The 288,358-nt window shown below is 40.9% G+C and overlaps 4 protein-coding genes across 58 annotated transcripts; 1 reads left to right on the top strand and 3 right to left on the bottom strand.

Annotated features, from left to right (window-relative positions):
• Positions 1-10,681: 10,681 nt before the first annotated feature.
• LOC113244414 (monocarboxylate transporter 1-like) lies at positions 10,682-19,302 on the bottom strand. Its single transcript, XM_026483738.4, is given in 4 exon segments — positions 10,682-11,369; positions 13,768-14,634; positions 17,870-18,013; positions 19,086-19,302. Coding segments are annotated over 4 exon segments (1,479 nt in total). The 3' UTR covers positions 10,682-11,118.
• Positions 19,303-97,858: 78,556 nt separating this feature from the next.
• Positions 97,859-153,456, bottom strand: LOC113244413 (monocarboxylate transporter 1). 46 transcript variants are annotated; one of them, XM_048220673.2, is made up of 13 exons: positions 153,241-153,454; positions 151,359-151,424; positions 151,154-151,240; positions 146,520-146,653; positions 146,091-146,192; positions 145,120-145,192; positions 142,841-142,881; positions 138,893-138,944; positions 119,603-119,699; positions 114,339-114,599; positions 108,821-108,964; positions 102,030-102,896; positions 97,859-99,644 (listed from the first exon to the last, which is right to left on the bottom strand). In XM_048220673.2, the coding sequence occupies exons 10-13, from the start codon at positions 114,553-114,555 to the stop codon at positions 99,376-99,378; spliced, it is 1,497 nt and encodes a 498-aa protein (XP_048076630.1). In that variant the 5' UTR covers positions 114,556-114,599; positions 119,603-119,699; positions 138,893-138,944; positions 142,841-142,881; positions 145,120-145,192; positions 146,091-146,192; positions 146,520-146,653; positions 151,154-151,240; positions 151,359-151,424; positions 153,241-153,454; the 3' UTR covers positions 97,859-99,375. The 46 variants fall into 46 exon arrangements, with proteins under 46 accessions (XP_048076630.1, XP_057166349.1, XP_044234596.1 ...); XM_057310366.1 differs by having other exon boundaries at positions 138,893-138,941; positions 145,120-145,197; positions 153,241-153,430; XM_044378661.3 differs by having other exon boundaries at positions 145,120-145,197; positions 153,241-153,382.
• On the top strand, positions 134,538-288,158 carry LRIG2 (leucine rich repeats and immunoglobulin like domains 2). 10 transcript variants are annotated; one of them, XM_057310356.1, is made up of 23 exons: positions 134,566-134,856; positions 138,731-138,814; positions 146,108-146,197; positions 147,959-148,041; positions 154,316-154,409; positions 154,544-156,181; positions 255,722-255,787; positions 257,404-257,478; positions 257,637-257,771; positions 258,290-258,433; positions 258,542-258,685; positions 259,578-259,721; positions 259,928-260,071; positions 262,632-262,712; positions 263,422-263,493; positions 263,632-263,700; positions 268,370-268,533; positions 274,272-274,592; positions 275,654-275,935; positions 277,745-278,194; positions 278,796-278,966; positions 280,576-280,866; positions 283,059-288,158. In XM_057310356.1, exons 6-23 carry the CDS (start codon positions 156,075-156,077, stop codon positions 283,283-283,285), a joined length of 3,087 nt encoding a protein of 1,028 aa, XP_057166339.1. In that variant the 5' UTR covers positions 134,566-134,856; positions 138,731-138,814; positions 146,108-146,197; positions 147,959-148,041; positions 154,316-154,409; positions 154,544-156,074; the 3' UTR covers positions 283,286-288,158. The 10 variants fall into 10 exon arrangements, with proteins under 10 accessions (XP_057166341.1, XP_057166339.1, XP_057166340.1 ...); XM_057310359.1 differs by having other exon boundaries at positions 134,607-134,856; positions 278,817-278,966; XM_057310358.1 differs by lacking the exon at positions 147,959-148,041 and having other exon boundaries at positions 134,538-134,856.
• On the bottom strand, positions 253,209-253,431 carry LOC113244412 (40S ribosomal protein S27-like). Its single transcript, XM_048220678.1, has one exon. The coding sequence runs from the start codon at positions 253,368-253,370 to the stop codon at positions 253,209-253,211; it is 162 nt and encodes a 53-aa protein (XP_048076635.1). The 5' UTR covers positions 253,371-253,431.
• Positions 288,159-288,358: the final 200 nt, after the last annotated feature.

Raw genomic sequence — 288,358 nt, 5'->3', positions numbered from 1 at the left:
CTTGCTAGGCCAGATGACCAGCAGGGGAAGCTGGTGCCTTTGGCTTGGAGCTGCAGGTGTAGCTGGCCCAGGACTTGTAGGAGATACGGTGGAAGCTGGCGACTGAGTTCGGACACCACACCTGCCCTGCCTACGAGATTGGCCCGCAATTATGTGACAGTGTTGCAATGGGACCTCGTTTTGGCAGTGTCACACAAAATTATCTACAACTTAGAGCAAAGGATGATTATGTGTCCTTTCAAAGTCCTACTGGATGGAGCCTTATCTAATGGACCCACCCACAGATTATTTCCATCTCTGGCTTCTGGAATCTATTCTATTCTATTTCATTCTATCTATCATTCTAATCTATTCTGTTCTATCTATTTCATTCTCTAGGTTCTAGAATCTAGAATCTTTGCTGTCTATTCACTTTTGTTTAGGGCCCAGGCTCTGGGATGTTATGGGTCCATGTGTGTATTTTTGCCTTGCAGAGATGCAAATGATCTCTTGTCCAGTAAAAAATATAACTCTATGGGGAGCTCAGCCCAACTGGTGGAGAGAGAGCTGAGCTGTCAGGTGTCGGAGTAGCTGATTGAAGCAACCAGCCAGAAATGTAAGAGTGATCCTTTAACCACTTACTGCAGTGGTAAAATCAGGAGGCTCAACCCGAGGAAGCGCCCACTCCCCTGTTCCAGTCTCCGGAGGAGGGTCGAGTGAGCCATGCAGATGCGTATCAGACACCATGCAGACTTGGGGGGGGCGGGTCCTCCTACTGCGGAGGGAGCCCTGAATGAAAGGCTCCATGGGTTTGCTGGAGTTGGGTTGGGGCTAGCTGAGAAAAGACCCGGGGACTGAGGGGTGGAGGAAAGTGTCTTCATGATTTCCCCTCCTCCCCTGTAGGGAAGCTGGAGGAAGTATCCAGTAGGACCTCTGCCTCAGATAAAGACCCAGGAATGAAGGCCCTGGGGGAGGAATCGAAATGTGTGGAAAAGCAACAATTCGTTTTATTGTCCCTGGAAGCTTGCGACCTTATTTCAGCATTCTGGTTTTCATTGAATGTAGCTTCTTGAATTTTCCTCTGAACTGGATTTACCATTCCGCTACTTTCTTCACGGATGAGTTCATCTTTATCACATGCTCCTTCTCTATTTATACGAGGCCTGTTTTAACCCTTTAAGAATTAGGCTTTGACAGTGGCGGTGCTGAGGGTGGGTTGGAAGTGACAAGTGAGATCCAAGGCTGGGGGTCCTTAGAAAGCCATTTCAAGAATCCTGACGAGGCAGCATGAGCACCTGACCAAGGGCTGTGCCTGGGAAACAGGTGAGGAGGGGCTGACGGGGGTGGGGGTGGGGGAGACATGAGGCAGAATGACCTGTGAGTATTGGTCATGAAAAACATGAGGAACGCCTACCCCCAGGGGGAGTTTAGGAACATTCCAGAGCTTCTGGCTCAGAAAACTACCTCCCTGCAGGCCCACATCTTTCTTGCTTGTGCTTTACCGTAGCGTCCGAGAAAGTAGATAATGCTCGGAATTTACCCAGTTCTAGACTGGGGCAACAGGTATTACCAAGTGTTCCCACAGCCTCCGATGTGAAAAGCATTCAGAATTATAGTCAGAAAAGCAGCCAGGCCCTTTTCTTTTCTTTTCTTTTCTTTTCTTTTCTTTTCTTTTCTTTTCTTTTCTTTCAAAAGAAAGAAAAAAAGGAAGAGAAAAGAAGAAAAGAAAAAAAAGAAAAGAAAAGAAAAAGAAAAAGAAAAAGTAAAAGTGGAGGGGGGAGGGCCCAGAGAATAAAACACAGCAACAAAAGACAACAAGAGGGAAAAATCCAGGGCTAACTGCTCTGAATTATACACACATACACTATTAGCACCCCAAGTGAGGTGACTTAATCCCAGGCCACTTCCCCTCCTGGCTTCTGAATGGCTGCTGGCCACTTCCTCCTGGGACACCGCTGGAGCAAATGCAAGCTCTTTTCATTCTTTAAACAGCAAAGAACATTAGGAAAAGAAATCCACAAGTGAAGAAATCACGTTATGAATTCCAATGCCAAGGAAAAGGATTATAAATCAGATTGTGAATTCTTTGGGGACCAGACATTTCCTTACTCTTTTTGTTGCAGGACCCAAATGACCAGTTTGGCCATTATTCACCCTTCAGAGCTACCCAAGACGCAGCCTCCTCCTTTCTTGTTTGTTCCCAGGGCTTCCATCCAGCACCATCTTCAGCACTCACCTCTGAGCTGTAATCCTCTTGCTTTGCCCTCTTCTGATAGTAGAAGACCTGCTAGGATGAAGGCCCGGGTAGGGAGTCAGTGTTGTGGTCTTTTTTTTTTTTTTTTTTTTTTACTTTTCATTTTGGAATTTTAGATTTACAGAAAAATTAGCACAGAGTTCCTATAAACTCTTCACCCAGCTTCCTCTGATGTTAACCTCTTTCACTATCTTGGTTTATTTGTCAAAACTAAGAAGTAAATATCGGACAATCCTAGTAACTAATCTACGGACCAGTTTTTCCATTAATGTCCTGTTTTAGTTCCAGGACCCAATCCAGGACACCACAGTGCCCTTAGAGGGGTCATTGTTTCTAATTATACCTACCTCCCTGGGTTTTGGCATGGACTGGATGATAAACTGTATGTAAAAGGGCTTTGTAGGAACAGAATAGAAAGCCCAGAAATAAACCCATGATTATATGGTCAATTAATCTTCAACAAAGAAGGCAAAAATAGCCAATGGGGGAAAGGACAGTCTTTTCAACAAATGGTGCTGGGAAAACTGGACAGCTACCCACAAAAGAATGAAACTGGACCACTTTCTTACACCATACACAAAAATAAACTCAAAAGGGATTAAGGACCTAAATGGGAGACCTGAAACCATAAAAATCCTAGAAGAGAACACAGGCAGTAATTTCTCTGACATCAGCCATAGCAGCATTTTTCTAGGTAGGTCTCCCTGAGGCAAGAGAAACAAAAGCAAAAACAAACTATTGAGGAGCACCTGGGTGGCTCAGTTGGTTAAGCATCTGCCTTCAGCTCAGGTCATGATCCCAGGGGCCTGGGATCGAGTCCTGCATCGGGCTCCCTGCTCAGTGGGGAGTCTGTTTCTCCCTCTGCCTGCTGCTCCACCAGCTTGTGCTCTCTCTCTCTCTGACAAATAAATAAATAAAATCTTTAAAAAAATAACAAATTTTTGGGACTACATCAAATTAAGAAGCTTCTGCACAGCAAAGGAAACTATCAACAAAATAAGAAGACAACCTACTGAATGGGAGAAGATATTTGCAAGTGATATTTCTGATAAAGGGTTAGTGTCCAAAATACATAAAGAACTTACACAACTCAACACCAAAAAAAAAAAAACCAAAAAACAAAAAACCAAAGAATCCAATTAAAAAATGGGCAGAAGACATGAACAGACATTTCTCCAAAGAAGACATACAGATGGCCAACAGACACATTAAAAGAAATTCAACAATACTAATCATTAGGCAAATGCAAATTGAAACCACAGTGAGAATGGCTATAATCAAAAACACAAGAAAGAAATATGGCCAAGGATTTGGAGAAGAAGGAACCCTCCTGCACTGTTGTTGGGAATGCAAACTACGGAAGTTGGTGCAGCCACTATGGAAAATAGTATGAAGGTTCTTCAAAAAATTACAAATAGAATTACCATATGATCCAGTAATTCTATTGGGTATTGACCCAAAGAATATGAAAACACTAATTCAAAAAGACATATACACCCCTATGTTTATGGTAGCATTATTTACAATAGCCAGGTTATGGAAGCAGCCCAAGTGTCCATTAATAGATGAATATACAAAGAAGATGTGGAATATATATATATATATATATATACACACAAAGTATGTATATAGAGATGAAGTATATATATATCTATGTATATATATAAAGTGTATATATATATATGAAGTATATATACATACAAAGTAAATGAACAAAGAAAAAATGAGACAAAAAAACCTCAGACTCTTAACTATAGAGATCAAACTGGTGGTTACCAGAGTGGAAGTGGGTTGGGGGGATGGGCAAAATAGGTGAAGGGGATTAAAGAATGTACTTGTGACGAGCACTGAGTAATGTATAGAAATGTTAGTTTTTTCTTTCACACCTCAAAAGATTAATACATTTTTTTAATTTTTTATTTTAAAACTTTAAAAAATTTTTTTATTTAATTTTTTAATTTAGATTCTAGCTAGTTAACATATAGTGGTATATTGGTTTCAGGAGTAGAATTTAGTGACTCATCACTCAAATACAACACCCAGTGCTCATCATAACAAGTGCCCTCTTTATTTTTTTATTTTTTATTTTTATTTTTTTTAAAGATTCCATCCATTTATTTGACAGAGAGAGACAGCCAGTGAGAGAGGGAACACAAGCAGGGGGAGTGGGAGAGGAAGAAGCAGGCTTCCAGCAGAGGAGCCCGATATGGGGCTCAATCCCATAACGCCGGGATCACGCCCTGAGCTGAAGGCAGATGCTCAACCACTGAGCCACCCAGGCGCCCCACAAGTGCCCTCTTTAATACCCATCACCCATTTAGCCCATTACCCCACTGATCTTTCTCCATCAACCTTCGGTTTATACTCTATCATTAAGAGTCTCTTATGGCTTGCTTCCCTCTCTCTTTTTCTTTTTTTCCTTCTCATATGTTCATCTGTTTTGTTTCTTAAATTCCACATATGAATGAAATCATATAGTATTTGTCTTTCTCTGACTGACTTATTTCGCTGAGCATAGTACACTCTAGCTCCATCCATGTCATTGCAAATGGCAAGATTTCATCCTTTCTGATGGCTGAATAATATTCCGTTATATATATGTACCACATCTTCTTTAACCATTCATCAGTCGATGGACACTTGGGCTCTCTCCATAGTTCGGCTATTGTTGGTAATACTGCTATAAACATCAGGGTACATGTGCCCCTTCGAATCTGCATTTTTGTATCCTTTGGGTAAATAGGTAGTAGTGCAATTGCTGGGTCATAGGCGTAGTTCTCCTTTTAACTGTTTGAGGAACCTCCATACTGTTCTCCAGAGTGGCTGCATCAGATTGCATTCCCACCAACAGTGTAAGAGGGTTCTTTCTCCAAATCCTCGCCAAACTCTGTGGTTTCCTGTGTTGTTAATTTTATTTTAGCCATTCTGACAGGTGTGAGGTGGTACCTCTTCATGGTTTTGATTTGCATTTCCCTGATGATGAGTGATGTTGAGCATCTTTTCATGTGTCTGTTAGCCTTCTGGATGTCTTTGGAAAAATGTCTATTCATGTCTTCAGCCCATTTCGTAATGGGATTGTTTTTTTGGGTGTTGAGTTTGGTAAGTTTATATTTTGGATACTAACCCTTTATCAGGTATGTTATTTGCAAACATCTTCTCCCATTCCGTAGGCTGCCTTTTAGTCTTGTTGACTGTTTCCTTTGCTGCGCAGAAGCTTTTTATCTTGATGAAGTCACAATAGTTCATTTTGGTTTTGTTTCCCCTGCCTTTGGAGGTCAAAGAGGTTGCTGCCTGTGTTCTCCTCTAGGATTTTGATGGTTTCCTGTCTCACATTTTGGTCTTTCATCCATTTTGAATTTATTTTTGTGTATGGTGTAAGAAAGTGGTCCAGTTTCTTTCTTTTGCTTGTTGCTGTACAGTTTTCCCAACACCATTTGTTGAAGAGACTGTCTTTTTTTTCACTGGATAGTCTTTCCTGTGTTGTTGAAGATCAGTTGACCTTATAGTTGTGTGTCAATTTCTGGGTTTTCTATTTTGTTCCAATGATCTATGTGTCTATTTTTGCGCCAGTCTTACACTGTCTTGATGACTACAGCTTTGTAATGGAGCTTGAAGTCTGGAATTGTGATGCCTCTGGTTTTGCTTTTCTTTTTCAGGATTGCTGTGGCTATTTGGGGATCTTTTGTGTTTCCATATAAATTTTAGGATTGTTCTGTGAAAATGCTGGTGGTATTTTTTTATACTTTAAGATTTTATTTTTGTGGTCTGATTACTGAGGCTAAAACTTCTAATACTATGTTAAATAGTAATGGTGGGAGTGGACATCCCTGTCTTACTCCTGATCGTAGAGGAAAAGTTCTCAGTTTTTCCCCATTGAGGATGATATTAGTGGTGGGTCTTTCCTATATGGCCTTTATGGTGTTGAGGTATGCTCCATCTATAACTACTAGTTGAAGGTTTTTATCAAGAATGGATGCTGTATTTTGTCAAATGTTTTTTCTGAATCTATTGAAAGGATCATATGGTTCTTGTCCTTTCTTTTATTAATGCAGTGTATCATGTTGATTGCTTTGAGGTATTGAGCCACCCCTGCAGCCCGGGAATAAATTCCACTTGATCGTGGTCAATAATTCTTTTAAAATATTGTTGGCTTCGATTTGCTGGTATCTTGTTGAGAATTTTTGCATCTGTGTTCATCGGGGATATTGATATGTAATTCTCCTTTTTTTTTTTAAGATTTTATTTATTTATTCGACAGAGATAGAGACAGCCAGCGAGAGAGGGAACACAAGCAGGGGGAGTGGGAGAGGAAGAAGCAGGCTCATAGCAGAGGAGTCTGATGTGGGGCTCGATCCCAGAACGCCGGGAATCACACCCTGAGCCGAAGGCAGACACTTAACAACTGAGCCACCCAGGCGCCCCTGTAATTCTCCTTTTTAAGTGGGATCTTTGTCTGGTTTTGGAATCAAGTTAATGCTGGCATCATAGAATGATTTGGAAGTTTTCCTTCCATCTCTATTTTTTGGAACAGTTTGAGAATAGGTATTAACTCTTCTTTAAATGTCTTGTAGAATTCCTCTGGGAAGCCCTCTGGCTCTGGACTTTTGTTTGTTGGGAGATTTTTGATTACTGATTCAAGTTCTTTGCTGATTATGGGTCTGTTTAAATTCTATATTTCTTCCTGTTTCAGTTTTGGTAGTTTGTATGTTTTAGGAATTTATCCATTTCTTCCAGATTGGCCAGTTTGTTGGCATTTAATTTTTCATACTATTCTCTTATGATTGCTTGTATTTCTGTGGTGCTGGTTGTGATCTCCCGTAGTTCATTCCTGATGTTATTTATTTGGGTCTTTTCTCTTTTCTTTTTATTAAGTCTGGCTAGGGGTTTATCACTTTTATCAATTCTTTCAAAGAGCCAGTTCTTAGTTTCATTGATCTGTTCTACTGTTTCTGTTTGTTTCTATGTCATTTATTTCTGTTTTAATCTTGATTATTTCCCATCTTCTGGTGGCTTTAGGCTTCATTTGCTGCCCCCTTTCTAGCTCCTTTAAGCGTGAGGTTAGGTTGTGTATTTGACACTTTCCTTGCTTTTTGAAGTAGGCCTGTCTTGCTATACACTTCCCTCTTATGACCACCTTTGCTGCATCCCAAAGGTTTTGGACTGTCATGTTTTCATTTTCATTTGCTTTCATCTATTTTTTAAATTTCTTCTTTAATTTCCTGATTAACCCATTCATTCTTTAGTAGGATGTTCTTTAACCTCCATGTATATGGGGTCTTTCCAAATTTTTTCTTGTGATTAACTTCAAGCTTCATAGTGTTGTGGCTGAAAATATGCATGGTGTGCATATCTTTTTGTACTTATTGAGGGCTGATTTGTGACCCAGTATGTGATCTGTTCTGGAGAATGTTCCACACGCGCTCCAGAAGCATGTGTTTTCTGATGCTTTAGGATGAAATGTTCTGAATATATCTGTTAAGTCCGTCTGGTCCAGTGTGTCATTCAAAGCCATTGTTTCCTTGTTGATTTTCTGCTTAGATGATCTGTCCATTGCTGGAAGTGGGGCACTAAACTTCCCTACTATTATTGTATTATTATCCATGAGTTTCTTTATGTTTGTTATTAATAGCATTTTATGCTTTGTGTTTTAATTTTTTAAAAGATTTTATTTATTTATTTGACAGAGAGAGCACAAGCAGACAGAGTAGCAGGCAGAAGGAGAGGGAGAGGGAGAAGCAGGCTCCCCACTGAGCAGGGAGCCCAATGCGGGACTCAATCCTAGGACCCTATGATCATGACCTAAGCCAAAGGCAGATGCTTAACCAACTGAGCCACCTGGATGCCCCAAGGATTTTCAAATATAGTGCTCGGTTCACTGTCAGGTATGTCAGGAAAAGTCCCCCAAAGAGTTTGAAAGACAAAAACTCAAGGCACTTAAATATTTTTTTGTTTTAGTGTTTTCTTTAAATTCTAGTTAGTTAACAATTAGTGTAATATTAGGTTCAGGAGTAGAATTTAGTGATTCATCATTTATATATAACACCCAGTGCTCATCACAACAAGTAAGGCACTTAAATATGTTTAAGACTCTGTTAAATGTCGGGGGGCGCCTGGGTGGCACAGCGGTTGAGCGTCTGCCTTCGGCTCAGGGCGTGATCCCCGCGTTATGGGATCGAGCCCCACACCAGGCTCCTCTGCTATGAGCCTGCTTCTTCCTCTCCCACTCCCCCTGCTTGTGTTCCCTCTCTCGCTGGCTGTCTCTATGTCTGTTGAATAAATAAAATCTTTAAAAAAAAAAAAAAGACTCTGTTAAATGTCGGGATTTAAAAGCCTTTGCTAAAAATATACAGATGCCAAGCACATGAAAATATGGTCAACATGGGGTGCCTGGGTGGCTCAGTCACTTACACATCTGCCTTTGGCTCGGGCCATGATTCCGGGGTCCTGAGATCAAGTCCTGCATAGGGTTCCCTGCTCCTCGGGGAGTCTGCTTCTCTCTCTGCCCCTCCTCCCACTCATTCTCTCAATCTCTCAAATACATAAATAAAATCTTAAAAAAGAAAAGAAAATATGGTCAACATCATTAGTCATCAGAGAAATTAAAGTTAAAAAGCCTGATGATGCCAGGTGCTGACAGGATGCAGAATAACTAGAACTCTCATACATTGCTAGTTGGATTACAAAATGGTTTGGCCACTTCCACAGTAGTTTTATAGTTTCTTACAAAGTTAAACAAGTACTTGCCACATGACCCAGCAATCCCAATGCTAGGTATTTTTGCAAGAGAAATGAAAGCATATGTCTATACAGACCTCTGTGTAAATGTTTATAGATGCTTTATTCGTAATAGCCCCAAAGTGGAAAAAACCAAAGTCCATCAACTGGTGGATATACAAATTATGGTATATCCATACAAAGACATATTAGCAATAAAAAGGAGCAAACTATGTATAAATGCAACAACATGGATGAATCATAAACCATTACACCGTGTAAAGAAGCCAGACACAGGGGCGCCTGGGTGGCTCAGTCGGTTAAGCGTCTGCCTTTGGCTCAGGTCATGATCTCAGGGTCGAGCCCCAAGCCCCACGTTGCACCCCCTGCTCAGCAGGGACCCTGATTCTCCCTCTCCTCCCTGCTCGTGTTCTCTCTCACTCTTTCTCTCTCTCTCTTTAATAAATAAAATCTTAAAAAAAAAAAAAGGCAGACACAGAACGTCGCTCTGTCACAACACTTCTGACATTCAGTTTTTTCCACAACAACCACCTCTCCAACTCTCCAGACTCTAAACTAGGTGTCCTACCCTTCCATTCAATGCTAACACTAAGTCCCGAGAGTTAGTGTCAGAGTCCATGGGTTTAAAGGCTGCCCTTCCTTCAGATTCCAGCCACAGTCCCGGGGGGCCAACTAGCTATAAGCTGGGAGTTCCCATCGCTCTTTTCTCAGGTTTGGTAATTTGCCAAGAATGTCGCAGAACTCAGGGAAACACTTTGCTTACATTTATTATTTCTAAAGGATACGACTCAGGAATAGCCAAATGGAAGGGACGCATAGGACGCACTGGGTGAAGCACGTGGGGAGGCATGGCATGGAGCTTCCGCGCCCTGTCTGAGCGCACTACCCTCCCAACACCAGTCCGTCAATGCATTCACCGACCAGGAAGCTCTCTAAGCCTTGTCGTTCAGGAGTTTCTATGGAGGTTTCATTGCATAGACACAATTGATTAAATCATTGGCTGTTAGTAATTGAACTCAACTTCTGCCCCTGCCCAAGAGGTCACGGGGAGGGGCTGAATGTTCCAACCCTCTAATCATGCCTTGGTCTTTCTGGAGACCAGCCTCGTTCTTGAAGCTATCTAGGGGATTCCAGTCACCAGTCATCTAATTAGCATGCAGAAGACACTCATCACTCTGGAAATCCAAGGGTTTTAGGAACTGTGCACCAGGAACTAGGGACAAAGACCAAATATATATTTCTTATTATATTTATTCCATTCTGGAAAAGGCAAAACTATAGGGCACAGCCATCAGACCAGTGTTTGCCAGGGGCTGTAGGTAAGGGAAAGGAATTGACTGCAGAGGGGAGGGAGAGAACTACTTTGGCTGTTCCAAATGTTCTATATTGGGGTGGTAGTTATTTATCTAAATACCATTCATCACACTTCAGTCTTACAAAAGAGATTTATACTATATGTAAACTATACATTGATAAATATGACTTCAGATAGAAGCGATTTCCATCTGTTATCTTTTGTAAATCCCCTGACTCCAGAGGCTGTGACATAGGCATTATGACTGCTGTAAGGGAATGAACTAAAAATCCCATCAATGGACACTTGGTATTGATGTGGTTTTGGAATATAGGTGAGGCTCTGTGGGGCGAGGTCTGGAGCCGACAACCAAGAAAGAATTCTTGAGACATCTTGGGTGCAGAATGGTGGTTTATTAAAGCACGGGGATAGGACCCATGGGCAGAAAGAGCTGCTGCCCCGGAGTGGTGAGGACTGGCTGATTATATACTTGGGAGTTGGGGAGGTAAGGAGAAGGGAGGTTTTCAAAAGAACTTTCATATGCTAAAGAGGACCTACAAGATCCTGGAGGCCTTGCCATCTTCAAATTAAGGTAGTTTTTCCCTCCGGTCAGTCATTAACATTGAGAGAGTTGGGAGCTTCCTGGAGGAATGTTCCACCTATCCCACCCAGGAGTGGGGGGCAGGGAGCTTGCAGGGTGTCTGCTTGTGCTTTGTCCTCAGCTTGCCTTCTGCTCCCTCATCAGTAGGACTTGCACACAAATGGCCCCTGGCCATGGTGAGCAGCACTAATAGAACATGATCCAGTAGAATTTTTCAGGTATTTTTGGTCCAAAGCTCCTCTGGTTATCCATGATTCAGATGGGAGGTTTCTCCTCTTTGGGGCCTCATGGGCCTCTGTCTTCTGTAGATTCTGCTGCTTTAATAACTTCTTTTGGCTTCTCCTCTTCACTTTCTTTTTTCTGCTGCTTCTCTGCTTTCTGCTCTTTGGCCACAAGGTGATAATTGATGCCCATGCCAATGAAGAGATAGATGCCTGCTATAATTAGGATCACACCACATGCCCAGTAGGTGTATTTGTAGTCCCCGTAGATGTCATTCAGACGACCTGAAGATATCCGAAACAAAGTTATGCGGACAAAAGTCAACAAGTATACCATTCCCAAATAGAGCTTAAGGGTCCACTCAGAAAGAAGATGTCAACCAATCCTCAAAGAGCCCACAAGTGACACATCGGTCTAAAGAGGAACTGTTAACAGTGATCTCATCTTTTATGATGTCACACTTGATTTTAGAAGGCCTTGCATATCCTGTTACTTTTAGCAACTTGAAAGTAATGCAATCTTGGCCAATTGGAATGGGGAAAGACCTAGCGATCACCTAGAATCAATGGAAAAATCTGTTGCTCAAAAGAGGTGTAGGAGTCTTGCCCCAGGCCCCAGAGCTAATTGCAGTGTCCGGGCCAATGCTCTTTCGCTGACATCAGCATTCCCGAAAAGTGGCCCCGTGGACACAACTTGTCCTATGCTACAAAATTAAGTAACAGCAACACCTTTCTACCATTCTAAGGGCTTAGTCCTCAGGTCAGGCAGCGTCTGTCATCACGCTCGCTGTATAATCTACAGACTGAAGTTCAGAAACCTTAGGTGACTCGTCCAAGGTCACAGAGCTAGTAAGTGAAATGGCCTGGCTTTAAACCCAGAAGTCTGACTCTGAAGCCTGACCTGTAACCTCCCCAGTGTTTGCAAAGTCACACTTAGGAAATGGCATTATCACGTGCTTCTCCTGTGAAGAGTCACCATGGGCATTAGCATATTAAAGGTTTTGCAAGGTCCTCTAGTAGAGAAATCTATCAAACTTGGTGTTCCCAAAACTTTTTTGGCCATGGAATCCTTGTGATAGTAGAATTTGTTAGCATCTCATCAAATTGGTATGTTAAGGAATAAGTTCTGGAAAACCCTACTCTATACCTAAGAGAAGGACTGGATATAACCCTTTCAAACACGATTCCATGTGCTTTTCTAACTCAGGGCACCGGCCATCCAGCAATGCTTACTGAACCCACACATGCACCAGGCACTGGGCTGCTGGCCCTGAGAGCAGAGAAGAAAACCTCCACAGTTCAGTGGACAAGAGAAATGTTAATCAAATAATTACACAAACCTTGACAAGGAGCGTCTGCAAGCAGAAGATAGGGGGTGGGAGCAGCAAGCAGGGTCAGGAATGCTTCTCTCAAAGCATAACCAAAGCAGAGACCTAGAGGGGGTGGGAGTTATCCAGGAGGGGATGGGAGAAGGATGTGGCCAGGGAACAGCAAGTGCAAAGGCAGGTGGGAGGAAGCTGGGGTGTGAGAGGGGAAGGAGGAAGGGCGGGGTTGCTGGAGCAGAGAGAACAAAAGGTGAGTGACAGGAAATGAGGCTGGAGAGATGGGGGGGGGGCGGGGGGGGGACACGGATGCCTTGTAGGCCCCATTAGGGAATCTGATCTCCACCCTAAGAACAATGGGAAGCACCTGGAAAGATCTAATCAGCTGGCCTATCTGTGCATTTGCACGGATACATTTTGCCTGCAGAACAGAAAACAGATTGAAGGCTGGATTGGAGTGGGTATGGGCCAACCAGCCAGGACGCTAGGGGGTGGAGTAGCCCAGATGGGAGAAGGAGCTGTGAATAGGGTGGTGTTATGATGGAAAAGTGGGCGGATTAGAAAGAGATTTAGGAGCTTCCTTAGAGGACTTGGACTCTCATTGGATGTTGGGAAGAGTGAGGGTGGGGAGTTCAGAAAAGTCAGTAGTGGATCTTCTATGAATCCTTCCTTATTCATAAGGCATAACCTCAAAAGCATGAGTCATATCCAGAGGAAGTCTAAATGATTATGCATTTTGCATGAATTATCATTTTAAACTGTCAACAGTTTCGTATTCTTAGAGAATCAATCAAGTTTTATGGTCACTTACTAGCTGAGTGATCTTGGGCAAGTTATTCCACTTTTAGAAGCCTCTGTTTCTGCACCAATAAAGTAGGGCCATTCGTAGTCTTACCTCATAGACTTGTGAGATAGGACAGGGTATATGAAATGATTAAGACAGTCCCTGGTACACTGTGAATCCTCACCTGATCAATATTGTTGTTATCTAAATGTTACTCCTAAGATAAATTCCACAATTAAAATGAAATTACCAAAGTATTTTAAAGGTGGAGTATATGTTATATATTTTTCTATGATAAACATGTTCATTTTATGATCAGAAAAGGTTATTTTAATAGATATTTAAATTTGCAATTGTTTTTGACTCCCCTTTCAGCTTGACGGTTCAATGTAATTCAATTCTGTAAGAATCTGAGCAATTACGCTCTGCCAAGCATTGTGCCAGCACTGAGGCTACAGAAATGAGAAACACTTTCTGCCACCGAGCAGCTTACTGATCTTGGCTTTCCATCACCTTCTCCATCTTCTATGCCTGTTTCATGTTAACACAACCCAAGAGGTAGTAAGGGATACTATACCTAAGAGTGGTGGCCCCAGGAGGACAGGACAGCATTCCACAATGGTCGCCAATCCCACGGCGCTGGAGAACCTCTGGGGTCCAATGAGGTCCATCAGTGTTTCAAACAACACCGAGCTAAACCACCCAAATGCAAATCCAAGGAAGCCCACATAGACACAAAACCCAATGTAGGTGGAGGATAAAGGTGCTAGCAGATGACACACTCCGTTTACAACAATAGAAGCCGCAAAAAAATACTGAATTCGAGGTCTTATCCACTTGGTGTTGGCTACGAGTCCCATAGAAGGTCTGGCTATAATATCAACAAAAGACAGAATGGAAAGAAGGAAGGCGGACTTCTCACTAGAGTAATGTTGACTCTTGGCATAACTATTAAGAAAGACTAAAGGAGTAGCCATCCCAAAAGCCATTATCACATTCCCAGAGAGGTACAGTAGAAAGCCTCTGTGGGTAAACAGGGATAAGTCCATAACTTTGTTAACTGTTTGAAAAACTGATAGTTTCTCCTCTTTGGGGTTTCTGCCATTAAAGTCTCTATTTGTATCACCTGCCCCCTTTTCTAAATCAGATTTTCCAGGTTCCCGAAGGGCTTCTTTAGACCTATCTTTCCCCGCACTTGTTGGTGGGGGCCCTACTGGTCGCATCAGGCCTCCAGCTACACAGCAGTTTAGTAGGAGGCCCCCAAGAATTAGGAAGCTTCCTCTCCAGCCAAAGATACCAAAGAGAGCCTGATTGAGGGGGGCCAGAGTAGAGAGGAACACAGGGCTGCCTGCCATGGCCAGTCCATTTGCCAACGGTCGCCTCTTGTAGAAATAATTGCCAATCATGGTCAGAGCTGGGTTCAAGTTGAAGGCAAGCCCAAGACCTGGGGAGGAGGGGGGGAGGATTACATACCATCATAAATGTCAGAAACGTATTTGTTATTAATCAACTAGACAAACTGAACGGCAAGAGGTCAAAATCATCATTATAACTAGCAGATCATTAAGTGGGCTATTACCAAATACAGCGTAAAGTCTCTTTATGCAGCAAATCCTAGATTTAAAATATAACATTAAAATAATTCTTTTTGCTTTAGCAACAATAACAATAATAAATTAGGCTCTTTTGTTTAATATAAAAATTTTAGGTTTCCTGAAGAATAGGGAATTGAAAACAAAGAGGAGAGAGGATAAGTCTTGTAAATTCAGAGAGCAAAACAGAAGAGGAGGGGCAGAGGGCAGGAAAAGAAGAAAGGGGGTGGGGAGAGAGAAAATAGGACAGTAAACACAACATAGTGAAGAAGCTAACACTACCTTAGTAAACCCATTAATTTAATGTAATTTCTATGAAAATGTCAATGTATTCAATTTTTCAGATGAAGTACAATGACTGTAAAATATACCCAGAGACGCGATGCCTGGATGGCTCAGTCATTTAAGTGTCCGACTCTTGATTTTGGCTCAAGTCATGATCTCAGGGTCATTAGATCGAGCCCCAGGTCCAGCTCCGCACTCAGTGGGGCGTCTGCTTGAGATTCTCTCCCACTTTTTCTTTGCCCCCTCCCTCCCACTCTGTCACACTCTCTTTGAAATAAATAAATATATCTTTAAAAAATAGCACTCAGAGAACAAATACATTAGAAATATTCAAGAAGTATAAATAATTGGTGGGACCAACACTAACAGATGTAGAAATATTTTCTACAACTACAGCTACAGTAATGAGAACAGTGTGCACTTAGTCAAAAATGAAAAAACTGATGAATAAAATTGGGGAAAAGTCCAGAAATAGGACCAAAAGATACGTTTAAATTAATAGGGAAAGAGTAGATTTTTTTTTAAAGATTTTATTTATTTATGTGACAGAGAGACAGGCAGCGAGAGAGGGAACACAAGCAGGGGGAGTGGGAAAGGAAGAAGCAGGCTCCCAGCGGAGAAACCCGTTGTGGGACTCGATCCCCCGAACACCGGGATCACGCCCTGAGCCGAAGGCAGATGCTTAACGACTGCGCTACCCAGGCGCCCCCAAAAGAGTAGATTTTTTAATCAGTGGAGCTGAGACAAGTATCCCAATAACCTAAGTGGCCTCCTATTCTTACTCCCTTAGTCGGTAAACCAGATTGGAATGCTACCTGTTCAATCTCTCTCGTGACTGCCACCCACTGCTTTGCGCTCTGGGTTAGGAAGCACCATGATTTGGCCCTTCCCTACTTTCCTACCCAAATTTCAGTGTATTCTCATACGTGCTCAGCACAGTTGTTCCTCTAGATTTTCACAAACCTGGCTCCTACTTACTATTCAGATCTCAATTCAAGGTCACCAACTCTGAGAGGACTTCCCTTTAGGGACCATTAAATCCTTCTCCATCAAAACTCTCTGTTTCAAGTTTTTGCAAAGCACTTATCACAAGCTGATATTTTTCTGACTTACTCATTTATTTGTTGGTCTGTTTATTGTCTGTTTCCCTCCACCTCAGAGCAGGAATCTTATCTATCATGTTGACTCAATCCCCACAGAGCTTGGAACAGTCCCTGACGTATGGTAGGGACAATATTTATTGAATGACTTAATAACGAACAGGCTGAATAACCAACTGGGAACGAATAAAGTTCTGTTCCTTCCTTATGTGATTCAAATACTCTAGATGAATTATAATATGTAAAGGTTTAAAATTTTAATTAATGTAGTCAAAGTACAGATCCAAAAAGAAAATACCTGTTATTAGCATTAGCTCAGATCCCGCAGGTGGGACTGTACGTTATTAGAACCTCTCTAAAAGGATATTTGGCCAATCATATCAAAAACCTTTTCCCCCAGTAATTCCACTTCTCAAATTTGTCCTAAGGAAATTATCATGTTCACAAAGATATATAGAGAAGCACTATCCTACAAATAGTGTTTATTAATAGTGAAAAATGTAATCAACCTGAAGGTCTTTCAATTAGAGAGTGGTGGAATAAACTATGACACATTCATCCAATGGAAAAATAGTAGCTGCTACAGTATGTTTATTGAGATGGGGGACTATACACATTAGGTATTAGTAAGTGAAAAAAAAACTGGTTACAAACATTATACTAAAAACACATGTGTACGTATGAAAAACGTATGAGCATCAAAATATTAATGGTTTTCTCTGAATTGTAGGACAATGGATGGTCTATATCCTTTATCCTTAGCAGTTTCATTTCCCAAATTTAGCTATTAGAAAGGGGGAGGGGGCGCCTGGGTGGCACAGTGATTAAGCGTCTGCCTTCGGCTCAGGGCGTGATCCCGGCGTTATGGGATCGAGCCCCACATCAGGCTCCTCTGCTATGAGCCTGCTTCTTCCTCTCCCACTCCCCCTGTTTGTGTTCCCTCTCTCGCTGGCTGTCTCTATCCTGTCGAATAAATAAATAAAATCTTAAAAAAAAAAAAAAAAAGAAGAAAGGGAGAGAAGAGGTTTTCTCATGTGTGTCCTTAATCCTTTAAAAATGTATATGGCTTCTCCTCCAAAAAATACGTGCTTTGTATCTCATATTCTCTCTTACTCTAATTTGAAACAATTTCTTCTTGGGTAGAAGGATAATGAGTGGGAATAGCTGATGACCACCATTTCAACAACTTGCCACACACTCTTTACTTATGGCTACTGTGTTTCTTAAATAAATAAATAAATATTTAAAAGAAGGAAGAAAAAGAAAAAAAATAATAAAACCCTCTCTTTCAATAAAAAATAACCACCCTGAAGTGCCAGAACTTTCTTTAAAGACATGTTTCTCTGGGGGCGCCTGGGTGGCTCAGTCGGTTAAGCGTCTGCCTTCGGCTCAGGTCATGATCCTGGGGTCCTGGGACTGAGCTCTGTGTCGGGGCTCCCTGCTCAGCAGGGAGTCTGCTTCTCTCTTTACTCCTCCCCTCTCATGTTCTCTCTCTTTCAAATAAATAAATAAAATCTTTAAAAAAAAATAAAGCCATGTTTCTCTGGTACTATGAAATTAACATATATATTACATCTTAAATATAGTGACCCAATAATTTTTCTAGCAAAGAAATTTTCATTTTTCAAAACACTTAACCGATGAATGCTACAAAGAGTCCACAAAAAAATTAATGTTTGTAAATATATCAGTAGCAACTCACCTCCAATGAATCCAATATACAAGTAAAGTTCCTGTACAGTGTTGGAGAAAGAAGCCGCGATCAAGCCACAGCCTGACAAGAAGCCACCAACAATCATGACTGGACGGCTGCCGTATTTATTCACCAGGACACTGCTGACAGGACCTAGGAGAGAACCAACAACTTACTAACAAAGAGGAGAAGCCCACCCCTCACATCCACGCCTGCGCAAGGCATTACTGACACGAAAGGATGCCGAGAAACATAAATAGCCCACCCCACCAAATAAACAGATAAAACAGAAGACAGTGGTAAGAAATATTGCTTTCTATTTTATTTCAGAGTCACCGGTTTGTGTAATGGGAAAATACAGCGTCGATTGTACAATGTACCATGTCCATCTTCTGTACACCTAGAACATACTGGACGGATTTTCGCTGAAGTGTGGAAGACCTTAGCCCGTCTCCTTCAAGGCAGATTAGGCGGCAAGTACCCTGATGGTAAGTGTTCACAGGGTTCTCCACGTAGATGTATCCTACGTATCTAGGAGAGTATCCACATGTATGTAGCAAGTTGGCTCTGTTTTTAGTTTTTAGATGGCCATCTGGAGCAGAGGCACGTGAACATGATCCAACATGTGACCAAGTCTGATCAAACTTCTGACTGTAGAGCCTATTTTCAAATTAGCTGAAATGTACTTTGTTTCTCATAGAAAACGGCAACAAAACCAAAACAGAACTACAAAACAAGGATGCCTACCATCACCACTTTTCTTCAACACTATACGGGAGGTCCGAGGCAGTGCGGTAAGACAGGGGGGCAAGAAAGGTGTAAGGGAAGGAAGAAACCAAACTATCAGTATTTGCAAAAGAGAAGTTTGTCTATCTTAAAATTTTGAAAAAAAAAATCTACCAATAAACTATAGGAAGTAATAGAGGTTAGCAGGGATATATAATTAAAACACAAACATCAATTGACTTTCCATACGCCAGACCAGTTTTAAAGAAAGTTACCCTTTATAATGATATTTGTTTTGCAATATAACTGACCTAACAGCGCATGGTTGATTGTAGCCTTTATTGTTAGAGGGAATGAAAAATATGACTCGAACCACATAGCTTCAAAACCTAACATTTTAAATATCTTACCCATAAAGGCATCAAGAACAAAAACTATTTAATATGGAGCTTTGGTCTGCCTACTGAAAATTAAAAGAGCAGACCTTCTGGGTACTTACCTCCAGCATACATGACAGCAAACATAATAGAAGAGATCCACGACACTTCGCTGGTGCTGGCATTAAATATTTCTTCAATTTCTTTGTAAAATACAGAAATAGATTTGCCAAACGCACAAGAGAAGCCAACGGATATAAAAGCTCCAACGACCACTGCCCACCCCCAGCCTCCATCTGGGGGGGTGGGTCTAACTGGACCTTCATTTGATGCTGACATTGTCCGTAACGATGAATTCCAAAATGCAGTTGAAATCCAAATCTCTAAAGGATATGAAATTAAAATAGTACATAACAAGTAGGTCAATATAAAGCGCTTCCATAAAGTCCCATATACTTATGTTATAAATAGCTGAAACGCTTTTCAGTGTTACTTGCACTCTGCGAACGCAATGGAAAAAGTCCAAGAGTCATAGTATTGCCCCAAATTTCTACAGGCTTAAAGTTGAAAACTCACCACTACTCGAACCGTACACCAAATCCTTTTCAATCCTTTCCAATAAATATACTGCTTCCTCAAATTGATAAACATACCTGTTCTAATAATAGAGATCAGTAATTTTCCACATTATCAAGGATAACTAGATAATTCATTTGACTTATCTGCATGCAAAACTCACAATGCACACACTATAAAAGTTTCACAATCTAGTACTTCCCTTGTAATTTCTCTCCTTTCCCAAAATATATTCTCCAATACTCACCTGATTTTTCTGTTCTCTAGAATTTATAGGCTAACTTTAAAAAGTCAGGAAGGACATACTAGTATCCTGTAACTCACTAGACATATAGCAGTTTTCAAAAGAAAAGTTCTTTCCACTTTGGGGCTATTATGAATAATGCTGCTATGAAATTTTGTGTACAGGTTTTTGTGTGGACAAGTTTTCGATTCTCTTGGGTATATACTTAATAGAAATGCTAGGTCTTATGGCAGTTCTGTCTAACATTTTGAGAAACTGCCGAACTCTTTTGCAAAGTGGCTGCGGCATTTTACAACTCCACCAGCAATGTATGAAGATTCCAGTTTTTCCACATCGTCACCAACATTCGTTATGTCTCTTTATGATTTCTAACCATCCTAATATGTGTGAAGTGGTAACGCATCGTTATTTTGATTTTTATTTCTCTTATAACTACTGAGGCTGAGCATTTTTTCATGTGTTTATTGGCCATCTGTATATCATCTTCAGATGTAGGTCTTTGGAGAAGTGTCTTCTTTGGATAAATGCCTGTTCAAATTCTTCACCTATTTTTTAAGTAGATTTTTTTTTTTTAAAACCATGGGGTGGTAAGAATTCTTTATATACACTCATACCTCAAAGATATAGTAGGCTCAGCTCCAGACCACTGAAATAAAGCAAATACTGCAGCAAAGCAAGTTAAATGAATTTTGGTTTCACAGTGCCTATAAATGTTACGTTTATACTACGGTGTGGCCCATTAAGCGTGCAATACCATTATGTCTAAAAAGACAATGTAGACACCTTACCTTAAATATATTTCATTGTTAGAAACTTGCTAACCACCATCTGAGCTTTCCGTGAGTTGTCATCTTTTTGCTGGTGGAGGGTCTTGCCTGGATGATGACTGAGCAGGGGGGTGGTTGTCGAAGGCTGGGGTGGCTCTGGAAACTTCTTCATATGAGACAACAGTGATGTTTGCCACATGGGTTGACTCTTCCTTTCATGAACAATTTGTCGCGTGTGATGCTGTTTGACAGCATTTTATCTGCAATAGGAATTCTTTCAAAACTAGAACAATCCTCTCAAACCCCACTGCTGCTGTATGAACAGAGTTTATGTACTATTCTAAATCCTCCGTTGTCAGTTCAACAATCTTCACAGCATCCTCACCAGGAGTAGATTCCGTCTCAAGAAATCACGGTCTTTACTCATGCATCAGAAGCAGCTCCTCGCCCATTCAAGGTTTACTGTGAGAGTGAAGCAATTCAGTTCCATCTCCAGGCTCCTCTTTTTTTTTTTTTCTTTTTTAATGATTTTTTATTATATTATGTTAGTCACCATACAGTACATCCCCGGTTTCCGATGTAAGGCTCGATGATTCATTAGTTGCGTACAACACCCAGTGCACCATGCAATACGTGCCCTCCTTACTACCCATCACCAGTCTATCCCATTCCCCCACCCCCTTCCCCTCTGAGGTCCTCAGTTTGTTTCTCATAGTCCATAGTCTCTCATGTTTCATTCCCCCTTCTGATTACCCCCCCTTTCTTTATCCCTTTCTTCCCCTACCGATCATCCTAGTTCTTATGTTCCATAGATGAGAGAAATCATATGATAGTTGTCTTTCTCTGCTTGACTTATTTCACTTAGCATTATCTCCTCCAGTGCCGTCCATGTTGTAGCAAATGTTGAGAACTCGTTCTTTCTGATAGCTGAGTAATATTCCATTGTATATATGGACCACAACTTCTTAATCCAGTCATCTGTTGAAGGGCATCTCGGCTCCTTCCACGATTTAGCTATTGTGGACATTGCTGCTATGAACATTGGGGTGCATATGGCCATTCTCTTCACTACGTCTGTATCTTTGGGGTAAACACCCAGTAGTGCAATGGCTGGATCATAGGGTAGCTCAATTTTTAACTTTTTAAGGGACCTCCACGCTGTTTTCCAGAGTGGCTGTACCAACTTGCATTCCCACCAACAATGTAGGAGGGATCCCCTTTCTCCACATCCTCTCCAACAATTGTTGTTTCTTGTCCAGGCTCCTCTTCTAATTCTAGTTCACTTGCTGTTTCCACCACATCTGTAGCTACTTCCTCCACTGAAGGCTTGAACCCCTCAAAGTCAGCCATGAGGGCTGAATTCACCTTTCTCCAAACTCCTTTTACTGTCGATATTGTGACCTCGTCCCATGAATCACAAATGTTCTTAATGGTGTTGAGAATAGTGAATCCTGGGGCAGCCCAGTCAGCTAAGCGTCTGGCTCTTGGTTTAGGCTCAGGTCATGATCTCCAGGTCCTGGGATCCGGCCCTGCATTGGGCTCTGCGCTCAGCTGGGAGTCTGCTTGAGATTCTCTCCCTCTGCCTCTGCCCCTCCCCCAACTGCTGCGTTTGCTCCCCCCCAAATAAATAAATAAATCTTTAAAAAAATAGAATCGTGAATCCTTTCCAGAAGTTCTTATATTTACTTTGTCCAGATCCATCAGAGGAATGACTATTTATGGCAGCTATTGCCTTATGAAATGTATGTCTTAAATGATAACCGCTGAAAGTCGAAATTACTCCTTGATCCATGGGCTGGAGAATGGATGCTTGTTAGCAGGCATGAAAATGACATTAAGCTTATAGTACATTTCCATCAGAACTCTTTGGTGACAAGGTTTATGGTGAATGAGAGTAATATTTTGAAAGGAATTTTTTTTTTTTTTAATGAGCAGCGGGTCTCAACAGTGGACTTAAAATATTCAGTAAACCATGCTGTAAACAGATGTGCTGTCAGCCAGGCTTTGTTATGACATTTATAGAACACAGACAAGTAGGTTTAGCATAATTTGTAAGGGCTCTAGGATTCTCAGAATGGTCAGTGAGCACTGGCTCCCACTCAAAGTCACCAGCTGCACTAGCTCCTATCGGGAGAGTCAGCCTGTCCTTTGAAGCTTTGAAGCCAGGCACTGACTTCTTCCTAGATAGCATCTGTTTCGCGCAGAGTCACCTTCACTAACGATCTGAGCTAGGGCTTCTGGAGAGCTCGCTGCAGGTTCTCTATCAGCACTTGCAGCTCCATTGTGCATTTTTCTGTTACGGATACGGCTTCTTTCCTTAAACCTCATGAACCAAACTCTGCTAAACTTCCAACTTTTCTTCTGCAGCTTCCTCACCTCTCTCAGCCTTCATGGAATTGACAAGAGTAGGAGCCTAGCTCTGGATTCGGCTTTGGCTTAAGGGGATGTCGTGGCTGGTTTGATCTCCCATCCAGACGACTACAACGTTCTCCGTATCAGTAATAAGGCTGCTTCACTTCCTTATCATTTGTCCGTTCACTGGAGTAGCACTTTTAATTTCCTTCACGAACTTCTCCTTTATTCACAACTCAGCTGTTTGAAGCAAGAAGCCTAGCTTTTGGCCTATTTCGGCTTTCAACATAACTTCCTCACTAAACTCAATCATTTCTATCTTTTGATTTGAAGTGAGAGACATGCGACTCTTCCTTTTACTTGAACACTTAAAGACCATTGTAAGGTTATTATCTGGCCTCACTGTAATATTGTTGTGTCTCAAGGAATAGGGAGGCTTGAGGAGGGAGAGAGAGGAGGGAGCCGCTGGTTGGTGGAGCAGTCATAACAGACACAACATTTATCGATTAAGTTCACTGTTCCCTATGGGAGTGGTTTGTGGCTCCCCAAAACGATTACTATAGTAACAACAGTGATTACTGATCATAGATCATCATAACAAATAGAATAATAATAAAGTTTAAAATATTGCGAGAATTATCAAAATGTGACACAGAAACGTGAAGTGAGCTAATGCAGTTGGGAAAAAAATGGCACCGATAGACTTGCTTGACTCAAGGCTGCCATAAACCTTCAATCTGTAAAAATATGCAATACATGCAAAGATCGATAAAGCAGAGCATAATAAAATGAGGTATACCTGTACTCTAGATGCAAGTTGCCTATCAGATAAATGAATTGCAAATATTTTTTCCCCACTCATTGCTTTATCTTTTCACTTTCTTGGTGGTGACTTTTAAAGCAAACATTTTGATGAAGTCCGATTTATTTCCCTTTTGTTGCTTGTGCTTTTGGTGTCATATCTAAGAGACCATTGCCTAATCCAAGGTCACAGAGATTTACTCCTAAATCTCTTAGTTTTCTTCTAAGAGGTTTATAGTTGTAGCTCTTACATTTAGGTCTGATCCATTTGAGTTAATATCTGTAGGGGGGGTAGGGGGTTTATTGAGGTAGGGGTCTGAATTCATTTTCTCGCATAAGGATATCCAGTTATCCCAGCACAGTTTATTGAAAAGACTATATTATTTCCCCATTGGATGGTCTTGGCACCCTTCTTGAAAATCAGTTGACCACTGAGGTATGGGTTTATTTCTGGACTCTTCATTCTATGCCATTGATCTGTATATCTAGCCTTCTGACAGTTAGTACCTCTAAGTCTTAAATACTGTAGCTTTATACTAAGTTTTGAAATGAAGAACTATGAGTCCTCTACTTTTCTTCTTTTCCAAGGTAGTTTTAATGATTGAGTCCTTGCATTTCTATATAAATTCTAGGATCTGTTGTCAATTTCTGAAAAAAAAAAAAAGTAGCCGAGATTTTGAGAACTATGTTGAATCCGTAGATGGATTTGGAGAATAATGCCGTCTTAACAATATTAAGTCTTTTGGTCCAGAACACAGGAAGCTTTTCCATTTATTTAGGACTTCTTTCAGCAGTGTTTTGTAGATTTCATTGTACATGTCTTGAACCTCCTTGTTTAAATTTATCCGAATATTTCATTATTTTTGATGGTATTGTAAATTAAATTGTTTTCTTAATTTTACTTTTGGATTTTTCATAGGTAGTGTATTGTAATATAATTGGTTTTTGTATATTAATCTTGCACCTTGCAAACTTGTTTAACTCATTTATTACTTCTAATACTTATGTTTTTAAGATCAAGCCATCTGTGGGGTGCCTAGGTGGCTCAGTTGGTTAAGTGTCTGCTTTTGGCTCTGGTCATGATCCCAGGGTCCTGGGATCAAGTCCCACATCAAGCTCCCTGCTCAGTGGAAAGCCTACGTTTTCCTCTCCCTTTGCCCCTCCCCCATGTCTTATTTCTGACCTTGGAAAATTTTAGTAGTTCACCATTAAGTATGATGTTAGCTATAGTTTTTCGTTGATGCCCTTTATTAAGCTTGGGGAGTTTCATTTTATTTCTAATTGTTGAGTGGTTTTATCGCGAAAGGCTGTTGTATTATATAAAATGCATTGTTATAAGTCTATTAAGATGATTATGTGGTTTTTGGTCTTTATTCCATTAATGTGGTTTGGCATATTGACTGATTTTCGTATGTTGAACAACATATGAATTCCCACATTCCTGAGATAAAATCTCAGCTTGTCATGGTACATAACCCATTTTATGTGTTGCTGGATTCAGTTTCCTCATATTTGTTGAGAATTTTTACATCTATATTAGTAAAGGATAGTGGTTTGTAGTTTTCTTTTCTTGTGATATCTTTGATTTTGGTATCAGGGTAATACTAGCTTCAAAGAACAAGTTGGAAGTGTTCCCTCCTCTACTACTTTCTGAAAGGGCTTGTACAGAATTAGTGTTAGTTCTTTAAATGTTTCATAAAATCTACTAGTGAGGCCATTTGGGCTTTGAATTTTCTTTGTGGGTTTTTGTGTTTTTTTTTTTCCCTATGACTACTTCAATCTCTTTAATTATAAAAGATATATTCAGATTTACTTGAGTCACTTCGATAGTTTTTCTTTCTAGAAATTTGTTAATTTCATTTAGGTTTTCTAATTTGTTAGCATATTCATAGTACTTCCTTCCAATCCTTTTTATTTCTGTAAGGTCAGTAAAGATATACAAAGAGTTTAGCCAACTAGGAACAGTCCCCACAAGACTGCCCTCATTTTTAACAACCATCATAAATTTAGTGGGGGAAAAGGTGGAAGTGTTTCTAAAAGCACTCTCAGGTTTGGTAATTTAATGGAAGGACTCAACAGAACTCACTAAAAGCTATTATATTCATGACTTATTACAGGGAAAGGACACAGGATAAAATTAGCCACAGGAAGAGATGCACAGGGCAGACTCTGGGAGAGATCCAAATGAGGGGCTTCTGATCATCTCTTCCTTGGTCACGGATGGTATTAACTCTTCCTAGACACAGCGCGTGACAGTGAAGTATTACCAACCAAGGAAGCTCACCCAAATCTTTAGTGTCCAGACTTTTCAATGGGGCTTGGTCACATATTACTCACACGGCTGAACTTTAGTCTCCCATTCTTCCCATAGGGTGGGCTAATTTCTTTAGTCTCTAGTTCCTTTGAAGGTTGGAAATGATGCAGTATGGCCAAAGGCCCTAGGCAAACAATGAACCCCCTATTAGGCAGGACTTTTCACAGGCCTAGAGATCAAATGCAGTTGCCAAGGGCAAAGGCCAGATCTCTCTACTGGTGAGGTTAATTCTTCATCATACATAATGTGCCCTCTTTCATATCTGGTTTTAGTAATTTGAGTCTTCTCTTTCTTTTTTTCCTTGGTAGTTTAGCTAAAAGTTTATCAATTTTTTTTGATCTTTTCAAAGAATCATCTTTTGGTTTCATTGATTTTCTCTGTTGTTTTTGTACTTTCTAGTTCATTTATTTATTTTCTAACCTTTGTTATTTCCTTTATTCTGTTTGCATTTAGTTTATTTTTTTCAAGTTCCTTAAGGTAAAAGGTTAAGTTATTAATTTGAGATTTTTTTTCTTTTTTGTTTATAGAGAGGGGGAGAGGGGAGAGGGGCGGAAAGAAAAGAAGAGAGAGAATCTTTTTTTGTTTTTAAAGATTTTATTTATTTATTTGAGAGAGAGGGAGCACAAGCGGGGGGGGGAGGGGCAGAGGGAGAGAGAGAAGCAGACTCCCCGCTGAGCAGGTGCCTGCCGTGGGGTTCGATCCCAGGATCCTGAGATCATGCATGAGATGAGCCCAGGGCAGACACTAACTGCCTGAGCCACCCAGGCACCCCAAGAGAGAGAATCTTAAGCAAGCCCCACGCCCAGTGCAGAGTCTGACTTGGGGCCCAATCCCACAATCCTGAGATCTTGACCTGAGCCAAAATTAAGAATTGGACCTCAACTGACTGAGCCACCCAGGTGCCCTGAGATATTTTTCTTTTTAAACATGGACATATTCAGCTATAAATTTCCCTCTAAGTACTGTTTTAGCTGTATCCCAGAAGTTTTGGCATTTTGTGTTTTTGTTTTCCTTCATTTCAATGTGTTTCATAATTTCTCTTATGATTCCTTCTTTGAACCACTGGTTGTTTAGGAATGTGTTGATTTCCACATATTTGTTCATTTCCCCAATTTTTTTCAATTGTTGAGTTCTAATTTCATTTCATTGTGGTCAGAGAACACATTGGAGGCCTTTTAAATTTATTGAGACATGTTTGTGGCCTAATATATTGCTCTATCCCGGAAAAGGTTCCAGGAATACTTCAGTGTATATTCTGCTGTTGTTGGGTGAAGTGTTCTATGAATATTTTTTGGTTTACTCATAATGTTGCTCAAGTCTTCTGTATTCTTCTTGATTTTTCTGTGTAATTGTTCTCTTAACACCGTGTTGAATCTCCAACTATTATTATTGAATTGTCTATTTTTCCCTTTAATTCCATCAGTTTTTGCTTCATGTATTTTGGGGCTTTCTTATTAGATTTATATATATTTACAATTGTTATGTCTTTCTGATGGATTGGCACTTTTATCATGTTTAAAATGTGGTTCTTTGTGTCTTGTAACAATTTTTGACTTAAAATCTATTTTGCCTGATATTCTCATAGCTATTCTTGGTTTCCTTTGGTTACTATTTTCATGGCATATCTTTTTTTCTCATCTATTTATTTTTTAAGATTTTATTTATTTATTTGAGAGAGAGAGAGAGTGAGAGAGAGAGAGAGTATAAGCAGAGGAAAGGGGCAAAAGGAGAGGGAGAAGCAGACTCCCTGCTGAGCAGGGAGCCTGACACAGGGCTCAATCCCAGGACCCTGGGATCATGACCTGAGCCAAAGGCAGACACCTAACTGACTGAGCCACCCAGGCACCCCTCATCTGTTTGCTTTAAATAAGTCTATGTCTTTGAATCTAAAGTTCATATCTTGTAACGTACAGTCAGATCATTTAAAAACATAAAAAATTCTGCCCATTTACAATTTGCACCAAAAATAATAAAATATCTAGGAATATCAAGGAATTAACCAAGGAAGTGAAAGACCTGTACTTTGAAAACTATAAGACATTGATGAAAGAAATTAAAGATGACAGAAACAAATGGAAAGATATTCCATACTCATGAATTGGGAGAATATTGTTAAAATGTCTATACTTCCCAAAGCAATCTACAGATCTAATGCAATCCTTATCAAAACATCAACAACATTTTTCACAGAACTAGAACAAATAATCCTAAAATTTGTATGGAACCACAAAAGACCCCAAAATACTCACAGCAATCTCGAAAAAAAACAAAGCTGGAGGTATCACAATCCCAGATTTCAAGTTGTATTACTAGACTGTAGTAATCAAAACAGTACGAAACAGCCACAGATCAATGCAACAGATTAGAAAGCCCAGAAAAAACCCATGATTATATGGCCAATTAATCTACAATGAAGGAGGAAAGAATATCCAATAGGGAAAAGACAGTCTCTTCAACAAATGGTGCTAGGAAAGCTGGACAGCTCCATGTGAAAGAATAAAACTCGATCGCTTTCTTACACCGTACACAAAAATAAACTCAAAATGGATTAAGGACCTAATGTGAGACCTGAAACCATAAAAATACTAGAAGAGAGCACAGGCAGTAATTTCTCTGACATCGGCCATAGCAACATTTTTCTAGATGTCTCCTAAGACAAGAGAAACAAAAGCAAAAATAAACTATAAGGACTACATCAGAATAAAAAGTTTCTGCACAGCAAAGGAAACAATCAACAAAACAAAAAGACAACCTACTGAATGGGAGAAGATATTTGCAAGTGACATGTCTAATAAAGGGCTAATATCCAAAATGTATAAAGAACTTACACAACTCAACACCAAAAAACCAAATAATCCAATTGAAAAATGGGCAGAAGACATGAACAGACATTTCTCCAAAGAAGACATTTGATGTAATTACTGATAAAATAGGATTTAAGTCTGCCATTTTCCTGTTTGTTTTCCCTATGTCTAATGTCTTTGTTTCTCTATTCCTCTATCACAATCTTCTTTTGTGTCAAATAGATATGTTTAGTGTGCCCCTTTAATTATCTTGTTTACTTCACCATATTTTTGCTATCCTCTTAGTGGTTGTCCTGTGGATTGCAATTAATATCTTTTTTTTTTTTAAGATTTATTTGTGTGTGTGTGTGAGAGAGAGAGAGCACATGCAGAGGGGAGGGACAGAGGGAGAGGGAGAGGCAGAATCCCAAGCAGATTCCCTGCTGAGCACAGATCCCTTCGCTGCGCTCAATCCCGTGATCCATGAGATCATGACCGGAGCAAAATCAAGAGTTGGATGCTTAACTGACTGTGCCACTCAGGTGCCCTGCAATTAATATCTTAATCTAAAACAATCTAGTGTGGATTAATACCAACTTAATTGCAATAGCGTACACAAACTGTGCTCCTATACACGCCTTCGTGTTTACAGTACGACTGCTACACTAATTACATCTTTATAAGCCCATAAACAGTTTTATGATTATTACTTTATATATTGTCTTTTGAATCAGGTGGAAGAAAAAAGTTACAAATAAAAAGTACATTTATACTGTCTTTTAGATTTACCTATGTAGTTGCCTTTACCACTGGTCTGTATTTCTTCATGTGGATTTGAGTTACTGTCTAGTGTCCTTTCAAAGCAACCCTAGGACACCTTTTGGTATTTTTTGTAGTGCGGGATGCCAGGCAATGAATTCTCTCAGTTTTTGTTTCTCTGGGAATATTTTACCCTCTTCTTCATTTTGAAGGATCGTTTTAGTGGATATAGAATTCTTGGTTGAATTTGCTACAACATGGACGGCACTGGAGGAGATAATGCTTAGTGAAATAAGTCAAGCAGAGAAAGACAACTATCATATGATTTCTCTCATCTATGGAACATAAGAACTAGAATGATCAGTAGGGGAAGAAAGGGATAAAGAAAGGGGAGGTAATCAGAAGGGGGAATGAAACATGAGAGACTATGGACTATGAGAAACAAACTGAGGGCTACAGAGGGGAGGGGGGTGGGGGAATGGGATAGACTGGTGATGGGTAGTAAGAAGGGCACATATTGCATGGTGCACTGGGTGTTATACACAACTAATGAATCATCGAGCCTTACATCGAAAACCGGGGATGTACTGTATGGTGACTAACATAATATAATAAAAAATCATTATTAAAATAAAAAAAAAAAAAGAATTCTTGGTTGACAGTCTTTTTCTTTCAGCACTTTGAATATTCCATCACACAGTCTTCTCGTTTCCATGGTTTCTTTTTCTTTTTCTTTTTTTTGAGAGAGAGAGAGAGAGAACATGAGCATGAGTGGGGGAGGGGGCGAAGGGAGAGGGAGAGAGAGAATCCCAAGCAAACTCTGCACTAAGCATGGAGCCTAACTCGGGGCTTGATCCCATGACCCTGAGATCATGACCTGAACTGAAATCAAGAGTCAAATGACTGAGCCACCCAGACGCCCCTGGCTTCCATGGTTTGTAATAAAAAACTAGCTGTTAGGGGCACCTGGGTAGCTCAGACGTTTAAGTATCCAATGATCCCAGGGTCTTGGGATCGAGCCCTGTGTCAGGCTCCCTGCTCAGCTCCCTCTCCTTTTGCTGCCCCCCACCCTGGCTTATGTGCACCCTCTCTCTCAAATAAAAATAAAAATCTTAAAAAAAAAAAAAAACCTAGCTGTTAATCTTATTGAGAATCATTTGTGATGAGTTGCTTCTCTCTTGCTACTTTCAAAATTCTTGGTCTTTGACTTTTGGAAGGTTGTAATGTGTCTCTTTGTGGATCTCTGAGTTTCTTCTAGAGTTTGTGGAGCTTCTTGGATGTGTAGATTGTTTTTCATCAAATTTGCAGAATGGTTGGCCATTATTTCTTCAAATGTTTTTTTTCTGCCCTCTTCTCTCCTTTTCTTCTGAGGTTCCTATTATGCATATGTTTGTACAGCTGATGTTCCATAAGTCCCTAGGGTTCTACTCATTGTTCTTCATTCTCTCTTCTTTTTTTTCTTTGACTTTGATAATCTCAATTGACCTATGTTTAAGTTCACTGAATCTTTCTTCTTCCAGCTCAAGTCAGCTTATGGGGCCCTCTCATAAGTATTTCATTCAGTTATTGTACTTTTCAGCTCCAAACTTCTATCTGGTTCTTTATTGATTGATAGTCTCTATTTGATAAGACATTGTTCTCATACTTTGTTTGAGTTCTTTGACATGGTTTTCTATAATTACTGGAACATATTCATAATAGCTAATTTAAAGAGTTTGTCTGGTAAGTCCAACATCTGGCCTTCCTTGGGGATAGTTTCTACTGAATGATTTTCTTCCTGTGTATAGACCATACTTCCTGTTTCTTTTGTGTCTCATATTTTCGTTGTTGTTCTTGATAACTAGACATTTTATATAACATATGTGGCACCTCTGGGAATCAGATTCCTTCCCTCCCCAGGGTTAGTTGTAATTGCTGTTTGTGGTTTGTGTTAATGCTGCTATTGCCTTTTGTTTAATGACTTCCTGAACAAAGTCTGTGAACTTTGTAGTTGTTGGGCTTTTGTTTTTTGTTTTGTTATATGTGGCCACTGAAATCTCTGTTCCGTTTAGCTTAGTGGTAAGTCAACGACTGGACAAAGACTTCCTAAAATGCCTTGAATCAGGATATCACCTAGGCATCACCAAAGGGCATTATGTGTGTGGTGGGACATATTTTCAACTCTCTAGTAGACAGCTTACACCTCTGCCTTAGTCTTCGGTTCCTGCTTATGCAGAGCTTCAAGTCAGGCAGTGGTGGGAAATTCAGGCCTTCTTGAGCATGGGTACAGGCTCGCACATGTACATGACCTCCTAGAGTCCCAGGATTATGTCAGAGCTTTTCAAAATCTCCTATGGACATCTTATTTCCAAGACTTTCCTTTTAAGTGTTTGGTCAGCTTTTCGTTTGCCCCAGTCGTTTTTCCAACTCTGGTAGTTGAGATGTTAAATAATTGCCTCTGATTGTTTCCAACAAATGTGCTGGGGAAAAGGCTGTTCACACTGAGCAAGCTCTGAATAGGGTTAAAGATAAGCCCTCTGATTGGGGGTTAACAGGGAATGCCAGATATGTTCAATAATGACAATTCTCTGAGAATGGGGCTTTCTAGAGGGTTCCAAACCCATTCTGTCCCATTAGGGGCTACTAGGCTGCTGGTTTTCGTGGTTACTGTGATTGTGAAGTTATTTGTTTAATCATTTTACAGAATTGGGAAGAGAAAGATAGGAATAGGTCATGTTTAAACACCACAAATCTTGCTGTTCTTAGGTTCAGCTATTTTCTTGTATACATTTTCTTTGGTTTATTATAAGTCTTTGGTTAATTTTGGGTCTTAAAAGTTGATTTTAATAATTTTTGCTAGTGTCCTCATTGCTTTTATGAAGGAGTTGATTTTCAGAGGGCCTCACTCCATCATTCCAGAAGTACCACCACAATTGATTTTTGAATATTGATCTTTAATTTGAAGAATTTACATTTTAGTATTTTTAATAGTTAACTAATTTATTCTTTAAGGTTTTCTACATTGATAATCATATTACCTGGGATTTTTTTTTCAAGATTTATTTATTTGTGGGGCGCCTGGGTGGCACAGTCATTAAGCATCTGCCTTTGGCTCAGGGCGTGATCCCGGTGTTCTGGGATTGAGCCCCACATCAGGCTCCTCCACTGGGAGCCTGCTTCTTCCTCTCCCACTCCCCCTGCTTGTGTTCCCTCTCTCGCTGACTGTCTGTCAAATAAATAAATAAATAAAATCTTTTAAAAAATTTATTTGAGAGAGAGTGAGAGTGAGAGAGTTGGGGGAGGGGCAGAGGGAGAGGGAAAGAGAATCTTAAGCAGGCTCCCTCCCGAGTGCAGAGCCCGACTTGGGGCTTGATCTCACGACCCCAAGATCATGACCTGAGCCACGATCAAGAGTCAGACACCAAACTCACTAAGCCACCCAGGTGCCCTTACCTGGGATTATTTAGTTTGGTTTCCTCCTTTCTAATTCTCACACCTTTTTCCCCTATCTTATTGTGTTGGGTTCACTATCCATTACAATACTAGATAAAAACGGTAATGTTGGTGTATTAGTTTACTAAGGCTGTCATAATAAAATACCATAGACTAAGTGGCTTAAGCAACAGAAATTTATTTTCTTACAGTTCTGGAGGCTAGAAGTCCAAGATCAAGTGTCAGCAGGTCTGGTTTCTTCTGAGGCCTCTGTCCTTGGTTTGTAGATGGCTACCTTATTACTAACTGTTCACATTGTTATCTCTCTGTGTGTGCAAGGTCTGATGTCTTTTTTTTTTTTTTAAAAGATTTTACTTGAGTGAGAGAGAGCATATGAGTGGGGAGAGGAGCAAAGGGAGATGGAGAAGCAGGCTCCATGCTCAGCAGGACTTGATCTCAGGACCCTGAGATCATGACCTGAGTCCAAATCAGACGCTTAAACAACCGAGCCACCCAGGCACCCCTCTCTCCTCTTTTTATAAGGATACTGGTCACGTTGGATTAGGGCCTACTCATGTAACATCATTTTACCTTAATTAAGTCTCTCTGGATTTTCTTCTTTTCTCACAGGCCATTTACTTCTTTTCAGTTTGATTCAATGACTCTATTTCTTCTGCTTACTTTGTATTAATTAGGTTGGCAAGTGACCAAATACATAATCCAATCTGACTTTAACAAAAATAAAATGCTTAAGGTTCATGTAACCAGGAAGTTAAGATCGGCATTCAGACTTTGGCACAGCCTGCTCCAAGGACCAAATGATGTGGTCAGCATTATTTCCCTCTTTGTGGTTCTTTCTTCTACGTTGTTTCCACTCTTAGACCCTCAACTCATTGAGACAAGAACACTGTCAGGCCTACACACCCCACAACAATCCTAGCTTCTTTCCAGGCAACAGAATTCCCAGAATGTTCACTCTAGCAACATAATTAGCTTCAAGTAAGTGCTTGTTTCAATCAGGGCTAATCACTGTGGAAGCCTTGGCTGCCTGGATCTAATTCACACACCTACTTCTGAAGCCTGGGGTCCAGTCACAGAATAGAAAGAATGGAAAGCCAGTTTTTAAAAGCTACAAAGGCCCTCTATCATTTTCCTTACTTTATTTCCTACCTTTGTCCCCCCTGGCTCATATCACTCCAGCCACACTGGCTTTCTTACTATCTTTAAGGATGTCAAGCATGCTTGCTCTTTAGGGTTTCTAGATTTATTCTTATCCCTGCCTATTATTTTCTTAACATAGGTATTTCAATTAAGTCTTTGTTTAGTATTGCATCCCATAATATCCTTTGCTGGGGTCTTTTTAGACAGCTACCGAATCAATTTTCTTTCACAACTACAGTCTTTTATAAGATTCACATTTGATGTGAGGCAGAAAAAAAATCAAGCAAAATACTGAATGATATAAAGTCCTAATTTATACCATTCTGTGTTCTCTTAACCTAACATCCTAAATTTACTTTGAAGGGAACTGGGTGTATGTACAAGTGTCTCCCAAGTCTGTGTTCAACTGTTTTTTCCTAAAAAGAACTTTGGAAAATATGTACCCTTTATACCTTGACTACTAAAATGTATAATAGTTGCAAGTTTGTAGTTCCTGGCATATTGTACATTGTGTTATATATGCTTTAAATATATCACTGTAAAACACTTGGCACTTTATGGAAAATGGCCACTCTATAACCTAACTGGCCAGTCCTTATCAGAAAAGATCTGACCTTATCGAGTTCAAAACAGTGAATTGATAAACACTCCTATTACAACCTACTCTCTTTTAAGTTCTAAGATTGGTAGAAGACAGAGAAGGTAAAAGTTTGTGTCTGGGTGAAATATGGTCCTGCTTCATTCAGTATCTCTCTCTCTGGGGCTATGCAGCCTGGCTTTTTCTCTTTGTTTGGATTGCTCCCCAAAGATTTTTATGCCCTGGGGTGGTGCACCAGAGTAAGGACTGGGATGAGTGAGGTAGCCTTCCTTTTGTAAAGGAGAGGGAATCTGTGTAAAGATGAATTGGTAAAGAAGTCCTGAGGCATCCATTCTCATCTGGGTAGAGATCATTTTAAATTCAGGATACAGATGAAACAGAATTTACAAAATAATCCCATAAAACTACACTACCATTTGAAACTAAAGATTACCTGTCCTAGAGCATTTCACCTACCTATGCCAGAGGTAGGATTACAAAAATATTCCCAAGTCAGGGGCACCTGGGTGGCTCAGTCAGTTGAGTGTCTGACTCTTGGTTTCGGCTCACGTTAAGATGTCAGGGTCATGAAATGAAACCCTGCATCCGGCTCTGCACTCAGCAGGAGTCTACTTGAGATTCTCTCTCTCCCTCTCCCTTCTTCTGCTCCTATTCCTGCTCTTTCTCTAATAAATAATCTTTAAAAAAAAATTTCCAAGTCAAGGTTTTCTAAAATTTCCATTTGAATTACAGAAATTGTAACATCTCAGTTCAAAGGAAACAATCTGGGTTCTAAGACAACGTTAAATAGAAATGCTCCAGGGCATGAATTTTACAAGATTTCCTCCGAATTAAGAGTCAAAAAAACCAAAGTTAATTCATCTCAGAATATTTATACTTAAATTTTTTTTTTAAAGATTTTATTTTTACGCAATCTCTACATCCAACAAAGGGCAGAAACTTACAACCCTGAGATCAAGAGTCACATGCTCTACTGACTGAGCCAGCCAGGCATACATGAATATTTATGTTTAAATTTACATACCCAATCACAATAAAGCTGCTTGATACATTTGGGTTCACTTGGAATAGCTAATAGAATACATGCTGGATGTGATTAAACTTTGAGCTTCCTTGCCAATTATGAAGTCTCACCATTTGTTTTTTAGAAGTCACAGTTTTTGGTCACTAAGAACTGATTCATCACAGTCTTAATAGTAACCTTGTCTTGTATTAAAAATTTTATTCCAGTGTCATAATTATATTTCAGTGTCTTAAAACAGATTCAGAGAGAAAAGGTGAACAAATTTGAGGATCCGAAAGCTAAATTATGGATTAAAAAAATTCACAACCCAGACATGAACTCAACACAATTCTGCCAAATTAACATATCCCTGTATTTGTTATTTGAATTTGCTTTGCCATGATTTCTAAATACAGACACCCCCCCCCTTTTTTCCCTACATTTTCAAAAGGACACCAGGCTCTGAATAGTGAAAAAAGGGAAGGTAGAAACTGTGTCCTTCAGTCTTTTACACTATACAGAAGAGTTTTGCTTAGAATTCCAGATTACAAACTAGAATACAATTTATAAATACTATTTTCTGCAGCAATCCAAAGTAGACTCTACAAATAAAAACCTAAATATACTATTTTAATTAATACAAACTAATTTTATGCCAGGATTTGAAACAGAAATGTACCGGCTCTTTTTTTTTAAATAAGATTTATTTTTTTTTTTTTAGAGAGAGAGAGAGAGAGGGTACATACAAGCTGGGGGAGGGGAAGAGGGAAAGAGAGAATCTCAAGCAAACTCCTTGCTGAGCATGGAGCCCAATGCAGGGCTTGATCTTACAACCCTGAGATCATGACCTAAGATGAAATCAAGAGTTGGACACCCAACAATCTGAACTACCCAGGCGCCCCTGTACTGGCTCTTTTAAAATAACAAATATGTAGTTAGGGTTATGGTCATCTACGTTACTCCTTTTACATAGAATGCTAGTATACCACTGCTAGCATCCACTTCACACAGTTCTTTTGAGGCCAAGTTGAGAAAATGCATCACAAAGAGGAAGCCAGCAAAGAAAGTTGTTTTTCTTTTCTGGAAAAAAAGAAAAAACAACTGTACTCACAGAAAGATTTAGCACTATAAGTAGCTTCATAGTTTTTAAAAATAGTTTTATAGTTTATAGTTCTATGAAAAAAGGAATCATAGGTTTTGGGAACTAAAGACCATAGACTAAAATTTTAAAGTTTTATTCATCACTCTGAAAGTTCTCATCCCAAAATGAGACCCTTAAATTTGTCTCCTTCTAGTTCTTTTTTTGTACGCATCCTTATTATCCCATGAATGAGTCTGAACATCACTATTAGTGCTACATCTGCGCCCATTACTTCAAAGAAGGAATGTAGTTATTTTCTTTTTGTAGAGGACCTAAGAATCCACCAAACACTAATAAACTGAGTATTGGTGGTGCCTGGGTGGCTGAGTCGGTTAAACATCTGCCTTTGGCTCAGGTCATGATCGGAGTTTGGGATGGAGTCCTGAGTTGGGCTCCATGCTCAGTGGGGAGTCTGCTTCTCCCTCTACCCTCGGACCCTCCCCCTGCTCATGCTTTGGCTCCCGTGCTCTCTCTCGCAAATGAATAAATTTTTTAAAAATGTCAATAAGGAAATTTTGTTACCTCAAAATACAACTACAGATTAAACTTAAGAGTTTTAAAATGCTGACAACATAAGCCATAAAATACACTGCAATTAAGATAAAAATCGCTTCCTTTAAAGTACGCTTAAAATAATTTCAACAATCTATTTCACTTTCTTAAAAAACCAACAGTACGTTGTTAATCTGCTCCCCCGCCACATTCTCTGTTTTCTACATCATAAACTACAAACATCAGCATGTTGCAATCACAACAGAGGGAGGTAAACATACACATTTCTAACTTGCAGGTAGAGCAGCCCAAATCTGAAGGTCAAGGACTCCCAACAGCTTATTGCAATTGACTGGACCAAGGCCTGCATATTAGAGTGGTTCACTCCAGACAATATTTGGGGCTAATTTAACAAATATAACTGGATTCACAAGAAAAAAGTACTCCCTGGGTCATAGTAATTACCCAAAAAGTTGCTAAAGACATATTCCCTTCAACTATGTGCTATGGGAACTACAAAGATAGTTACTACTTTAAGGAAACTTACAATAAGGAGAAAGGAAGCAAAAATACAACTAGCATAAAGGTTCACATAATACAAAAATTACAATGGAGAACAGGATGGGTAGGATTTGAGAAGACAAGAGAATTTCTATGGGCAGAGCAAAGTCACAGAGAATCAAGAACGGGAGAATTCAGTCTGTCAGGATAAATTAAGAGAGGAACAACTAGGGGTGTCTGACTGGCTTAGTCGGCAGAGCATGTGACTCTTCGAGTGGTGAGTTCAGACCCCACTTTGGGTATGGAGATAACTTAAAAAAGAAGAAGAAGAAAAAAGAGGCCCAAATAAAGATTTTAAAGATTAGAAGGTTAAAGGGGCACCTGGGTGGCTCCGGTAATGATCCCGGGGTCCTGGAACTGAGCCCCTCCCCCATTCTCTGCCCTTTCTTCCCGCTCATGCTCACTCTCTCAAATGAATAAAATCTTAAAAAAAAAAAAAAAGATTAGAAGGTTAAAGGTGCCATGCCACAACGCCAAAAATGAAAAAACTCCCTCCCAATCACCTGCCGCAGAGCCACAATCTGGCCAAGAGAGCCCTGAGGCAGGAGGTTAGTCATGCCTATTTGGTTTTACAGCCGAGGTCATTTTTCTTCCAGAACAAAAGCATCCCCGGTTGAGATGAAGCGATTTCCCCCAGGTCACCACTACCTCCTCGTCTCCCCAGCCGGTGGCCGGCACACCTGTCCGAATCTCCGGCTCCCGGTTCCGGCCCGGCTCTCCCTCCCCCGAGACCCAGGTCTGCGACCCCCGAGTCTCCCTCCCACCCGCCAGGGCGCCAGGGACACCGCGCACTCCGCGCCCAGCGCCGCCGCCGGCCGTTACCCGACTAACCGTTATGCGCGGCTCGCGCCGCCGAGCGTGTACGTGACGCGGCTGCGCGGGGCGGAGCTTCCCCTCGGCCGCACGCGGCTCCCACGCGGTGGGAGCGCTCCGCACAGTGTGCGCGGGGTGGGCGCCGCTGCCTTATACCCTGGCGGGCCGGAGCTTGCGCGCGGGGGCGGAGCCGGCCCGCCCGCCGCCCCCTCCCCCCAAGTGCGAGCCGTCACCTGTCTGGCCCCACTGGGCGGGGGAGGGAGGGGGCGCCGACCCCCTGCCGGGCCACGAGTACCCCGGATGCTCGCCGTGACGTTCACGCGTGCGGGGCACCGGCGACTGCCTCCCCCTCCAGTCTCTGGCAGAGAAAAGGGAAAAGACGCCAAGGACGGATGAGGCGTAACCCCCCCCCGCCCCCCCCGGGGGGGGGGCCTGACTCAGAGCTTCCCCTGTGGCATTTGATGAATGCTCGGTGTTAAACACAGAAGTCGGGAAAGAAGAGCAGGTCAGAGGGTGGCGACTGGTCCCTAGGGAGGCGTGTATGTTGGAAACGGAGAAATGAGAATGCAGAGGCCAAGTTTTCGTGGACCCCCGAATGTTCGGGACAGGATATAATTGGAGCTAGCGGACTGAGTATGTGCTAAGTACTTCTTCACCTGAATCCTCATGACCCTGTGCGTGGGTACTGCATTTAACAAATAAAGCACCTGAGGCTCAGAGAGATTAAGCAATTTCCCACAGGTCACGCAGCTAGCAGCAGCCAGCCTTTGAAGTCAGACGCCAGAGCCTGATTTTGTCGTAAGAGCCATTGATGTCTTGAGCAAGTCCAGAGACCAAACCATATCAGTTAAAGTCATTTTAAATAATGTTGACTTTTAAGAAATACCAAAAAGGTATAAATCAAGGCCCCTGCTTTCCAAGGAATTGCAATTTCTTTGAGGAGGCTGAGGTACAAAAGAGCCAACATTTGTTGAGCGTTCGCTGCATTCTGGGACCTTGTCCAACCCCTCCACTTCCACCCCCTACCACACACACTTAATTCTCAAAACAATCCTATGAGTAGGCCTTAAGATTTTGTTGTGCAAATGAAGAAACAGACCGGGGAGTGGCGTTTGGGGGATCTGGTCCTGAGAGGTCCCGAGTGCTTTCCTCTCACCCACCCTTCGTCTGTTTCACAGCAGTTTTCAGTAACAGTTCCAAGTGTTAGTAGAAGACAGCGTAGAATCTACCGCCAGGAACTGCTTAGGAGCAATAATTGTTTTTGCCTTTGATAATGCAGAGAAGGAAATATCTTCAGGTCATCGTGGTGGCCAGGACTTGAACACTGGTGCTTTAGGACGGTTAAGCTGGCAGCAGCATTCAGGGTTGACTGCAGACCGTTGAGTTAGGGAGACAGTGTGGGAGACTCTGGTTCAGGAGTGAATTTATAATGGCAGTGGGAAGAGATAGGGTGATTCCCAGGAAATTCCTCAAGTCTTGTAACACAGCAGTGTAGTGGGTTCAGAATATGGACTCAGGAGCCAGACTGCCCAGTTTTCAAAAACCAAAGGACCTAATTAGGGTTGTTAGGGAAATAAAACTAGTGTTTGTGAAGCATTGGGGCGGAGCCTAGCATATAGCAAGTGCTGAATAAGCATTTGTTAAAGACAGAGAAAAAGAAATTAAAACAATTTCATTTACAACAGCGTCCAGAAGATTAAAATACCTAGGGCTATATTTAACTAAGGAGTTTGCAAAGCATTTAGGCAACACTACAGTCTGAAGAAACAGTGCCCCCAAACTGCCCTTGCTTTAGACACCAGCTATATGTAAGTTTGAGGGTCCCCAGAGCCACCCCAACTTTCGGCCATCAGGCCACAAATTGGGAGGGTTCCCAAAACCACCCTCAGGCTCACTAATTTGCTAGCAAGACTCACAGAACTCAGTAGAAGTTACTATATTCAAGGTAATGCTCATCACAGATTAAGGATAAATTGAAATCAGGCAAGAGAACAGCATAGCGCAGAATCTGGAAGGTGTCTGAACTTGACGTTCTAGTCCTCTCTCCCAGCTATGATGTGTGGCAATGTTCAAAGAGTTCTGTCAACCACAGAAAGTCACTCCAGTCCTGGTATCTAACATTTTATTGAGGCTTCATTCTTTGACATGAATCATCAAGCAGGTGATTGAACTCAAATCTCCAGTCCCTACGTACCCCCACCCCAAGTAATTGGGCTATTATCATGTGACACAAAGACCTACTTCTCCAATCACATGGTTGGTCTTTCTGGCATTGCCAGCCCTCACCCTTCGTTGTTTCATTAGCATACACTATTGGGGCCCGATCTCTGGGAACCTACCATGAATTACAAAGACACTTCTCTATCATTTAGGAAGTTGCAAGTCTTTATCCAACCTCCCAGGAGCTTGGGTAAAGGCCAGACCTCTCTTTAGATGAGGCCAAATTCCTTACTACATGAAGCTAGTATACCTATACATTGAAAAGTACAAAATGCTGCTGAAAAAAATTGAAGAAGACCTAAATAAATGGAAAGACATCCATGTTCATGGATAGAAAGACTTAATATTGTTAAGATGGCAATATACTCAGTATGATCTACAGATTCAATGCAATTCCTATGAAAATTCCAACAGAAGTTTTGCAGAAGTGGAAAAGATGACCTCCAAATTTGTATGGAATTGCACAGAGCCCCAAATAGTCATAAAATATTGAAAAAGAACAAAGTCGGAGGACTCACCCTTCCTTATTACAAAACTTATTACAAAGCTACAGTGATCAAAACAGTGTGATACTATCATAAGGACAAATATATAACACAGAGAATGGAATTGAGAGTCCAGAAATAATCTCATAAATATATGGACAACTGATTTTCTAAAAGGGTGCCAAGACCATTCAATAGGAAAAGAAAGTCTCTTCAACAAATTGTACTGAGACAACTGGATATCCATATATAAAAGAATGAAGTTGCACCCCTACTTCAAAGCATATACAAAAATCAACTCAAAATGGATTATCCAACAACCTAAAAGTAAGGGTTAAACTATAAAATTCTTAGAAGAAAACAGGGGTAAATCTAAAGGATCTTGGAAATCGCAATGGATTCTTAGATACAATACCAAAAGAGGAGCAACAAAAGAAAATGTAAACTGGGTTTCATCAAAATTAAAAAGCTTTTGTGCATCAAAGGATAATTATCAAGAAAGTGAAAGGGGCACTTAGCTGGCTCAGTCAGTGGAGTATGCGACTCTTGATCTCAGAGTTGTAAATTCAAGCCCCATGTTGGGTGTAGAGATTACTTAAAAATAAAATCTTTGGGGCACCTGGATGGCCCAGTCAGTTAAGGGTCTGACTTGGTTTCAGTTAAGGGCCACGTTGGGCTCTGCTCAGCACAGAGTCTGCTCGAGATTTTCCCTCTCCCTCTCCTGCTCATGCTCACTTGCTCTCTCTAAAATAAATAAATAAATAGGGGCGCCTGGGTGGCTCAGTCGTTAAGCGTCTGCCTTCGGCTCAGGGCGTGATCCCAGGGTCCTGGGATCGAGCCCCACATCAGGCTCCTCTGCTGGGAGCCTGCTTCTTCCTCTCCCACTCCCCCTGCTTGTGTTCCCTGTCTCGCTGGCTGTCTCTCTCTCTGTCAAATACATAAATAAAATCTTTAAAAAATAATAATAAATAAATAATAAAATCTTGAAAATAAAATAAAATCTTTTTTTTAAAAAGTGAAAAGACAACATACAGAATGGGAGAAAATATTTGCTTTTAGGGTCTAATACCCAGAATACATAAAGAACACTTACAATGCAATAACAAAAAGACAGCCTGGTTATAAAATGAGCAAAGGACTTGAATAGACATTTTCCAAAGAAAGTATGTAAATGGCCAACAAACACATGACAAGATACTCAACATCATTAGTCAATAGAGACATGTAAATCAAAACTACAAGATGCCATTTCACATCCACTAGGATGGCTAAAATAGTAATTAAAAAAAAAAAAGTACTGGCAAGAATGTGAAGAAATTTGAAACCTCATACATTGCTGGTAGGGGTAAAAAATTGTATAGCCACTGTAGAAAACATTTGGTGTTTCCTCAGAAAGTTAGAGAATTACCATATGACTCCCACCTTCTATATATATACCCAAAGAATTGAAAATAAGTATTCAAACAAATACTTATACTGGAATGTTCATAGCAGCACTATTCATAATAGTAAAAAGTTGGAAACAATTCACCGCCCATCATTGAATGCCATCATTGAACAAATGTGGTCTAGCCATACAATGGAATATTATTCAGCCATAAAAAAGAATGGAATACTGATACGTGCTACAGCATGTATCAAAATATTGTAAATGAAAGTAGCAAGGCACAAAAGGTCACAAGTTATTATGTTTCCATTTTATGAAATAGCTAGAATAGTTAAATCTGTAGAGATAGAAAGGAGATGTAGTGATTACCAGGGTCTGAAGGGTAGGGGGAAAGGGCATGATTGCTTAATGGGTATGGAGTTTTCTTTAGAGTAATGAAAATGATTTAGAACTTGATCTAGGTGCAAGTTGTGCAACATTGTGAATGCCACTGAAACGTATACTTTAAAATGGTTAACTTTATGTTATATGAATTCACCTCAATAAAAAAAAACCAAATAAATACATGAGAAACGGATTTTCCATGAATTTAATGAAGTTTACTGTATGCGTTCACAGGATCATATCTAATTTTGTCATTGTAACTTTATATTTTTTTCTTAAAGAGGGACAATATGGTAGTCAGAATAACCCCCTTAAGATGTTCATGCCCTACCCCTTGGAACCTGTGAATATGTTATATTACAGGACAAAAAGGAATTAGGGATGCAGATGGAATTAAATTTGCTAGTCAGCTGACCTTAAAATAAGGAGATTATCCTGGATTGTCTGGGCCCGATGTAATTAAAAGCATTCTTAAAAGTAGAAGAGGGAAGGGGCGCCTGGATGGCTCAGTCAAAGCCTCTGCCTTTGGCTCAGGTCGTGATTTCAGGGTCCCCATGTTGGGCTCCCTGCTCAGAGGGGAGTCTGCTTCCCCTTCTCCCTCTACCCCTTCCTCCTGCTCATGCTCTCTCTCTCTCTCAGGTAAATAAAATCTTTTCCAAAAAAAAGTGGAAGAGGGAGGCAGAGAGGTCAGAGTGCTACAGTGTGAAAAGGATTTACTGTTGCTGGCTTTGAAGTTGGAAGACAGGGCATGCCAGCCAGGGAATGCAGGTGGCCTCTAGAAGCTGAGAAATGCAGGGAAACAAATTCTCACCTAGAACATCCAGAAGGGAACAAAACCCCCCTCAACACCTTGATTTTACCCCAGTGAGTCTGCGTTGGACTTCTGGTTTACGGAACAGTAAGATAATACATTTATGTTGTTTTAAGCTACGGTTTATAGCAATTCGTTATAGCAGTGGTAGAAAGCTAATACTGCCGCATAAATGTGGATGCTTCAGGCCCCACAAAAGTGGTTCCCACTAACAAGGAATATTGTCATGAAGAGTACAGGATTTGGAGTTGGAAGGCCAGGTCCTGTTACTGACTGGTTTTGTTACTGTGGGCAATTCACTGAAATCTTCCAGGCCTCCTGTTTCCTCACCAGGTACACCAGAGGTAATACCTACAAGCCCAGTGTGTTGTGAGAGTCACAACAGAAAATTTGGCAAGTGCTCTGAGAATGTTTATATATCATATTAGAAGTTGTCAGTAAATGGTGCTTAAGAGGGAAAGGTCACAGCTGGAAAAACAGAAAGAGAGAAGGTGGAAAGAGGAACCAGTTTGAGCGAGCTGGAGAAAGTGATAAAACAGGTACAACTCTTTAACTATTTTGCTAGATTTTATCCTGGCTTTAAGGCAATACAAAATAGGAATTTTAGAGTTGACAGGAACTTGGAAACCGCATAGCCAAACCCACACATTTTGCAGATGTGGAAGTTGAAACCCAGAGACGCTGAAAGAACTTTCCTAAGGCCGCCCAGCTAATGAATGGTTTGACAGGGGGAATAAACAGGTGTCTGTTGGGCTTCACTGTGCAAAGCGTAATCTTTAAGACAAGAAAGTATTTCTGCAAAGAAAATCCTTAACTGCAAACTACACGGTGTACAGTGCCCTCTAGTGGCTTTTCATTTTATCTTACAACTCTCAGTACTTGACCTTTCTGGTTTACAGTTTGAGAACAATTGGAGATGGGGCAAGGTAGACTGCCTTAGATAAACTTACGGTTATTTGCAAATTCAGGAATATTTCAAACGAGTTTTAACTTCCGAAATTAAGGGCAAGGATGAGAAACACCATTAAAGAAAAGAGGGGAGCAGATCTTATAAATGCAAAATTGGAAATGTATTACTTTTGCTGAATACGTTGCTCAAATACTTTATCTGGAAAATAAGAAAAGTATTCTGTTGTGTTTTTGCTGACAAATTCAGCTGCTTAGTGTACATTCCCTTCGTTATTCTTTCAACACCTCTCTTAGGTAAGAAATAGGAAGGTGCTCTTAACCCTATTTCACTAATAATAAAATGTAAAGTTTTTGTTTTATTGAAATATAATCCTCATATAAATTCATGTATGAATATTACAACATTCCATATTCCATAAAATACCAGAAAATTCACCATTTTAAAGTGTACATTTAAGTGGTTTTTAGTATGTTCACCATGTTATACAAACATCACCACTATCTAATCGCAGAACATTTTCATCTCCCCATAAAGAAACCCTGTGCTGTTAACAGTCTCAATTTTGCCCCCATTTCTCCCATCCCTTGGCAACAAGTAATGTACTTTCTGTCTGTATAAATTTTCCTATTCTGTATATTTCATGTAAAAGGGATCATGTAAGTACGTGACATTTTGTAGCTGGCTTCTTTAATTTAGCATAATGTTCTCAAGGTTCACCCATGTTATAGCAGCTGTCAGTACTTAGTTCCTTTTTATGGCTGAGTAACACTATTGTAAGGATATTTTGCTTATCAGTTCATCAGATGATGGACCTTTGGGTGGTTTCCACTTTTTGGCTATTATGAATAATGCTGCTATGAACATATGTGTACAAGGTTTTGTATGAACAATGTCTTCATTGTTCTTACCTTTTTTTTTTAGAGAGAGAGAGAGAGAGAGAGCAAGTGGGGGGGAGGGGCAGAGGGAGAGGAAGAGAGAGAATCGTAAGCAGGCTCCATGCCTGGTTAATGCTTTTTGTGTCCTATCTAAAAAATGTTTTCCAACCCCCCATTCCTCCAGGTTACAAAGATATTTTCCTATGTTTTCTTCTAAAAGCTTTAGAATTTAACTTTCACGTTTAGGCCTGTGATGCATCCCAAGTTAATTTTTGTATAATGCGGACTGAAGTTGGGGGTGGGGAGTAACTTTTTTTCTCCTCCTACAGTTTTCCTCTAGTTGTGCAGCACTGTCTACTGGAAAATTTTCTTCCTTCATTGAATTGCTTTGGCGATTTTGTCAAAATCAATTGATGGTATGTATGTGTGGACCTATTTTTGGGCTCTCAATTCTGTAAGATTGATCTATTTATCCATCCTTACGCCAATACTCAGTACTATGGCTTTTCATTGTAGTAAGTCTTTCTTTTTAAAAAAAGACATTTATTTGAGCGTGAGGGAAGGAGAGAGAGAGAGAGCATGAGTGGGGGAGGAGCAGAGGGAGAGAATCTTCAAGCAGACTCCCCGCTGAGCGCAGAGCCTGATGTGGGGCTCCATCTCACCAGCCACGAGATCAGCACCTGAGCTGAATCCAAGAGTTGAACCCTCAACCTACTGAGCCACCCAGGCGCCCCTCATTGTAGTTAAGTCTTGAAATTAAGTAGAATATGCCGTCAAGCTTTGCTCTTCTTCAAGATCGTTTTAGCTACTTTGGGTCCTATTCATTTCCATACATTTTAGAATAAGCTTGTAGATTTCAATAAAAAGCCCTGTTGAAGTTTTTATTGGAATTTTATAGAACAGCTGGTAAGAATTGTCATCTTAACCATATTCGGCCTTCTAATTCATGAATATGGTATATCTCTTTATCCGTTTAGGTCTTCTTCAGTCTCTCTCAGCAGTGTCTTATTGTTTTCACATAGAGGTTTTGCACAGTTTTATTAAAATTATTCCAGATGTTTTATTTTTTATTATTTTAAATAGTATTGTTTCAATTTCATTTTTGAATTACTACTAGTAGACATATAATTTACCCTGCATATTGAATTTGTATCCCGCAATCTTGCCAAATTCACTTACTGTTTCTAGTACTTTGTTTAGAGCTTCCCATGGATTTTCTACATATGTAGTCATGTCACCTGCAGAAAATGAAGTTTTACTTTTTCTTTACAATCTTTATCCCTCTTTCTTTACCTTGCCTTGCTGCACTAGCTAAAACCACCAGCACAATTTTGAATAGTAGTGATGAGAATGGACATCTTTGCTTTATTTCGAATTAGAGGAAAGTGTTCAATATTTCACCATCAACTTTGATATCAACCACAGGATTTTATAGACAACCTTACCAGATTAATGAAGTTCCTTTCAATTTTCAGTTTGCTAAGAGTTTTTATGGTGAACAGGTGTTAGCTTTTATGAAATGCATTCTGTATATCTGCTGAGGTAATCATATGTTTTTTTCCTCCTCAATGCTGTTAATGTGATGGCTGACATTAATTTCTTTTTTAAAAATACCTTTTTCTTATGGAAATTTTCAAATACATACCAAGTAAATAGAATAGTATAATAGACTCCAAGGTACCCATCACCTAGCTTCATATACCATTTGTATCTTCACCTAATCCCTACACTTAGAAGCTCCTTTCAGGTTTTCTACTTTGGATCTTCTGTTTGTCACTTTCTCTCTAATTCTTTTCATTCAGATTTTCTCCCTCTTCCACCTTCCATTTCTTTTCCTCCTCCTCCCTCTGCATCTCCCCTTCCTCTTTCCTCCCCCTCCCCTTCTGTCTTTCCTCTTCTTCCTCCCTTCCTCTTTCTCCCTCTCTTTTCTCTCCCTTCCCCCTCCTCATCTTGTGTTTCTTCTAGTAAAGTTGACAGTCCTTATTGTTATTTAATAAAGATATGTGAACTCACATAAAATCCTTTTCTTGCCTCCCCTTTTATACACTTCAAATTAGCAAAGTTTTCTCTCTATGTGTTAGTTCAGTAGAATACTAGTATTTTGTCAAGCACTGAAATGTTACACATTAGTCACAATTATAAATTCCATCAATGTAGTCCAAACCACATGAGTGTATTATGAACTAAAATTTAGCTAATTGCAGCACCTTCTTTCCAAAGACATGGTAAGAAAGCACTGTATCATTTTGCTGTTTCAGGTAAATAATCGGAAAAATGAACTGCCTATGGCTATACTTAACAAGTTGTGATATATTGTGAAAAAATAGGAAGAACACAGGGCCAAAAATATCACATTTAAATATTTTATATTCTTTAGAATTCAGGCCCAGGCAAGTTAAATAAAAAATTTAGATTTATATGGCATTTCATTGTTATTGTTTTGCAAGTTCTGCTATTTGAAAAGGATAGAATGAAGAGATGAGAAATCAGCTTATCAGCTTGTTATGAAATTTGTGAGCAAAAAAAGCAAAAGAATAAGGCAATACCAAAATTATATGAGAGAATACCTTCAAACCTGTTTATTTTGGCAAAAATATTTTGAAATTCTATTTTTTTTTTAAATTGAAGTATAATTAACATACAGTGCTATATTAGTTTCAGGTACAATATAATGAGTCAACATTTCTATACATTGCTCAACGCTTGTTATGATAAGTGTATTTTTAATCCCCTTCACCTATTTCACCCATCCCCTCACCCACCTCCCCTCTGTCAACCACAAGTTTTCCCTCTGTATTTAAGAGGCTTTTTTTGGGTCTTTGTTTTTCTTTGTTTCTTCATTTGTTTTGTTTCTTAAATTCCACACATGAGTGAAATCATACAGTATTTGTCTTTCTCTAACTGATTTATTTCACTTAGCATTATACCCTCTAGATCCATCCATGTTGTTACAGATGGCAAGATTTCATTCTTTCTATGGCTGAGCAATATTCCATTGTGTGTGTGTGTGTGTGTGTGTGTGTGTGTATACACACAAAGAAGATAATATATATAACACATCTTCTTTGTATATTCATCTATCAGTGGATACTTGGGCTGCTTCCATAATTTGGGTATTGTAAATAATGCTGCAGTAAACATAGGGGTGCATGTATCTGTTTGAATTAGTGTTTTTGTATTCTTTGGGTAAATACCCAGTAGTGCAATTACTGGATCATATGGTAGTTCTATTTTTAATTTGTTGAGGAACAACCATACTGTCTTCCAGAGTGGCTGTACCGGTTTGCATTTCCAACAGCGAGCAAGGGTTCCTTTTTCTCCAAATCCTCACCTACACTTGTCTCTTGTCTTTTTGATACTAGCCATTCTGACAGATGTGAGGTGATATCTCATTGTGGTTTTGATTTGCATTTCCCTGATGATGAGTGATGTTGAGCATCTTTTCATGTGTCTGTTGGCCATCTGTATGTCTTCTTTGGAGAAATGTCTGTCCATGTCTTCTGCCCAATTTATTTAGTGTTTTGGTGTTGAGTTGTATCAATTCTTTATATATTTTGGATACTAACCCTTTATTGGATATGTCATTTACAAATATCTTCTCCCATTCAGTAGGTTGTCTTTTTGTTACGTTGATTGTTTCCTTTGCTGTACAGAAGCTTTTTATTTTGATGTAATCCCAATAGTTTGTTTTTGTTTTGTTTCTCTTGCCTCAGGAGACATATCTAGAAAAATGCTGCTATGGCTGATGTCAGAGAAACTACTGCCTGTGTTCTAGGATTTTTATGGTTTCAAGTCTCACATTAGGTCCTTACTCCATTTTGAGTTTATTTTTGTGTATGGTGTAAGAAAGTAGTCTAGTTTCATTCTTTTGTGGCTGCCTAGTTTTCCCAGCACTGTTTGTTGAAGAGACTTTTTCCCCATTGCATATTCTTGCCTCTTCTGTTGAAGATTAATTGACCATATAATCATGGGTTTATTTCTGGGCTCTTTTCTGTACCATTGATCTTTGTGTTGTTTTTGTGCCAGGACCATACTGTTTTGATTACTTCAGCTTTGTAGTATATCTTGAAATCTGGGATCGCGATACCTCCAGTTTTGTTCTTTTTCCAGATTGCTTTGGCTATTCAGGGTCTTTTGTGGTTACATATAAATTTTAGGATTACGTGTTCTAGTTCTGTGAAAAATGCTGTTGACATTTTGATAGGGATTGCATTAGATCTGTATATTGCAAAAGCTTTTTATTTTGGTGTAGTTCCAATAGTCTAATTTTGCTTTTGTTTCCCTTGCCTAAGGAGATATATCTGGAAAAATGTTTCTACAGCTAATGTCAACAAAATTACTATCTATGTTTTCTTCTAGGAATTTAATGGTTTCAGGTCTCACATTTAGGCCTTTAATCCAATGTGGGGGGGGGGTATAAAAAAGTGGTCCATTTTCCTTCTTTTGCATGTAGCTGTCTAGTTTTCCCAACACCATTTATTGAAGAGACCGTCTTTTCCCCATTGCATATTGTTGCCTCGTCGAAGACCAATTGACCATATAATCATGGGTTTATTTCTAGGCTCTCTATTTTGTTCCATTGACCTATGTGTCTATTTTTGAGCCAGTACCACACTATTTTGATTACTCAGCTTTGTACTTTGTAGTATTGGTTCATTATATGCATGCTCTAAGAGGTAGTGATTATCTCATCAGAATATTTGAAAATATTGTCACATATAAGACATAACTTAGAAAATCCCATGTATTGAGTAGCTGCATTTTTCATATTACAGGCCTAAGGACAGATTTGAGCATACCCATGCTACACCAACTCTGATAATTGCTTGGAAAAACTTTTAGAGCCACCGAAATTTCTTTTTCTGGAAGAAGATTGCATCAGCCTTACCCTTATCACCAGAGTCCTTCAAATACTTATTTGCAGTTGTCAGTAATACCATTTCAAACAGTTGTCAGTAATACCATTTCAACACCATTTCAAACACTACTTCCACAGCAATCATCAGTCACATAAACATGTACTCCATAGCCAGCCTCCACATCCAATAAAAACACGTGCACTTTCTCTCCTTTCTCCTCTCTCCCTAAATTAAAAAAAACAAAAAACTAGGCAGCGGTGGCAGTTACTACAGAGAAGGTGGAGGTGCGCCTGAGGGCAAGAGCTGCGGGGGCACAGTAGTCACATCTCTATCCTCCTCCTCCTTTCCTTAATCCCTTCATTTCAAATTGTGATATTAAACATGAAATTACACGTATAGATCTTAAGTCATCAGCTCAGTGAGTTTGGACAATTGTATATACCTCTCTAACCACCACGTAAAAAAGATAATATTCTGTCACTCCAGGAAGTTTCTTCATGCCCTTTCCTGTCTGTTCCCTTTCTACAGAACCACAGTTCTTTTTCTTTGAAGATTGTATTTTTAAGTACTTTCTATACCCAAAGTGGGGCTTGAACTCACAACCCCGAGATCAAGAGTCACATGGTCTACTGACTGAGCCAGCCAGGCGCCCCAGGGAACCACAGTTCTGATTTTTTTTTTTTAAACATTTTATTTATTTATTCGACAGAGATAGAGACAGCCAGCGAGAGAGAGAACACAAGCAGGGGGAGTGGGAGAGGAAGAAGCAGGCTCATAGCGGAGGAGCCTGATGTGGGGCTCGATCCCATAACGCCGGGATCACGCCCTGAGCCGAAGGCAGACGCTCAACCGCTGTGCCACCCAGGCGCCCCCACAGTTCTGATTTTTGTTCTCATAGATTAGCCTGGTCTTGGACTTCACATAAATGGAATTGTATAGTATTTTGTGTGTTGTGCCTTTCACTCAGCATATTTCTAAGATTTATCTATGTTGTTGCTAGTTTCAGTAGTTAATAGTATTTCATTGTATGAATGTACCACATTTTTTTCCCAAGACTGCATTTTTTAGAACGGTTTTAGGTAGACAATGAAACTGATAGGAAGGCACAGAGATTTCCCATGCCCTCTGCCCCACACCTGCATAGTCTCCCCCATCATCATCACTCACCAGAGTGGTACATTTGTTTTTTTTTGTTTTTTTTTTTTAAGATTTTATTTATTTATTTGACAGAGAGACAGCTAGTGAGACAGGGAACACAAGCAGGGGGAGTGGGAGAGGAAGAAGCAGGCTCACAGCGGAGGAGCCTGATGCGGGGCTCGATCCCATAACGCCGGGATCACGCCCTGAGCCGAAGGCAGACGCCTAACCGCTGTGCCACCCAGGCGCCCCTTGAGTGGTACATTTGTTACCAAGGAGGAACTCGCATTGATACATCATCACCATCCAAAGTCCGTGGTTTAACTAAGGGTTCACTGTGTTATGCATTCTGTTCTAAAGATTCGGACAGGGGCGCCTGGGTGGTACAGCGGTTAAGCGACTGCCTTCGGCTCAGGGCGTGATCCCGGCGTTATGGGATCGAGCCCCACATCAGGCTCCTCCACTAGGAGCCTGCTTCTTCCTCTCCCACTCCCCCTGCTTGTGTTCCTTCTCTCGCTGGCTGTCTCTCTCTCTGTCGAATAAATAAATAAAATCTTTTAAAAAAAAATAAATAAATAAAATAAAGATTCGGACAAATGTATGGCATGCATCCATCTTTACAGAATCATACAGAGTATTTTCACGGCCTTATTTGCACGGTCTGCTGTGCTCTGCCTGTTCGTCCTCTCTCCCACCTCCCAGCAATCCCCAACCACTGATCTTTTTACTGTCTCCATAGATTTGCCTTTTGAATGAATGTATTTCATAGGGTGTAATTGGTGACGTTAGCTAATTAATATTAAGGTCAATGACTTCACCAGAGTGAACTTTTGATCATTATAAATAGAAAATTTTGAAATTGGCATGTTGTGTAATGATTTATTCCTACATTTTATTTTGTTTGCATAGTATTGAAATGATTGCTGGTTGAAGGTTAAAATAAGTAGTCACACGTGGTAGCCCATTTTTAAATAGCTCACATTATAATTTAGGTCACTCTTCAGTTATATTAATTCCAAAGCTTGAAGAAAGTGTAGTAGATATTTTTCTTTCTAAGCTGAAAGTAGTATCTAATAAGAGTTCAGATTCCTTTTCATATTGGCAACAGTTAGACATAACTTACCCTAACAAATAAGAAATGATAAAGTGTCTGTAAGTGTTCACTGGGTACTGTACAACTGATGAATGCAATGTAAAGAAAATTTGCTCCAAATACGTGAACCTTGGGCATTTTACTGAGTGTGCTGTTGTTACCTACTCACCTATACAGTTTAGTAACCTGAATTTTTTTATTTTTAAATTTTATTTATTTATTTATTTGAGAGAGAATGAGAGAGAGCACGAGCGGGGTGAGTGGCAGGGGGAGAAGCAGACTCCCCACTGAGCAGGGAGCCCCATCCGGGACTCAATCCAGGGACTCCAGGATCATGACCTGAGCTGAAGGCACTTAACCGACTGAACCACCTAGGTGCCTGGATTTCTAAAAAAGAGTTAACACCTGGGGCACCTGGGTGATTCAGTTGGTTAAGCATCCAACCTCAGGTTATTATCTCAGTCAGTTATGAGATTGAGCCCTGGGTGGGGCTCCCTGGTCAGCACAGAGTCGGCTTGAGATTCTCTCTCTCTCCCTCTACCCCTGCCCCCACCGCTCACATGCACTCTCTCTCTTAAAAAACAGTTAAAGAAGACTTCACCTTCCTCGTCGACCACACATTAAAAAGGTCATACTGAGTGCACAGCGATGGCAGAAGCTGTATTCAGAGATCTGTGTTTCTGCCATGGGAGGAGTTAGAAACTGCACTCACAGGACCTACGACTCCACACTTTGGAATGTGGAGGAAGGCCCTGGCAGCCAGGCCCGACAGGCTTGACAGATTAGCCTTCCTAATCCCTCCCCAGGAACACCCTGCTCAGTTGGTATCTGCTGTGGTGGCGGAAAGCCAAATCCACGGCTCAGCACGCAGCAGAGGGCACGACCGCCCTGAGGACTGTCCGTGGCCTGGGGAGCCAGCGCGCGGGCTATCAGACCGACCTGTTTCCCTCAGAGCACAAGGCCAGTTGGAACCCCTTGGAGCATTCAGCTGAAAAAAGTCACAAAACCCACGCAAGGTGTCTAAAATTACCACACTTAATTAAGGCAGAGGAGCTTGAAGAAGATCAGAGCCTGCAGTCCAAGAGTAATTGGCATTTCCTTCACTTCTTTTTTTTTTTAATTTTTAACTTTATTTATTTATTTTTGAGAGAGAGAGAGAGAGCTAGCGAGCACGAGTGGGGGAGGGGTAGAGGGAGACGCAGACTCCCCACTGAGCAGGGAGCCCAACACAAGACTTGGTCCCAGGACCCCGGGATCATGACCTGAGCCAAAGGCAGATGCTTAACCGATGAGCCACCCAGGCGCCCCATTTCATTCACTTCTACAGGGAGGAAAGAAAGTTTCTGGAACACTCAGGAGCTGACCTGCTTTCCTTGGAATGGGCCCCGTCTGTTCTGAGAGAGTGTGCTGCGGTGTGGTATGGCAAGAAGAATACTATTTTCTGAGTAAGGAGACTTATAGCTTGGAACATATTATTAAGTGACCTTGAGCAAATCACCTAACTTAATTTCCTCATCAGTAAGTGGATTGCTGTGGTGAGAACTTCATAAAATAATCCATGCAAAAGCACCTAGCACCGATTCTTGGTGTATCTTCCTTAATCTGTAAACAATCACTAAATGAAACAAATATTCTTTGGCACAACAACAGATGCTCTTCAGTGACAGAGGGATGAAAGAGGCAGGAAGTTTCCGAGTGGACTGTTTTCAAATAAATTGGAGGTGTTCATGGAATTGTTGCTATTATTATTTCACCTTTTAAAGCCGAAGGGAACCTGAGGCATCACCTAAGACAATGCTGAGGTAAATACATGTAATTTCTGCTTTCTTATACCTGGTGATGGATACTGTGCCCTTCTGGGGAGGCCAGATCACAAAGGAAGCTCAAACATAAGTCATAATGGACAGCTTTTACTCTAGTCTGACTAGCATTTCTGACTCCTTTTATGTTTCTAGCACCCGATTTTCTTCTATCACGTTCAGTTCATTGGTCCTGGGGGAGAAGAGTCCACCTCAGCTTTTTAGAGGCATATGAATCAGGCCTGGCAGAGCCCATTGACTGGCTAACCCAATTCCCATCCCAACCCCCTTCTTCCCAGCCTGGTCAACTGGAGTCTGGAAGAGCAAAATAGTTGGCCGCCCAACCTCTCTTGAACGTAGAGGCAGCCTTGTGACCCAGTTGTGGCCAGTGAGTTGTGAGCAGAAGTCTGCTGGGTGCTTGGGGGAAAGCTTTTGTTCTCCTCAAAGAGGGGCATTTGCTGTGCATAACATCTTTTTGCTGCCTAAAACCTGGATGTCCTATTTGGGCGGGGGGGGCGGGGGTGGGGGGACTGCATCAGCCATCTTGCAATAGTGAAGAAAAGGCCAAAGAACTACGGAAGGTGTTAGTCCATAGACTCATCAGCAGTAGCTATGCATTCCATGTGTCTTTGTAAATAAGTGACATGAACTGCATTTTCTTTTATCAAGTTCTCTGTTGGTGGTAGTTGAAGGCATCTCTAACTGATAAAATATCTCCTGGGCTACAGCGATTGGTTCCAGGATGGGCATATGACTCAAGTTAGACCAGTCAGAGCCAATGAGGCTCAATTTTAGGACTTCAACTGGACTGTAGAATAAGAAGTTCTGGGTCTCTAGATTTGAAAGTAAAAAGATATTAAGCCAGAACTGCTGCAGCCAACTTGCCCCTACATGGCCAGCGTGAGAACGAAGCCAGTTCGGAGGAAATCAGAGATGAGAAGTGGAGGGGGGGTGAGTTAGGATGACATGCTTTGACTCCCTGATACTGATCTGCCTGAAGTTAAGGTGCCTTTGGGCTTTCTGAGCACATGGGTCAATAAATCTGTCTTTGGCTCAAACTTATCTGAGAGGAGTTTTCCGTCATGTATTGTAACTTGGCAATATATTACTCATGCTGCTTCTAGTCCGTATTTTCCCCTGCCCGCATGGCCTCAAGTGGTATTTAAGTGCCTAAAAGCAGGACTTAATATTTATCCATTTTTAGTGAGTCCCCTCCTCCACTTTCTCTCTTGAGACTCTTGTGGGTCCACACTCCCCCCCCCCCCCCGCCACCTTGCCATCAACAAGGACAGTCCTCCGCTCTGGGTAAGAAAAGATCAAAGATCCCACACATTTTAGGGGCAAGACGTCCCAGCACAGGGAAGCCAAGCGCACACAATTCAATTCCTCTCTGGTTGGAATTCATCAAGAGGCTGTTCAGAGAGGCAGGGAAGGGAAGACTGGCTGGAGCTGCTAGGATGAAGGATAATTTGGTTTATTACTATCAAACTTCTTTCCCTTATTCTCAAAGTCATAGAGAAAATATAAAAAGAAAATAGAGATCACTATGTTTCACGGATGATTTTTCTTCTCAGAGCTTCCCGTATTTCCCTCTGTCTTCTGGTAAGCATGTATGTCTTTGATAATCAGAAGACCATGATGATGGTTGAATCACCTTGATAGCAACAACCCAAACGCTCAAGGCCCAGGGATAGCAGTACTTCGGGCGTCGTCAGGAGACAGAGCGTCAACCCGGACTCCAGGACCTACAGCAAGCTGTGTGATGTCCTTGATTCTCCATTTCCTGCTCTATAAAATAGAGATAGTAACACCTAAGGACCTACCTACCTACGCACCTACCTGCTGTGGGCATTGTGGGAATTAAATGAGAGAGTCTTTCTTAATGTTCCTAGTAATACATAGGTGTTTCTCATGTGTCTGTTAGAACAGGTTGCTTAGAGACAGGTGGCTGGGGTGGAGAGTGCAGGGAGGAAAGAGCACCCCATTACCACAGTGCCTGTTACATTCCCCCACCTCCAGCGTCGCAGCTCCTCCGTCTGCTTACTCAAGTTGTTTCACTGTGGCTCCTGTGTCCTGATGCATGCTTGAAGCAGGCAGGTGCATATTTGAGGCTGTTTTGCAGAATTTCAGGGGGAACGTGTACCTCTCTTCCTGCGGGCCTTGCTGGCAGTCCACAGCGCTGTGTCTTCTGCTGTCCTTTCTCTCCCTGTGTAGAGACAGATAAGCATTCACAGACGTGTTCTTTAGGGTCATGTCATCAAGATTTTTAAAATGGGAATGGCAAGTGACGTTTCTGAAGTTCCTTCTTTAAGAAAAAAAAAAAGATGTATTTATTTATTTGAGAGAGAGCCCAGCTGCACGGGGGAAACCCAGCAGCATGGGAAAAGGGGTAGAGGGAGAGGGAGAGAAAGTCCCAAGCAGACTCTCCACTGAGCCAAGGAGGAGGTTGCTGGATCTCACCACCTTGAGCTGAAACCAAAAGTCCAAGGCCCAACCAAATGCACCCCACGGACACCCCTGAAGTTCCTTCTTTGAAGTCTTTTCACAAGTCACCGGAAACTGATGGAGGTATGGCAACGGGGCTCCCGAGCTGTTCCTGCTGCAAGAAAAGGGGTCCCACACCCCTCAATCCAAGGACGGAGGACCCTTGCTTGAAGAGTCCTCTCGCGGTTTCCTCCCACGCTGGTCTGCCGACGTCCACAGAAGGGAGGAACACGGACTTCTTCAGCTGCAGAGAGATCGCGGCCACGACTCCCAGGGCTCCCCTGGCATCCAGGCGCACCCCACACACCCGCCCTCCCGCTCGGCGCCCTCACCCTTGCTCATGCAGGTCACGTGTCCTCTGCACGGGCTCACACAGACGTCATTCGCACGCTCAGCCTGCAAACCAGAGGCGCAAGACAGCAGTAGCTCTCTACCGCTCCACTAAGCCCAGGAAGGCTGCACACACCTTACTCCCTAATCCTTATTCAAATTTACAAAGAGTCACTCCACTTGCCTTTCTTTGGTGTGCATCGAGACCCAGGTGCGGGATGTTAAATAGCTGGCCTAAAGTCAGTCGGTGTCACAGCCAAGTTGTAAACCCAAGTCTCTCCGAAGCTGGTGTCCAGCGGGCTCATTTTTCTCTTTCCCGGCTAGCTTTTGTAAAGGAAAAACCCCAAACCAATTTGATCTTAAAAGGAAAAGCCATTTCCCAGTGTCAAGCAATTTGGTTTTCCACGGAGAAGAAACTTGGTACTTAAATGAGCTGAATCCCTATGTATTTTTCCTCCCTCCCCTGGTTCCCTTTACTATTTGCTGGAATGAAGTGAGGTGTTTTTTTTTTTTTTTTAATTTTTGTTATTTATTTGAGAGAGAGCGAGCACAAATGGGGAGTGGCAGCAGAGAGAGAGAGAGCAGCAGGGAGCCCGATGAGGGACTTGATCCCAGGAGCCCGATGCGGCACTTGATCCCAGGACCCCTGAGATCATGACCTGAGCTGAAGGCGGATGCTTAACCCACTAAGCCATCCAGGTGCCCCTGAAATGAAGTGAGTTTTGATCGAAAAATAAGCTTTAACTGTTCACTTCATTAGTCCCTGGAAATTATTGCAGCCCAAATGGCAGAGAAAATAAGGAGAAACGTGCTGCTGAGCCACTTGCTTCAGCCCCTTGTCCAGCTCAGGGGACGCTTCCTACAGCATCTGCTCAAGACCACGGAGGACGTGCAGCTTCCACCAGTGGGCAGCAGTTACATTAAACTTGTCTAAAGAAAGGTCATTTCTCAACTCAAGGCTTGGGGGAAGTCGTGTTTCAGAAGTAAAGAAGCAGACGTGATTTTTTGGTTTATTTCTTTTAAAAAGTTTATTGCTGGAAGATTGAAAAAGAGGAAACACACCCAACATGTTAACATCTGGCCTTCCACGCTGCTTTCTTAAATCTCAAGATGGAAGACATGGAACAGCGTCTGCTAAAGTGGCCTGGATTAGAAGATCATCATTCCACCTCCAAGTACGCTCTTCACCTGTAGACCTGTGTGTACACACAAGCCCACGCGCACACGCACACATGCACGCACACGCACACACGCACACATGCACGCACACACGCACACACGCACAGATTTGGGTGTCCTTCGCTCGTCATATTAGTGATTTATAGGATTGGACTCAATCAGGAGGACACATAGTAGAGTGAAGACAAAGGAATTTTGTCATCGAATAAAAAAGTGAACAAATAAACCTGTGTTCATTCAGCATCTATCTCTTAAGCACCTACTATGTGTCGGGCACCGTAAATAAGCAGACAAAGCGTAGTCTCTCTCCTCCGTATTCTTCTAGTCGATGCGGGGAGATAGACAAGTAAATGGATAATTTCAACACCCTGTGATAAGTGCTTGTTTGAATTTACGCCCTTCAGGCTTTCCCACCTGTCTTCCAGTAAAACTAACTTTGCTAAGTTCACATTGTCAAATTTGATGGTCAGTTCTTGGTCTTTTTACTTCACCTGTTGGCAGCATTTTTCACAGTTCTCTGGATCCATGTAGTGAGGCAGTCAAGAGTGTGGACTCGTGAGCCGGAAGAAGTTCCAGATCCCAGCTCCACCACCACCACCAGCTGCGGAGCCTTGAGAAAGACTCTTAAACTCTGTGCCTCAAGTTTGTCATATATAATGTGGGGATGGTGATAATAATAGGCTCTACTTCAGACTGTTGTCAGGATTAAATTGTACTAAGAACAGCTATTGTTGTTTTATGTTTTCTTGACTTGTAGGATCCCATGCTCACAGGTCTTTTCTCTCACTTCATTAGCTCTTCTCCTATTCCCTTGCTGGTTCCTTCCTAGTCCCCTTAGTCACCCTAAGGTGCCCCAGGTCCCTGTCATTGTACCTTACCCTTAACTATATCACTCTCTCAGTGAGCTCGTCCAGTCTTGTGGGTTTTTTTTTTTTAATATTTTATTTATTTATTTGACAGAGATAGAGACAGCCAGAGAGAGGGAACACAAGCAGGGGGAGTGGGAGAGGAAGAAGCAGGCTCCTAGCGGAGGAGCCTGATGTGGGGCTCGATCCCAGAACGCTGGGATCACGCCCTGAGCTGAAGGCAGACGCTTAACGACTGCACCACCCAGGCGCCCCAGTCTTGTGGTTTTAAATACCATTAGCGGTGGACACTCTGATGGACCACCCAGATACTCCTTCAAGAAAGGCCTCTTGCCCTAGCTGCCAATGTACTGTCACTGGGCAGCCTTCAGCTGTTGGCCCTTTCAGGGATTACCTCAGCTGTAGAGAGCCACCTTGCCTAAGGCCATGTCTTTCTGCGGATGGTCAAAATTCAATAAGTAGTTGAGTCAAGAGGCCTTCCTAGTTCAACCTCACATAGGACAACTCTGACAGGCCATTTCGGCTCCAGGCCTGTATGGTAGCTCAACTGCTTCTGCCCAATCCTGCTTCCTCTCCTTCCTTCCAGAGATGTTGATCCTAAGCGCATTCATTCTCAATTAAACAGCCGAAACACTGAAGTCGGCCTCAGAATGTGCTTCCCAAAGAACCCGAATTGTGAACCCATTTAGATGCTGATGACTCCAGAATTTTGTATCGCCAGCCCAATCTTCTCCTGTGAACTCAAAATGGTATATTCAGCTGCCTCCTTGGAAATTTAACAGATAGCTCAAATTTACCATGTCTAAAACGGAGCGCCTGGTCTTCCCATTTCCGAAACCTTTTCTTCTTCTCTCAGTAAATGACAACTTAATTCTTTCAGTTGTTCAGCCCCCAAACCTAGAACAATACTTTATTCCATACCACTCTTTATTTCATACCCTACATTCTGTGTTTTTTTTTTTAAAGATTTTATTTATTTATTTATTTGACAGAGACAGAGACAGCCAGTGAGAGAGGGAACACAGCAGGGGAGTAGGAGAGGAAGAAGCAGACTCATAGCGGAGGAGCCTGATGTGGGGCTCGATCCCATAATGCCGGGATCACGCCCTGAGCCGAAGGCAGACACTTAATCGCTGTGCCACCCAGGCGCCCCATCATACCCTACATTCTGTTATCAGCAAATCCTATCTATTGTACCATCAAACTAGATTAAAAATCAGACCATTGACATTTCCACTGCTAACAGCCTGGCCTAAACCACCATTATCTCTCCTTTGGATTATTTTAATTCCCCCCTAATTGGTCTACCTGCTTTTTCTCTTCCTCTCCTACATTCTATTTTAGACCAAGTAGCGAGAATGACAGTGTTAAATGTAAATCATACCATGTCATTACTCTACTCAACCCCTTTGAATGTGAGAAGATGAATAAAATTGGTAAATCTCTCTCTAGACTGACCAGAAAAAAGAGACGATATAAATTACCAATATCAGTAATGAGAGAGGATATCATGACAGGTCCTACAGATATGAAAAGGATCATAAGAGACTATTATGAACAATGTTATGCCTGTGCATTTGACCACTTAGATAAAATAGGTAAATGTCTTAAAAGATACAGAATATCAAAGCTCATTTAAAAAGAGATAATTTTAGTAGCCCTATATATTCAATTTATATTTAAAATCCTTCCCAAAAAGAAAACTACCTCCAGGCCCAGATGGCTTCACTGGTGAATTCTACTGAACACTTAAGGAAGAAATAATACACCAGTTATACACAAACTCTCCAGCAAATTGAACACTAAGGTATACTTTACAACTCATTCTATGAAACCAGAAATACCCTGATGCCAAAATCAGACAAAGGCATTATAAGAAAAAGATAACTGCAGACCAATATTCCTCATGATATCAATGCAATAGTTCTTTTTTTTTTTTAAGACTTTTTAAATTTATTTGAGAGGGAGAGAGAGAGCATGAGCTCGAGCAAGCCAGAGCTCAAGAGCAGGGGGAGGGAGAAGCAGACTCCTCACTGAGTAGGGGGCCCGATGCAGGGCTCGATCCCAGGACCCTGAGATCATGACCTGAGCCGAAGGCAGACACTTAACTGACTGAGCCACACAGGCGCCCCTATACTTCGATTTTTAAAAAAACAGCTTCTTGGCCTTTTGGCTATGATCAAGTGCAATTTTTTTCAAAAGCAATAAACTACTGATATACACAACAGCATGCATGAATCTCAAAATAATGACACTGAATGAAAGAAAACAGAAACATACATTCTACATGATTCCATTTATATAAAATTCTAGAAAACGTAAACTACAGTGATAGAAAGTAGCTCAGTAGCTTCTGGGAAAAGAGGAGAAGTGCAATGGGGAGCAGCAGAAGGGATTCAAAAGGGCGCAAGGGTATGATGGGTTCACTATTTTGATTGTGCTGATGGAGTACACACATGTCAAAACTTATACTGTACACTGTAAATACGTGCAGTTTATTGTCCATTATATCTCGATAAGGCTTTTTTGAAAATTAAAACCACCACTGACCAGCAAACATAAAGGCCTGCATGGATTGGAAGATTCATCACAATGGCTTACAAAGCCATCCATGATCTGGCCCCCAGAATCTCTCTGACTTCAATTTCTTGCTACTCTCTTCTTTGCTTTCTGATTCCAAACACACTGGTGTATTTTTTGTTCTTGGAATGCTCCTTGAGTGCTTCTAAGCCAGGGCTCTATTCCAGAGTTCCCTCTACCTAGAGTACTCTTCCCCCAGACATTTGCATGCCTCGCTGATTCACCTCCCATGACAGTCAGTTTTATGTGTCAACTTGGTTAAGATGTAGGCCCCAGTTATTCAATCAAGCATTAACTAGGAGTTCCTCTGGTGGAACCCTGACTAATGTACCTCTTCAGGCCTTTACTCAAGTGTGACCTTCTCTAGTGGTCCTTGGCAACTCCATTTAAAATTGCAACCCTTGGGGCGCCTGGGTGGCACAGCGTTTAAGCGTCTGCCTTCTGCTCAGGGCGTGATCCTGGCGTTATGGGATCGAGCCCCACATCAGGCTCTTCTGCTATGGGCCTGCTTCTTCCTCTCCCACTCCCCCTGCTTGTGTTCCCTCTCTCGCTGGCTGTCTCTATCTCTGTCAAATAAATAAAATCTTTAAAAAAATAAATAAATAAACATTAAAAAAAATAAAAAATAAAATTGCAACCCTTGACTGTTTAGATCTCCGTTCCTGCTTTATTTGTCTTTGGTGAAATTATCACTATCTAAGATACTATAACTATCTTATCATGTGTACTAGAATTATAGCTCCCTGAGGAAAGAAATATTTTTCCCAGGGCGACTGGGTGGCTCAGTTGGTTAAGTGTCTGCCTTTGGCTCAGGTCATGATCCTGGAGCCCTGGGATGGAGCCCCGAGTTGGGCTCCCTGTTCAGTGGAGAGCCTGCTTCACCCTCCCCCATGCTCTCTCGCCTTATCTTGCTCCCTCTTGCTCTATCCCAAATAAATAAATAAATAAATAAATAAAATCTTAAAAAAAAAAAAAGAAATATTTCTTCCTTTTTGTCCATTGTTGTAACCCCAGTGCTTACAGCAATACCTAGTATACGGTAAGAACGAATGTTTTAGCAAGCGATATCAGGAAAGCAGAGAAAGTACACTCAATCCAACCCATTCTAGAGGAATCAGGAAAGACTTTCTAGAGGAGACAATACACAGTTAGGTGAAGACATTTGGTGTAGGAGGTGACATCTAGGATAAGGGAATTTAATCTAAGCAAGGAGAACAGCAAGTTTGAAGGCCTAAAGGCAAAAATGGTAAGAGCTAACATGTATTATGTATTTACTGTAGACCAGGGACTGTGTGTATGTACTCCTCACAATACATGAGGAGGTACTCATATTGTAGCAATTTCATAAATGTGGAAATTGAGGCACAGAGAGACTTGGTAACTTGCCCAAGACCACACAGCTAGGAAGAGGCATAGTGGGGATTTGACTTTAGGCAGTCTTCCTCCAGAATCTATTCCTGCTCCACAGAGAGACCTGACATAGTACACATGTGGAAATGCCTACGATTCAGTGAGCTTGGAGGGGGCAATATGAGAGGACATGGAGAGAAAAGGAAAGGAGCAGGCAAGTGGACCCTGCATTCTGGGACTGGGTCTTGTTTCTACCTCCAACTAGCTGTGAGTCTCTGAACTTCAGAAAGGAAGGGTGATTAGATGACGCCCAGGACCCCCTTCTAGTTCCCAGAGGCTGTATCTCTGGGGATCACCTATCCCAGAATTATGCCAAGTGCTATTGGAACAAGGGGGTAGGGAGGGGAGAGACTGAGATCATAGCCATAGTCTCGATGCTGGCTGTAAAATCATGACAGAGGCAAACAGAAGTACTTGAAAACAACACAAGACAGTCACGACTGGGGGAAGGTATCTGAAGACTTCATCTTAGAGTTTACAGAAGGCAAAGGTGAGTGGGAGTTTTCTCCCACAGAATGGGAAAAGATATTTGCAAATCACGTATTTGAAAAGGAATCACTATCCAGAATGTATAAGGAACTCCTACAACTCAACACCAAAAACCCCAATTCGAAAATGAGCAAAGGTCTTGACATTCTTCAAGCAAGATACACAAATGGCCAATAAACTCATGAAAAGATGCCCCATATTGCGAGCCATTAGAGAACTGCAAATCAAAACCACAATGAAATACTACTTCACATGGCCCGTACCATTAGGGTGTCTATTATCAAAACAAAAACAAAAAGGAAAATCACAAGTGCTGGCAAGGATGTGGAAAAATGAGAACTTTCATACATTGCTGGTGGGAATGGAAAATGGAAAACAGTGTGTCCACTTGAACTTCCCCTTCTGCTGCCCCCCCTCCCCAGCCTTTTGTCCCAGCAGTCTTGGGGGCCGCTTATGGAAACAAATGGAGTCGGTTTGGATCTATTTGGATCTAAACTTCCACTTCCCCTGGCAAATCACTTAACCAGTCTGTACTTTAGTGTCCTTTCCCGGGGAATAATAACAGTAACTAACTTAGAGGGTTGTGGCGAGCAGTGAGTGATTTTATCTAAAGAACTTGGAATAGTGCACCGCACACAGTAAGCACGTGTTTCTGTGATTGATTATTCTCCCAGATGAGGCATGCAAGAGTCCTCGAGGGGAAGGAAAACTAACAGGTGGGAGTAATCCCGTAAACAGGAAGGGCAGTGTGTTAACGGTACCTAACGACCTCCTCTCCATTCCAAGTTTTATGTTTGCCTCTTTCTGGGTTAGCTTCCTCAAAACAACAGACCCCAAGACGGAGGTTTGTGTACAAGGCGTTTACTGGGGAGGACCCTCTCAGGAACAATGCCTGTGGGGAGTGAAAAGGGCAGCGCTGGGCAGAGGGGAAATTGAATTGCAGGGCACTCCGAAGGCCTCAGCTAACCCCCTGGTGAACTCTGGAGTCGGACTGTCAGCCATGTCCTAAAATGAGGCTAGCGGGCCTTTATACTAGTCCAGCGGTGGGGTAGGCTGCCACCAAGAGGGACGTGTGGTCAGATGAGGTAGATTTCTTCAGCTGAGGGCAATTCCCAGAGAGGGACTTAGTGTCATCTGTCAGCCTTTCACCCTCTCCGCAGCTGGGCAGAGAAGCCCGTCAGTTCTGGAGGAGGGGGGCTCAGGTGCAAACTGCAGCTTATTTCCATCCACTCTCTCCACTTCCTTCTACTAACCCACATAGAAGCTTTGGGAGCAGCTCCACCAGGATTCTGTTTGGCCTCTTTTCTTGGCGAATCTTACAAAATGAAAGTGAAGGGATGAATTACAAACACAAGTGAGAATCGTTGCCAAGGACTTTCAAGAGCCTAGAGAGAGTACACAGGAGTTTACCAAGGAATTTAGAATCGTTCCAGGAACATATAATCCAAGATGCTAGATTCCTATCAGTTGGTTCGTATATTTGTAGGCACTCCACATGCAAAATTATTGGATGGGAAAGGCAGAGCGAGTAGACCCTGAGGGTAACCTAAGAGACCAGAGCGTGTATAGAAAAACAAAGAGGTTTGAAAAACTGGAGATATTGCACAAGATCTTTTGAAAGCTATCCCCAAAGTTTTTCCTATGAGAACAGACTGAACTCTAATTCAATCTTGCAAGCAAAGGAAGGGTGAGTCCAAAGAAGATGGCAGGAATAGGCTCCTTAATACCTGTAGAGAGCACTCAGGAACAAACTTGGAGGCAGACAGGACTCTGGCTCTCTCCTCACCTTTTGTTAATGGCCTTAGGCTAGAAGTAGGGGATTTAGGATGCAAGGAAAACTTTGAATGGGAAAAGCCCTATTGTCAGATCTCCAACTTCTCACTGAACAGTTTTAAAAATTGATGTATAATTTACATACTATAAAATTCATCTTTTTAAAAGATTTTATTTATTTGAGAGAGAGAGAGAGAAAGAGTTGGGGAAGGGGCAAAGGGAGAGGGAAAGAATCTCAAGCAGACTCCCTGATGAGCATAGAGCATGTTCAAATGATCTGACAAGGAGGGTTTTTTTTTTTCAATTTTATTTATTTATTTATGAAAGACAGAGAGAGAGCGAGAGAGAGAGAGAGGGAGGGCGGGAGGGAGGCAGAGGAAGAAGCAGGCTCCCTACTGAGCAGGGAGTCCAATGCAGGACCCTGGAATCACAACGTAAGCTGAAGGCAGACACTTAACTGACTGAGCCACCCAGGCGCCCCCCCCCCCCAACAAAGAGTTTTTAAGCAGCCATCATAATGTTTCAATGAGCAATCATGAACACACTTGAAACCAACTCAAACATAGAAAGTCTCGGTAAAGAAATTAAAGACAAGTAAGAGCAAATAGAAATTTTAGAACTTAAAAATTTAATAACCAAAGTAAAAACTTACTGGATGAGCGCAACAGCAGAATTGAGGGGACAGAGGGAGGAATCCTTTAACTTGAAGATAGCACAATAGAAATTGCCCAATCTGAGCAAAAGAGAGAAAATAGAGAAAAAAAAGGAACAGAGAATCAGAAACCTGTAGAGCTATAACAAAAGATCTAATAATTGTGTCACCAGAGTCTTGGAAAAAGCAAGAAAGAGGGTAAAGATGAAAAAGTATTCAAAGAAATAATGGCCGACACTTTTCCTAAATTTCCTGAAAATTTGTCCAAAAGACATAAGCTTACAAATTCAAGAAAGTGAGAGAATCTCAAATAATAGAAATCCATGCAAGACACCTCAGAGTCAAACTTCTGAAACAAAGAAAAAAATCTTAAAAGCAGCAAAGCAGAAAAATGCATCATCCCTAGGGGCTAAATAATTTGAATGACAGCAGGTTTTCTCATCAAAACCCATGGAGGCCAGAAGGAGGTGGTATAATATTTTTCAAGTGCTGAAGAAGAGAACTGTCAACCCAGTGTTCTATATCCAGCAAACATATCCTTCAGGAATGAAGGAGAGAGGAAGACCATTCCCAGAGGAAGGAAACTTGAGAGAATTTGTCCGGCAGACTTACCCTAAAAGAATGGCTAAAGGAAATTCTCTAAACTGAAAGAAAATGATAAAAGGAGGAATCTTGAACATCAGGAAGGAAGAAAGAACAAGAGAAAGATTAAAAGTGCAGTAGGAACAACTAGGTAGAAAATACTTTGAATCACTGGATGGAGAAGAGCCCCCACTAACCCACACCGGAGAATTTAAATGTTGTTTTATGTAAGTCATTAAAATTTTGTTGTGTCCTTCCTTCGGCAGCATTGCCCATTATGCTGATTAAATCATAATAGGCTCTTTTAACTTAATTTTGTAATTTTCTCTTTTTCTATTATAATCATATTCACTATAAATCATGTTAAAATATTAATATAAAAAATAAAGAATCAAATTGTCTTAAAAATCAATGTAACTTACCACATAACCAGTATATAGGAGAGAAATCATATGACCAGTTCAAATACAGAAAAAAATATTGACAAAAAAAGTAATTAAAGGAGTATTAGAAAGAGTATCATGGGTGAATTGAACTTTGCAGAGACTGTTTATTTTGTAAAGTGAATTGTTTAGAAGACTTAACGAAATGTATATCAACAACATGCTATCTAGCACAGAATAAAGGCTCAGTTGATAGCTGTTATTGATAACATACTATTTACATTGAATACATATACATATATAATATATATACATATATAATATATATGTTAATTACATAGGAGATATATATAATATATATGCATATATAATATATATATGTTAATTACATAGGAGATATATATATATATATATATATATATATATATGGGCTTGGAGTCCTATACTAGTGGAAGACATAAAATGGAAGGACCTATTTGAGAAAACATATGAAATAATAATTGTATTATTAAGAGGTCCCAAAGGGTTAAAAATCTGTACTTTAAATAACTTTAAAGTTATGATTAAAATAGGCCCTCGGGGCACCTGGCTGGCTCAGTCAGTAGAGCATGTGACTCTTGGTCGCAGGGTTCTGAGTTCAAGCCCCTCATGGGGCATGGAACCTACTTAAAAATAAATAAATAAGTGGCGCCTGGGTGGCTCAGTTAGCCGAGTGTCTGACTCTTGGTTTTGGCTCAGGTGGTGATCTCCTGGGTGGTGCGATCCAGCTGTCACCAGGCTCCACTCTCAGCAGGGAGTCTGCTTGAGAATTCTCTCCTTCTGCCGCCCCCCCCCACTCACACACTCGCGCGCGCGCACACACACTCTCTCTCTCTAAAATAAATAAATAAGTCTTTAAAAATAAATAAATAAATAAATAAAATTTTAAGAATAATAAAATAGGCCCTCAATAGAAAGGCAATGATTAGGAAGAGACAACTCACAAACAGAAAATGAAAGAATAGACTATGATATACAGATGGAAGTGAAAATGTTGTTCTTTAAGAATTCTTTTTTTCTCACTTGTTATGGCATTTAATTAAAGTTCCCTTTCTTAGTCTGTGCTCTTGGGATTCCCCATTCTGTTGGGATTTTCTTGAGCAGGGTGTCTTCTATGATGATTTAAGAATGATTATTTTAAAAAATAAAATGTCTCGGGGTGCCTGGGTGGCTCAGTCGGTTAAGCATCTGCCTTCGGCTCAGGTCGTGATCCTGGGGTCCTAGGATCGAGCCCTGCATCCAGCTCCCTGCTCAGCGGGGAGTCTGCTTCTCCTTCTCTGTCCCTCTGCCCTCTCATCCTCTCTCTCTCAAATAAATAAAATCTTTAAAAGAAGAAAATAAATAAAAATGTCTCTTGATTATAAAAAATTTAGGAAAAATGTCTAAAATGTTTCATGAAAGTGCCCAATGCTGATTAAGTTGGAGTGAGATAGGTGTACTCATCTAAGGCTGTGGCAGCTCAAGTTGATACAAAATAGGCCTAAAAAGCCAGAAATCAATGAAAAAAACAACGCAGAATAGAGTAGGTTTTGTATTATATTACTCTCAAAGTATACGTTTCATAGTTTCCTCATTTCCTTAACCGTAGGTTAATATTGTACATGACGACAAACTACGAAAGGCCAAGATCCAATTTAGACGTCAGAAGTTAACATCTCTGCTAGAGGAAACAGCCTGGGTGGGCCTGGAGCATGACGGTGGCCCTCTCTTCCTCACCAAATGCTGGTTGAAAGCCTCTCATGAGGAGTCCCTGGGACAGGTTTTGTCAAAAGTCAAAGTGCGGTTGGGTAATACCCCTTGGCCACGTTAGACTTGTCCTGTGAAGCTAAAATCCTTCTGGCTGACAGGTATATTAATACCCATGATGGGTAATCAACCATTAATAAATCATGCCAGTTGTTCTACTCTAATCACCTGTCATGAAATCTTCAGAGCTAAAAATGCATTTCATTTTAAATGGTCGCCAGGGCTTTCATCTAATCCAGCGGTGCGTTCAGGTTTCATCATAGTTTTGCACAGACTGGATGTGGAGCACAAACTGAGAGTTCCGAGAGAAGCGCCAAATGGAGGTGCCACCCCATACTGGAGGTGGGGGATTGATGCACTATAGGACGAGGTCACAGGAGGAATGGCCAGAGCCCAGCTTTCGGATCTGGGACTTCTGGGTCCTGTCCCTAGCATGACACTGGCTCTGCTGAGAGACTCACATGGTCTTCCCCAGTCTGTGATTAAAAGCATTTAAAAATCTCCAGGTCTTTTGAGGTCATAAAAGCAGCTGTGAGAGTGGAGGGATCTCTGGGAACATAGCTGGGAGAGGGGCTCAAACCACCAAGCATTCAGTCCTGCCCAGGAAACTGTGGACAACTGGAGGTTTGGGAAGGCTCAACTCAGAAAGCCTGTCAGTACAGAGATGGCTGACATGTCTATCAATCACGTCTGAGGAGCTGTGGTCCGAACTGCAGCAGGCGAGCCTGGGAAGTTTGAAGGGTAGGTTGGCAGGATTGAGTGAATCTGGGCCTTTCTGCTTGGAGTGCGGAGAGAGGTTCGCTTCTTGGGCAGACGCCAGCTGATGAATGGGTTGGAGAGCACAGGCCAAAGGGAGCAGTGTTCCAGACTCAGCAGTCCAGCCCTGTAGTCCAGTCTACCCTTTTTTGTTCATTTTTAGGACATGATTAGAGTAAAAAATGAGTTGTTGTAGGGACTCTACATTTGTAAGATCTTGAGTGAGCGTCTCCTCAAATCCCACACCTCCTTGCCTCAAGGTAGTACTGGCCTTGGTAGGGAGCTCTTCAGACAATTGAATTGCCTAGGCTCCCCATCACTTGTGGCCCCAAATCCTCTTCTCCTATTACCCAGATCTCTCGAGTTTCCCACCCCAGGTACAACATAAGAATCCAATCTAAGATTAGATTTGAAAGGAAGGGCAGGGGCGCCTGGGTGGCTCAGTCGTTAAGCGTCTGCCTTTGGCTCAGGGCGTGATCCCGGCGTTCTGGGATCAAGCCCCATGTCAGGCTCCTCCGCTGGGAGCCTGCTTCTTCCTCTCCCACTCCCCCTGCTTGTGTTCCCTCTCTCGCTGGCTGTCTCTATCTCTGTCAAATAAATAAAATAAAATAAAATCTTAAAAAAACAAACAAACAAGTGCTGGGTCAGATCTGGTCTTAAAAAAAAAAAAAAAAAAAGAAATGAAGGGCAGAGTTAGCTCCATTCAGGCTCCCCTGTGTTCTCCCCTGCCCGGACCAAAGATGGATACGGGAGAGTAATTTCCAAGACACATGTATCTTCCTTATCTCCACTCCTTGAGTGCAATCCCAGCTGAACATTTAAATGGTTTCTCATCCTAATTCTTAAGGAATGTGGACTTCCACTGCCTCTTCCCATCCTTCCATCAGCTCAGGCCACTCAGGTGCTTTTACTGTGGGTTCCCTTCCCTGGCAGCTCCGGGCAGCTCCATTCTGATCTCTGAGCTAGGAGATGGATCTTACTTTCTCCAATATAGCAGCTCTCTCAGCTGCAACGTTCTTTCCTTAATCTTTGCTTTACTCAGCCACCTCTCGGCTCTAAGATAGCTGCTGGGAGCTGGCTGCAGGGGGAGGGAGAAAGCCTTACCACTCAGAGTCGTCTTAGGCAGTGGCAAACCACCAAGTGTGGGATTTCAAGAAATCTTCCCATTTCCTATCAAAAAATTCCTGTTTTACTTCACAGATGTATATCTCTCTATAAGAATGCAGATCCCCCTGGGAAGAAGAACAGTTTACTCTGTCATCAAGCAGACCTCGTGTGAATACTCATCTCATTGCTGAGTAGTAATGCATTGAATGGATGTATCACAATTGGTTCATCCATTTCCCAGTTGAGGGAGATTTGGGTTGTTTCCAGTTTTGACAATTACAAATAAAGTCCTTATAAAAGCATTTGTATAAAAGGTTTTGTGTGGACATAGGTTTTTATTTCACTTCTGACCACTCTTCATGATTTTCAGTGCTACTGTAGAATGCTTCCAAGCCGCCATCATCTCTCCCAGTAGCCTCTAGAGTTCTCCTTGCTTGCCCTCTTGCCTCCCTAAACCCATTCCCTGCAGAATGGCCAGACTCAGATTTGGACAATTTCACTCAGTTGTATCTCACTTCAGTTGTAAGCTCTTTAATGCATTCCAATTACACTTAGAATAACATCTGAACTCTTTAGGCTTCCTTGCTCACAAAGTGCTCAGGCCTGGTCCCGTCGTTCATCTCTGAACACATCCTCTACTTCTATCTTCCTCTATGCTCCAGCCCAGGCACAGATCCAGGTTTGGGGGGGACCTGAAGCTTCTATAAGCTGTGGGCGACGGGGAAGAAGATTAGAAAAGAAAGATAAAATGAAAAATCAACACAGAGCTTTGGAGGCATCTATGGGAGGTCCCTGGAAGCTTTTGCTTTATTAGCTTTTGGGTCAACTTCCTCCTCTTCCACGTTCCCATTACTGCTTTTTTTTTAATTGAAATATATTTGAGGGGTGCCTAGGTGGCTCAGTCGTTAAGCGTCTGCCTTCGGCCCAGGGCGTGATCCCAGGGTCTTGGGATCGAACCCCGCATCGGGCTCCCTCCTCCGCTGGGAGCCTGCTTCTTCCTCTCCCACTCCCCCTGCTTGTGTTCTCTCTCTCACTGGCTGTCTCTATCTCTGTCGAATAAATAAATAAAATGTTTAAAAAAAAAAGAAATATATTTGAAATACAGCATTGTATAAGTTTAAGGTATTAGAATCCCCTTACTTCTTTCCATCCCTTTGCTCCAGCTGTTCGCTTTGCTTGGAATGCTCTTACTCTGAATTTGTATCCGGCCATTTCTTTGACTTTTGGATTTCAGCTTAAATGTCACCTCCCCAGAGATGCTACCTGTAAGCACCCAATTTAAGAATCCACCTAGTCATTTGAAATAACATGAATCTGTTTTAATGCTTGGCACAGCACTTGGTTCTATTTGATTCTTTCTTATTCATTTATGTATCTACTACCTGTCTTCTAAAAGGAAAATGTCTTTCCACGGCGGGGAGGGACTTGTCCGTATTGTTCATTGTTGTATAGGCAATGACTAGAACTGTGCCAGGCACGTAGAAGGTGTTCAGGAATGAACAAGGACTCCACCCTCAAGGAGTCCACCATCCAGTGATGAAATCAGACAACCTATAAACACCTGCAATGCAAGCTAGAAGGGCACTGACATGATAAGGGGGGTACAGATGAAACCAGAGGATAGAAGATATCTCTTCTGATAGGGGGAGTCAGGGATTGCTGACCAGAGGCGGGGTTCTTCGATTCAAGCTTTGAGATATAGGTGTGATTGAACATGCGAAATGTTAAAGAAAAAATTATTCAATGACAATTGTTTAAAGCATGGTAAGGCAGATTTCATTCTGGACCATTACAAGAGAAATGGCGACCCCTACGGTGAGTATTTACCTGGGGGGAGAGATTGGACACAACTCTGAAAACAGTGTAGGCAAGTGAGAATTTATAGCCAAGGAGCAGGATGGAGATCACCGGATGGAAAATTACTAATCGGAAACATTAAAGGTAAGGGGGCTTCTGGTTAAACAGACCTAACAGGATTCTTGCTGAAGACAGGCGACAGTGATCACACATCACCTGGAGGATGGGGGAGAATGAGGAACCTGACTGGATATTGAGAGTGATCAGATATGGAGGATGCGGGATTCTTGCTGAAGTGACTTAGTACGGTTCTTGCTAAAACTGGATTTTATAAGTACCTGTACAGATGGGCCTAGGAGAAGGTTCAGGAGCCTGACTAAAGTTTGGTCAAGCAAAAAATCTTAGGCAGAAAATAGAGCCATAATGGGGCATTTCAAGTAGGAAACAGAATGAGGTAAGTACAGGGTGTGTATAGGAAATGGAAACTATGAGTTTTATTTAATGCTATGTAACAGACCCACCCCAAAACTTAAAGAACAAATATTTATTCTTTCTCACAATTCTGTGATTGACTGGGCTTTAATGTGGCTATACTCAGCTGTTAGCTGGGTTGGAAGATCCAAGATGGCTTCACCCACAAGTCTGGAACCTTGGGCTGGCTATATTTTGAGGCTGCTCTATTTTCTTCCACATAGGAATGGAGACTCTTTCTACTGTGAGGAAAATTCTTCCTCCTCCAACTTGGATCCAGTGGTTGAGGACTTGTAAATTAACTGACAATATACAGATTAATAGGAGAAAAGATAAGGTATTTTGTATATGCACAGGAGCTCCCAGAAATAAAGTTTTATATATATCAACTTAACAAAAGGGTGGTTATTAGGGCTTCAGTGAGAAACATGGAAGTTTCTGTTAGGCTGTTTGATACTAACGGAAATGGTCATTCTGTCTCCATGGCAGCTAAACTCACAGGAAATTCCCTTGGAGGAGGAGCTAATGGTGTTTTCAGGAAGCTAAGGTAAGTCAGATAAGGGAAATTCAGATAAGATTTCTTTCTGTACCTTCTATACCTCAAATTTTTCCCTTTTTCAACTCTGGGGAATCCCAATGGGTCCCCCCCCCCCACCTCTCACCCTCCAGAAGGCTGGATTGGCTTCCTATAAGGAGAGTTGCTCTCAATTCCTCTAGGCTGGGTTGTAATTTAAAATGACGTCATAGTTTGATCTACCCATACATCCTTTTACTAGGGCTTTTCCCTCTGAGTACGTTTAGCTTAGGGGAAGAGATCTAAAAAAATTCCTACCAGGCTCTGAATATCAGCTTCCAATTGGCCAAATTTCTGATCATGGAGGTATCAAGCAGGACAAACAGTAAATATCTCTGGCATTATTAAACAAATCAGAAGACTGTATCAAATATATTTCTATGGGGGCGCCTGGGTGGCTTAGTCGTTAAGTGTCTGCCTTCGGCTCAGGGCATGATCCCAGCGTTCTGGGATCGAGCCCCACATCGGGCTCCCCCGCTGGGAGCCTGCTTCTTCCTCTCCCACTCCCCCTGCTTGTGTTCCCTCTCTCTCTGGCTGTCTCTATCTCTGTCGAATAAATAAATAAAATCTTTAATATATATATATATATATATACATATACATATATATATTTCTAAAAAGCTCAAAAATAACCAAATCTATACACATATATAATTTAGGTATATTTAGTTATTTGATGAAATAAATAGTTTTATGAAAGAGCAAGGGAAGATAGGATTCTAAGGAGAAGCTGACTAGGAAGCCCTGGGAATTCCACTTAGACTACATTTGCATTTTGAAACTCTGCAGTTTATTGAAGACTTGCTGTAAGTTGTGGTTCATTTTGGTCAACTTTAGCTATTATCACAGTAACAGCTCCCCATCCCCCCCACCAGCCACGTGGCAGGCAGAAGTGCACGTGTTCCTGGAGCAGCTTGCGTACAGATTATGGGAGCCAGGGTGGGCAATAACCACCCTGTCCTCCAAATATGTGGGATATACACTCTGATTGCTGATTGCTACTTCTAATCATAGAGGTGCAGATCAAAGAGATGGGTACTCATTGTTGTTGCAGCTCCCACCCAATGTTGCAAGCCCCTACCTCTCTAGTTGAAGTGACTTCCCAGGGATTTAAAATGCCAGCATTCCTCCCCTCCACTTCATTTTTCTCTTTTTCCCCATTTGGGAGCCAGACATTGAGGACTAGGACATTCAGGGCACCTGGGTGGCACAGTTGGTTGAGTGTCTGACTCTTGGTTTCCACTCAGGTCATGAATTCAGGGTCATGAGATTGAGCTCCCTGTTGGGCTCCATACTCAGTGTGGAGTCTGCTTAAGTTCCTTAAACCCTCTCTCTCTCTGCCCCTCCCCAATCCCATTCTCTCTCTCTCCAATAAATAAATAAATCTTAAAAAATAAAATAAAACTAGAACATTCAGAAACAACTGCACATATGGGAGGAAATTAGAAATGACCATGCATGCCCAGGGAAAGTCTCAGAGAAGATCTCTGAGAAGACTTTAAATTTACACTTCACGTTAATCTTTGGCACAAGACATCCTACACCAACTAAATAATAATGATAATAATAAATAACAGCCCTGATGAAAGGGAATCTGATTTCCAGAGTTACCACATTATTAGATTAAAATGTCCAGTTTTCAACAACAACAACAACAGAACAAAAGGCATACAAAGAAACAGGAAAGTATGATCCACTCAAAGGAAAAAAATGACAAAAGCTGTCCCTGAGAAAGACCTGACAGCAGATATGTACGCTAAGAAAAGATGTCAAAACAACTGTTTTGGGGCACCTGGGTGGCTCAGTCAGTTAAATGTCTGACTCTTGATTTTGGCTCAGGTCATAATCTCAGGGTTGTGAGATTAAGCCCTATGTTGGACTCTATACTCAACAGGGAGTCTGCTTGAGATTCTCTTCTTCCTCTCCCTCTGCCCCTCCCTCAGCTCATGCTCTCTCTCTCTCTCTCAAATAAATAAATAAATCTTAAAAAAACCCCACAATTATCTCAGAGAACTATATAAAGATGTGAAGAAAGTCAAGACAATGATGTCTGAGCAAAATGGAAATATCAATAAAGAGATAGAGACCCTAAAAAGAAACCAAAAGAAATTCTGGAGCTTAAAAGTATAACTGAAATGGGGCCCCTCGATGACTCAGTTGGTGGAGTGTGCAACTCTCGATTTGGGGTTCTGAGTTTGAGCTCCACATTGGGTGTGGAGATAACTTAAAAATAAAGTCTTAAAAAAAAGCATAACTGAAATGAAAAATTCACTAGAGAGATTCAAAGACAGATTTTAGCAGGCAGAAGAAAGAACTGTGAACTTGAAGACAGAATAATGGAAAGTATGGAGTCTGAAGAGCAGAAAGAAAAAAGATGAAAGAAAAGTGAAAAGAGCTTAAGAGACTCTTGGGACACATCAAGTGGATCATATTTGTATCGTGGGAGTCCCAGAAGGAGAATAGAAAGTGACTGAGAAACTATTTGAAGAAATAATGGCAAAAGACTTCCCAAATTTAATGCAAGACATGAATATATCCAAGAGGTTCAGTGAACTCCAAGCAAGATGAACTCAAAGAGACCCACACTGGGAGATATTATAATCAAACTTTCAAAGACAAAGAAGGAATCTTGAAAGCAGCGAAGAGCAAATTATCATGTACAAGAGATCCTTAATAGAGCAGCTTTCTAACCAAAAACTTTGGAGGCCAGAGGGCATTGGGCCAATATATAAAAAGTGCCAAATTAAAAAAAAAAAACCTGTCAACCAGGAATCCTATATCTGGCAAAACTGTCCTTCAAAAGTGAGGGAGAAATTAAGACATTCCCAGATAGGGGCCCCTGGGTGGCTCCGTTGGTTGCCCCTCCCCTACTCTCTAAATAAATAAAATATTAAAAAAAAAAAAAAAAAAAAAAAAACAGAGACATTCCCAGATAAACAAAAGCTGAAGTTCATTACCACTAAAGCTGCCTGCAAGAAATGCTGTAAGGTAAAATGAAAGGACACTAGACAGTAACTTAAAGCCATATGAAGAAATAAAGATTTCAGTAAAGGTCAATTGCCCATAGACGATTACAAAAGCTAGTTTTATTGTAACGATGGTTTATGACTACACTTTTTGTTTCTGCATGATTTAAGAGAGTACATACAGAAAACAAACCATTATTAATGTAAAACTTGGTATTGTTGTAACTTTGGTTTGTAACTCCAAATCTTGTTTTCTATATGATTTGACAGACTAATGCATTAAAAAGTATTAGTTTAGGTTTTGGGTCACACAATGTATAAAGATGTAACTTGGGGACACCAATTTTATGTTATCGAAGTTAAGCTGGCAATAATTCAAATTAGAGTGTCATAACTTTAGGGTGTTAAATGTAATCCCCATGGCACCTACAAAGAAAATAACTATAGAATATACATGAAAGGAAATGAGAAAGAAATTTATACATTCACCTTTAAAAAAAAAATCAACCTTGGGCACCTGGGATCAGTTGGTTGAATGTCTAAATCTTGATTTCAGGTCAGGTCATGATCTCAGAGTCATGAGATCAACCCCTGAGGAGGGCTCCACACTCAGTGAGGAGTCTGATGGAGATTCTCTCCCTCTAGCCCCCCAACTCATGCATGCACTCCCTCTCTCTAAATAAATAAATAAATATTTTTAAAAAATCAGTTAAACACAGAAGACAGTAATGCAGGAAATGAAGGACAAACAAAGATATAAGGCATATAGAGAACAAAGAGCACAATGACAGAAGTCCCTCCTTATCAGTAATTACTTAAATATAAATATATTAAATTCTCCAATCAAAGACCTAGACTGGCAGAATGGCGAAAAACACATGTCTATATGCTATCTACCAAGACACTCAAGAGCCAAAGACACAAGTAGATTGAAATTGAAAGAAAAGAAAAAGATAGTCCATGAAAATAGTATCCAAAGAGATTGGAAATTGCCATAGAATATCATACAAAGTAGACTTTAAATCAAAAATGTTTATAAGAGACAAAAAAGGACATTATACATTCATAAAAGCTTCAATATAGCAAGAAGATATAACAATTATAAACCTTCACATAACTAATAACACACCAGGAAAATATAGGAAGCAAAAACTGATGGGATTGAATGGAGAACTAGAAGATTCTATAATATTAGTTGGAGACTTCAATACGCCATTCTCAATAATGGATCCAAAAGCCAGAGAGAAGATGAGTAAAGGAACAGAGGACTTGAATAAGACAAGAGAACAACAAACAGATCAAACAGACATGTACAGAACACTCTATCAGACAACAATAGCACATACGTCCTACTCACAGCACATGGGACATTTTCTAGGATAGACCATATCTTACGCTACAAATTAAGTCTCCATAGATTTTAAAAGATATCTATCTATCTATCTATCTATCTATCTATTTATTTATCTATATCTATATATATAAAGATAGATATATGAAACTATCCAACCATAGTGGGATGAAGTTAGAAATCAATAACATAAGGAAAATTGGATAATTCATAAAATTGTGGAAGGTAAAGAACACACTTTTTAAAAAAGATTTTATTCACTTAATTGACAGCACGACAGAGCACAAGCAGGGGGAAGGGCAGGGGGGAAAGGGAGAAGCAGGCTTCCTGCTGAGCAGGGAGACTGATGCAGTGGGGGCTCAATCCCAGGACCCTGGGATCATGACCTGAGGTGAAGGCAGATGCTTAACGACTGAGCCACCCAGGCTCCCTAAAGGACACACTTTTAAACAACCAATGGCTCAAAGAAGAAATCACAAAGGCAATTAGAAAATACTTAGAGATGAATGAAAATGAAAACACAGGGGTGCCTGGGTGGCGCAGTTGTTAAGTGTCTGCCTTCGGCTCAGGGCGTGATCCCAGAGTCCTGGGATCAAGTCCCACATCAGGCTACTCTGCTGGGAGCCTGCTTCTTCCTCTCCTACTCCCCCTGCCTGTGTTCCCTCTCTCGCTGGCTGTCTCTCTGTCAAATAAGTAAATAAATAATCTTAAAAAAAAAAAAAAAAGAAAATGAAAACACAACATAGCAAAATTTATGGGATTTCATAAAAGCAATGCTAAGAGGGGAATTTATAGCTATAAACACCCACATTAAAAAATAAGAACAATCTTACAAAAGCAACTTAACTTTACACCTTAAGGAAGTAGAAAAAGAAGAACTAACTAAACCCAAAGCTAGCAGAAGCAGGAAATAATAAAGATTAGAACAGAGACAGATGAAACAGAGAATAAAAAAATAGTACAGAAAATCAGTGAAACCAAAAATTGGTTCTCTGAAAAGATCAATAAAATTGACAAGCTATTACCTGGATGGACTAAGAAAAAAGAAGCCTAAATTACTAAAATAAGAAATAGAAAAAAAAAGGGCATTGAAAGTAGGGACACTACTGCCAATTCTACAGTGATAAAAAATAATTATGAGAGAGTACTATAAACAATTGTATGCCAATAAATTGAATAATTTAGATGAGATGGACAAAACAATCAAGATTAAATCATGAAGAAATAGGCAATCTGAATAGACTTAGAACTACTAAGAAGATTGAATCAGTAATCAAAAATCTCCTGACTAAGAGAAGCCCTGGATAAGATGGCTTCACTGGTGAATTCTACGAATATTAAGATTTATATTTATATATGTACACACACATACACACAGTAACACTTCTCACACTTTTCCAAAAACTTGAAGTGGAAGGAACACTTCCTAACTCATTCTATGAGGCTAGTATTACCTTGATACCAATGCCAGACAAAAACACTACAAGAAAATAAAACTATAGATCAGTATTCCTTCTAAACATTGATGCAAAAATCCTCAACAAAATACAAGCAAACCAAATTAAGCAGCATATTGAAAGAATTATACACTATGATCAAGTGGGATTTATTCCTGGAATGAAAGGATAGTTAAACATAAGAAAATCAATCAATGTAATATATCACATCAACCGAATGTAAGAAAAAACCACACAATAATCTCAATTGATGCAGAAAAACATTTGACAATTTTGATGTTAAAAAAATGCACACACAACATTAAAAATACTAGGCATAGAAAGAAACCACCTCAACATTAAAAAAGCCACATATGAAAATTTCACAGTGAACAATATACTCAATGATAGAAGACTGAATGCTTTTCCTTTAAGATCAGGAACAACACAAGGATGTCTGCTTTCATCACTTCTATTCAACATAGTACTGGAGGTTCCAGCCAGAGCAATTAGGCAAGAAAAATAAATAAATAAAAGACATCCAACTTGGAAAGGAAGAAGTAAGATTATCTCTGTTTGCAGATGATATGATCTTAAATATAGAAAACCCTTAAGATTCTACACACACACACACACACACACACACACACTGATTAGAACTAATAAATGAATTCAGCAAAGTAGCAGGATACAAAGTCAACACGAAAATCAGCTGTATTTCTATACACTAACTGAACAATCTGAAGAGGAAATTAAAAACAATCTCATTTACAATTGCATCAAAAGGAATAAAATACTTAAGAACTAACCAAGGAGATGAAAGATTTATACAATGAAAACTATAACACATTGCTAAAAGAAATTAAAGACATAAATAAATAGAAACATGTTCCATGTTTATGGATTAGTAGACTTAATACTGTTAAAATGTCAATACTGGGGCACCTGCATGGCCAGTCTATTAAGCGTCTGACTCTTGGTTTCAGCTCAGGTTGTGATCTCAGGGTTGTGAGATCAAGATCTCTGTCAGGCTCTGTACTCAGGGGACAGTCTGCTTGAGACTCTCTCTCCCTCTCCCTCTGCTCCAACCCCCCTGCGCTCTTTCTCCTCATGCTTTCTCTCTCTCTAAAATACATAAATAAATCTTTAAAACTAATTAAATAAATAAAATATAATGTCAACACCACTCAAAGCAAAAAATAGATGCAATGCAATCCCTGGCAAAATCCCAATGATTTTTTTTTTTTTCAGGAACAGAAAAACCCAACTCCCAATTCACATGGAATCTCAAGGGACCCTCAACAGCCAAAACAATCTTAAAAAAAGAACAAAACTAGAGGATTTATACTTCCAGATTTTAAAACTTACTACAAAGCTACAATAATCAAAACAGTAGTATTGGCATAAAGACAGATATATAGACCAATGGAGTAGAATAGACAGCCCAGATAAAAACACTCGCAAATATGGTGAAACAATTTTTTAAAAGGCTGCCAGGACCATTCAATGGGGGAAAGGACAGTCTTTTCAGTGAATGGTGCTGGGAAAATTGGATGTCCACATGCGAAAGAATGTAATGTAGTTGCATCTTTACTTAACACCACACACAAAAATTAACTCAAAATGGATCAAAGACCTAAATGTAAAAACTAAAACAATAAAACTCGTAGAAGACACAGGACAAAACTTCACAACACTGAATTTGCAATGTTTCTTGGATAAGACACCAAAGGCACAGGTAAGAAAAAAAAAAAAAAAGACAAATTTGACTTCATGGAAGTTTTTTAATTTTGTGCACCAAAAGATAGTCTCGGGGCTCCTGGATGGCCCAGCCCACTAAGCATCTGCCTTCGGCTCAAGTCAAGAACTCAGGGTCCTGGGATCAAGCCCCGCATTGGGCTCTCTGGCTTAGCAGAGAATCTGCTTCTCCCTCTCCCTCTGTGATCTCTCTCACTTTCGCTCTCTCTCAAATAAATAAAATCTTTGGAGGGAAAAAAAAAAGATACTCTCCACAGAGTAAAAAGGCAACCCACAGAATGGGAGAAAATATTTACAAATTATATAACAGAAAAAGGAGTGCTTTCTAGAATACACTGAGAACTCCTGAAACTCCACAACAAACAGATAAGCTGATTCAAAAATGGACAAAGGACTTGAATAGATGTTTCTCTAAAGAAGACATACAAATAGTCAATAAGCACATGAAGAGATGCTCAACATCACTCATCCCGAGGGAAATGTAAATCAAAATGGCAAAACTCACACCCATTAGGATAATTATTATAAAAACAAAAAAACAGAAACAAAACCAAAAAAACCCAAAAACCAGTGTTGGAAAGGATGTGGAAAAGTTAGAACCCTTGGGGCACCGGGCTGTCACTCTTGATCTCGGGGTTTTGAGCTCAAGTCCCATAAAAAAAATTAGAATCTTTGTGCACCGTTGATGGGAATGTAAACTGGTGCAGCCACTGTGGAAAACAATATGGTGGTTCCTTAAAAAAAATTGAAAACAGAATTACCGTGTGACCTAGCAATTCCTCTTCTGGGTACATACCCAGAATTGAAATCATGGTCTCAAAGAAATATTTCTATATGCATATTCATAGAAACATTGTTCATAATAGCTAAAATGTAGAAGCAACCCCAGTGTCCACGGGTGGATGAATGAATAAGCAAAATGCATCACGTGCTATACACACAATGGACTATTACTCAGCCTTAAAAAGGAAGGACATTCTGGCACATGCTACAACATGGCTGGACTTTAAGGACATTATGCTAAGTGACATATGACAGTCACAAAAAGACAAAAACTGCATGATTCCACTCACGTAAGATACATAGCGTAGTGAAACGCATAGAGACAGAAAATAGAATGCTGGTTGCCCGTGGCTGGGGGAGGGGAGTATGGGGAGTTGTTCTGTGATGGGTACAGAGTTTCCGTCTGCAAGAGGAAAAGAAGTTCTGAAGACGGATGGTGGTGATGCTTCAGAACCGTACGTCATATTTTGTGTGTATTTTACCACAATAAAAAAAAAAGGAAACAAAAAGCAAGAGAAAACATGAAATTAGGGTCAGTGAAGAGGAACACAAAGGAAGATTCAACTTACTAAGTGATGATTCAGCTCTCTTGTCAGGTGGCAGGCTCACCGGTAGTAACTATGTTTTATAACTAACATTTTGTTGAATTATCTTTTGATATGCAGGAATATTGAATTGGAAGATACAGGGAGAAAATGATCAGAGGTGAAACAAGGAGGGCGTGTAGCTTGGGCGCCGGCCCGGGGGAGCAGTGAGCGCGGCCGGGGGCGCAGCCGGGACCCCGGGGGGGGGGGGGGCAGTGCGGCCCGGGGCTCTGCCCGGGGCTCCTCTGCCAGCAGCGCGTCGGCGCGGGAGGATGGCGGGGAGCTGCAGCGCCGCTTCCGGCCGCACGAGGGCGCCCCGCGCTGCCGCCTCCAGCCTGGGGTGCGGGACCCGAGGGCAGCCGGGGAGGGGGAGCCTTCTGCGGGGTGAGGGGCAGGGAGGGGTCGCGGAGGGAGGGAGTCCTGTGTGCCCCCAGACCGGCCCCCTCGCCGGGTTCCTCGTATGGTCACCCTTGAAGAAGGTCGGTGTGAGGTCCCCCTGGCAACTGGACGCGCCGTGCCGGCTTCCAGGCCTGAGGAGTTGGTGCGCATGTGTCGGGGCTGGCTGCGTGGGGGAGGGGAATGTTTGTTTATCGGGGTGTGTGCCGTAGATAGGGGTGTGGGTGTGGAGGTTTTGCCCGGGATGCAGTGGAAGGTGGGAGAGGGCGTGGGGAGGGGCAGTTCCTGCCTGCCGAGGGCTGTAAGGAGGCGCGGAGCCTAAAGCAGAGAGCAGCCCAAGTGGACTCGGCGCCTTCGCCCCATCCGAGTCCGCGGAGGGTCTGGCCGCAGAGAGGGCAGCCTTTGCGTTCAGCCCGCGGCTGCCGGAGGTGGTCGGCGCCTCCCGCAGCCTGGCGCAGCGGGATGGAGAGGGAGAGCTTCCCCAGAGGCTTGCGCCCCCCCCCCAGCCGTCTCATCACCCAGCAAAGGCTGTGAAGCACGGCGCCTGCCGGGTCCTGACGCTCAGGGACCTGGTGCCACCAATATGTGCCCAGGGGCATAGTCCACCAGAGGGCTTGTGACCTAAGAAACACCACGGGTCTCACTTTGACCAGAACATTTTTTTTCTCCTGAAAGCTGCCTCGGGCCATGGCAGGGAGCCCGGGTTTGGAAGGGGGAGAGAAGGGTGGCAGAATTTGCCACCCCAAAATACGCCTCTTGGTCATAAGGCTGATTTTGAGCTGATTATTTTGCCAATGTACAGACACCACAGCAGCTCTTGAAAACAGTAGAGATCACTCTTTTGAAAGGAAAACTTTCATTTGTAAAGGAAATATTCATTTGTAAGGGTGTCTCCTCTGTAGTACGAAGAGAAGATGACTCTCGGTCACAAGAGTCTCTTACCCAATGGAGAGAGCAGTGATTGAAATCTGCCTAAGCCTTACCCTTGTTTACCCTGCCTTTCCAGGTAACTCCCATACAGACCTCCCCCCTCACCTTTTGTTCTTTTGTCTTGAGCAGAAGATGTTGTTGAAGCAGCTGGTTTAGGCCCCCTGGGGGGATTAACTTTGTTTTTCCTCTTATCTCACATACAGGGGTACACAAATGAATAAACTTCTGTTTTTCTCATGTTAATCTGTCTTTTATTACAGGGGTCTCAGTCAAGAATTCAGAAGGGTACAGGAAAAATTATTTGTCCTCCCCTACACGGGACACAGCTAACCGGGAGCCTCGAGGCTTCTCCCCCCTCCCACTGTGGGCACTGGGCAGCGACTGCACTTGAGTAAGCTCAGCAGGCTGTGTACCCTGGCCTGGCGTCTCAGCCGGGGATTTGGAGAGCATTAGGGTTAGTGGAATCTAAACCCAGGGTGAGAGGCTCAGGCCAGTAGGCTGAGGCCCTGGCCGGTGTCCCAGAGCAGGAGGATGTGGAAGTCCTGAGGCTTCTCACAGCCAGAGTAGGGGAAGGAATAGCAAGCCTCAGGAGTCCTTAGGGTCCCAAAATGGGCTGGGGACCTAAGCAGGACTTTGCAGTGCCTAGGAGACCCCCTGCTGGGGGGGGTTTGAATAAGAACAGAGCCTCCCAGGACTCCCATCTGTCAATCCCCGCAGTCCTTGTTCAGTACACTTCATCTTTTCCAGGGGCTTCGATTCTCAGGCCCAGGCAAACAACCATGAGAAAGATGGGAGAGACCATCTTTCTGGGGTGTGACTACTCGGAGGCAGTAGCAGGACCTGGCACAGAGCAGGGGGTCCAGGGAGCACGGCTGAGTAGTCATTTGGAAGAAGGCATTAGTATTGAGTCCGGGTTGGTTAAAAGTCTAGTTCAGCCACCTAGTAGCCATGAGACTGTAAATGAGCAAAATTCTCGGCTTAACTGAACCTTAGTTTCATCATCTGCAAAGTGGCAACAGTAATGATCTTACAGAGTTATGGAGATTCAGAAATTAGGAATGTAGAGTGTTTCCAGGAACAGTGAGTGCTATTTACCGGCATTCTTTTCCAGGGCCCTGCCCCCCAGGGGATGATTCCAGGCCGCTCACCTTTCTAAAAAAGCAGGCCTCCCTTCTAGGCTCAGACAAAAGCAATCCTATAATTGGCCTGCACTACTGGGATAGTGAACTGGTAAAAAGTTACCATGTCAGCCAGGCAGTAAGTAATGGGCTACTGTCTTCCTGTTGACAGCCTCGGGGAAAATGCCTTGGTTCCAAGGAGTGCATCTATTGGAAGGCAGACCACAAGTCCTGGGGGGGGCGAGGGGGGACGTGCAGGTGGGTCTCTCCTTTCATCTGGGATCTCACAGCAGAAGGAATGTAGAACTCTCAAAGCAGAAAGAGACCAGCGGTAGCTACCAGTTCCAGCAGAGTTTGGGGCCCAGGGGCTTTGTCTAAGGCTCTGCTGATGCCCTTTGTACCTTTCAGTCCTGGGGGTGAGAGGTCATGGGTCAAGACCCTCCTACACAGGGGGAGGAGAGAAGGCCTGAATGTAGGCTCTGTGTCCACAGCCTCTCCCTGCCCACCCTCAGCCCCCTATCCCTGCTCCAGAGCCTCAGTCATCCAGTTCAGACTCTCCTAGGTGAGAAAGGGAGAAGCTTCCCTGGTTCCTGGCATATAAGAGCTGCTTAATAAATGTTGGTGAGATTGAATTGCATGTAAGCCATAAGGTTCATGGGAGGGAAGAGGCTTTTTGTGAACTCAGTCCAGAGGCAGGGAGCCTGTGGGTGGGCACCACCCCAGGATCCGGTGCCAGGAGCTGGTGGGGGCCCCACCCTTCCAGGTAGACCTGGTGCTGAAACCTGGCAGCCACCCCAGGTTTCTCCCTGCTCCCACTTCCACCCCCTCCTGTGCACTCTGCTTCCTCCTAAACACCCAGCAGTCTGCTCTGTCTTTTCCCTGTCCTCTGCTGGGCAGGCATCAGTGCCAGCCCAGACTGCTGCAGTGGCATCATTGAGATCCTCACCTGCAGTCCTGCCCTCTCCAGCCTATTCCACACACTGCAGCAAAGTGGTATTTCTGAAACCAGAACGGTGACTCTTCAACCTGCTTAAATACCTACTATGGCTCCCCTTTGCCCACAGGATGAAGCTCAGATTCTTCAAAATACTGTAGAAGCCTCTTGAGATCTCCATGCCCCTGCTTTCCTCTCCGGCTTCATCTCTTACCCACTACCCTTACTCATCACTCTGTGCACTGGTCGGACTTAACTGTCTACTTGTGGGAAATGCCAAGCATCTTTGCAGGGGTTTGGGTATGTATATGCTCCCTTGAAGTGGAAATCAGCATTGGCGTGCGTGCGCGCATGCGCGCGCGCACAGACACACACACACACACACACACACACACACACACACACTTTGTTTTTTCCTGCTTAATTTGGTTACTTCTTAGTTTTCCCTTCCAGCCTTGTTTCAGACTCTACTACTACTGGAAAGCTGGCTCTTACCATTCTGGGCCCCACCCCCACACTGGCGCAGGTGCACCCCTCTGCTCTCAGCTCCCTGTGCTCCCCAGGCTTTTAGGACACACTGTTACACCAACCACATTCCTCGATGGTTCCAGTCTCTACTGGCCCTGGAGGGTCAGCGTGTCTTCAGGGTCGGGCTTTGTCTTGTTCGCTGTTATATCTCCTGGGGCCTGGCCCCGGAGCTGGCCCCCAGCAGCCACAATGTGGTCACCACCAGGAGCCTCCCCAGAACCGCCTTCATTCATCCAGCACGTGCTGTGTGCCTGGGGGGGGGTGAGCGCTCTCCAGGCACAAAGGCCCTTGCGGTTAACCCTCTTGTGGCTGAAGAGCACCCAGGACCCCTTCCCCCCTACTTCCTGTCCTTCGCAGGCAGAAAGCTACAGCTACATTTCCTAGCCAGGCTCCTTCCAGAGTGTGGGTGCCTGCTGTGAGTGGCGCTGGGCCCCTCACCTGGGACTCAGAAGGTGGAAGGGAGCCAGAGGCCGCCCTCCCGTGCTTTGGCTGCTCCCTTCAGACAGGCAGGGTCATGCAGACCTGCGTCTTTTCCTGCACGGGTGTCCTGGGTGCAGTCCCACCACTGGCGGCAGCCGCGGAGGCCCTGCCTGCTCCCTGCCTGCTCCCTGGCTCACAGCCTTGTCGCTCCAGATGCCCCAGGCTCCAGAGGCCCCAGGGGAGCAGATCCTCTCAAGCCTCAGCCTGCCCTCCTCCCCTCCCCCATCCAGCCGCCCCCGACCTCCCCCAAGCACCTAAGCCCTTGTGTGAGTCACTTTCTGCTCCAGATACCCGGGGTGTTGGGGTTTCTGCACGGAACTCTGGCTGATATGACCCTTGTTATCCTTCTTTTACAGATGAGGGGACCGAGGCACAGAGGCGTGAAGTGACCTTCCCAGAGCCATGTGGCCAGTGAGTGGGGAAGCCAGGCTCTGAGCCCAGAGCCACCCCACCACCTTGCCTCAGTGGAAATGGGCGGGGTGTGCCAGGTGTGGGAGGTGGCTGGGCGGGCTTGCAGGCGTGGGCGGGCAGGCGGGCTCCCCTGGCGGGTCCGAGCAGGTGCTCTGGATGTCTGCCCCTCCTGAGAAGGCAGCACAAGGGAGGCAGGGTCCTGGGGACTGTCCCGGAGGCGGGGGGCTGACCCACCTGGGATGTGTGGGGCAGGGAGGCCGCTAAGAGAGCCAGGCTCTAAGAGAGACCCCGCTGGTCAGCTCGCGTGGTTGGAGCGGATCCGCAGTGTTTGGAGAAACACTTGGGTGATTGGGTCAAAATCCAAAGAGGTGGATGGTTTGGCGGAGCTGTGGCCAGGGCCGCGGGGCAGGAGGCTCCCTTGGGTGTCGCGGCCTTGGTGAACTTAAGAGTGGTTTGGTCTTGTTGGTATCCCAGGGCTGAACGGAGCCTGGGAGCCTGACGGACATCGGAGGCTCAGGCATATACCAGAATTCAGAGGGAGAATGTGGCAGGCACTCGGCCTGAATGTTCCTGCCAACGTGCTATGCATATCATCTCCTGTTAGGCAGCCGAAAGTATAGAGGTGGCCGAAGCATTGTCTAGTGAGAAGAAAAGTAAATCCGAGGAGCTGTGCTTCAAGTATGTAAATGAGGCCAGTTTTTGGCTACATCTGAGGGCACTGGGCAGGGCAGCCAGCCTGCCAGTCTCATCTCTCTGCACAGATCCTTCTCTCGAGCCCCCATTCATTCATGCTTTCTTTTTATATACTAAACAAATGAGTCCTATCAGGTAATAAACATGTTCAGATACTCCCTGCCTCACAGAGCTTAAGTTCCAGGGAAGAACGCATTTTCCTGAGTTTCCGTGTTTATCCCCCTTTCAACGTGCTGCCTTTCAGCTGGTGAGTACCGTTTTCTTTGCAATGACTTTTTTTTTTTTAAGATCTTATTGATTTATTTGAGAGTGAAAGAGAGAGACCGTGCGCATGCGTGAGCAGTGGGGGGGGGGCGGAGGGAAAGAATCTCAAGCAGATTCCCTGCTGAGTGAGGAACCTGAGGCGGGGCTCGATCCCACGACCCTTAATCATGACCTGAGCTGAAACCGAGAGTCAGACGTTCAACCGACTGAGCCACCCATTCACCCCCGCAATGACTTTAAGTGAGCTAGTTCCCTAAGTAAGACTTGGGGAATGCTTCAGGGTTGCTCCTGTCCGTAATAAGGACTTCCCTTGCCAAAGATCTGAGGGAACGCAGACACTAATTCTCCACCGCCACCCATCTGGCAGCAAATGTCCAGCCATAGGTAGGAAGAGGAGGGAATCTGACTATGGGTGTAGAACAGATACTTCTTCATTGATTTCTCTGAGGCCGCCCAGAGCCTCACAGAGATCTCCTGTGTTTGGCTTTTCATCAAACCTGGGCTTAGGAAACATTGCCAGCAGTTCACTTGAGTTTTTGAAGTTTGGTCTCTGGACTTTCAGGGCCCTCATCACACCATGTTGTAAGCCTTGATTTCCTTTTAGTTCCCAAAACAGAGTGTTTTGGTTTTTTTTTTAATATTTATTTATTTATTTATTTGGCAGAGAGAGACAGCCAGCAAGAGAGGGAACACAGGCAGGGCGAGTGGGAGAGGAAGAAGCAGGCTCATAGCGGAGGAGCCTGATGCGGGGCTTGATCCCATAACGCCGGGATCACGCCCTGAGCCGAAGGCAGACACTTAACGACTGAGCCACTCAGGTGCCCCCAGACTTAGTGCTTCTTGAAAGCAGAGACCAGGCCTCATTCCTCTATCTTCCTGGCCTAGCCCAGGGCCCGGCACCCAGGCTGTGTTTTACACCTGCTTGTCAGTCGCTTCTGTCCTGGCCCCACACAGCTCTCTGGATGCTCTTCTCCAGGAGAAGTGTAGCCTTCCCTTTTTCTACCCAGCTCAAATGTCACCTCCAGCAGAAACTTGTCCAGACTCTAAAATCAAAAGGGGGGGGCACCTGGGTGGCTCAGCAGTTAAGCGTCTGCCTTCGGCTCAGGGCATGATCCCGGCGTTATGAGATCGAGCCCCACATCAGGCTCCTCCGCTGGGAGCCTGCTTCTTCCTCTCCCAATCCCCCTGTGTTCCCTCTCTCGCTGGCTGTCTCTACTTCTGTCGAATAAATAAATAAAAAATCTTAAAAAAAAAAAATCAAATCAAAAGGGATCGATGAGTTTGCGTGTTGTTCCCTCTCATCTCAAGCAGCCCATAGCTGGTAGTGTCTAGAAAGGCAAGCTGATGACTGCCGTGCACTATTGTACGAGGAAAACCTGTGAGGCTTTAAATGGGCAAAGGAGTCCTGGGTTGTCTGTCAGTGGAAGGCTGTGAGTTGTCTAGGGTTCCGGGCTGTCTTGTTCTATAGGGATCTCCACATCTGACTGTCTTCTGCTGGGCTACATTACAGCTCTGTGGACATGGAAGCGAACCTGTCGAGGGCTGACGGCGGTACAGGTGCTCCCTGTCTGATGTACAATGCAAATTGCCCCTGTTCATGGCAGTGCAAATGCATTTTGTCCAGCAGAGAAATCTCCATAAATCCAATTCTCAATTGAAACAGTTGTAAAATCTTACTGGTTCCCTCCTTAATGAGTTTATATAAACATGTGCATTTTATATCCGTATGAGAGTTATGATTTTACCTTTTTTTTTTTAGATTTTATTTGAGAGGAGAGAGGAGCAAGCTGGGAGAGGAGCAGAGGGAGGAGGAGCAGACTCCATGCTGAGCACATAGCCCTACATGGGGCTCGATCCCATGACCCTGATATCATGACCTGAGCTGAAACCAAGAGTCAGATGCTTTAACTGACTGAGCCACCTAGGCGTCCCTGATTTTACCATTTTTAAAAAAGATTTATTTATTCCAGAGAGAGAAAACAAAAAGTGAGCAGGGGGAAGGGCAGAGAGAGAGGGGGAGAGAATCTCAAGGGGATTCCCTGCTGAGTGCGGAACCTGACCTGGGGATAAATATCACAACCCTGAGATCATGACCTGAGCCAAAATCAAGAGTCAGACACTTACAACTGAGCCACCCAGGTGCCCCTATGATTTTACCATTTCGAAAATTATTCTTTGGCGGTGGGAAGAACTATCTAGGACAGAGGTAGTGATAATTCCTACTGAGCATTTATTCTGGTACTATGCTAAGGGTTATAGACCTTGCCATGTTTAATCCTCCCGGCAACCCTATAAGGTAAATCCTGTTCAGTCCCATTTTATGGATGCACAAATTGTGGCCTAGAGGTTAAATAACTTGCTTAAGGACTCAGAATTAGTAAGTGGCCTACTTGGAATTTGTACCCAAGCCCTGGGTTTTGACACAAATTCATACTCTGTGCTGTACATGTAAGGACAATTAAAAACGAATTGGGGGTGCGGTGCCTGGGTGGCTCAGTCGGTTGGGCGTCTGCCTTCGGCTCTGGTCATGATCTCAGGGTACTGGGATGGAGCCCTGCGACATGCTCCCTGCTCAGTGGGGAGTCTGCTTCTCCCTCTCCTCCCTCTCTCTCTCACGCTGTCTCTCTCTCAAATAAATAAATAAAATCTTTAAAAAACCCAAAAAACAAAAAGAAATTGGGGAATCAGTAAGTCCTGTCATAAGAGAAGACATGAACCGAGTTTCAAAGGATGAATAGGAGTTGGTGCAGAGGGGTCACCAGGCACAAGTGAGCACATGGGAAGCTAGGGAGGTCTGAAACTAGGGCCAGCATTACTAAGACATTCAGTAGGGCCAGAGAGCAGGGTGCGGCTGAGGCCTGGCAGGAGATAAGGCTGGAGCAGTACCCAGGTGCTGATCGCTGATTGAGAAGGGCTCCTGGGGGTCAAGCTGAGATCGGACTTTATCCTCAAACTATAGAATTTTAAGCAGAGGAGTGACATGATTAGATGAGTTTTATTATTTTTATCTTTATTGCTTTTATTTGAAGTTATAAAAGCCGCTGAGAGACTTGTCTTTTTAGAGAAGGCGTTTTGACAGCAGTGTTGAGGTTGGATTGGAGGTGGCGAGAACGGAGGTAAAGAGGCTGTTAGAAGCCAACCCTTGGCAGGCAACAAAAGGAGGGGATGAAAAGAGAAACAGAAAAGCAGTTCAGTCTACACGTTTGGGCAGCTTATGAGGCACGTGGGAGTGGGAGCAGGGAGCTGAGGAAGGGGCTGGGGCAAGGGCGGAAGTTTAGGAACTCTCCCTAGTGCCTGGCTCCTTTGACCCCCTACTGCAGGCCCGTTCTTGCTCATTCTCAGCATTGGAGAAGCAAGATAGTACTTGGAATTTAAAAGAAGGGTTGTTAATTAAAAGTAAAGCTCTCCTTTTAAGAAGCATATATAAATAAATAGGGCCTGACAGAAAAGGACCCAGGCCCTTCTCTTTTGGTCTCAAAGGGGGAAAAAAAGCAATGAGAAAGGAAAAGAAAGACAAATCACAATGACAAGAACCATTAGAAACCTCTTGATAATTATTCATGTACAGGTTGCTGCACACCAGGTGATTTCTAACCCCAGCCCAGTTCCCCTCCGGGCTTCTTACTGGCTGCTGGCCACTTCCTCTTGGGACCTGGCCAGAGTAAGCTCAGGAAATGCAAACTTTTAATTCTGGAATTAGTAAAGCATATTAGGAAAGGAAATCACAAGTGAAGAAATCACATTATGAATTCCGAAGCCAAGGAAAAGGATTGTTAAGTTAGATCGTGAATTCATTGGGGGCAGGGCCATTTTACTCACTTTGGTACAGGGCCGAAGTGACTGGTCTGGTCACTGTTCCAAGATAATCCAGGATTCAGCTTCTCGCATTCTTGTAGGTCTCCAAAATTTCATCCAGGACCTTTAGCTCTAGCCGCTGAGCTGTCTGGAGCCTTGCTCTGCGCTCTTCTGCTGCAGGGCAGATGCCCTGCTCAGATGAAGACCCAACTAAAGGGTTAATATTTTTCATTACACCCACCTCCCCAGAACTTTGCATGAATCAGATAACAGAATATACTCAAAGGCCTTTGAAAACTCTTGCTTAGCCACACAAATGTTACCAGCTGTTCTTTATTCCTTGTTGTTCTGAATGATGACTTGAGACTTGCTATTTAATTTTTATTTTTTAAAAACATTTATTTATTTGAGAGAGGGAGAGACAGCACGCAGGGGAGGGGCAGAGGGAGAGAGAGAATCCTTAGCAGACTCCTCGCAGAGCACAAGGCCCATCTCATGACCCTGAGATCACGACCTAAGCCGACACTGTCAGACACTCGACTGAACCACCCAGGCGCCACGCTATTCAATCTTTAACACTATGAGCTCAATGTAAAGCTTCTATACACTCCACAGAATGCTAGGTACTTTCACACCTAATCCTCACAATTTCATTGTTTATTTTACCAGAGGCTCAGAGAAATTAACTTGCTCAGGAATATACATTCTGTCCTTTTTTAGGGCCCTCTTGAGTTTGGGTTAAAGAATTCTCCATGTGCTGCCCCACCACAACGCTCACTACACAGTTTGTCCCCATTAGACTGGAAGCTGTGGGTGCCAGGAACAAAATTTTGTTCACTGTTATCTCTATCTAGCAAGTAAGCACATAGAGGATGTTAAAAAAAAAACAAACCCAAAACCCAAAATACTGTTTTCCTTATAACACAGTGTTCACTGTCCATCTTCTGCTCCTAGAATGTGAGGTGCACGGGAAGACCTACTGTGCTTTGCTCATGGTTGGATCCTCAAAGCCTAGAACAGTGCTTGGGACATAGTAAGAGTCCAATAAATACTTGCTGGTAAATAAATGACAGCTGTGTGGACAAGCCAATTCTCCTTTTTGTGACATCGGTGCATTTTTTCTCTGATGCTGATTCCAGTAAGATAATGTTTAAGACTGCAACACTATGATGTGGGTAAGTGCTGAATGCTCTGGCTTTCTGAGTTAAACATTCACTTGTGGCAAAATGATGATCAGAGCGGGAACCGCAGGAATGCTGTCCCCAAGAGCACGGTCTCCAGGAAGGCGGCACTGCAGGCTGGCGCAGGTGGCCCATGGACTCAGGCTCCACAGCTCTGGTCCAGCACCAGCAAAATCATGACTTGAGACCACTGTGCTCTTGAGTTCCATGTCTCATCCACCACCCTTTCACCAGATGCAACTCTTGAAGAAGCAGGAAAAAATAACCTGCTTGTAATAAACATCAGCTTCATTTTCTCAGGAGTCATGTTTCTTGCCAGCACCCTTCTAGATCAACTGTACTATTTTTCCCCTCTGTAAACCAGTATTATGTGCTACATTAAATATTTTTAGTGTAAAAGCTACCATCACATTAAGAAAATTTAGAATATGGAAAAAATATAGAAAAAGTCACCTCTAATTTTACCAGTCACAAAATGATTAGCCTATTTGTGTATATTCTTTCCCCTGCCGTGCATGTGTATATGTGCATTATCCGTGTGTGTGTGTGTGTGTGTGGGTGTGTGTGTGTGTATGGACATGTATCATGGTAGTTTGTGGGGTTTATTTAATGAAGATTTTATTTATTTGTGAGAGAGAGACAGCGAGAGCACAAGCAGAAGGAGAAGCAGGCTCCCTGCTCTTGATCCCATCTTGATCCCAGGACGCTGGAATGTGGGACTTGATCCCAGGACGCTGGAATCATGACCTGAGCTGAAGGCAGATGCTTAACCAACTGAGCCACCAGGCATCCCTTGTGTTTTGCCTTTTTGTTTAACATCGAGCCATGTTTATACCACAAGGACATCCTAATCATCCATTTAAATAGTTACTGATACACACTTTAGGATTTTTCAGACACTGACAAATTTCAAAGACAGACATTTTTCTTATGTAAGTTCCAAATCTGGAATTCTTAAGATGTGAACTCTTGGCATTGGATACACATCATGAAATCGCTGTCAATATATTAAATACCAATTTACTCGGCCACCAAGTGAGAATTTATAATTTAAATCATGTTATCAATGGAAAAATTAAAACCTCATCAAGTCTTCAATTTGCATTTAAGAACCTTGCTGGGACAGACAACTTTAACCATGACTGGTTAGTAGTTGTATTTCTTCTTTTCGAATCATCACAAATATTGAGAGGAAATGTTTATCTGCTGCTAAGTGGGCCTCTCTTCCTTGGAGACAGTGTACTGTTAGAACATCAGGAGCAAGGGTTTTGGGACTCACATCCCTCTTGCTCAAAGAGCTGGACAGGTATGCACCAACCTCATAAATTGTTCATTTCATTCTTTCATTTACCAAAGAAAGACCATTACATTTATAAGAATAAAAGGAGGATCTGATCAAAAGGGGAATTTGATAATTCAACTAATACTCTTTATTTATTTTTTTATTTTTAAAGTAGGCTCTACACCCAACATGGGGCTTGAACTCACAACCCTGAGATGCAGAGCTGCAAGCTCTATTGACTGAACTAGTCAGGCACCCCAAGTTTAGCTAATATTATCTTTAAAAGTCACTTCCAAACTATCCTAAGTAATGATTCATCTTGGGAATTAGAAGACCAATTTTTCCCCCAAGTATTAATTTTGATTTTTTTTTTTTATAGTAAGGTATTTACGCTTATGAAGCCCTTATTTAACGTAAGCTGTCACATATCAACTAACCTTCCTGATAACCCTGGGGGGGGGTGGTACTAATTATTATTAACACCTTACAGAAGAAAAAAACCCTGATGCTTATGGAGGCTAAGTAACTTGGCTGAGGTCACACAGCCTCAATTTGAACCCAGTGGCCTATACTGTTAAGCAAGGAGCAGGCTGCAATCCCACTGCTAGCTATGCCCGTCTCCCCTAGGCAGGTCAGGGTAAAAGTTAGCAAAACGAAGTAAATCAATGCTGTTCAGCTCAAGGAAAAGATAATCTACACACACACATGGTACTTTTCCCAATCACTGTCATTTGAATTATTTTGTCCCTATGGCCCAGACTGAATGGGGGGCGGGGGAAGGGGAGACTGAATCTAAAATACTACAGCTAGAACACATTCCAGAAGCAATGTACTTGAAACCCTCTAAATGCTTCCAAACTCTGAAGTAATAACTTGGCTTAATTGCTCACATCTGGGCAAGCCAAGCAAGCTTGGGCTGTCGCTTCCTGTCAAGAACTGAAAGAATTTTCATATTGACACAAGTCTGTCATTAACCTCTTTCTTCATGTCTTCTAGGCAAATGCTGACCTGATTATTAAGACAAGCCATGTTGCAAAGGTGGAAATTTACTGTTCACCTTTCCTCATCCTTCTGAGCAAAACAGGGAGAGGGGGGTGCACCCCTGATGATTAGGTTATACTGGGAACCATTTGCTAGGTAAAACCCAGACATTTAGGTTTTTCATACAAACCGATAACCAACTTATCATTCTGAAATTCAATACAGTCAACCTGGCTCGTACAAAAATATTAAATGGCTTTTAACAAATTCTTTTCCTTTTTAAAATACAGGATTAACAGTGACATATGTATCTATGGTACAAACATAAACTAAATCCAGACAACCCAAGAGTTCAGAAGATTAGTCATCAGTGTGATTAAACCAGGGATAAAACACCTCTGAATTTTCCATAATTTGTTTTTACCATCGTGCTTTCCTATTTTGTAGAAATTATTCCTTCATCATGACTAGTTAAATTCTCAACAGACTGGACTGTAGCACGCTAATACAGTCTTGTCACCATGATCACCTGCAATTGCTAACCTATCAGTTTCTTAAGTAATTCTCCAGCTTCGGCTTGGGAGCTTGTTTCAGAGTATGCTCTTACACAGTGCCAAGCCTTTTTAGGCCCTACAACTACCTAAGAGCTGTATATGTTCTCTCTGTGATTTATGGAAGGTGTGGGACAGAGAACAGACAGGTGCTCTTTGCATACATTTATGTTTCCAAAGCAGCCACTGAAACTGTGCGAATTCAAAGAAAACAGTCCTCACATGGAGTAAAGGACAACAGACTGGATCGGAAAAGCCCAGCTGCTTCCCAGCACTGAACACAACCTACAACACAGAGAGGATTCGCTGACTGGTAACAAGGAATAGATGGCACAGAGTAGGCCTATATTAGGTTAGAGTGTTAGCTGTTACCAAAACTAATCTTGAATAAATACTTTAATCCTGCCTCTTCAGGGTTAAAAAAGTCAGGGGTGGACTGGGCACTTATAAGGTTTAATTCCAGCTCTGAGCCAGTTTTTAACCCTTCACTAACAAGATCCAGCTGTTGATCAAAGACTAAGCAGGGTCTTAGGTATGGACATAGCTCAACACCTGGGATGGGAATGATGCGGTTCAGGACAGGGCTGCCCCAAAATGTGCCACTTTGGCATGTGGAGTATTTGAGCTGAAGGCAGTCAATGCCTAACAGACTCAAGAAGAGCTTTTTACCTCCCCTGTAACTGCCTAAAAGAATTTAGATAGGGAGCCTGTACCAGGAAGAGAGGTATTACCAATTTTTTTTTTTTTTTTAACGCAAGACTTCTCCGCATGGCATGGTTTACCACACATTTGCTCTTCCCATCTTGTAAATTGTCTTTATTCCTTTAGAAGCCGCAGACTTCTACCCACCCCTCCTTAGCTTTGGATGGCTTGTAAGTCTCAGTTGCCTGATTGTTTCTGACCCTCTCACGTCTATGTGAAGTTCCCGTATGTATGAAATTAAATTTTTCTCCTATCTTATCTGTCTTATGTCAATTATTAGGCCATCCAAAGAACCTGGAAAGAAGGGAAAAGTTTTCCTCCCTTTCAGGAGAAAATGATAATCCTGTACTACTCCTCCTCCACCCCACCCCTTCCCATTTCCTTTCTTATATTACCCCATGGCCAGTGATCCTCATTTTTATGGAAGGGAAAAGAGGCACACAGAGGTTATGGACTCAGGTCTATGGAAAACAGCAGAGTCCCAACTGGAGCCAAGCCTGCCAACAATCACAGCAGGCTTCTCCCCTAAAATTCCTTCTCCATCTGCCATGACACTCAGGCATAGAAAGGGAATTTTCATTGTGTCCTTAAGGTTAACTGCTTTGGATGCTTTCAGAGAGGTGATTTCAAAATCCCTCTCTTCCCTGCCTTAAAGAAAAGGAGGAAAGAAGAAAACTAAAAATAAGCCATATACACAGCTCCCACAGCACATAAGCTGAATGATTTAATATTAGCAAAGACCAAACTGGATCTTGATAATGAAAATGAAGACACAGTAATATTTTCTCAAGAAAATAAACATTTGGAGGGAGAAACATTTCTTAAAAAAAAGAAAAAAAAAGTTTATTTGGAAAAGCCAGCCTCTTACACAAAATGTTTTGTACCTATACTTTCACTGTGTCAATTACAATGATATTTTTTAATGTACTAAATATAATGTATTGAGTGTCTATCATTATCTTCTTGTGCATTTTAGAAGACATTAGATTAAAAAATATTTACAGATTTCATTCTGGTCCATCCTCCCTATCCTTACACTAAACTAATTTTTCTACTTTTCAAGTAAGTAAAAAGGGTCATAATATCTTTAGTTTTGTGTGTAGTAGTAAGAATGTGTCCAATAATTATAAGCAAAACATAATTTTTTCAGGCCTTCTAAGAAAAAGAAAAGGAGCAACTTCCCTCCCAATCTTATTCTTATTGATTTGCCTGGGGCCAAACCACTGGCTTTCTTTAATTAGCAAACATAAAAAAAAAAAAAAAAACACAAAGACTGAATAACACACAGCTCTAAGCTAGACACAGATATAAATGGAACCACTATGAATCAATGGGGGAAAATTCCAGGAAAATCAACAACAAAAAAATTCGAAGTCTCACAGTTTAACTCAGGTTTTGGTAAAACTGAAGCTGAATTCAGCTGCGGTGTGAAATACCTGTGTTTAATTAGATCTGTTGTATTTACGGAGGAGGCACAAATATATAGTTTTGCATATTTTAAAATTAACTTTTATAGTGAAAAGTACTAAGTAATTTCAAAGGGGCAATGGTCTATAACCACTCAAAATGTGTCTTTGAAAAGGGAAGACAGTAATTTAATGAAATAAATTCTCAAGCACTAATAATATTAGCATCCCAAGAAAAGATTCCGGAGGGGTGCTGATGAGTACAATGTGTCTAGAACAGCCAAGATGTTTCCATAGTTTTATGCCTTAAATTTCCTAACTTTTTAGCTAGCAGGCACTATGCCAGGCAACTACTGATGCAAGGAAAATATTTTAGTCAGGATTTTATAAAATCCCAACTTCCAATCAATATTTCTATTCATAAATCTTCCAGTGATGATGTCTGACAGTATAATACAAATAACAATGAAGCAAGATTAATTTTAAGTTTTAGATTTGTCTGAAACAAGTTAGTTGTTATATTTTTCCTTATAACATAACACTTAAAATAGATGAATTCAGCAGAATGGTTTAAAAAGTTAAGGCTCCCTAAAGATTTCTAAAGACTAAAACTTAAGGCACATATTATAATCTTCTGGACACTGTTAAAAGCTAGGATTTAAAAAAACAAACAAACAAACAAACAAAAAAACCCCACACTACTTCCTTCTCTCATTCTTCGCCAACCACTCCCTCCAAAAAGGTATGGCATTTTTAATTCAGGCTATTGGTAAGGAGTGAAACAAAAATTCCATCAATGAACACCTGGTACGATTCCCACACACATGTCCACTATTGGCATTGAGCACCACTGCTGGATTACAGGCCAGTAGATATTTTCAGGTATCTTGGGTCACAGCTGCTTCACTGACCCTTGGGACCCACAGGATTAGACTGGACTCTCCTCCTCTTTGGGACTTCCTTCTGTGTCTTTCTGCTCTGAAGATTCTGCTGCATATTCTTTGGGCTTCTCAGCAGCATCGATACTGGTCTCCTCCTCTTTACTTTCCTTTTTCTGCTTCTCTGCTTTCTGCTCTTTGGCCACAAGGTGATAATTGATGCCCATGCCAATGAAGAGATAGATGCCTGCTATAATTAGGATCACACCACATGCCCAGTAGGTGTATTTGTAGTCTCCGTAGATGTCATTCAGACGACCTGAAGATATCCGAAACAAAGTTATGCGGACAAAAGTCAACAAGTATACCATTCCCAAATAGAGCTTAAGGGTCCACTCAGAAAGATGTCAACCAATCCTCAAAAAGCCCACAAGTGACACATTGGTCTAAAAAGGAACTGTTAACAATGATCTCATCTTTTATGATGTCACACTTGATTTTAGAAGGCCTTGCATATCCTGTTACTTTTAGCAACTTGAAAGTAATGCAATCTTGGCCAATTGGAATGGGGAAAGACCTAGCCATCACCTAGAATCAATGGAAAAATCTGTTGCTCAAAAGAGGTGTAGGAGTCTTGCCCCAGGCCCCAGAGCTAATTGCAGTGTCCCGGCCAATGCTCTTTCGCTGACATCAGCATTCCCGAAAAGCGGCCCGTGGACACAACTGTCCTATGCTACAAAATTAAGTAACAGCAACACCTTTCTACCATTCTAAGGGCTTAGTCCTCAGGTCAGGCAGCGTCTGTCATCACGCTCGCTGTATAATCTACAGACTGAAGTTCAGAAACCTTAGGTGACTCGTCCAAGGTCACAGAGCTAGTAAGTGAAATGGCCTGGCTTTAAACCCAGAAGTCTGACTCTGAAGCCTGACCTGTAACCTCCCGAGTGTTTCCAAAGTCAGACTTAGGAAATGGCATTATCACGTGCTTCTCCTGTGAAGAGTCACCATGGGCATTAGCATATTAAAGGTTTTGCAAGGTCCTCTAGTAGAGAAATCTATCAAACTTGGTGTTCCCAAAACTTTTTTGGCCATGGAATCCTTGTGATAGTAGAATTGGTTAGCATCTCATCAAATTGGTATGTTAAGGAATAAGTTCTGGAAAACCCTACTCTATACCTAAGAGAAGGACTGGATATAACCCTTTCAAACACGATTCCATGTGCTTTTCTAACTCAGGGCACCGGCCATCCAGCAATGCTTACTGAACCCACACATGCACCAGGCACTGGGCTGCTGGCCCTGAGAGCAGAGAAGAAAACCTCCACAGTTCAGTGGACAAGAGAAATGTTAATCAAATAATTACACAAACCTTGACAAAGAGCGTTTGCAAGCAGAAGATAGGGGGTGGGAGCAGCAAGCAGGGTCAGGAATGCTTCTCTCAAAGCATAACCAAAGCAGAGACCTAGAGGGGGTGGGAGTTATCCAGGAGGGGATGGGAGAAGGATGTGGCCAGGGAACAGCAAGTGCAAAGGCAGGTGGGAGGAAGCTGGGGTGTGAGAGGGGAAGGAGGAAGGGCGGGGTTGCTGGAGCAGAGAGAACAAAAGGTGAGTGACAGGAAATGAGGCTGGAGAGATGGGGGGGGGGACACGGATGCCTTGTAGGCCCCATTAGGGAATCTGATCTCCACCCTAAGAACAATGGGAAGCAACTGGAAAGATCTAATCAGCTGGCCTATCTGTGCATTTGCACGGATACATTTTGCCTGCAGAACAGAAAACAGATTGAAGGCTGGATTGGAGTGGGTATGGGCCAACCAGCCAGGACGCTAGGGGGTGGAGTAGCCCAGATGGGAGAAGGAGCTGTGAATAGGGTGGTGTTATGATGGAAAAGTGGGCGGATTAGAAAGAGATTTAGGAGCTTCCTTAGAGGACTTGGACTCTCATTGGATGTTGGGAAGAGTGAGGGTGGGGAGTTCAGAAAAGTCAGTAGTGGATCTTCTATGAATCCTTCCTTATTCATAAGGCATAACCTCAAAAGCATGAGTCATATCCAGAGGAAGTCTAAATGATTATGCATTTTGCATGAATTATCATTTTAAACTGTCAACAGTTTCGTATTCTTAGAGAATCAATCAAGTTTTATGGTCACTTACTAGCTGAGTGATCTTGGGCAAGTTATTCCACTTTTAGAAGCCTCTGTTTCTGCACCGATAAAGTAGGGCCATTCGTAGTCTTACCTCATAGACTTGTGAGATAGGAAAGGGTATTTGAAATGATTAAGACAGTCCCTGGTACACTGTGAATCCTCACCTGATCAATATTGTTGTTATTTAAATGTTACTCCTAAGATAAATTCCACAATTAAAATGAAATTACCAAAGTATTTTAAAGGTGGAGTATATGTTACATATTTTTCTATGATAAACATGTTCATTTTATAATCAGAAAAAGGTTATTTTAATAGATATTTAAATTTGCAATTGTTTTTGACTTCCCTTTCAGCTTGACGGTTCAATGTAATTCAATTCTGTAAGAATCTGAGCAAATTATGCTCTGCCAAGCATTGTGCCAGCACTGAGGCTACAGAAATGAGAAACACTTTCTGTCACCGAGCAGCTTACTGATCTTGGCTTTCCATCACCTTCTCCATCTTCTATGCCTGTTTCATGTTAACACAACCCAAGAGGTAGTAAGGGATACTATACCTAAGAGTGGTGGCCCCAGGAGGACAGGACAGCATTCCACAATGGTCACCAATCCCACGGCGCTGGAGAACCTCTGGGGTCCTACGAGGTCCATCAGTGTTTCAAACAACACCGAGCTGAGCCACCCAAATGCAAATCCAAAGAATCCCGCATAGACACAAAACCCAATGTAGGTGGAGGATAAAGGTGCTAGCAGATGACACACTCCATTCGCAACAACAGAAGCCGCAAAAAAATACTGAACTCGAGGTCTTATCCACTTGGTGTTGGCTACGAGTCCCATAGAAGGCCTGGCTACCATGTCAACAAAAGCCAGAATGGAAAGAAGGAAGGCAGACTTCTCACTAGAGTAATGTTGACTCTTGCCATAATTACTAAGAAAAACCAGAGGGGTAAACAGTCCAAAAAACATGAGCACATTTCCAGACAGGTATAGCAAAAAGCCTCTGTGTGTGAACAGAGATAAGTCCAGGAATTTATTAATTGTTTGGAAGACTGATTGTTTCTCTTCTTTGCGGTTTCCTCCAATAAGATCTGTATTTGCATCACTTGCTCCCTTTTTCTCGTCAGATTTTCCAGGTTCCTGAAGGGCTTCTTTAGACCTATCTTTCCCCGCACTTGTTGGTGGGGGCCCTATTGGTCGCATCAGCGCTCCAGCTACACAGCAGTTTAGTAGGAGGCCCCCAAGAATTAGGAAGCTTCCTCTCCAGCCAAAGATACCAAAGAAAGCCTGATTGAGGGGGGCCAGAGTAGAGAGGAACACAGGGCTGCCTGCCATGGCCAGTCCATTTGCCAACGGTCGCCTCTTATAGAAATACTTGCCAATCATGGTCAGAGCTGGATTCAAGTTGAAGGCAAGCCCAAGACCTGGGAAGGAGGGGGAAAAGAATCACAAAAATGTCAGAAACATATTTGGAATTACTTACCAAAGAAATTAAAATGAGAAGTATAAATAATACAAAGGAGAGAAAAGTCCTCACCACTACAGGACATACTGTATAGTGGTTTGAAGTGTGGGATCTAAAACTAGATTATATGGGTTCAAACCTCAGCATCGCTATTTACTGGCTGGTAACATCAGACACATGAGTGTTTCCTGATGTGTAAAAGAGGCACACAGCACTAATTTGAGTAAAACACTTAGAAGAGTGCCTGGCATGTACTAAGTACTCAATAAATGTTATTTTTATTATTGTTGCTTATATTATTTGAAGGTGAATAACTTTTTGTCTAGTCCTACAGAATTACCTGAGGAGTCACTGTAACAATAGAAGATCATTAAGCAGATAGACTAGAGACAAAGGTTTTACAACTGAAAATGCAATACAAAATTATTCCTTCTACAGCAGCACCAAAAAGTTAAAAAATGTGCAATTTATAATCACTACAATTGTGTAACTTTCCTAAAGGGTCAGAGAATTAAAAAAACCATATATACGGGGCGCCTGGGTGGCTCAGTCGTTAAGTGTCTGCCTTTGGCTCAGGGCGTGATCCCGGCGTTCTGGGATCGAGCCCCACATCAGGCTCCTCCGCTGGGAACCTGCATCTTCCTCTCCCACTCTCCCTGCTTGTGTTCCCTCTCTCGCTGCCTGTCTCTCTCTCTGTCAAATAAATAAATAAAATCTTAAAAAAAAAAAAAAAGACTGTTTAAAACAACAACAACAAAACCACATATACACATGCACAGTTTTTGGATAATAAAACACAGCATTATCAAGATGTCCGTACTCCCCAAATGAATGCATTAATTTAATGTGATTCCAATGAAACGTGATTCCAATGAAACGTGATTCCAATGAAATGTCAGTGCATTTTATTCTGGAATAGGTAAAATGACTCTAAAGCATACTTAGAAGAATGCATGGGAGTCAACCAGGAAATTTTTGGTGGTACAGGAGGAATGGGACAAACATTACTAGATACTTAAATGGACTTCCAAAACTACAATCATTACAACAGTGTGGCTTTGACTCAGGTATAGGTAAACACTTATCAGTGAAAGTGGACAGAAAGTCCATGAACATACCTGATCATATATACATGATTTAATGTAAAATGATTTGTGATATATATATGTGATTTAATGTAAAAGTGAAATTTTAAATTACTGTAGAATTATTCAATAAACAGTGCTAGTAAAAGTAAATATTCAGATAACTTTTAGATGCTCTCCCTGGCCCCTACTTGCTCCAGCTCCCTACCATTTACATTTAAGCTATTCACAAAGGCTTAAACCAATACACCAGAGCAGATCACTCCCCTATTTGAGGCTTCCCATCCATAACCTTTACCTTGGCCCTTACCTCCCTCTCTCATCTCATACGAGATCACTCTCACCTGTGCCAATAAACACATCGCTGACCTGGGGCTTAGGTTCCCCTAAATTTTCACAAAGCTTGTTCCCTGTTGCTACTCAAATCTCTTGGTTAAGGTCATCTCTTCAGAGCGACCTACCTTTGTAGACTACCCAGTTCTTCCCTGTCAGATTATTTTGTTTTGAGGCTTTGTATAGCATTATCTCTACCTGATACTGTTCCTATTTATTCACACATTTCTGAGTAGTACTGTGTGCTCCCATTAAAGAGTATGATTTAGCCCTAGTTGTTGCTCTATTCCCAACAAATCTACGACACTGCTTGACACAAACGTGGTTGTTACTCAATAAATATTTGAGGAAATAAAAGAGCAAATGAACAAACCGACTAACCATGCGGGAACAAAGAGAGTTTCATATTTCTTTCTTCTCATTTTATGTAAAATGTTTTCTTCCATTCAGAAATTTTAAATGTAAAAAAAAGGGGGGGGGACATAAGTTTAAAAGTACGCAAATGTAACAGATTGAAAGACATTCCATGCTCATGGAATGGAGGAACAAATATTGTTAAAATATCCATACTACTCAAAGCAATTTTTGGATCAAAGATTGGAGCCAGTCTTCATCCAACCAAAGATGGTTCAAAGCAGATTAAATGCAATCCCTATCAAACTACCAACAGCATTTTTCACAGAACTAGAACAAATAACCCTAAAATTTGTATGGAACTACAAAAAAACCCCAAATAGCCAAAGCAATTGAAAAAGAAGAACAAAGCTGGCGGTATCACAATTCCAGATTTCAAGTATATTACAAACTGTAGTAACCAAAACAGTATGGTACAAGAACAAAAACAGACACACAGATCAATGGGACAGAATAGAAAGCCCAGAAATAAACCCACGGTTGTTGGTCAATTAATCTTTGACAAAGGAGGCAAGAATATGCAATGGGAAGAAGACAGTATCTTTAACAAATGGTGGTAGGAAAACTAAACAGCTACATGCAAAAGAATGACACTGGACCACTTTCTTACACCATAACACAATCATAAACTCAAAATGGATTAAGGACCTAAATGAGAGACCCAAAACCATAAAAATCCTAGAAGAGAGCAGAGGCAGTAATTTCTCTGACATCAGCTGTAACATCTTTCTAGATATGTCTCCTGAGGCAAGGGAAACGAAAGTGAAAAAAAAACCCAAAACCTCCAGCACACTGAAGGAAACAATCAACAAAACAAAAAGACAACCTACTGAATGGGAACAGACATTTGCAAATAACATATCTGATAAAGGGCTAGTAGCCAAAATATATAAAGAACTTATAACACACACACACACACACACACACACACACACACACACACACACACACCAAATAATCCAACTAAAAGATGGGCAGAAGACATTAGACATTTCCCCAAAGAAGACATACAGATGGCCAAAAGACACATGAAAAGATGCTCAACATCACTCATCACCAGGGAAATGCAAATTAAAACTACAATGAGATATCACTTCACACCTGTCAGAATGGCTAAAATCAAAAGCTCAAGAAACAACAAATGTTGGGGAGGATGTGGAGATTAAAAGAACTCTTGTGCACTGTTGGTGGGCCAATATGGAGGTTCCTCAAAAAATTAAAAATAGAATTACGATATGATCCAGTAATTCCACTACTGGATATTTATCCAAAGAAGATGAAAACTCCAATTCGAAGGGATATATGCATCCTGATGTTTACTGCAGCATTATTTAAAACAGCCAAATTATGGAAGCAACCCAAGTGTCCGTTGACTGGTGAATGGATAAAGAAGATGTGATGTGTACATATACAAAGGAGTATTATTTTTGTTAAGGATTTACTTATTTATTTGAGAGAGAGTGTGCGTGCATGCAAGCAGGGAAGGGACAGAGGGAGAGGAAAAAAATCTCAAAAAGACTCCCCACTGAAAACAGAGCCTGAGACAGGGCTTAATCCCAGGACCCTGAGATCATGACCCAAGCTGAAACCAAGAGTCAGATGCTGAATCACTCAATGGACTGAGCCACCCAGGCACCCCGTACAATGGAATATTACTCAGGCATAAAAAGAATGAAATCCTGCCATTTGCAACAACATGGATGGATCTAGAGAGTATAATGTTATGTTAAATAAGCCATCGAAGAATACAAATAGCATATGATTTCATTTATGTGTGGAATTTAAGAAACAAAACAAATGAACCAAAGGGCAGGGGGGAGACAAACCAAAACCAAAAACCAAAACCCAAAAAAACCCCAAAAAAACCCCACAAACCCAGACTCTTAACTATAGAGAACACTATAGAGACTCTAACTATAGGGGAGAGGGGGGATGTGTAAAATAGGTGAAGGAGATGAAGACTACACTTATCTTGATGAGCACCGAGTAATATACAGAATTGCTGGATCACTAGATTGTACACCTGAAACTAATATGACACTGTGCTAACTACACTGGAATTAAAACACAATTTTTAAGAAGTAGGCAAATATATTCATGATCTTGGAGTGTAGAACAACTTTGTAATAATGATATACAAAACAAAAATCATGAAGTATTGAGAGTTTTGAATACCTGAAATTGTAGATGAAGAGGGAAAAAAGTAGAGAAAAGACTAAATTAAAAATTTTTCTTTCAAACAAAACTCAACAGAAAAAAATTAATTGGGAACAGATATTTGGGGGGGATGGGAAGTTACTGTTTAATGGGGACAGGGTTTCAGTTCTGTAAGATGAAACAGTTCTGAAAATGGATGGTGGAAATGGCTGCATAAGAATGTGAATACACTTAATACCACTGAACTGAATAATCAGAAGATGGTTAGGAACGTAAATTTTATGCTATATGTATTTTTCCATAATTAAATGTAAAAAAAATTGGAAAAATAACTGTCTTATTTTATTTTTTAAGATTTTATTTATTTGGAGAGAGAGGGAGTGTGAGAGAGAGAGCGCACATGAGCAGGTGGGAGGGACGGGGGAGAGGGAGAAGCAGACTCCCCACTGAGCAGGGAGCCCTACACGGGGCTCAATCCCAGGACTCTAGGATCATGACCTGAGCCGAAGACAGAGACGCTTAACCAACTGAGCCACCCAGGCACCCTGAAATAACTGTCTTATGCAAAGGGATTATAATTTAACATGTAAAGTTATTACACATTATTTTTAAATAGGTACACAAAAGCAGTCCATAAGCATTATGTACAAAGACAATAAACAAAAACCCCAAATACATAGCCACAAACATATTAAAAACATTTACTTTCCTAATAATCCAAGAGATTTAAATAAAAACCAGGAAATACTGTTCACCTGTTAAATGATTCACCTGGCAATGATTAAAAAGGATAATATCCCATTGTTGTGAAGGCTGTATGCCCTCTCACATTATGGTAAGCATGATCCTTTTGGCAATTTAGCTCATATGTATTTTTAAAAAACACAGCAGCTCCACTTTTACGAAGTTATCCTAAGAAAATATTCATGTTCACAAAGGACTACCAACACAATACTGTTTACTAATAGTAAGAAAATGTAAAAAATCAAAAACAAAAGCCTAAATATTGAACAATTAACTAAGGGACTGGTCAAATAAAATTATGGTATGTATTGGGGCGCATGGCTGGATCAGTCGGTAGAGCATAGGACTCTTAATCTCAAAGTCATGAGTTCAAGTCCCGCATTTGTCGTAGAGCTTACTAAAAAAACCTATTGTACATATCTATTCAATGGAATAACAGAGATTAAAAATCTTATCAGAATATTTAATGACATGGAAAGATGTTCCTGGTATCTTGTTAAGTGAAAAACTGGTTACGAAACATAATCTGATAATTTTTTGTATTAAAAAAGGTTTTATGTTTGTGCACTAGAAAAAGTATGGAAAGATATACATCGAAATGTTAACAGTCATATTCTCTGGATTGTGAAGTTATGAGTTATCTTTAATATACTCATCAGCAGTTCATTATTTTAATTTGGTTATCAAAAAAGGAGGGAGGAATTATTAAGTGGGTCTTCTATCCCTCATAAATGTATTTGGACATTCTGCCAGGTAATTCCTGCTTTAATATTTAATACTCTCTCCTGCTCCAGTAGTAGCTTAGTCCCTCTGAGAGGAAAAGGTAAAGAGAAAGAGTAATAACCAATGATCACCCTTGTAAGAAGCTGCCAAACACATTTTATCTACCACCACTGACTATTCTTAGGACAAGGGATCAATCACCTCTTTCATTATTCATTCATTCAATAATGAACACCTACTGTATAACAGGAATTTCTTTAGAAGTTTGCTTTTCTAGTACCCTTTAATATATTTGTAGCTCTTCAAAATGATAATCAAGTAATTTCTATAAGGCAGGAATTTCACTCGAAAGATCTGAAAGATGAATGTTAAATGAATACCAAATAGCCAGTAATAATGCTTGAAAATGAAATCAACAGTAACTCACCTCCAATGACTCCAATACACACATAAAGTTCATGAACAGTATTACAGAAAGAAGCTGCGATCAAGCCACAGCCTGACAAGCAGCCACCAACAATCATGACTGGACGACTGCCGTATTTATTCACCAGGACACTGCTGACGGGACCTAGGAGAGAACGAGAAATTTAGTAGCACAGAGGAAAGGAACCAACTCCCTCATTATCTACATAAGGCATTGACATTAAAGGACAAGTCCTTTAAAATAAACAGATAAAAACAAAGACAATGTTAAGAATATTGCTTTCTACATTTATTTCATAGTCAAAGGTATATTAGAAAATAAAGATGCTAAAAAACATTGTTTAGCTTCTTTATCTATAAATATTGGATGAAATTTTACTGAAATATAAGACTCTGATTCTCTCCTTAATCATCCTCTTATAAGGCAGAACTGGCTGAAAACACCTTGGTAATGGATGTTCATAGGCTCGTTGAAGTATCTAGGATACGATGAACATATTTAGTAAGTTTGCTCTGTTTTCATTTTTCGACAGGCAGTCTGATATGATGATATTAAAGCATTACCTACACATTATCATAAATGTAGTTTATGTCATATTTTTAAAAAAGAAAAAACCTCTGAAAAATACGTAATTATTTTTTCCAAGTTTAAGAACCTTTGCAATTAGGAAATCTAAATTGAAAACAAAAAAACTGTTCTCAGTTATACCTAAATGTCTCAGGAACTGAATTGAGTATTTCTTTTAGAGCCAACCTGGTTCATGCCTAAATTACTGTTTCATGGTAGAAATACTGTGAAAAAAAAGCTTGCAGGAGATTAAGTCAAATAATGGTCAAAATATCTTGGATCTAACAACCCAATAAGATAGGAAATAGAGTGTTATTTAAGATTATCAGATTAAATTTCCTCTGATAAACAGATGCATACCAAAATATTAGTTTTTCTTCAATGTGAGACAAGGAACCAAGTAAAATGTGAAATATTAGGATCAGGAAGAAAAAGATTTGATGCATTTAATGTATCAGTTTTCAAATATTAATATCAAATGGGCTCTCCTTACTTGCTACAAATAGGTATAATCTGTAATTCTCCTTTCCAAATTTTTAAGTGTTAATTATAATAAAGTCTTATTCAAACCAAACAATGTTTTAAAAGCTGTAACACGGGGTGCCTGGGTAGCTCAGTGAGTTGAGCCTCCAGCTCTTGGTTTCGGCTGGGGTCATGATCTGGGGTGGTGAAACTGAGCCCTGCGTAGGGCTCCACGCTCAGCAGGGAGTCAGTCAGCTTGCAGATTCTCTCCCTCACTTGTGCTGGCTTGCTCTCTCAAATAAATCTTCAATAAAAATAAGAGCTATAACACAACTCTTAAGTAGACTAACAATATTTTCTGATCACACTGAATGACATTCATTACATTTTATTTCTTTATAAAAGAGTATACCTGTGTCTGTACTTCATGGACATGGGCTTGTGGGAATGGCAACTTTGTTTACGTGACACCATATCCTGCCTGCCTGGTTAAGGCAGATGACGCAACAGAGAAGATCACTGCAATGCATCCGTAGGGAAGGGCACACAAGGAATTGAACTGAAGTTTGAACTTTGCAAAGTCACAAAACTACCAAGAGCCAAGTTTCAAATCCAGCCCATTTTCTCCCTATTACATGTACTCCGTATTTTTGGAACTAAGCTATAAAGCAGAAGACATAAAAATTATGTTTTTCTTCTATTAGCACAGTAAATTCTGACCTTATTCTGTTCATTCTATAAATAGTTCCTTAGAAGACAGTAAGTCTATTTTTTAAAACAAATATAGAATGTACATATTCAGAATATATTATTGGTTATATGTTGACATATGCTATTTCCATAAACACTATGGAAAATTCTGCAGTTACTTATATTCTAGTACTATACTCAAAGTTGCAATATGATGCAATTAAAAGGTCAGCTCTGACCCTAGGAAACCCAAATTCAAATTATGGTGTATGTAAGCATGCAAGAAGGAATCAAACCTTTTTCTTTTCTTTTTAAAGATTTTATTTATTTGAGAGAGAGAGTAAGTGCGCGAGAGCATAAGCAGGGTTGGGGGGTGACAGAGGGAGAGGGAAGCAGGCTCCCCGTTGAGTAGGGAGCCCAACTTGGGGCTTGATCCCAGGATACTGGGATCATGACCTGAGCTGAAGGCAGAACCTAACAGACTGAGCTACCCAGGGGTCCCAGAATCAAACCTTTTGATATCCCAGTGTTTCAGAGGACTAAGTCTCTTTAAGGGCTGGGTCAAGAACTGGCTGCCAGGAGAGACTTCAGGTCCAACCAAATGTATGTATAAAGAAGTTTTCATTAACTTTCTAAGTCACTTCATGAAAATATTAGAACACAGCTGATCTGGAAATAATTTGAATTTACAGTTTGTGTAAGATGAAAGAATTAAATACTGAAAGAATATTCATGAAATATTTTCATATTATAAATGGTCATGAAATAGATTTTGTATAGTCAGAATTACAAAGATCAAAATATTGCTACACTATTGACTTGTGAAGTAGAAGTTAATACTAAAACATCTGCAACATTAAACTAGGAACGTTAAAGACATTAGTGTGAAACTGAAAATATGCAAATTTACACTTTCCTGTTTAAAAAAAAATAGGAAAAACTCAAATAAATAGAAGAGTAGGCAACTAAAATCTCCTCCCCTAAAAATATACTTACACTCTAACAAGCATCAGTGCGTATCTCTGAACCAAAGTACTAAAAAAAAAAAAAAAAAAAAACTAAACCACTCATAGTTCAAAACATATTAGCGTTGAGGGTGTGGCCCAAATACATTAAGTTAAAGAATTGTGGCAGTTGAAAAACTGATGATAATTCTTAGGGGATATACTACAGGAGCCAATCAAAACAAAATAACCCATTTAGTAAAAATTCTGCCACAAGGCTCTCGATAGGCAATTTGTCTTTCAGAGTTATTTCAGGAAGGATGGCCCCAATTAGCTATCATTAAAAATAGAGAGGGGTACAGTTCGTAGGCCTATTATAACACAAATTCAGAGAAATGTGCTAGTTATCTCTGGGTGAGGACAAAGAAGGAACTGTTTTCCCAGAAGAAAGTGTCATGTGCCATTAGTACAACTGACATCACTTACTTTTGATGCAAAATGCAAGTGGCTCTCAAGCTCTCTGGCAGCTCCAAATTGCAGCATGTGAACCCCTGGTTTATAGTCAGCTTAAAGATATACTGTATGTCTGGATAATATTTATACCAATTTCTTCAAGCCATCATAGTCAAAACCTGATTAGAAAATCCTGGCCAATGGAGTTCAAAGCCTCCAAAACTACTGGCTCTCAGAAACTAGATAATACCCGAAGTCCCTTTTGATTTCTCTGAACTTATAAAAGAAAGTAAGTACTACAATTTAGCACTTATGTTCTCTTAAAAATACTTAATAGACAAAACAAGCATACTGTCAAAATTCAAAAGGTGTAAAATAAAATGATAAGCAGTGGAAAAGCGTTAAGTCTTCCCACTTCTGTTCCCAGTCACCTAATTCACCTCTCTCTAAGGCAACCAGGTTACCTGTTTTTTCTGTCCAATGAAATTATATATTAAATTATGACTTCAACTATTTACTCTTGTTTTGTGAGTTTATGTTATTGTCTCAATAGGATTATAAACTCCCAAAGGCAGGGATCAGGATCAAGTGTTCTCCATCACTCACAATATCTAGCCTAGTGTGAAATATGTGCATAGGGCTTAATATTGGTTGACTCTGCCACCACCAGGTTATTGGAATTCCAAGAATTCCAATTTCAAGGTTTTACAGTTAAAATACAGAATCTTTATATTGGCTATTAAGGAGCTACATGTGAAAATAATCTGAGATACCAAACTGCCACCAAAAAGTAACATTAACAGAGGTGAAAGTTTGGCTAACTAAGCAACAGGAGGCACCGTCAACCTCAGTAAATAAATACACTTGGTTTTAGAATCTCTCACTAATCAACTATATGTTTTAAGTATTATGGAAGGTTTTGACTTTTACATGTTACATTGTGATTTGATGTTCCAAGGTGAAATGAACAGTATTTTCTTTTATTTTTAATTTTTTAAAAATTTATTTATTTATTTATGTTGTGTTAGTCACCATACAGTACACCATTAGTTTTTGATGTAGTGTTCCATGATTCATTGTTTGCGTGTAACACCCAGTGCTCATTACAACACGTGCCCTCCTTAATACCCATCACCAGGCTACCCCATACCCGCACCCCCTTCCCTTCTGTAACCCTCAGATTGCTTCTCGGAGCCCATAGTCTCTCATGGTTCGTCTCCTGCTCTGATTTTGGCCCCCCCTTCATTTTTCCCTTCCTTCCCCTAATGTCCTCTGTGCTATTCCTTATGTTCCACATAAGAATGCAACCATATGATAATTGTCGTTCTCTGCTTGACTTATTTCACCTAGCATAATCCCCTCCAGTTCCATCCATGTCGATGCAAATGGTGGGTATTCATCCTTTCTGATGGCTGAGTAATATTCCATTGTATATACGGACCACATCTTCTTTATCCACTCATCTGCTGAAGGGCATCTCGGCTCCTTCCACAGTTTGGCTATTGTGGACATTGCTGCTATGAACATTTGGGGTGTATGTGCTCCCTTCTTTTCACTATGTCTGTATCTTTGGGGTAAATACCCAGCAGTGCAATTGCTGGGTCATAGGGGAGCTCTATTTTTAACTTTTTGAGGAACCTCCATACTGTTTTCCAAAGTGGCTGTACCAAAGAACAGTATTTTAAATGATGTTAAGTAAGCAACTTACTCTCCACATCTCCTTTACAACATATCAAGGCAAACAGAAGGGGAAGCAATGATGAAACTTAAGTTAAAGGTTCAGTTCAAATGCTTTTAGGATAAATAACATCACAAGGAAGAAGGGGAATATTTTACTCAGTTTTTTAATTCTAACACCATGAAAAGAATTTACCTGAGGCTTTGAACTATGCTATTCAGGTGAGCCTGATTTACTTTAATTCTCCCAACATTAATTCAAGAAAAATCTTTATTCGTCGGATGCTTGGGTGGCCCAGTCGGTTAAGCATCTGCCTTCAGCTCAGGTCATGATCCCAGGGTCCTGGGATCGAGTCCTGCATTGGGCTCCTTGCTCAGGGGGGAGCCTGCTTCTCCCTCTGCCTGCCGCTCCCCATGCCTGTGCGCTCTCTTTCTCTCTCTGACAAATAAATGCATAAAATCTTTAAGGAAAAAAAAGAAAAAGAAAAATCTCTATTTGTGTTTATATCTTAAGAGTCTAGCAGAGAGCAATAAGAAAAATCAGCTTGTGCACATGTCATTTTTCTGAGAGCTTTTTAATGATAGCGAGTTGGACCAAATCACTGGCCCTCACAGTTTCTCATTTCTGTTTCAGAACACTACAGTGGAACAAACAGAGCCAGAGTTGTCATGGTTAATGGGAATGAAAAGATGTGACTAAAACAGCAGGTCTCGGGGGTACTTACCTCCACCATACATGACAGCCAACATGATTGAGGATATCCATGACACTTCACTGGTGGTGGCATTGAATATGCCTTCAATTTCTTTGAAGAACACAGTAATGGATTTGGGAAATGCATAAGAGAAGCCGATGGAAATGAAAGCTCCAACTACTACTGCCCACCCCCAGCCTCCATCTGGGGGAGTGTATCCAACTGGACCTCCAACTGCTGGTGGCATTTTAAGTGTAGATGAATTCCAAAATGTAGTTCAAATCCAAATATCTGAAGGATATAAAATTAAAATACCATGTCAGTAATAAAGCACTTCCACCCTTTATAGCCAGCTTTCAAGTAACTGAATTGTTTCCCAGTATTACTTTTCCAACAGAGATGATTTTCTAAGGACATTATCAAAAAGAGTCTTAAAGCCATAGTATTGCCATAGTAGCTTTAAGGAAAATAGCTCCATACCATTTAAGGAACCATAACTGAAATAAATCCTGTTCAATAAATATAGCCTTTGTATTTCAAATAAGCCTACCTGTTTCAGCAGTTAGTCTAATTTCTCAAATTACTGTGAGTAACTAACTGCCTCATTTGACTTATCTGCTTGCAAAATTCACATAACACATGCCATACACAAGTTTCAGGCTTAAACACAGGCTTTACAAGGTTTCCCCCTTCCCCAAAATTTATTCTTCAATACTACTTTCTTTTTACCTTCTCTTACTTATATGCTGACAAGATATTAGGAAGTGCATACCTGAGTCACTAGATATATAGCAATTTACAAAATAGATCATTCTGAGCTCACAAGTATTTCATTTAGCGGGCTGGAAAATTCAAGAAAAGTTTCCTTTTATCTACCTATTTGCTTTAATTTAAGGTATTTTTTTTCCATTATACAAGAAAAGGCCCTAAACAACAGCTAGTCAATATAGTTAAACTCAGAAACTGAACTATGATGTCAAAAGATGGTACTTCAAATCAAAAACTGTCCCTTTTTCTTGAAGTCACCTAGTACTAATGAATAGCATGGCTAGAAAATACAACTCTCTATTAAATTATGAATCAGATGATTGTGATGGTAGGCTTACCTGTTTTCTCATTAAGGTCTCCTTTTATTTATTTGAAGCTAACTTCTACCTTATATTATAACTCATCCTGCAACACTATGTTAGCATGTCTATTTCAAATTATCTCCACTCAGATTTATTACAGCAATAAATACTGGTCACAGAGGACAAGTTCTCTCTTTGCTACAACATTCTTTAGTCTAAAATACAAATCCTAGCTTATAGTATAGTAGTAGTATAGTAGTCAACTGCTAAATACTGTTTCTTCCAACCCATGTGAACACTTCAAATATGATTTAAGACAATGAAGTTGCAGGGCTAGGAAAAAAACAGCCCATAGGGGAAATTTCCCTAAAAGCAACAGTATAGGTTTCACCACTCCTACTCAACATTGTACTAGAGGTTCGAGCCTCTAGTGTATGCAGACAAGAAAAAGAAATAAAACGTATAAAGACTAGAAAGGAAGAAGTTGTCTTTATCCACAGATGACACAACCATCTATGTAAGCAATGCTAAAGAATATTTTAAAAAGGTACCTGAACTAAAAATGAATTTAACTAGGTTTCAGGATATAACAGTAACAAACAGAAATCATTTGTCTTTATATATAAACCAGCAATCAGAATTTGCAATTTTAAATAATACCATTTACAACAACATCAAAAAACTATTGAACGGGGATACATCTGGCAAATAATAGGATGTATACACTGAAAACTACAAGATATTACTAAGAAATTAAAAAACAAAAGATAATCCATTCTCATGGTTTAAAAGACTCAATATTTAAATTAGGCAAATATTTCTAAAGCCACACAACAGCACATTTATTAAAAAGTGTATAAATTGGATTTCAAGCTATAGATTGGGAGAAAATAAATACAAAACATATCCAACAAAAGACATGTCCAAAACATAAAAAGATCTTTTATGACTCGGTAGTAAAGACAACTGCTCAATTAAAAATGGACTAAAGAAATGGACAGATAATTTATCAAAGAAGATACATGGATGACAAAGAAGTACATGAAAAAATGCTCAAAATTGTTAGCCATCTGTGAAAAGCAAATTGTAATCAAGAGATACTAATACATATGTACTAGAATGACTAAAATTAAAACTGATAATACCAAGAGTTGGTGAGGATATGAAGCAAACAGAACACTATTGCTGGTGGTAAAGCAAAATAGTACAGCCAGGTTGGAAAACATTTTGGCAGTTTCTTAAGAAGTTAAACATACAAACATATGACCTAGCCATTACATCCCTAGGTATTATCTAAGAGAAATGAAAATATACATCTTCACAAAGACTTATAAGAGAATTCTCTAATAGCTTAATTCATAATAGCCCAAAACTAAAAACAACTTGTCCATCAACAAGTAAATGGAAAAACAAATCATGGTATAGCCATATATTGGAACAATAAACACAAACAAACCATCGATGCACACAAGAACATGGATGAATCGTAAAAGCATTATATTAAGTGAAAAAAGACTAGACGTAAGATTATCTACTGTCTGGTTAAATTTATATCAAGTTCTAGAAAAGGCCAAATTCTATTAGTAGGAAACAGATCAGGGGTTGGAACAAAGAGGGTGACTGCAAAGGGGCCTGAGAGAACTTCTCTGGGTCATGGAAATGCTCTGTTATGATTGCGGCAGTAGTTAACCATCAAGTTGTATTTATTGTATGTAAACAATACCTCAGGGGCGCCTGGTTGGCTCAGTGGGTTAAGTGTCTGCCTTCAGCCTAAGTCCTGATCCCAGGGTCCTGGGATGGAGCCCCATTTGTCAGGCTTCCTGTTCAGCAGGAGCCTGCTTCTCCCTGTCCCTCTGCTGCTCTCCCTGCTTGTGCTCTCTCACTCTCGCTCTCTCAAATAAAAATCTTAAAAAAAAAACCCAAAAAACCTCAATAAAATTGATCAAAAAATAGTTCAAAGACAGTGACAAAGAGGATAAAATCTATTCAGTGGCATGTGGAGATAATACAGAAGAGCAAAAGGTGATAGCAGGCAAATTCTCTCTCTTGGCTGCCTGGTGGTTAAAAGAAAGAAGAGGAAAGAAGAGGAAAAGGAAGAAGACAAGGAAGAGGAGATGACACTCTCTTCTGAGAATTCATAGCTACAGGTCTGGACGAGCTTGTGTTTGGAAGGACAATGTCTGTGGGAAGCCTCTGTGTCCTTTTAGAGAAATATTATGTTTGACTTTGCTAGCAAAGATTTCCCAACAGACAAAGCCCTGTCAAACATAAGCTGACAATCTAAAATTAATTTCTATCTTTTTCTTTTTCTTTCATTCATTCATTCATTTATTTAAAGTAGGCTTCATTCATTCATTCATTCATTCATTCATTCATTCATTCATTTAAAGTAGGCTCCATGCCTAGCATGGAGCCCAGCACAGGGCTTGAACTCACAACCCAGAGATCAAGACCTGAGCTCAGATCAAGAGTCAGATGCTCAACTGACTGAGCCACTCAGGTGCCCTGACGATCTAAAATTTCGAAACACATCAAGAATCAACCGTGAGTGAAGTAAAGCAATACAGCTGGATTAGACTCAAGAACTACAGACACTGGATGTGAATATTTAAAATGATTAAAAGCATGAGATAAGAAATCAAGACCACTAAATAAAAACAAACACATTAGATACTATTAAAAGACCAGTTGACTTGAAACAGAACTTCTAGAAATAAAAAGTATACTCAATGAAATAATAGGTTAACCAGCAGACTGAACATAGCTGGAAAGAGAGGCCATGAATCTAAAGTATAGGTTTGAAGAAAATAGAATTCAGGGGAGAGCTTTATTCTGGAGCTGAGAGAGAAAGATTTAGAAACATGGAGTTGAGAATGGGAGCATCTGGCATACATCTAATGGGACTTGGGAAGAAGAGAATGGAGAGAATGGGAAAGAGGCAATTTTCAGAGGTTAATGGCTATGCCTATTCCAGATTAGATGAATAACATGAAACTATAGTTTGAGGAAATCCAACAAGATGAAGAGAAAAACCTTAAAAAAAAAATTGAGAAAATACAGATTACATAACCAAGAGATAATCAAACTGACAAAACAGAATTCTCATCAATTTTGAAAAACTCTCAGCCACTATGTCTGCAAATATTCCTTCCTCCCCTTTCCCTTTCTCCACTCCCCTGAGTACAAATGGATGTGAACTGAACCTTCCCATGGTATCTACTTTCTTTCTCTTCTGAGTTTTCCATCCTTAGTACAATTCCATTTGTATTGAGAATCTGAGGCTTAGGACAGTATCTTCCTCCAGAGTAGATTTTCATTTACCTAGGACTATATAAACCTAGAATCTCTTCAAGAATATTTCAAGGACCAACATATTTTGTTCATACAGATCATACAGATGGCTTGAAATCAGGCTGCAGTTCATTTGAGGACTGGTTTACCTCCATTGCACCTTGATTCCTATGGCACAGCCCTTTAGGATCCCAACCAGGAAGAACTGGATTTACCAGAGCTCTTACTCTTGATGGGCCCTAAACTCTCAACATTTGTTCCCTTGGATCCATGAAGCTTTCCAAAGCACTACTCATGCCACCAAGAGAGTTGCTCCTCCTTCTATAACCAGAAAGCCACTGACTCCATAATCGTATCACTACTGGCACAATTAGGAAGCCAGCAATATAAAAAGCTGCCAAAATCAAGTAATCATCAAAATCAGGAAGTTGCAATCAAAGGCTATTAATTTCTGCAGTTAGCTCCAGAACCATGTGCCTCCTATGGTAACATCATCAAGATGGATCCCACATGCCCTGCTTCTCAAAATCTCAAAGCTAGTGAGAGTAGACATCAAGATTTCGGTTCTAATTCTGCCTTACAAATGTCATATGAATACACATGACTGGCAGAATTTAAATCAAATTCAGGAATATAATTGCAAGGAAGCCTGAGAAATGAGGTTTAGCTTTAAAGCCTCTGCAACATATTAATGTACACTAGAAAAGAAGATGTGTAATGGATGCTAAACATCATTTCCAAAATATACCTTAGACATTCGTGGTATGTTTATGTAAAATTTTAAATCATGCAAAACTATATATGTGTATATATCTATAAATCTATACCAATGTCTTTATAAAGAATATATACTGATACTATTATACAAACATATACAAAATGGGTATATACAAAAATGAAAAAAAAGTGCTATAAAAGTTTCTAAATGCTTACCATTCATGTTTGTATTTATCTCATCATGGACTGGCAATACACAATAGATCAGCACTGATCCCGTGGGCCATAGTTGGTAGTACTCCTTCAGAACTGTCTGGCAGAAGTGGTTCAAGAATGTTAGGCAAGGGCATCTCCTCCATATCCTCCTGGTAGTGGAATGTCCCAAGAGGAAGTACTAGCCAAAACTGATGTGACCAGGTATAGACTGGAGGCCACCACGACAATTATAAATTAGTTCCCATCAGAAGTTTCCGTTTATTAACTTGTCAGGATGGGTGAAATTGTGTCACAATATAATTCTCAACCTATTCTTGTTCATTGGTGGAACAGACAAACAGAGCTGATGAGAAGGTGAAGTGTCCAGGGAAACAGAGAACATACCATCCATTTCCTTTATAGAAGAACTTTAGACAGTATGAGGAGACATTTCTGAGAGTAGTCACAACCCCACTGAGCTGCAGATAGGTCCTAATCTCCTGAAGCATAATTCTCCATTGTTAAAGAATACTGTTTGCACAGCCAGAATTGCTGGCTTATCCTGATTTCAGGCGCTCGGCCTATCCAAGGATCCCTAGTTTGTTCTCTATGTGAAAATAGTGTCAACATCCTAAAATAATATTCTTTTCCTTGGAACTCTAGTCTTGTTTTACTCAGTATGTACATTATTATATGACACGTCGTTACCTGCCTTAAGGTTCACTCTTGGCGTTATACATTCTACGTCTGGACAAATTTATAATGATATGTATCCAGCATTATAGTATCATAATAAGTAGTTTTCATCACTCTGAAAATCCTTTATGATCCCAATATTCAACCCTTCCTCCTCTTTAACCCCTGGCAAACACTGATCTTTTTACTGTCTTCATAGTGTTGCCTTTTCCAGAATGCCAGAGTTGGAATCATAAAGTATACAGCCTTTTCAAACTGGCTTCTTTCACTTAGTAATATGCATTTAAGTTCCCTCTAGGTCTTTTTATGGCTTCAAAGCATATTTCTTTTTAGTGCTATATAATAATATTCCACTCTCTACACGTACCACAGTTTATTTATCTGTTCGCCTACTGAAGGAATCTTGGTTGCTTCCAAGTTTTGGCAATTATGAATAAAGCTGCTATAACTTCCATGTGCAGGGTTTTGTACAGACAAAAAAAATATGTACTGTCTTGTATATTAATTTTACATCTAAAATTTGTTATTAAGCTTAAGAGTTACATAGAATAGAATTTCTGGCATATTATATGTTGTATTCTATGTGCTTTAAATATATTTGTCGAAACTTTCGTGCTAACAATTTAGCCCAATTTATAGAAAATACCATATAGTCTAATTTCTGTCAAAAAGATTTCTGTCAAAAAAAGTCAAACATCATTTTAATTGAAATAAATGTGTCAACACCATCCCTGTGGTAACTATGTCACTTTTTAAATCTAATTCTAACTTAGAGAAAGAAGGAGTTTGTTGTCCAGAAGGAATAAACTCCTGCCTCCCCCAATATTTCTCACTTAACCCCTCTTTGTAATGCACACTCTGTGGGACAATGCATTCTGCAATTTTCTCTTGTTTGGAGGTGCCCCAGAGATTTTGATAGTATGGGGGCATTGAACCATAGTCAGAATTAGGATAAGCGAGAGATATACCTTTCTTTCATAATGGGGTTCAAGGCTTTTGGAGAAAACAAACTGAAAAAGGAACAAATGAAAAAGGAGAAGACCCCAGGCATCCATTTTCAGGAGAGATGATTTTTAGTTCAGAGTACATCTGAATCTGAAAATCTGAAGAATAATTCCCTTAAAAATATAACCCAGTTTAAAGATCTTTGTCCTAGGGTATTTCACCTACCTATGGTTCAGGAGGGATAAAAATATTAACAAGTTGAAGCTTCTTAAAATTTCTATTGGAATAAATATAAAAAGCTATGTAATTGCTTTGTTCTGCTAAAAGAAAGTCTCAATTCTAAAATTATGTTAAACAGAACTGTTCCAAGCATTAATTTTATGAGTTTTTCTTTCATCTAAGTATGAAAAAAGAGAAAAACACTTGAAATTTTTCAAAGAATACTAAAAAGATTACTTCGCCCCAGACTGTTTACATACAGAGAGAGATATCCACACAGACAGCAGAGCTATTTAATGCATCAAGCTCTGACTCGAACAGCTAATACGTGCTGGACGTGATTAAACTTTGAGCTTAGCTGCCAGCTATGATTTGTCCTGGTTAGTTAAAGCAGTTATAATTTTTAGTCACTAAGACTTGCCTCATCAGGTTAGTAATACCTTATTCCATAGTGTCAAAATTCTACTTAAAACTTCAAGAAGCTTTAAAAAGATTCAGAAGGAAGAAGTATAAGAGAATAAAAATTTTGAAAACAACACTTCAAAAAAACAGATATGGATTCAACACAATTCCGCTATCATTTGACAAGTGACTCTCCTAATTAACTTAAAAAATTCTGATGATACAGGGGCGCCTGGGTGGCGCAGTCGTTAAGCGTCTGCCTTCGGCTCAGGGCGTGATCCCGGCGTTCTGGGATCAAGCCCCACATCAGCCTCCTCTGCTATGAGCCTGCTTCTTCCTCTCCCACTCCCCCTGCTTGTGTTCCCTCTCTCGCTGGCTGTCTCTATCTCTGTCAAATAAATAAATAAAATCTTTAAAAAAAAAAAATTCTGATGATACAGAGTAAAAAAAAATTGTGTAAAATCATTATCTAAATATATTATTTCCTTTTAAACTGACCATATCTCAGCTATTAACAAAAGGGTTCACACAACAAGTAAATTATGAGAGCAGGCTCCCTCACACAGTATGCAGAGCCCCGTCGAGGAGGAGTACTCAAGTCCAGAGGCTAAAAGGAATTAAAGTTTAAGATTTTAATCCTTACAGTGTGCACAATAGCCTTCCTATTAGCTTAGCTATTATTTGAGGACTCTCTTGCAGTTCCCCGAAAATGATGGGGCGATTAAAAAAAAGTGATGTGGTGATGAGAAAGTTCACCATCAGTTCGCCTTGTACAGGACAATGGGAAACAACCTTAACTTCTTGGCAATGACCATGGTGCAAGAATCACCTAATTTCTCCTCTAATCACCTTCTGATTTTTTTTCCTTTTCTCATGACTCTCAGGAATTGTGCAAGTAAACTAATCTGGAAAGCTGAAGTTGTGCTCCATACCCCCATGCTCTGCCCCCACTCCAGAAGAGAAGAGTTAGAAAAGCCCTTGGAAATAGTACTACTCATTATGTTCCCCACACTTTCTCCATCAACATTTTAAACAAAGCCACTGTCATTTCCTAAAATGACAATGGCCAGTTTATGAACTTAAAAGAGACAGAAAGTATTTAAAATCAATAATCTTAAAAAAATTTGTTACTAAGTGTAGACTAGTTCCAGGTTTCAAATTCACATGGCAACACTCACATTGAAAATCCAGAAGGCTGATTTACTGAAGCTATTGCTGTTAATGTGGCTAAGCTACTACTCTTTACAACAGGCCCTAGTCCAGTTTCACGGTTTACAGAACTACCTGCCTCAAGGTAGATCCCAAGATTCAAGGTGTAGGAAACCTCACCTTCTTTTACCTTCTTTTCTACTTGAAACAGAACAAAAAGAAACAAAAGACTGAACAAAACAGTAAAAAAACATAAAGCACTAGTGAAAGGAGAAATAACTGTACTATTGTTAGCTAGCCAAATACTCAGCAGTTATGAAATACACGGTTTTGATCAAATTCAATATAAAGAACCTAGAAAAATATAAACCTGGCTCTGCAAACTTCCAACTGTTTGTATCTCCCTTACCACTGAGGGCAAATACGACCGGCATTACAAAGAGTTAAATACACTATTCTTGAAGAGAAATTAACAATTTGCTAATTGTTAAAGAAAAATTTGGGGTTTGTCTTTCATAATATATGAAAATTAACTGTAGATCTTACTTTTATTTAGCTCATATTTATTATCTCTAAAAAATCAGTATTTTAATTACTAATAATTTCTAGATTTTTTATTATTTACACAGTCAGACCATCCTACCCATAGATATAAGATAGATTTCTTTTCTTAATATAACAGATCTCAAAGTTTTTGGTCTAAAGCAACCTTAAGCAGATACATAGTTGTACAAGGGAGTATTTTAATAGTCTTTTCAGATAACTGTGGATATTTTACTTTGACACTACACCAAAACTGGATAACTATTATCTATCATCTTTTAATGATTAGTTACAATGTGTGATCTAAGGATTCCAACCCTGAATCTTGTGGTCCTTGAGAGGCCCATAAACCACACTCTGAGAATGGCTATTGTTTCAAATCATTAACTCTACTTGATTGCAAAAGTAACTAAATTGATATTTATTGGTTTTTAGTTTATTCAGATTGTATATCATCTTGGTGCATTCAACTGAATCAGTAGCTCAGTGGGCTAGGCAGTATTTTCTAAGTGCTTTTTAGTAAATAATGATGTATAACTTGAATGTATTAATTACAGAAAAAGCTGATGCACATGTATACAGGAAAGGGTGGTAGGAGATGATGCAGAATGGACTATTTTTCAATGTAAGTCATGTCTATTTAAACTATATATATGTGTATTTTATATTTTGATAAAATTTTTAAATCAAATATTTAAAATTTTTATATTTATCAAATATTTTATATATAACATAATATATAATAATTATATATTTATCAAATAATATCACTTATTAAAATAACTTTGAATAAGGATGTCAAATCTTTGCTCTTTATAGTCAGTTGAAAGGAAAAAATGTGGTAATTCTATCATAAAACAAAATAATAATTTCCTTTCCTTTAAGAGTCCTTTGGCTTATTAGGCATTCCCTGTCATCCTCCTCACATTTTTTTTAAGGATTTATTTATTTGAGAGAGGCGCAGAGAGAGCACATGTGCACGTGTGCATGGGTGGGGGGATGAGTAAAGGGAGAGGGAAAGAGAGTCTCAAGCACACTTGGTGCTGAGTGCAGAGCCAATGGTCGAGGGGCTTGATCTCATGACCTTGAGTTCACCACGTGAGCAGAAACCAAGAGTCAAGACACTCAACCGAATATGCCATCCAGGAGCTCCCTCTCATATTTTTTATGTTGTCCCAAGTACCATATGTATTCTTAGAGAGTATTTTCTACCCAAACCAGGAATTCGTTCTAAGTTTTTCCCAACAATATATACCTGTCAGGACCCAGAGCACCATGAAACAGATGAAACCTAACATTTGTAACTGTCCTTATTTCTACTGTGATCTAGAAAAGGGCTGTTGTTTCAAGGAAATGTATCATGTGCCAAAGGGTATGTGATGAAATGAAGGGTGTTTGTTTGAACTAAGGGCCGTTCACCACCTAAAATAAGACTGAAGGGTGTGTCAGAAGTCAAGAGACAAGGGTTTCTCAAACATAAACAACCAATACCCTTAATTTCCAGCCCTTCTGCCACCTCTTTTCATTGTGGTCTTAAGTACAGATTGTTCAAGCATAACACTTTTCTATGTTATGAATGACAGCTTTCTATGAAGGATCTTCCTTAAATACTAGTCAACTACTTTTTGCTCAGTTGAGCAAAACCTCAAGGTTAAAATTTTTTTGAAAAGGCTGAAATATAAATTTATCAAGAACAGAGACATGTGAACATAAAGACCCAGTATTGAGAAAGGCTTCCAGAGTATAGAATTTAGCGCCACCACCAAATGACATGCATCATAAATATTCCTGGCTTATTTCATGAAATGGGTTTAAGTTTTCCTATAAGGCTTCATGGCAATCAATATATATCACCTTTTATATCAATATATCACTATTATAGTAACAGAGCTACTTTTACTGTACCATCAACAAAACCAGGCAAGCTATTCAATGAATGACAAACATGGGGAAACTTTGGCTATTTGCAACTTTAACTACAAATTCCCTCAGAGGGACACATGGGTGGCTTAGTTAAACATATGACTTTCTTTTTTTTAAAAGATTTATTTATTTATTTTAGAGAGAGAGGGAGAGAAACAGGTGTGTGGCCAGGGGAAGGGGCAGAGGGAGAGAGAATCTCAAGCAGATTCCCCACTGAGCCCTACATAGGGCTTGATCTAACTACCCTGAGATCATGATCTAAGCCGAAATCAAGAGTCTACAATTAACCAACTGACCCACCTAGCGGCCCCTAAACATCTGACCCTTCATTCTCAGGTCAGGTCTTGATCTGAGGGAGTTCAAGCCCCATGTTGGGCTCTACACCAGGCACGGAGCCTACTTAAAAAAATGAAAAGTAAAAATAAATAAATCCCATAAGAAACTACAGAATGCCCAAGACTTAACAGTAAGTGAAAATCAATTTTTGCTTATTTCTGCTTGACTGGGCCTACACTGATGCAGACTTCCAATTAATTTATCTTGACTTTGTTTAATGCTCTACAACATCTTATGATGTTGCTGTTAACAACCCAAATTTTTAAAATGTCAATCCTAATTTCTTGTAGTTGTCTTTAAAAAGAGGATTAGGGGCACCTGGGTGGCTCAGTCGGCTAGGTGTTGGACTCTTGATTTTGGCTCAGGTCATGATTTCGGAGTCATGAGATCAAGCTCCACATCAGGCTCAGCGCGGAGTCTGCAGGAGATTCTCTCCCTCTCCCTCTGCACTTCCTCCTGCTCTCTCTTTCCTTCTCTCTCTCTCAAAATAAAAATAAATAAAATCTTAAAAGAAATAAAAATTGAAAAATTAAGTAGAGGATTTAAAGTTTTATAAGTACTACAGAGAAGTGACAAAGTTGATCAGATGTGCAAATGAACAAACTAATATACAAGCTTAAAGGTAGTGAATATATATATATGTACGTGTGTATATATATATGTGTGTGTATGTATACATATTTACTATTTAATCCTCTTTTGTCAATCTCAGCCAATGTCATACTCAATAATCTGAATCTGTAACGCTCTTTAATTCTCCTTGTAAGACAATGATTTCTGGCATCCATATTTTAGGCAAGTGGGTATGGGAAAGAAGTATGGTTCCTGTTATGTGTAGAAACTTTCGATTCAGGTTCTGGTTTCCCTGCTGAGGGTTAATTTTAGAGTTTTATTTCTCTCTTCTCCCCATGCAATTTTTTTCAAAGGTAAGTAATCCACTTGTAGACTTACAGAATAGATAATATTGGTATGTGTTAATATGCATTTTAAATTGAGAATAAAGTTTCAAAATAAGGAAAAGAGAGACTTCTACCTACTTTTAAAGTGTGACTTGCAAACTATAAGCATAATCAAACTAATTCCAATAAAAATATCACTCCCTTTGGGGCACCTGGGTGGCTCAGCTAGTTAAGTGTCTGCCTTCAGCTCAGGTCAGGATACCAGCATCCTGGGAACAAGCCCCACATCGAGCCCCACAACAGGCTCCCTGCTCAGCGGGGAGCCTGCGTCTCCATCTCCCACTAGCCCTTCCCCCGACTCAGGTTCTCTCTCATTCACTCTGTACGTGCACTCTCTCCTCTCTCTCTCAAATAGAGAATCTTAAAAAAAAAAAAACAAAAAACCCTCCCTTTAATAATTTAATATAAAACTCAAGATTGCATGGAAAATTGTGAAATTGTTAAAATGTTTATTTTATAAAAAGGTTCCAAGAAACTATTAACTATTTCTATTCCAGCTGACAAATAACAAACCATGAGAAGAGAGTAAAACAATGAGACCCAATTTAGTATCTTTTATTACTAGGGTTCTGGCTCCCAATCTTCTAAGAATAGTTAGGTTTCTTTTAAGGGGACATAATACGAAAAACATAAATCTTCACTTTAACATTGCTCCTAATGAATTACTACTTCAAGAAGAAAAAAGTGAAGCTCATTAACTATTAAATACCATCCAGAATAAAAAGTAATAGTGTTATAACACAAAGAAATGAAAAGACATTCCATGCTCATGGACTGGAAGAACAAATATTGTTAAAATGTCTATACTATCCAAAGCAACCTATACTTTTAATGCAATCCCTACCAAAATACCAATAGCATTTTTCACAGAACTAGAACAAGCAATCCTACAATTTGTATGGAACCAGAAATAGCCTAAGCAATCGTGAAAAAGAAAAGAAAAGCTAAAGGCATCAGAATTCCAGATTTCAAGTTAAATCACAAAGCTGTCATAATCAAAACAGTATGGTAATGGCACAAAAACAGATACACAGATCAATGGACCAAACAGAAAATCCAGAAACAAACCCACAATTATATGGTCAATTAATCTTCAACAAAGAACATTCAATGGCAAAAAGACAGTCTCTTCAGCAAATGGGAAAACCGGACAGCTAGCTACATGCAAAAGAATGAAACCGGACCACTTCTTACACCATACACAAAAGTAAATTCGAAATGGATTAAATATCTAAATGTGAGACCTGAAACCATAAAAATCCTAGGAGACAAAACAGGCAGTAACTTCTTTGACATTAGCCATAACAACTTCTTTCCAGATAATCTCCTGACATAAGGGAAACAAAAGCAAAAATAAACTATCAGGACTACATCAAAATGAAAAGCTTCTGTACAGTGAAAAGAAACAACAAAACCGAAAGGCAACCTACACAGTGGGAGAAGATATTTGCAAATGACATATCCAATAAAGGATTAGTATCCAAAATCTATAAAGAACTTATAAAACTCAACACCCAAAAAACAAATAATCCAATTAAAAACAGGCAGAAGACATGAACAGACATTTCCTCAAGGAAGACCTATAGATGGCCAACAGACACATGAAAAGATGCTCAACATCACTCACCATCAGGTGAATACAATGAGATATTCACCTCACACTTCTCAAAATGGCTAAAATCAACAACACAAGAAACTACAGGTGTTGGTGAGGATGTGGAGAAAAAGGGGCTCTCATGCACTGTTGGTGGGAATGCAAACTGGTGCAGCCACTGTATGGAGGTTCCTCAAAAAGTTAAAAATAGAACTCATGATCCAGCAATCGTACTTCTGGGTATTTACCCAAATGATACAAGAACACTAATTCAAAGGGATACATGCACCCCTATGTTTATTGCAGTATTATTTACAATAGCCAAGATATGGAAGCAGCCCAAGTGTCTATTGATTGATGAATGGATAAAGAGGTGATGTATGTACATACAACGGCATACAGTCATAAAAAGATGAAATCTTGCCATTTACAAGGATATGGATGGGGCCAGAGTATTATGCTCAACAAAATAAGTCAGAGAAAAACAAAAAGCATATGATTTCACTCATATCTGGAATTTAAGAAACAAGCAAAGGTCAAAAAAAGAGAGAGAGAAAGAGACAAATCAAGAAACAATTAGAATAAATAGCTGGTTACCACCGGGGAGGTGGGTGGGGGATGGGTGAAATAGGGGATGGGGACTAAGGAGGGCACTTGTGATGAGCACAGGGTGATGCATGGAAGTGTTGGATTACTATATTGTACACCTGAAACTAATAAAACACTGTATGTTAACTACTAGAATTAAAATAAAAACTTGAAGTCTTTTTTTTTTTTTTTTAAGATTTTATTTATTTATTTGACAGAGAGAGACAGCCATCGAGAGGAAACACAAGCAGGGGGAGTGGGAGAGGAAGAAACAGGCTCCCAGCAGAGGAGCCTGATGTGGGGCTAGATCCCAGGACTCCGGGATCAGGCCCTGAGCCGAAGGCAGATGCTTAACGACTGAGCCACCCAGGCGCCCCAAGTGCTAAAAACATTTTAACAAAATACTGGCTTTTAAAGAGGATGTACCTTGATACATTTAAATACATTTCTCCAAAAAAGATAGTGTCTCAATCACATATGATATTGTGTTAAAACATACAAACTTTAACTTGCCCTTACTATTCAAAAACCACTTAGAAGGTGGTCAAAAGGTACAAACTTCCAATTATAAGTACTAGCAATGTGAGGTACAACATGATGACTATAGTTAACAATGCTATCATATGTATAAAGGTTAAGAGAGTAAATTCTGAGTTCTCTTCAGAAGGAAATAATTTTTTTTTTGCTTTGTATTTTATCTAGGGAGCTGATGGATGCTAACTAAACTAATCTGTGGCGATCGTTTCACAATATATGCTAGTCAAACCATTATGCTGTATACCCTAAACTTATACAGCGATGTCAATTAGATCTCAATATAAAACTGAGGGGAAAAAAACCTACTTCTCTCTCTAGAGATTTTCTAGTTAATCAGTTAAGGAATGTTAGAGAGGGGCACCTGGGTGGCTCAGTTGGTTAAGTGCCTGCCTTCAGCTCAGGTCATGATCCCAGAGTCCTGGGATCGAGCCCCACACTGGCTCCCTGCTCAGGGGAGAGCTTGCTTTTCCCTCTCCCTCTGCTCCTCCCCTGCACTCTCTTTCTCTCTCTCTAATAAATAAATAAAATCTTCAAAAAAAAGATTTTATTTATTTGAGAGAGAGAGAGAGAGAGAACATAAGCAGGGGGAGTGGCAGGTAGAGGGAGAAGCGGGACTCCGGGATCATGACCTAAGCCGAAGGCAGATGCTTAACTGACTGAGCCACCTAGGCGTCTCTAAATAAATAAAATCTCAAAAAAAAAAAAAAAAAAAAAAAGGAATGTTAGAGAATCAAAGGCCATTTGCAAACCGCTAATGAAATAATGGAACCAAGCCATTAATATAGCAGAATCAGTGATAACCAAACATAGACTTCCTGATGGAAATATACATCATCACCTATGAATTATATTTGTCCTCTCCTCCACACTGTCTCTACTCTCAGAAATCAAACCTGAACTGATCTAAGCATGCTTGAAGTCTTCAACCTAGCTACCAATTTACAGGAAATACAGGGAATCAAGGGACACATTGAACTAAGACGTTAAATTATTCCAAAGGGACACAGTCAACAAAATCCAGAATGAGGGAAACCTCAGGAAAAATAACCTGGTTCCTTCAGCAAATAAATTATGAGGAATGAGAAAGGGGGAAACTGTAGATTAAAAGATAAATCCAAAAGATAAATAATGTGTGACTGTGTTTGGATCCCAAATCAAACAAACCAATTGTTTAAAAGCAACCTGGCGGGGGTGGTCGTGGTGCCTGGGAGGCAGAGCTGGTTGAGCGTCCGACTCTTGGTTTCTGCTTAGGTCACCGCATCAGGGTGGGTAGTAAGATGGAGCCCTCAGTCAGGCTCCGTCTGCACTCAGCATGGAGTCTGCCTCACTTCTCCCTCTGTCCCTCCCCACCATGCTTTCTCTCTCTCTCAAATAAATCTTTAAAAATTAGAAAACAAAAACCACCACCACCACCTAGGGGTATGACACCTGGCTGGCTCAATCTAGCATGTGACTCTTGATCTCGGGGTCTTGAGCTCAAGCCCCACGTTGGGTGCAGAGCTTACTTAAAAAAAAAAAAAAAAAAGAGGAAAATTTGAATACTGCCTGGTTATTTAGTTATGTTCATTTTTACAGGTGAGATAACAGTATGTGGTGATTTTTTTGAATCATATCTTTTAGAGATACACTGAAATATTCATAGATGAAGTAATTATACACAAATGATTTGCTTCAGAATAACCCAGCAGGTGTGGGGGAGTAGAAAAGGGTATAGATGAAACACTGGCTCTCAACCGTGTTTGAAATTTTTTGATAATAGTTTGTTTAGAGGGAAATAAATTAGAAAAAAAATCACTATCAGTAACACCAACAGAACTACACAGAGGACAGGACTGGATTTGTTTTATTTCCAAGACTTACAACCTGAGCAGCCCTGGGCTAGTCATACAATGTCTTAATTGCCCCCACTGGTTAAATGGAGAAAAATGTCATCTAATAAAGCCACAACATCATATTTGGTCAAGCTAGAAACCTCGGAGATACTGTTAGCTCTGGCTGCCCCAGTTTCCCACATCTGATCCCTCACTGAATCCTGTGTGTTCCCCCCTCTTCATCCTCCCACTACTGTCCATCACCGTGGTCTCACGCACTCCCAACAGCCTCCCTTCAGCCTGTTTCCCACATTGTATGCAGAGTGAAGTTCCTAAAATGCAAAATATGATCCTCAACTCCACTTAAAACCCTTAAACTACTTTTGATTAGCTTCAAGGCAAGGGTGCTTCCTTAAATTTTTAACCTAGTCCCTTCCCTAATTCTTTAAAATAACTTATAAGGCCTTCCATTATCTGATATTATCTACCTCTCCAAATTCCATCTCTCCCTAATTTCCCTTCTCCGTCTTATGCTTTAGCTTTGGTAAATTCTTGCAGTTTTTCCAATGTATCCTGTACTCTGACTGTAGCTTCAGCATTCATGGCTGGAGTGCTTTTTCCACCATCACTTCCTGGCCTAGTTAGTTCCTAACCTTCAAGTCTAAAAAGTTAAGTAGCATTTCCTCAGAGAGGCCTACCCAGATTGCTTCTGTACTAGGTTGGGTGTCTTGTCATAAGTACAGAACACACTATTTCGTTCCACAGGAACCTGTACTTCCTCTATTGTATCACTCAATATTTGTTTATAAAGAGTACTTGTGGTAATCACTGTTACCTGTCTATATGCTCTCCAGTTAAACTACAAACTCCAGGAGGAATAGGGCCAGAACTTGTTTATTGCTGAATCCTAAGTCTCTCATAGTGCCTAGCAGCTAATAATAAATTGCTGAATACATAAATATTCACAATTCTCTGGTCTGTTTTTCTCACCTCTTTAAGTTCCATCTTCCTAGTCTTCATCCACAACAAAAACAGACTGGCCATATAGGCGTTTACAGGGACCTAAATCCTACGCAGGGATGCGTTTTAAAGTGGACTGAAAACACAATGGGCATGAAGGACATAAACTGGGAAAAAGTCACTCACAATATCTATTTTAGTATAAATTAATTTATATCCATATTAACAATTTTACAGAAAGCTCAAGAGTGCCAATCTGATTAAATGGGAGTCAAAAGACACAGTAATTCCCACACACAAGTTTTCACACCTAAGATGTTAAGTCACTTCACTTCTCCAACTCCAATTTCCTAATCTATAAAATAAGGGAATCTGACTAGCTGGTCATTAAGATCTTTTCCAGGCTTAATATTATATACATTAATATTGAGAAGATAAAAAGACACGTAGACAAGTGGAACACTATCAATTGGTTTCACCCTATGACCTTTTTATCCTTTTTTTAAATCTGTTTAGGGATGTGATCGCCTATTATGTTAAGCTTACAACCAAACCTTTAAACCTATTCAGCTATAAAAATCTCACAAAATGCTCTCCAGACCATTAACTTGCATATTTAACAAGAGTCACTGCAATATGATTAAAGAACAGCATTTATCTAAACCCTAAATTACTCAAGTATGTTAAACTTTTAAATAATACTTACCCATTACCTATATTAAAGGCTAGATGTCTTGAACTCCTGATATTTTCTATAGCAATTTGAAGGCGAAGTTGTACTCCAGGGCATAAGACTTGGACTTTTAGGTACTACTTAATGCCAAACTAAAAAGCTGAAGATACATTAGTCTCTAATTCACTGAGTTTCTGGTAAACGACACTGACATTGTTTATTAATGCCTAATTCCTAGTCATACTCTTCCAAACTCGCACACAATTCAGAGTTCGCCCTATCACGACATTCCACTAGTTACTAAGCCCACATTTGTTTTGCACTGACGTGTACATATTTTATTTCGAAACCGGAATAACTTTTGAAAAAAAAAAAAACATTTCAAAACTAGTTATGGTAAAGAGTCACTTTGTAAACATTCTACTGTTATCAGCAGGCGCGTAGTTTGTAAGCAAACGCTGGAAACCCGGCTCGAGTAGAAATCCGGTTGTTTCTTGGTTGAAAATAATTACAAAGTAGTCTGGGCCACTGCCTTTCACACCAAAGAAGTCGTGACAAAAAAATGAAATGCTAAAACGCACGTGGGAAAAAAGGATGTACTTGGAACAAAACGACTGCATCTGACCAAGTGTAACGCTATCCTTCAGATTCCTCCCCACAGGGCCGCCTTCAAGACCAGGAGCGCGAGGGCGCTCCAGTCGATGTTCCGCAGCCACAGGTTGAATGACAAAGAGTCCCCGTCTGCACCAGTCCCGGAGTCGGCCGGCTGCACTGCTCCCTCCGCAAAGTGCGCTCGAACCCTGCGGTCACGTCTTGGCTGCAGGGACTGCGGCTCCCCAAACCACTCTCGCAAGACACCAGGTGGGGCAAGGATTGGCTGGCCGAGGTTGGGGCGGGCATGCCACGAGTCCAAAATAACTCCCGCCCCGAGTCCCTTCCCTCGGAGCAGAACGCGGCCAGGAGAGCGGGGAGGCACCACGTGAACCAGCCCCACGTCGTCCCTTTTCCAAATCAGAAGCATCTCTGGAGGAGACTCCTGAACGCTAGGGGAAAAGCTACTTCCCCAAGGTCACCGGCACCCAAACCCAAGTCCCCGGCCAGGCCAGTGGCCCGCACCTGACTACGGGGCCGCAGCTCGGCGGGGCGAGGCGCTGTCCCCACCGCCTCAGGGTCTCCTTCCCAAACGCCACGCTCCGGGGCTACGCGGCTGCCCGCGCCCACGATGACCCTGCCGGGCCGCCTCCCTCCCCCGAGACCCAGGTCTGCGCCCCGCCACGAGTCTCCCTCCCATCCGCCAGGGCGGCAGGGGCACTGCGGGATCCGCGGCCAGCGCCGCAGCCGGCCGTTACCCAACTAACCGTTATGCGCGGTTCGCGCCGCCAAGCGTGTACGTGACACGGCTGGAGTCCCGCAGGGCCCAGGGTCCAGGTCGCGTCCTTCGCCAGCTACCTCGTTCGCTCGCTCGGGCACCCACGCGGCCGGCAAGTCACGTCGCAGCTCGCTAGCACTTTGTCGGGCCGGGACCGCGGGGCTGCCTTATAATCCGCCGGGGCCGGAGCATGCGCACAGGGGGCGGAGTCGGCCCTCCCGGCCGCCGCCCCCTCCCCCCCCCCCCCAATACATACGCCCGAACCGAGACTCGCGCCTCCACACGCTCTCAGGCGCGCGCGCCCGCCCGCACTCTGGCGCGCGCTGGCGCCCCCTCCCCGCCACGTGACCGGCGGCCCGGCGCGACCCGCGCTCCGCGCCCCCGCTATGCGGCGTCCACAGAGCTGCTGCGCTCGTCTGCGGAGCTCGCCCTTTGGGTCCCCAGTCCGAGGAGTTCGCAGTGACCTCCACGCGTGCGGGACACCGGCGCCGGCCTCCCCCTCAGTCTCTGACAGAGAACAGGGAAAAGCCGCCAAGGACGGATGGGGCGTACCCCCGGGGGCCTGACTCAGGTGTGGGGGGCGACGGGCGCGCGGAGGAGCGGGGAAGCGACTGGAAGAGGAGGGACGGGACAGGGTGTGAATGGACGCGGGGCCACCTCGGGCTCAGGAATAGGCCGAAGGGGCGGGCGGGGTGGCGCGGGCTGTGGCCTCCGGAGAGCTCGGTGAACTCGGGGAAGTCACTCAAACCTTCAGGGCCTGTTTCCTGTTCTCTAAAATGGCAACAGTAGTAGAACCGACCTCCTGGGCACTTTTGGTGTTTTTTGATGAGAGAACTGATGGAACTTTCTTAATACAGAGCCTCCCCTGTGGCATTTGATGAATGCTGGGTGTTAAACACAGAAGTCGGGACAGAAGAGCAGGTCAGAGGGTGGCGACTGGTCCCTAGGGACGCGTGTGTGTTGGAAACATGGAGAAATGAGAATGCAGAGGCCAAGTTTTCGTGGACACTGAATGTTCGGGACATGATATAATTAGAGCTAGCAGTTTTGAGGGACTGATTATATACTTAGTAGTTCACCTGAATTATCCTCATAACCTTATGAGGTAGGTAACTATTATTAACATTTTACAAATAAGGGGCTTGAGGCTCAGAGAGGTTAAGTAACTTTCCAGAGGTCACAGAGTAAGTGACCAACACCCCAAGTCAGACTCCAGAGCTTGATTTTGTTCTAAGAGCCATAGTAGGTTCTTGAGCAAGTCTAGACACTGGAAGTGTATCAGTTTAGGTGATCAGCTTGAATAATTATGAGGTGTCTCTTATGTTGGTTTTTGGGAAATACCAAAAATGTATGAAGGTCCCTGCCTTCCACGAGTTTACAAGTTCTTTGGAGGGATTGAGTCAGGCAGAAGAATCAGCCAACATTTGATGACCACTTGCTGTTGGCCCCAACCCTGCCCCCTCCGCCCTTAATTTTCACAGCCCTGTGAGGTTGGCCTTAAGGTTTTGTCTTGCAAATGAAGAACTGAGATTGAGGAGTGGGGATTGAGGGGTCTGGTTCTGAGATGTGAATGTGCTTTCCCTTCACCTACTCTGCCTCGGTTTCACACAAAGAAAGTTTTCAGTAATAGTTCAACACCTCAGAAGACAGTACAGAATATATGGCCAAGCACTGCATATGAGCAGGAACTGCTTTTCACCTTTGATAAATGCAGAGAATTAAGGCAATTCAGGCCACCCCGGTGGCCAGGATTTAGAACAGCAGGGCTTTAGGGTTGTTAGGGTGGATGGTAGGAGAACTGAGTTACGGAGACAAAATGGGACTGGTTCAGGCATGAGCTTATCAGGGCCAGAACTATAGAATGTAGTGGGAAGTGTTAGAATAAGTTGATTCTCAGGAAACTGGAAAAGAAGGCTTATATAGGAACAGAGTGGGTAGGTTTATAATATCAACCCAGGAGCCAGGTCTCAGTTCCAATTTTGATACTTTGCACTTAGAAGCTCTGTATCCTTAGGCAAATTATTTTACTCTCCAGGCCTCATTCTCTGCTCTGTAAAACAAAGATAGTACCTACCTTAGGGTTTTTATGATAATAAAAATAGTATTTTACTTAAGTGTCTGGCATATAGTGAGCATTAAATAATTGTATAACCATGGAAAACCATGAAACTGAATCCTAAAGATTAATCCTAAAAGCACTTCACTTGAATAAACCCCATCCAGGGCCCTGAGAGGGGCCCTAACAATGTGTTCATAGGATCACGTTAGCACCTTTGTATTCCTTTTCATGAAAATATCCTCCAAAATTGTGTATGCCTCAGGCTCCACAAAATCTGGATCTGCTCCTAGTAGGAACTGTAGTGTTGTGAAAAGAGTATAGACTTTGGAATCAGAAGGTTTGTTTCCATAATTTATTATCTGTGTTAACTTTGGACAATTAATTCACTGAACTCTTCTGGGCCCTCCAGGTAATGAAGATAATATACACCAGCCTGAGCTATTGTGATAGTAATCAAATAAGAGTATTTGCAGAAGGGGTTGGTAAAACTTGGAAAGCACTCTACAAGTGTTTGTGATAGTATTATAATTTGTTCATAAAGTGCATAAGGGAAAGATCAAAACCAAGGGAAGGGTTCTCGGCTTAAAAGCAGAAATAGGATGGGTGAGCTGGCAAAACTGATGAAATGATACAGGTAAAATTCTTGCTCTTCTCCAGATCTCTTCCTGATTAATCCATGAGACACTGAAGAAATAAACTAGTAAGCACAGGATCAGAAATTTAGAGCTGAGAGGAGGTTTTACAGAATGGAAATTAAGGCCCAGAGGAGCTAACTTTTCTAAGGCTGCTCATCTAATAAATGGCATGATCAGAAGAACCAGATTTCTAGGTTCTAGGTTCTTCTACCATACCAAGTGTGGGTTTTTTGTTTTTCTGTTTTTTCTTTTTTTGAAAGGCTGTCCTTTTTTTTTTTTCCCCTTAAGATTTTATTTATGTATTTATTTGAGAAAGAAAAAGAGCAGGGGGCGGGGGGGGGGGGTAGCAGAGGGAGAGGGACAAGCAGACTCTGTGGATGAGGGTGGAGCCTGACGCAGGCTGGATCCCAGGACCCTGAGATCTTGACCTCAGGCAAAATCAAGAGTTGGTCACTCAGCCCTCTGAGCCACCCAGGCGCTCCCCAAGTGTGGTTTTTAAGATAAAAGCATTTCATCATGGACTCTTTCAAAATCATTACATCAAAACCAGAGAAGGCAGGATGCACTTTAGTGGCTTTCAGCTTTATTTTATTTTATTTTATTTTATTTTATTTTATTTTACTTTTTAAGATATTATTTATTTATTTGGCAGAGAGAGAGACAGCCAGCGAGAGAGGGAACACAAGCAGAGGGAGTGGGAGAGGAAGAAGCAGGCTCATAGCAGAGGAGCCTGATGTGGGGCTCAATCCCACAACGCCGGGATCACGCCCTGAGCCGAAGGCAGAAGCCTAACCACTGTGCCACCCAGACGCCCCGGCTTTCAGCTTTAGAATGAAATTCCCCAGATTCACTTTCCTGTTTTAAAGGCTGATAGACTGGATGATACATGGGTAATCTTCTGTTGGCAAGCTTGTTAAGTGAGCAAAACTTCTGAAGATTTTAAGGTGAGTTTTAACCTCAGAAATTAGTAATGGGATGAGAAATGCAAATGCAAAAAGTTTGAAAATTAATAACAGTTAGTTACTATTTAAGCTGAGTAAGTTACCCAGTTTATCTAGAAAAGGAAAATAATAAGAGTGTATTTTCTCTGGAATTCATATATTTCACTTATATTCTCTTAATTATTCCATCATTTCTGCGTTGGAAGATGCTATTATCCTCATTTCACTAACACCGAACAAAACAGGAAGGGTTTTTTTAAAAAACACAATAATACTTAATTGATTAAGAGTACTTCCCCACTTATAATTTATAATAACTCAAAGGGGAGCATGGAAAATGAAATTTGAAATTGCTTTTGTACCATGTATGAATAAAAGAGTTTGCTAAGCAAATACCTAGCATAAAGAAGACGTCAATGCTAAAAACATTCTTTAAATTAGAGAACTCTTGGGGCACCTGGTTGGCTTAGTCAGTGGAGCATGTGACTCTTGATTTCTGGGTTGTGAGTTTGGGCCCCATGTTGGGCATAGAGATTACTTAAAAATAAAATCCTGGAGTGCCTGGATGGTGCAGTTGGTTAAGGTCCAACTCTTGGTTTTGGCTCGGGTCATGAGATCGAGCCCCGTGTCAGGCTCGCCCTCAGCGTGGAATCTGCTTGCGATTTTCTCTCCCTCTCCCACTTGTGTGCGTGCGTGCGCACTTTTTCTCTCTCAAGGGAACAATCTTTAAAAAATAAAATAAAATCTTTGAAAATAATAATAGTGAACTCTTTCAGAACATCTCTAATTTTATGTTCTGTGTCGGTGTAGTCCTGCTGCATCCTGAGGGCCAAGTCTGGATCTAAGATGAATTTGCTACCCTTTGAAGGAAGACTAACTCAGTGTTGGTGAGATGTATGTATTTCAAGCCTTGCCCTGAGCTCTCCCCATTTTTCCTTGGCTCTTCTTGCTCTGTTTTGACCTTTCACTTACCTCACCAGCTTGCAGTTTGGCATCCTAATCAGTTGGCTTCTTTGGTTCTCTGCTGGCAAGAGATAATTTGGTTAAAACAGTCAAAACAAACTGCCACATATGAAGAGAGCCTCAGCAATTTGGTAGAAAACAAAATTGCTCTCAATAAAAATTCTTCAACATGACAAATTAGTAAAAAAAAAAAAAGATTATATCCAACTACTGATTTTTATGTGTTTGGTAGATTTGGTGGCCAAAGATTTGCTTTTCTACTTCTTTGAGTCTTTGAGAATTTTTTTGTGAATAAGTATGTGTTTTTCAAGGAATCATGCTGTCCTATGTTTACTAGTACACATATACTAATTGTAATTATACGTGTACTAATTGTAATTACATGTGTAGTAATTACGTGTGCTAATTGTTTTCTGCGGGTTTTTTTGATATTTGCAATGGCTTTGATAGTAAGGGACATTTACATTGTTTTTTTAACAATTGCGTGAAATTGAGATTAAAAAGCCCAATAATTTGGGGGGGAAACTTAAAAAATTATGATAAACTCACGCTAATACTTAAAGACTTTGAAGTCTTAAAAGACTTAAAGACTTTAAAGGTTGCAGAACAATCCATCTGGGTAACAGGTACCAAGAGTATTCCTTTTGACCTGTTTATCCTCTAATTCAATTTGATTCAACCAAGTTACCTGAGGCTCTCTTTGTATATGGTGGAACAATTCCCATACCCTCACTCCATTCCTGGTCTGATAAAGTTGTGTTCTGCTTCTTATTTCTGCCAGCACAGAGACAGTTTTGGCCTCTGCTCTTTGTAACCTATATCGTTACTTAGAATCTTTCCTGGCAAGCATTCCTTCTAGGCATGGTCCTACACACTTGCCAGACTGTCTGCCTCCTTGACCCTGGCTTACCCTAAGCTCCTTCCTTCCTTTTACTTTTTCTACCTCCTTCCTTCCCTCCCTTCTTTCCCATCTTTAGTATTCTAGGCAGATGGGGTGGAGATTGGAAATAATAATAATGATAAATTGATGATACTACGATTTAGGGAGTGCTTACTATATGCCAGGCATTGATCTAAGCACTTTACACATATTAACTCATGTACTGCTTATAAAAATGCTATGAACTAAGTACTGTTATAATCCCCATTTTACAGACAGATACAGATACAAAAGGTTAAGTAACTTGCTTAAGGTCACATAATCAATATTTTCTGGAATCATCAGGAAGTATTCATCATTTTGTTCTCACCAAAAATACATGAGCAGAAATTGTCATTTATAACTATTAATACCATAGGAGATTAATCCCTAGAGTTTGAAGGCCATCTTAGGAAAAATCCTGTTCTAGTTTCCTTATATCCCTCGTAGGGCTAAACAATCTTGAGAAAAGCTGTTGGCCACAAAATCTGCCTTTGAAACCAGAAAATGCACTGTAGGGAAGAACTACTCCCTGCTTATCTGAATTTGGGATAGTTGTGCTCACTTCTTGTGTTCATAAGGCACTTCTAGGCACTAAGTTGGGGGTAGAGATGTTGGGACATGTTTTTTAAAGCTTAGTTTAAGATCACCTGTATTCCAGGAAGTTCTGGGTGTACTGGCGCCCATATTGCATGCTGTGAGATCTTTCATTGTGAGAACTTGGACCTTATGGCCCCTACTCAACAGCAGCAGCAGGCAGTTGGAACTCCTGAACAGCTGTACCTCCAGCCTGATGTGACTCAGAAGAGTGGTGCATGCAATGAAGGAGGCCTCTTAGATCATAAAGACTAGCTTTATGTATCCACCTGCCTGGGTAGCCAGACTGGGTGTTCTAACTGGACCTTGATGCTGCTGTACTGGTGAACAAGATAAGGCTTAAGTAAAGCATGAACTCAATCTGTGGTGACCTCTGAGAACCGTGAATCTGCCACAGTGCCCCATGCCATACAATATCTATGATGCCTGTACCCAAGTGAGGTCCAGGGGCTACCAACCCCACTTGTGAACTGTGTATTAAAAGGATGAAGCCTCCTCCCTCCCCCCACCTTACCTTTTATACAAACCATGAGTTCAGATGTTATGCCTGTTGTACTCTGATAGGATTATTTTTATGGCCATAGAAAAAGTTATACCGCTTTGGGTAGGGCAGAATGGTTTGCTTAAATAAGACATTCTCATTATCAGTCATTCATAGAGGAAGAAGGTCCTCACACAGAGGAATATAGAACAGGTAGAAGGTGGCCCTTGTGGATTTATCTTTTCAGGGTTTGAATTTAGAGGAGTTAAAAAATGTTGAGGGTCCTCCTTACTGATATGAGGAAAATGGCCTTTGCCACAGCCCTTCCTAATAGGAGCCAGGCCAAGAGGCTTTCGTGGACACCCAAAAGGGAAGGTAAGTACTCATGTTTTGTAAGTCTGTTTATTGGTGCATTACTCTCATCCCTGAATTTTAGTCAAGTTTAATCTGAATCACAGATTCAAACTGGAAAGTCTTAAAGGACTAGGAAAAGTTAATCAGCCCCAGTATAAGATAATAAGGAGTGGAGCAGTATGGTGAAAGTGAGTCCGTACCCTTCTAGGCCTCAGAGTTCAGATGTTTCAAATGTGCTTCATGGAGCCCTTCCCTTTATAGCACTAACTGCAGTACATGTTTGCTTGACATTTCTACATCATACATTATTCAATAATACAAAAGAAAGTAGAATTCTTTTTTTTTTTTTTTTTAAAGATTTTATTTATTTATGTGACAGAGAGACAGCCAGCGAGAGAGGGAACACAGCAGGGGGAGTGGGAGAGGAAGAAGCAGGCTCCCAGCCGAGGAGCCTGATGTGGGGCTCGATCCCGGAACGCCGGGATCACGCCCTGAGCCGAAGGCAGGTGCTTAACGACTGCGCTACCCAGGCGCCCCAGAAAGTAGAATTCTTTAAACTCCTGATACTTTAATCAGCATAAAGTAGAAAAACAATGACAGAAAATCGTGTGGGGGTTAGAAAATGAGGAATGGACAGGCATTTGGGGGGTGGCAGATACATATTGCAGCCCCTAGTTAGTTCCAGCTTGGGCTCTGCTGTGCTATTTAAGAAGCAGCAAAAAGGGAGGGCACCTGGGTGGCTCAGTTGGTTAAGCATCCAACTCTTAGTTTTGGCTCAGGTCATGATCTCAGGGTTGTGAGATCCAGCCTCACATTGGCCTCAGCACTGAGCATGGAGTCTGCTTGAAGATTCTCTCCCTTTACCCCTTTCCCCAACTCGGGCACCCACTCTTCTCTCTCTAAAATAAATAAATAAAATATTTTTTAAAAAGACAGGCCAAAAAGGATGTGCTACCCACCCCCCCAGTCTTCCTCATGGTGTCGGTGATAATTTATGTAATATCCCCAAGGAAAAGTTTAATGTCAGAACAAGAGTCTTAGTAACAACATTTGGCAGTCTCCTCCCTCTATGGAGATTCTCCTTTTAATGTCACCTTTGGCAGATCAGGATTCACATTTAAGAGACCCAGTGGATTTCCTGACAACTTCTTCCACAATTTTCTCATCTCAGGCCCATGGTTCCATTTTGGTCACCATGGCCACAGTGACTGAGACGGCCCACTACATCCTTTGCAAAGGACAGCCTTCAGCTTCAGACTCCAAGCTAACTGCTTGTAGATAAGTTCTTTTCTCTCTAGTGTCTTTGAACTCATACTCTCAGACTGAGGGCTTTACCTCTATCCTGCTTTGGCGAGGCCTACTTCCTTAAGTCTTCAGGTATTCAAATATACCTCCCCCTGTTTACCACCTCCAATCTGGTAGCAAGAAAGAAACTGGAAAATCTTGTAGGGGAATACTCTTTGTATTATGCTACCAGCCTTCAGGACTGCTAGTCTACTCAGTACTTCAGGAGCAGAAGTAGAGTAAATCTCACCACGCTCAGAATACACTATTCTGAGGCAGCTATTGTTTTTACCACTCCCTCATCCCCACCGTGCACACACACCTCATTATCTTGCCATAGCCACATCCAGTGGGAACCAGAATCTGAAAAGTTAAATGCCGAAGTAAGTTAAGGAGAGGCACAAAGACATAAATTACAGACAGGTAACGCTTATCGGGGTAGCCATCCAAACAGAGAACTAAAATACACTGCCTTCCTCTCATGTTCCATCAGGCCCAGACAGGCTAGAAAACAGAGTTTTTTGCTCCTGTTTCCAGTGAAAAGTTAATCTGGAAGCCTTCTAACTCCATCTTGTATTGTCCTTGTCATCCACTAGTCCATTGCTTTAACCAACGTAGGTGTGAGACCCCATTATGTGTGAAACAGCCGAGGAGTGCTTTAACCAAAACATGGGAGTACATGATTCAGGCTATGCTGGCAACCAAGCCCACTTAAAGAATCCAGTGGAACGAGAGAGAGATGGATTCCAAGAGTTAACGGGGAGGATTCTTCATCACTGCAACTGTGCTCCTAAACAAAGGTTTTTCTACCAAGAACCTAGGGAAATCCCATCTCATCTCCCCAAACTTAAAGATCGTCAGTAAGCTGTTTTTAGCTTACAAGTACTTTAAAGCTAAGATTTAAACCTAGGTCTGCTTAACTCAGCCTGTGCTAAAGGCTAGGCCATTTTCATTTTATTTTGTTCAAAATCCTCAAGTCATAGGGGAGGATAGTGATGAGGAAGACAATAGGCAGAAAATGTGGGGTTGTTTCAAAGTCCTAACCCTGACCATTCTGCCTTTGTATATGCTGTTTCTTCTTCATAGAAAACACTTCTTCCGTGGCACCTGAGTGGCTCAGTCGGTTAAGCATCTGCCTTCAGCTCAGGTCATGATCCCAGGGTCCTGGGATCAGGCCCCGCATTGGGCTCCCTGCTTGGCGGGAGCCTGCTTCTCCGTCTCTGCCTGCCGCTCCCCCTGCTTGCGTTCTCTGTCTGTCGGGTAAATAAAATATTAAAAAAAAAAAAAAAAGAAAACACTTCTTCCTTCTACCTAGTAAGCTGTGTACAGGACAACCTAGAGATGAAAGAGTGGCAGTTAGCCTAACAAGGGAACAGTTTTAGTAATTCTATTATATAATTCAAACCTCTTGGTAATGCAATTTTTTAGGTTCACCACTGATTAATGTAAATTAATAAGGTTTCATAATTATATTTATAACCAGATTCTTTCTACATAATTATTGTTTATACTTGAATAAATGGCTTAGGAAGGCCACCTCTAAATCCAAATTGAATGTAACGTTTCATTTCCTATTTCCTTCATTGGGGGTACATGATTATTTTGGGAAAAGCATTGGCTTGAGAATTAAACTCCATGTCTTTCTGTATCTCCTCTGGAAGACCTAGGTCTCTTAATTTTTTTTTTTAACGTATTCATAAGTCTTTCCAATCCGTGGGAAGGGCTCTCAGTGGATCCTCTGAAGTATTAAGGACCTCAGGCAAACATGTATGCAGTCTCTGTACTTTAAAATTCAGATATTCCAAAGTCCTCATGTATTGTCCACTATTAAGAATGCAAAAGCTGGGGCGCCTGGGTGGCACAGCGGTTAAGCGTCTGCCTTCGGCTCAGGGCGTGATCCCGGCGTTATGGGATCGAGCCCCACATCAGGCTCCTCCGCTATGAGCCTGCTTCTTCCTCTCCCACTCCCCCTGCTTGTGTTCCCTCTCTCGCTGGCTGTCTCTATCTCTGTCGAATAAATAAATAAAATCTTTAAAAAAAAAAAAAATTCTTTAAAAAAAAAAAAGAATGCAAAAGCTGCAGAATTCAAATTATCTTAACAGTATCGGATAGCCATATAAACACGTTGTGATCTAACTTATACATTCTCCATGTAGAAAACTTTTCCTCAGGTTAGCAAAGCAAGTTAAATTTCTCCTTAGTTTCCACCTGAGGAGAGAAAGCTTAGGGGAGTTAGGGACAGGGTATATTTTAAGGTAGCTAAGAAAGGCCTAATGCTTCAAGGATGGATTTTCTATTGTATGTCGGAGGGAAGTTTAAATTACGTTTTAGAGTTTGGAGCACCTTTCTGTCAGTTCGGAAAGTTATCCTTTCCAGGACAATCTCTACTAGAAATTAAGGCTTTCTTTTCAAAAAGTTTTTTGCCTATTCCTTTTCAGAGAGAGCACAGTTTTAACTCACTGAAGAGCATTTCCCATCTTTCGATTATCCAGTTCCTTTTATTCCTCTTCCCTTTCTTTTCTTGTTTTTTTCTTCCCCTTTCTTTTCATAGACTGGAAGGTATCCAAAAATAAAGGTGTTCAGAAATGGAGGTATACATACATGAAGCGTAAGGACAGTTCCATGTACCTAGGTCTCTAGGCAGTCTTCCTCCTGGCCTTTTCCTCTTGGCATTCTACCCTTGTCAGGAAAAAAAAAAAAGAGTATAGACTCCCACTCAAGTGCCTTACTTCCCTGAGAATTTTGATTCTTGTATTCAAGATCTATGTGGACTTTGGTTTAGATAGATTTTATGACACCAGAATTGTTGAAAAGCAATAAATTACTACTGTAATTTGTTTATTTTAAATATTAGGGATCTCTGTTTTTAACTTGTTTGGGAAAGAAGGAGCTATGACTTTTTCTCCGCCTTTGATGCAGGGCTCCAGCTAAACTAGCAAAAGATGCTGCCTCAAAGAAACTAAATATTTTTTCTTTAACAATTTAACTTTCTGTTCTTCAAAATGTTATCACTATAAACTTCTTACAAACAGGGACTGTTTCTTCCCTTGGTATCCTACCGATTGCTTTATATAAAGGTACAGTATGGCTAATAAAAACTTTTGACTGTTTTGAAGTGGTGGGTGTCATTATAATAATAATGATGATAAAGAGCGGTTAACATTTACATAGCAAATCTCCTGTGCCAGACACTTGTTGTAAACATTTTACATAGAGTTGCTCAATGTAAAACCACTTTATCCAGTTATCTTTATTTTTTTGGTGAAACGCTTATAAGAATCTGTGTGCTGTAGTGAATTCCACAATTCAGCCTTCCTCTCCCCAACAAGAATAGCTAGAATTCCACTGTCATCCCTTTATTATTTTGATTCCAAGAAACTGTCACGTTTTAGATCCATGCTTGTCCCTAAAGCTTGACCTAAATAACACAATAGGTTGCTGGTTTGCTTATCTTAGGACATAAGGTGGTAGACAAAGCCTAAAGTAACTTTGCACTTAGTGTAAATTCTTGATTACCTTCACTGAAGTAAGAGATACAATAAACATACTCATCTGAAGTCTGTTTCCCCTACCTTTTATTATTTTTCAGAAAAATAATCAGGACCAGCTTCCTCGGCAGATATAGGGAGATACAGATCTTCCCGGACTTATGATGAGGTTACATCCCAATAAACCTATTGTAAGTTGAAAATATCGTAAATAAAAAAATGCATGTAATAAAGAGTAATGGATTGGTTCCATTTAGAAATATAACAAAGTGACAATAGTTTTTTCCCCAATTCAGTCTTTATTTCTGTTTTAAAAGGCCATTTAGGGGAGCCTGGGTGGCTCAGTTGGCTGAGCGTCTGCCTTTGGCTCAGGTCATGATCCCAGCATCCTGGGATGTAGGCCCGAGTTGGGCTCCCTGCTCAGTGGGGAGTCGTTTTCTCCCCTGCTTTTGCTCTGTCCCTCTCAAATAAATAAAGAAAAAATAAAAATAAAAAACCATTTAGTAAGGGTACCTGGGTGGCTCAGTTGGTTAAGTCTCTGACTCTTGATTTTGGCTCAGGTCATGGTCTTAGGGTCACGGGATCAGGCCTCGTGCTGGGCGTGGCACCTGCTTAAGATTCTCCCTCTCCATTTACCCCTTCTCCCCCTGCCAAAATAAATAGCCATTTAGTCTCATGCAATTATGAAATTTCACTATTTAGCAGTGAGAGGAAGGTTGATAAAACTGCCACTAGACAAGCTTGGGACCTGACTTATTAAAAAGAGAGTTAGTGCATTTTCTTCTAGGCCGTAAGAGGTGTTTTTGCCAAAGAGTGGTAATTCTTTCACAGATTTGGGGGATGGAGGATAATCTGGCTTTATTTACTTAGGAATTTTTAAAGGACTAGCCTGGAACCACTTATAAAAACGCTGTTCTTCTAAAGGCTCTAAAAAGCACCACATTTGTTAAGGCCACCAAAGCTCTTTTCTTGGCTATGTCACAATTCTGCCATTTCAGAAGATTTACAGATATTGACCATTTACAGCCTTAAAGTTTGCTGCAGTTTGGGCACATAACACCGCAAGGCTTTAGTGCAAGTTTAAGTCACTGATTCATTTTACTTAATTCATTTATTCTTTCATTCCATGTTTATTGAATGCCCACTATGTGCAATAAGATTTTTATAACTGAATTCTATTTTTAAATTGTTAATTCTGTACATGGAACAAAATTAAGTTACAAGGAATATACAGTGAAAAGGAAATCCTGCACCCCTGTTACCCAGCTATTCACCACACCTCCTCAGAGTATGTTAATAGTAACATTTTGTTACTTTGTATCCTGCATATTTCTGTATAAATAAAAATATACACATTTTTTAATATATAATGGTATAGGGCATATACTATTCTGTCCCTCTTTTTTCATTTAACAGGTTCTAAGATTTATTGTTCTTTTGGTACGTTAGATTAATTTTAATATCACAACCAACACATTTCAGTATTAAATTGTTAAAAAATAGGATGCCCCAGAAAAGACTTTAAAGTGATATCCTTAAAGTCAATAAGGACAGTGTTTGTAATGAGTCAAAAAGTTACCACAAAGATTTGTCTTTGCTAAAAAACAAATTCTAAAAATAGTTATACATATGAAACAACCCAGAACATGAGAAATTTAAAAAGAATAATATATAATGAGAAAAGAATAGATACAGGCTCAGATAAAAGTAAAGGGACAGTAAGTTACGTGAAGATGTGCTTTGTTATTCCGTACATGGCCAGTGAGTTACAGGTTGTTCTTTTGGATGATCAACTATCAGCAGTAACCTGCTCAGCCAGTAAGTCAAAGCCCAGCGAGGGGGTTCTATGTCTTTCGAGTGTCTCTAGCTTAGTATTTCTTCTAAAGGCTCTAAAGAGCACCACATTTGTTAAGGCCACTGAAAGCTATTGTTTTGGGTTTTTTTTTTTAAAGTTCTGGTGAAGATAGCCACTTCCAAGGTGTTTGCCTGTTTATTTACCTAGCTGGTGCCCCCCACAGAATGTGATGAATTGTAGGTACGTACCTGAATGTAAATCTTTTGTTTTGCTGCCATAATATTGATACATATTCTATAATAAGTTGTACATTTAAAATTGAATACCTGCAATGTGCTAACTTTCTGCCTGTTTTCCAATATTGGCCTACCAGTGTTTAAGATTTACGAATGTTTCAATGCATAACATTAATGAAATCTTAGTATTTTATTCAAAATACTTCGTTATTAAAATGTTGTTGGAAAAGGTGCTCCAGAATAGAGCGCTAAAATGACTGATAAGTTCGGAACTTAAAAAGCAAAACAAGGGGCGCCTGGGTGGCTCAGTTGTTCAGCATCTGCCTTCTGCTCAGGGCGTGATCCCGGAGTCCTGGGATCGAGCCCCGCATCGGGCTCCCTGCTCCCCTGGGAGCCTGCTTCTTTCTCTCCCACTCCCCCTGCTTGTGTTCCCTCTCTCACTGGCTGTCTCTCTCTCTGTCAAATAAATAAATAAAACCTTTAAAAATAAAATTAAAATAAAAAGCAAAACAAAATCATAAAATGATTTGTGGATAGGCCAGAGGAAAACTTAAAAAAAAAAAAAGTACATTACTTGAAGTTTTGGTCTGGGACCATATAATTAGGGCGATTATGATCTCCAAAAACAACTTTGAATCTCCCTGAACCTGCAGGGCAACATCAAAAATAATGAGGAATTTGAGGTGTCTCAAAAAAAAGTGAATAAGTAGAAAAATGAACAAAATAATGGAGTAGACAACCAGAAAAAAAAAAAAGATGCAAATGAACAAAGCAAAAATATTCAGTAATAATCAGATATGGATATTGAATTATAAGGCTTACGACCTCAAGGGCTTTTTAGATGGCATATTGGCAAAGATTTCTTTAAATTATAAAACCTGTTTTATAACCTCCAGGGTGTCTGGGAAAACCAGCATTCATACATTACTAGTAGGAATATCTCTAGTTATGAAAATTTGTTCTTAGGAAATAACCACTTATTCTTGTACAAATTTGTTCACTACAATTTTATTTATTTATTTATTTATTTAAGATTTTATTTATTTATTTGACAGAGAGAGAGACAGCCAGGGAGAGAGGGAACACAAGCAGGGGGAGTGGGAGAGGAAGAAGCAGGCTCCCAGCAGAGGAGCCTGATGCAGGGCTTGATCCCAGAACGCCGGGATCATGCCCTGAGCCAAAGGCAAACGCTTAATGACTGAGCCACCCAGGCGCCCTCACTACAATGTTATTTATAACACAGATTATAAATAATCTACATGTCTAGCAATAATAGGTGAGTTAAATTGTAGTATTTAATAGTGGATTGCAAATGCAGCATGAAGAAAAATTATGCTTTAGAAGAATGTGAGGAAATCTTTATGGTGTATTATTAGGTAAAGAATGCAGGTTTCAAAACACTTAAGTACAAAGTGATCACAATTTTATTTTTTAAATAAATATGCATAAAAGTATGGGCACTGAAGTAATAGAAGATTATAACTCAGTAGTGGGTTTATGGAGTGGTATTTATTTTCTTCTTTATATCTTTATTTGGATATATTTTATAATTTTTAAGTTGTGCCATGACTACTTGGGGAAAGAAAAGGGCAGACATTCTATATAGAGAGCTTTTTATTTTAAGCATCTGTGGTAAGTGATTTAAAAAAAAAAACTGGAAAAAATTGAGCATTCTGCAAAAAACAAGATGACAAAGGGGAGAGTTTGCTTGTCAGATGAAATCACAGAAAATTCAAACTGGAGGATGTTTTAGAAATAACTTAACTCAACACCCTCTATTTTACAGATGAAAAAGTTAAGTCCAAACTTAACCAAGGCCAAACAATATTGGATTTTCTTATTCCTAAGATCCTTATCTCATCTTTCTTCCTTTCTATTTATTTATTATAATGCCATAGTTGGCAACTCTGTTCTTTCAAGTCTGAAAAAAGAAATGGAAAAACTTTAGGATGAAGAGAAAAAAAATTAGGATAAAGGGTATCTCAAATAACATGGTAACATAGATTTTCTTCCTATTTTTGAATTAGCATTTGCCAAGAAAAAAACACACACACTTTGTACTTGTTTTCAGAATAGTGCATTTGGAATAAAACCTCTAAATACAACTTCAGGATGGTGATTTAAATATCCCTCTTTCTTATATTCTTCCTGTTTCCCCAGCCAGTGCTATTAACCTCAAGGCCACAGACTGATTACAAGAAGTAAAAATTAAAATCAACTGTTTCCATGGGACCTACTAAAATCTGAGTTATTGATGGCTGATACCGAAATGTTTATGCAACTGTAATCAACCATGTGTTTGTCAAAGAATGTAGTACACACTTACATATGAAAAGGAACATCATGTACATATCTGTTCATACATTTACACATTCAACCAATATTTATTGAGTACCTATCATGAGGCAGACACTGCTATACTTGGGTATAAAGTGGTACTTGAAACAGACCCCAAACCTGACCTTGGAGCAGACAGTCTAGTATATAATAATCTCCACTAAATTATATATTATAAGGCAGTAATCATGTCTTATTCAGTACAATGAATATAGATTTTCTTTGAATATAGACTTAATGAATGAATTTCCCAGGAGTTATTTTGCCCTAAAGTAAGAAGTTGTTTATTACTACTTCAGAGTTGTACTTGTGGTAGTTGAGGAATAGTGTGGACTAAGGAACCCTGATAAAACCTCACTACTAACTTTAGCATGCTTCTTCCCATGCCAGCCTGTCTTTCAGATCACCCCAAATTGGGCCTAATGTTTGGTTATGAAAAGATTTCTGACAAAAAGGCATATGAATGTGGCCACCCAGTGATGAAACGAGCAGCCTCGATGCTCAGAGACTGCTGTCATTTAGATTAGAACAAATTATTGTTATTATTGTAATTTTGTTCTTTAAAAAGAAAACCCTCTGACATTTATTTTACAGTGGTTTTTTAGTTGCATTAGATATTTGGGAAGGTAATGTGAGAGATTATATGACCCAGCATTTTTAGAACAAATAACAGATTTCAACACCAACACTTAACAGAAATCTCTAAAGTAATACATTTTTAAATGATCAGAATATCAGGAACTTAAATTTTTGGAGATTAATTGTTAATGCAAACATACCATTTGCTGACATCTCAGTCACTTCAGGATCTGTGCTCTTGAATCAAAGAATCAAAGGCCTGTAAATGCTTTCCTGTTATCAGATCCCTGTAAATAATAGATTTTTCTACTTTATTTTACCAGGAGAGGGAAACACAAAATGAAAGGCAAAGACTTGATAGCTCTCCTAAGGTCTGGTCTACCTAATGGATAAAGTGGCACTTACCTGGGACTTCCAAGAGTTAGCCTTTATTGTGTCCTCCAAAGGAAAGAGAATGGATTGTCCTCTGGGCTGATATAAATGGGGGAAGACAGCAGCTATAAGTGACCTTGTGTTCTGATACGGTCCTGGCATCTGGACAGAATCTTTTTGGTAGCCTGTGCTTTGTCACTTTCTAGCAAGTCCAGAGGCTGGGCACCATGAGATTCCAGGCCTCCTTGAGGGTAGGAGAAAGGGATCCTGATATTCTCAGCATTTGGTTATCTGTCTCAGATGAACTTTCGAGCCCAGTTAATGAGCAGGCACCATGCCAGGAAGAGATACATGAGCTTGGACCTCGAAGGGTATGTACTCTGAAGCTGAAATCATAAACCAGAACATCTGATGTGTGTCTCATACACAATGAGGGAGGGAGGGCTGTTGTTGGAAATGTCACATGCAGCTGCTTTTAGCACTTGGCTCTCCCCGAGGAAGCTTCCCCCTCTGCCACTACACCCCACCCTCTTCCTGCATGAAAGCCATTTAGGGCTCTTTAGTTCTTATCCTGCGTGCTGTGAAGCAGGCTGAAAATTTGTATCTGTTACATCAGTCTGGTTCGTGGCTGATTGATGTACCTGATGGGCTATGGGAGTGACCGGCTCAGCTCTGTTTGGGTCAGGAAAGAATCTACCTTAGAGAAACAATCGTGTGCCCTGCTCTGTTATGTAAAGAATGTCGCTTAGAGTCCTAATTAAGCAACTTGTTAAACAGCATACTTTGAACAAGTCACTTTCTTCTACCACTTCTCCACCTATATGATTAAGCATGTAATCCTATTGAGATTTCCTAGTGGGGTTGTGAAGACGAGCTGTTCCCTCCATCCGGAATTCTCTTTCCCTCCCTCACTGTAAGCCATGCCAAATCCTCCTTATCCTCTGGATTTTAATTGAAATGTCAGTTTCTTGAGCTCTTCCCTGACCCTACTTTCTTACTGCTGAAAACCAAGAAGTTTCCCAGTTCACTCCATAGCACCTGTTACTTCCCCTTTTGCAACCTGTGTCATGCTCATTATAATAGTTGTTCAGTGTCTATCTTCTCTATTAGACTCCAAGTTCCATTCGGGGTAGGACTCATATCTGTCTTTTGCACCTGAATCTCCAGCACCAAGCATTGTGCATGCACACATTTGGTGCTTAATAAACATTTGTGGAATAAATGATGAATTACATCTCATAATCACTTTGAGATTCCTTTGTGAAAACCAAATATTGAACTTTCTGTGCCCTCCTATCATGCAGGTAATGTTAAGAACAGGTGTTGAATTAGAGCCAAAAGGACAGCTACTTATTGTGCTTTCCCCATGCCTGACTGCTGCTTGCCTTCTCGTATCACCACAATCTAAATTCTTATCATCATGGCAAATTGTTCCCAACTCCCTAAGCGATCATTTCTAGGAAGATTGCAGTCTGTGTTCATTTTTTAAAGGAAACCAACCATCCAAACTGGCTTTTAGAGTCAAGTGTTGTATTTCCTTATATTTTAGTCAATCTAAAGAATCATCAAGCTCCCGTAGATAAGATTTTGTGTAATTTGTAATTACATTTGAGAATGAGTTTGCCAACTTCAAATAAATTCTTATCAAAGTTTTGTCTTGTCAATACTGTTTCTGAAATGTTAACCTGAACTTGAATATCTTAATTCTTTCTGAAAACTTTTCAGATTCATAGTTAAATGAGGAAAAACAGCTTCAGATGCCATTTATTAATTCATTGATTTATTCATTCAATAATTGTTAGTGAATACTGTAAGCCAGACACGCTTCTAGATTTTTGGGAATATCAGCAAATAAAACAGATTCTTGCCCTCAAGAAAATAATTATAGGACTACTGTGGTATGGACAGTACTCACCAAATATTTCACTGCTCCTCTGCTTTTCCCAGCCTCCCTTCAGATAGGTTGGGGTCCTGTGATTACTTCTGGCTAATGGCTTGTGAAAGAAGTGACTGGTATCACTTGCAGGCACTTTCAGACTGCACAAGTTATAAGCTGATATGCCTCCTCTAACCCTTTTTATCCTGTCACAGCAAGCTGGGAGGTTACATATTGCACATGGTACCGCTATAAGATGGGAGAACCTGAGTCCTGTTGGCTACTGAGTGAAGGGGTGGAGCGACACACGGCCTTCACCGCCTGCCACCCTGTGCTAGATACATGACATGCGTGAGATAGAAATTTTTGTTGGTTAAGCCACTAAGGATTCAGGGTTTGACCTCTGGGAGAGCCAGCGTTAAGTATCCTGAGTAATACAACATGTATTATTTATTTAACATCTTTTATGTGCTAGGCGCATTACCAGGCTGTTTGTAATAGTAATTTATTATTGTTAAAACCCTGACTATTCACTTTCCTTGCCAAAAAAGAGACATATTCAATGTTGATCCTGAACTACTATGTTCATTCTCATCAAAGCTGCTTTTTTTTTTTTTTTTTTTTTTTAATGCTAGCACTAAGATATCAGCCTTGTAAATTTAGAGGGGAAAAAAGGACTTTAGGCTTATTCTAGAGGACTGAATTAGAATGAATCCTTATCCTGATGTTTGAGTAGATTATTTCATTTGCCTTATTTTTTCCCATAGATAAAACTGGGGCTAATATTCTGCTCCTGATATTACAAGGTTATTATGATGACCAAAATGAGTTAATATATAAACCATGAAGCACTTATACAAATATAATGTGACCATTCTCATTGAATCTAAGACACCACAGATTCTAGGGTACACCATTATTTTATATTCCACTAAGAAACTAATGATATAAGTTAATCTATGGCACAATACTTTCTTATCACTTTGTTTAAACTTTTTTTTTGGTCATATATAAAAGCTTTGCATTAAAGGGAAACAATTCAGTTTAAGGTAGTCCAAAATGTCTTCATATTCAGTGTCTCTTTTGAATCACTTTTCTTTCTTTTTTTTTAAAGAGCTGAGCAGGGAGCCCGATGCAGGACTCGATCCCAGGACCCCGGGATCATGACCTGAGCCATAGGCAGATGCTTAACTGACTGAGCTGCCCAGGTACGCCAATAAAACACGTTATTACACCAACTATATGAAATACTGTCTTGGAATACTAATAGGTGGGGATGAGGTGGAGTTGGTAGTGGGGGATGGAGGAAGGTGGTTAAGCAATTAACTTTTTTATGTTCCAGATGTCCACAAGATAGAGAACTTTGTGAAGCCACAAAGGAGCAAAGACCTACAAAAATTAGGGGGCTTCCAAGACCCATCTCAAGACTGCCTTCTTTAGGACAGCAATGCTGTAACATTTAATCTGTTATTCAATGTAACACTCATATTGTTTTCTGACTAGTTTGGGTATGTACACATTGAATTCCCATTAGGATTTTAAGTTTGAGGTCAGTAATAGCATTTAAAAAATATTCTGCATGTACAATACCTGGCATAATGCTGAGTAGTGCTAAGAAAACTTATGAATGTCACCCCTTCCTATTTGAATCTAGCGGAGATTGTATCTTGCTGTAATGATTGGTATAAAGGTGAGAACCCAGATTGCTTTTTGCCATTCAGCACATGTTTTTCCACGAACCCAGCCACTCCAGAAAATCTATCTTATTTACAGAACTATTGCAAAATCTGACACTCCTCTTCACTTCACTGGAATGCCCTTGTAATTGCCAAATGTTGCCTTGCCTCATGGAAATTCTTGGCCAGAAACCTATGGATTGCCAGCCCTTGCAGCTGTTGACCCTAATTCTCCTATAATATCAAATCAAACAACATTTCTTAATGACCTACTGAGAACAGGCACTGAGGTAGTTGTCATTGAAGGTATAAAGATATGATCACTGCCCTCAAGTAGTTTATAGTATGTATAAAAACAAACATATGAACATTTAAATACCAGGTAAAGGCTATGTGACAGTTATGAACAGTAAGAGGGATAGCAAAGGCAATGATGCAGGGGAAAAAATGGCTAAGAATTCACTGCAAGAAGAGGCATTATTTCTACCCCTTCTATCTAGAAAGCCATGAACCCAGTGTAGGAGCTCCTCATGTCCTGTTTTCTTTTGTGTCACTATTTTGAAATACATTTATGGAAAAGATATGGTGTCCTTATCCCCTACAAATCTTTGTTTGTTTGTTTTTGAGAGAGAGCATGAAAGAGAGCATGTGCGGGGGTTGGGGGAGGGACAGAGGGGGAGAGAGAATCTTAAGCAGGCTCCACGCCCAGCGTGCAGCCCGACGCATGACTCCATCTCACAACCTTGAGATCATGACCTGAGCCAAAATCAAGAGTAAGACACTTTAACCCACTGAGCCACCCAGGCACCCCTGTCCCCTACAAATCTTTTGTGTACTATGGGCCACCTCCTGGGTTTTAGGTTCTTACCTCTTGACCTGAGATTGTTCAGTGGTACCCGTTGAGATTCCTGCCTTGGGAAAGCTTCACCTCCCCTCTGCTACTAATTCTGTATGCTAGAGCATAGACTTTTTTTTTTTTTTTTTTTTCTAAATAAACTCTATGCCCAGTATGGGACTCAAACTCATGACCCTCAGATCAAGAGTCACATGCTGTACTGATTGAACCAGTCAGGCACCCCTACTCTTGTTGGTTTGTTTTTAAGTTTTGTAGACCTGGGGACCTTGGACTGGTACTAGGCCACAAAGATATATTCATTCGTGTTACTCTTTTCACAAGACTTACTCTCTTCACCTAGGATGGTCGGCCAGGATATATATGATTTCTACTCATCCTCATCATGCTGCCTAGAATATAATCCCCCTGGAACAATCTTTTCTTCTGAGATGAAGAGACTTTGTCAAAGGTAGTACAACAGCCACTGTCCCTATTCCTTTACCTCATTTTCCCTATTCCCTCCCTACCCTCTCTTCCTTGGCGACCTCATCTGTTTCTCTATGCGAATGAATGTTATCCCATTCCAAGTCTTCAATCAATGTGTTCTAAAAGGAGAGAAAGCCTAAGAGTATGAGTCAACTTTATTCCTGGTACTGAACCCTGTTTGTTCTCTTGTTAGTTGCCCTGAGGAACAGGGAAGAGAAGTTTGACTTCTATTTCTCTTGCTATTAAAGGGAAGTGAATGGCAGTCAACCCATTTCATTAAATTAAAAGAGATCCCTTTAAAGGAAAGTGTTAACACACTGAGCTCCTGTTACATGCACACAGAGCATTAAAAAAATATTTGCTTTATGGTGCCTAACATGTTACAATTCATCTTGGCATTGGTTTCTGAGGCCAAAACAGACTCGGACTACCTCAGCTGATCAATAGGCACGTGGCTAGTGGCCTGGTAGGTGCAAATTCTCGTCTTGAACTTTTCCAGGTGCGGAGAGTGTAACGGTGACTTGTCCTTATATGCTTATCTTTTATTACAGTGATTTCTGTGTGCACCTACAATGTGGCCTTTTTTGAGGAGAGAATCCCTTCTCTCATTCATCTTTGTTCCCTTCCACATCATCAGGTGCACTTGCCAGTGTTCAACAGATGCCTTTGAATCGATCAGTCGAGCAATCCTTGCTAAAGTGGTAAAGTGGTAACCTGTTGCCTGGCTTTGTGGAAGTCTTTCAACTGAGTGTGTCAGCTCTCTAATAATTAAAAATCACAACAACAACCCTTATAATAGGAGTTACCTGTGGCAGCCATGAACAGCAATTCTGACAGCCAGTGACAACAAGAGAAAGGGTAAGGAGTCATGCTGGGAGTCATCCAGAACCTAGCTTACGCAGAGCCAGGGAGCAGCTCTGAGGAATTACATCCAGAACAGAGCTGCTGGAAAACACCCACATTCAACAACAGCATCTCTGACTTTCAGTACTCGGCAGACAGCCTCTGAGAGACCCTGCTCCATGTGTTACACAGTGACTGAGGAAGGGGAGACTCTCTGTGGCCCCAGCCTGTAAACTTGAGAGATTCCCTGACATGAGGATTGCTGAGAGACTGAGCAGATGCAATAGGAATGCCTGTGTTCTTCCCTGACTGCCTATTTTGGCCATCTCCCTGCTTTTAGACTCTGCAGTGGAGGGGTCAGAGGCTTGAGCCAATCCAAAGATCCAGGAGGAAGATGTGGAATCTACCTCAATGGGTAGGGCCAATTAAGACAAGAAGGGAGTGCACAGAGGGGAATGTTCAGAAAACAAACTTCTTGCAAGAATCTGGAGTCATAAAGGGGCCATGTCTTCCTACTCAGTTAACCCCCCAACACTGATGGGAACTTCATTTTCATGTATGAATGTTGGGGAGAGGTGAGATATGGTAAGAAATCATGGTATCTGAGTGAGTAGACTTGATAGTCTAGTCTCCTGTTTGGCTTTCAACGAGGAGAATTAGTAACTGTATCTTGACTTCCCTGATTAGCTCTACCCCTCTCTCCCAGCATCATCTAGAGATCTTTTCAGGGAGAGGCTGTGGAGTCATCGACTCCATCCAGTGTTCTGTGTCCAGGCACTAGGAACTCCAGGGCTCCCTGAGAGTCTTTCCATCCTGTAGAAGGGAATGGTAGGCCCTGAGGGCTTCAGTTCTTGTACCTTCTCAGTAATGCTGGGAAACCCCCCCCCGCCCCTCATGCTCTGCCTTTGCTTTGTGCCTGAAGATACGTAAACGCCTCACCTGCAGAAGGAGATGAGAGGAGTTTGTCCACACTATTCTTATGATCTGCTGTGCATGGCTGTCGTGTGGCACATGTGCGCAGCGAGGCATCCATTCCTTGCCTTGAGGTTCTGAAGTTACCCTGAGCCCGAAGGTTCTGGGGTAACTTTCAGCTGCTGTAGCTGATAGGGCTTCCAACCTCTTTGGTTCCAGGCATTCCATATTGTTATCAGCAGGAGACTCCCAGGCATTCTGGAAGCTGTGCATGAGAGTAGCAACCACTGCTGTTGCTGTAGCTGCCTGGACCTACAGCAAAGAGCCAAGAAAAAAATTCTTTCACACCCCGTACACTGAATTCCCCCAGAGCTGGCATAGCCAGGCAGTCAGCAGAGCCATGGAAATCTTCAACCAGCCTATCTCTTTCAGTAGTTACAGAAACAGTGTTTGTCACCTTTTAGATTAGAGTAGGTAGGTGAAAATTGTTGACAACAGTCTCTGTTTCTGAAGCTGAGAGCCAGCCAGCAAAAGTTTCATAGAGGAGAAGGCAGCTTCCATTGGAGGGGGTCTGTCTCTTATTGCTGCTATTAGTACTTTGTGGCCTCAGTGAGAGGACTCCCCACCAAGAACCTGGAGGTCAAGCTGCCCTTTTAGATTTAAACCTTCAGATCAATGCATTATGTATCAAAGTATAGCTGTTCAGAATCTTAGTGAAAAAGAATTATGCTGTAACCTGAAAAAAAAATTAACCTAAATTCAAGAAAGAACATAGAGTCAGCACGGGTCGGCCCTGAAAACTTAGGAAGAAAGAGGATCTAGGAGGCAAATCCTGGTGGTGTTTATCCAAGTGTTTTTAGGTGAGAGGTTACACTGGTCTGTTCGATTTTGGAAGCAGGTAAAGTGCCGCTTTGGAGTTGGATGGATTTTGTTCTAGCAAACATTCACTCATAAAACAGACATCCTTATTTCTAGTTCCATGCTCCGTAAGCAACCTGCTCTTACAATCTGATTCCCAAATATTGGTCACAGGACAAGAATGTTTTTGTTTATTTTTTTTTTAATTTTTAATTTTTTAAGTAATCCCAACGTGGGGCTTCAACTCACAACCCCAAGATCAAGAGTTGAATGCTCTATTGACTGAGCCAGCCAGGCACCCCAGGACATGAATGTTTTAGGCCTTAGCTATTGTATTTCTTTCTATTTATGCTCATAATTTTCATTATGAATACACTGGTGCTCTGAATTTGAATACCAGGCTCTGGGAGCTGAATTCAAAATCCGTGTGTTAACAGATTGGATTTTTTTTTTTTTTAAGATTTTATTTATTTATTTGACAGAGAGAGAGACGGCCAGTGAGAGAGGGAACACAAGTAGGGGGAGTGAGAGAGGAAGAAGCAGGCTTATAGCGGAGGAGCCTGATGTGGGGCTCGATCCCAGAACGCCGGGATCACGCCCTGAGCCGAAGGCAGACGCTTAACAACTGAGCCACCCAGGTGCCCCAACAGATTGGATTTCTAAGCCTATAGGGCTGAGGACCAGAACCTCACTCTGATGAAAGATAAGACCATACCATGGAGGACTTTTGGGGTTCCTGGAAATTCCCTGATGGGCTGGTGGTCAATATCCTTACTACTCAAACTGCTAAAGGTATCAGGGACTGGCAGGGTAGAATTGTGTTTGGGCTCCTGGTCTAGAGTTAGATAAACTTAGTGTATATCCTTTCTTACACTTTTAACTTAAGCAAATTGCATAATCTTTCTATGCCTCAATTTTCTCATATGTGATTTGGGTATAACAGAAGTTTCTACTTGAATTGTTAGGAGAAAATGAGACAGCATGTTAAGCAGTGTACGTATCCTAGGCCCTTATGTAATACCTAACATAAAATGTTGCTCAGTAAATAGTAGTTACTCTTATCTTTAGAGCTCTCACTAGATGCTAGGCACTGTGCTAAAATTAATATATTTGCCCAAAGTAAAACAATTGGCAAGTGGTAGAATCAGGAGTTGAACCAGGCCAAAGCTAATGTATTTGACTACTAGCTTCAACTGTCTCTGATAGTTTTAACAAACACAACAAACCTTGAGCTTGAAAATGTATTGTTTCCTTTCAAAGGAATAAATTTGTATATTTATTCCTAAGCTTATTCAGGACTCTTCTTTTGAACTCACCTGGGCAAATCTTTGTTCTTTTTTTTTTTTTTAGAGGTGGGGGGCACTGAGGGAGAGGGAGAGAGAGAGAATCTTAAGCAGGCTCCATGCCCAGCACAGAATCCTGTGCATGGCTCGCTCTCACAACTCAGAGATCATGACCTGAGCTGAAGTCAAGAGTCAGATCCTTGACTGATGGAGCCACCCAGGTGCCCCAAATCTTTGTTCTTTAAGAGAAGATTTGATCTTCCTTAATAACCAAAGCGTACTCGGTGCCAAGCCCAGTAAGTGAAGTGGAGAATTACAGTGGGACATGCTATCTTTGGCCTAAAGTGTGTGGCTAAGAAAGCAATTCCACAGAAGTAGCAAATAGCTCTTTGTCACAAAGCATTTTCTATCATGGCTGACTTCCGTTTCCTATCACGTTGTTTTTGTATGGAATGAAGTAGGAAAATATGTATTATTATTTGTAAATTAGGTTAGCTACAAATGGGTTAAATTATTGTAACTAGTTAGCAGATGAATACAAACATAAAGTTTGCCAATGAAAGCCTTGTCTTTTTAACAGTTCTGTCATTGACATGAAAATATGCTCATCAAACAAAGTTGAGAATGAGTGATTTTTTTTTAAAGGAGGGCGATTGAAAATTAAGTTTACAGAGGTAAATGTAAGATCCTGTACTTCAAGCTAGAAAAAAATAACTGCATGTACAGAATATAAATAATATAGCCTAGCAGAAGTATCACAGAAAAATGCTTGGGGGGGGGGCACCTGGCTGACTCAGTTGGAACAGCAGGCCACTCTTGAGTTGTGGGTTCGAGCCCCACGTTGGGTGTAGAGACTACTAAAATTAATCAATAAAAACTTTTTTTAAATGCTTGGAAGTTTTAGTAGATATGAACTTAATCTAAGCTAATGACTGCCAAGAAAAATACTAAGGTAAGGAAGCACACATTCTAGATAAAGGTGGTGATATAGCTGCTGTAGTCTGCTGATTGGATTTCTCAAAGCTACCATTTAAGACGCTACAATTTGAATATGACCAAACTGAACTGCATTCAGAAGAGAGTAATCACGGTAAAAGAATTTGAGAAATGTTGAATGGTTAGGAGATGTGTTGTTTGAAGGTGAAAATATTGGGGCCATCCAAGATTCCTTTAAATATTTAAAGTGCAATCACATGGGGAAAAGATTCAGTTCATTTCATATGGTAGCAATGGATGGGACAAGAAAAGTGGGTGGAAGCTTCACTGAGATAGATTTTTCATCCAGAATGCAAAAGAAGTGTATAAAATTTTGACAAAAAAACTAAAAATGAAATGAGGTTTCGGGAAAAAGTTTCCCCATCGCTTGAGGTGCTCCCACAGAAACAGAAACTGAGCTGCTTCTTTCTCCCTAAGAGAGGACTTAAGCCTCTCTAACAGGATCAAGGATAAAGATCCTATTTATAATCAGCACCATCACCCAAAAGCAACTTTAAAGCACCCGTACGTGTGGTGAAGCTCGAGCCACCAACTGTCCTGATTTTCCCGGGACTGAGGGGTTTCTTGGAGTATGGGAGTTAGATTGCGAAAACTCTAAAGAGTCCCATGCAAACTGCAGCAATTTAATCACCACACAGCTGAAGGAGTTTTGGTTCAAGAAGGTCCTTTAAGTCATGTTGAAACACACATAGAAGATACACAATCAAGCCTTCATTGAATCAACACATGAATTAATGAAGGCGTTGTCGCTTATTTTCCATATAACTGAATTTTCCAGGTATTTATTTATTTTTAAAAGATTTTATTTATTTTTCAGAGAGAGAGAGAGATTGAGAGAACAGGTGGGGGGAGGGGCAGAGGGAGAAGCAGACTCCCGGTGGAGCAAGGAGCCCGACTTGGGATTCGATGCCGGGACCCTGGGATCATGACCTGAGCCGAAGGCAGACACTGAACCGACTGAGCCACCCAGGCACCCGAATTTTCCAGATATTTAAAGTTTACTCTTTAAATACCAACAAATTTGTATGTATTATATTTTAAATGTCTTAAAATACGTTACATAGTTCCCTGTGCTTTTTATCAGACGATATGGAAGATAGATATCTTCATTTGAAAATCTATTAGGAAAGAGTTGGGATTGGAATATAGAGCAGTAAAACAAAATAGGTGGGACTGAAGTTTTGAAGTTTGACAGAGGTGGCTTTGAACTTGCCTCCGTCCATCGTAGCACATCAAGTTATTTAATCCATGTCTCAGTTTTCTCACCGGTAAATTGGGGATAATAGCTACATAGAATAGTGACCAGTAGACCATGGTAAGCACTCAGTAAAAGGTAGCTATTTTATCGTCATTGTAAATAGCCCCCAGGGTTATTTTCTAGGCTAAACAGCTCTAGCAAGTTGCTCTGCCTTCTAGATCATCTGAATGGACTCTGCTGTCTGCTACCAGAATCTCTGGTCTGTGTACTTGATCTCTTTATTTTATACACAATTGAATGACTGTGTGAGGGTACTTTAAGTTCTGAAGAAACAAAGTGCATGTACTTTTTGATGGCTGTTTACGCGCTGATATCTAGTCCCCGGACTATATTCCAAATACTTGAGAGTTTTGGAAACATTACCTACCTGTAAGTGTGGCATTGCAAAAATCAGCCAATTAATCTGTTTACATAACCAGCAGTTTGAGGTTTTGTTTTGGTGGGGGGTTTTTTTTGGTGGGCAGCAAAGCAAGGTTTATCGAGCGATAGCAAAGTGATAGTATGAAGCTCCTAAGGAGGGAGGGGACCTGAGGGGGCTGCCCAGCAGTTTGAAGTTTAAATTATTGTTTTCCAACATAATTTTACAAAGGCTCTTCTCTTTGTTCTATTATCCATTTTTGTAAAAAAAAAAAAAAATCCTTATTCTTTTCTTACGGTTCCTCAAATACTGAAGTACTTGGACGAAATATGCATCTGAATGTTACTCGTTTTCTCAGGGAAGCCCAGGAGGGTAACATCCCTTTTTTTCTCCTCTCTCTCTCTCTCTCTTTAGATTTTATGTATTTATTTGTCAGAGAGAGAGACCATGAGCAGGGGGAGTGACAGGCAGAGGGAGAAGCAGGCTCCCCACTGAGCAATGAGCCTGATGTGAGACTCAGTCTCAGGACCCTGGGATCATGACCTGAGCCAAAGGCAGACACTTAACCGACTGAGCCACCCAGGTGTCCCAGAGGGTAACATTCCTAAAGCCCAAGAATGAGACTTTTTAGTCCGTAATTGCTTTTCCCTTGTAACTTTACCCTTGCTCCTAAATGAAAAAGCAGTAGATAAACATGCATGGGAGATTCACAAGGAGAAGGGTTGAAAACAAGAACATGGAGGCATGCTTAATATGGCTGCACTGACGTTCCCTATCCTCTCTCTCCTCCTCCTGCAGACCTAACCATGACAACCCAAATCTCTGGGTCTTTACTTAACCAACTGCACTCCTCATTACAGGACTGGACAGAGATTACCCATTGAAGTTGTTCTCTTAAATCCATATCACTCCCCTCAGGTGTGCCCTGGGAGGGAGGAAACACTTCAGAAGAGCAGATAAAGTCAAGCATACTGGCATCATTCACATATCTGTCAGAAAATTGTGGAATTTTAAAAAATCTCTTGAGGGAGGCCAAAGTTAACCTGTTTGAAACTGACCACTGGGAGTTGGCCTTCTGTCTAAGGGTTTGGCTGTAAGTAAACAAACAACAAAAAAAAAATTAAAGACCTTGTTTTTGATCAGACTGTTCAAAGACAGACTTTTGTGGGTAAAAGTTCACTAGGCTGAAACAATAGAAACATTGGAGAGTGGAATATGGCCTTCACCCTGAAAGCAGAGGTCTTTGTTCAACTTTGCTGGCCTCCTTTGAGAGCATGTCCGAGACTTGCTTCACCTCTCAGAATATTTTGCATGTTCATCTTTGATATTCGGAGAGTCAGAAGATACTATGTTCAGGGGTGCCTGGGTGGCACAGCGGTTAAGCGTCTGCCTTCGGCTCAGGGTGTGATCCTGGCGTTATGGGATCGAGCCCCACATCAGGCTCCTCCACTATGAGCCTGCTTCTTCCTCTCCCACTCCCCCTGCTTGTGTTCCCTCTCTCGCTGGCTGTCTCTATCTCTGTTGAATAAATAAATAAAATCTTTTTAAAAAAAAAGAAGATACTCTGTTCAGCAGTTGGGCATATTTAGGTCTAGGAAAAGCTGGCAACAACTTTCAGCAGGGTTGGTCTTTACTTGGCAAATAACCTCTTGAATTTTTAATGATTAAAAAGCAAGAGGAAAAAAGTAGCAGAAAATCTCTCACTCCCGTGGCTCTGTATCGATCCCACTGTAGATTCTCAAACTGCTTCTAGAAACTACCCAGGGGGTGCCTGGGTGGCTCAGTCGTTAAGCGTCTGCCTTTGGCTCAGGTCATGATCCCAGAGTCCTGGGATGGAGCCCTTGACCTCCGTACTCTAGTGTAAGTGGAGAAAGGAGAGGAGTATTGGTTCATGTCCCTTCTGAGTGTCCTCCTCCTAATTTGGGAATCTCATGCTCTTCGCTGGTTCCCACTGCATCACCTGCTCCTCACCAGCTATTTGCTCCATCATGGGCCACCACTCACATAACTGCAGACCAATGCCCCCAACTCCTGGGTACAGTTCCCTGTGATGGGTGCAGCATAATAGTAAATGTGAGGCAGGGCACACTTCTGTTTACTGTTTCGTCCCTTTATCCACCACACCTTCATCACACAAGGTAGTGTAGGCCTGTTAGACTTAGGAAATGGTTGGAAATCACAGTGTAGAAAGAGAAAAAAAAATTTAAGCTGAATGCGAAATCTGCTATAATCACCCAACTCACAGTGCATTTGATAGGTAGGAGCTCTATTTAAACTGCTTTCCTGGTAATCCCATCAAGACTTCCACTTAATATCATTAATTAAAAACTTAGACTCCTGGCCACATAGGTCTGCTGCTTCAAGAGCGAAGTCCATATTCTACTCTCAAATTTCTCATGTCACTCTGGTTTCAGCCTAGTGAACCCACAAAAGACTGCAGAAGGGAGGCCAGCAAAATCAAGTGCCCTGACCTCTCCTCCACCATAAGAGAAAGTCAAAGGTTGGAGAACAAAATGAGATTAGTGATACTAATTGATTAAGTTACACATTTTTTGTACATTCCTAGTTTTAGTGTATCGATGGTAGTTCAGCTAAATAACCTTTATTTTTTTTTAAAGATGTATTTATTTGAGGGAGGGAGGGGCAGAGGGAAAGGGAGAGAAAGAATCTCAAGCAGACTCCCGGCTGACTCAGAGCCTGACTTGGGGCTCAACATGGGGCTCGATCCTACAACCCCAAGATCATGACCCAAGCTGAAATCAAGAGTTGGACACTTAGCCGACTGAGCCACCCAGGCGCCCCTAACTAAACTTTACAATCATCCCAGGAAAGTGAACAAAACATTACACCTTTGCCAGAAGATTGCCTTGTAGATAATCCAATCTATAATCTTTCTACCCTACCTTCAAGTCTGAGAGCCCTGCCATTTCCTAACCTCTGCTGTTTGCCTGCCTGCGTATCTTTGGCAAGCTCTAGTTATTACCCATGGAGGTGGTCTCATCCCAGAAACTGTCCCAGTAGTTCAAGTCTTTTATTCAGTCAAAACAACCCAAATACTTTAGACAACTCCCACAGATCAACCAGTCGTGGTTCTTGGGTGCTACAGCCCTGCAGAAGAGTTCAAGTGGGCACGTGAGACCTCCCAGTGTGATCCCTATTTGTCTCCTCGCTGCTGTAAGTAGCAAATATGCCTCTTTATTCTTAAAATTGCCTAACCAGTAACTGTTGGAACACAAAGGCATGCACACCTTTCAAGGGCAAATGTTAAATCACAGAGACAATATAGAACCTAAAGCCCTCAAACTGCCTACAAAGCGAATTCTTCCTAAAGACATATCTGATCTGCCTATTGTTTTTATGGCCTTTAAATGATTTTTAATGTCTTTAGAAGGGGGAAGCAATTCCCATTTCCCCCCAGTCTCTACTCTTCACTATTATTTACATCCAGCTCTATCACCCATTTATATACTGGCCTGGCCTTCGAAAATGTTGAGTTTGAGCTCTCTGCGTCTAAACTCACAAGGAGATACACATTTTCCTCTAATGACCTTATAATATGTAAACATCTCTCCTCTCTCCCCCTTCTGCTTTTAAACCTTGCCCCTTGGGCCTTCAATTTACAATAGGCCACTCCCTTAGCCATTCCCAAACCACGTGAAGTTTTTGAATGCTCCTTTAAAGGATCTAGGTAAGTCCTTAGCAAGACTTCTCCTCTCCCCCAACCTTTTAACTACTAGAGATGGAGGGGAGGTTTGATTCTTCGGGCCACATCAATAGTAGCTATTTTCCAAGTTCTTCCTTAGCATTCCCACTATTGTTTGGAATACCGATAACCAGGCAATAATTCCTTCAGGGATTAGTTTAATACTTTTTCATTTCCTCTTGTGCCACCATATGTTTTCATTTGCTCAACAAACATGTACTGAGCTCCCGCTATGATTTGGGCACACTTGCACTGGGAATAGAGCAATGAACAAAACAAAGCTCCCTGCCTTCATGAAGCTTACATTCTAGTAAAGGAAACACCTTCTGGAAAGGTGGCAGAGTAGGAAGGTCCTAAGCCCACCTGTCCCATGGACACACGTAAAACACAGCCACATCAGAAACCCATAAAATAAGCAGAAGACTGGCAGAAAAGACTTTTCACACTTAATCGTAGAGAGGAAGACACATCTAGTAAAAGAAACCATTTCAGTAACCGCAATAGAATCCCTATTGTTAATGTTTGTAATGCTGAAGATTTAATAGACTCTGATTTAGTTTGGAATTATCTCATTCATGTAATCAGGAGATTTTATCTCAAGTAAAGTAATTGCATGTTGTTAAATACCAACTTAGTAATAAAATGGTCAAATGTAACCAGTCCATGACTAGTTAGGTCGATAGATAGGGAAAGGTATGACGACATCAAGGTCATTAACTCTTGGACTAATTCTTCACACAAAGTAGTGAATATCTTTCAGTCTCATTACCACAGACTACTTTGCTAACCTGGGCCGTCCTCCTCCTGAGGCATGTAGTTGGAAACAAGAGGAATCAGGGGATGATAGATTAGGTGTCTGTTAGCACTGTTAGAAAAACAATTTAACGTCCACATCCTGATGATGGTGTTTTAAGAGGCCCGCTGGACAATAGTGTCATTGTGATCAAACGTGACCCAGGGCAGTCATCAAGCTGAAAGCTCTCCAGGCTTCCTTCTGTCTCCACCAGCCAGGAGAATCATGAGGGAGTTCTTTTCCTTGGACAAGATCCTTGTGATGGGAGTGCAGTCCTTTGATTTCTTTGATGCTTCCATGGTATAGTCCTCAGTCTTCAAGAGAGTTTCTGAATTAGACTATTAATGCCGGTCATTTTAAGAGCATAACAAATGTGATGGGAGTGTTTTGAGAACTTAAGCTGACACATTCTTGTATCCAGACATGTCTGGAGGACCTGGCTGCCAAGGTTCCATATACGTGAAGGATTCAGAAAGAGCTCATTCTCATGAAAGAGAGGACCGCAGGACAGGGTAAACCACAAGAGAGGAGTGATTCTGGGCACAGACTAGATTCATGTTTGAATCTTAGGGAAAGGGAACTAAAATAAAGAGCCTATAAAACCCAAAAGAGTCATTTCCATAAAATCTCTGAGTCATCAGGACCTTAAAACAGCCCTTCCAGGTTAACCGTGTCACTGTGTGGAGAAAAAATGGGGTGAAGAGTGCTTTTTCCAGGCGGAATTTCTATTGCAAGCATTAAGAGGCTGAAGTGGTCAACATTAGGGCCCCCAAAGAAGCAGGGGTGGCATCACCCTTCAAGGAGCATTGATGACGTAGCAAAGATATCCGTGCTTTGGCCCTAGCATCAGTGTGTGTATACAATTTGGCTTACGGTGACAGGAGATTGCACTGAAGTCAAGTGGAAAGGAAAGAGTGCCTGTAGGCTTGGTTAAATGTGGTAGTTGAGTAGTTGAAATCCACAGATTTCTCACTGTCAGAGAAGGGAGTTATAAATGTATGGAAAGGAGGAAGGCTGGAATGAATCCTGCAGTGCTGGGTGGGAATTGGAAATATCAATCAGTCTGAGCACATTGTTTCTAAGTTTGTGTGTGTGTGTGTGTGTGTGTGTGTGTGTGTGTGTGTGTGTGTGTGTGTGTGTTGGGGGGAGGGAGGTTGTCTTCTGAGAGGATCTGCCAGCAATGATACACTCATGCAAATGAGCACGCTAGAACCCAAGTCTTTCTGAATACTATTCTCCACTCATGTAACCAGAGCTTAGAAAGTGATTTCAAGACTGGTGCTGGCAGAATACTAGGAAACCTGGACTATTTTATTGTGTGATAAAGTTAGGAAGCTCAAAGAATTTTAGGGACATGTCAAAAGGACAGTTTGAAGGGATTCCCACTAGCTGTATGAGGGACAATTTGAGTATCACAATACATAGTGTCAGTAAGAGATTATAACCCATTGAGTAAAATAGGACTCTGTGAGTCCCTACTGGTATAAATAAACAGCCAAGCAAATCATGGAGAAAGGTACATTTTTCCTTACAGTAGAATACCAAATAAAAAATATAAAAGGAATGAAAGAATTATGAAATCACCATTTGGCAATCATCAGAGTAATAATTGAGTCAGGCAAGAATCATCAATGCATGCTAAAACTAGTGGGTAAAGTTTGATGAGGGACAGGATATGTACATAGCGTCAAAGTATCTCCCCAGAAGGCACTTGTTAATGATGAAGGGAAAAGCAGTAATTTTAAAGTGGAAAAAAATGTAACTAAGTCATTAAAGGTAACTTCAATAGTGATGGAACAAATCAACTACTATTATGTACTGAGAAGATCACAACGTCACGTCTGTGGTATTTCTGCTAAGAATGCATAACCTGAATCTAATCATGAGGAAACATCAGACAACCCAAGTTGAGAAACACTCTACAAACAACTTGCCTATAACTCTTCAAGGTCATGAAAAACAAAGTATGGAAAATCTAGTCTAGATTAAAGGAGACTAAAGATACTTGACAACTGAATGTTGATCTTGACAACAATGTATGATCTGGAATTTTCTTTTACTCTAATGGGCATTACTGAGACAATTGAGCAAAGTTTGAATGAGGTCTATAGATTAGATAGTTTTATTGAATCAATACTGACTTCTTAATTTGCATAATTATACTGGGATTGTGCAAGAGAATGCCCTTGTTTTTTGGAAATACACACTGAAGTACTTAGGGGGAAAGGTCATCATGTCTACAGCTTATTCTGAAAGAGAAAAACGTTTTTAAAAAATTATAAATAAATGCAGAGAGTGCACAAGCATGCACAAGGTTGGCCTAGGTTGCTAGGAGAAAGAATTGAAATTAACAAGCACTTTTTACATGACTAATCAGAAATTCTGGGAATATGCCTCAAAGCCCTTTATTTGGTGCCTGGTGCCAATTTATGATGTAAGATAAGGTAGCAGCCCACATGGCAGAAAGTCTTGAGTACCGGTGAGTCATTCTCTATGTTTGAGACACCTATAGAACACTCTTCTAACCCAATCAATTTAACTCACCTCAACTTCAATACAACAAGCTCCTCTACCAAAAGTTCTTTCTCTCTCTCTCTTTTTTTTAAGATTTTATTTATGTATTTGAGAGAGAGCTAGAGCACGAGCAGAGGGGGAGAGGTAGAGGGAGAAGCAGACTCCCCACTGAGCAGGGAGCCTGATGTGGGACTTAATCCCAGGACCCTGGGATCATGACCTGAGCTGAAGGCAGACGCTTAACCAACTGAGCCAGCCAGGCACCCAAATTATTTCTTTCTTTAACTCTCATATTCAGATTGAGTTATTGCAGTCACAAATTCCATGCAACTCTCCTGCTTGAGCAATAGAATAATCCATTTACTGAGGGATGGGCTTAATCCAAACAAATTCCAAACACTTATCTTAATATAGGGATAAAATATTTGGGATCTAAAAGTCAAAGCTGATTAAGAAACAGCACAGATAACAGATTGAACCACCACCAACCTCTCTTTGCTTATTATTTATTTGCTCTCTTTGCTCTATTATTTCTATATCACTTGTGGGCAAGAAGCAGCCATATTGAGATACAAATTTTACTTGTTTCTTAAAAAAAAAAGAAAAGAAAAACAAATAGATGGTTTATTCTAAGAATGTACAGGAACTTATATTCTAAACGTCCACAAATACATATTCCAAAGACTCTTATCACCTCAGAACCCTACTACAGCTTCTCTTTAATCTTTTTAAACATCCTGTTACATAAATCGCAGCTGCATCTATAGCAGGAAAAATAATAAGATAATAATTGCTCAAACATCAAAAGCACTTGGGTGGGTCTTACATAGACCTTTAGTCTTCTCTCCCACCAACACCATGTTCTTAATTTTTTTCTTTATTTTACCCACCCACATTAATGTATTTTTTGTTTGTTTCCTTCCCCCTGAGTAATTACTATGAAATTTTGCCAGGTCAGAAACTGTTCCCAGGAAGAGACTCTGAGTTTTAAGAAAGCAGACAAAAAGTACCTGAAGATAAGATGTGGCTCTTTCCAGGCCTGCCCCTCCTTTGATTTGTTTCTCCGTTTGAATGTGATTAATTGGTGGAATTGCACGTCCTCAGTGTGGTATGAGGGAGGGTTCCCTTGCCTGACCTATGCTAGGAATTTCCTATTCACTTTAATGGGAACTTAGAACTGTCCTTACCACCCAGTATACGGTAAGGACCCCACGAATTGTTTTATGAGGGCTGTGAATCTAATATGTGTATTCCTCCAGCAAGTATTTCTTGATCATATGTTTGAGTTAGGAGGAGTTTTAGAAGTCATTTAGCTGTCTACCAACGCCAGCATTTCTTCCATAACTTTCCTGGTAAATGGTCACCAGCCAAGGCTCAGTTATTTATTAAAAAGAGGAGCTCCCCATGGTGTTGGACAGCCCATTTCATTGCTGGACAGTTCTCATCATAACTCTTGCTGCTTGCTGTGGTTCTTTGTGACTTCAGCAGAATATACCTCTCCTCCACATGACAACCCTTCACACATGGGGTGGCTGCTAATTTGTCCTAACTAAGTATTATCACTCATGATGATTTTTTCAGATCACATTGGTTAATGGATAAACATCCAAAAGTTAATAGTAATTAACTCGGGAAGGTAAGATTGTGGTTATTTTTAAAATTTATTGCTTGTATGTAAATTCTAATTTTCACAATAAATATTTACTTTAGTAACTGACAACATTAATTATTTTTATTGGGTTTATTCAAGATGCCAGTCCTGGAATGCATATATAGTTATCCTACAATAACCCTGAGAGAGAGGAACTATAATTGTCCCCATTGTACAGATGAAGAAAGTAAGGCGTAGAGGGATTAAATAATTTGCCATGATCACAAAGTAAGTGACTGAAAAGAAATTGGACCCAAGGTTTGCCTAATTCTTGATCACTCCTCTTATAACAAGAAAATTTTTTTGAGGGGCGGGAGAGATATTTGTTTTTAGCATGGTGTCTAGAAATTGATATAATATGCTAGGTTTGATCTGAACACTGTGATTATTAAATCCTTTGATTTGGACACAGTACAATCTATTAATGTCCCTAAGACTTCATTTGATTTTTTTACCTGTTATATGACTCTTTTTTTTTTTTTTTAAGATTTTATTTATTTATTTATTTGACAGAGATAGAGACAGCCAGAGAGAGAGGGAACACAAGCAGGGGGAGTGGGAGAGGAAGAAGCAGGCTCATAGCGGAGGAGCCTGACGTGGGGCTCGATCCTGAAACGCCGGGATCACGCCCTGAGCCGAAGGCAGACGCTTAACCGCTGTGCCACCCAGGCGCCCCTGTTATATGACTCTTTAGGAGTTTCAAAAAATCCTTTTGCTCTTATTTTATTTTTTCACCTTGACTCCCTACTTGCCCCTCCTCCTTTGTCACCCCAATAGCTCTCACCCCTCCATAACCATTTTATCAACCTAGTTAACATTTCTCTCCATGCTCCTATACTCATATAGACACATACAAATGCACGCATATTCAGTATAGATTTTCTTTGTAATTTAAGAAGTGACTACATTTTTGCCTCTCACTTTTACTTAAAACAATTTTTTGTATAAAATCTCTTTAAATCACATTCATTCCTATTAATGGATGTTCTAAAATACAGATGTACTATAATTTTTGCTACCATTCCCCTATTGATGGGCATGCATGGTATTTATAATGTGGGTGGGTGTGTATGTGTGTATATGTGTGTGGACATGGAAAACATTGCTTTAATAAATATCCTGGTACATGTATACTCTGATGTTCTTACTTCAATAGTTTTCTTGAAACTAATGGTTTACTTTAGTAGGATAGATTCCCAGAACTGAGGTTGGTGGGTCAAGGGGTATATGTATTTTTAAAGATTTTATTTTTAAGTAATCTCTATACCCACTGTGGGGCTTGAACTCACAACCCTGAGATCAAGAGTTGCAGGCTCTACCAACTGAGCCAGCCAGGCACCCTAAGGGGTATATATGTATTTTTAAATAACAGCTGTTGCCAGATTGCTTTTCAAAAAGCCCGTAACACTTTGTATTTCAATAGCGGCACATGAAAATACTCTTTATCCCACATTCCTGCAGCAACAGGTATTACAGAAGTCATTCTAATAAAACCCCTGTGAAACAAGAGATCAAAGGAAACTACTTAAATCTAATAAAAGTTATGTACTGCAAATCAACAGCAATTACAATCCTAACTGGCAAAATATTAAACTCTTTCATTTAGGGGTGCCTGGGTGGCTCAGTTAGTTAAATGTCTGCCTTTGGCTCAGATCATGGTCCCGGGGTCCTGGGGTCGAGCCCCGAGTCAGGCTCCCTGCTCAGCAGGGAGTCTCCTTCTCCCTTTCCCTTTGCCCCTCTCCCCCACTCTTGCTCTCTCTCAAGTAAATAAATACAATCTTTTAAAAAAACACAAAACTCTTTCATTTAAAATCAGGAACTACACATTGAGCTTTTAATTAAATATACCTGCCCTGTCTTTTTTTACTCTTAACTTTAAAATTGATGTACAATGTACATATAAAAATGTGGACAAATCATAAGGGCACAGATAATGAATTATTGCAAAATAAACACATCCATATAACCACCATTTAGTTAAAGAAATAGACATTAGCAACACCTCAAAATCCTTCCTCATGCACCCTCCTAATCATTGCCCTCTTCCTCCTTCCTCAAGAGAACCACAGAATAGCTTTGCCTGGTTTTGAAATATGTAGAAAGAGAATCATGCAGTACACACTCTTTTGTGTGTGTCTGATTTCTTTCTGTCAGCATTACCTTAGTGAGGTTTCTCCATGTAGCAGATATCAGTGGGTCACTCATTTTCGCTGCTGCACAATAATTCGTCGTATGAATAATACACGACAATTAATTACCCATTCTGTTTTTGATGGACTTTCAGGTCCTTTTGAATCTGAAACCTATCATCCAATATATTAGTCATACTCCCAGCTTTGTATCATCAGAAATTTGGATGATCACACTATTTATTTAAGAGAGATTGTGGGTGAGAGAGAGCGCACAACCAGCAGAGGGAGAGGCAGGCTCCCCACTGAGCAGGGAGCCCCATGCAGGGCTCGATCCCAGGACCCCGAGATCATGACCTGAGCTGAGGGCAGATGCTTAACTGACTGAGCTACCCAGGTGCCCCAGTGACCACACCATTTTTGTCTACACAAATCATTGACATTTACCCATTTGACAGGACCCGGCAGATTTGTGTCAGACAATTAGAGATCTCCCTTCAGGTTAACCTTAATATACTAAAAAATAGTATTGGGCCAAGTTGTTCCATTGGCTAGCACGGTAGCTATCTGTAGTGTCATTTACTGAATAACAAAATTTATTGAAGGTATACTATGTTCTAGGTACTGACTGAGGAGGAAGCAGTGGACCAGGGAGATCAGAGCCACATCCTCAAGGAATTTACATTCTAGTTGATGAGACAAATGTACACGAAAAGCAAATAATTTAGATAATTTCAGCTAAGTGCATGAGGAAAGTGAAACAGGGCAACATGATAGGTTGCGCTGAGGAGGTAGACAGACAACTTGAAAAAAAGCTAGCTGCATGAAGACTGGGAGTAATAACGGCCAGGCAAGAGCAGACGCCAATACAAAGGCCCTGAGGAGGGGATAAGCTTCAAGAAACAGGATGGTTAGTGTATCTAGAGCCAATTGAGAACGGAAGCAAGTGGAGGAGAGGTAGACAGGAGCCAGATCATTTTGCGTTTTGAAGTCCTAAATGTCTAAATGCAATGATGAGATGGATAAGTATACAAAACCCAGATATCCCTTTACGGAAGTGCTCAATGCCCAGGAATGAAGAGTGGGGTCAGCTGACAGCTCTCTCAAGGCAGAAAGCCTTGCTGCCTGAGGACACACCCCCACTTAGAGCAGACCACATCGGTGACTGAGTGAGCGGGGATATAAATGCTCCCTCCTTTTGACCTGGCCCCGGACAATTGTGAGTACAACAGTACTCATTCCAGAGCTCCCTGATGGGTTGGCCCAAGCTTTATTGGGCCTGTATCACTGTTGATTTCTTCCTCTGCCCAATCCTGCTTCCTCTCCTTTCTTCTCAGAGGTGTGAAACCCTGATAAACATCTCAGATCCCAAACTTGGTCTCCACATGTGTGGGAAAACCCAACCTGTTACAAATGGGAAGCCACTGATTTTAGCAAAGGATTTTAAGCAAAGAATTCCAATGGTCTGATTTCCTTTTTAGCTCACTCCAGCTGCTGTACGGAGGATGGATTGTGGGAGGTAAAAGTGAAAGCAGGAGCCCGGGAAAATAGATGACGGTGGCCTCATCTAGGGGGCTCAGAAGGTAGGGGAGAAGTGGGTGGATTCGGGACTGAATTTGGTTATAAAACTGATAACCGTGCTTCTTCCCAAGCACTTTGATCAAATGTCCTGCTGGAAATAAATTTAGTGTGTCTTTGTATTTCTTTAAACTACCTGTCCAGTCATCATTTTGAGAAAGGAAATAGCCACGGGGCGCCTGGCTGGCTCAGTTGGAAGAGCGTGTGACTCTTGATGTCGGGGTTGTGAGTTCAAGTCCCACACTGGGTGTAGAGATTAATTAAATAAATAAAAACCTAAAAAAAAAAAAAAAGGAGGGGTGCCTGTGTGGCTCAGTCGGTTAAAGCGTCTGCCTTCTGTTCAGGTCGAGATCCCAGGGTCCTGAGATCAAGTCCCGCATCAGGCTCCCTGCTTAGCGGGGAGTCTGCTTCTCCCTCTCCCTCTGCCGCTCCCCCTGCTTGTGCTCTCTCTCTGTCAAATAAATAAATAAAATCTTAAAAAAAAAAAAAAAAAAGGAGCTAGCCTGTGTGGTATGGCCCTTAGTTACCTGGATAGTCTCACTCTTGTACTCACCTGTTTACTATTCCAACCATGTCAGCCTTTTCTCCGTTCCTTTAGCGTGCCAAGTTTATTGCTGCCTCATGCATTTTTCACGTGTGGTTTTTGGATCGTCTCTGTAGCACTCCCCTCTCTCTGCCCGTCTACATCCTATTCATCCTTCAGGGCTCTGATTACATGCTGCCGCCCGCACAGAGGATTTCTCCAGCATTGCCCCCTCCTGCAGTGAGGCTAGTTCCTCTAATTATGCACTCACACAAATCCCTGTGTCTTCTTTCATAGTACTTATCACAAGTTGTAATTACGCTGTAATTTTTGTTATTATTTGTCTTCCTCAGTGGAGTTCCACAAGGGGCAGGAACATACCTGGTTTTTTTTCTTCTTCATCGTGTCTTGCACAGTAACTAGGACCAAGTAGGTGCACAGTAAATATTTATTCAATGAATGAACTTGCCCTTAGTGGATCCATGTTGGTGCCTAGAGTCAATTCCATTAAGGGCCTTTTTTTTTTTTTTAAGATTTCTTTATTTATTTTAGAGAGAGAGCATGAGTGGGGGTCAGGCTGGGGTGGGGGGCAAAGGGAGAGGGAGATAGAATCTCAAGCAGACTCCATGCTGAGCACAGAGCCTGATGAGGGCTTGATCTCATGACCCTGAGATCATGACCTGAGCCGAAACCAAGAGCTGGATGCTTGACCAACTGCACCACCCAGGTGCCCCAATTCCTCTAAGTGCTCTTAAAACATCTTCAATAATCCATACCTAAATCTTCCAGGGATCACTGAAGATTTTCAGACTATGGTTTTTAGGATCTCATTTTTCTACACACACACACACACACACACACACACAGAGCCACTTTTTTTTTTTTAGTAAAGTTTAGTTATTATATTATATGGAGGTAATTTTAAAGTAGTACCAAATATTTATAATGAAAAAAAAATAATAACCCTGTTTTATTCCCCAGTCTTATTCTCTAGATAGGCAACTACTTTAAACTAAGCAGGTTTGACCGATCTTCTATCTTTAAAAGAAGTCCTTATTCACACATCAATACATCTCATCTTCTGACACTTCTCCCACTGTCAAAATTTTTAGGTTTTCATTTGTGGGTTGTCATCCCACTGGCAATTTCTTTCACCATCTTTCAGTATTTGGGACTAGAAATCTTGCTTTGTTAAAAGTGGGAGAAAAACTCATATTATCTCATCTCAGTGGAACTTTAAATTTCTTACCTGTTTGTTCTTCCCCTTCCAGCATAAAAATTATCTTTCTTTTTAAGATTTTATTTATTTATTTGACAGAGGGAGAGAGAGAGGGGAGGGGGGAGAGAAAGCATAAGCAGGGGGAGCAGCAGGCAGAGGGAGAAGCAGGCTCCCCACTGAGCAAGGAGCCTGATGCAGGACTTGATCCCAGGACCCTGGGATCATGACCTGAGCCAAAGGCAGACACTTAACCAGCTAAGCCACCCAGGCACCCCATCTTTCTTTTTTTCAATGAGATATAATTCACATACTATAAAATTCACCTTTTAAAAAAGGCATCTTTCTTAGGGGCGCCTGGGTCGCTCAGCGGTTAAGCGTCTGCCTTCAGCTCAGGGCGTGATCCCGGCGTTCTGGGATCGAGCCCCACATCAGGCTCCTCCGCTATGAGCCTGCTTCTTCCTCTCCCACTCCCCCTGCCTGTGTTCCCTCTCTCGTTGGCTGTCTCTATCTCTGTCAAATAAATAAATAAATAAATAAATAAATAAATAAAATCTTTTAAAAAAATAAAAAAAATTAAAAAAAATAAAGGCATCTTTCTTAAAGAAGATGGAAAGAAAATCAGGCCTTCCCTGGTTTATCAGCAGACATGCTACTGCTTTCTAGAAGCAGTGTCCCCTGCCCCCCCTTAAAGGATGGCTGTGGGTTCCAAAGCCAAGGTAAGGAAGGAGGGCAGTGGTGAAGGTAGAATTTGATGCGGATTGATTCTTTATATAATTTGGAGTGTTATGCTACCCAGGTCCAACTTAAGAGCCTCTTGTGCTCTAGGCATTGCTACCTTTTGAGATCCTTTGTAGTATCCTATATATGTATTCAAATATACAATCACATTCCAAATCAAATATCAAAATTCACTGTAAAAATGTGGACAGAATTTTATGTAATTTTTCTTTTGAAATTATTAAGCTATGAGCAAGTAATGCTTAATATGTGTTTGGTTATCACTTCTCAAAAATTATCATACAATCTTGTGAATTTGTATAGAATGAAATAAAGTTTAACCTTCAAATACTGTTCTTTTTTTTCTTTTGTTAACATAGAGTGTTATCTTAGTTTTAGGTGTACAATATAGTGATTCAACACTGTCACACATCACCCGGTGCTCATCACAGCAAGTGCCGTCCTTAATGCCCATCATCTCTTTTCCCCATCCCCACCCACCTCCACTCTATAGTTAACGGTCTGTTTTTGTTGTTGTTGTTGTTTTGGTTTTTTTAGATTTTATTTTTGAGTAATCTCCACACCCAACGTGGGGCTCAAACCCACAACCGTTAGATCAAGAGTCACATGCTCCACTGGCTGAGCCAGTCCAGCTCCCAAGAGTCTGTTTCTTGTTTTGTCTCTTTCTTTCTCTTTAACCCTCAGATACTTTTCAAATGTAAAATACTTCTTTTGAATGTTAATTAAAAAATTAATGACCTTCACATGTTACACGTGTAGACATTTGTTTTATTTATTTCCAGAAAACTGATGGTGCACAAACATTACTTTTGTTTTAGATGGTAGTAGTATTTAAATTATGTGGTAAACAAATCAACCAATCCAGAAAAGTATAAATACAAAAGTCTTTTTTCATACCAGCCATTCCCTTTTTCTAGAGTCTACGAGCAACCACTGTTAAGTGTGTCTTGTATGTCCTTCCAGAAAATGTGCATACATATCCCAGCGTGAAATATATTTATAAAAATACTCAAATAGCATTGCAATATATATATTGTTATACATCATGCTATTTTCTTTTTTTTAAAATATATATTTTTTTAATTTCTTTATTTCAGAGAGAGAGAGAGCACAAGCTGGGGAGACAGGCAGAGGAAGAAGGAGAAGCACACTCCCCACCGAACAGGGAGCCCAATGTGGGGCTCGATCCCAGGACCCCAAGATCAAGACCCAAGCAGAAGGCAGTTGTTTAACTGTCTGAGCCACCCAGGCGCCCCACATCATGCTAATTTCACTTTATAGATAATGTAGGAGTATTTACTTTTTTAAAAAAAGATTTTATTTATTTATTTGAGAGTGAGAGTGGAGAAAGAGTATGAGAGGGGGGAGGGTCAGAGGAAGAAGCAGACTCCCCCGTGAGCAGGGAGCCCAATGTGGGGCTTGATCCCTGGACTCCGGGATCATGACCTGAGCCAAAGGCAGGGGCTTAACCAACCGAGCCACCCAGGCGCCCCAGGAGTTTTTTCATATGTATAGATTTATCTCATCATTTTCAAATGTTGCATAACATTCCATAAAATGAACTGCAATGTATTGAGCTAGGTGCTCAAAAACTTTTAAAATAAACATAACTTTTAAAAAATGTTTATCTTTTTTAGGGTAGTGGCATTGTGGGTGACATTTTCTGCCTTTTATGTAGAACTGTATTAATGTCGTTATACTGGTCATGTAATTAAAGTTTTTAAAAAATTTATTAAACATGGGGCTCCTGGGTGGCTCAGTCGGTTGAGCATCCGCCTGCGGCTCACGTCATGATCCCGGGGTCGTGGGATCAAGGCCTGTGTCAGACTTCCTGCTAGCGGGGAGCCTGCTTCTCCCTCTCCCTCTGCTGTTCCCCCTGCTTGTGATTTCTCTCTCCCTCTCTGTCAAATAAATAAATAAAATCTTTTAAAAAATAAATAAAAAATAAAAAAGTATTAAACAAACAAACAAAACAGAACCATGCCTTAGGGTGTGATTTGCAGTAACAGGTTGAATAGGAAACTCTGGATGTCAGTAAAGACTGAGAAGGGGCATTTGAAGCCGCCTATTCAGGAGTAGATAATGCCCCCTAATTACATTTTCAATAGAGACCAAAACCAAATTATTGGAAGTTAAGAGCCAAAGATAACTGGGAGTGCAGATAATTCGTTAAAGGCGTTTGACAAAGAAGGACTGAAACAGGACAGAACCTTTAGCGGCAAAGCTGGGCAAAGGCTTTATTCCGGGTTGGAAAGACACAGACAAAACAGGCGTCATCTCTGTGTCCTTACTATTTCAATTGCAAGCCTGAAGAAGACCTGATTAACAGTGGAAAGTTGATAGAGGGCTTTTTCACCTTTCCTGTTGTTTTACTTTGAAAAAGGGGAAGACTCTTAACAATAGAGAACAAACTGAGGGTTGATGGAGGGAGGTGGGTGGGGATGGGGTAAGTGGGTGATGGGTATTAAGGAGGGCACTTGAGATGAGCCCTGGGTGTTATACGTAACTGATGAATCACTAAATTCTACTCCTAAAACTATTACACTAACTAGACTAACTAGACAACTAACTAGAATTTAAATAAAAATTGAAACCAAAAAAAAAAAAAAGAAGAAAAAAAGGGAGCTAAGGGTAAGGGTCTTCATAAATTATGCTCTTGAGAGGTCAGTGGCAGGGCATTAGGAAGGGAAGGAAGCCACTTGATTTATATATATTCCTCACATTTCACCCGTAAGCAAAATCTAGTTTGTGTCAAGCTGGCTCTTCTGGAAAATGTGGGGCTGTCAGGAAAATGTATCACATTTAAAATCCTAAAATTAGATTTGCGTTAGTGAGGGCCCCTCAGGGCTTCCCCAGATGGGCATGTGTTTTGAGGATCAGAGTGGGGAGAACAAAATAACCAGAGAAAACAATTATTAGGTTGATGAACAGAAAGACCGGTAGACAAAAGTACTGAGTTTGACCATCTCCTTTTTCCTGTGTATTTCTGGAAGTAATATCCCCATCTTCGCTTTAGTGGAATGATTAACACTCACTGGGGGGAATTTCCTCCTAGTTTGAAGGGAAAGGTGGTACCAGGCTAGTGGAGATATATTTTGGACAAGGCATTGGATCTTTCCACACTTGTCATCACACCGTGTGAACAGCTCTCTCTTCTAATACCCAGAACCTTCTGTGCTGAGGCTGAATCAAGGTCTCTGGATACCCTATGCTGGTGAGGCTGGCTGGGAGGGCAGAAGAGGGAGGGTAAGTGACTTTTCACATTATATCTTTTGTATCTTTTGAATTTTGTATTGTAAACATGTATCATTTGATTTAAAAAAAATATTACGTTGTTGTTTTAAAGACTTGATTAAGGGTGAGAAGGAAAATCGAAGGTTTTGTTCCCTCTGGTTAGTATTGACTCCTGGATTTGCTCCGTGTCATAACCTACTTGCTCTTCTGATTTGCGACTTCATAGTGTTACCTTTTAGTTTAAGAACCACTCCTTGCGAACCACAACCCCATCCCGGGTTATCTAATCTAATCAAAACAGGTCAATTTAAATGTGACATCTCCTTTTCTTCCACCCCACTTTTTGTTGGCCATCAGCAAACAAAACATCTTGTTAAACACAGATTATCTACCTCAAGTTTGAGATCAGAGTTACAGTCAGATGCCAGCCCTGCGACTTACTAGCTATGTGACCTTCTGCAGGGCACAGAAAATGTTCTGGGATTCGGTTTCCTCATGTGGGGCTGTGGACGCTGCGCCCACTAGATCAGGGGTCAGAGCGGGTGGGTTTGACTTCTGGTTCTCCCACTTTGTTGCTGTGTGCCCCTGGACCTGTTGCCTGGCCTGTGAGCTTTAGTGTCTCTGAAATGGGGACAAATCTTACTTTTGGGAGTAAGGGAGGTGGCAAAAGTGAGGTAAGAGATGCGAGGTGGCTGGTGTCTAGGACACAGGGTCTCTTGAGCCATATTAGCGTCTCTTTCTTCCTCTTCTCTGTTTTTTAAAATTATTGTTATTTTTTTAAAGATTTTATTTATTTGAGTGAGAGAGAGAGAACAGGAGCAGGGAGGAGGAGCAGGGGGAGAGGGAGAAGCAGACTCCCCACTGAGCAGGGAGATGGATGCAGGACTGGATCCCAAGACCCTGGGATCATGACCTGAGCCGAAGGCAGATGCTTAACCGACTGAGCCACCCAAGCGCCCCTCTGTGCTTTAAAAAAAAAAAAAAATTATTTCAGATCCGCGGCGTGTTATTCAGATCCCTCGCCTCCCATAGGGCTTTATAAACTGCAAAGCAGAAAGCAGAATATGTGGTTGTTTTTGACCAGGCAGACAGACACAGGGCCCCAGGCTGTGAATTTCTCTGACCTCTCTAAACTGTGCTTGAATTCCAGAGGAGAGCTCTGTTTTTCTAGGTGGAAGTTAGGTAAACTTTTTCAGGAGCACGCGCCAGGCAGCAGGCTGGGGGCTGGGGACTGCCCTTCGGAAGTCCTTTCCATCATTTGCAGAAGAGGCTCAACATCCCGGAGCCACCTGGCTCACTGCCTCTGGATGAGAAGCTGCTCAGGCTTTTGAAGTGCCTCTTTTTGTTTTTTGAAATAAAAGTCATCTCTACACCCAACATGGGGCTCCAACTCATGACCCCGAAATCAAGAGTCACACGCTCTACTGACTGAGCCAGCCAGGCGCCCCTTAAAGTACACTATTAAAAACCTATCCGCACACAGAAGACAGACTGATGGGGGTGATGATGTTAATGATGCTTATAATGCTAATAATAGTAATAATAAACCACACCTGCTGTTCACTATGTCTACTGTGCTCTGGGAGAAGTCAGAATGCCTTCAGCCCAGTACTTGATTATTAAAGATTTTATTGCATTTCTATCTCCTCGGAGGTTTTACTCCTACAGGCACATCTAAGTAGGTGTAAAAAGTTCTAAACCGGGGCACCTGGGTGGCTCAGCCAGTTAAGCGTCTGCCTCTAGCTCAGGTCATGATCCCAGGGTCCTGGGATGGAGCCCCGAATCAGGTCCCCCAAGTCTCATGGGGCTTCTGCTCAGTGGGGAGTCTGCTCCTCCCTCTCCCTCTGCCCCTCCCCTCCCCCTGCTTGTGTTCCCTCTCTCGCTGTGTCTCTCTCTGTCAAATAAATAAAATCTTTAAAAAAAAAAAAAAAGCTCTAAACCAGACACACTAAAAGAAGGGAAGAGAGAAGACAGTTGAGCTAACAATTGGCAATCTTGTCATTTTAACTAGTTTGAACCTGAGCCAGAGGTGCAAGTGGGAGTTTAGAAAAGTCATGAAGACGCTTGGCCCTGTCACTCAGTGGATTTGCAGTCTTTATAAACAAACAATTCTCCTGGGCCTCAGTTTCCCTGTCTTGAGGTGAGGAAAATTGGTGAAATCATATCTAACTCTTTCTAGCTCTAACTTTCCTAGGCCAGATGCTTACACACTCAAATTCTTTTGCGTCAACTAGGTCCTCTTCAGTGGACAAACGGGAGGAGAGAAGGCTTCCCCTTCTGATAGAGCAGCCAGCACGTGCCCGGCACTGTGGGAGGGATCTTGCATACATTAGCATACATTAATGTACAGCCATTACCTCATGGGTCAGCGGTGCTGTATTAATTTGACTAGTGGTCTTCAGAAGGAAGGGGTGGGCACATCCTCCAGTGTTACCATCACAAAATTCTCTCATTTCTATCTTATTCAGAAAACAAGGAAGTAGGTATTCCATAGACAGAAATGGATAGGCGGAAGTATATATACATATAAAATCACTATAAATAGTTTATGCATACATAAATTACATATTGATGTGTGGCACATAATTTGAATTTTACATGAGGGATGCAACATTTAAAAAAAGAAAGAGTTGAGACGTTATCCCAGACACTGGAAGTAAGAAAATCGCAGTTACCCTACCCAACAGATGCTTTTCTTGGAGGGACTTGAGAGTCAATAATATGCTTAAAATCAAGTTTCACGTAGAAATCACAGGTGAGCTCTTTCTCAATCCATTATTTCCTTCCTTCCCTAGTTAAAAAAAAAAAAATTATGCATGCAATTCACTAAATCATTCTCATCGTGAAAGCCTCCCACAATAGAGCCAAGAGCCCTGCGGGCATTCACTCTGCCCTCCTCCCAGCCCCTAGGCGCCCTGATCTCTCACCAGAGGGAACCACAAGGAGCATTTTGATGTGTATTCTGCCCACTTTCAAATTAAAGTTTCATTATTGCTATCGTTGAGTTGTTGCATTAAGGAAAAAGCCTGGAAAGAGTCAGGAGAAAGTGGGATTCGGTAACCTACAAAATATTTTAGGCAGGACACTTTTCAAAATGCAACGGGCAGGACTAGAAGTGGAACCGTGTGTGGTTTCCAGTGCAGGGCGTCTGGCCACGTCCACCTTGGTAAATACGCTGATTGACTGGCTCTGGCTCTGGCCTGCCTGCCAGACAGCCAGACACAGGAAACCTGACAAATCACTAGCATCTTTCGTTTTATTTTTATTCTTTATACTCATCAGTCTCCTGTCCCCTGATAATGGCTGGGAATAGGAGTTTCTCTTACACACAGTAGCAAGGGCATACTTTTCTCTCCTTCTCTTTCCTTTCTAAAGGACAATGTCAAGGACATGTCCAGGCCAGATCAGAGAATGTTACATCAGAGATACTGCTGCTATATTTACCCCCACTTGCCTTTCAAGCAGAGCAATTTATATGATGAAAAGCAGCAGAGACAGGCTTGTCCCGGGTATCTTCAGAGAAGAAAAACATTGAATTTTAAAGCTGTGTATGATTTTATGTGGCAGTACGTTTCTCTGGGGGCAAAATTTCTTTCCTTCTCTCTTTTCACTTTTTAAAATTCTCTCTGAGGACAGAGTTAAAGAGACTTATTACTTCACCCCAGGCCTAGAGACAGACCAACAGTTGCTATTCAGGGTCTAATCCATTCCAGGCTGTCACCATAGCCTTGAGACAAGAGAGACTAAACAGAATGACAAGCAGAATCACCACTGCCTTTGCTTTGCTATGGAAGTTTCCATATTGGCCTCCGGCGCACTCTCGCCCCCAACCCCCTCCGTACTAATTATTCTTATTCTCCAGGCCTCAGTTTCCTGCTCAGTAAAATAGGATCAATCAATTCTGTTTCACTTGGAGGGGAGTTGTTAGGGGAATAAATATGAAGAGGGTCTTGAAGTGGGAAGAAAGGGTTATTCAGCTCTGATGCAATCCAGTGACTGCTTCTTGAGTACTTACTGAGTACTGGCAGAGGGAACCCCTCAGTCAGACACCGTACCTAACCTTAAGGAGTTAACAATCTGATAGCTGGTAGAAAACCAAATTTACTAAGAACCTTCCATGCCCCAGTTTCAGAGGAGGGAATGCTGGGGGAATTGGGAGAGGGTTAGGGGAAGCTGCTAAGGGAGGAGTGGCATTTGAGATGGGAGGGAACAAAAGGACATTCCTGAGATAGAATAAAGAATAAAGAAAGGGGCCACCTGGCTGGCTTAGTCCTGGAGCGTGCTACGCTTGATCTTGGGGGTTGTAAGTTCGAGCCCTATGTTGGGTGTAGAGATTACTTTTAAAAAGTCTTAAAAAAAAAAAAAAAAAGAATAAGGAGGAGGAGGAGGAAGAGGAGGAGGAGAAAGGAAGGTGCAGAGGAGCCAGAGCTCAAGATGAGCTCAGGGGACAATGAGTACTCAGTCTGGCACAGGACAGGGAGCACGGACGATAAGTTGGGTTCACACTGGAGAGGCTACAAAGTCTGTGCTTAATCCTGTAGGTGTCACAGACGTTTAGTGGAGGAGTGACATGATTGAAGAAGCGCTTTAGGGCGATTCCCAGAGCAGCTGGTGGGGGAGGGGCAGCTTGGAGGGATAAAAGGAGTAGGTGCTCCAGCGAGGAGAGGGTGCAGCATGGCCATGTGCCCCTTGTTCCTGGACCGGTTGCCCACCCTGAATCTCTGAGTCAAACGCTGCTAAAGGAAGGACGCCCCCCCCCCCCCCCACCGCCAAGCACTTACACATTCAACAGTTAGACTTTTCCAAATCTGGTTCTGGTGGTCTCTCTCTCTTCCAAGCTGACTCCTGGCTGCCCACGAGAGAGTGAGCTTCCTGCAAACGGGGCCTGTGTTCGGTTCTTCACCCTCCTGTCTGCGCCAGCAACCCTAATGCCCTCTACCCTATTGCCAGCCGGAGCCCTCACTCAGGGCGAAAAGATTGCTGCTTGGCCTTCGAACCCAGACCGCACTTTCCCCTCTGTTTTTGTTGCGGGGTTTTTCCAACATCAGCCAAAACATCCAGCTAGTTCCGGGAGTGAAAAAGGAAATCGTAGGCAAATGGGGGAGGAGGAGATGTCCTGCGTCACAGCGAAAGACCAATTTGGGTTATGGTCCGTGGAAAAAATGTTCAGACAGCATTTGTTGAGCAATAATTATAGCGTAAGGCATCCCACACTTCAAATGCATCATCCCATTACATCCCGGTGGCAATCCTATGAGATAGTTACAGATGAGAAAACTGATGCACAGAGTTCGATAGTTCGGTCAATAACTCTTAACAAGGGACAGAGTCAAGACTTGAACAGTGTCTCTCTGCTGTCAAAGTCCATTATCTTAGGGGTGCCTCGGTGGCTCAGTTGGTTAAGCATTTGACTCTTGATCTCAGCTCAGGTCTTGATCTCAGGGTCCTGAATTCCAGCCCTGCATTGGGGGCTGGGATGTGGAGCCTACTTAATCAAAGAAAATAAGAATTAAGAAAAAAAGTCCATTACTTTAACCACTGTGGTCTATTGTCCTTCTGCATTATGGACCTAGATATCCAGGTTAACATTTCTTCAGCATTGCAATCTATACCCCCCTCCTCCAACACAATGGCCCTGTTACTTGAATGTTTACTGAGGAGTGGAACCCTCTGGATTAAGACTTTGTTAGTAGAGATAACATTGCAAAGACCTAACCTTTCACAGCTCTCAGGGGTAGATCTTAGTGCTTTGAAAGATTTCAACCTGCCAGAAAAATATCCTTTATTAACTCAATTCCCCAAAGACAATCAGGCCTATTACACTGAGTTGATGGGACACCAGATTAAAACAAAGGAATCTGAATAGCCTAAAAAGAATTGACAGTTTCTATTAGACTCCTTTGAAATGGAGAGAACAGCTCTCAGACCCCTTTGGAGTCTTGGGGGGGGGGGGGGGTAATGGGGGTGGGGAAGTAAAAGGCCTGGACCCCTGTTGGAAAACCCTACTCCAACCTTCTATGGTAAGATGCATTTTAGAGAGCTCTGATGGTGAGGGAAGAGAGCAGAGCACCTGAGGAATGAGGGAGTGAAGAAGGGATGGTGAGAGAGAGAAGGTGAGAGAGAGGGTCAGAGAGCCCTTCCGCTTATTCTCCTGCCTTGAGGATGCTTGTAGCTTTTAGCTAATTAACTAAATTAGAGCCAGCTTTGGTCCAGTTGGGAAGACATCCATGGAAAGATCATGGATTCTGAAGAGAGGCACATTTGGACTTCAATTATTGCTTTCTCTCACTACCTTGCCTAATTTTTAATCTCAGGGAATAAAATAATTACTTTTTAGGATTGTTATATAAGAGATAGGATATGTTTTCAAAAAATCCTGGTATTGGGGGTGCCTGGGTGGCTAAGTTGGGTAAGTGTCTGCTTTCAGCTCAGGTCATGATCCCGGGGTCCTGGGATAGAGCCCCTCTTTGGACTCCCTGCTCAGAGGGGAGTCTGTTTCTCTCTCTCCCTCTGCCCCTTCCTGTGCCCCTCCCCCTGTTTGTGCTCTCTCTCTCAAATAAATAAATAAAATCTTTTTAAAAAATCCTGGTAGAGGCATGTGGGTGGCTCAGTCGGGTAAGCGGTTGCCTTCAGCTAGGTCATGATCCTGGAGTCCCGGGATCGAGCCCCATGTCAGGCTCCCTGCTCATCGTGGAGTCTGCTTCTCCCTCAGCCCTTCCCCACTTGTGCGCTCTCTCTCTCTCTCTCTCTTGCTCACTCTCTCTCACAAATAAATAAATAAAATCTTTAAATACTTAAATAAAATAAATCCTGGTATTAATAGGCATTGAATAAAGGCCATTTAGTAAAAATCTTGAGAACTACCATTCTGTACTAATTTAAGAGGTTTCAGAATCAGACAACTTGCATAATTCAGACTTATGAATTTCAAGTCTATTATCACTAAGAAATAATGGTTGAAATAAACTAGAAAGACCTCAGATATTTTTAGTAGACGAATGGCCAGCCAAACAGCAGAGCAAGACCTTAATGAATTTGCTGATCCTCAGGAAGACAGAATGCTGAGGAAGCCGCCAAATTGTAGGAATTTTTCATGTAGCTTTTCTAACACCGGCTGGATCGGTTGTAGGCTGAGAAATAATTATTTTCCACATGAAGATCACCGAGGACATACTAAGTGGCATTTTTTCAAGTTAGATCTTGAGACACAATTTTTGTTTATTCCTGTATGTAGAGCCCTCGTTCCAAGATCTGCTGGGTTGGAGGCTTGATATTTCTAGGGTCTAGTTTTAGCTCCCTGGCTTCTTCCTGACTTTCCAGTTTTGTTTTGTCGCCTGAGACCAGATGCTGAGCTCTATCGGCAGGGTCCTATCCAAACAAATGGCCCTATCTCTCCAATTTCTCCAGGGAATGTAGGGAGGAAGGGGGGGGGAAGGGGGCCGGTGTCGCGGGGGTTGTCTTGCTATACTGTTATAAGTGCCTCTTAAGTCAGGCTATGGAGTGGGGGGTTGAGGTGGGGTTGGGTTTTGATTTTTTTTTTAAACCATCCTGAAGTAGTGACCACACTCGCAGAGTGGGTGGATATTCTTGTTGGATTTCTGGGTTCAAATAATTTCAAAAACCGTAACTTAAAATAAAACAACGTACCACCATTGTAACCATTTTCAAAATGCAAAGAATGAGCAAGGTAGGTGTGTGCTGTCTCTCTTCTCTGCTCCACATGAGGTCTGTCCCTTCGGAAACTGGTCTGGGCAGGTAGGAGTTGATGGATACCTTTCTCTCTCCAGTTCAGGTGTACTCAGAGACGGGTTGAAGATCAGTGTATATTCAGCAGATTTCTCTGAAATTAGGAGCTCTACACATGAATGTTATGAAACAGCGAGACCATCCCCTGTTTCCGGCAGGGTCTCTGCCTGAGACCTCCTTCCCCTCTCCTTCGCCTGGTTGGAGTCAGCTCCACCATCCCCTCCCTCCTCAGGGAAGCCTTTCTTATCACTTCTTTCTTCACTGGTCTGGGTTAAATGCAGGCTTAAACTTCCTTCTCATAAAGCCTTAACTTCTGTGTAGCATTGTAATGGACTGCTTACAAGTCGATTGCTTTGCCAGAGTATGTTTCTTAGGAAATTTTTTTTTTACCCCACCTACAGAAAGTAGCACAAGCCCTGGTATGTAATAGATATTTAATAATATCAGTTTGTGCATGGAAGGAGGGAAAGAAGGAAGGAAGGAAGAGAGGGAGGGATGGAGGAAGGTCAAGGAAATTCCATCCATACCCATCCTTACTCCCCCTACCCCACTCTCTCCCCACCCCTACCACCTACCTAGCTCTGCCTGATGAGAAGACCAGTCTACCTCAGTTACCAGCAGGGAGCTGCAGTAGAGGTCCTTGAGCATTTAAAAAAAAAAAAAAAGTGCAAATGCATTTTAGGTACCTAATTCACCCAAGTTTCTCCATTTGCTAGGTGTCACTGGTCTGGCATCAAATAATTGAGAATGGCAGAGAGCCCACACAAAAACAGGCAAGATGTTTATGTGCCCAAATAGCGTATTTCAAAAAATTATCCTTTTCCAATCAAAGGTTTTGCTCTGAGTGGAATCTAGCTCCGTGCGGGAAAAGTTGAGAGTTCTAGCCCTGGTTTTGATGCTGGTGGTGACCCAGAGCCTTGCCTTTCATTTTAATTCGTTCATCTGTAAAATGAGTCTGTGTTTAAAAATGAGTTGTGATGGGGCGCCTGGGTGGCGCAGTCGTTAAGCGTCTGCCTTCGGCTCAGGGCGTGATCCCGGCGTTCTGGGATTGAGCCCCACATCAGGCTTCTCTGCTGGGAACCTGCTTCTTCCTCTCCCACTCCCCCTGCTTGTGTTCCCTCTCTCGCTGGCTGTCTCTCTCTGTTAAATAAATAAAATCTTAAAAAAAAAAAAATGAGTTGTGAGCCCCTAGTAGGTCGTATTATCAGTTTATCGGGTTGCACCTGGCATTTTCAAATTGAAACCGTTGACCGGTTTTGGTAAGATAAGGATGGTTTCATGGAACTTGGTCTGGTTGTATTTTGTGCACACGGGTACCAGGTCAGGGTATAAAATGTACTTCTCACTGTGTTGTCACGGTCAAACATTTTGAAAGAATTGGGTTGGATGATAAATGAGGCCCTTCTAATCTTAGTGTGTGTGAATTTGGCAGGACTGGAGTGAAACCACCTAAAATAGAGGGAAAAGAGGGACTGGCAAGAATTAAAGAGAGATCAATTGAAATAGCACTAAACAGTCTGCAAACTGCAAAACAGGAGCAAGAGACCCAGAGCGACGGAATGGTACCAAATAAAAATCCTTCAGGGAATTGGGCCGTTTGGCTCTTCCCCACCTTCCTTCCCAGCCTGAAGTCTCCGACCTGTCTGTTGCCTTTATTTTTATTAGTTGGGAAGAACATCGGCATTTTCACGAGCCGTTCCTTCCAGCCCCACCCGTACTCTTCTCCCCTGGTTATGTATAACTCCCTGTGCACCTCCTCCCGGCCCCATTCCGATGCGCCCGTGTATGTACGCAGGCCCTGGGCCTAATCATTGCTGGGTATCTGGCTCACACCTCTTTCTATTCATCTTTGGTGGTCTGCCGCATGTACCCTACACACTCTTGGAGCCAAGAAGTGTGTGTTGGAATGTGGGGTCTGGGGGGTGTGGATAAAGGGGTGGAATGTTTCTCGGCAGGAGCCCAAATCTTCCCAAGGAGGCAGATCAGTATAAATTAAAAACATATATTTTAATCCCAAACATTGTTTCAATTTACATTAAAAGAAGAAGGTATAAGACTTTACTAGTTTTAGTCAAAGGGGCTTCTGAGCTTTAAACCTTGGAGAATCACTGCTCAGTAGAGTCAGCAGTGCCTCCCATTACCCACCAACTCCAGTCACCTGTCTCTGCCTCACGGCGGCAAGGTCGGCCAGCATGCGGGAGAGAGATGGAAATGCTTCTCTGAAACTCTGCTGTGGAGTGACTGATGGGAAAGGCTTGGGCCTCAGGCTGATTTCTACAGTCCCTTCCAGTTACCAGATTCTTAAAATCTAAGATGTTTATGATTTAATGAACAAATGAGAAGTGATAGGAGATTTTAGTGGGTACCTACGCTTCTGTTACTGGGGGAGTCCAGCCTGAGCACAAGGAGACAGAAGACCTTCATGTACAACCCCAGGCCCTCTACTCTGGCCATGGGTGCTTCTGGACAGTGGTCAACACAAACCTGTCAAAGGACGGACTGTTGTCAAGGCCCGTGTTGGGTAAAGATGTTATGAACCATGCCTCTAGATTCTTCGACAAGCTCTGAGTCACTGCCAGAAAGCAGAGGTCAGTAGGCTAAATGATAGCAATCCAGGGTTCTAGTCCTTGGCAACTGACCTATCAAATGACCTTTGACATCTGGCTTGACCTCTCAGTTTCTCATTCTTCCTTTTCTGTGGAGTATTCAGATACACAATGGCTTCCATTGCCAAACATTTCTTAAGGTAATGTACATAAATGAAAAGTAGTGGTAGTAGTAGAGAAAGAAGTAGAAAGAGAAGCAGTAAATATTATTGCCATTTTGTAACTTAGAGAAGGGAGGCACAGAGGGGTTAAGTACCGTGCCCACGGCTATCCAGGTATTGGTGTACGTGACTGAGTCTGCAGCCACCAGAGGCAATGTGACTGGGAGGTGAGTAACTGGTGCTGGTTGCTGGGAACTGGGGTGGAAGTTGCTGAAGGGGAAGACTGGTCTGACCCTGCCCTGGAGGAGTCTTGAAGTGATGCTGAGTCACAGCCCTGTGAAGTCCCCCTCCGGAAATGACATTGGCTGAAGCAATAGTCCTCAAACATTTCTGCTCCTGTATCTTTTAAAAGAGTTTTGAAAAACCATGTGCCCCCTTGTACATTTAAGGTTAGCACCTAACATTTTTTTGTCATTAGTTTCAAGAGTAGTAAAATTGTAAAACACAGTGACTGGCCTTTTGTAAATATTTTATTTATTTATTTATTTATTTATTTATTTATTTATTTGACAGAAAGAGAGACAGCCAGCGAGAGAGGGAACAGAAGCAGGGGGAGTGGGAGAGGAAGAAGCAGCCTCCCAGCGGAGGAGCCTGATGTGGGGCTCGATCCCATAACGCCAGAATCACCCCTGCCTGAGCCGAAGGCAGACGCTTAACCGCTATGTCACCCAGGCGCCCCTGGCCTTTTGTAAATATTAATAAAACTACGAAATCACTCTTTTAAATGCACCTAAAGGATTCGTATTAATATCAGTTACTTGATATTATCCTCATTGATTTAGCTAATTCATGATGAAACTCTCTAAATTGGAAGCGTCGTTTCTTTTTTTCTTTGAAATCATATTTCGATTTCTCTTCCAAGTAATCTTAAGATAATTTAGTGATTGAAAGCATTTTATTGGTCCTCTATTATACATACTTTTCTGCAACAAAAACATATAAATTAAAACTCATTTAAAAAATCTTTTCAGTGACAGATGTTCTAATTGTTTAAAAATATTATGATGAGTAACATTTAGCCAAAGAACAGATTCATGGGGTGCCTGGGGGGCTCAGTCGGTTAAACATCTAACTTTGGCTCAGGTCATGATCTCAGGGTCTTGGGATCAAGCCCCACATCCTGCTCCCTGCTCAGCGGGGAGCCTGCTTCTCCCTCTCCCCTCTCCTCCTGCTTGTGCTCTCTTGCTCGCTCTCTCTCTCAAATATATAAATTAAATCTTTAAAAAAAACCAGATTTATTACAAATTTTTATAATTAATAAACACAGATTCACTTCTTTTTAAAAAATATTTTATTTATGTATTTATTTATTTGAGAGAGAGAGAGCATGAGCGGGGAGGAGGAGCAGAGGGGAGAGGGAGAGGGACAAGCCGACTCCACACTGAGAGCAGAGCTCTACTTGAGGCTGGATCCCAGGACCCTGAGATTTTTTTTTAAAGATTTTATTTATTTATTTGAGAGAGAGACAGAGAGACAGCATGAGTTGGGGGGAGGGCAGAGGGAGAGGGACAAGCAGACTCGCCACTGAGCAGGGAGCCCGATGCAGGGCTGGATCCCAGAACCCCGGGATCATGACCTGAGCGGAAGTCCGATGCTTAACCGACTGAGCCACCCACCCAGGCGCCCCAACACTCGTTCACTTCCTAAGAAGTGAAATTTTATTGGGAATTTGTCTCTTAAGGAGATGGAAAGAGTGGGGAGGTGTCTATGGTTCCTTGATTAGAATAATTGTGGAATTGTCCCTTTGCTGTTTCAGAGATTTTTATGCCTTAGAGCAGTGCATCATTTAGCAGGAATCGAGAAGAATGAGCAGTAAACTTTTTTGTGTGTGAAGTGGGAAGAAGGCAATTAAGGGGGAAAAGGCAGGAAAAGGAAATCAGGGCTGCAGATGCCCTCTGAGGCACATCAGTTTAGGGAAGAAAGTGGACAGAAACTGAGGACCTGGAAATTGATTCCCTTGAAACTAACCACCGCCCTGTAGCTTTTGCAAAGTATCTGTGTATCTGAACTACCAGCGTGTGAACCGCATGCCCCCACACCCGCCCTGGGGGAGAAACTGGGTCAAGATGGCAGCAACCAAGCCATGCTCTTTGTTCTCAACCCCGGGGATTTGCACCACCTACAGCCCCTTCAAGGTCTTCCCGAGTCATTCTGGAGCCACTGGGGGTGGCTTTCTTGTGCTCACAAGCTGGTCTTCTTGGCTCTTCTGTGGTTTCTGCCCGTTTTGGTCCATTTTCTGTGCAGCAGACCTGTAGTCCCTGAGCTGCCAGAGCTAGTGTAGACATTTCCAAATGAGGAAACTGAAGTTCAGACTCCATACCCCATAGGCTGCTTCTGGCTCAAATAGTTGCCCTCTAGGGGGAAAAGTGCCCCCACCCTGACTGACCCAGTGTCCCTCCCTGGGATGAGGGGACTTGGCACAGAAAGCACCTCTGGCTGACAGTTCTTCTGGGGGTCGGTGTAGCGTATCATCCCAGTTGGTCTCCCTTTTGGTTCTGGAGTGGTGATAAATGCTCCAAGCGGGCTGAAGTACCAGGTGCTTTGAAAGGGGCCCCTGACCCCAGACTGCACTTTATATTTCATCATTACCCCAATTTTCTTCACACCTGAGACTCAAATGGCTTCTTTTCTTGGCCGTCTAATTTGTCTCCTTGGTGAACTCATATTCACCCTTCAAATGCCAGTATAACCCGTCCTTTCAGGACACCTTCCCTTTTCTCTGAGGGCCTTGGGAGGTATTTGTTATCTCTGTGCACTTACTATCTTGGTACATATCTCATACATATGTGTTAGTCTTTCTCTCTAGTTAAACTGTGGGCTCCTTGAGAACGAGGTCTAGCTTTACCAGAGAGTCTGCCATGGGGAGTGGACGGAGTAGGTGCTCAAAGGATATTTGTGGAACTGAATGTCATGTCATGCCGTTTGGGCAAACTTAGAGGGAAAAAGGCCAGTAAAAGCACGCCACTGATTTTGGCCTATGTCATAAATGGGGATGCGTAAAGGATAAGAAGTGTTCATTGATACTTTGCTCTGTCTTGTTATGTTCTGGTGCATAAGCAGAAGTAAGTGGCTCTGTTTCAATCACTGGACATGCCTTTGGGCGCCCACCTCTCTTGAGGACCATCAGCTCATTCCATGGGGCCCTGTGATCTAGACGCTCTGGAGTCTGGAGGGTGCTGAGGAGGGGACAGAGGCCTTTGGGCACAAGCTGTTACACACAGCAGGGTTCTCTAGATAGTCTCCATCTCCTGACCAGGGGTGAAGGAGGGGCCTTCTGTGCTTCTCCTGCCAGTTGGGATGAAAGAAACAGTCAATGGAGAGCCAGCTTATTATCTGAACTCAGCCCCCTCCAAACAATGCTCTGGTTGATACATTCTCTGCTCTTCTCCAAGGGGAGGGAACCGCAGTAGGCTGATCTATGAGATCTTCTGGCCCAGACTTAGAAGGATCTGGACTTACTATTGTAGCGGAAATTCATCTTTTTTTTTTTTTTTTAAGATTTTATTTATTTATTTGACAGAAAGAGCGCACAAGCAGGGGGAGCTGCAGGTAGACAGAGAGGGAGAAGACTCCCCGCTGAGCAGGGAGCCTGACATGGGGCTCCATCCCAGGACCCTGGGATCATGACCTGAGCCGAAGGCAGCCCCTTAAGCCGACTGAGCCACCCAGGTGCCCCAGGGGGAATTCATCTTAACAGGACTTTATCTAAGCAAGCCAAACAGTACTCACTGCATTTGGTGTACAACAGTGCTACTGAAAACGTGGTCTGCCACTGACAGCCTTAAAATATCTTGGGAGTGTTAAGAATGCGAATTCTTGGGCCCCCTCCAGACCTACTAAATCAGAACTCCTGGGTGAGGACCAGGAAACTGTGTTTTAATAATCTCTCAAGGTCATTTTTATGTATGCGAGAGTACACACACACACACACACACACACACACACAGGGCTGCCTACAGCTCGTGAAGCTGCTAATGACACTTGGTCGTTTCCCTGTGGCTGCCCTCGGCAGGGCCCTGGGATTTGTTTTTCTCCACTGTGGACCTTGTTCATTTCCTGCTGCTTCCAAGAGGTTAGGAGAGGAAAGAGAGAGAGAATGAAGGCAGGAGGGAGGGGCAAGGGGTTAGCTAAGGCAGTGGAGCTTTCAAGAATGAAAAGGAAAATGCTTAGTGACAATGTTCCTTTGTCAGGAGTTAGCTTTATGTTGATGGAGCTGCAAGTCATTAGCAATCCGTGCACATGGCAGGAGTTGACCCGGTCATTCTCTGGGGCCAGATCGCCCTCTGCTGCCTACCGCTAAATAACACTCCGGGACTCTGGAACTGCTAAGGAAAAGGGGAAGAGTCTCTGGGCTGGGGTGGGAGAGAGGACGTGACTAAGGCCAAGAGGTCACAAAGTCACCCTTCAGGCTAGAAGAATCTTGTTACGATGTTGTTTGCAGGGAAGGAAGAAGTAGCCAATTCAGTGGGTGTTTCCGGGATCCATCCAGCAAACAGTGGGGTTCTGCCAAGCTCTCCAGCCGCTCCCATGATTCCCAGCTCCCAGCTTGATTTGGCTCTGCAGCTGCTTTCCCCCTTCTTCCTCACCCTTGCCTCACCTTGAAAAGAAGGGGTGTTTAAAATCAGAGGAATACAAAACAAGATGGAATTTTTTGGTGTGGAGGTATCTAGGAGGCATCAGTTAGTCAAGGCTCAGACCTTTTTTAAATCTCATTTTCTGAACCCCTTTGTTCCCTTCGTCTCCATGAGAGCCCTATGTCCTTCCGTCTTTATTCCCTTGCCAGGGAACCCTTACCCCACAGTTGTAGAGTCAGCCCTTCTTTATTGCCCCACTTTATTGCTGTTGGGAATTATGGTTCATGTGGGTCACTGGTGAAGAGAGCAAAGATTTGTTCCCAGAATAAAAGCTCAGGCACAGCAGTTGCTCCTGCCAACCACGGGGCAGTGACCCATTTCCTCCTGGTTCTCCCTTTTGCCCCTTCTCAGCTCTGATGGGGGCTGGCCACTGGCAGGCTGTCACCCCTTCATCCCCCACCCTGGGACTTTGGCAGAGTGTGGGACTCCTGCTGGGGAGATACCCTCAGGGTCAGGTCTGGGAAAACTGCCCTAAAGGGGCTCCGATGCAGTCAAGGAAGGGAAGGGAGGAGAGGGTGGGAGAATGGGGAGATGAAGCTTAGGGGGTGGAGATGGAAGTCAGGTGGGGAGGAGATAAGAGCAGTGGTTAAATTTTTCAGAATGTTCTGGTGTCATGAAATACTCTAGCCTCTCCCCAAAACATCTTCATGTACAGAATAAGGCTATCTATGTGATGTCAAGCCCCTTAACCAAAACAGATTATTTTTAGATAAAAGTTTGGTTGTTTGCTTGGCCTTTGGCCCACATGGGACCAAATATCTGTATCTTTAGATAACCACATTTAGATAATTTTATGCATGTGACCGCAGATATACGTCTGCTGTATATTTGTATTAAAATCAAAGCACCTTTGGGGGTGCCCGGGTAGCTCAGTTGGTTAACAGTCTGAGTGTTGGTTTTAGCTCAGGTCATATCTCTGGGTCATGAGAATGAGCCTGGCACACTCAGCACAGAGTCGGCTTGGGATTCTCTCCCTCTGCCCCTCCCCTGCTCATGTTCTCTCTCTCTCTCCAAAATAAGTAAATGAAATCTTTAAAAAAATAAAATTAAATTAAAGCACACTTACTCACAGTTATAAAATAAATAAGACTTAGATATACAATGTACAGCACAGTGAATACAGTTAATAATATGCAGTAACTTTGTATGATGACAGATGGTAGCTACATTTAGTGTGGTGATCAGTCCCTAATGTATATAAATGGTGAATTACTATGTTGTACACATGAAATTAATATTATATGTCCAATACACTTCAATTAATTTTTTTTTAAATCAAAGCACCTTTATACTACCTTGTGATTATGATACTTGAAAGACAATTTCATCTCTCATAATTAACCTACTGGGTTGCATTCATCGTGAGCCGCGTTGCATCTCTGGAGCAATTTTGTGCCTGGAGTTGGATCAGAACTCCAAGAAGAAAGGGCATAATCGTAGGTACTTTGGCTGCAGACATAGATAGGCCAGGGTTTAAGGAGAAGAATGGTATTTAATAGAGGGTGTGATTGTGACAAGGTATGGTGACTGATGTTAATTAGACTTACTGTAATGATTGTTTTGCAATACATACGGATATCAAATCATTATGTTGTACACCTGAAACTAATATAATATTATATGTTGATTATATCTCAATAAAAGAAGAGGGTGTGAGTAGCTACATAAAATTTGCTGGGCTCAATGCAAAATGAAAACGGAGGGCTTCTTGTTCAAAAAGTATTAAGGATTTCAAGATGGTAACAGCAGAACGTTAAGTATGGGGCCGTTGTAAGTGTGGCGGACTGTTGTGATTGCACGTGGCCCATGGAGCCAGCTCTGGTAGAGGGTCCCATATGGAGGGTATGGACTAACATATTCAAGGAGCAGTGCTCTGTCTCTGCCAGTTTAAGTTTCCATCCATTTAAGTGTCTTTCCTTCTGCCATCCTCAAGGTGTCCAGCAGGCTTTTTTCGACACCCACTTGCTGGTCCTAGCTGTGCTTTGGGGAGGGAAGGATGGAGCATGTGTCCAAGTTGGAGAGACACAGCTGGGGGAGAGCAGCAGTAGTACTGGGGAAGAGCCAGTCCCTAGATGGCATCGGGTGGCCTTGGAGCTGTGGAGAAGCACCAGGGATGGCAAATGTACTTGGGGAGAAAACCTGCAAATGTCAGGATCACGTTGGCTTTCTTCCACAAACAAACAAACAAAGAAAAGGGGGAATCCAATAAGACTTACAATGAGAATCAGCTTCTCATATTCCAGAGAAGACAACTTGAAGTCACTGAAATGTGTATATGGAAGAAATGTGACCTGATTCTATAGTCTTGGGCTAATGAAGTCTTGGGACACTTGTCTGCATAATCAGGCATGACTGGTATGACATGCCTTGTGGCTTGGGGTATAAATATAGTCCTTTCTTTTAATTTTTTATTAATCACTTGAGCCCCCAACTGCCTGCCTTCCTTCTTCTTTCTTTCTTTCTTTCTTTCTTTCTTTCTTTCTTTCTTTCTTTTAGATTTTATTTTTTTGAAAGAGGAAGAGAGACAGTGAGAGAAGGAACACAAGCAGGGGGAGTGGGAGAGGGAGAAGCAGGCTTCCCGCCAAGCAGGGAGCCCAATGTGGGACTCTATCCCAGGACCCTGGGATCATGACCTGAGCCGAAGGCTGACTCTTAGCGACTGAGCCACCCAGGTGCCCTATTTATTTATTTTTAAAATTATTTTTTTAAGTAATCTCTGTGTCCAAGGTGGGGGCTTGAACTCACAACCCTGAGATCAAGAGTCACATGCTCTACTGGCTGAGCCACCAGGTGCACCCCCTCCACCCCCTTGCCCTTGAATTGTCCAAGAACAGGGAGCTCTTGCAGATATGGCCAGGTCCTTGCTTGGGAGGAGAAACAGCAGCAAATCGTAACTCAGAGAGTGGAGAAGGAGATGACGTCGTTGGGTGTTCGCTGAGGTTGAGAAAGCAGTTCCCCTCAAGTTCTACTTTACTTCCTTCCCCTCCTGGGCAGAATCAGTGCTATATTTGTGCATGAATGACCCAACTACATCCTTCCTGGTTTCTTTCTTAGATTTACAAAGCCCTGCTTAGCATTCAAATCTCACTTTTCATAGACATCAGTCATAAAATATCAAGACCTAGGCAACATACTGATGAAATTTAATATTAAGGAAGATAATAAAACATATTTAAATATGTTTGAAATGCGTATTTTAAAATGTGTTTAAAATATGTATTTGAAACATTTATTTCTAAGTTTCAATAATTTAAATTGCTATTTAAGACAAGAATTGGGTTGTTACTGCTTCTTCCTGCTAAGGGAGGTGATTAAATGTACTTTGATATGGAAAGAAATCTCTCTCTTGGCCCTTGATCCTCCCAGGGGTTGCTGAGGAAGGAGAAAGAAAAAGATTTCTAAGTGGCCCTGAGGAGTTGACTCTGGGGGAAATGCTTGCAGGTTAGCTGAGTACAGTCTGCAGAGAAGGACTGGGGTGGAGTAGGGGGTGAAGAGATCAGTTGTTTTGCTTGATAAGGTGAGGGGGAACTGAGTTTCCCAGAAGTCAAAGAGGGGGAGCCTGAAAATTAAATAAGCAAGGAGGCTTTGGGGGGAAGAAATGATGATCAAATTCAGTTTGTGTTTTGTTTCTGTAATGTAAATCCCTTCCAGTCCTCACATTTTCAGTAAAGTCTGCTGAACACACAGGAGCCTTGGGCCTACAGTTAATAAAATGGCATATAGTACTTGCTGTGTATCATATAGTATTGTAAGAACTTTACATACACAAATTTCTTTAATCCTCATAAGATCCTTATGAAGTTGGTACTATAATTCCTTTTTGTTTTTAATTGAAGTGTAGTTGGCATACAATGGATTAGTTTCAGGTTACAACATAGTGACTTGACGTTTGCATACATTACAAAACGCTCTCCATAATTGTCACCATCTGCGACCTACAACACTATTACAATATTATTGATTATATTCCCTCTGCTGTACTTTTCATCTCTGTGACTGCTTTATTATATAACTGGAAGTTCATACCCTTTAATCCCCTTCATCTGTTTAGTCTGCCACCCCACCCCACTCCCTTTCACAATCATTAATTTGTTCTCTGTATTATGAGTCTGTTTCCGTTTTGTTTGTTCATTTGTTTTTTTAGCTTCTACATATAAGTATGGTATTTTTTTCTCTGACTGACTTATTTCACTTAGCATAATACCCTCTAGACCCACCCATTTTGGTGCAAATGGCAAGATTTTGTTCTTTTTTATGGCTGTCTATGTATCGTTGTGTATCTGAGTATCTATATACCTCCCCCCCACATAGCAGCTTCTTCATCCATTCATCTCTGGATGGACACTTGGGCTGCTTCCATATCTTGGCTATTATAAATAATGCTGCAGTAAACATAGGGGTGCACATATCTTTTCTAATTAGTGTTTTCATCTTCTTTGGGTAAATACCCAGTAGCGGAATTAGTGCATCATATGGTAATTCTCTTTTCAATTCTGGGGGGAATCTCCATACTGTTTTCCACAGTGACTGCACCAGCTTGCATTCCCACCAACACTGCACAAGGGTTCCTTTCTCTCTGCATCTTTGCCAACACTTCTTATTTCTTGTGTTTTTTATTTTAGCCATTCTGACATGTATGAGGTGATATCTCACTGTGGTTTTGATTTGCATTTCTCTGATGATGAGTGATGTGGGGTTATCTTTTCATGTGTCTGTTGGTCATCTGTATGTCTTTGGAGAAATGTCTGTTCATCTCTTCTGCCCATTTTTAGATGGATTATTATTATTATTATTATTTGGTGTTGAGTTGTGTAACTTCTTTATTATTTTGGATATTAATCGCTTATCTGATATATCATTTACAAATATATTCTCCCATTTGGTAGGTTGCTTTTTTGTTTTGTTAATGGTTTCCTTTGCTGTGCAAAAGATTTTTATTTTGATGTAGTCACAGTAGTTTGTTTTTGCTTTTGTTTCCCTTGCCAAACAAGGCATATATAGAAAAATGTTTCTGTGGCTGATGTCAAAGAGATTACTGCCTGTGTTTTCTTCTAGGAATTTTATTTTTATTTATTTATTTTTCTTCTAGGAATTTTGTGGTTTCAGGTCTCACATTTAGGTCTTCAATCCATGTTGAGTTTATTTTTGGATATAGTATAAGCAAGTAGTTCAGTTTCATTCTTCTGCATGTAGCTGACTGGTTTCCCAATACCAATTGTCGAAGAGACTTTTTCCCATTGTATACTCTTGCCTCCTTTGTTGTAAATTAATTGACCATATAATCATGGGTTTATTTCCGGGCTCTCTATTCTGTGACATTGATCTATGTGTCTACTTTTGTGTATCACATCTTTTTTTTTCATTCATCTATTGATGGACACTTGGGTTGCTTCCACATCTTGGCTACTGCAAATAATGCTGCAATAAACATAGGGGTACATCTATCTTTTTGCATTAGTGTTTTTGTTTTCTTCGGGTAAGTAAGTAGGATTCCTGGATTGTATGGTATTGTTACTCTTAAATTTTTGAAGAACATTTATATTGTTTTCCATAATGGATGAACCAATTTACATTTCTACCAACAGTGCATGAAGGTTATTATTCCATTTTTACAGATGAAGAAACGGAGGCAGAGAGGCCAAGTAATTTGCCTATAGTCACTTATGGTTAATATGTTTTGAAATATCACTAGATATTAACATGCTATTATTTACTTAAATTCCTATAATTCAAAAGTTTCAAAAAGTTATACATCAAATACCTGATGAATAAATTTTAAGTTTTCAAGTTTAAAATTAATGGAGAGATATAACAAGAAGGAATATGGACCAGGACTGATTTTTATTTATGTGTTTGTTTTCTATTTTTCTTCTGCAAAGTAAAGAATCACTGAGGTCAAAACTCTGGCCACTTCAAAGTGAAAAGGGATTAGCATAGCAAGTGTAAAAGCATAGCAAGATTAAAGACAAAGAACAATGCTAGGAAGAAATTGGAGTTAGAATAAGGAGACGGTAAATAAGCTTTTTAAAAATGCCTCCCAAGGGGTCCTGCGCTGGCTCAGTTGGTAGAGCACTCTTGATCTTGGGGTAGTGATTTTAAGTCTCAGGTTGGGCATAGAGTCTACTTAGAATAAATTTGAAAAAAAAAAAAAAATCCCCCCACCCCCGTGCCAAATCTCTGGGCTCAGAGAGTTATGTTCCATAGTAGTAAAATGATTTGTGGATGGGATCATGGATCTATCAGCAATTTTCTATCTTTGCGCATAACGTTATACACATTTTAACTTTAAGTATTCTTGAGAAGTTGTGGTGGAAATAGAAGGGTGTCAAGAGGCTGGAAAACACCATAAATTTCACAAATAAGAGGAAGGCAGATTCCAGAGCCTCATACCAGGAAGTAGGATGTTGTTCACAGGAAAAAAAAAAATCCCAGAATAGTGTATTAAATAGTTGTTTTGTGGATACTTCATAAAGAATGTTGTTGACACTTGGAATGAGTTTGAGTTTTCTAGGAATATTTCCTGTCAAATTATCTATATTTTATTTTATGATAAAATTATCAGATATGTAAATTAGGGAGATGTAATCGTTACCCTCTATCTTGATTTTAGCAAGACATTTACAGAGTCTGTTGATGTCATATGAAATGATGAAAAATGTGACAAGATTCTAATACGGTTTGCTGGGTTACATGGGTTAAATTGCTCACGTCAGTGCAAACTAATTCGGGGCCTTTGATCGTCCCACATGGTGGTTTTTTTTTTTTTTTAAGATTTTTTTATTTATTTCTGTGACAGAGAGACAGCCAGCGAGAGAGGGAACACAGCAGGGCAGTGGGAGAGGAAGAAGCAGGCTCCCAGAGGAGGAGCCCGATGTGGGGCTCGATCCCAGAACGCTGGGATCACGCCCTGAGCCAAAGGCAGACGCTTAATGACTGCGCTACCCAGACGCCCCCCACATGGTGTTTTTATCAAAGAAGCATTTTTTTTTTTTAAAGATCCTATTTATTTATTTGAGAGAGAGAGAGAGCACTAGCCAGGGGAGGGGCAAAAGAAGAGGGACAAGCAGCGACTCAATGATCATGACCCCAAGATCAGACCTGAGCCAAAGGCAGATGCTTAACTGACTGAGCCACCCAGTGCCGCCTTAAGAAAGAATTTTTATTAAATTTCTACATCTAGACATTTGGGAGCAATATTTAAGGAGTTAGAAAACAGAGTCAGGATTCAAAATGATCTTGTTATTCTGGAAAAATTGCCCCAAACCAACAAGAATATTATTGAGTTCTCCAATTAAGTCTAGGACTAGATTAAATAGGTATGAGCTTTTGGATAATGGCTCAAAAGAAAATCCTATGAAAACCGGTGGGGTGGCGGGCTGGTCTTCCTTATTAGTAGTATAACTGTTGAAAACAAACAAACCAACAAAAACAAAAAATTAAAGAACTCTTCCCTGGGTGGCCACACCCGGAGCTCTGTAAATGGTTTGGTGGGCCGTTCTTTGGCAGGATCCTTAAAAAACTGGTGGATATTCAATGATAATCACACTGTGCAAAAGCCTTTGGTACACATTTTCCTGTTTGTTCTTGCAACAGTCCTGTGTGATAGCTATTACTATCCTCATTTCACAAATGGGAAAACGAGGGCATAATAAGATTAAGCATTTGCCCCAAATCATACAGCTGTAATTCAGATTTGAACACAGTCTGGCAGACTTCCCCACCCTTATGCTCAGCCACTATGCAGGCTACCCCTCAGAAGAGTGACCACATCAGTACGGTCCCAAGTTAAACTGTGCCTAAACAGAAATGGTTAAAAAGTGTGGGTCTGTATTTTCACATATTCTTAATTTCTTGTGGAAAACGTGGCTCTAGAGGACTTAATTAGAACAAAAAGGGTGATCAATATCTGCTACACATAAAGAATTTGTAATCATTAGAATTTTCCAAAATCGAACGAGCTGTTAAAAAAAAGAAAAAGTGTGTGTGTGTGTGTGTGTGTGTGTGTGTGTGTGTGTGTGTGTCCAGGCTCTGGGTGCTGGACCATGGCAGAGACCAGTTTCTGTCCTCAGGGAGTTCTTGTCAGTGTTTCAGTTTCTTGCAAAATGTGTTCAAGATAGCTGGTGATTCTCGCTGGATTCCTGCTGGAAGGGATGACATTTGAGTTGGGTCTATACTAGGTTGGGACTGGGACTGGTAAACCTAAGTTTGCAATTAACCCAATGATTCCTGTTTGTAAATATTTGGATAATTTGATAGTTAAGACGTTAGATACATAGTAGCTACACACACTAAAAAGAAATAGTTCACAACTTATTGCTATCATGCTACCCACATCCCCTCCTCAGTCACTCATAGCTGTTGCTGTTGCTGTTTTAACGGTTACTCAAATCAGCCTGGGTTATATGTCTTCACAGACTTGGACACAGACATTCAGAGCAGTCCTTTTTGTAAAAGATCAAAACTGAGTTCAAATGCCCAACAGTGACGAATGGATAAACGTAATAAGTTACATCCATACCATGGAGTATTGCTCAGCAATAAAAAGGGATGAAATGTGGATACACACAATAATATGATGGTTCTCAAAATAACTGGATTGTGTAGAGGAAGCTACACAAAGAGCTCCTGTTGTGCTATCTACTATTTAATTATTCACACGGACCAAAACTTCTGGGCTGTTTTGAGCCCAGAAATTAATGGATTCGGAAAAAATTCTTAGAATGCTTGCGTAGAGAAAAAAAAAAGCCTGCTTGAAGGAGCTGCACGGAGGTGGCCTAGTTACTGAGAACCTCAAGGCTGAGCTGTAAGCTCTCTCAAAGCTTTCCTCACGGTCCTCTTCCTTTGGGGTCAAAGTCTTCGGGACTGAGCAATAACCAGAGAATAGCATTCTGCCTCTCTGGGATCAAATCAGAGGTCTTTGGGTTAAGAAATCTGGTTGTTGTTGTTGTTCAGTTTTCACAACGTGTACTTAGAACATGCAAGTTACCAGGATGGGTACTAATTGTCTTTGCTGTCAGTTGTAATCATCTCTGTCTCAGCTGACTTGGGCAAAGCCCTCTGCTGGAGGACCCCAGAGGCAGTGTCTTCTTTAATCCCGACAGCCATCTATGATGTGGATGCTATATTTAATCCTCATTTTACGGTTAAGGAAATTGAGTCCAGGTGACATTAGATATCTTCACCAAGGTAATAGAGCTAATAAGGCGGAGAGCTAGGGTTTTAATCTAGGCAGCCTTCCTCCAGAACCAGTGTACCTAACCATCACTTTCTACTGCCTCGCTAGGGATACTGACATGAAGAAAGGTAAGAGTTCCTACTCTTGCAGCACCCGTGATCCGGTAGGGGAGCCGGGCACAGGGACACACTGACCCCAGCATGTGATAAGCACTATAGCGAGGGTGTGTACTGCATACAAGCTACCATGAAAGGGCTGAGGAAGGGCCCCTGCCCTGCCTCGGGGAAAATGGGGGAAGTGGCATTGAAGCTGGACCTTGAAGGACAGGTGGGATCTGCTATGGAGAGAAGGGGGAAGGAGTATGGCAGGCAAAGGGAACTGCATGTACAAAAGGCAATGGAAAATGAAACATGAGGGGTGCCTGGGTGGTTCAGTTGGTTGGGCATCTGCTTCAGGCTCAGGTCGTGATCCCAGGATCTTGAGATCGAGTCCTCTCCCTCTGTCCCTCCCCATGGCTGTGTGCTCTCTTTCTCTCTCTCTCAAATAAATAAAATCTTAAAAAAAAAAAAAAGAAAATGAAACATGAAAGCAGATGAGATTTGGAGAAGAGCAAGCAGTTTGAAATGAGACGGTGGTACAGGGGGAGGTGAGCATGGAGGCAGCTTCGAGAGGCCTCCATGGGGGCCGAGGTGCCACAGGAAGTGGGTGAGCAGAGTAACAGGGTCAGAGCTGTGGTAGCGATGCTGCTGTAACCTATCCCAACAAGCTAGCAAGCAGAACCTCAGACTTATGCCGCAAGTTCAAGACACCCTGAGCTCCCACTGGTTCTGACTTCGAAAGAAGAGTTATTGCTCTGTTTATTGTTTATTTGCTTCTGCTCCTGCTGTTGGTTCTAGAAGGGGCAGGAAGAGGCCCTAGCAAAATACTTGCTGTTTTCCTGTGAAATAGAAAGAAACACCAGGTACACTTGGTTGCCTGTCCTTATTGCTACCCACATAAAGAGTACCCCATTGGGATGCTTTTAGTTGCAACTAACAGAAAAATAGAGTTGCGTGAAGAATGTATCCACTCATGATGTTAGGAAGCCCAGAGGGAGCTAATTTTAGGTGAGGCTGAATCTAGCAGTAAAAACAATGCCTTTCCTTCTTCTTTGCTGTCTTCTTACTAAAGCTGACTCCCTTTGGGGTCTCAGGAAGGCTAAACACATCTGCCAGGGCTACCTGCTTTCTCATTCCCACTCGGCAGAAAAGTAGCATCTTTGTCTTTGTCCGCGGGTCACACTGGTTACAACAGCTTTGGTCATGGCACCCTTTAAACCACCCCTAGGGATAGTGGATAAAATGCAATGATTACAGGGCGCCTGGGTGGCTCTGTCGTTAAGTGCCTGCCTTCGGCTTGGGGCGTGATCCCAGGGTCCTGGGACTGAGCCCCACATCGGGCTCCCTGCTCCACTGGGAGCCTGCTTCTTCCTCTCCCACTCCCCCTGCTTGTGTTCCCTCTCTCGCTGGCTGTCTCTCTCTCTGTCGAATAAATAAATAAAATCTTTAAAAAAAAAAATGCAATGATTACCTTAGCTTTCAGGGTCTACTGCTTGACCTCGGAGGTTGGGAAAGGAGTTGCCTTCCCGAGGGCTACACAGACCTCCAGATGTAAATAAAACAGGACTACTGGGAAAGTGAAAAGGGGTCACCAAACAGCCATGCTCTGCAGTCAGGTGTCAGAGCCTCGGAGGACTTGCTCAGTTTAAGCCTTGATTTTCACATAACCTCATTCATTGTTGTTAGCGGCCCACGCAAACTTCATACTCTTGGTAGCCTCTGCTTAATCCAGTGATTCTTTTTTTTTTTTTTTTAAGATTTTATTTATTTATTCGACAAAGATAGAGACAGCCAGCGAGAGAGGGAACACAAGCAGGGGGAGTGGGAGAGAAAGAAGCAGGCTCATAGCGGAAGAGCCTGATGTGGGGCTCGATCCCGTAACGCCGGGATCACGCCCTGAGCCGAAGGCAGACACTTAACCACTGTGCCACCCAGGCGCCCCTAATCCAGTGATTCTTAACACCCTCAGAGATTCTGATGTCCTTGGCCTAGACATCAGTATTGTGTTTTCAGCTCACCAGATGATTCTAGTGGGTGGCTGGAGCCAAGAACTGTTGCTTTTGTCTTTCATTAATGCCACTTCTGTAATCACAGGTTCAGTTTTATGATCAGCTGGACTATGTTGAAGCTAAACAAATAAAATAGGGGCATCTGGGCGGCTTGGTTGGTTAAGCGGCCGACTCTTGGTTTCGGCTCAGGTCATGATCTCCTGGGTTGTGGATCGAGCCCCACATCAGGGTTCATGCTCAGCGGGAAGTCGGGAGATTCTCTCCCTCTGCACCTTCCCCCATGAGCCCTCTCCCTCTCTGACTCTCAATTAAATAAATAAATCTTAAAAAAAAAAAGCAAGTAAGAATATAGGCAAACATATAATAAAAATTAGTAGTAACTAACACTAATTGAGACTTACATGTTCCGTGCCCATTGCAAGGTGTTTTGCATGCGTTATCTCATTTCACCCACTCAACCATCTTATGATGCAGAGAATAATATCTGTTTTGACTGATGAAAAAACTGAGGCCCAGAGAACTTAGCTCAGTTGTCCAAAGTCGTGCATCTAGAACGTGATTAAAATAGGACTTGAACCCAGGTATATCTGCCTCCAAAATTCCATGCACTTAACCTGTTAGACATTGTTCCAGGACCGTGACTTCAAGAGACCTCATTTATTGTTCATTTCCCAACCGTTTTTAGTTCCTAGTACACTTTTATCAGGGCCTGCCAGTGACATTTAGGTGGGGTTCTTAGTGTCTCTTGCACCATCTATGACATTTTATGTACACTGTATTACACATACAGAGATTACACCTAGTATATATCCGTAGGTGTAAAACGGGGTGTGATCTAAATATGTGTTCAGAAATTATACATTGTACATTTAGTGTTTATATCTATACACACACACACCTATATTGTACACACATATAAAAGTTGTGGATGTTGTATAAGGGAGAGAACACAGACTAGCACTGTGACCTTAGGCAATCACCCGAATTTGTTAATTCCTTTTTATCATCTCTGAAATGGGGAAATACCACTTGCTTTTTCTAACCAGGTGATTATCTGATGATCAAATGAGACCCCAAACCCAGCAAGGAGTCTTGAGCATACATTTTTTTGCCCCTAATGAGCTGTAAGTACATATGATGCGTTGGCATTACCTTTTACAGAGTAATGGTGCATCTCTGTGTATCCCAGTTGATGAGCCCTAAGTACCCCCTCCTCTTGCTTTTTTTTTTTTTTAAGATTTTATTTATTTGAGAGAGAGAACATGAGGAAGGGGAGGGGCAGAGGGAGATGCAGACTCCCCGCTGAGCAGGGAGCCCCATGCGAAGTGAGGCTCTTCCCAGGACCCACCTCCCCTCACGGGACCCCGGGATCATGACAGCCAAAGGCAGAAGCGACTGAGCCACCCAGGCGTCCCTCCTCTTGCTTTCTCATTTACTGACAAACCTTTGGATTCTGTGTAATATGCATGGGTCAGAGGTTGCAAAATTAATAGAAAGCAGGGGAAAGCACAGAAGGAAAGGAAAAGAGTGGGAGAGGCATTTTTACAAGTTTTGCAATTTACATAGTGGCGTCTTGTTTTACTCCAAAACAAGTCACTGTTGGTCGGGTGGGAAGAAACGGGCCCTTTTGCACACTGTTGATGGGATGTAAATTGCTGGAACATTTCAGAGAGCCAGTTATTACATTGAAGATCAGTATAGCAATCCCATTTTGTAATAAATAAAATTTTAAAAATGTAAGCTCATATTTATACCAAGATTTAGCAGAAAAGGGCATGAAAAGATAGACCCACCAGGGACAGCCACCGCTAAGTAGGAGTATCTGGGAGGGCAAGTTTCACTTTTCACTTTATATACTTCTGTGTGATTTGAACTTGCCTACAAGCATTTATTGTGTTTCTTTGTTTTGGAAAAAACAACAACAACAACAACAACAAACCCCAAGAGAAGTCCAGAGCAGAGGACAGCTAGATATGCACACATCAGCTGTGCTCCTGTGTTCTTGGCTCTTCTCTGCAGGGCAGGCCCACAGTCCCAGGAGGGCGCTGACCCCTGCCTGGCAGGCCCTCCTCGTGCTATGCTGTTTGTAGTCTATTACCAGCTGCTTAAGCCAGCAGGTTCCCGGTGGCTGGTCAGCTGGAACTGCTTCACGAGGACAAACAGGAAGGACGCAGCTGCTGGTGTGGCCCACCGCATTGGCCTCATTGACAGAAAAAAATGCTTAAGTCCTAAAATGTTGCGGAGAATGTCATGCTATTAATAACTCCCTCAAGCCTCGGCCTGGAGAGGGGGGTGATGCAGCGTTAGGTAGCCCCAGAGGAAACCTTACATATCCACACATTACAAGCCTCCAGTCCCCAGTCCTGACAACTCGCCCTCCGCACTTGCTCAGGACTTCAGTTCCACAGGCTAAATCTCATGGTGATTCTGATCCCCTCCGTGCAACTGGAACCTTCTCTATAGCCAAATAAACTACCCCACCCTTCCTGCAGCTCACTTTCTCTTATGCAGCGTGCCAGCAGGAGCTCTGGGCAAAGAAAGATTAAGGGATGCAGGGAAATAAGGTGAGAATTCCTGGTAGATGGATAGCAAATCCCTGCTCTGACACTTCCTGGCTCTGTGGTCATAGGCAAATTACTTCGTCTCTGAGCCCTAAGTTTCCTTATCTTCAAAATGGGGAAAATAAACCTACCTGCCTTATAGGGTTGGAGGGGAAAATAAACCTACCTGCCTATAAAGGGCTTAGTACTGTCTGCCTGAAAAGAGGAATGCTCAGTAAATGCTACGTGTGTGTGTGTGTGTGTGTGTGTGTGTGTGTGTGTATGTGTGTATGTAGCCTCATAAGCTTTCACTCTCCCCAATGGCAGCGGTTCAGAGCTTGGGCTCTGTTATTTATTACACGTGTGACTTTGGGCAGACCTCACCGGGCTTCAGTTTTGTCATGGGTCAAATGAATAGAAGGCTCCCCTTCTCATATGGCTCTTGTAAAGATGAACTTGGATCATGCACGTAAAACAGCGAAGTGCCTGAACACAGGCATTCAGGAAATGGGAGCGATTACGATTTGCGGATGAAAAATTAGCATGTTTCCTGTAAAACATATGAGCTTTGCAAACTCCAAATCCTTGCCTGCCCCCTGCCCCCAACGCTCAGGGAATGAGCTGCCGGTTCCAATGTGAAATCCACTCCTGAACTCCTGTGCTGTGTGATGTTCCCATCTTCATCCCCTTCTCTCTTGCTCTTCCCGCTTCTCATTCTCTCCCTGCCAAGGCCTCTCATTAGTCCAATTAATAAACGGTTGCTGTCACTTCAGTTCAGCCCCAGGACCAGGGTCCCTTGTGGATGCGCCGTTATGCTGGGGAAGTGAGGCGATGGTGGAGTTGCAGGGGGCACCCTCATTTCCACGGGGGAGTGGAACAAGGAACTGGGCTTGGCAGCAGATGGGCCTCCCTGGGCCCTGGTCTCTTGGGACATCAACAGGATAATCAATGAGAACTTCATTATACAGAGTGAGAGTCTGGTTGTTTGGCAGAATACCAGGGTCCCATTTAGGGACTGGAAGGTTCTGGCCTGGAGATAATGATCAGCCCAAAGCCTCTGGCTTTCCTCTGTGCACTAGTTTCAGCTCCCCCTTGAACATGCACACACACACACACACACACACACACACACACACACACAGGCATGCAGGCATGCACACAAGTTCCCCGGGCTTTTACTCAGCTAAAGAGTTTATGGGTACGTTCCAGGCCTGGAAGGCTGTTGAGCAGGGTGAAGCTGGAGGGCCCAGAAACGCACGACTGCTCCTGCTGATTGCTGAGAATAATCAAACCCTGAGGTTCCCAAGGGCCCATTAAACCATCGCAAGTGTCTCATCCACAGTGAGAGCAGGCTTCCCCCCCACCCCCAACCTTGGGAGGACAAAGGAGCAGGCCTGGGGAGTGGCCCAGGCAACTGAAAACAAGACAAAGGGACTAACAGGCTAGCTCAGAAGCTCCAGCAGCCCAGGGACAGGTTGGTTTGTTGGGTACACAACGGAGTCAGCATTTTCAACCTCCTCCTCCCCCAACCATGGGGTGTGAAACTGGAGTTTCTGCCAACGACAGGGGTGGGGGAGGGGAGGGGGAATGGTCTGATGGGAAGTTATGTCCCCAGCCAGTTACGTCATACTACCTGTTCAGGCACGTATTTAGGGAAAAGGGGGTTCCTATCAAACTCATTGCGCTGACACCTGGCCCCCACCTGCTGCACTGTCGGCACTTCTCTTTGCCACCTAGAATTATGAGCTTCCATGCTGGCCTCAGCCCAAGGTGAAGGTAGAGAGTGCCACATTTTCTTTCACTGCTTTGTCTAACACCCCACAACCACAAAAACACATGGGCTTTGCATAATAGACTTCACTGTAGGTCTCAGAGTGTGGTTCTCAAAGAATGTTCCTTGGGTCAGCCATGTCAGCGTCACATGGGAACTCGTCAGAAGTGCGGATTCTCCAGTGTTACCCCAGACCTACAAAATCCGAAACTTGGGGAGCCAGCCCAACATCCTGTGTATTAAGAAGCCTTCCGAGTGATTCTAACACTTGCTGAAATGTAAGGACATTGCTGTATGTTTGAGGAAAACTTGAAAAAAATTACAATGGACGGAAGGGGACTAAATTCAAACAGAATTGCAAATAGGGACCATTTAAAAGCCTATAGGAATATACAAAGGGTCCTTCATGGAGTTTTGCTTCCCCCTCTGGAGGCCCACATGCAGAGGTTGATTTCTGCCCCTATAAAAACGATCTAAAGCATGTGCTCCCGCACACGTGCGTGCACACGCACGAACCCATTCCCCACCTTCTGTGCACAGAGGCCACAACATTCTCAAGAAATTCACGTTTGGTGTTTATCATTCACATGCTTTACTACATATTTACTACATAGTATTTTTGCATAGGTTTAACTTGGTGTATTTTGGACATACCAGACATATCTGCTGGCAGTTTGCTTTTTTCCATTTGCCATTAAGTTTCGACATTTATTTTTGGTGCTACAACATCTATCTGTTTTCTTGTTGGTGGACTTTCAGGTTGATTCCAATTTTCAACTGTTAAAAATAATGCTGCAATTAACACTCACATGTATCAATGCACAAGAGTTTATCTAGGATATACACCTAGGAATGGAATTACTCTATTATAGTAAGGGGTGTCCTCAACTTTTCTAGATCTTTCCAAGTTATTCTTCGAAGTGGTTATATTAATTTAAGCTGCTACAAAAACAGGTTACAAGAGTTCCTGTTGCTCATGGCCAATGTTTGGTATTGTTAGACTTTAATATTTGTGTTAAATTTGTCAATTTTTGGATGTGAATGGTATTTTTGGGGGGGGAGTTTTATTTTTTATTTATTTTTTATTTTTTTAAAGATTTTATTTATTTATTTGACACAGAGAGAGACGGCTAGCGAGAGAGGGAACACAGGCAGGGGGAGTGGGAGAGGAAGAAGCAGGCTCCCAGCGGAGGAGCCTGATGTGGGGCTTGATCCCAGGACTCTGGGATCACGCCCTGAGCCCAAGGCAGACGCTTAAGGACTAAGCCACCCAGGCGCCCTGGGGGGCAGTTTTAATTTACTGATTACTATTGAAGTTGAACATTTTTTTTAAAGATTTTATTTATTTATTTGACAGAGAGAGACAGCCAGTGAGAGAGGGAACGCAAGTAGGGGGAGTGGGAGAGAGGAAGAAGCAGGCTCCCAGCAGAGCAGGGAGCCCGATGTGGGGCTTGATCCCAGGACCCTGGGATCACGCCCTGGGCCAAAGGCAGACGCTTAAATGACTGAGCCACCCAGGTGCCCCTGAAGTTGAACGTTTTTTATAATATTTACTTGGGCATTTGGTTTCTTCTGTGATTTGATGTTTATTTCCTTTATTTGTGTTTCTACTGGATTATCGGTTCTCCACTGATCTGGGGCATTTTTTATATATCCTGGGTATGCATTATAAATATCTGCTTTCATTTATAGCTTCTATTTTTACATTATTTATGGTGTTTTGTGGTATAGATAGTTTTCATTTTATAACATAGGCAGATTTATCAACATTTTTTCCAGCTCAGTGGTGCTCTGTTAACAAAATATTTCTGTGTCCGTGAAGACTGAGATGCCATAGCAAAGAGACCGCAAAATGTTGTGCGTTCAAGAACGGAGACTTTTATTCTCTCACGAAACAGTCCCACGATGAGTAGTCCTGATGGCTGAGGTGGCTTTGCTGTACGTAGACATTTGGGGAGCCAGGTTCATGCCATCTCGTGAGTTTGCCCTCCCCTTGGGCATTATCACCATGTTGTATAGCCAAAGCTGGATTGTTGCCATACTCAAATTCCAACCAGCAGGAAAGAAAAGGAAAGCATGGAGGAGGCATACCTAATGTCAGGTTCCAGAGCTTCAAGTGGCAGTCAGTGTTTCTGCTTACAACCCATTGTAAGAAATTAACTTCATTACCAGACCCATCTGCAGGGGGGCTGGAAAACATGCCCGGCTATAACGTGATTATTATGGAAGAATGGGAGGATAGATTTGGTGGGCAAAGAGTAGTTTCTGTCTACCTTCTCTACCCCGAGGTCTTTATTCTATTAGGCTTTTATTTTCTTTATAATGTGCATTAGGAGTCCCTTTTATTTTATTTCTTACATTCCAGTATATTTGTTGATTTGTAATGTGACCTGTGTCAAGTTTCCCTGTGGGCATGACTGGATTTCTGGACTCTCTATGCTGTTATTTGTTAAAATTTTAATTAATTAATTAATTAATATAAAATATTTTACTTATTTATTTATTTAGAGAGAGCACGTAAGCAGGGGGAGGGGCAGAGGGAGAGGGAGAGGGAGCATCTCAAGCAGACTCCATGCTAAGCATGGAGCCCAATGTGGGGCTCGAACTTATGACCCTGAGGTCATGACCTGAGCCAAAATCAAGAGTTGGGCATTCAACCAAGTAAGCCACCCAGATGCCCCTCTGTATTCTGTTCTTGTTGCTTATCCCTATGTCTCTTCCCCAGTTTCTTAATAACTAGAGTATTATTATAAGTCTTATCTGGAAGTATCAACCCCTTGACTTATTTTTTTTTTTTTATAAAAACAGTGCTGGTTTTTCTTGGCCTCTGCTCTTTATGAATTTAGAATCAACTCGTCAAGTTTCATAAAATTCTTCTGTGCAATTGTGCTGCACCTATGGATTCATTTTGGCGGGTTCGTCAGTTTAAATCTTTCTCTTATAAAATATAACATATAGAAAAGTGTAAAAAAATAGAAACCGATATTTTGGGTGTAAAGCAAAACCCATGTAACCACTCTCCAGGTCAAGAAACAGAACGGTGCAGAAACTCCAGAAGTTCCCCGTGTGTTCCCTATTAATCATGATCGTCCCCTTCCTGCATCAAGGTCATCACTCTTAGCTTTTATAGGAATAATTGCCTTGCTTTTCTTTATAGTTTTACTGTCTGTATATGCATCTCTAAATAAATATTTCTCTGTTTTCAAGCTTTATATGAAAAAAAACAATATAGGATGCACTCTTGTAATTTGGATTTTTGGTTCAACATTATGTTTGGGTTGTTTCCAGTTTTTGGCAATTATAATAAGGCTGCTGTCCACATTTTGGTGCATGTGTCCAGGTGCATAATCACGTCTATCTCTAAGGTGTATACATAGAAGTGAAAATGCTGCATCATGATATATGTACATTTTCAGGTTTATTAGATAATCCCATGCTGTTTTCCAAAGTGGTTTTACTATTTCCTATCCCCATTAGCTTTGATGAGACCCCTCGTTGCCCCATTTTCTTACCAACATTCGGGATTGTCAGGTTTTGTAATTTTTATCCATCTGCTATGTATACTGGTGTCTCATTGTGGCTTTAATGCTTTAATATTCCACATCCCTGACACGAATGAGATTAAACAATGTCTCATGTGCTTTTTGGCTATTTGTATTTTATTTTCTTTTGAAGTGTACCTTAAAATTTTATGCCTGTTTTTCTTTTAGGTTGTATACCTTTATCTCATTGATTTGCAGGAAATCTTTGCAAATTTGGGATAGTTTGTTGGTTATGTGTATTGTAAATATCTTTTACTGGTGTCTTTTATGAATGAAAGTTTATTTTGATGTCTACATATTTATCATTCTTTTTTTTATGATGAACGATCTTTTTCTGTTTTAACATATCCTTTTTTATTCCAAAATAAAAAAGATAGTCTTTACTATCCTCTTCTAAAAGCTTTATGGTTTTGGGGCACCTGGGTGGCTCAGTCGTTAAGCATTTGCCTTCAGCTCAGGGCATGATCCCGGCGTTCTGGGATCGAGCCCCGCATCAGGCTCCTCCGCTATGATCCTGCTTCTTCCTCTCCCACTCCCCCTGCTTGTGTTCCCTCTCTCGCTGGCTGTCTCTCTCTCTGTCAAATGAATAAATAAAATCTTAAAAAATATAAAAAAAAATAAAAGCTTTATGGTTTTACTTTTCATTTTCAGGTCTTGAATTGATTTTTTGTATGTGGTATGAAAAAGGACCTAGTTTCATTTTTTTTCCTGTGTTATTATCTAATGACCTCAGCCCCATTTATTGAAAAGTCAGTCCTTTCTCCAATGATCTGAAGTTCTACCTGGGACATAAATCAAATGTCCAACTAAGTCTCTGATAGGTACCAAAAGTTTACTTAACTTTTCCTGTGGCAATGCTATACTTTTTAATCACTATAGCTTTAATACCTATCTTTTTTTTTTAAAGTTTATTTATTTATTTATTTTCGTAATCTCTACACCCAACATGGGGCTTGAACTCACAACCCTGAGATCAAGAGTTGCAGGCTCTTCCAACTGAGCCAGCCAGGCACCCGCTTAACATCTGCTTTGATATCTGATAAATCAAATTCCTCTACATTTTTTGCTGTTATTTTCCCCTTGCAATACCATGCACATTTGGGATTTTTACTAAGATTACATTAAGTCTACAAATCAATGTGGGAGAACTGACATCTTTAGGATACTGATTTTTCTAATCTAAAAGCAGAGTAAAACTCTCCATTTTCTTAGACCTTTTAAGAAATACTTTTCAATAATGTTTTATAATATTCTCTGTATACTTTTTCTCTTGCACTTCTTTGTTTGATCAAGGTGTCTTTTGGTTCTATCCTCAGTGTCTTTTGGTTTCTATTGCTATTCCATGTGCTGTCTTTTAAAAATTGTGTTTTATAATTGCTGATTTATTAATCATTGATTTTAGTTGGTCAGTCCTGTAGTCAGAAACTTGTTGAGCCTTTTTACTAATTCCAGTAGTTTACTTGAAGACTCTTTTGGGTTTTTTCTTCAGGCAATCATATCCTGTGTGAGTAAGGGTACTTTTGTATCTTAAAATCCTTATACCTTTTATATCTTTGCTTGCAGTTGTTAGAACCTCTTGCTGCACTGGTTACAGCCTCTAGTACTTATTGTATGGAAGCAATAATAGACATCTTTGTCTTGATCCTAATGTAAGATGAGTATTTTTTTTTTAAAGAATTTATTTATTTGTTTGAGAGAGAGAGAGCAAGCCAGAGAGAGAGCATGAGCAGGGGCAGAGGGTGGAGCAGAGGGAGAGGGAGAAGCAGGCTCCCCACTGAGCAGGGCGCCCTATGGTTGGGGGGGGGGGGCTCAGGATCATGACCTGAGCCGAAAGCAGACCCTTAACTTACTGAGCCACTCAGGGACCCCAACACGACTATTTTTAATGTTTGTATTACATTGTATTTTTTAAAGAGTTTTGTTTTTTGTTTTTGTTTTTAAGTAATCTCTACACCCAACATGGGGCTTGAACTCATGACCCTGAGATCAAGAGTCACATGCTCTGCCGACTGAGCCAGCCAGGTGTTTCTATTATATTGTATTTTTAATGTTAATATTAAGTATGAAGTTTGCTTCAGATTTTGGTAAATATCCTTTATCAGCTTAAGGAAGTTCATTGTGTTCCAAGTGGGCAAAGAGTTTTTATAATGAATATATCTGGAATATTGTGCTAAACACATATATCACACATATGATATTTACATATATCTTATGGTATATATGACCTATATTATATATCATATGGTATATATACATGTTAAAGAAGAAAAACCATACAACTATTTTAGTATATGAAAAAAAGATATGATATATAGTATATTTATATGTGTAATATATATAACATATATAGCATGAATATACACACATATTATATCTGATAATGTAGTAAATTGCTGGTATTATCTGATAATGTAGTGAATTGCTGATAACGTAGTGAATGGCTGGCACGCTCTTATTTACCTATCAAAGAGTACACTCACGCTGTTTGCTGTGCGGATGGTTTTGAGGGAAACAAGATTGGAAAAAGGAGTTCAGTTAGGAGGCTACCGAGGTGGTGTAGGCGAGAGATGATTATGTCTTGAGCTGGTATGGTGGTGACAGAGATGGAAAGAAGCAGTTTTAAGCTATATTTTGGATTTGCTGATGGACTGGATGTGGGGTAACAGGTTGGGAGCAGATGGAGAATAAAGGGAAAGGAAAGACTTGAAGATGAGTGCTAGATTTCTGGTAAAATTTTTTTGTAAAAAAAATTGTGGTAAAATATACATAACATAAAATTTACCCTTTCAACCATTTTTAAGTCATAGTTCAGTGCCATTAAGTACATTTACGTTGTTTTGCAACCATCAGCACTATCCATCTCCAGAACTTCTTTCATCATCCCAACTGAAACTTAGTATTTATTACACAATAACTCCCTATCTCCTCCTGCCCCGGCCCCCGGCAATCACCATTCTATTTTCTGTCCCTATGAATTTGACTACTTTAGGTACCTTGTGTAAATGGAATTAACAATATTTGTCTTTTTGTGACTGGTTTATTTCACTTAGGATAGTGTCTTCAAGTTTCATCCATGTTGTAGCATGTGTCAGAAGTCCCTTCCTTTTCAAGGGTTAATAATACTCCATTGAGTGTACATACCACGTTTCCTTTATCTGTTCATCTGTGGATGGACCGTTGGGTTCCTCCTACCTTTTGGCTGACTGTGAATAATGCTGCTACGAACATGCGTATGCAAATATCTCTTCAATTTTAATTCTTTTGGGTATATACCCAGACATGGAATTGCTGAGTCATAGGATAATTCTGTGCTTACATTTTTGAGGAAATGCCATACCATTTTCCACAGTAGCCGCACCATTTTACATTCCTACCGGCAATGCACAAGAGTTCAATTTTCACGTCCTCACAACACTGTTTTTTTGTTTTGTTTTTGTTTTGCGAGGGTTTTTTTGTGTTCTTTTTTTGATAATAGCCATCCTGATGGGTGTAAATTGCTATCTCACTGTGGTTTTGATTCGCATTTCCTTAATGATGAAGGATGTTGAGCATTTTTTCATGTGCTTATTGACCATTGTATATCTTCTTTAGAAAAATGTCTAAGTCCTTTGCCCATCCTTCATTTTTTTTATTATTGACTCGTAGGAGTTCTTTTATTTTTTTAAAGATTATTTATTTGTTTATTTATTTGAGAGAGAGAGAGAGAGAGCACTTGGAGGGTGGGGGGAGGAGCAGAGGGGGAGGGGGGAAGAATCTCAAGCAGAATCCGTACCAAGTGCAGAGCCTGATGTGGGGCTCAATCCCACAACCCTGAGATCATGACCTGAGTCAAAACCAAGAGTCTGATGCCCAATCAACTGAGCCACCCAGGTGCCCCAAGTTGTGGGACTTCTTTATATCTTTATGAGATATATGATTTATAAATATTTTCTCACATTTCATGGGTTGTCTTTTCACTCTCTTAATAGGATCCTTTGCTGCACAAAAGTTTTCAATTTTGATGAAGTCTAGTTTGTCTTTTTTTTTCTGGCTTTAGATTTTGCTTCAAATAATAGTAGTTATTATTATTATTTCTTCTTTGCTTTAGTGGGAAAAGGAGATAGAGGAAGGAAGAGATAGAAGGAGACAAAATGCATTCTAAATTCATTTGTGCTTATTCAGTAAGAGGCAGTAAAGTTTTTGTTTCTTTTTTGAAATTAAGCTTATTTTATTTTTTTAAAGATTAATTTATTTATTTTAGAAAGAAAGAAAGAGCAAAAGTGAGAGGGGCAGAGGGAGAGGGAAAGAGACTCTTAAGCAGACTGCACTGAGCTTGGAGCCTGACATGGGGCTCAATCTCACGACCCTGAGATCATGAGCTGAGCTGAAACCAAGAGTCAGACCCTAACTGACTGTGCCACTCAGGCTTCCCATTAAGCTTTTTATTTTAATTCAGTTTAGTTAACCTACAGTGGAATACTAGTTTCAGATGTACAATATGATGACTCAGCACTTCCGTGAAAAACCTGGTGCTCATCACCAGTGCACTCCTTAATCCCCAGCACCTATTTCCCCAATTTTCCCACCCCTCTCCCCTCTGGTAACCATCAGTTTGTTCTCTATAGTTAAGAGTCTGTTTCTTGGTTTGTCTCTCTCTCTCTCTTTTTTTTCCCCTTTGCTCATTTGTTTTGTTTCTTAAATTCCACATGAGTGAAATCATATGGTATTGGTCTTTCTCTAACTTATTTTACTTATCATTAGACTCTCTAGCTCCATCCATGTTGTTGCAAATGGCAAGATTTCATTCTTTCTTTAGGGTTAAACAATATTCCATTATATAGATAAATACACACACACACACACACACACACACACACACACACCCCGTATCTTCCTTATCTATTCATCTCTAGGTGGACACTTGGGCTGCTTCCATAATCTGGCTGTTGTAAATAATGAGAAATAGTGAAGTTAACAATCATTTTTTCAGGGGCGCCTGGGTGGCGCAGTCATTAAGCGTTTGCCTTCAGCTCAGGGCGTGATCCCGGCGTTATGGGATCGAGCCCCACATCGGGCTCCTCCGCTATGAGCCTGCTTCTTCCTCTCCCACTCCCCCTGCTGTGTTCCCTCTCTCGCTGGCTGTCTCTATCTCTTCAAATAAATAAAAATAAAATCTTTAAAAAAAAAACGATCATTTTTTCAGTCACAAATATTCATTTACTATCTCTTATATTCCAGACACTGCACTTAGCATCAGGGATATAAAATGAATGTGGAGATACCTTACTTAGTGGGAGGACAACCAGAAAAAGTTATTTATGACACAATGCGATGGAGTTGATAATGATGAATATGTATAGGAATGCCATGGACTGTGGTTGAAAAATGGAGGTGGAAACCACTGAATGCCTGGAAGAGTCAGAGAAATCTTTAAAGAGGAAGAACCTAGAAGAAGAGTAAGAAATGTCTGGCCAGAGAAGGTGAGGAAGGGCAACCTGTAGAAGGAACAGCATGTACAAATAAGTGTAGACATGCATAGACCAGTTTATGGAAGGCAAATAATTTCCTGTGGCTGGAATATGGAGAAGATGGTGAGGAGATAACGGGAAATGTGGGAGGCAGTTAGGCTGGGCCCTAACTGTGGAATAGTCAATGGTAGAACCGAGAATTTGGAATTTGATATTACAGGCAATGGGAAGTCATTAATAAAAAAATATATTTTTTTCTGTTTTCCAAAATAATCCATATTCATTTATAAAATGTTGGGGAAAACACCAAAACCAGAATAAAAACCACTGGGAACATCTTTTTTTTTTTTTTAATTAAAGATTTTAAGTAATCCCTACACACAATGTGGGACTTGAACTCATAACCTCAAGATCAAGAGTTGCATGCTCTACCGACTGAGCCAGCCAGGCACCCCTCAAATATTTCTATGCAGGAAGAAGCTAACAACATATTTATATCAGTATGTTTTGGAAAAATAGCTCTGGCAGAAAGGAGAGATGGAGGACAGGAGATGGGCTGAGAGGTTATTGCATTAATAACCATGAGAGAAGAAGGTCTGAACAAAGACAATAGCAGTGGGGATGGGAAGTAGGGAAAGATTTCAGACATTCCTTAGGGGAAATTACTACAGCCCAGTGACTGATTGGATTCAGGAGGAAAGAAAGAGGGGAAAGTGTGAGTGACCTTGGGATATCTAGTTTAGGAGAACAGAATTGGCCATATTAGTCAGCTATGTCTCAGCAAAGAGCAAAGTCCTGAGATAATGGGAGATGGGGCAGCTAAATTTTAAGGGGCTAATGTTTATACAAAGGTCTGCTGTTTATAGAAAGGTCTGCAACAAGGGATGCAAGGTGAGCAGTTTTCTTTAGGAGTCTGGAGTTGGGGTAGTCTCAGCTTATGGGCTACACAGAACTCTAAAAACTTGGCGCAGGTACTTGGCACCCAAGGATTAATAAGACAATTTTAGGACAATGAATGTAAAAACTCTATTCCATTGTTAATGAGAAATTGATCACTAAACCTTATTAATAACATGTATTTGCTAAATCTAGTTGGACATAGGGGGCTTACTCTGTGATTCTTTTTATTGCTATAAAATAAAATTTTCATACTAAAAATTTAAAAGAAAACATTTTAGGTAGTTTCATCAAGTAGAGAGTAAAATATCATTATCTATTCATTTATCAAACATTCACTGAATGTCTATTATATGCCAGGTACTGTGCTAGCCCATATGAGGAATACAGAGATACATAAGATGCATGTAAGTGCTATCAGAATGGTAAAAAATAATGTGCAGAAGGAATTAAGAACTAGGAGGGGCTCCTAGCTGGTGTGACCTAGCTGGTGTGACCTGGACACAGGATAGAGAGCATGAATTTCTCTTGTGCCCATAGGGAAGCTCTGAAACTATAATTCAGAGAGGTACTCAGATACTCCTGCCTATGCCCAGCTTCTTAGTGGTGGTTGTTAAGCATGCTTAATAGCCAGGGAAGGGAGGTTAAGAGTAAGTTTCAACCTGCTGTCTTGGCTTTTAAAGTTTGGTTAAGATTGGAGCATTGGATATGTCTTTGATTCCAAGAAATATTTCAATCCTAAAAAATGGAAAAAGTGTTTTATTTATTTATTTATAAAAAGATTTTATTTGTCAGAGACACAGAGAGAGAGAGAGAACCCACAAGCAGGGGGAACTGTAGGCAGAGGGAGAAGCAGGCTCCCCGCTGAGCAAGGAGTCTCATGCAGGACTTTGATCCCAGGGACCTGGGATCATGACCTGAGCCCCCTGGGATCATGACCTGAGCCGAAGGGAGTTGCTTAACCCACTGAACCACCCAGGCGTTCCAGAAAAAGGGTTTAAAAAGCATAATTGTGACTCCAAACCTGCCATGGAAAGATTCATTCAGTTACTTTCTAGGACAACCTCATGACCTAGGCATTATCACTTTTTTAAAACCTGCTCAGTCTTTCAATTTGCAAGAGTCAGAAAACCCATAGTAATGCCAGTCTGCCTTCACTCCAGGTAATTTGTTGAAATAGAAATAATAGGTCCAAAATGGAGTCACTTGTGCTAAGCCCCACGTCAGCAAATCAAGATTAAATACCTAACCTAATTGCAGTTTCTACCTCTCCCAGGGCTGTGATCTTTAATCAGTCAGTCTGGAATTAGCTGGTCAGCACTGTTGTGGTAATGTGCCTGATGAGATCCTCCTCTCATGCCAAAGGAGGTGACTTTTTGCTAGAAACTTCATTTTTCTGCCCACTTTTGCCTACAAAAGTCTTCCATTTTGTACAGCTCCTCAGAGCTTCTTTTTACTTGCTGGGTGGGAAGCGGCCTGGTTCATGAATGTTGCATAACTTCAACTAGATCTTCAAATTTACTCAGTTGGATTTGTTTCTAACACTTCATTTAACCTCTCTGGGCTTGTTTTCTCATCAGCAATAACTGCTTGTCAATTTTACAGTCATTGAGAGACCAAACAAGATAACGGATACAAATGCTCTTTGAAAAGCATAAAAGCACTACATATAAGTGAGCCACCGCTCTTATTCTCAAAGTCTTATTCAAAACTTGGATATAAGAAATGGCTGAGTGAGCATAAGGAAGCCAGACTTTGCCCTTCCTAATAGGTTTTTCATAGCCTCTGCTTTGACAAAAAAAAAAAAAAAATTTGTCACACCCAGTCTTTGCTTTGTTGACTACTTAACATCCTCTTTATATGGCCCACTTTCTTTTCTTTTCTTTTTTTTTAAAAAGATTTTATTTATTTATAGCCAGCGAGAGAGGGAACACAAGCAGGGGAATGGGAGAGGAAGAAGCAGGCTCCTAGCGGAGAAGCCTGATGTGGGGCTCGATCCCAGAAGGCTGGGATCACGCCCTGAGCCGAAGGCAGACGCCTAAGACTGCGCCCCCCAGGCGCCCCCCCGCCCTTGCTTTTCTGAGTGTAAGCAGAAAGGACAGCTTCTCTGAAACAGAGGAAAGCAGGGTATTTTCCTTAGAGACATGCCTTGCAGGTGCAGTCCCATCAACATTTATTAAACTCCAAGCTAGAAAAGAAGCTGGAGGTACACAGATGAATAAAGAGGGCCTCTTCCTTCAGGAGCTGATCAACTGGTATCAGTTCATCAACCGATAGTGATAACATGCTTCCTGTTAAAGAGAGTGGGAGTTGCCGCCCACTTGCAAGACTGCTGAAGCTGCAGACATGCAGGAGGGGGCAGAGGCGGCCCCAGCTGGGCTTTGGAGGCCAACGCCAGGTAACATACCTTCAGAGTCCGCGACTAGCAAGGCAGCCCTTCTATCATTCCACTTCGTTGGAGCCCAGAAGAAAGATCCTTTTCTACTGTTATAGTAAATATCCCCCAAATCAAGACTTCGGATTTGCAGAGCTTTAGCCGCTATTCCTCTTAAGAAGCCACTGCGCCCTCCAGCGGAGGATTGGCGGCGGAACCGCAAAAAGGCGCCGCAAAGTGCCGGACACCTTAAAATCCTCCTTAAGAAACTCCCACTCACCGGCCCCGCCTCCTCACGAGTACCGCCCCCGGCGCGACTCCGTTCTGCGGTACCGATTGGTTGGCTCTTGTGCGTGGAGACGTTGCGTCGCGGGGCGGGGCGGAGGAGCGTTGTCCGTAGGGCCTCAGCCGTGTGTCCTCGGCCGCCGCCCCCGCTGCTGTGTGTATCCGCCCCTCTCTTCCCTTTAGAGGGTACAGGCGACAGCCGGGCCCTGGGGTGGCAGCGCGGCCACCAAACGTCTCCGCGGAGCTGTCTTCTAGTTGGAGGCTCTTCTCGGCTGGGTCCAGGTCGGGGGGGGGAAAATGGCGCCGGCGCCCCAAGGCGTCCGGGAGGAGCCGCTGTTGGATTGTCGGTCCAGACCACTTTCCCGGCTCCTTTTCCTCGCCCAGGCTGCCCTCCTCTTGATGCCGGCAGCTCGGGCAGGCCTCTGCCCCGCGCCCTGCTCCTGCCGCATCCCTCTGCTGGACTGCAGTCGCAGGAAACTACCTGCGCCGAGCTGGAGGGCGCTGTCGAGCCCGCTGCCTCCCGACGCTGCTAGCTTGTGAGTAGAGTTCCCGGGAGGGGGTCCAAAGGAAAGGGAGCTCCCCCTCCAAGGGGACAGGAGGGAGACACACTTGGGCCGAGGTTGCGGACGGGAGCATAAGTTCTGAAGAAAAATACCATTACAATGTTGTGAACTTTTTTTGAGGTGGGGTGGGAGCCTAAAAACCTGGAATTAAGGTTCTGGTGACTAGTATGAAAACCAGGGTTAAGATTCCTGACGCCACGGAGTTTGTGATTCCTGGCTGGGGAGGAGTTGGGACGGGGATATTGTTAAGGGCTCACTGAACCTGGGCACCGGCCTTGATTCTGGATGGTTGGAGATCCTCGCCCACTTGGGCTGCATCATCCAGTGTGTAACTCGAATGCTCCGCAGGTACGTGATTTTATCACCACGATCGCCAATGATACAGAACGCTCCTTTTGTCTCTAGTTCGCGTTTTGGCACATTTGGTGCTGTAGTTTTGATACTTAAAATACAGGGTTAAAACAGCATCTGTTAGGAGATCCAGTACTAACCCGAGGAAATATCTTTATAAGTAGCATTTAAAAAAAACCTAAGGATTCACTGTAAAGAAAGGAAGGAGTATTTTTTCTCAGATCATGTGATGCTTTAATTGTTTTCAGTGGATTTCTTGTGGCAAAGAACCTAAAAATCAGTTCTCTGTTTAAGTGTGAGAAGTAAGTACAGTGATTGGATGAATTCTTCTGGAGGCTCCACTGCTGAGTGCTCATCTTGACAGGCCTGTGTTAGACAGTGGCACCTGGAGAGCTCATTAGTCTGAGTCAGCCTGGTGGCATTAGGAGCAACAGTGGGTGTTAAATGCTGCAATTATGGGGTTTCTTAACCACTAACATACAGTTATTTCTCTGCTGCTAACTGAGCAACGAATGTATTAATTGACAGACTTCTAATGGAGTCTTCTTTGAAAAGTATCACAAAAAAGAATAGGTACCATTAAAATATGAGGGTCTGTTTGGATTTTCCTTGCAAGTAAAATACAAATAGAAATTCTCTCTGCTGGGGCGCCGGGTGGCTCAGTGGTCAAGCGTCTGCCTTCAGCTCAGGTCATGATCCCAGGGTCCTGGGATCAAGCTCCGCATCAGGCTCCCTCCTCGTGGGAAGCCTGCTTCTCCCTCTCCCACTCCCTTTGCTTGTGTTCCCCCTCGCTGTCTCTCTCTGCCAAATAAATTAATAAAGTCTTAAAAAAAAAAAATTCTCTGCTGCAGAGGTTAAAGTATTTAAACATTTACTAATAGGCTACGATAGATGGGAAAGAAACTACTTCAAATGTAGCATCAGTTGGCAATAAAATAAGATGTTTTCTGTTGTTTTATGATAGTGACACCTATAGCTAATTCTGGTTCTGTTGACCCAGATTAAATTTAAAAATTGATAACATTGAGCAGCATAGTCTGAATTGAATCTAGCACAGCATCTTTGTAATGCAGCTAGTGCCTTTTTCTAAGAAATTTTTGGAACAGCTACCTGATTATGATGGAATAAATCTGGTGCAGGTTTAAAACCAACACTTTATTTAGCTGTAATTGAAATAAATGTGGCTTGCTTTTAAGATCCTTCATTGGTAGGTAAACAGTAATTAGGAATAGTTTTATGAAGATACAATTATTTTGTGTCTGGGTTTGGTTTTTGTTAATCTAGACAGATTTCCTAAAGCCAAATGACATCCCCAAATTCTAAATGTCCTATAATGAAATTGACATTTTCAGTTGAAGTAAAATGCCTTCGAGAGCAGTTCTGTTGTAGAAATGTAATTGGATGGAAGTCTTACATTAGCAGAAGAACTCTTAAAATATTAAAACATTGCGCTTTTATAAACTGAGAAACATTCTTCAGTCAGTGCCTTCAACTATAAAACCACCAGGTACACATGGGTTTTTTAATGTAATTTTGAATGTTTAAAGTAGATATGCTGTAAATACATTAGGGAGTCAAACTCAAATGCTGAAACTTGTGCACGTTATCAAAAAGATTATAGATGAAATCTGTTAATCTTGTTTTTTGAAATATATATGTATGTCTGTACCCAGTTCCTGGTACAGAGCTCCTGAAACCTTTGTAATTTCCTAAATGATAAGGGCACTAGGAGCATCTTGTGTTCTAACATTCACTCTTTGACCCATTCCTGACACAGAGCTCCTAAATCCCTTGGTATTTCCTGGGTGATGGGAGTGCCTTTTGACCTGAAGAGGTGACTCTTGATAGGCTCCTGAATAGCTTCAGGTTGGGAGCCCGTCACTAGAAAGACAGTTAGAAGCTTGGAACTTTCAGCCCTATCCCTATTGTCCTGGAAGGGAAGAGGGGTAGAGATTGAGTTAATAATTGATCATGCTTATATGATTAGCCTCCATAAAATCCTAAAAGTATGGACTTTGAAGAGCTTCTAGGGTGGTGAACATATCTTCATGCTGAGAGTGGCACACCTCTGCTTTACTGGGACAGAAGCTCCTGCGCCAGACCCTTCCAGATCTCACCCTATGTATCTCTTTGTCTGGCTGTTCATCTGTGTTCTTTGCCATGTTCTTTATTATGTAATAAGCCAGTAAACGTAAGTAAGTGTTCTCTGAGTTCTGTGAGCTGTTCTAGCAAGTGATTGAATCCAGTGAGGGAGTCAGGGGAACCTACCATTTGCAGCCAAGTCGGAAGTTGTAGGTGACATGGGGACCCACTACTTGTGATTGGTGTCTGAAGTGGGGGGCAGTCTTACGAGACTGAGATCTTATGTCATGAGGTCTGCTGTAAGTCCAGTTAGTGTTAGAATTGAATTGAATTGCAGCTGGTGTTGGAGAATTGGTTGGTGTGGGAGGAAAAACCCCATATGTCTGGTGTTAGAAGTATTATGTGTGGAGTAAAAGGAAGCAACAAAACTTTTTGCTTGGGCAGACTTTAGTTAGGCTTCTGAACCTTTCGTGGGCCATATGTACACATCCTTGTAAAATGTAGTTTTAGCAAGAACCTTCTAAGCCAGTTAAGCAAGAAGCGTTCCCCCTCAATATCTGATTGGGTTCCTCCTCCTACGACATCCAGAAGGTGATGTCTGATTGCCCTTGCCTATTTTCTTTTTCTTTTTTTTTTTTTTAAGATTTTATTTATTTATTTGACAGAGACAGACAGCCAGCGAGAGAGAACACAAGCAGGGGGAGTGGGAGAGGAAGAAGCAGGCTTCCAGCAGAGGAGCCTGATGTGGGGCTCGATCTCGGAACGCCGGGATCACGCCCTGAGCCGAAGGCAGACGCTTAAGGACTGCGCCACCCAGGCGCCCCAGCCCTTGCCTATTTTCAGTAAGAATCCTTTAGGCTGTTTAGTCAGAGCCATCCCACCCCCCTCAACCCTGGATGTTTCATCTTAATAATTTTCAATTCATTGCCCTCACTCTTCTCCTTAGCTATAAAGTCCCTCTTGCCCATGCAGTATTCAGAGTTGAGCCCAGTCTCTTTCCTCCACTACAAAATTTCATAGCCTCACCACCCCCAAAGTCTTCCTTACCATGCTTTAACAAGTATCATTTTTTTCCTTTTAACAGTTATGGTGCCTCAACTTGGATAGGATCAGATTCATCATTGGACCCCCGGACCTCTCACCCAGGACCCTAAGTGCATACCTTTGAAGACTTTATCTTCACTCCTGACTGATTGATCGGGGATCCATTGGTGAGTCCGACTCCTGAACCATTGCTCCGGACAAACGTCCGTGGAAGCTGGTAAGGACAGATTTTGATTCTTAAGAGTCTGAGTATACCCCAGAAGATATGAGATAGAGTCCCAAATAAACACAGGTTGGGTCGGAGTCCCATGTTTTGTCTGTAAGAAGCTCAGTTAGAGTGCCAGGCAAACAGCTGTTTGTAAGAAGCTGGGTTAGAGTCCTAGGATTCTTTGTTTGAAAGCTACCTCCAATTCTTGAAATCTCTTCTTGGCTTTTTTTTTTCTGAGTGGGAATTATTTTCTGACTCTCTGGATTGGAAATCTCTTTTTTTTCCCCCTTGATTCCTTGTACTGGAAGTCTGTCTTCCTGGCTCTCTATAATCCCTCTTAGTTTTCTGTGTTGGATCCTGCTTTTTTCATGGGAACTTCTCATTTGACTCAAATACCCTTCTTAAACCTCTGCTGACTATGTTTTCTGCCAGCTCTGTCTGCCTCCATTCGTGTTGGAATGCTTTTGCTGAGAATAATACAGAACTTCACTGGTCTCTTTGGGAAACTTGAGATCTCCCCAGTCTGCCTCCTTGAAGAGCTCTCCCTTCCCATTGCTGCTCTTCCTCCTCCTTCCTCTTAGCACCTTCGGTCTTCCCTCCAGTTCCATTGAATCTTTTCTTATGTACCCCTCCAAATTCCTTCTTCCTCCCTACCTCCCCCAGACCTTTTTCCACCACAGTCTTTATAGTCACTTGAATTTTGGGCCCCCTGCCCTCCATTGGGGGCTGTCAGGGGACTTAGATTGGGGGCTGTCAGGGGACTTAGAGACCCGCAGAAGCGACTGCTTGACCTGAAAAGGAAAAGGCTAATTGGAAATAGGCTGGATGTTTTGGCCAGTTGGATGGGCTTTGGGGATATCCAGACAGTTGCTAAATGTCTGCTTGGTGACTCACTTGAAATTTGGTCCACGGCTTCCATAAAATGACATAGCAGGGCAAGGGAATGTCTGAAGGTGGTCTTTACACAATGGGTAAACAAATAACATTAACTTGGTCCGACATTTCCTAGAAGCACAATTTTTTTTTTTTTTTTTTAAGATTTTTATTTATTTGAGAGAGAGCATGCACAGGTCTATGCGTGTGTGCACAAGCAGGTGAAGAAGGGCCAGAGAAAGAGGGAGAAGCAGACTCCCCACTGAGCAGGGAACCCAACTCGGGGCTGGATCCCAGGACCCTGGGATTATGACCTGAGCTGAAGGCAGATGCTTAACCTACTGAGCCACCCAGGCGCCCCTAGAAACACAAATTTGTATAAAAATAGAAAGTGGAGAAAAAACAAGAACTAATTATTTTGTATAAGCCTGTGAATTTGTATTGCTGTGTCTTACTAACTTATGGCTAAAATTTTAGCATGAAAACAGTAGTTCTCTATTTGTATCTGTATGTGTGTGTGTATGTATGTATGTATGCGTATGTTACAGGTGTCTGTGTGTGTGTGTGTGTATGTATGCGTATGTTACAGGTGTGTGATATTTTTCTACCTCTGGCTGGTATTACCAAATTTATAAAATCCCTTAAAGGAGCTTCATTCAAGCTGCCTTAGAGATAAATGAGCACTTACATATATTGAGTATTCTTGAAACCCTCAGAAATAGAGAAACTAACTCAATGTTTTGTGGTTTTTGTTTTTTTTTTTAAGATTTTATTTATTTGAGAGAGAGTGCACTTGTGCATGAGCTGGTGGGGAGGGGGCAGAGGGAGAGGGAGAAGCAGACTCCCCGCTGATCAGGGAGCCCCATGCGGGGCTCTGTCTCAGGACCCCGAGATCATGACCTGAGCTGAAGGCAGACACTTAACTGACTGAGCCACCCAGGTGCTCCAAAACTAACCCAGTGTTTTAACATGTTCACATGATTTGGGGTGATTTTTTTGTAAATAAAGCTATTTTGAAAATTGATGGTAAAATAAAAACAGGCATGTTTTCAGAGTTGTCAGAGTTAAATATAATGCAGACACAATTTTTCTTCTACTTAAGTTTACTAGTCAAGCTTCTGTAATCTCTACCAGATGTTAAGATTATAAAACTATAAATCCAAACTAAGAATAAAACAGGAAATAAAAATGAATTGCTTGAGGGGCGGGTGGCTCAGTTGTTAAGCGTCTGCCTTCGGCTCAGGGCGTGATCCCGGCGTTCTGGGATCGAGCCCCACATCAGGCTTCTCTGCTAGGAGCCTGCTTCTTCCTCTCCCACTCCCCCTGCTTGTGTTCCCTCTCTTGCTGGCTGTCTCTCTGTCAAATAAATAAATAAAATCTTTAAAAAAAAAATGAATTGCTTGATGTAGGTCAAGCACCACAGTTTAAAAAAAAAAAAGGTGGGGGAGACCATGTATTTAATCTTCCTTGGTTTTTACTTTTGTGATACTTGCCTATCATGTATATATTACAAAAATAGTTAATGGGGGGGGGGCGTCTGGGTGGCTCAGTCGGGTGTCTGCCTTTGGCTCAGGTTGTGATCTTGGGGTCCTGGGATGGAGCCCCGCGTTGGGCTCCCTGCTCAGTGGGGAGTCTGCTTCTTCCTCTCCCTCTGCCTCTCACCCCCACTCATCCTCTCTCTCACTGTCTCTCTCAAACAAATAAAATCTTTAAAAAAATAGTTAATAGGGAAATAACTTGAGATGGTGGCTAGCTTAGTTTGGTGTTAATATCTGCCTAAAATAAAAATGTAGGCCATTAAAAAAATTTTTTTTTCTTTCTTTCTTTCTGATTTCTTTCTTTTTCTTTTTCTCTTTATGAGAAGGAGAGAGTGTGCAGGGCAGGGGAGGGGCAGAGGGAGAGGGAGAGAGAGAATCTGAAGTAGGTTCCATGCCCAGCACAGAGCCTGATGCAAGGCTTGATCTCATGGCCTTGAAATCATGACCTGAGCTGAAATCACGAGTCAGATGGCAACCAAGTGAGCCACCCGGGCACCCCAAATGTAGGTCATTTCTAAGTAAGATAAACTACTGAAGCATTTGTTACTGAACCTAAGTTTGGGTTTATGTACTTTTGGTATCTTGTTTTTACATGGTATAGAAAATCTAAAGATATTTGAATCTTAGTGAACATGTCATTTGCCACATTGAAAAATTATATTGTGAGGAATCATATGCCTCTAGAAATTGTGAAATTGTATATTCATAAGTTTACTTATTTACTGAGTGCTGATATATGATTGTCTATGTCATAGTTTTCTCTGTAAGTTTATTAATGGTTAAAAATTGTAATCAGTATATGTAGGTGGATCTATTAGAAACCGTAAAAATAATATGAAACAACTTTGTATGCAAAGTATGCAAGGCATGAAAGATGTGTTTTTGTTCAGGGAAAAAAAGTAATTTTCTAAGGCAGACTGGTTGTTCCAGAATGAGAAAGAAGAAAAAATACAAGAAAAAAACTGAATAGATATTAGAAAGATGGTTATAGATGTGCAGAACAGGAATTATATGTGTGGTGAAGTTGCTAAGGTTAAATAGATTTATTTACAAGTTAAAAAAATTGATCTTTAATATAAAAAGTGTACCTGATGCAAAACTAGAATGTCCAAGTTTTCTTGGATTATTTGTCTTTTTTATTAGGAAACTGTAAAAAGATTTTCTTCTACCCTTTACATAATTTGCCTAGGAAACAAAGATTTTGTTTCATTAAAATAATTTCCTGTGCTGCTTGTGTTCATCAGGTCTTTGATTATTTTTTAAAAAGATTTATTAATTTTAGAGAGAGCACGTGTGTGCAGGGTTGAGGGGTGCAGAGGGAGAGGGAAACGGGAAGAAGCAAATTCCCTGCTGAGTGAGGAGCCTGACTACAAGGCTCAATTTCCTGACCCTGAAATCATGACTCGAGCCAAAATCTCGAGTCGGACATTTATCTGACTGAGCCATACAGGTGCCCCAAGTCTTTCATTACTTTAAAAAATTGAGTCTTTTCAATATTAGAAAAAGCTAAGATTTTTTTCCAACTATGTAACTTTCTGTATTTGCCTTTGAAATCTTTTGTCACTTTTTAAAAATGAGTAAGTATTGTTTCACAGTGACCTGTTATCTTGTGTTTATTTTTTTTTTAAAGATTTTATTTGAGAGAGAGTGAGTGTGAGCAGGGGGAGGGGCAGAGGGAGAGGGAGAAGCAGATTCCCTGCTGAGTGCAGAGCCCATCTCGGGGCTCAATCCCAGGACCCTGAGTTCATGATCTGAGCTGAAATGAGATGCTGAATGGACTGAGCCACCCAGGCACCCCATACTTAGTCAAGTGTTTAAACCATTTGACATTTTGACAACTTCCCCAAATCAAATTCTAAATGGATTTTTTTTTTTTTTAAAGTAGGCTTCACGCCCAGCGTGGAGCCCAGGGGAGGGCTTGAACTCATGACCCTGAGCTGAGATCAAGAGTTGGACGCTTAACTGACTGAGCCACCCAGGTGCCCCTAGGTGGAATTTTTTGACTTCACACTAACTTTGAGATATTCCAGAGGGTCTCTGAAAAAATTTCAAAGGATTTGTTGCTCACCCTGTAAAAGAGAGATTTAAACTAATTAGGTTTTTTTGCTATGTTAGATTACATGAGAAGCATTGTCAAATGAGAAATGTGACAAACCTTCTTATGTTATTTGTGTATGGATATATATTACTAATATTGGTATTCCCAGAAATGTTTGAAGTTCAAAGTTGTCCAGTTTAGTATATGACACAGAAATAACTTATTTTCCTTATCAAATGAACTCTCATTAGAATTTTTTTAAACAACCTAATGTATTTTTTTAAAGATTTATTTATTTATTCATGAGAGAGAATTTTTTTTAAACAACCTAATCTATTTTTTTTAAAGATTTATTTATTTATTCATGAGAGAGAGGCAGAGGGAGAGGGAGAAGCTGAGCCTGATGCCAGACTCGATCCCAGGATGCTGGGATCATGACCTGAGCTGAAGGCAGACGCTTAACCAAGTGAGCCACCCAGGCACCCCTCTCATCAGAATTTTAACCATGGCCATTATAAGTCTTTTTCATTCACAGACAGGTTGTTGTTTTACTTTGTTCTCTGAGACCACTTACAATCAGCTACAGGCAAGAATGCTCCATAATGGTATCAGTTGAATAATTTTTTAAAAAAAGACTTATTTATTTGAGAGAGAGAGACCATGAACAGGAGAGAGGGGCAGAGGGAGAGGGAGAAGCAGACTCCCCGCTGAGCAAGAAGCCTGATGCAGGGCTCGATCCCAGGACCCCGGGATTGTGACCTGAGCCGAAGGCGGATGCTTAACTGACTGAGCCACCCAGGTGCCCCTCAGTTGAATGATTTTCGGACCATGCATTGGACTGAGTAAGAATTTCCAGAACTAATGAAGAAGTTGATGGATTCATAAAACTGCTATCCCAAGATCGAGCAGAATAAGAATGAATTACATGGGACTGAATGAACTGATGAAGATGGTTATATTTTTTTTATGACTCTTTGAAACAGTGCTAGTTCTTTAAAGAACCCTTTTTCCCCCTATTTATTTATTTATATATATATTTAAAAGATTTTATTTATTTATTCGACAGAGATAGAGACAGCCCGCGAGAGAGGGAACACAAGCAGGGGTAGTGGGAGAGGAAGAAGCAGGCTCATAGCGGAGGAGCCTGATGTGGGGCTCGATCCCATAACGCTGGGATCGCGCCCTGAGCCGAAGGCAGACCCTTAACCGCTGTGCCACCCAGGCACCCCCTTCTTCCCCCTCTTAAACTGTTTGTAGCTTATAACAATCTGATTATACTATTGTGAACAAAGATGAAACAATTACTTTTTTTCCCTCTCTGACCCCTCCAGAATTTGAACTCTTAGTGCATATTCTTATTTTCATGATACTATAGTTATTTGTGTAAGTTGAAAAAGAATTTGTTCTTGTAATGATACAATTGGAAACATTGATTTTTATTACGAAGACTTTGACTGGAATGTTATATTTGAGCGTGACATGCATAGAATCTGGTTTAAGGGACTAAGGTTGCCCTTATGAAGCCAGTGCTCTTAGAAAAACTGGCCTGCTATCGGGCTTATAGGGTTCCCACGTTATAGGTGAGTAAGGTATGTCACTTCCTAGTAGGCCCAGAAATCTCAGGCTATCTTGGGGACCTCAAGGAAAAGAGGAATTCACTCAGACCTATAGGTACAGGAAGATGAGGTCTGGTGGCTACTTCCTGGATTGGCTGTGCAACCTCAAGAGACTTTTAAAAGTTTAATCTGAGATTTCCTTGTGAAAAGTTCCCGCAAAACAAACTCAAAAAGAGGCTGTATGGGCAGTCACTATTCTTGCTGCACCTACATAAATAATCAGGACAAATCTAATGAGACCGGAATTCTTTTTTTTTTTTTTTTTTTAAGACAAAAACCAAAAACTTCAACCGAAATGTCGCAGAAGCAACTTACACACAACTTGACAAACTAAAATATTCCAGGCTTTAAATGAGACCAGAATTCTTATGTAAAAAAGGATTAAAAGGTTGACTGTAGAGAGACTTTTTTTGTTTCAGTGCAGAACTGTAGTAGACCCTTGTGGGTTCTGTCTTGCACATTTTGCCAGTCTTTACCAAATATTCAATTCTGGTTTCCTCCAGTGTCTGGCTATAACTTTCCAAACTAATGTTTCTAGTTCTTTTTTTCTCCCACCCTCCTGACTTGGCATCACTGAGGACTGAAACTACCCTTTTCCTGAAACCCTGCAAGCTGAAGCTGGACAGCTTGATATAAATTAAAAAATAAATTACCACTGCATATCATATATGGGCAACTCTTGTGCCTCCTGCTGTATGGACCATTCAAAGGTTCACTAGAACACCCAATGCCATCACCAGAGACATTCAAACTGCAAACCAGGAAAATTCTTCAGGTGGCTACTGCCACCCTCCCTCTACCATTTAAAGATACATTGAGCTCAAGTCAGAAAATTTCAGCTGGCTCTCCTCTGGGCTCAGAAACTAGATTTCTAATCTAATTATTAATTTTTGTTTTTCTTGTATTTTCGTAGAAGCTCCCCTCATTAAATGCCTGACTACTAGCATCATCAAGCGGATATCCTGTAATACCAAGTCCCATCCAAAGCTTCACCTGGCCCTTAATGGACAAAAGGCTACTGAACAAGAGAATGGACTTAAATTGTTTAGAGCAAGGAAGAATGCCTCTTTCCTTGAACAAAAATAAGGACTGACAGATTCTTTGATCAAATTTTAGACTCCTGAACCTTCTAGGCTCATCTGTAAACGTCCTTATAAAATGCAGTTTTAGCAAGAATCCTGCTAAGTCAGTTAAGCAAGAAGCCCTTACCCTCAGTATTCGATCACATCCTCGATAGCTAATCGGTTTTCTCATCTTCCAACATTCTCCAGATGATGTCTGGTCACCCAGGCCTGTGTCTTCAACAAGAATCCGCTTATGCCTATTTAGCCAGAACCCACCGTATCCCTGTTTTCTCCTTTTAGTGATTTTCCATTCACTGATTTTGGCTGAAACCCTGCTGCTTGGCTATAAATTCCCACTTGCCCATGCAGTATTTGGAGTTGAGCCCGGTCTCCCCCTCACTGCAAAATGTCACCACAGTGGTCCCTATACCTGAAGAGAAGACCTGCACCACCTTGAAAAAGTCTTCCTCATGAAGTTTTAACAGGCGTCATTGAATATTTTTTCCTTTCAACACAGGGAGTTCTTCCTAGACATCTGGTGTCACAGAAGTGAGATTTACTAGAATGGCCCTGGCTCATGGAAACGTTTGGGAAGAGAGAGGGTAACAGGATGGGGAATGTGGAGCCATTGATTCCTTGGTGGCATGTGTTCAGCTCTGGTGTGGAGCAGCAGCTGTGCTGCTCTCTGTTACTAAAGATAAAAGTTACAAATGGAATTTAGAGATGGATCCAGTTCCCAGCACTTTGGTTCAGCGGATGTGTAAGGAAATGGAAACTAATAAGGGAAAGGTGAAATGTGAAGTCCTTTGGCTATTGTTATGTGTGATTTAAAATGAAATTAAAATAGAGGTCTGGGTCAGATCTTGATGCTAGACTGAGATCAGGTTTCAGTGAGTCTGAGTTTTGGCTCCTAGCTTCAAAGCTGCCCCCCCAAGGGCAAGATTATGCAAAGACAACAGAAAGTTACCTCTAAAACCTCCCGTCACCAAGACGACCATTGGTGTAAGGGGAGGGCAAAACCAAGAAACTATTGAAACCAGGGGCTGTTGTATGAAGGAGTTGTGTTCATTTTGTGGATCAGTAGTATTAGTTTCCTGAAGAACCTTTATTAAAATGGATTGTGAGAGTAATTAACTTAGCAGTAGTGTCTGATTTTAAATGCTGCGGTGCGGGAGACCGTGTTTGGGGTGCTACAGGGTCCACAGCTCACTATGGAGCAGTCACAGATCACTATATGATCCAGACCCAAAGCAGGTTATTCCTGAGGGAATAGCCAGCCTGGTGGACTGGGTAAAAGCCACTTTAAGGTCTGTTTACCCTGATAAGGGGGACTGCCCACCTGACCCCATAAATGCCAAACGGAACATCCCCAGTGGAGCAGATGGTATGATTCATATATAAGCTACATAGGATTATCTTTGTGATAATTGGGATATTCATCTGCTGAATATGCCTGTTATTCCATTGATGGTAAATGCTCTGGTTAAGGGGAGCTCTTTTACATGAACACCCCATAGAACCTTAACGCTGCAAAACCTGGGGACCTTGGGGAAGCCTTATGTATTTGCTGCCTCAGCATCCCCTCCCAGGTTTTATAGCTGTTAATGAAAAGATTAGGTTCATTAGCAAGAGAACCAGGAAAGGCAAAGGAGAGAATAAAGAGACTGGTCTTAGCAAGGTGGAAAATTTTAAATAGTTCTTAAGAAATAAAGTGACTAAAGCCTATATCATTTGGAGCAAAACAGAGAAGAAAGGGAAGAATCATGGGATTCAGTCCAGCAGAATGGAAAGCTTTAGATGGTTATTAAGAAATGGGATGAATGAAACATATTGATGGGGTTAAAACAAAGATTTTAGTACAAAACTACTTAAGGTTGGGCAGGCCAAAGGGACCTTTTTCTGGTCCCCCCCCAACATAAAGGGCCCCAAACAAGAGTATTCTATTTACCCCAGTTTGGAGAAATTTAAAAATCTGAAGGCAGAGATTACAGTGAGTAATGTGACTAGTAGTTGCTTGGGGCATTGGGTAGATAGATTAAATGAGCTGAAAATTGACCAAGGGCCAGGGTCTCTTGGCTTCACCCCTGGGCAAGACCCAAAGCCTTTTGCACGAGAATGGGTAAAATGTTCAGGAGGTGGAGAAGGAAATTTCCTAGGATTCCTTGATACGGGAGCCTCTTGCACTGTGGTACCGGATACCAAAACCCATTGATAAAGCCCTGATGCAGTTGAGAGAACATAAACACGTAAAGGTTGATAGGATTTTGAAAGTTGGAATGTTTAAACAAGGCTTTATGTAAAGAAGTTGTGTCTCCTTTACCTGAACGTTTTATGGGAATGAGTTATGTCCGGCTTGGGAAACAGTCCTAGTATCGTAAAACCAAAACCTGTTAATAAGGTCCTAATGGAGGCTACAGTTAGGAATGTAAGGTGAAAGTTTGTAAGAGAATCGGTGTGTTTGAACAGGTTTTTACCTGATTGTATTAGGGAGATGGACCTTGTGTCTGTCTGGGGAATATTTCCTTTACCTATTATTGTGAAACAGAAGTCAAGTAAATCCATCTTTTAATATTAGTTGGATACACTAAGGGGAACCAGGAAGCTTGCCCAAGCCCAGACAGTGTGGAATAGAAGTGGAAGTGCTCGTATGTGATAGTGTACTGTAGTGTACCATAGACTGGGGCTTATGGCAGAAGCCTGTGAGTGCCTCCCAGCAATGACTTACTGGACTTTGGACTAGAGAATTCCCACTGGAAGGGCAATTATTGCCTTGCTGTTGGATAGTAATTGAAACAGCCACTGTGACTAAAAGTCATAAAAATAATCTTGAAAACTGAAATAATCATGATATCTTGCACAATGTCGGATAAACTCTTCAGTAGGTAGGGCAATGCCCAGAAGAGTTCTGTAATAAAATGGAAGTGCAAGGAGGAGATACGCAAGAACAGGGAGCCTCTTTCCCCCTAGGACTGACTTGAGAACTGTGTGAGGAGCTGCTGAATTCTCTTGTCACTTGGGCAGTGTCCTATAAACTGACCAACGAACATGGTTTGTGGATGGCAGTTCCAAGGTGAACTTCCTGTTTGGAAGGCCACCACTCTGACTGGAGAAGGTAAAGGCAAATTAGCTTGGTGGGCTGAATCGGATGCTGTTTTCCTAGCAGCGTGGATGAGTTGAACAGTGGTAAAAGCCCCTGTGTTTGGGTTTTTACTGATTCAGAGGCAGTGGCCAATGGCTTGGCTATATGGCTAGGCAGAAGAACATGGAAACCTGTTCTGTTAAAGGAATGCCCACATAGGGCATAGCCCTATGGAAATCGCTGTGGGAATTTAAAGTGTGCATTAAAGTAGGACATGTCGGGGCGCCTGGGTGGCTTAGTTGGTTAAGTGCCTTCGGCTCAGGTCATGATCTCAGGGTCCTGGGATCAAGTCCTGCATCTGGCTCCCTGCTCAGCAGGGAGTCTGCTTCTCCTTTTACTTCTGCCCCTCTCCCCTGCTCATCATGCTCTTTCTCTCAAATCAATAAAAAAATCTTTAAAAAAATAAAAAAAATAAAGTAGGACATGTCGATGTTCATCAGAAGAACCCTTTTTTAGGTTTGTAAGGCAATTTGAATCAATAAGCAAATATTTGTGTGTGCTTGCTTGAGGTAGCCACCTGGGCCCATGACGTAAGTGGATAATGGGGCCTGCAGCAATGCAGAGATGACCGAATCTAGACGTGGGCCTCTTGTACCTTCTATGACACAAAATGCCAGTAAGAACTGTTCTATCTGCAAGCAAAGGAGAGATTGTAGATTGCTAGGTGGGAGATTCCCCGTTGGGAAGGCCCTTCAAACAGGTGGCAAATGAGACTGATGCTGTAACACTGGTAGGTTACGAATGGGTCCTGACAGGAGTAGACGCTGACTGGACTGGGCTTTGCTTATCTGACAGTGGATGCAAATGCTCAGAGTACTAAAGAAGAACTGGAACAGAAGATAATCATCACAATTTGGATGGCCCGCCACGATCTCTTCCAGTCGAGGACTGTACAGCTCATAATGTCCAACAAATGGGCAGAGAGATGTCCTCTCCAGAGCACTAGTTCAATAGAGAATTGAATGGGCAATGAAAACAACAGTTGTGTAAAATGGGAGGTTAAAGACCTGAACGTATGGCTTACGTATGTTCATGAGAGTGTGCTCTCATTCAGCATGAGGTGGGCTAAAGGAGCAGCCCCACCAGGCAGGGTCCTCTTTTTGTCTGGTGGATCTGGGGGAGAGGGGGTGGCAAAGGATGCTGGGATGACTCTGCAGTTCTTACCAAGGGAGGAGTATCCTCGTGTAATGACTGTGCTTTTTCTTTCTTCTTCACATCACCTCAACTTTTTTCTTTTGTGCTTGATACACTGGTCATAGGACGAGAGCTGCAAATACAAAGTGCTGAAAGCAGGGGTGATTCCTTAGCAAGAAACTGTATTTTTAAGCTTGGGTTAGACTCCTAAGGGCCTGATGGGGTGGGTTGTGCCTTCGCCTCATCAGGCAAAATTGAGGTTAAGAGTGAATGCCACTCTGTTGCTTGGTGGTTAAGAATAGCCCCGTGGTTCTACATCTGTGGAACCTTTCCCCAGCTGAATGGAGTGGATTGAGGGGGAGGTGCCTGCTAGACTATTACTGCTGTTTGCAATCTAGATCAGCATAGTAGCCGAACCTGATGTCTCTTCCAAAGGGGGAAGAGTTTGGGTATAAGTGGAGAGAAGGAGCATTAGTAGCTGAGGGTAAAGGAATGAATAAATGGGTTGTATAATGAGGGAAATCCAATGTTAACATCTCAAAAGAGGCTCAGAGTCAGAGATGATACCATCTCTTAGTTGTATCTTATGTCTGGCTGAAACTCTGTTTGCCTACGCTGTTCCTGCTTTTGTGACCTCACAGGATTGGAAGTCTGTGAACCTAAGTGGCCTAGTCTAGAAAGCATTTTCATATGAGATGTTGATGGATTAGTGCAATTGTTAATGACTGAATGGGATTCTAATGTGTCAGTATCTTTTGAGTTGTGTATCTTTTTGCTGTGAGGGGGTCTGTGGCCAGAGACCAAGGTGGGCTGTGAAATAATAGAAAAAATATATATTGGTCTCTGACCCTGGTTGGTGGCACAGAGCTCCTGAAATCCTTGAAATTTCCAAGTGATTAGAGCATTGGGAGCATCTTATACTCTAATACTTGGTCTTTGACTCCGATTCCTGACACAGTGCCTACTACTTATACTTACCTTTTGTGTCTGTGATAGTTTCACCATACTTTTTTTTTTTAATTTTTTTTTTCAAATTTTAATTTATTTATTAGAGGGGCACCTGGGTGGCTCAGTTGGTTGGATGTCTGCCTTCGGCTCAGGTTGTGATCTCGGGGTCCTGTGACCGAGCCCCGTTTCAGGCTCTCTGCTTGGCGGTGGGGGGGGGGGGTCTGCTTCTTACTCTCCCTCTGCTTTCTCTCTCAAATAAATAAATAAAATCTTTAAATTAAAAAAAAGGGAGCGAGCCTGAGTGAGGGGGTTGGTGGTGGAAGGACAAAGGGAGAGAGAGAAGCAGATTTTCTGCTGAGCAGGGAGCTTGACGCGGGGCTCTATTCCAGGACCCTGAGGTCACGACCTGAGTAGAAGGCAGATGCCTAACCGACTGAGTCACCCAGGTACTCCTCACTAGTTCTTACAGAGAAGTGAGATGGGCTGTGGGACTGAATTGGGGGGTGGTCTTCTGGGCCAGAGCTCTTAACTTGTAGGGTCTGCTCTAACTCCCATTAATGTCAGAACTGCATTGTGGGACATCCAGTTGGTGTTGGAGAATTGGTTGGGGTATGTGTGTGGGGGAATCATACATCTGGTGTCAGGAGTGTTGTATATATGAATAAAGGTAGGAAGAAATGGAATTTTTTCTAGACAGAAAATTATTTAGATTCTGTATTCTTCTCTATATCAGAAACTCTTTCCAATTTTATTTGGTTATTCAAAATTGGACTGGATTGTCCATGGGTGCTAAGTTCTATATCACATTCTGATTTTACACACAGAGAGAGAGAGAGAGAGAGAAAGAGAGACAGGAATTGGAGGACCAAATTAATAAGTTACTTCTTGTTTTGCCAAGTGACACCATTAGAATCCCTATCCTCCAGTTATTTGTTGTCATGGTCGTTTCATGACAGCACCAAAAAATTAGGAAGTACATAATTTTAGAAATAAGGACAATTCTGTAGATTAAATGTATTTAGCTTTATGGAAAACTTGTAATCTTGTCCTTCCTATTTTCATTTCACTGTGGACTGGTAATGGATCAGTATTGGGGAATCACTGCTATATTAGATTAATTTCGTATGTATTTAGTTCTAGTTTCTTCTTGGCTCTTCTCATTATGGTAACTTTAAGATTAGTTTGCATTTGTTCTTTTTGAACAGATGCGAATAGATGAGTTTTTTAGCATAAAAAGAGGACATTAATTTACATCAAATAACTCTTAGGAAAGTCCGAATTTGCACGTGACTTCAATTTCAACCTCTTTAGCTGCTGCTCTCTGTAAGTGACATTGGCAAAATGTTTTCACTGTTAATAGGAGGAGTCAGCCTTCATCCTTTCAAAGGTCCAGAGCTCACTACCAGTGACTTGTGTGATGTCAAGGAAAAATTGCATAGCTTTGTCAGTACTTCATATTTCCTTTCTAAAGGGGCAGATAGGGATTCCTCAGTGGCTCAGTTGGTTAGGTGTCTGCCTTCAGCTCAGGTCATGATCCTGGAGTCCAGATCGAGCTCCCTGCTCAGCAGGGAGTCTGTTTCTCCCTCTCCCTCTGCTGCTCCCCTGGCTTGTGTGCACTCTCTCTCTCTCTCAAATAAAATCTTTTAAAAAAAAAATAAAGGAGCAGATAATTTGTAGTATCCTTCCTTTCTACATTTATGATGATACTGGTAAAAATTTAAGATACACTTTGGAAATATTCTTAGGTTTTAGAAAGTGATATGTTAGGGAAGTTGATTTGAGGGCCTTTAAGTTCATTGCATATGTATGTATGTTTTTCTGAAAATGAATTGTCAACCTTCCATTGTATGTTGTGAAGAAAACTGTGAGAGGCAGAAACATAACTTTGACATAATTTGATACACTTTAGTTGGATATCTAGCCTGAATGTTTTGAAAAGAACTTTAATTGCTTTAAACCACAAGGCGGTGAACTGAAAATGAGTCCTTTTAAAAATGGTACAGATGTGATTTCCTTTCTAAGGTACTTCATTTATCTCATTTATTTATTACTGTCAACCTTTGTTTTCTACTTCCTCCATCCATTTTGTTATGTCTGTGTTATTCCCACCATACTTCTTACAGAGAAGTAAGATTGGCTATATGGAACTGAGCTTACAGTGCCTTTAGAAAGCTGGTTTACTCTGTGATCAAACCTAGGTAAGACTTCCTTCTCTAGGCCTCTAGGCTTCCATAAGGCAGCAATCAGAGGAAACTCTTCGTGCTCTGGATGATAGTATCCTGTTCCCAATTGACTCTTCAGAGTAAAGAAGAACTGGAAAGATTCTCTACGTCTTCATTCCCTCACATTCTCCCCACCAATCAGTATCTGCAACGAGACCATCAGTACCAGTCTCATTACGCCCTTGATTCTTGTTTACACCAGTCTCCACAAGAATCTCAGAACTTTCGGGTTATCTCTCCTCTACCAGAGACAATCCCAACTCCTTGGCTCTCTTTTTGTCTTTAGCAGGCATCATTTTCTGATGTGCTATATATTTTACTTTGTCTTTTTTGCAGTAGATTGTAAATATCATGAGGGCATGGATTTTTGTCTGTTCATTGCTGTAGACAAACAGTGATCTGCAGTAGGTACTCAAAAATATTTGTTGAATGAATTTAGTAATTGAATTTAAGTGTGTGTCTGTGTCTTCTGAGGAGGGAAAGATCAAGACAAGTTCAAAGCAGTCTTTTCTCATTTTGCTTCTCTAGTCTTTTATGTATTTTATTAGATGGTTTCTTTTCAAGGCACCTCATTTTCCATAGTAAACACTGTGAATGAATCAGGGTATTAGCTAATTATTTGTATTTTAAGATGATCTTTTTTCTTTTTTAACCAAAAAAAAGGGAAATTTCTTAATATAGGCACATTAAGTTACTACTGACTTTAGTTCTCATCTTACTCTGGGATGTTTTGTCTGAGTGTACCAGAAACTTTTCCATGCACAAATAATCTTTCATTTAATCTGATCATCTTTGTTTTTATAGGGCTTTGCAGCATCTATTAGATATTTACTAAATATTAGTGAATAATCAGTTGCACACAGAGTGTCATGGCTTACAGCTGTGGTGTGAGGGGTTTTTAGTAGCCTGTACAACTTCATTCCAACGTGTGTAGCAGCCACCTGTTTCTAGAGTTGGGATACTTCAAAAAGCATTTCGTGTTTCACACACCTTATCTTTCCAGGTGCTAGGAGAAACACCAGTTTTATTCTTCGAAAGAAACAGACTTCCTGGTAAATTCCTGAAGTACACTGTGGGCTGAGGGAATATGCTACCGTAATGTTTCCAGAATCCAATATGTATTGTCCTTGGCTTGCAAACTACTGTTAGAATGAACCTTTTCACTTCCAAAAATCATTTCAAAGCATATACAGTATGCTTTTCTTTCATGGCATTAAAGATTTAACATATTTCATCTTTATCCTGATCTATCTGGGGAAGTGGTAAACAGAACATGTGATCCCATGAAATCTTCTGCAATCTTCAAGACGTTCTTGGTTAGTTCAGAAGATACCTAAGAAGAAAACCTATAATGAGAGAGCCTTAAGAAATCTGAACTAGTACATTATTTGCTACAGATCATATAGGGCTGGTTGTTAACACAGGTCTATCCTGAATTATTTTGATATTTTACATGGAACCCAGCATAAGTTAATTTAAATTTCTTTTGGCACTGTGAGAGTGCCTGTCTTACCACACTTTACCTAGCACTGATTATTGTTAAAAATGTTGGTTTTGATAATTTGATAGGAGGAAGGTGTTTTAATTGCGTTTGTTTGAGCAGTCTGGTTCTCCTAATTAACTTTACCTCCCGTGCTTGCCTTGCCCCGAGTGGCACTGAGTTTTGGATGTTAGAACCACATGGAAAGAAGAGCGATAGTGTGCTCTTTATATCCCCAAGGATTTTTACCTTCAACCTTTGCCCTTTCTGATAAGATCTTGCTGGGTGTGGGAACAGTAGTTAAGGGACTAGGAAAAACAAGGCTGTAACTGCAAAGTAAAAAAACCTAGGGTCATTAGCTTTGCTGTGGACTCTCATACCCAAACCCAAATCCCACCTCCTCCCCAGTGAAGTATGTAGCCAAGGATTATCAAAGAATCAACTAATATGTCTTGCTGCATTTATCTACAAATGCATTTTAAAAATCTCATTTTGGGGCGCCTGGCTGGCTCGGTCAGTGGAACATGCAGCTCTCAATCTTGGGGTTGTCAGGGTGAGCACCATATTGGGTGCAGATATTTCTTAAAAGTAAAATCTTGAAAAAAAATAAAAATCTTATTTCAAAAAGCATATATAAGTTATAAAAGGGCATATATACTCATTAAAAAAAAGCAAAACAAATGTATTAAATAGAAATAAAAGCATCCATTTCTTCCTTTACCGTTTTATCCTACCCTCCTGTAGTACAAATAGGAATTAAAAAAAAAATTATTTCAGTGAGAGAGAGAGAGTGTGCGTGCTCACATATGGCGTTAATGGGGGGGGGCAGAGGAAGAGGGAGAGAGAAACCCAAGCAGACTCCCCACTGAGTGCAGAGCCAGGTGCGAGGCTCGATCTCATGACGCTGAGACCAGACCCCCCAGTTGAAACCAAGAGTTAGATGCTCAACTGACGGTGCCAACCCGGCGCCCCTGGAATTCTTTTTTTTTTTTTGAGAAAGCGAGAGCTAGCGTGCAGGGGAGGGGCAGAGAAGGAGAGAATCCCAAGCAGACTCCGTGTGTTGAGTGTAGAGCCCATGTGGGGCTCGATCGATCCCATGACCCCTGAGGTAATGACCCGAGCCAAAATCAAGAATCCAACGGTCAACCAACTGAGCCACCCAGGTTCCCTAGGAATTTACTTAATAGGAATCTCATCTTGATAGTGAATAGAATTTAGTGGCATCTTGGTGCCAGGAGGCTTTAGTTTAAGGTGATTCTGTAAACTCCAAGAGGGAGCACATAAACTCCAAAGATGTCTGTTTTGTTCATGTCTGCTTAGGGTGTTGGGTGGCAGATGGTAGGTGTCAAGTCTTTGTTGACAGAGAGGTTTACTGTAGGGCAAGAAAAGGAAAAGAATTGAGAGAATCTAAACAGAGCATCCTCTGGCCACAGGCTTTGAGTTAATAGATTTCTGGACGAGTGCAGTGGTTCTCAGTACTGACTGCACATTTAGACTGTCACCTGGAGAGCTTTTACAGAATACCAGTGCTTGGGCTCTACACTCCAGTGATTCTGATTTGATTGGTTTGGGGTGAGACCCCCAGCATCAGTATGTTAGAGTTCCTTGATGATGCTTCAGCAGGGATGGAGAACCAACTGAGGCACAGACAGTTGTTGCTTACTGAATATTAATTGAGATATGCTTTGCTTAATTCTTTGAAAGTCCTTGATGCTTTTGGAGGACACATATTTTTATAGAGAATATTGTCCTTAAGTTTCATTATATTAAAAATATTTTGCATTTCTTGATATACAAGATGTATAGTCAGCACACGGATATTCAAAGACTTACTTGTATATTAAGATAATCATTTCTTCCTGATGCTAGAAATACATTTCCCTCATCTTTGGTCCATGACATTTTATATGGTATATTTTATTTTTTAAAGGTCCTTCAATCCTAATGGAAGATGGGCGTTTAGCAGTAGAGAAAACACATCATATTAACAGCTTAGCAAAAATATTTTTGAAAAATATCTGAATTCTTATGCAGTATTTTCTTTTCCATGCCAAAGTGAGTGACTCAACTTGTTTATTCTGTAATATTCCAGTCATCAAAAGTGTTGAGATATTCAGCTGATGTATATAAAATATAAAAAGCAATTTAATAACTACATCCTATCCAAATTATTAATTTAATGTTTGGGACAAAAACCAGAGGAACAGAATAGGTAATGCAACCTTTACTTTGCTGTAAGCCTTTTTTTTTTTTTTTAAGTGTGTGTATTCTTTTTTTTTTAATTTTTTTAAGATTTTATTTATTTGAGAGAGAGAGATTGAGAAAGAGCATGAGAGGGAAGAGGGTCAGAGGGAGAAGCAGACTGCCCGCTGAGCTGGGAGCCCCATGCGGACTCGATCCTGGGACTCCAGGATCATGACCTGAGCTGAAGGCAGTTGCTTAACCAACTGAGCCACCCAGGCGCCCCAAGTGTGTGTATTCTTTACCTTTCTCCTTTCCATGTCCTTTCCCAGCTTTTCCCCAAAGAAGAAATTATGTTGTTTGTAACGAACTTAACTGTAGGAATAACTCAGAATAACTAGTGATGATTAGCATTTTTAAAGTGAAATCATAAATAGTGCAACATTAGTGAAGTGTGGTATAAACAAATTTGTAACAATACTTCTTTGGGTTCCTCTTACACATTTTTATTTTTTACATATCTGTTTTCAGAATCACTATTACATATTGCTTACATAATCAGAATCTTGGCAGGTTGCTGCAGGAAAAGCATAACCAACCCTGAACATAAGTATGCTTATTTGAAGAGATACTAGACTTTGTGCCAAATTAAACTATATGGATATTAAGGAATGATGGATTACATTAATAATGAGAAATCAACTAATGCTTGGCTTTGATTAGACCTTCCTTTTCTACCAATAATGTAGGTGATAAGATAGCTTGTTTTAATATCCATTCACTCCTAAAAATTTTTCTAATGACTTAAATAAAATAGAAATAGTCTGATACAAAGACGTGAACCTAGCTGATATGCAGAAAATGCTTACTAATGGTGATGGAAAATGCATAGCTTCCTGTATATTTTCATGTATAAGCAACAGCATTTGTTCTGCTATTGCTCAATTATTATTTTATTAGTATGCTATGGCTTTGTACTGCTTGCTAAAATTTCAGCTCTGTTCACTCGTTTGAAATTTGAAGACCAGACACTAGGTTCTAAAATGGAATTTACTGTTTCATAAATCGGTCCAAAAACAGACTAGTGTGTTTGCATTTTCCAGTATCTTTCTGAGGTATATTACTGATTAGGAATATAAGAGAACCATCTACTTTTTTTTTTTTTTCCTTTTGTCCAGTTCGTAATTAACCTGATTTGGTCAACTCAGGGCATTATTCTGAAAACATTCTGTAGGAAGAATTCTAATCTCTTAGAAAAGTAATTGAATTAAAATCTTTCCTAGTCACATTCTTAGTTGAAGGTAGATTTTATATGTGGTTTATTTTTATTTTTAGACAGTATTTTCCCATGGTTAACTATTTAAACAGTACAGGAGCATATACAGTGGAAAAATCACAGTTCGTCTGTTCCACCTAAGGAAAACCCACTGTTAACTGTTTCTTGGGTATACTTCTTGAAGTTCTGCACACATCTATGTCTTTTCTTTTTTTTGAAATGCACACGTGTCTGTGCACACACGAAGCCATACTATGTACCATGTGTAAATTTTTATTCTTGGGCCGCCTGGGCAGCTCAGTCAGTTGAGCAACTGCCTTCAGCTCTGGTTGTGATCATGGAGTCCCAGGATCGAACCCTGCATTGGGCTCCCTGCTCAGTGCGGAGTCTGCTGCTCCCTTTCTCTCTCCCCTGCTCCCCACTCCCCCACCCCACTCGTGCTCTCTCTCAAATAAATAAAACCTAAAAAAAAATGTGTTAGTCTTTTTTTACTGGCTGTAGAGATTTCTATTGTATGGAATGTTCATAAGTTATTTAAGTGATCCCATTTTAGTAAACATTTAGATTTCTATTTATTTTATGATTTTGCTATTCCAGTAAATTCCTGGTAGCTACCTCTTCATAATTATGTGACCATATATAAAATAGACCCATAGAGGTATCACTGGGTTATTCTAAAACATCAAATCTTGTGATACAAATATATACTTCAGTAACTTGACCAGGTGTTTGGTAGATTGCCTTGTTATTGGAATCTTTCTCATAAAAGTGGAATTCATAAGCAATATGTAGTTTACTACTTTTAAGTTATAATGTAGGGGAGTAGTTCCAATTAATTAAAGTTTTACCTTGGGAAGTGGGTCGTGTTTGCATATATAATAGATAAATACTCAGAAAAAGTGACAGTGCTTGACCATCATTCTGTTTCAATCCAGTAATAACTTATTATATACATACTCATTTGTATGCTAAGCATTTGGTATATATTCTTTTAATCTCTTGAGCAATTGAGTGAGATCGGTAGGTACAGTGTTCTTATTTAATGTTAGAAGAGACTGAATATTAGAGAGGTTGAATGCTTTGCCCAAGGCCCCAGAACTGGCCACATGGAAACTATTCTTTTTTTTTTTTAAAGATTTTATTTATTTATTTGACAGAGACAGCCAGCGAGAGAGGGAACACAAGCAGGGGGAGTGGGAGAGGAAGAAGCAGGCTCATAGCGGAGGAGCTTGATGTGGGGCTCGATCCCATAACGCCGGGATCACGCCCTGAGCCGAAGGCAGACGCTTAACCGCTGTGCCACCCAGGCGCCCCCACATGGAAACTATTCTTAAGTGTAACTGTACATTGAACACTACATCAGAAACTAATGATGTACTATATATTGGTTAATTGAATTAAAATAAAAAGAAAAAATGTAACTGTAGAATTCATATTTCCTGTTTTGTCTTTGTAGTCCTTCCAATGAAGCAATATTTTCAGTCATTAAGAACCCAGTGAAGTATAGTGGAGGAAAATAAAACCTGCCTCTGATTCTTTTCTTTTCTTTTCTTTTCTTTTCTTTTCTTTTCTTTTCTTTTCTTTTTTTTTAAAGATTTTATTTATCAGACAGAGAGAGAGACAGCCAGCGAGAGAGGGAACACAAGCAGGGGGAGTGGGAGAGGAAGAAGCAGGCTCTCAGAGGAGCTGGGAGCTGGATGTGGGCTCCGGCTCAATCCCAAATCATGATCTGAGCCGAAGGCAGATGCTTAACGACTGAGCCACCCAGGCGCCCCCTGCCTCCGATTCTTGAAATGAATGCTGCCATCTTCCTACCACCTCCAGCTTTTTGGATTCAGATAAAAAGTGTTATACAGTGTGTTACAAATAAGTAGAGTAAATGAAGGATAGAAGATTTAATTTGGAATCACATTGTGCTTCATGGTATAATAAAATCTCATTTATCCCAAAGATAATTTACCCAATATCTCTAGCCATCTCTCATTCAACCAAAAAACAAAAATGCTTCCAGGAAGCATTACTTCATAAAGGAGCTGCTCAGACTCTCACTCAGATCTCATTTACTCCTACTTGAGACAGTTCAGGCGCTGGGATTTCCTAGCCTATGCCAGTTGATTAGAAGCAACAAATTAGAAAACTTGCAGGTAGTACTGTTGCTGACAGTTCCAAGAAGGAATAGCTTTTGGTATAAAGCTGGTAGTGGTACAAGAAAATCAAACCTAAAAGACAGGATTTTGAGAGTTGTTTTGGAATCCTGGTCTTTAGTGTACTTCAGGAGTACTCAAGATCGTCAGCTTGTTTAAATCACAGTACTATAATTCATTGTAATGATAATCCTGAGTAGTAGTATTTTTTTAAGATTTTTTTGAGAGAAAGAGAGACAGCATGAAGGTGGGTGGAAGGGCAGAGGGAGAAGCAGACTCCCCACCGAGCAGGGAGCCTGATGTGGGGCTCGATCTCAGGACCCCAGGATCATGACCTGAGCCAAAGGCAGACAGATGCTCAACCAACTCAGCCACCCAGGCGCTCCCTGAGTATTATTTTTAAAAGTAAATTATGCTAGATACACTTTAGTAAGACAGGGATTTCTTTCTTTTTTAAATTTTTAAAAAAGATTTTATTTATTAGAGAACATGTGTGTATGTGGGTGTGTGTACACGGTAGGGGGGAGCAAAGGGAGAGGGAGAAAGAGGATCTCCAGCAGACCCTGTGCTGAGCATGGAGCCTGTTGTGGGGCTTGGTTCCATGATCCTGAGAGCATGACCTGAGCAGAAATCAAGAGTTGGCTGCTTAGCTGACTGAGCCACCCAGCCTTCCCTGAGCTAGCTTTTGTGAACAGAAATTCCTGACTTGGGTGCCTGGGCGGCCCAGTCGGTTAACCGGCCAACTCTTGATTTCGGTTCAGGTCATGATCTCGATTGTGAGATGGAGCCTCATGCCAGGCTCCACATTCAGTGCAGGGTCTGGAGGAGCTTCTCTCTCCCTCTGCCTCCCAATCCACCCCCCCACTCCCTGCACTCACAAAAAAGGCAAATTATGCTGGATAAATATGTAAAGCATTGACATACCTGAACTGTTGGGTATAATATGTTCTTAAAAGTTTTGTGAAGGGCCCTTTTCAGTGAAGTGTTGGTATTGTTGAAGTTCACAACACAGTCTATTAGTGCTGCAGATTCTCAAAAACAAAAAAGATTGATGATGACTCAGAAGTGTACACATGTGACTAGGCAGAAGAAAACCTCTGCGCCTGTGTTGCTATAGGACTTCTTTGCGATTAGCTTGCAGACCTTGATTCCCCTCCTCAGAGTGTTGTGATTGCTCTGTACATTCTATAAATTATTTACACCCTGATGGTACTAAATGACTACATTAATGGCACCTCTGGCTCCACATGATATCAAGAACTTTAATAATTCATTACTTATTACAGCTATATCCCTGTAAATTAGCATGAGTGGGAGCGGGGTTTAGAACATTGAGATAAGGCCTTCTCTGAGATCTTTACTCTCCAAGCATCATGTCCATAAATATTCAGATATTAGTGGTGTTTAAAAATAAAGATTATTGACGTTACAAAGCTAGACTCTAGGTTTTATTTATCACGCATTCGATTACTTCAAGTTTTTAAGTATATTTTAGGGATATTCAAGGTGAAAATATTTGAAAGACAGTTCTCCATTTCAGGACTTTTGCTTAAAAAAAAAAAAAACAAAAACCAAAATCTGACCAGCATTAACTTATGCAGAATAAATGGAATTAATGGTTTGCCACTGGGGATGGTGAGAGACTTTAAGAAAGTATCCAGATTTATTAATTAATTAACTTGTTTGTTTGTTTGTTTGACAGAGCGAGAGCTAGAGAGGGAACACAAGCAGGGGGAGTGGGAGAGGGAGAGGCAAGCTCCCCGCTGAGCAGGGAGCCCAGTGCAGGGCTTGATCCCAGGACCACAAGATCACAACCTTAGTCAAAGGCAGACACTTAACTGGCTGAGCCACCCAGGCACCCCTTGAAGTACTTTAAAAAAAGAAATAGGAAGGGCATGGTTATGGAAAGCAAGGGTGTGTCTGTGCACTGCTGTATGCCCATGTCATGATTAAATTCCAGAGGGAAGTTTAGGTATAAAAGAATGTGCATACATTTCTAGGGAAGAGGGGTAATGGTTGAGTCAATGTTGAATCTATCTTTAGTTTTCCAGTGACTCCATCTGAGTACTTAAATGTTGCTTTCAAAAAAGAAAAAAGGTTACTAAGGTTGACAGTTTGTAACCCTAGTACTTCTTAGCATGGTGCTTGGCACGTGGTTCAGTAAATGTTCATTGCAGGAATAGTGATGATCAGATCAATCCATGTAATTTTAGACATCTGGTATTTTGATAAACAGCTATACAGATTTATACTATAGTAGTCTCCCTTCCCCCATATTCATGGGAGATACATTCTGAGACTCCCAGTGTATGCCTGGAGCTGTAAATAGCACTGAACCCTATATATACTATGTTTTTTCTTATACATACCTATGATAAGGTTTAATTTATAAGTTGGGTACCATGTAAGACATTAACAGCAATAATAAATAATTACAACCATATACTGTAATAGTTATATGAAAGTGGTTTCTCTCTCAAAGCACCTTACTGTACTCACCCTTCTTCTTGTGATAATGTGAAATGATAAAATGCCCCTATGACAAGATGAAGCAAAGTGAATGATGTAGGCATTGTGACCTAGCGTCCGGCTCATCTGCTTCCAGAGCATAGTTGACTCTGAGCAATTGAAACCATAGAAAGCCCAACTGTGGATAAGGGAGAGTGGGGAAACTACCACAATTGCTTACTATGATAGTACTGCTTTGGGAGTGTATTTTATTTATTTATTTATTTTATATATATATATTTTTAAAGATTTTATTTATTTATTCGACAGAGATAGAGACAGCCAGCAAGAGGGAACACAAGCAGGGGGAGTGGGAGAGGAAGAAGCAGGCTCATAGCGGAGGAGCCCGATGTGGGACTCGATCCCAGAACGCCAGGATCACGCCCTGAGCCGAAGGCAGACGCTTAACCGCTGTGCCACCCAGGCGCCCCTGGGAGTGTATTTTAGTTCACTGTTAAGTGTTTTAAAATCCCACCTGATGTGGATTTGTTGCAGAAGGGTCCAGAGAGCCTCATTATGGGGTTTTGACCTCTGAGACTTACTTACATTATTGTTTTTTTGTCCATAATCAAAACTTTGTTGAAAAACTGAGACCAAAATAGGAGATCACCATTGTGTACCTTGCAAAATTAAACATAATTACATTATTTTGGTAGATTAACTGGAATTACTAAACTGATTAGGCTTTCTGTAATATAACACAAATTCAGGAGGTTGTGTGGATCATTAGTGTTGCTTTCTTCTAAATGAAGAACACCCCTCTGTGAATCTGGCCTTTTCTCCTGTTGGCTGGCACAACACTGTTGAACAGCCTACACAAATAACCACCATCTGAGCAGGGCTGAAAACCGTGGTAATCTTGTAGCAACCTGGACATTTTACATCCATAAAATAGAAATGTGGGCTTTGAACTAGCTGTTTCTTTTTATGTTTTTCTTTTCCTCTTCCAAGGACGGGTGTAGTAAATCTCTAGCCAAAAGCCTGTTGATCCTTTTGCGAGCAGCCCAGCCAGTCTGATCTCTAAGGCGACATCCCTAGTGAGCAGCACACGATTGGGCTTGCAGCATCTGAGGCATATATTCTTAAGACAGCATTATCCTGTAGAGAGACTCCAAAGTATTTCCAGTATCTTTTGGGTTCCATCAAAAAGCCTTTAGAGGTTCTTCAAAGAGATAGAGAAAATCACTCTTTCCCAGTAGAGACACTGGACAGTTTTCACTGCTACTTAATACAAAGTAGTTTATACCATGTGTAAGTTGGGTTAACTTGACTGCGTTAGATTTCTTTAATAATAGTTTTCTTTAAAAGTGATTATCTGGTCGTTGACATGTGTGAGAGAGCTGTAGGAGATGAGTTATGGTCAAGAGTTACATTGCCAGAGAGATTAGGGTTTGGGAAGGCATTGGAAGCACTGTTATGATTAAAATGAAAGCTCTTAATCTGTAAAAGGGAAAAAAAATTAAATTTTAGCTAGCATCAGATATGGAATTAAATCATACTATGCTAGCCTGCTACACAGATGATAGTTGCCAGACCAGCCACCTTGGAGCAGAGTGTGGACTTCACCTAAGTTAAATTAGAAGAGCTGAATTTCTTCTTTAGTTGAAATGCCACAGTAAATATCTTTTCACTTGTATAAAATCCTGTGTTGTTTAGTTGCAAGTGTGAGTTGGATGAAAGTATCTGAATATAAGATTTTTATGTGGAGTAAATTCCTGTTTTTATCTCTAACATTTCCCAGTGCATACCCTTAGTCATGAGTGTCCTTGAGCTGATATCTGGTGCCAGGTACCTTGGCGTAAAGGTGTTAGAACTGTTGTGGAAAAGGGATGGTTTCATCTAGCCTTAGTTCTCTTATGGTATAAATTAAGCTCCTCAATCAAAGTGGCTAAATTTTACAGATGGACAGACATGAATCTAGCTGAGAACAAATTGTTCTGCTGTGATAGAGACATCATTCAGACCTGCATGCATCTGTCAACTGCCTGTGGTGGCACAGTGAGATAAAGTGATCCGTAATGTTTCTCTAGTGTGTCCCTATTGCTAGCCATATTGTAATGTATAATACATCTCTTGGGCAGACAGCTTGTGTGGGCTGGATTCCACTTCAGCCTTGTAAGGATGCCAGGAAGCATCAAGGTGAATTTTTAAAGCCTATTTAAATATTTAGACTCATGACTAATTTCAGTGAAATCTCTGCTTTATCTAATAAACTACTTGCTAGAAGTGAGATGGAATTTCAAGTTCATGGCTTCCTCACTTATTAGCTGTATGACCTTGGATTGACAAAGTATTCATCTCCCTGTTTCTGTTTTAGGCAAGGCAAGATTGTAAAAGTATTTGCCTCCTACGGTTGTTGTGTGGATTTAGGCAGTTAATATGTATAAAGTGCACAGAGGAGTGCCTGACGCTTAATAAATGTTAGCTGCCACCACCACCACCAGTCAGCATCATTAACATAATTTGGAGATGGCTTTTTCTTCCCTGAAGCTAGATTGCTTTTTTTAGGAAGACCGAATCTCTGTTAAGGATATGGTCAGCCTCAGTTCTCATGTAGAAGCTCACTGTCTTGACTTGTGAAATCGGTCTTCTTTTATCTACTGCTAAAGTATAATGCAGTACATTACAATATTATATATTATAATGTACTGTGCAATATGTTACTTTAAAAAGTATATTTTTCTTTCAAAAATATATAAAGTATAGTCCATTACAATGAAAGTATAAGATAATCACTAAAAGGAATGAAAGAACTCTATATAATATTGCTGTGGAATGATCTACCAGATGTATTGTTAAGTGAAAAAAGGGCAAATTAGTGTGTAAATTATTCTGCCACTTTTGTGAAATTTGCTGGTGCATGCATAAAATAGCTGGCAGGCTGCACAAGAAATGGTGTGTTTTCATTTGTTGCTGTTGGGGAGGGAAATCGTATGGCTGGTGACAGGGTGGGAGACTCAAACTGTATTTCCTTTTATACTTTTTGATTATTGAACCATGTGAATACATGTGAATATATTCCCTAGTTAGTTTAAAAAAAAAACTCATAAAAATGAACAAAAAGTAAAATAGCTATTTTGAAATCTAGATATTTATTCATCCTTTATAAACATTTCTTCTTTTTGTGTGTACTACTCAAATTCACATGTGATAGGGCTTTTAGATTACGTTTAGTTTTTTTTTTTCTCTAAGTCTCTTTTCCAACACTAAACTAAGAATGATCTTTTGTCCTCCATTAGAGATCTGAGTCATAATCGGTTGTCTAACTGGAACATCAGCTTGGAATCTCAAACATTACAAGAAGTGTAAGTTATTTTTATTTGTTTAAATTAAACTCTTAGAGGTAGATTTGTTGAATTATGAATTTGAGGTTGTTCAATCCAGGAATACTGTCAAAAAATTGATGGAAAAAATTTAAAAGACATTGTTTAAAAACCAAAACTGTTGTCTTTGGCTCTGCTATCATTACAGACTCTCTGGGCATTGCGCCATTAGGTTGGTGATTAGTTGCAAACTGTGTAGAAATATTATTCTATCTACTTTTCTTGGGATCGAAAGTAAGATTTTTTTCCCCCTTTTCAGAGTAAATATATTTTGCTTGTGTTTTGCCAGTTTCAGCTAGTGAAATTCTCTGTTGGGTAAAGTTTTTTATGTCTTGACTTGTCTAAGTTACAAGCATCATGTCTAAAGTAGAGTTACGTGGGGGTGCTTGGGTGGCTCAGTTGGCTAAGCGTCTGACTCTTGATCTCAGGTAACTGTCATTATCTATCCCCAGAATGGAGCCTACTTAAAAAAAAAATTAAGATTTACGTGAAATAGAGTATTTTTTTGTATTGTCTGTAATGTGGTGGTTAATACAGTTCAATTTTCTACTTCACTGAAGTTTTTCCTGTAATAACAAGATGTATTATTACGTATTTGGAGGGAATTTTCTAAAATACTCTTAATATCAGTTATTGCATTGTGATGTTTCTAGAGGCACAACCCTTGAGCCCTGTTTGCCTCTACACTAAAATGCCAGAACCTTCAGATTTATTTTTCTTTTTCATTTCTTGCTGACAGGGGTAACTTCTTCATGCACTCATTGTCCTTGAATTCCTTCTGTCTCTGCTCCAGGTTGACTGATTTTGATCTGTTATGCACTGAATAAATAGTTGACAAGCTTATTTGGCTAAAAGAGTAGGCACCGAAGAAAGTCCTGAAAAATGCTTCAGTGGGAAATGCATGAGCTTTATGACATGGACTTTGTAACTTTGGATGGTTTCTTGGAGGCCTTTTACTTCTGGTTTCTTTTCTGTAGTCTAGGTTATTGAGGCTGTTCAGTGATTGAAAACCAGGTTAATGAAATGTGATTATATTAGATTTGCTACTAAAACATTGGAGACATTATGTTTAAAGAGCTGCTAGGATCAGATGGTGACATGTCATGTCATCTGTAAAAGTAATCATAGGCTCCATCTCTCAGGCAGATTCGTCTGTGGACTCAAGCAACCCTCTCAACTTTGAATAACTTAAAAAATATGTGTGTGTGTATTTTAAAAATTTACTTAATTTATAATTTTTTATCTTATTTACTATAAATAAATATATAAAGAGATATGGATTAGGTTGATTATTCTTTAAGAAGGACTGAAATTAGCTTGTCAGAAAAGTAACTAAACTATTCAGGAACCTTGCTGGGATTAAAAATACTTGATGTGCAAAATAGTGATATCAATCCTAGATCTATATCATGAAAAAGCATTTCTTATTAAAATCTTTAATTTCTCAGTATAATGCATTTAGTCTAATTCATTCTGAGTCATCTGCCATTTTCAAATTTGGCATCTATCCTAAAGAATAATTACTAGCCAGAAACCAGAACTCAAGAGGCAACATTTCCCCCTCTAAACTTTGAAATCTGTTTTTCCCTTTTGTCTAGGAAAATGAATTATAATGAGCTAACAGAAATCCCGTATTTTGGAGAACCAACCTGTAATATTACTCTACTCTCATTGTAAGTAAATCAGATTTCAGATCTTTTAAATTATGAATAGTACATTTAAAAAAATTTTTTTGTTTTCAATACCCTTCTTGTCGATCCTAATTATTTAACATCCTCATGGTCTGGGGTGGGTCTCTGGCAATAGCTTCATTACAATTTTTTTTTTATAGAGTCCATAATATAATCCCAGAAATAAATGCAGAAGCGTTTCAGTTTTACCCTGCTCTCGAGAATTTAGATCTCAGTTCAAATATAATATCAGAAATCAAGACATCTTCATTTCCTCGAATGCAGCTTAAATACCTGTAAGTAGTTTAAACTAGATTTATTTTAAAGTGCATGTTTATTGTTTATTGATACTTATCTTCCCAGAAATGTCTGTTATTTATTGTGATTTTGGTATGCTTATGTGAAACAAATCTGTGGTCAGTTTTTTGGGTTGTTGTTTTTTCTCTCCTATTTTCAGAAAACACTACGTATCCAGGGTGATTTTTGAAGTTTAATTTTGGGTGTGTTTTGCTAACAGTTTTATAAAAAGTAAATAGGATTGGTTTTTTAATTAGTGGCTTATCCTGTATAATGATAATCAGCATGTGTGCTAGTGTTTTACAGTTTACAAAGCATATTTATTTGTACTGTTTGAACCTAAATGAAGTAGGTATTATCCTTATTTTGTAGTTGAAGAAACAAAGCAGTTAAATGATTTGTAAAGTTGTGTATAGTTGCTGAGTGGTGGAGCTGGGGCTCACTCAGACTTTGGGTAGCTGTCAGGTGGTAGAATGTTTTGTTTCACTAAATTTTTTTGTTATCTTGTTCGTTTTAGGAATTTGAGTAATAATAGGATAACCATCTTGGAGGCTGGTTGCTTTGATAATTTATCTAGTTCCTTACTAGTGGTAAAGTTAAATAGGAACAGAATCAGCATGATTCCACCCAAGATTTTCAAGCTACCTCACCTCCAGTTCTTGTGAGTAACTAAATAGATGGATTTTAAGATGTTTTTTCTTTTAAATTATTTTAATTATCATTGGAGCAAATCAGCAAATTTCTGACTGTAAAACTATTTTTGTTAAAGGGAGCTTAAAAGAAACAGGATTAAAGTGGTGGAAGGTCTGACATTCCAAGGGCTTGATTCGTTAAGATCTTTGAAGATGCAGCGGAATGGTATTAGCAAACTTAAGGATGGAGCTTTTTTTGGCTTGGATAACATGGAAGAATTGTAAGTACTATGAACTAGAATAAAATATTGTTAGGAATATTGTTAGGAATAAGGGTCTTCCTGGGACTTGTTAGTGCCAAATGGCTGGGATAGTTGATTTAATTATACCCAAGTACATTAGTTTTTTTTCCCTTTTCTGATGTGAAATAAGTGTATGCAAAGCTCTTTAAGCTTTGTTATCGAACTGGTATTTTTTTTCCATCATTCTTACAAACATTCCATCTAAGGGCTCCTGGGTGGCTCAGTCAGTTAAGTGTCTGACTCTTGACCTCAGCTCAGGTCTTGATCTCAGGGTCGTGAGTTCAAGCTCCACGGTGGGCTTCACACTGGACATGGAGCCTACTTTAAAAAAAATTGTCTGAAAAGCTTATAGTTTCTTTCTTTCTTTTTTTTTTTTTAAAGATTTTATTTATTTATTCGACAGACATAGAGATAGCCTGCGAGAGAGGGAACACAAGCAGGGGGAGTGGGAGAGGAAGAAGCAGGCTCATAGCGGAAGAGCCTGATGTGGGGCTCGATCCCATAACGCCGGGATCACGCCCTGAGCTGAAGGCAGACGCCCAACCGCTGTGCCACCCAGGCGTCCCTGAAAAGCTTATAGTTTCTTAATGTTTGGAGCTGATGAAAATTATCAGAATTTACCATGAACAGATATATCAAACTTCTTAGTGTGTTGATTTTATAGATCTGATGTTTTAGATGGTCTTACTACCTTCTAGCAATAAATTGTAAGTAAAATATAAATATTTATTGAATAGACTTTGTTGGCTTACTTGGATTGAGCAAAAGGATATGCCTCTCTGAGCAAGAACTAATGAAGAGTTTTGGAATCTTTTCATTGCAGTGCCTTGTTTTGAAACGTATTTTCTCCTTTCTTTCTCTAATTCTGCAGAGAACTAGAGTATAATAACCTTACAGAAGTGAACAAGGGGTGGTTGTATGGCCTGCGAATGTTACAACAGCTCTATGTGAGCCAGAATGCTGTTGAAAGAATCAGCCCTGATGCATGGGAGTTCTGCCAAAGACTATCTGAACTGTGAGTGTTGGATGGCGTTTCAGGGGAAGGTTGTGAGACTAGAGTAGGTTGGAATAAATCATTCTCATGACCAATAATAAGATCTGACATCCCTCTTTATTAGAAGTTTGTTGAAAGCTCTTAATTTATCATATAAATAAAATGAGAGTGGGAAAGTTGAATTAAAATACAATGAATTCCTTAGCTTCCATGTTTCCTGTTTTTAGTGATTTGTCCTATAACCAGTTGACTCGCCTGGATGAATCTGCCTTTGTGGGTCTGAGCTTACTAGAGAGACTGAATTTAGGGGACAACAGAGTCACTCACATTGCTGATGGTGTATTTAGATTTCTTTCCAATCTTCAGACACTGTAAGTACATCTGTCCTTTTTTTTGCTATTTTTTTTTAAGCAGTAAAGTAAATAGGGGCGCCTAGGTGCTCAGTTGATTAAGTATTCAGCTTTGGGTCTGGTCATGATCTCAGGATCCTACGATTGAGCCCTGCTTTGGGCTCCCTGCTCAATGGGAGTCTGCTTGTCCCTCTGCCCCTCCCCTTGCTTGTGCGCGCTCTGTCTTTCTCTCATATATAAATACAGTCTTTAAAAAAAAATAGTAAAGCAAATTAAAACAGCTAATCAAGCTACACATTATGTTTGTGTTAATATTTTGCAGTGCTTTTTCTATCTTATACCTTGGGGCAAGACAATCTTACTTGTCTCTATTCCCACACATAAATCTTATTTATCTTTAGCCAGTTCAGTTTGTACTGTAATTCTGAATTTAATCAACTACACAACAAAGCATCTCTTATTGTGCCAGTTACTGTGGAATAAAACACAGTTGCTAGTCAAGAATGCACATTTTCTTGTTCCTCTGACCTTGAACTACTACCAGAAAACTACTACTTTTCATTCAGCAGGATACAGGATGTATAGTGGGAGCAGCTCTCGCAGGAGCACTGTTCATTGTCGCTAATTTGCTGCATGACTTTGAACAGAAAAAGCTTACAGTTATCAGTGATCGAATGTGTATTACGTGCTTTCAGAATACGAGGATATTACTGCTCTTTTCCATATCAGGAGGCTGAGGTTCAGAGAGATTAAAATGATTGTTTAAAGTTACACAACTTGTATTCCCAGCTGGTCTTTCGTCCAAGTACTAACTAACCAGGCCGGACCCTACCTCGTTTCAGAGATAGACAAAATTGGGCATATTCAGGATAAAGTCACACAGCTTGTAAATGTTTGAGCCAGAATTAGAATCGAGGTCTGTTTGACACTAAAGCTCATGTCTCATGTGTTCCTAACCATACTGCCAGATGGACAGAATCACTTAACCTTCCCTGGATGTCATTTTCCATGTGTCTTCATCCAGCAGAGGATGGACATAGGAGTAAATGGTTGCTACAGACAATTTCAACTCTAAAGTTCTGGGGGTTTCTGTAAGTTGGCTGTTTTACCCCTGTCATGAACTGTAATTGAATGAAGAGGTATTTTAACGAAATACAGTGACTTCATTCCTAGAGCAGAATAAAAGAAAAAGGCTAGTTAGTAGAATGTGTAGATGCTTAAGGTTCCTGAATAGGGGGCTTTTTGGTCATCAGGCTCAGAGTTGATAAATGGTCTCAGAAAAAAGGCAAGCTCCCAACTTTGGGACCTAGACATCAATAAGAAAGAAAGCATGATAATTTTGTGAAAGTGTTATACTTGCACAAGTTCAATTTTTTTTTTAGCTTAATGAGGTAGTTTTCCTTCAGATTTGCCCTTGAAAAATTGGAAGTGATTTTTTTTCTTTTTTCTACATTATTAGAGGTGAACCTAGAAGAGTTCAAACCCAGGGATTTACAGCAGATGTAGCTGTAGCCTTTTGGCAATTCGAAGAATGGCAAGCAGGTTCTTTCAGTATACCACAGATTATTACTTCTAGTATTAAAGTTTAGGAAAGTAATTGCAGAAATAAATGATTGTCTAATGCCACAGAGATGGTTAAGGCAGAATTAGGATAAGATCTGAAAAATTCTGGCTTTAGGGCAGTACTCCCACCAGAGTATATACTTCTTACTCCCTTTGGTCAGTGAGTTCTGTTCATGCTGTATTCTGCAGGAGGGGGAAAGTCTTGGAATGTTGAACTGTTTCAACGTTTATTCCTTAGTAAAATAAAATGAACCTGTTAGCTTTCACTTCGAGTAAAGATGCAGCTAAGGGGGAAGAGTGATCGCCTATCTCCTTACTGTTACATAACTTAAAAATGTATTATAAAAAAAAGAGCTTTGTGTTTTATTATGAGATGCTTTAAGGAAGCAAAAGTGATTAAATATCTGTAACTGGTACTTCTTCCAGCAGGACACCGTGTGGTGCAGTTGCATTTCCTCTGAGAACGCAGCAGTGGACTTTTAAAAGATCCATACTTTCCCTTTTAAAAATAACAGTGATCACCCTAGTGTGTGGGTATATCAGTCTTGCTTCCCGGGGGGCATGTTTAATTGCTGTCGAGCTGTGAAGCTTTATACTGACATTATTCTTTGTTAGCCATTTTAGGTTTAAGGGCCCATGGGAAGGCTTGGGTCACCCAGAAATCCCATTAGTCTAAAATCACATTTGTAAGCCTTATCCCCTGCGTCTTGAAATCCTGCTTTTTGCAGTACCCTGACTATAATTTTTAATATGCTAACAAAATTAGGGGCTATTAGGTAGGAAGATTAATACTCTTCGCAGGTTGCTTAATTTATTTATCAAGGCCAGCTTAATCCTTTGCTTATGAGAATCAGTTCTTACTTATTGCAGGTATTCTCTAAAAAAGAAGAGATGAGTCTTCATCATAAATAACTGATAAAATAAGGATGAAAATTAGCATTGCCCTGTCAGGATGATGCCCAGTGCCATCATGGTCATGTTGACTAACATAACCTGTCTTTCTCTGACATTTTTGTAGAAACTTAAGAAACAATGAAATTTCATGGGCCATAGAAGATGCTAGTGAAGCTTTTGCTGGACTCACAAGTCTTACTAAATTGTATGTATTTATAATATTTATGTATGCCTATATAAGAACCAATTGTAAATGTGATTGGATTATGTCTTTTTGCTATGGCTGGAAAGTCAGCCTTTTGACTCACCCACTAAAGGAAGAAGCTTTTTGTTTAGTAAGGTTCTTGTTTATCAGTGGCTTTAAATTTTATTTATTTGTTTATTTAGTGGTGGAACACTTTCTATTGAAAGGGCTTTCCTGTGGGCCCTCAAAGAGGTTATTCCTAGAACTAGAATTTCCATTCACGTAAAAGAAATGCACTGAGTAACCAAAGTTGAACCAGTATTGTTTTTAATTATAAGAGATTTATGGGTAATTTATCAAGAAAGAGGAATTCTCTCAAGATTTTAGATCTTCTCTCCTGAGAATTTCTCCACAGCTTCACACTTGCCTGAATTTCTTTGACCTGATCTTTTGCTAAGAAGGAAGAGATTGGGACTCTAATCCTGTTTCTCATATGAAATCTAGCAGCGAATCACCGGTTCGCATGGCAGTTCACAGGCACCTTGTTGAGCTCCAACCTCGTAATAGAGACCTTCATTCTGTGCTTTGCATTGGTTGCTAATAAAGGTTCACAGCTTTCTTAAAAATTCATGTTAAACTTATTTTCACTTTTTATAGGTAAATGTTTGATTTAATGAATTAAATTTTGCTTAGTGGAGAGCTTTATTAGAAAGGTCTGTTTGTGTTTCAGAATCTTACAAGGAAATCAAATTAAATCAATTACAAAGAAAGCATTCATTGGTCTTGAGTCCCTTGAGCATCTGTAAGTATTTTGCATCCATTTTGCTCAGTATATAAATAATCTTTGCTATTAGCAGAGGTTCTCATGACCATTTAAAGTGTTTATATAATTTAATTGTAGAAATGGTGACCGGTAATGTTTCATTTCTCTTCATTTCAGGGATTTGAACAACAATGCTATAATGTCTATCCAAGAAAATGCTTTTTCTCAGACTCGCTTGAAAGAACTGTACGTAACTTGTCTTTTTGTCACCAATCATTAGATCATTATTCATGCTTGTGCTTAAAGTGTGATGAATGTGACCCATGTATTTCCAAAAACACACAATTTAGGCAGGAAAAAAAAAGTGTTAATATTCAGTTACTTTAGTGGCTGGATATAATTTTAAAATAACCCAAGATTGAAAAGCCTGGAGTTTGTGGCACCAAGACCTTCTGTTTTGCCTGTGCTTATAGTTAAAGAGACCTTAGCACAGCTCCTTGTGCTTTAGTTATATCCTCCTGTGGGCCCCCCCCCATTTATTTTTGGATTATTGAAAAAATGTGTTCCCAATCCCCTTATGGTGGGAACCTTAGGGTGGATTACAGTTAAGGTATTAGGTAATTTGTTGGAGATAATCCAGCACTTTCAGTATAATGGTCAGAGAGAATGTCTAATCTGTTTTTTCAGACTACTAAAATGGTCAAACACTGTTAAATAGTTGTAATAGAAAAACACATATTATTATTATTATTTTTAAGATTTATTTATTTGACAGAGAGACAGCCAGCGAGAGAGGGAACACAAGCAGGGGGAGTGGGAGAGGAAGAAGCAGGCTCATAGCGGAAGAGCCTGATGTGGGGCTCGATCCCAGAACGCCGGGATCACGCCCTGAGCCGAAGGCAGAGGCTTAACGACTGCGCCACCCAGGCGCCCCAGAAAAACACATATTATTTTATACCCTTTTTCGTTAATGATTTTCTAAAACTTACTGTTATTGGTTTAAGAGATTTCCCAGGGGGAGGGGTGGCTAGTTGGGCATTGGCATTAATTTTAAACTCTGGTGATTTGAATATTGACCCAGTGTTAGGAATCAGTGGACTAAAACAATTAATGTCGCCTTGCTTTAAAGCCACTCAAAGGAAGGACTGTGGACCAGAACTGGTTCATGACAAGATAAGGATAGAAATTCATAGTAAGCGTTTAGAAACTTTTTGAAAATTTGACATTACTGTGACACTTTTGTTGAATTTTACAGAAGTATTAATCTGCAACAGATTGGAAATTTATAAGACTGGTCCTTCATCACAGGTAGTTTGAGAGGCACTGCAAGTGTGCGTGAGTTCAAACTGTCTAGATTTCAAATTTCTGCTCCATTCTTTACAGCTATGTGACATTGGGAAAATTTAGTCTAAGACTCAGTTGCCATTCTCAGAGTGGGAGTTGTACCTCCCTCAGAGTTATGTGAGGATAAAATGATCTGGTTTGTTTATTCAAGAGATATTTATTGTCATCTGCTATGTAGGGTACTGTCCTAGATGTTAAAAACACAGTAGTGAACAAGACAAAATCTCTATCCTCATAGCACATTACAATAAATTCTAGTGAGAAAATCAAAGAAAAAATCAGTAGATATATAGTATCTCATCAGGTAATAAGAGTTTTGAAGGAGAATAAAGGTGGGTTACAGGTCTGGAGAGTGACTGGGATTGCTGTTTTGGATAAAGTAGTGAGGGAAGGCTTTTTTTTTTTTTTTTTTTTTTTTTTTTAAGATAATAGCATTTAAGTCAGGACATTAGTGAGTGGTGTTGAATACTGAGTAAAGAGTATTCCAGGCACAGAAAACAGCAAGTGAAAAGGTCCTGAGGTAGGAGCTTGCTTCTTACACTTGAAGAATAGTGAAGACACCAGTGTGGCTGGAAGAGAGCAAGAGGAAGAGTGGTAGGAGGTGAGATCAGAGAGTTAAGCAGGAACCAGACCACCTAGGGCCCGATGAGTCATGAGGACTTTGGATTTTTTTTTTTCCTCTAAGTACATTAGGAAACTTTGGAAGGTTTTGAGAAGGTGCTCAGCACAGAGCCTGACACATAATTAAAGTTGAATAATATTAATAAAATAAAAATGTTAATGGAAATCATGATTAGTTATTTTCTGCCAGACTTTTAATTGGCTTTTTTTTTTTTTTGGTCAACATATTTTGAGTTATTTCTCCTAGGCTTAACTTTTTTTCTTTTTTTTTTAAATTTAAATTCAGCTAATTAACATATAATAATGTATTATTGGTTTCAGAGGTAGAGGTCAGTGATTCATCAGTCTTATATAATACCTAGTGCTCATTACATCACGTACCCTTCTTAACGTCTAGTACCCAGTTACCTTATCCCTCCACCCCCATCCTCTCCAGCAACCCTCACTTTAACTTTTAAGGGCACATCCTAGTGCATATCAGTATTACCTTTTTTTGCCCATGATAATTTGAGGGCCACCAATAAATTTTTAACTCTTGTTATGAGAGCTAAGTGTAAAATGTAATTTAGGTAGTAGATGAAAGCAAATAGTGTAGTTTCAGTCTGCAGTCATTTGGTAATTTTTGAGAACTGGTTTGAACAAACTGCTAATGGAGGAAACTCTAACACACCTTTTTTACTGAGAAATTTTGCTTGCTTTTGGTTTACTTTAAATCTAAGTCATATTTACAATACTGTTACATCAAGATTTATTAAGATATATCTTTATGCTTTCTGGTATCCTTCACAGTGCTTTGCATAACTATTGAGGGGAGATGGGAAAGTCGTATATAAAGTAAGAAATATGTTGCATTAAACTTATATAGTCATGGTAGAAACATTAGAAAACATAAAGCAAGGAGAGCAAGTCCCCAGATCCCACTACTCAAAAACAACCACTGTTAATATTTTGGTGTATATCTGTCCACACACTTTTTGAGGGAATGCAGGGTATTCTGTGACGTCCTTGGGGGCAGGTTGGTTAGCATGTGAGGGTGGAAAGATGCAGAAGAAACAGAAATAAAGGGAAGTAATGTGACTTCAGTGGTATCTGTGTCCAGGCACTGTGCTAAATGCTTTATTTAAATTTTTTTTGAGGTAGGCATTCTCAAACCCATTTTCCAGAAATAGAAACTGAGATTTTGGAGACATTAAGTATTTTACCTAAGGTCGGTAGCAGAATCAGGATTAAGTCTAGGTCTTATGAGTCCAGTTTATACCTGAGAAACCATAAATCAGACCACATATCTCCTCTATTCTTAACCTTCCAGTGGCTTCCTTCACACATAGAGAGAAAATACCTCAAGTTCTTTTCTTAGTTTGTAAAGCACCTGCATGGCCTGGTCTTCCTTGCCCAGCTCCCTAACCTCATTCCTGTCACTGTCCCCTCCCTCACTGTGCTCAGTGGCCTCCCTGCTTTTCCTCAAGTGCACTGGGCATGTCTGCCTCAACGCTTTTGCATGCAGTTTCCTGTGTATGCGAACACTCTTACCTCAGGTCTTTGTGGGATTTGCTCTCTCACTTCTTTAAGGTCTTTGCCCAAATGCCATCTCTTCAGAGAATCTTTCCCTGACCACTTTATCTAAATTGGTAGCTGCCCTCTCTATATCTTTGCCTAGCTTTGTTTTTCTTGATAGCACTCATTGTTCTTTGCCTTTATTTGTTTATTGCTTGGCTCTGATGAATATTTAAGTTCTGTGAGGCCTATATTCTCACAGCCTAGAGCAGTGCCTCGCATGTTAGTAGGCTCAAATATTTGTCTATCAACGAGTGAATATAACTTAAGAATTCTTAAATGCAAAAGGTAACTTTTGACCTGAATAATTAAAATAACTCTTAGTCAAATAAGCTTTTGAGATACCATTGAAGACTGAAACTTCTTTGGAATCAAATCGTAGATACTTTAAAACTGGATGAGGATTTTGGTGAAGCACACAAAGCAAGTTACAGTGTTCTCAAAATCATTTGCTTTCACTACTTCCAGGTGGATGGGACATTCACGGGGTCATTAAGAGAAAACCTGATTTTTCCAGTATGTTTTATAGCCCTATCATAGACAACAAATAGAATGTCACTGGTTCCCAGTTTAAGTTGCAGTACACATTGCCACAAGGCTGAAGTGTTTTCAGTCTTGATGAAATAATTTGAAAATAATTCTTCTGGAATTCTTGTGGAATATGTCTTCTCCACAACAAACATGTCTCTATGCTACAATGTATGTGGTAAGCTTTCCCCCAAACTTTTCTGGGAAAAATTTTAAGCCTCAAAAATTGAAAGGAAAGTACGGTTAACATCCATATTCCCTTTACCTAGATTTACTCCTTGTTACCTTTTTGCTAAATTTGTGATGTTTCTCTCCCTTCCTCCTCCTGTCTGTCTCTCGCTCTCCATCTCTCTCTCCTCTCCACACAACACTACTACTTTGCTTAGCCATTTGATAGTAAGTTGCAGACATCATGACACTTTATCCCTAAATATCTCAGCATGTATTTCCCAAAAACAAGGGTGTTCTCCTATGTATTGCCACAGCACTATTATCTCACTCAATTAAATGAACATTGATAAAATAATATTAACTGACATGGAATCCATACTCTGATTTCCCCAATGTCAAAAAATGTTCTTTGTAGATATTTCTTCCAGTCAAGAATCATGTGCTGCATTTGGTAATGAGTCTTTAGTCTCCTTTAATCTAAAATAGGTCCCTTACCCTTGTTTCGCCCCTTTTCTTAATGTCTTGGATGACACTGACGTATTTGAGGAGTTGAGGCCGACGGTCTGAGTTTGTTTTCTTGTGGTTTGATTCAGATTGAACATTTTTTGGTGAGAAAAATGCATGGGTGCACAGTAAGCTTTTAATGGTGAACAGAACGAAAAGTAAAGGGTATTTCTTTTCTTCTTGGCTTCTGCAGGATTCTGAACACAAACAGTTTACTCTGTGACTGCCATTTGAAGTGGTTGCTTCAGTGGCTGGTTGATAACAACTTGCAGCATTCTGTGAACGTAAGCTGTGCACACCCCGAATGGCTAGCAGGGCAGAGCATCCTGAATGTGGATCTGAAAGATTTTGTCTGTGGTTTGTATTTTGTTTTAAAGTTTTGTATACTATACACTTACTGTCTTTTAAAAATCGTTTTGTTTTATTATTATTTTTTCATCATGATAAGTGTACTATTTAGTCCCCATCTCCTATTTACCCCTTCTCCCATCCACCTCCCAGCTGGTAACCGTGTTTGTTCTTTATAGCTAAGAGTCATTTCTTGGTTTGTCTCTCTCTTTTTTCTTTGCTCGTTTGTTTTGTTTTTTAAGTTTCACATATCAGTGAGATCTTATGATACTTGTCTTTTGCTATCTGATTTATTTTACTTAGCATTATACTCTCTAGCTCCATCCATGTCATTGCATATGGTAACATCTCTTTTTTATGGCTGAATAATATTCCATTGCATGCATATACGACATCTTGATCCATCTATAAATGGACACTTGGTCTCCTTCCATAATTTGGCTTTTGTAAATAATGCTGTAATAAACATAGGGGTCCATGTATCCCTTTCAGTTCGTGTTTTTTATTCTTTGGGTAGTGTGGTTCCTGAATTGTAGGGTAGTTCTATTTTTAATTTTTTGAGGAACCTCCATACTGTTTTCCACGGTGGCTGCACCAGCTTGCATTCCCACCAACAATGCAGGAGGGTTCCCTTTTCTCCGCATCCTCACCAACACTTGTTGTTTCTTGTGTTTTTGATTTTAGCCATTCTGACACATGAGGGGTGGTATCCTCATTGTGGTTATGATTTGCATTTCCCTGATAATGAGTGCTGTTGAGCATCTTTTCATGTGTCTGTTGGCCATCTGTCTATTTTGGAGAAGTGTCTGTTCATGTCTTCTGTGTATTTTTTTTTTTTAAGATTTATTTATTTACTTTAGAGAAAGACTGCATGAGTGGGAGGGGCAGAGGGAAAGAGAATCTCAAGCAGACTCTGTGCTGAGTGTGCAGCCTGATGTGGGGCTCGATCTCAGGACCCTGAGATCATGACTTGAGCCAAAACCAAGAGTCAGATATGCTCAACTGACTTTGCCACCCAGCCGCCCCTGGCCATTTTTAAATTGGATTATTTGTTTTGGGGTATTGTGTTGTAGCAGTTCTTTATATATTTTGGATATTAACACTTTGTATCGGATATGTCATTTGCAAATATCTTCTCCCATTCAGTAGGTTGCCTTTTAGTTTTGTTGGTTGTTTACTGTGCAGATTTTTTTTTTTTTTTTTTAGATTTTATTTTATTAGAGAATGAGAACACACACAAAAGCAGGGGGAATGGCAGGCAAAGGGAGAGGGAGAGTGAGCAGCAGGCAAAGGGAAAGGGAGAAGCAGGCTCCCCGCAGAGGAAGGAGCCCAGTGTGGGACTCGATCCCAGGACCCTGAGATCATGACCTGAGCCAAAGGCGGACACTTAACCAGCTGAGCCACCCAGGCACCCCTGTGCAGAAATTTTTTATATTGGTGTAGTCCCAATAGTTTACTTTTGCTTTTCTTTCTCTTATCTCAGGAGACAGATCTAGAAAAATGTTGCTACAGCTGATGTCAGAGAAATTACTGCCTTGTTCTCTTCTAGGATTTTTACGGTTTCAGGTCTCGCATTTAGGTCTTTAATCAATTCCGAGTTTATGTTTGTGTATGGTGAAAGAAAGTGGTCCAGTGTCATTCTTTCACATGCAGCTGACCAGTATTCCCAGCATCGTTTGTTGAAGAGACTGTCTCTTTCCCGTTGTATATTCATTCCTCCTTTGTTGAGGATTAATTGACCTTATAGTTGTGGGTTTATTTTTGGGTTTTCTATTCTGTTCTATTGATCTGTGTATCTGTTTTTATGCCATATTAATTACTGCCACTTTGTAGTATAACTTGCAGTCTGGAATTGTGATATCTCCAGTTTTGTTTTTCTGTGTCAAGATTGCTTTGGCTACTGGAGGTGTTTTGTGGTTCCATACAAATTTTAGGATTGTTCTAGTTCTGTGAAAAATACTGTTGGCATTTCGATACGGATTGCATTAAATGTGTAGATTGCTTTGGGTAGTACAAACATTTTAACAGTATTTGTTCTTCCAATCCACGTCTGTGGAATGTCTTTCCATTTCTTTGCGTCATCTTTAACTTCTTTCTTGAGTGTTTATAGTTTCAGAGTACAGGTCTTTCACCTCTTTGGTTAAGTTTATTCCTAGGTAATTTATTGGTTTGGTGTAATTGTAAATGGGATTGTTTTCTTAATTTCACTTTCTGCTGCTTCATTATTAGTGTATAGGAATGCAACAGATATCTGCATGTTGATTTTGTGTCTTGAACCTTATTGAATTAATTTATCAGCTCTAGTGGGGTTTTTTTGGTGGAGTCTTGAGGGTTTTCTATGTACAGTATCATGTTATCTGCAAATAGTGAAAGTTTTACTTCTTTCGTACCTATTCAGATGCTTTTTATTTCTTTATGTTGTCTGATTGCTGTAGCCAGGACTTCTAGTCCTCTGTTGAATAAAAGTGGTGAGAATGGACATCCTTGTCTTGTTCCTGACCTTAGAGGAAAAGCTCTTAATTTTTCACCATTCAGTAAGATGTTGGCTGTGGGTTTTTCATGTAAGGCCTTTAGTATGTTGAGATATGTTCCCTCTAGACCTACTTTGTAGAGGGTTTTTATCATGGATGGATGTTGTACTTTGTCAGGTGCTTTTTCTGCATCTGTTAAAAGGATCATATGGTTGTTATCCTTTCTTTTATTGATGTGGTGCATCACGTTGATCGTTTTGTGCATGTTAAATATCCCGGGAATAAATCCCACTTGATTGCGGTGTATGTTTTTTAAAATAATTTGTTGGATTTGGTTTGCTAATATTTTGTTGAGGAGTTTTGCATCTATATTCATAGGAGATATTGGCCTGTTGTCCTCTTTTTTCGTAGTGTCTTTATCTGGTTTTGGTATCAGGGTGATAGTGGCTTCATCATATAATGAATTTGGAAGTTTTCCTTCCTCTTGTGTTCTTTGGAATAGTTTGAGGAGAATGGGTATTAACTCTTCTTTAAATGTTTGGTAGAATTCACCTGTGAAACTGTCTGGTCCTGGACTTTTGATTTTTTGAGAGCTTTTAAATTATTGATTCAATTTCATTGCTGGTAATTGGTCTGTTCAAATTTTCTATTTCTTCCTGCTTTAATTTTGGTAGGTTACATGTCTCTAGAAATTTATCTATTTCTTCTAAGTTGTCCAACTTGTTGATAGATAGGTTTTCATAATATTCTGTTAAAATTATTTGTATTTCTATGGTGTTGGTGGTTATTTCTCGTCTTTCATTAATAATCTTATTTATTTGGGTCCTCTCTCTCACTTTCTCTTTTTTTAAATGAATCTCTTTATCAATTTTCTTGATCTTTTCAAAGAACCAGCTCCTCTTTTCATTGATCTGTTCTCTTTTTTTAAATTTTCTATGTCATTTATTTCTGCTCTTATCTTTATTATTTCCTTACTTTTGCTGGGTTTGGGTTTTCTTCTTTTTCTAGCTCCTTTAGGTTTAAGGTTAGGTTGTTTATTTGAGATTTTCCTTTCTTCTTGAGGTAAGTCTTGCTGTAAACTTCCCTCTTAGAGCCACTTTTGGTGCATCGCAAAGATCATGGACTCTTTTCATTTTCATTTGTTTTCATATAATTTTTTATTTCTTCTTTGATTTCTTTGTTGACCCATTCATTGTTTTCTTTCTTTCTTTTTTTTTTAAACACTTTATTTTGGGGGGGCACTTGGGTGTCTCATTTGGTTAGGTGTCTGCCTCTTGGTTTCAGCTCAGGTCATGACCTCAGAGTCATGGGATCGTGCTCTGTCAGGCTCTGCGCTCTGTGCAGAGGTTCTCTCTCTCTCCCTCTGCGTCCCTCTCCCCCGCCCATGTGCACTCTCTCTCTCAAATAAATACATAAATCTTAAAAAAAAAAAAAAAAGATTTTATTTTTAAGTAATCTCTACACCCAACATGGGGTTTGAACTTAGAACCCTGAGAATGAGAGTCACATGTTCTACCGACTGAGCCAGCCAGGCAGCCCAACCCATTCAGTGGTTTAATAGCATGTTATTTAACCTCCATATACTGTGCTCCTTCCAGATTTTTTCTTGTGGTTGATTTCTAGTTTCATAGGATTGTGGTCAGAAAAGATGCATGGTACACACTTACTGTCTTAACAACAGAATTAAAAAAAAAAATTTAAACCAGAATGCTTTCTAACTAGTATATCTATTTCCATTTCTCTGTGTTCTTCTCTGAAATTTTTATATTGTATAATCATAGATTAAATTTTGTATTCTTTGACTTAATGTATCGTAAGCAGTTTTTTTCCTCTGTGTGTTCTTCAGTGATCATTTTCAATGTCAGTATAATGGCATCTTTATGAATTTAGGCCTTTCCCTTTCAGGGGGTTGTTAACCTTAGAATAAATATCCAGTAGTAAGATCCCTGAATCAAAAATGATTTTTTTTAAAAGTAGATCTTAAAAAGTACTACCAGCTCTTTTCCAGAAAGATAGCACTTGTTTATGTTGTCACCAGCAATGTATGAATGTACCAGTTTCACATTGCTTCTATTTTTGATGCAGTTTCTTAAGGTTAACGTGATGGCAGGGTTTTAGAGTTTTTTTGGGGGGAAGGGGAACAGTCATGGAAAAGTTGTCCTGATTCCAGTACTCCTAATTTCAAGTATATATCTATATTGTTCTTTCTCAGCTTGGACATTTTTCCTTTATACTTTAATTTCCTTTAAAGTAGAATAACTGATTCCTAGCTTTAGGCAGTAGAACTTTTACATCAGTGTATTTGTCTTGCATATCACTAGTATCTGATCATTTAGAAACCCACATATGTTTTATAATCTACTTAAAAATACTTTGAACACTTGGAAGGTCAGGTCCACAGAATACTTATGTTGTTTTTACATATTAATAGCATACTATTTATGAATCTGTAGTTTATTAGCCAGTCCTAAGCCTGTCTTCAGTTGAACATTTAACATGTTCGGAATTTCTCACTATTTTAGGTGAGAGTTATGCACGTACAAAGTATGTTCAAATAATGTTTTATTTTATCTTGTTTTTTTTAAAGATTTTATTTATCCCAGAGAGAGAGAGAGAGTGTGTAGAAGGAAGAGCAGAGCGAGAGAGACAAGCGGGCTCTGTGCTTAGTGTAGAGCCTGGTGCAGGGCCCAGTCTTAGGACCCCGAGATCATGACCTGAGCCAAAACCAAGAGTTAGACACTTAACGAACTGAGCCAACCTGGTGCTCGCAAATAATGTTTTATTAATAGGTACACCCTGTAAAATGTAGATTTATAATCCCCCTTTTTTATATTGACACAGAAAAGATAATGGGTATTATCATGTATATGTTTATATATGTAACCTCTACATATACACAAGAGCTAATAGGATTAGAACTTGTCTTGAAATTTGGATATAGGTTTTTCTTTTTTCCCAGTGACTGGTAATACTCAAGGAGTACATTCTAAGCATAAGTGACCGTAAGTGGTAGTAGAAAGCATGCTAAACCCTGAAGTCTGACAAACCTGGGTTCCCCTCCAGGCTTTGCAGGGAACTTACATGTCGTTTGACCCTTCTGGGCCTCATTTTCTGCATCTTTCAACAAAAAGGAATTGGGTTCTAGCCCTGTAGTCTCTGTCAATCTTAATATGCCATTTCGTAAACAGAACAAACAATTGTACATTATTTGTTTCAAAATCTGTAGAAGCAAAAATAAATAAATGACTTGGCTCCTGCCCCATTTTTTTCTCTTAGATGATTTTCTCAAGCCACAGATAAAAATGCATCCTGAAAATAAAATTGCTCTTAGAGGCACAAATGTGACTGTGACATGCACTGCAGTGAGCAGCAGCGATTCACCCATGTCTACCGTGTGGCGCAAAGACAGTGAAATCCTGAATGACATCGATATTGAGAATTTTGTTCGTTATCAGCAGCAAGCTGGAGAAGCTCTAGAATATACAAGTGTCTTACATCTTTTCAATGTGAATTTCACAGATGAAGGAAGATACCAGTGCATTGTTACTAATCACTTTGGTTCTAATTATTCTCAAAAAGCCAAACTGACTGTGAATGGTAAGGAATTCTGCTCTCTGACAGTTTTATAGTTAGAAGGATTTTTCATGTTCCAGTTTTTGAACCACTTGGCCAAGAAAATGAGGCTAAGCCTGACATTTGAGGGGAGATTTTATGGTTTTGTCTTTAGGGTGGTGATAATATATAGACTGGATTACCATTTTGTACAGTTACTGTCCTAATTGGTCCTTGGTTGAAGGTGAGGAGGAATTCCATGGCCCCAGGAGAGAGGCTGCTTTCCTTGTTATTTATGCTTTTGAAAAATTCTTTTGCAATTTTCTATTCTTCCTAGAACCATAATTCTGTTCTGAAAACTATGAAATGTATTCCTGACACTGTTCACAGGGCTTTGTAATACCAGAGTATTTAGGACATTTCTGGGTGCAGTTATCATTATCATTGTCTAAATGTAGTCACACAGAATCATTTTTGAAATTAATGCTCTTCTTCACTCTGGTTGTAAAATAGAACTTCTCTAGGACAGTTTGATTAATCAATCACCTATTGGAGTGAATCACTAAAACATTTTAGGTTTTGTGCAACCAAAGGACGTACTTGTATCTTCTGTGTTGTTTATGAGAATTTTGAAGGCATAATTTTTTGTATTCTGTATTTTATTTATTTATTTTTTGGTATAATTTTTTTTTAGCATGCATTTGCCGTGATAGCTTTGTAGATGTTAGTTTGGAAAGCACTGTTTAGTCTCTTAAGGGGGTCCTAATAAATGTGTGGAGTTCGGAATATGGAGTTCTGAAGGGTTTGTGGCCTGCCTTTCCTGTCCCCGTCAGAGAGATCAGGTAGACATGTCATGCATTCTAGAAGAGTTTAGTCATCACTGTACTCCAAGTACTCTGAGGTTCTAAGAGAAAAGATGGCCTCTGAAGTTGTATTTACTGTCAATCCAGAGAGCATGCCTCCTGAAAGAGAGTATTACAGCAGTTGGTACTTTGCGTATGTGTGTATATATATATGTGTATAAATATGCGTGTGTGTGTGTGTGTGTGTATATTCCCATCATCACCACCCCACCCACTTTGTTTCGGTAATCTTCCTTGAAACAGAGATGCCGTCTTTCCTGAAAACGCCAATGGATCTCACTATTCGCACTGGTGCCATGGCCAGATTAGAGTGTGCTGCGGAGGGGCACCCTGCACCTCAGATTTCCTGGCAGAAAGATGGCGGCACTGACTTTCCTGCGGCTCGAGAAAGACGCATGCATGTCATGCCTGAGGATGATGTCTTCTTCATTGCCAACGTGAAGATAGAAGACATGGGAATCTATAGCTGCATGGCACAAAATACAGCCGGAGGCCTCTCAGCAAATGCCTCACTCACAGTATTAGGTATGTGTGCTGCCCCATGGGTCCCTGCTTTGGTTAGAGTCTTTTTATTAAGGGTCTACTCTGGTCTTAATGGCAAAAAAAAAAGTCTAAGTTTGAGATTTTAATTGTGATCCTTATATCTTTGTCACCGTATTTTGCCAATACCATATGTCAGCCTAGGACATTAGTGGGTCAGTTAACTGAAATCTGGGGAAGTAGTGAGGGCAGAATTAGAGATCTTTATCACATGAATTGAAAATTCAAATCCCTTCATCCTGTTAACATTGCCTTTTGGAGGTTTCTAGTTCCTATGTTTTTTTCTATTCACAATAGCGTGTCTGCAGTTATTTTACACTGCCTCACAGACAACTCAAGACAATATTATTTTCCCCTAGTTTTTTTTTTTTTTAAATAAATGCACAGAAAATAACCATCTTCTGGTTAGATTTCCTGTTCTTCCAATGTACTCCTCTTGATCCTATCTATGTTCTGGTAAAATCAAGTGTCTTTTCCCTAAAGAGTTCCTCTGACAAGCCTGTTGGTTTTTTTTTTTTTCCCTTATAAGAATACTTTTCTTCATGGGACTCAACTCAAAGGCAGATTCTGCTTTCTAGCTCTATCCCCCTAGCTGTTAGGTTTTTTAAAAGTTTGTTGGTTTGTGTTATTTCCTTGTATAATCAGAAAAATAAGTACGTTGTTTTAAAAATTTAGGATATATAGAAAATTAGAAAAAGGGAAAGTCACTAAAACACTGTTAAAGATTTTGGCATATTCTGGACCTTTTTAAAAACACATTTTCTTTTTTTTTAATTTATTAAAAAAATTTTTTTAATATTTCTATTTATTTGACAGAGAGAGACACAGCAAGAGAGGGAACACAAGCAGGGGGGTGGGAGAGGGAGAAGCAGGCTTCCTGCTGAGCAGGGAGCCTGATTGGGGCTTGATCCTAGGACCCTGGGATCATGACCTGAACCGAAGGCAGATGCTTAACGACTGAGCCACCCAGGCGCCCCTAAAAACACATTTTTTTTTAATTTTAAAGATTTTATTTATTTATTTGACAGAGACAGCCAGCGAGAGAGGGAACACAAGCAAGGGGAGTGGGAGAGGAAGAAGCAGGCTCCCAGCGGAGGAGCCTGATGTGGGGCTCGATCCCAGAATCCGGGATCACGCCCTGAGCCGAAGGCATACGCTTAACGACTGCGCCACCCAGGCGCCCCTAAAAACACATTTTCATGTAGTTATGTATATACACTACTTTTATCCTCTAAAATATTGTATCACAAGGGTTACTCTGCCATTAAATCTTCAAAAAATATCATGTGCCTGTACTATGATTTACTTACAACTTTTCCTCCTAAATTTAAAGATCTTTTTCATTTGTTTTTAAAAATTACAACTAATTTCATAATTAACCTGTTCATGTATAAATCTTTGACTCCCTTGCTTAGGATAGGTCGCCTAATGTAGAATTAGTGAGATAAGATTTTTGAGGGTTTTGCTGTTCTGAAACACTAACTTCTAATCTTCCTGTGAGTTTATGAAAGTGCTTACTTTTTTTTTTTTTTTTTAAAGATTTATTTATTTACTTTAGGGGGTGGGAGAGGGAGAGAGAGAATCTCAAGCAGACTCCACACTGAGCATGGAGCTTGGTCTCAGGACCCGAAGATCATGACCTGAGCTGTAATCCAGAGTTGGGCTGCTTAACGAGCCGCCCAGGTGCCCCTGAAAATGCTTACTTATTGCATCATCTTCTCATTCGTCTAATTCAGTAGGATTTAAGAAATAAAATTGTTTAACATGATTTTTTTTTATACATCTTTCTTTTAGAGACACCCTCATTTATCAGACCCCTGGAGGACAAGACAGTAACCCGAGGTGAAACTGCAGTATTACAGTGCATAGCTGGAGGGAGTCCTGCCCCTCGCCTCAACTGGACCAAAGATGACGGGCCACTGCTGGTGACAGAACGGCACTTCTTTGCTGCAGCCAACCAGCTTCTCATCATTGTCGACGCTGGCCTGGAAGATGCTGGGAAATATACCTGCATTATGTCTAATACCCTTGGGACAGAACGTGGTCACATTTACCTAAATGTCATTTCATCCCCCAATTGTGACTCTTCCCAGGGTAGCATTGGGCATGAAGATGACGGCTGGACCACAGTTGGCATCGTCATCATTGTTGTGGTCTGCTGTGTCGTGGGCACCTCTTTGATCTGGGTCATTGTTATTTACCACATGAGAAGGAAGAATGAAGACTATAGTATCACGAACACAGGTGAGTGGTACCCAGTTGACACCTATGGCTTGTGCTTGAGTCAGGAACGTAGTATACGATTTATTGTAAAATATAAAAAGCCCTGGAGCTTTATATTTTATGTGGGGTAGAAGGAGGAGTTTGTGGTTTTTTTTTTTTGTTATATCTACTTCTTTGATATAACGGAAACTCTTTGATGAATAATTTTAAGAATTTGTAGACAGTCCCCCCCAAACTTTGCTCTTATAAACACATTACAGTGCATCTTCTTTCTTTAATGCTCATTTCCAACCAAGCTTCCCTGTGGGGGAAGAGTGGAGCCCTTCTGACTGGGATCAGCCTTTCACACCCCTTCCCTGAAATCCTAAAAGAGAAGAGGCTCAGTCAGATAGACTGTGAAAGTATGCCTGCAGATAAGATTTTAGACTTTAGGTTTTGCCTCTTTTAGTAATACTTTTAAAATGAAACTTTAAAAAGAATTTTAGCGAGAAAGAGTTTTGGGGGGAAATTCTGAGACCTATTGAGTTCCTAGGTACATAACATTTTCTTGGCGAGTAGATGTATCAAAGTGGAGCACATTTGCACAATAGTCTTCTGAATGTTGCCTAATGTTATTTGAAAGTTACAGATGTCTCTTTTACAGAGGAGCTTAATCTGCCTGCAGACATTCCCAGCTACTTGTCTTCCCAAGGAACACTGTCGGAGCCACAGGAAGGCTACAGCAACTCTGAGGCAGGCAGTCATCAGCAGCTTATGCCTCCTGCCAGTGGATATTTACACAAGGGCGCTGATGGTAATGACTCTTTTGATGTATATGCTTACAATTGCGGCCTCTTCTGTTGAGTTTTCCCCATTAACCTGAGGCAACATTTTAAAGTAAGATACTCAGTGAAAACATTTGGCTCCATGCAAAATAGGATGGAAATTGACTGAAATCTTAACAGAGAAGAAAATATCCGAGAGAAAGGAGAAACACATCCCAAAACAAGGGATTGGTGTACCCAGCAAAGGCTCCCAAACCAAAGGATTATTATGAGAAGGAGGTGCTCTAGAAACTTTTTTGAGGTGTCTTATCTTTTTAAGGCATGAGCACTCTTCAGGCCATATCCAGGGGAGGTTTGTGTCTCCTGCTGACAGATTGATATTCACTGAAGTTTAAAGGGCAGTGATGATTCTCAGCATATGTTGGAGAAATCAGAGAGATACAGAATGTTCCCTAATTAAATGAACCCGACTTCTCAGTACTACTTCTCTTCCCTGCTCTTCACTTCCCTGAGGGAGTGACAGAACTCATGCAGGTGAATTAAGGGATAGAAGAATTGGGTTTGGTTCCTAGTTCCTGTTTCCAGCTCTGGGACCATGAACAAGTTACTTAAATCTGCGCTTTAACTTTCTCATTTTTAAAATAAAGAAGCAAAATTTTATAAAGCATTTCTCTCAAGATTCTCACAGATCCTTTCAACAGATTGATGTAGTATTTCAAGTATTGTACAAATGAAAGGCCTTTTCTATTTGGAGATTTTTTAGGCTGAGTGTTAACAGAATTTATCTGTTTAATCACTGAATTGGATTTTATTTTGGCTTTCCATGCAAAGGGGAGTACTTCTAGCTTTTATAAGAATCTTTAAATGCCTCTGCTCTTTGAAATTGGTGGGAAATAACACTGCTTTCAGGGCCAAACTAACTTCCAGTTGTAACACTGTTGATCAAGAAGTTGTTACTTGCTCTTTATTTCTCACTCTCTTTTCGCTCGTTGAGCAGTTTTCAAAGCACATAACAGTCTGGGGAGCTCATTATTAAACATTACCTCTGCCAGACACGCACATATGTCAGGCAGGACTCTTGACCATCAGAGGCTTTCTCTAGAGGTACTTTTAGCCATGAGCGTTGCTTAATCCCTTGACTCATGAAAGTAACGCGGGCTTTGTGAAGTGAAGTCCTCCTAACTCCTTGTTCTCTGCTTTAGTTTGCTTAAGCCAAACATGTGTTTTGTGGCACAGTGCAGCCCTATCTTGGTTTCCTTGAATTGGACATGAGCTTACCCAGGCTGGACAGAGCTGGTTTACTGTAGCGTTCAAGAGCATGGGCTCTGGAGCCAGAGTGCCTGAGATTAGATTTCAGCTCCGTATTGTAGCAGTGTCTTGGTGCAGGGTCTCTCATGTCTCTGTTGTAGTTAGTTACCCCATCTGTAAAATGGGGGTACTAATAGTACCTACCTCATAGGTATGCTGTGAGGATTAAATTAATTAATTCCTAGAAAGACCTTGAGACTTTACCTGGTTTGTCAAGTAAGTGCTGAGTCGATGCCAGCTATGGTGACAGTGGTGACAGCTGCTGAAGAAAATGGATGATCAGCAAAGCTGACCTCTTAACCGAAGGATTCTTTCCTGTGTTGTCATCAGGTGGCCCTGGTACGCGGGTTATTTGCTCCGATTGTTATGACAATGCCAACATCTACTCCAGGACCCGAGAATACTGTCCATACACCTATATTGCTGAGGAAGATGTTCTTGATCAGACACTGTCCAGCCTCATGGTCCAGATGCCCAAAGAGACATACTTGGCACATCCTCCCCAAGATGCCCCTCCCCTGGAGAGCCTGGTATCATCAGCAGACAGAGAGATGGCTGCCTTTCCCACGAACCATGAGCGGATAAATGAGAAGAAACTTCCCTCCACACAGATGAGCAGTGGTAAAGGACACAGTGTTTTTTGTTTATTTTGTTTTGTTTTTACTCTTACCTACTTGGTTTTTCCTTCTGTCATATAAGTTGCACTCTGACAGGAAGCAAACAAATTGGTATAATAGAGTAATTAGCTACTGCTCACTGGTGTAAACTAGGGCCAGAGATTTTCAGAGATTAGAATTACAGAGAAGTCTGCATCTGTAGGATGGAAACAGCTTCTGTGGGAGTATCAAGATCACGCTTCTAAAAATTCAGAAGCCATATAGAAAAAGCTTTTTTTTTTTTTTTTTAAGATTTTATTTATTTATTCGACAGAGATAGAGACAGCCAGCGAGAGAGGGAACACAAGCAGGGGGAGTGGGAGAGGAAGAAGCAGGCTCATAGCGGAGGAGCCTGATGTGGGGCTCGATCCCACAACGCCGGGACCACGCCCTGAGCCGAAGGCAGACGCTCAACCACTGTGGCACCCAGGCGCCCCAGCATATAGAAAAAGCTTTTTAAAAAAGTTTCATATAGGTGTTAATTTTTTCTTCCATCTTCATTTAAATAATGGAGATTGGAAATGCTGAGGATATAATTTGGTGGAGATTTTTACTGAGAAGATTTAAAAATGATTTGGTTGATATTCTAGCAGGTAAATATTGAATGTCAGTATCACTTAGCCAGTGTTCGCTTTTGTCCGTAAGACATTCTGACCCAGGGCCAGGAGCGGGGAAGCAGTTGTGGGATAGTGGCTGCTCTCCACATGGCCCAGGAAAAGAAACACATGTCACATTGTGCAGATGAGGCATTTGGTAACAGCTCAGTCAGTAAAACAAAACTCTTTCTCCACCATGAAGGGCACTACTGAGCATGTCTTCCTGTCCATCCAGGTTTTTCATCAGCTGTCACCCTCCTGTCACCCTAAAATGGAACCGCACAGGGAATTGGGTGGGGGTGAGGACTGCAGGTGCTTCCGGGGCGGTTCTGGCAGGAGTAAGTGATCTGAAGTGGGACTTAAGAAGTGTTCTGTTGTTCTTAATTAAGAGACCAACTCCAGAGATTTCTAAAGAGGGTACAAGTCAGAGAAAAGTGTACTGTCACGCACTGAAGTTGGTCTCTTGGCTTTAAAGTTCAGTGTCCATGGAGGAAGTGCACCAATTCTGTGTTCCCATGTCCTAAAATAGTTACACACATAAAAAGAATTCAGGTAGAACCAAAAACGCAGTCCATCTTTTTCCTGTCTTTAGGGATATTTTAACTGTTACCTTGGTCTGTAAGTGAGGAAATCAGCAAATGAGTGCTTTGGAACATTGCTCGTTCCTACCCGGGGTGCTCTAGCTCCTTGCTACTCCCCAAGTGTGGTCTCCGCTTCACCATTTCCTAGGAGCTTGTTAGAAATGCAGATCAAGGTTCCCACCCTGGGCCCAGTGAACCAGAGTCTTTATTTTAACAAGATCCCCAGGTTATTTGTGTACATATTAAAGCTTGAGAAACCCTGTCCTAGCTTACTTTGCACATGGGTTTTGTTTTTATTTCTGAGTGTGTGTTTCCAGAATGTTTGCCTGTCTTTTTCCAAAATGCATCCCCATGAAGTTAATACAGTTTTCAGCAAATATTCTTTGGGGAAAGAGCTCACCACTGCAGTAAATAAGGTGCATGAGAAATGCATATTTTGAAACCGAAGTACAGATAATCTGATTTAAAATTGCTGCTTTTGGTTATTATATTGTTGTTAGAATTACTGGCATGCTAGAAGCTGGAGGGAAATGGTTTATTTTTAAAACATTTTTTTTAACATACACATTTGTTATTTAAAGATGTAATGGCTGCTTTGAATCCGTGATTTTTGTCTGTATCATGCAACTTTCACTACAATATGGATACTATTTTAGTCTGTTTCCATGTGTCTAAAGAATTTTATTTTTAAATTTTTGTAGCAGCAGAACCACTAATAATAGATGAAAGCAGAGGACATATCGCATGGTTTCAGTAAATAATTGGTTAAGCTTGTCGAAAGATCATGGTTCCAGTTTCTATTTTGTTTTCTTTTGTTAACTGTTGCTAAGAAGATGGCAAGTGTGCATTTGCTCTCAATGTCCTTATTCAGGAATATTGGGTGTCTTTATTTCTGGGAGGATTTGAGTAAAAGAAAATGAAGTTTTAGACCATTAATTTTGAACTTCCATTTGCCAATGATTATTGTCTTTCATTCTCAGAAACGTTGCCGCGGCCTCTGTGGAACATAAGCAAAGAACTAGGCCTGACTCATCCTCCCTTTTCCCAGCAGCCCGTCCTTGAGCCACCCCAACTCCATCAAAATGAGGGTCTGGCAGAGAGTGGCCCGGACTGTTCCACCTCCCCCACGCCCTGTCACAGGTTGCACGACCACGCTTTTGATTTTAGTAGGACTCGGAACATTCAAGACGGTAGTGAGGGCACATGAAACTCACTCCAGGATGAAATCTGGGCAAAGACTCAAGTTAATTCATTTTATATTTACTACCTCAGAGTTCAGAAGAAACCCCAAAGTCAGCATTTGCTTTACCTGTCTGCAATTACATCTGACCCCACCAAGGTGGGCTAGGCGTTTGTTTGGCCTTATTCCTGATGAAGAAGGGGAAACGGCTGACAGAAATGGGTACATCTAATAAAATATGAGCAACATGGGCAGAGGAAAATTACAGGACAGATGTGCTTGCTGATGGTTCCACAGGGCTGTGCCCAGCTGTGCATTGCCTATTAGGGAGAGTCTCATTGCTGCTTAACATGCTGGATTGTCTCAACCTGCAGAGTGATTCTGAGAAAACATCACTGTTCTGTTGTGTCTTCCGAGGAACAGAATAACTTAGGAGCCCTCTGGGAAGTGTGTCTGGGATTCTTCAGTGGTTTTAAGCATCTAGTTGAGACCGGGGCTTTGATATTCAAGATCTTCGACAGGAATCCCAGGCTTGACCAAATGTCACCACATCAAGGAGTTTTGTATTCTTGTGAATCTTTTTTTTTTTTTGGTCCCTATCACCCAGGGATCTCACTGTAAATATATGTGCATTTATAAATAATTTTTGTATTCATTGACCATATGTGTTGGCTGCATTGTAAATATTTTTGATATGCCAAAATGATATATAATATCCAGTTATAATATTGACAGCAGCTTCTCAGACCACAAATTTTGTATGACTTGGTTTAGTGAACCTAAAGGCTTTGTTTAAAGTTTTAAAAATGTGTTTGTTAGGAAGTATATGTATAGAGGCAGGGTACCTAGTGATTGCATACACGCAAACACAGTCTCAGTGTAATTAACCACTTTCTTCATACCTAAAAGTTCATACATCTAGTCATTTGCCATCCGTTTACAAGTGCCAGGTAATATTACCTTTCTAGCATAAAAAGACTCAGAAGACTAGCAGTCTTGTCATAGCCATGTGCACATAGACAAAGGGAAATTTCTTTTAGGAATATCTTCTTTCAGCAAGGTACTTAGTTGATGAGGAAACCAAAGATTGCTGCTTTTCTGTTTGTTATTTTAGTAGTTCTGCCACCAATGCACAGTGTATCTTAAGAGGGAAGAGTGCTTTTGGGATTAAGTTGAATGTGCACAAAGTCTTATACTATAAAGCTTTAGAGTGTTTTCCTTGTTTTATACAAGTGATTATTTAAGCCAAAAAGCTCTCTTGAATTTTTGATAGCAAAAAGCTTTATGTGAACAAAGGACTTCTAATGGAATGTAATGGACTAAAGTTCTTTTTTTCTTTGTGCTTTCAGATTTCCTTACCTAGGCTGTCAGATTCTGTCCTCTCAATTTAGTGAGTACTAGTTATGTGCTGGATAACTCCCATCACTTAAATGAAAATATCTAAGTTATTGTGCATTTCAAGGGTTCGAAACTCACATAATATCTTTGTTTTTTGTCAGAAAGTTGAATTGCGTACTAGTTTTTAATCCTAGTTTTTTTCTCCAGTTGGCAGTAGCGTCTCTTTAGCTGTTTTGTACGAGCAAGCCTTTCTCTCTTTCCTTTTTTAAACTGTCAGCCTCTGTTCATTTTTACTTCGAACTTCTGAAATATCACTGTTTTCCTGTCCTTTCAATTTGTGATTCCTCTTCTTCCTGACTAGGTTGTATTGTAATCTGTACAGGACTGACATTCTGAGAATCAAGAGACCTGATTTTGTTCCTAGCTCTGCTCCTTACTGGCTGTGCAATCAGGGGCAAGTGTCTACTTCTTAGCCTGATTTTCTCATTTATGAGATGAGGGCGTTCTGCTAGATGCTCTAAAGCCCTTTCCAGCTGTAACGTTCTGTGAATCTGTGATCCCTCCAGGAACCAGGGAGGATTATGCTACTCTAATAAAAAGCTGCTTTCATGAAATGTTTGTTAGAGTAACAAGAGTGATGCTGCTTACTCTGACTTGAGCCAGATTCACTTCCTCCATAGCAGGAGGGACAGTGTAAGAAACATTCACGAGAAGAGCTATTCTGCTTTGAAACCGTCTCAGTAAACGAAGGATGTTGACTCGATGGAAGCCACCGATCGCTCTCTAGAGCAGCGGTCTGAATGCTAGTGCTGCCCCACACCAGGGCATCAGAAGCAGCTGATTCGTAGCTAGTTTGTGACTCCCTTACCTTTCAAATGTATATTCATTGATACAGGTTATCCTATAACTATCCTATCCTCTCACTCAGATTCTGACTGACTTTTCTTGAGTGAAAAGGTGTTGTTAGAGCGAGGCTGCAGGTGAGCATCAGTTGTTACGGGCGACAGGACCGAAAACCAGGCTGCGAACCAGTGTTCTAGAAAACTTAGAATACAGGAGTGCTGCCTCTGCTCTAGCAGTGGTCCTCTTCCTCCTAGGACTGTCAGAGTCCGATCTCCTGAATGGCCAGGTTCTCCCTTATGTCAACACAAATGGCTGAGATGTCTTCCCAGATACTCCTAACTTGCCGAAATAACTAAAGAACTAACTAGTCAAGAATTTGTTTAAACGTGAAGAGCCTACCCCTGGTCTTAAAAAATAATAATAAATTTAATAAATTCTAATCTTAGGAGAAGAACTTCTGAAATTTTTCATTATTGCATATGTTTTTGACCAAGCAGTGCTTTATCTCTCCACTGTCAACAGGGTTAGTGTTTCTTCCCAGCAGTGTGATGTCTGCCTAATGCCTCTCTAATCAGGGATGTGGTAAAAGCAAGGCGAGCTAAAATGCTGAGAGAGATACTCTCTGCCCCTCACCCGGTGATCACCTTGTATCAGTAGGGATACATAAATCCTCTTAAGTTGTGCCCCTCTTAGACTGATTCTTCAAGTCTACCTGGAAGAAGAAATAGCATCTTCCTTTAACTCCACACCCTACTGGCACATGGTCTCTACATAAGAAGTGACATTCAGCAGCCTCTACAGTGTTCTCCCTAGTTGTGCAAGTTACTCTAGGGGATACGAAGTATCAGAAACCCTCTAATGTGCCATCTCAGAGTGTTTTATGTGTGTGTTTCTGAAAGGTAACTTTCATATTTAAAAATAGTTGCCTTCAGACTGCCCATTGGGGGGTTGTAAAAGCAACAGTAAGATGTCTAGCAACTCAGATTCTTAACCATTTTCCTAAGAGGTGGGAGAAAGGATAAAAGTCTTTAATTACTTAAAAGGTTGCTGTGAATTAGGATTAAATTCACTCTTTTTATTCCCGAGGACAGAGCTCGTGTCTGCCCCCATTCCGTGGGGCAGAAGTTAACGGGGGTGCAGTATATGCTTGCTAGTAATTCTATATAAACTAAATCTCTAGCGATAAGGTTCGCCCGATAATTAAAATAATCTGTGTTTTGTGTGGAAAGTACCTGTGGAAGCTAAATAATCATCTGTTAATAGCATTGAAGAAATTTCTGCATTGAGAATGGAATATGGGCAAGATGACTTTTAGGTCTCTCTCAATTTTATCATTGGAAATTTCCAGAAGCAATCTGACAGTCTTAAAACTTTTCCCTTCAAAATCCTTGATATACATTAAGTATAGAGCACTTAAATTTTTTTCAGTTCAAGCGTTTTGGTTTTTGATTGACAAAAGAGCTTGTTCAGTGTTAATGGCTAAAAACATGAAAGTCTGGGCTTATACTTCTGAAGAAATCTATAACTAGTTACTAACACAAATGGCATTACCATAATAAAAACTTTAAGAGCCTATATAATGTATTATGACCCTCCTTTTTACTCTTTAACTTTTATGCCTGTTTCTTACCAGCAGGACTCCAGTTGGAATGGGGTTGGAATTGTGGTGTTCAGCTTTACACCCAGTATTTTATCCAAGTGTGTTACAGCCTTTTCCAATCATTTTAATATCCACAGAAATACCAGGAGGTAATGGAGCAACAGAGGTACATTTACTGCCAGTTTATGCTGTGTGCTCCATTTCTGAGTTTGTTTCTTAATGCAGATTACAGAGGTAATTGTAAAGCAGTTGGGCCTTACAAGGTTGAGCTGAGATTTTTTTGGCAACCTGCAAGGAATGTCTCATTCTTCTATGATGTGGCCTCTTTCCCAGTTCAGTCTGGCAGATGTTTTTCCCTCCTGCATCTGACTTAGAACTCTTTTGTTTAGAGTGCAGTCTCAACCAACATCAGTTAGCCTTAATATTGTTTTCTTTTTTGGACAGCTGCCTGGTTTGTTGACAAAAATAACAAGCTCTGAATTAAGACATACATTACAAGCTGCTCTTTACAAAACAACACCTGCAAGCCCATGAATCATCTGAAGATTTTTGTGGGTAAAAAGAGGTAGGGACGTGTGTGTGTGTGTGTGTGTCTGTGTGTGTGTGTCTGTGTGCACGTGTGTGCGAGCATTGGTGTGTGTATGTGAAGAGTAATATTTGGACCTACTCCCTTAAGGTTGTGTGTTCAGTATTTCTTAGCAGTCTGGATAATCTCCCAGTGAGTGGCGCGAGGGTGAAAAAACAACTTGATTTGAGCCTGTTTTTAGATAAAAAGAGTAAAGCGATCCTTTATCAACTATAACTGTCTTGAAAGAGAAATTGATCATCAGATGGTCAAGTGCTCTTGGAGTATCTCTTGGCTACTTAAAGTGGCCTCTTGATCCATAGACTATTTCTACCCTCTTCTGTTCCCCCTTTTTCCCATCAGATGATGTCAGTCTGAGCAGCCCTGGTACTAGATGTACTGAAAGAGTTATAAGCCAAGTTGTTCAGTGTGGTCCTTTCCTAATGTCTATTTATATTTTCTCACACATGAGAATGTATATTTTATAAGGCATGTGTTTGTCTACCCGTTTGTCTACTGTAATATGTCTCCAATAAAGCTAAAATACGTTATGATTTTCTGGTCTTCTCTTGCCTGAAGTATAGGAGGGAAATGGTGTATTTTAAGTTTGTGGTCCTTTGAGAGGGTCCCCAAATAGTTGTACACATTACTGCCCTTCTCTCATTTCTTCTGCGTTTGAGTCACATGCTGTCTGGAGCCTGCTGTCGGAACACCCTGTAGCCTTGGGCTTCCCAAGGGCCGGCGCTGTGTGCTC

This window comes from Ursus arctos, unplaced genomic scaffold (assembly GCF_023065955.2).
Source record: "Ursus arctos isolate Adak ecotype North America unplaced genomic scaffold, UrsArc2.0 scaffold_12, whole genome shotgun sequence".
Lineage (NCBI taxonomy): Eukaryota > Metazoa > Chordata > Mammalia > Carnivora > Ursidae > Ursus > Ursus arctos.
This window is presented reverse-complemented; position numbering and strand designations above follow the sequence as displayed.

Bases quoted from the DNA above. Each gene is read 5' to 3' on its own strand.
- LOC113244413 (XM_048220676.2), bottom strand. From the start codon at position 114,555: ATGCCACCAGCAGTTGGAGGTCCAGTTGGATACACTCCCCCAGATGGA. The intron at 108,965-114,338 runs GTAAGTACCCCC...GTTCTCTCCTAG, and splicing joins GGCTGTCATGTATGGTGGAG to GTCCCGTCAGCAGTGTCCTG. The intron at 99,645-102,029 runs GTATAGTATCCC...GGATATCTTCAG, and splicing joins CCTGGGGCCACCACTCTTAG to GTCGTCTGAATGACATCTAC.
- LRIG2 (XM_044378655.3), top strand. From the start codon at position 224,371: ATGGCGCCGGCGCCCCAAGGCGTCCGGGAGGAGCCGCTGTTGGATTGT. The intron at 260,072-262,631 runs GTAAGTACATCT...ACATTTTTGTAG, and splicing joins CTTTCCAATCTTCAGACACT to AAACTTAAGAAACAATGAAA. The intron at 274,593-275,653 runs GTAAGGAATTCT...TCCTTGAAACAG, and splicing joins AGCCAAACTGACTGTGAATG to AGATGCCGTCTTTCCTGAAA.
- LOC113244412 (XM_048220678.1), bottom strand. From the start codon at position 253,370: ATGGATGTAAAATGTCCAGGTTGCTACAAGATTACCACGGTTTTCAGC.